This window comes from Eublepharis macularius, chromosome 14, assembly GCF_028583425.1.
Source record: "Eublepharis macularius isolate TG4126 chromosome 14, MPM_Emac_v1.0, whole genome shotgun sequence".
Taxonomy (NCBI): domain Eukaryota; kingdom Metazoa; phylum Chordata; class Lepidosauria; order Squamata; family Eublepharidae; genus Eublepharis; species Eublepharis macularius.
Window position 1 is genome coordinate 55603292 of NC_072803.1, and position 288358 is coordinate 55891649.

General features: G+C 44.1%; 2 protein-coding genes across 3 annotated transcripts in view; both read right to left on the reverse strand.

Annotated features, from left to right (window-relative positions):
- Positions 1 to 47876: 47876 nt before the first annotated feature.
- On the reverse strand, positions 47877 to 227064 carry CDK5RAP2 (CDK5 regulatory subunit associated protein 2). 2 transcript variants are annotated; one of them, XM_054998013.1, is made up of 38 exons: positions 226988 to 227064; positions 218628 to 218695; positions 217084 to 217151; positions 207358 to 207468; positions 197114 to 197190; positions 196527 to 196650; positions 193322 to 193476; positions 191939 to 192089; positions 188964 to 189017; positions 185564 to 185683; positions 184470 to 184562; positions 182642 to 182860; positions 168040 to 168210; positions 165750 to 165923; positions 148250 to 148347; positions 142362 to 142489; positions 138525 to 138640; positions 136899 to 137027; positions 117706 to 117801; positions 116199 to 116380; positions 108947 to 109403; positions 106683 to 106926; positions 98474 to 98572; positions 95650 to 96241; positions 89664 to 89896; positions 86357 to 86405; positions 84266 to 84384; positions 79920 to 80045; positions 72020 to 72136; positions 67925 to 68114; positions 66737 to 66858; positions 62533 to 62781; positions 59282 to 59362; positions 57880 to 58121; positions 56084 to 56230; positions 54595 to 54733; positions 51761 to 51807; positions 47877 to 50537 (listed from the first exon to the last, which is right to left on the reverse strand). In XM_054998013.1, exons 1-38 carry the CDS (start codon positions 227038 to 227040, stop codon positions 50478 to 50480), a joined length of 5700 nt encoding a protein of 1899 aa, XP_054853988.1. In that variant the 5' UTR covers positions 227041 to 227064; the 3' UTR covers positions 47877 to 50477. The 2 variants fall into 2 exon arrangements, with proteins under 2 accessions (XP_054853988.1, XP_054853986.1); XM_054998011.1 differs by lacking the exons at positions 182642 to 182860; positions 196527 to 196650; positions 197114 to 197190; ... (2 more) ...; positions 218628 to 218695; positions 226988 to 227064 and having other exon boundaries at positions 108947 to 109406; positions 193322 to 193420.
- A 13710-nt stretch (positions 227065 to 240774) lies between these two features.
- MEGF9 (multiple EGF like domains 9) overlaps positions 240775 to 288358 on the reverse strand; it is a 96970-nt gene continuing 49386 nt past the window's right edge. Inside the window, exons 2-6 of the mRNA XM_054998588.1 lie at positions 268322 to 268523; positions 254042 to 254181; positions 247727 to 247870; positions 244199 to 244471; positions 240775 to 243040 (exon numbers count right to left, since the gene is read on the reverse strand). Coding sequence (XP_054854563.1) covers positions 242589 to 243040; positions 244199 to 244471; positions 247727 to 247870; positions 254042 to 254181; positions 268322 to 268523 — 1211 coding nt within the window. The 3' untranslated portion in view covers positions 240775 to 242588. The remainder of the gene's footprint in view (positions 243041 to 244198; positions 244472 to 247726; positions 247871 to 254041; positions 254182 to 268321; positions 268524 to 288358) is intronic.

A 288358-nucleotide genomic window follows, 5' to 3' on the forward strand; every position in this document is an offset into this window, starting at 1 on the left:
GTAGCTTGGCCCTCAGTGAGAACTAGGCCCAAACAGCCACCACAGTGTCACAACCAGGTCTAGGTTTGCCAGCTAACAGCAGCCAGGATGGTGTAGTGTTTCGAGAGGTAGTGTCGGGGGCTAGTTTAGTAGCGTGGTCAAAGTCCGTTCCATGGTCAGTTACCAGCACTTTCAAAGACTAGATGTAGGCAGAGTCAGGTCACAGTCTGAAGGTTACAGGAAACAAGGCAAGGTCTGGTGAAGCGGTCACAACAGTAGCAGGTTTCCAACATGTTGCTTCCATGCCCAAAAGTCCCTTCTGACTGGTTGTATAGCCCTGTGCTTGAAGGGCCGTGTTAGCAGCCCTCTGCTCGGAGGCTATCCTGCAGCTACTCGCTGCTGTCATCAGCAAGCAACTGGTGTCGGATCAGGAGACATGCATTGCATCATCTCTCCTGTAGCTCTATTCTTTGTCTCCATCTGCAGCACTCAAAGGATATGGGTGATCCTGGAGGGCTGGAAGTGACTGGCTGAGCTTCACCTGTTGTATCAGGGCTGTGAGATGACAGTGGCTCTGGCCCAGCTGCTGATCAGCCTGCAGCTCCCCTTCGTCTAAGTCCTGACTGACTACACGGGGCTCCTCTTCTCCCGAGGAGTTCTCGCTGTTACTGAGCCTGGGCTGGCCCATGACAGGTAGGCTATGAATGGGAAGACGTGGGTTCAAACACTACACTCACTGGATGACCTTTGACTAATCGTCTTGTCTCTTGGCCTAAGTTCTCTCACACAGTTGTTATGATAATAAAATGGAGGCTGGGAGAACTATGTAAGCCACTACAATGTCGACAAATGACAAGCAAGCCAAGTTTCAACGGCCTGACCATTTCCTATGCAGCTTCCACACGATCTGGTGTGGTAATGCTTCTGAGAGGGGCTGAACACTGCAGTCTTGTAGCCCACAGTCATTTTTCTAATTAGCATAATTCTCTGGGTTTTGTTCTAGTAGATGGCTGCTCTTTGTAATTAAGCAGGTTTTATTTGACTGGTCCACAAACATCTCAGTTTGGTGCCTGCTGGTGTCGCCGGTAAACAATCGACATTTTCCAAACATTTTATTTATAGCTAGCAACAGGAGATTGCATAAAATTGCACTGCAGAAGTGGATACAACCGGGCTGTACTTTGACCCTGCCTATACCTCGCCTTCCGAACGCTGCCATGGCTATTCTCCATAATGGCTGCGGTATAAATATCGGCTTGCCCCAAAACAGATTTCCACACAGGAAATCCTAAGACCAGGAAGCAGCCTCCTTGGGAAAATCAAGAATGCTATTCTCATATGCAGCTAATGCAAGATCAGGCGTCAGTTTTAACAGCTGTTAAAATTACTAATCTCATTAGTATGATGGGGGAGAGGGTGCTGTTTCATCTTGAGTAGGGATAACCAATGTCGGAAACTTGAATTTTGTATTGAAACTGTACAGCCACAAAATTCAGTAGCATCTGTACTGTTTACAGACATTTTGCAAACATTCCGAAGTGCAGGTATGGAGCTTTGGGAGCATATTTGGTGCATGAGCTGAGTGTATGTAGTTGAGGTGCATGGGATACATAGTCCTTGCTCATATGCATGGTGTGCGTACAGGACTAGTTAAGTCACAAATACACTGTACAGGGATCACGTCCTTTGTCATAAATGGGGAGCATAAAGATACCAGATCCTGAGAATTCTCCTTACCTTCAAGGGATATGTTTATGACAGATAACTGCTTTTCCTAACACTGTGATGGGAAAAGATACAGAAACATTCAATACAATCACTATGGCTACATGTCTTAGAGAAACATGTTCAAATTGCTATGAGAACTGAGAGACCAAGAGAGGGAGGATGGCAAGTGTAGGGTCACAATAAAGAGGGGAAACACTACAGGTGACAAAAAGGAAGAAGGGCTAGTGCTAGGCTCTCGTGGCCCTTCCTTACATGCCCCTGGTAGGGGTGTGCACTTCGGGTTTCCGATTCGGGTAAAATACCTGAATCGGACTCGATCTGTAAAGATTCGGGATTCCTGAATCAGAGCCAACATGCTGGCCCCAATTCAAAAACCCCGATTCAAAGCTTCCTGAAGCATTTGGGTTGCTTAGGGAAGCTTCAGGGCCCAGGTTTAAAGGGCCCTTTCCCTGCCTCTTGCAAGTGGCAGGTCCATTTAAACTTCAGCTGGCAGGCGAGGGGGCTCATCCCCACCTGACAGCTGAAGTTTAAAGGCTTGCAAGTGACAGGGCCCTTTAAATTTCACAACCCCCCCAGCCCCACCCCCCATCCTCTGCTTACCTTGACCCTGTCGCTGCTGTGGTGGAGGTGGTGGAATGATAGCGGCGGCTCTGACCTTCCCGGCTGCCCAGCAGGCCGCTGCAGCTGCGGAGGACACAGCACAGTGGTAGCGGCGGTGGCTTCAGTCCTCCCTGCCAGCCTGAGGGGCTGTGCAGTAGCTGAGGAGGCAGAGAAGGTCCTTCCTGCCCCACAAATGGCTGCTGCAGTGGCCATTTGAGGGGCAGGAAGGGATGGAGGAGGAGGATTCAGTCTTCCCTGCCACCCTGAGAGCTACTGTGGGCTCAGAGGACGTGGTGTGGTGGTGGTGGCAGCAGCTCCGCCCTCCCCCCCACCCTGTGGGGCCACATAGTAGCAGAGGAGGCAGAGAAGGCCCTTCCTGCCCATCAAATGGCTGCCACAGTGGCCATTTGAGTGGCAGGAAGGGCTGGAGGAGGTGGTTTCAGCCCTCTCCGCCACGCTGCAAGCCACTGTGGGCCTGGAGGAGGTGGTGCAGTGACAGTGGCAGCAGCAGCCCTCCCCACCTCCCTGTGGCCATGGTGGCCATTTTAGGGACAGGAAGGGCCTGAGGAAGTGGCTCTGGCTGTCTCTGCCACCCTGCGGGGGCGCGTAGGCTAAGGAGGCAGTGGTGCGGTGTTGGCTCCTGTGGCTCTGGTCTTCCCCGCCAGGCCAGGTAAGTGGGGTGGAGGGGACAGGGGGCTAAGCCTCCCCTCTGAATCACTTTGGTATGCTCTGAATATTTACGGAGCATACCGAAGTGATTCAAATACCTGAATCTGAAACTGCTTGCCGCTTCAAGTATTCCAAAAAAAATTTCTACTTCAGATAAACCCAAAGCAGGAAACCCGAATATTTTCGGGGTGCACATTCCTAGCCCTTGGTAATGCCACTTTGGGGTCAGGAAGGAATTTTACTCCAGGCCAGATTGCCTGGAGATCCTGAAGGGTTCTTTTTACTTCCTCTGGGTCACTGGAGGAGTGGGGGGTAGCTGTGAATTCCCTGCATTATGCAAGAAGTCAGACTAGATGATCCTTGGGTCCCCTCCAGCTCTATGTTTCTAAACATATCCTCTTTTCTTTTTTCTTTTTAAAAAACAAATATCAAATAAAACAATTACTTAGTTATATTTTTTCAAAATGCTGATACATTACAGAATATGAAAAAAAACCCCAATGTTGACAGAACCATCTTTTGATAGCACCTATAAGTCATTGGAATGATAATCTCAGTTGAGACTGACCTAGGCCAAGTTTTTAACCATTATGAAATGCTACATCTCTGTTGACGACTTGTGGATGTGCCAGCTGCATATTACCTTGGTTTGACTAGCAAAACAGTTAAAGTCTTCTTAAATTACCTCTTTCTCTGTGGGAGAAAGGCAGAGAGGAAGCATTTTATTAACAACTAACAATCCTAAGAACAGGTACTCCAGTCTAAGCCTATTGAAATCACTTTAAACATACCTTTCCACCAAGGAATTCAAGTATCTCTGCTCCATTACAAATCTGTGAGGTATGCTAGCCTAACGGAAGCTTCCCAGCTCAGGATTGGACCCAGGTTCCAAGACAACACAATAACCACCACATTAATCATCTCATTACATTAACATTTAAAATGTTAATTAAACATTGAATACATGCTTAGTATATCTCAAGGTGTTACAATCACAAATGTACAAATATTTACACATTCGGGATTCAAGGAATTCTCTGCTTCCTGCCTTCATCGCTCCAAGGATAGCATCACCGTTCTTGTGTGCGGCTGCTGTCTCTTCCTGAAATAGCAAGCGGCTTCTTTCTCAAGTAGGCCTCGGGTCAAATGCTGCTGCGCGGCGTGAGGTAAAGCTTCCTTTCTCATTCTGACTGGAAGTAGCCAGCCCTGGAAGATGCTTTTAACAAAATTAATTCACAGTTCTCGCTTTACACTTCCAGCAGTTACGATGTCATTTAGACTCTAGTAATAATCTCTTCTGCTATCTAATATCGTTAAACTGGGAAAAGACTTTCAGAACGCAAGATGAGCTGCTATTGTCGCCTCTGATGGCACTTTGGCAGTTGCAACACGGAGAGCTGGGAATAGATTTCAGCTTTGGCATGTTTTGTTACAATCCTTGGCAGGACTCAGGGGTGACCCAGAGGACTGGTCAGAGTATTGCTGAGGGCACTCTGGCATGTGGGCAAAACTCTGTCATTTAACCATAGAGCTTTGCCCAAATGCCAGAGTGTCCCCAAGCATCTCCCAGTGACACACTGACATCACTTCCAGGCACACAGCAAGTTGGGATGCTGAGGTCCAACAACGTATTATTCTTGCCTTGTAAAATACATTTTTAAATATTCAGGGCAAGGCGGTACATAAAGAGGATCTCTGAAGTTTTTCCTCTGGGGTCCAGACTGTTTGTGGGATCTCCAGACATGCTTGTGAGAGGGGAAGTTATCTCTTTTCATTTCCTTGTGTGTTTTCTTGCACATACATTTTAGCACATGTTTATCATTCAAAGCCACAAATGCTGAATGATCATTCTGTGTGTTGCCTTTCAAGTGAGTGAAGTAGTACACATAACCAAGCATAGCAGGGAGCCATAAAACCTATAACACTACTAAGTCCAGAGTCTAAAATTAACTAACTACACTAGTTCTTTTCTGAGCATGACTAGCCCTTGAAGGTGGGAAGTGGGAAATGTGCTGCAAGAATTGTCCTTTTTTTACTGATATGGTAACATGTGTGCTTGTATACTGAGTTCCAGGCCTCATAACAATGGTGGGAATGAGTAGATTTCCACACCCCTCCATGTTATGGTTGCACATGTCTGCGTTGATAAAACACAGCAAAAAAAGCAATCTTCATCTAGATTGTATCAAGGTTCTTTTCATGCAGGAGATATACTGAAATCAGATGTATGCACCAGTGAAATGCCCAATTAAAAAAGAATCTTGATGCTACTGATAAGTGCAGTCACATGAAGATTGCTTTTCTGCACCGTTTTGTCAAAACACACCAGTGTCTCGGTAGTTTAAAGGAAAGTAGGACACAAAATGAAAGGAAGATATTGCGGCAAACCATCCGTGCAAGAATCCAGGGAGAAATTCAGATGGGGAGAATTTTCAAAGCACGCATATACCAAATCATGGTTTATGGAAACAGTTTCTCAAACCAACCATGGTTTACATGCATTTAATACTCTCTCGACCCGAGACCTCTTACACTAGGATGCTCAAGTGAAGGGATATCCAATGTTAGCTGTGAAGCTGAGTTTTAAAAGATAGATTGGGAGGCTTTGTCAGTTTCACCTCTCTAGATCCAGCAGAGATTGCCCCTCAGAGGGTTTGTTTATTTCCTCTTCACCTCCCAGAAGGCTCTGCCAGTTTCACCTCCCCTTCTGGGAGGCAAAGAGGAAATAAACAAACCCTCTGAGGGGCAATCTCTGCTGGATCTAGAGAGGTGAAACTGACAAAGCCTTCCGATCTGTCCTTTAAAACTCAGCTTCCCAGCTAATATGGTATCTCCCTTCACTTGAAAGTCCTAGTGAAAGAAGTGTCATATAGAGAGACTCTAAGTCACTTTCATTTTTATGAACATGGTTCGGGAACACAGGGCATGATTTGCATGTAGGTTCAATCTCCAGCATCACCAGTTTCTCTGCCCTAAAGACCCTGGAGAGCTGCTTCCAGTCTGAGCAGATGATATTGAACTCAATGGACTCATAGTATAACTTGGTGCCAGGTAGCTTTGTATACAGGGTAGAGTTATGGGGGAAAGTAGGCAAGAGAGAGAGAACATGAATTGACCATGTCCTCCCAATGTTGAACTGGAGATGATGGCTGTTTGGTTTCCCCATAATCACTTCCTTCTCTTTGCGAGCTGGCCCCGTGCAAGGTTTTTATAGCTCTCTTAACCAAGTCTTATCAGTTAAGCTTGAAGTTTGTTGCTATCTTAGTGTCTTAGACTAATCAATGTAATAAAGGCATTGAACGGAGGCCTTCTGAGGTGGCATTTACCACTGGTTGCCCGCCGATAACAAAAGCTTGCTGATTACAGTCAGCTTTTATCACTTCAGAGCAAATCTACTCCACGAGGATGGGCTAATAAAACCCACAGAAGCAACAAGCTGGAAAGAGGCATTCCAGCAATAAAGGCGCACAAGAGGGAGATTGGACAGCTTTTGATGCCGTTATCACTTTCCATTTATTAACATCTAACTGATTTTTTTTTAATATGGAGCTACTGCAGAGGGTTAATTTAATCTCCCTGAAAGCCAGATGTAGGTCACTTTCTAGTAATGATTTAGACACAGCAAGCATTTCACTTAAACATGGAGAAGCACCCTCTTCCGTGCCTCATAGCGGCTATCCTGGACAAAAGACAAACAGATATGAGGGCAAGACAGAGACTGCAGGGGTCAATGAAGAAAAAAAAAGGTCTGGGTTCTACTTCCCACCCCTTTAGGCCCAAACTGGACATCCCTGACCGAAGCGGCTGATACACAACTAGTGACATGATGTTGATAGGGATGCCAGGCGCCCACCAATGGCAAGCAGACTCCTGGCGATTCATGCCTTTGTCTGCCAATCACCAGCTGATTGGTGGAAGGAGGCACGAGCTCGGCACAGGAGGAAGCAGGCTAGGGAAACAGGCACGTGTGCATCTATGACCCTTCTTTATGAAGTCACTTCCAGGTTGACCCTGAAGTGACAGCATCGCACCAGGGAAGAATCAGCCCCAAACATCGCAAAAATGGCACGTTGCTGTTGCTTCTAGGTCAGAAGTGCCATCATCAACTGGGGCATATGCACACAGAAAAAGGGGTAAGTGCCCACCACCCCCACTCCCCCAAACTCCTGCTGGTTTGCTGGGAGGACCTGGCAATGAGAGATGTTGATCCTGTTCAGAATTTCTCCATTCTTATTGCATTGCATATTGAGAGTCAGTGTGGTGTAGTGGTTAGAGCAGAGTTCCCCTGCATGGTGCCTCTAGGTGCCCTGATGCCCATCAGTACTTCCCTTGGTGCCCCCTGAGCTTTTCAGAAAGTGAGTGGACCATTGTAAGGCAGGATTGTTACTGGCTGCCCTCATTCAAATGAAAGCATTTTCCACTGTAGGAGCAGGGGGACTGGTAAATACTTGGACTTCTGTTAGTCACTGTGTGGTTCCACTCTCCATTTAGGCTTTCCTTCTTCCCAGGAGGTGTGAGAAGGGAGGGATAATAACAACAGTGTGGTTATATACCACCCTTCTGGACAGATTAGTGCCACACTTAGAGCAGAGAAAAAAGTATTACTATTGTTCCAATACAGCTGGGCTGAGAGCTTCTCTACACAAGACATCTTACGCGGGGATGCTCAAGTGTAGGAAGCCATAATGTTAATCTGGAAGCACAGTTCAAAAAGACAGACAGAGCCATTGGAGATCACTCCTCAGAGGGTTTGTTAATTTCATCTTCACCTCCGGGAAGGCTCTGTCAATTTCACCTCCCCTTTGGGGCAGCAAAGATGAAATTAACAAATCCTCTGAGGAGTGATCTCCTCAGGCTCAGCCTATCTTTTTAAACTATACTTCCCGGCTAATATTGCATCTCTCTACCTTTGAGTGTCCCCTGTAAGATGTCTTGTGTAGAGAGACTCTCTGAGGAATGGCTTACTCAAGGCCACCTGCAATGTTCATGACAGTAGTGAGAGATGAATTAGCAGAGTCCTGAGTCGCATCCCAGCCACTTAACCACTTTGCTACAGCAGCTCTCCACCTCTAGCCATTTGGGGTTTAGCTCTGGCTCCCCTGGCATCCATTTTGTTATGGCGCTCATCAACCCCTCTCAAAACTCCAAAGGCGCCCACAGGCTCAGTTTGGGGACTCCTGGGTTACAGTATCACATTAGGATTCAGGAGACACACAGGTTTGAATCCTAAATCACTGATTGACCTTGGGCCAGTCACTGTAACTTCAATATAGTAGTCGGAGTGTCAGGTTTGTATCTGGGAAGCCTAGGTTTGAATCCCTCCTTCACAGAACCTTGCTGGAGGACCTTGGGCCAGTGTCTCTCCACAGAATTGTGGTTGTGAGGAACAGGGCTTTTTTGGGGGGGAAAGAGGTGGTGGAACTCTGTGGGTTGCCAGCACAGGGGGCAACTCTTGGCAGGAGGTGGTGCCCCTGGTACCAAATGTGCGCGCGCAAAATGCATGCATGCTCCCAGGGCCAATGATGTCATTTTGGGTCAGCTGGAACAAGGGGGGAGTTTTTAAAAGTTTAAATCACCCTCGGTGAAAATGGTCACATGGCTGGTGGCCCCGCCCCCTGATCTCCAGACAGAGGGGAGTTTAGAGGGGGGCAATCTCAACTCCCCTCTGTCTGGAGATCAGGGGGCGGGGCCACCAGCCATGTGACCTTTTTCAAGAGATTCTGGAACTCCGTTCCCCCGCGTTCCAGCTGAAAAAAAGCCCTGGTGAGGATACAATGGAGGAGAAGAGAATGATATTGCAAACTGCTTTGGATCCTCGTTGGGGAGAAAAGTGGGGTATAAATATCTACATAAATAAAATAATATATTTATGATCTTGCAGATACAGGGTGTCAGTGGGCTCCTATCACATCTTCCTTCCATTCTGCCTCCCACCATTTCACAGCCCCCTTCCACGCCCCTCACCCTCCCACATGGTGGCTCCACCGAAGAACTTTTTCACGGTCAGAGTAGTTCAAAAGTGGAATCAGCTGCCTAGGGAGGTGGTGAGCTCCCCTTCACTGGCAGTTTTCAAGAAGAGGCTGGATGAATACTTGTCAGAGATGCTTTAGGTTGATCCTGCACTGGGCAGGGGGTTGGACTAGATGGTCTGTGTGGCCCCTTCCAACTCTATGATTCTATGATTCTTTTTATAAATAAGAGTGGCAATTGAAGAAATTAACAGAATCTCTCTCTTATGTTCTTTGCTTCCTTTGCTGCTGCAAGTATTTTTGCCGCCAAGAGATGATCCAAGAGACAGAGGAGGATGCTATGACAGGCTGTGGATCTCGACACATCCATGCTGACCCTTGGCACCATCCCCAATTGTCAGACCTCCCCTGAGGCATAAGCTCCATCAGCGCCTTTGCTATTCTCGGTATTCAATCCTGCTTTGTAGGCTTCAGCATTCCTGGCAACGAGCGTGCCTTCCTAACGAGCCCATTTTGAAGAGTCGAGCATATTCTTAAGGCTCATCAGCTCCCATCTGCTATTTCTGACTTGTAATTTCAAGCAACCTTTTACAACTCCCACATGCCACGGCCATCTCAGTCTCTTTTTTTCCAACCAGGGAGTGGTACTTAACAGGGAAAGCAAGGGGGGAAGGGAGCTAATGAGACTAATGCAGATGGCGACTCAACTCATTTGCATGCTGAGTCAGCCGGCAATTGAAGCAAAAAACAAAACGGCTCTGTGGTCTGTCCACGGGATCCATTTGAAAGTGCAATACTGCGGTCGCAGACGTCCAGTCTCAAAAGAATCATTGTTTATTAATGGCTCTTGTGGTTCTTTCTCTACCACAAAGGTTAGACTATGCTTGATCCACAATTCCATACACTGTCCAAGTACCGGCGAGTACGCAAAAGGAGGCCATTACTGAAACAGGCACCAGGTTTTGAGAGCGGGTGTGGTATGGTGGTTACAGGGCTGGGGTACATCTGGGGAGATCTTGGTTTAAGTTCCCAGGCTGATCTTAAGCCAGTTACTTTTTCAACCTCGGCTGCCTCACAAGGTTGCTGTGAAAATAAAATGAAGAATCTTAACAATAATGATAACGATAACTATAGTGATAACAATAACATTCGATTTATATTCAGTCCTTCAGGACAACTTAATACCCACTCAGAGCGGTTTACAAAGTGTGTCATTATTATCCTCACAACAATCACCCTGTGAGGTGGGTGGAGCTGAGAGAGCTCTGGAGAGCTGTGACTGACCCAAGGTCACCCAGCTGGCTTCAAGCAGAGGAGTGGGGAATCAAACCTGGGTCTCAAGGTTAGAGTCCTGCCCAGAGCTTTTTTTCTGGGAAAAGAGGTGGTGGAACTCAGTGGGTTGCCCTCAGAGAAAATGGTCACATGGCTGGTGGCCCCGCCCCCTGATCTCCAGACAGAAGAGAGTTGAGATTGCTCTTTGCGCTGCTTGGCGGCGCGGAGGGCAATCTCAACTCCCCTCTGTCTGGAGATCAGGGGGCGGGGCTACCAGCCATGTGACCATTTTCAAGAGGTTCCGAAACTCCATTCCCCCGTGTTCCCCCTGAAAAAAAGCCCTGGTCCTGCCACTCTTAACCACTGCACCAACCTGGCTCTCATTTTGTCAGATGTCCGCTTTGGAAGGTGGACTCCATGGTATATGTAGTTCAGGTCTCCCACTTTGGCTAGGTCCCTCCTGCTGGCAGCCCAATGCCTCTGCCACCACTTGCTAGGAGAAGAACTGGAGAGTTGGCATTTCCCCTGGCTTTGTGACATCACTTCCGACCAAGGGGAAGGCAGGGGTCGGTGTACTACTTACCAGGACAATCCTCGTGTGCATGGTCTCTGGCCCCTTGCGATGTTTGCGCAGTCTGTTGGCTGGTGGCAGGTGATCACTGGGTGGCCTGGTAGCAATCAGAGAGTAAAGGGGCAAACCACCAGCAATCCTACTCCAACCCCACAGCACTTAATAGTACCAGCCTCCACCTGGTTTCCTGAAATTGGTCTCCTGAAATTGGGGAATAGGGGGGTTACTTGCCCCAAGTGCCGCCAAAGAGAGGGCAGTGGGCGCAGCTGCTGGCCGGGAGAATGCAGAGCTGGCGGTGGCAGTGTGGGCGGCTGCGTGGGAGGGCTGGGAGGCTGCCCACGCTGCCCTGGCCACTTGCTACACTGAAGGGGCGGCCAGCTTGCTAGACACCAAGCTAGCCCTCCAGCAGCAGCTGCTGGCCAGGAACATTCAGCCAGGTAACTGGAGGGGAGGCGAGTGGCCCAAATCATGGGAGCACTCCCAGGGGGCAGGTGCACTCTTCACAATGATGTCACTTCCTGGAAGTGATATCATCATATGGTGCTGGGACCGCGTGCATGCTTAGTGCGCGTGCACATGTGGTAGCAGAGGCGCCATCTGCCAGGAGTTGCCCCAGGTGCCAGCAACCCACGCTACGCTGCTGCCGGTAATTTTGGTTGTAGAAACATCTCCCCGTTCTGTACCTGGCCTTATTAAGCAGAGGGTTTTTTAAAAATCTACACTCTGGGGCCAAGTTGTCAACTAGACATATGATATATATACTATTGAAGATGTGTGAAGTTTTTAAATTTGCTTTATTCACTGACTTTTTTTTACACCATTTATATGCAACTGATGCAAAATCAAGCAACACTTTTTAATAATATTATTTCTATCCAATTTCATAAACTGGCCAACAAAAAAGAATGACAGCACTTGTGTTCTGAGTGTGAAGAAATTATAAAAGAACTTTCAAATCACACCAGCGTTATCACAGAACGCAGTAACACTCATTTTTATCTATCTAGGTACATAACCTGCCAGTGCTCTTTGCTTTCCCCTGCACCAGCAAAATTGGCAAGCACAGTTTCTGGGATAATCCAGTTTAAGCCCTTATGGTGTCAATAATTCTGAATTTCCACATGGATCACAAATGCCTTTTTTATGCACTGTTAAATACCAGCAGCAGCATTACCAATGTCAATATATAATGTTTATTTCCTTCATAATAGATTTTTTAATTTTTACTTGGAAGAGATGAAACCTCCATACACATAAAAATAATGGCAAATATTAAAGTAGCCAGGCTAATGGAACCAGATCACCCTCCTAATCCTAAATTTAAATGCATTGCTGATCCCTGAAACATTAAAGGTCTGATAAGTTAAATTAGGTTCCTTGTAAGCATAATTAGTATCCTCTCTCAATGGAGATATTACAAGGCAGTTAATTTGAATCCCCAAAGGCATTTCGAAAATTGAATTATAAGATAAAACAAATATTTGACTTTTTACAGATAATTACCAAAGGGGGAAAAATCAATATGCAAATGAAAGCAAGCCTGTTAACTCTTTTGGTACAAACAGTGGTTATGTATACACATGAACACACAAAGCTGCTTTATATCAATAATAATAATAATAATAATAATAATAATAATAATAATAATAATCGATTTATATACTGCCCAAATTGGGCCCAAACAAGCCCGAAACGGCCCAGATCAGGCTAGAATGAGCTGCTGCCACATGGGAAAGTACTCCCCCACTGGGCATCGCCTCCCCACCGGGCATCGCCTCCAAACGGCCAGGATCGAACCAGAAACGGCCAGGATCGGGCTGCTGCCAGGCGGGGGAGTGTTCCTTCACAGCATTCAAAGCACTTCCCATAATCACCTTGTTGTGGTCCTGGCAACAGCCCTCTGAACGACGCCGATGTTGATATATTACAGATTATGACTGGGGGTAGGGAGAGTGGAGTTTGCACCAAGTTGCTCACCAAGGTCAACTAATGAGTTTGTGGAATAAAGTGAGATTTGAACCAGGGTCTTCTCTTATTATAGCCCTTTCTCTTAGCCCTTACATTACACCAGGTGTTTACATATTAGTTAGGAATTCCAATAAGGGGAAGAATGACACAGAACTAACCAGGGCCGTTTCCACACATCCTTAACGGGACAGCCCACTCACCCAATGCTGGTGGCTTTTCCCTTTCACTCCACACGTCTCCAATTTCAAAGCGGTTTGGCTTCTGTTTTTTGGGCGCCTTTTTTGAGAACGCAATTTCCCACACTTTCCTGATCCCCCAAAAAGGCGCCGAAAAAATGGAATCCAAACAGCCTGCTACAGCTTTGAAATTGGAGACGTGCGGAGTGAAGGAGAAAAGTTGACAGCATTCAGTGAGTGGGCCATCCCTTTAAGAACGTGTGGAAACGGTCCAGGAGGGGGCTCCAGTTCAGGGCAGAGAGCATGATTTGTATGCCGGAGGCCACAAGTTCAATCCCTTAATGAGATTTAAGGTAGTGGGTGAACTTCCCTTGCCTCAGAGCCTCTCCCAGTCAGAGTAGAGAAGACTAAGCACAGATCAATAGATTGACTCAGTATACGACATTTTTGTATGTTCAAGAGATTGCGTGGGAATTGAGTCGTGCGGTTGAGCAACTATTCCACTGATTTCTGTTGGGAATGGCCAAAGGTGTGTCTCTGGTTATGGGGCCCCCTGCTTAACTGCCCCCTATCCCTGCTGCATTTCTCATCTCCATGTGTGTTTGGCTCTCAAGGTCAGCTACTTGACTGCTGGGTGAAACACTATTCTCGACTAAATGGACTACTAGTCTGATCCAACTGGACTCTACTAGGTTCTTAAGTTCATCCTTGACCTTGCACACTTGTGTTCAGGACACTGAATCATGTCCATAATTGTCACTGACAATCTGTTTCCTTCGTCTGTCCATCCAATCCAATTCTTCAATCCATCATCCATTACATTTAAAACACTTCTTTTTCTCTTCTTTCAGTGACTTTTCTACCACCACCATAAGGCCAAGGTCAACATTTATTCATTATAGCTGCGTTGTGTCAATAGAGATGTTTTTTCATGTACTATGGAGTAAAATAGTCTCTTTCCCTCTTTCTTTTTATAGAATTTATTTTGGCAGATTTTGGCCCAATTTGTCACTCATTAGTGTAGAATCTAGAAATTTGTATTGGATGGGATCCAGTCATAAAGCACCTACATTGATGGGAGTTTTTCTGGTATAAATCACTGTGAGGACTTCTTTTCAAACTGTACATACAGTCATTGTTCCCAAAAGCTCCCAGAGATTAACCAAAAAAAAAAGGATAAGCTCATAAGCTGTCCCCGATTAAAGAAATCAGAGTCAATTAATTGGATGAGTTCTAATGAACAAGAGCATTAATCTACATATATTTGCATAGACAAAAAAAAATCATTCTTTTTTGGTTTCTGGATGATGCGCACATTTTGTGGCAGGTACCTAAGTGAGGTTTTTTCCTTCTAGTTGAGAGAGAAGGAGGAATACCTCTTCCAAGTAGGATTGCCAGCTCCAACAGGGGAAATTCCTGGGGTTGGTGCCTTGGGATGGCAGAGTACGCAGAAATGAGAGAGGTCAGGGGAATTCAATGTAATTCTAGGAGTTCCGTTTCTCCTAGACTTAATGGTGTACCTAGGATCGCCAGACGGCTTCCTCCCACAAAAAAAAACCCAGACAGGGGCCCTGGCACTTACCCTTTCTTCTTTCTTTCACGTATGCACTCCCGGCCTAGCATGGTGATGTCACTTCTATGATGTCATCACTGGACAAGAAGAGGCTGACTGGCTGGCTGCTCCTTGGGTGCCCGCAGTGTAGCAAGCCAGGCAGGCAAGTGGGCTAGCTGCTTTCCGGGTGCACAGCACGCTGGGATGTTGGGGCATGGGGGTGCACACACCACATAGCAGACTGGGAAAGCTAGTGGGCCACCCACCCACCCAGCCGCTCACACAGATGCACTGAAGGGGGGACTGGGAGTCCAGTATTTCAACTTTGTTTTCCCTGGACAGTCTAGCAAAATAATGGATTGTCTAGGGGAAAACTGGACTCCTGGCAACCCTAGCTGTACCATAGAGTCTTCCCTCTGAAGCTGCGATTTCCACCAGGATTTCTGTAACATGGATATCAGTTGTAATTCTGGGAGAAATGGCCCTTCCTTGAGATTGGTAACCCTTCTTCCAAAATGGCACCACCCCCCATAACTGTTTTTTAAAACCTGCTTCATGATTAACTGAGTCACTTTTTCATGAATTATAATATTTTTATTCTACTGAACATTGCAGCTCTCATTATACCTATTGTCACAAACATTTAAGCCAAATATAAATCTAGCCAGTGTGGATGAGTGGGCCAGTCAAAAATTCACACAGAGAGCATGTAGGCCTCAAAACCGAGCTATTCCAACTTCAGATAATAGTGTTGTTTTATCCTCACAGAGGATAAACCACGTACCCATGTTGTCATGCAGTCACCTGAGCCAATCCTGGCTTTGGAAATTGCTTGGTAGTGTTATAATTTCTTAGGGTACATGTTTATTTATCACATTGGCAAGGATCGGGGCTCATTTCAAGGGGGAATGTGCAGGAACGCAGTTCTGGCAGTTCCCCAAAAAGGTCATATGTTAGGTGGCCCCGCCCGCCTGACTCTCAGCCATTTTGGGCCCATTTCGTCCTGGATTGGGGCCAAAACAGCCCGAATTGGGCCTCTGTTGGGTGGTGGATCATTCTCCTGCTCAGCAGCGGCCTGATCCTGACCATTTTGGGCACCTTTTCGGCCATTTTCAGCCCCTTTTTGCCATTTTGGGCCCAATTTCTGCCCTGAATGGCCAGGATTGGGTTCAAAACAGCCAGGATAGGTGATGCCAGGGGGTGTGGCATATGCAAATCAGTTATGCTAATGAAACATTTCCAGCAATGTCAAGGGGTGTGGCATATGCTGATGTTATGTTAATGAGTTATGCTAATGATTTCCTCCAGCTCTTTTTCTATGAAATGACCCCTGGCAAGAATTGTATCCAGTTCAGTCCAATGGGACATAATATAACCTGTTAAGCCATTGAAGGCATACATATATTATTCACTCATCGCTGAGAGCCTACACGGATTGCTTGCTAATAGACAAGGATGGTTGGTGGCAAAGTGGGATCTTGTCGCCCTGACAGAAATTGTAAGATGGTGCATGAACCATGAAGGAACAAATAATAGCTCTCCTGAAGTAACCAGGAGCTAATTCCAGCAAAAAAGTGAAGAACTGTAAAGCCAGCCTGAAAGAAAAAGCATCAGAGTTTACTCAGGAGAACTTTTCGTAGGCTCAGTGCAGTTTCTGCAGGGAACTGAGAGTAGCATACATGGCTCTCCCTTTCTTATTTTATCCTTACAATGACCCTTTGACACTGAAAGAAAGTGACTGGCTCAGAGTCACCCAATGGCTTCATAGCTGAATGGGGACTTGAACATGAGTCTCCCAGAGTCCAGTCTGACACTCTAACCACTATGCACCAGTGACTCCCATACATATTTAGTTCATGCTTTCATCCAAAAGAAGGTAAACACTGGACTTCTCATTCCTCAGGCAAGTAGAGACCCTGTAACATTGGTGGCAGTAGTGGGTACAGTTGCCAGTCCCCTGCTGGGGACAAGGGATCCCCCACTCCCACCCTCCCCCCCGCCCCGCTTACCTGGCCAGCAAGGGGAACGCACCTCCCAGGGCGCGCTCCTGGGTGCCGCAGTGTGCTCCTAGGCAGCGTGGTGTGCTCCTCCATGCCACAGTGGCCAGATTAGGACCAGATTTGGCGCTCCCAGGGCTGCACGTGCCCTGCATGATGATGTCACTTCCCAGAAGTGATGTCATCATGCAGGTTGGGAGCACATGCACACTTTGTGTGTGCACAACAGGCACAACATGACGTAGGTACCAAGCCTCTAACCTCCTGCCCAGGGGGTTGGGGGACCTGGCAACCCTAGTAGTGGGACAGAGGTTGAGATGACCAGAGGCAAAAGAAGACAGCACTCCGTGAGGCAGAAGAGGGGGTGATGGCAGGCTCAGTATGTTACCCTGACAGAACTTCCTTCTTATTTTAAAGATTAATTGACATACAGTCCTTCTAAGAGCTAAACTACATGAGACGCCCGACACATGTTAAGTTCCTGCAAGTTTACCTGGGACGTGTAGTCGGACCCTGGCAGACTGTCTCTTGCAAAAATCCGCTCCACTTGGGTTTTTCTCTGGGAGCTCAAGGGTTGGGGGGGGGCACGTCAGAACAGCAGGGACAGAAGGACGGGAGGGAGTCAGCGAGGGCAGCCCAAAGAGAGCCGAACCTGAAGGTGACAGGCGGCTAGCAGCGACAGAAAGAGCTGCTGAGGCCACTGTCGTAGTTGCTAGATTTAACCATCCCTTCTCACAAAGCTCCAATCTTGGGGGGGCTCAAGTCTCCTTCCCCGCTCTGAAATTTGGTGGTAAGAAGACCCCTGCAGAGGAGCCCTCGGACAGGGAAGCAAGTGCTCAGGACTATGTTGGATTCCGGTAGCCAGGAGGCACGTGATTGCTGCTGAAAAGTGAGGCATCTGCAATGGCATCAGAAAAACTCGAGCACAGTTCATAACCCCCGCAAAATGTTCTTCATTATTGTCCACACAGCACTAAAGGCCAGCCACTGGAATGGTGCCAACCCCCTGTGGCAGAGCAGAAGGTGCTCCATTTCATGCCCCTGATCTGCATTTAGTGATACCTTTCACATCTCATGCTGCCTTTGCAAAGCAGCAGAAAATCTTTTTGTCAGAAGTCCAGGAGGTTTCGTTGATACTTCTCTCTGCATGACCGGATTGCTTCTTTCTGCTTGATAGCTATCATTCATGCATGAGCACTTCTTCATCCCTCTGTCCTTGGCGCAGTGTGATCAAGTCAGGAAGGCATTATCAAGTTGCTGAATGTCTGTTTTCACCAGAATGGTCTTGCTGCTGCGGCTAACCCTAGAAGCCAGGGGGAGTGTTGCATCACTGGGGTAGAGCATCTATGCCTTGCACGCCAAAGGCCCCCCAGCTCAGCACTTCCCATTAAAGGACCTAAAGTAGCAAGAAAGACTTTTCTGCGTCTGAGAGCCAAGCCACAAGTGACGCCTGACCCAGGTTGGACACTTGTCAGCTTCCCTCAAGTTTTGATGGGAAATGTAGGCGTCCTGGTTTTACAGCTTGGCTCTCCATTACAGCTGCAAGACCAGGATGCCTACATTTCCCATCAAAACTGGAGGGAAGCTGACAAGTATCCAACCTATGTCAGGCGTCACTTGTGGCTTGGCTCTGAGACTAGGGATGTTCGAACACCCAACAATTTGGTTCACATTCTGTTCGCCAACAGGGAGACGATTTTTGACAGACTGCTCTTTTGTCCTTCAACCTGTTCAGGGCTGTTGGGCAGGTTGCTTTAGCAATTCCTTCCTAACAGTGCAGCAGGGCATGAATGGCTTTTTGCACATGCACAATTCACACAGCCCAATGCAACTTTGCATCCACATATTGCTGCGCCACGAATCCACTCAGCACTGCAGGCAATTGTTTAGACAGATAACGTAAACACAAATCATATACATCAGTCATAAATGCCCCAGAAGGTCACACCCAGAACCAACAGGTTGAAATTAAATCAAAAGAGTTTTTGGCTAAACATTAGGAAGAACTTCCTGTCAGTTAGAGTGGACCCTCAGTGGAACAGGTTTCCTCGGGAGGTGGTGGGCTCTCTTTCTTTGATGGTTTTTAAGCAGAGGCTAGATGGCCATCTGACAGCAATGCTGCTTCTGTGAATGTAGGCAGATCATGAGAGGGAGGGCTGGAAGGGTTACATCAATACTTAATTCTCACGGCCCCTTCTTACATGCCTAGGGTAAGGTCAGGTATCAATTTTCCACAGGCCAGTTTGGCTTGGGATCCTATCGGTGTTTTGCCATCTTCTCGGCACGCAGTAAGGGTGTGGGGAAGGAGGAGGTAACTGAATTTCCTGCATTGTTCAGGGGTTTGGACTTGATGACCCTAGAGGTCCCTTCCAACCCTATGATTCTATTATTCTAAATAAATGCTGTGTTTAGAAATAATCCCATAATTCAGGATTTGTCTAATAGTCCATTAGCAATGTTAATGGGCGCCGATCCATTTGGAGCAGCAGCGTTATCGTGCATGTACAATTTTGCAAATATCCAATGCAAGCTTGTTCACAGAGGCATTTTAGCCATTTGGCGTCAAACCAAACAGACCAGCAATTGGCTCATAACTGACTAAAACAGCTGAACATGGTAAGTCTGACTGCCAAACACACTTGCCGTGAAACTCTGGACAGCCATTGCCAGCCAGAGTAGTAATAATAATAATTGTGCTCATATACTGCTCTTCTGGACAGATTAGTGCCCCACTCAGAGCTGTGAAAGTCAGTGTTACCATTATCCCCACAATATAGCTGGGGAGCTGAAGCTGAGAGGAGTGGCTTACTCAAGGCCACCTGCTGAGCTCATGGCAGTTGTGGGATTCAAACCAGCAGAGTGCTGATTCACAACCCAACCACTTACTCAAGGCCACCTGCTAAGCTCATGGCACTTGTGGGATTCAAACCAGCAGAGTGCTGATTCACAGCCCAGCCACTTACTCAAGGCCACCTTCTGAGCTCATGGCATTTGTGGGATTCGAACCAGCAGAGTGCTGATTCACAACCCAACCACTTACTCAAGGCCACCTGCTGTGCTTATGGCACTTGCGGGATTTGAACCAGCAGAGTGCTGATTCACAACCCAACCACTTACTCAAGGCCACCTGCTGAGCTCATGGCACTTGTGGGATTCGAACTAGCAGAGTGCTGATTTGCATCCCAACCACTTAACCACATAATATGTAAAACAGAACCATTCAGGAAGATATTGGCACAAAGTGGATAAGGTTGTAGTTAATGCCTGTTAAATTTAAGGCAGTTTAATCTAGCTTTATTGCATTCTCTGACATTGTAATCCTGCTTTATCGTTTTTATTATACTGTATGTTTCGTGCGGTGTTTTCTATTTTTGTATTCTAGATTTATTGCATTGCTTGTTGCGTGTATTATACTGTTCTTACCGCACTGTTTTAAGTGCAATCTGCCCTGAGTCTCAGTAAGAAAGATGGACTATAAAGAAAGTAAATAAATGATAAATTAATAAGAGGGCCTCTAAGCCAATGGCTGTTGCCCCATCTTGTGGCAGCAAACCCCACAGATTAATTCTGTGCTATATGAGGGAAGGCTTTGTCCCTTGTGAATCTGTTGCCCATTAATTTCATTGGATGAGCCTGAGTTCTAGAGCACTTTCCAGAAGGGACAACCACACAGGCAATCAAAGCTGGAGTCCCGCCAATTGCATTTTGGGCCAGCTGGAATCTCTCATTTCCTCCTTCACCTCTAAAATCCTGCTTGGTGAACTTCCAGATTATTTTAGCAGGTTTCTGAGCTCCTGCTTCATGAGTCCTCTGTTAGTTTGGGGCCATTGCCTCTCACTCAGCAGACTCTATTTTTCCCCGCAATGAAAAACATTTAAATAGTCTGCCGCACTGTCCCTTTCTTTTGTCATTATTACACGGGAGTTTTCTTTCTTGAGATTAGATTAGAATTGAATCTGGTTGGGAGAAATTGAATTTGTACAGTTCCCTAATCAAACCATCTTCAAACACTGAACTTTTCTCGTAGCAATTACCCTGCCCCTCTTGCGAGAGAACCTTGTTGTCAATAGGGGAACGAAAGCCCACACCTGAAAGGGATCACCGATTCATAAAACATGAAAGCGCTATGCAGGAACTTATTTGTTTTCTTGTTCCAGTAGATAGATACAGCATGTGGCATTTTCTGCAGAAATGCCATCTGTTTGGTTATTGTTGTTTATGTCTGGATCAGGTATACCCAAGTTCACATCCTCACTCCAGCTGTGAAGGTCACTGGATGACCTTGGGGCAGTCACTATTTCTCAGCTTGACCTACCTCACAAGGTTCTTGTCGAAGGAAGCAGGGGTCATTTCATAGAAAAAGAGCGGGAGAAACTCATTAGCATAACTCATTAGCATATGCCACACCCCTTGATATCACCGGAAATGTGTCATTGGCATAACTGATTTGCATATACCACACCCTATGAGATCACCTATCCTGGCTGCTTTGGACTCAATCCTGGCCATTCAGGGCCGAAATTGGACCCAAAATGGTCAGGATCGGCAGCACATATACTAAAAAATTGGTCAGGATTGGGCCATTGCTGAACAGGATCCACCACCCATCAGAGGCCCGATCCAGGCCATTTAGGCCCCAATCCAGGACGAAATGGGTCCAAAATAGCTGAGTCAGATGGGCGGGGCCACCTGACATGTGACCTCTTTGGGGAACTGCCGGAATGGCGTTCCTGCACGTTCCCCCTCGAAATGAGCCCTGGAAGGAAGAGAAATGTATATGATGCCATGAGTTTCCTGAGGGATGCCAAGTAAACAAACATGGTGGTGCTGCAGAAAAGATGGTATCTGGGATCTTTCTCAAATGTTTCTCCAGTCTTTCCTCCAAGGAATCCAGCTCAGCATGCACAATTCACCCCTCTGCCATTTTAGCCTCGCGACATATCTGGATAGAAGGCTGGCCTGAGAGACAGTGGCTGGCCCAGTGTCATCCAGTGATTTTCGTGGCTGAGTGGGATCCCAGGTGCCTGCCAGTTTGCACATTTGCCCACCGGTTGCTGGTTTCAAGCTGCCCAGTGATTAGCCGAAACTGGCAGGCATCCCAGTCATGAGGCCTGTGCAAGAACTCCCAGCAGAGGTGATCACGTCACTTCCAGAAATTATGACATAGCACCAGCTGCAGGGCAGTTCCCACTCTTCCCTTATGGCCAATTTTGGCCCCCAAAGGGCATAAGCGCAGTAGCAGTCCCACAGCCGGGGTGATGACATCATTTCTGGAAGTGACATCATCACATCTGCTTGGAGTACACACACACAAAGAATGATCATCCCAGTGAGTACCAAGTCTTACCTGTCCTGCCAGGAGGGTATAGGGACCTGGCAACCCTACTGAGTGGGATTTGAACCCAGGTCTCAGCCAGTACTAACCACGACACAGGCCTTCACGCGCCTACAGAACATAGATCAGGATGGGTAGCCATGTTAGTCTGTCTACAGGAGTAGAAAAGAGCAACAGTACCACCTATAAGACTAACACAATTTGTGGTAGGGTATGAGCTTTTGTGAGTCACAGCTCACTTCTTCAGATACAGCTAGAATATGAATCCATCTGTCCTTATATCTTGGAGAGTGGAGTGATTACAGAAGCTGAATAATAATAGCCCGTGAATGATAATAGCAGGCGTGACTGGATAAGGTGGGGTATGCAGAGGGGTGGTGGGTGTGGAGAAATCAGCATTGGTAAACAGACAGAAAGCCTAGGTCTCGATTCAGTCCAGGTGGGTGCATTGTCTTGAGCTTCATTATCAGTTGCCATTCAGCAGCATCTCTTTCTAATCTCCTTTTGAAATTCCTCTACAGCATAACTGTTACTTTTAGGTCAGCAACGGAATGTCCTGGAAGGTTAAAATGTTCTCCCACCGGTTTTTGAATGTTTTGGTTTCTGATGTCAGACTTGTTGGAAAAGGAGGATCCAGTGCTGTCCCTCTTCTCCAGATTCAGAGAGGAACAAACCAAAGAGTTAAAAAGATAGAGAGGTCAGGGCATTGTTTACTGTTTATTATTGTTTACTGCTCTGGAGTGAGGTTTTCTGGGGAAAGAGGTGGTGCACCTCTCAGTACTCCCTGGACTGCATGATGATGTCACTTCCAAAAAGTGATGTCATGACGTAGGTGTGGCCACCCCCAGGAGCGCTCCTGTGCTCCATGGTGGGGGGAGGTTCCAATTTGGCCCGGAACGGACTGCTCTGCCATGGGGGAGCACTCCCCCACCCGGCAGTGGCCGTATCTGGGCCATTTTGGGTCCAATCCTGGAGTATGAACCCGAGATTGTATGGCTGATGTTGTTGGGTCCACTAATATACCAAACCTACATGCATCCAACCTCACAGCCTACATGCAACTCAGACTGGACATTTTTGATCATGGATAAAGCTAAATAATTTTTAAAAGTCCCTAGTTTATTGCCACCTCCCGCACAAGAACCTGTTGATTCAGCTTTCAAACAAAGGCAACATTCTGCTTACTTGTGGCATCCAATCAAATTGATCAATCCTTGCAACAATAACTTTCAATATCAAAACATTCAAACATTTAGCAAAGTATAATAAAAAGAATGGTGGAAAGGCAATGTTCCAGATTTCGTAATCTCTTAATCAAATGGTACCTGGAAACCTTTGGCTGGAGCTTTCCATACTAGCCGAGAGTCTTTTGCGTTACCAAGCTTAACGTGTGCACCACCCATCACAGGATTCTCTACCCACCACATGTGTTAGTACACTTTTTAGCTTCTGGGAGCTTGATTGGCCCCACCTAGCAGGCAAAGATAAATGCATTCTGCAAAACAAATCAGAAACCAAGGTACATGTATTGCTTTTGCATTTCTGCGCTCATTCCCACATTGCCCTTCGTAGGGAGGGCAGAATAGAAATGCAAAATAAACAAATAAATAATAAATTGCATCCAAGCCCAGCCCTGAACCACAATGCCATCTCTCCTCAGGTGCAGCCTAGGGCCAAATTACACATTAAAAAATTTGGTGAGTCAAATTTGGGTTCTTTGGAGCTGAGTCGCTTTCCCCACAGCCGTATAGCAGCTGCAACAAAAGGAATTTTTGATGTCTGTTGGGGCCAAATTTGGCTCAGGAAGATGCCACCAGGAGGAGGGGGGTAGGGGGAGACATGCAGGGCTCCTGCCTTCTTCCCGTGCTATTTTCCTGAATTGAAATGGCCCCAAGGGGAGTTAATTTTCCTCTTTCAGAGTTGCATGTAGTAGGGCCAAATTGGGCCCTACTAGTCTTTAAAAATCCCTTCCCCTTTATAGAGTTGGCAGGAAGTGTCTGGCAACTGGCAGAAGGGCTGTGGGTTGCGGATTTTTACCATCTTCTGGGCATGGAGTAAGGGTCACTGGGTGTGTGTGTGTGGGAGGGAGGTACTTGTGAATTTCCTGTCTTGTACAGGGGGTTGGACTAGATGACCTTGGAGATCCCTTCCAACCCTATGATTCTATGATACTGGGGGCAGTGACGTGGCCCGAAGCATCACACCCAGGGGTCATTTCGTGGAAAAAGAGCTGGAGGAACTCATTAGCAGAACTCATTAGCATATGCTATGCCCTTTGCCATCGCCGGAAGTGTGTCATTGGCATAACTGGTTTGCATATGCCACACCCCCGACATCACCTATCCTGGCTGTTTTGGACCCAATCCTGGCCATTCAGGGCAGAAATTGGGCCCAAAATGGCAAAAAGGGGCTGAAAATGGCCGAAAAGGGGCCCCAAATGGTCAAGATCAGGCCGCTGCTGAGCAGGAGAGTGATCCACCACCCATCAGAGGCCCAATCCGGGCCGTTTCGGCCCCAATCCAGGCCAAAACGGGCCTAAAATGGCTGAGAGTCAAGTGGGTGGAGTCACCTGACATGTGACCTCTTTGGGGAACTGCTGGAACTGCGTTCCTGTGCGTTCCCCCTCCAAATGAGCCCTGATCATATCATTTCTGATTTAAAAAATGGAAGTGACATAGGTAACTGCAGAAGTCACTGGAAACTCTATGATAAAACCTCTGTGAGTGGAAGCGGGCAATGGGAGTGGGCTACAGGGGGGCAGGATGTCCCCTGCCCCATCAGCTGCTTTGTGACTGCAGGGAGATTACTTCTATATGATGAAGAGAACTTTGACTCTCAAAAGCCTACACATTGAACGTCTCATTGCACTTTAAGGTGCTCCTGGACTAGAATCTTGCTGTGCACTGCAAGACCATCACAGCTACCCAAGTGAAACTATCTGCAGGAAATCCGGGCTTGACTTGCCAACATTCATAACATGTAGTTTGGCTCCAAATCAGTAGGTGTAGACACCAGTACTTGGGCAGGGAGAGATTGCCTAAATTTCTCTGCATTGAGGCTCAAAACCAAAAAACTTGGGACATGCAGTGCCTTGGGCGAAGGTGCTGATTCCTAAGCATACAGTGCCAGCGTGCTCTTTCAGCATGAAGGGGTGTGCAAATGGAGAAAATCTATGAGGGTATTTTGCAGGAAGGGCTCCTTATAAATACATATTAAATAAAATCTCTGTGAGCGATAGTGGCAATTACGATTTTGCTTACCGAGGCTGCCGAATTTATTACTATAAGCTTCTGGTTATTTATTATATTAAAAAATCAAGAATGGGCTCATGGATGATGAATGAACCTAGTTAATGAAAATAGTAACAATGCTAATTTCGTAACCGTCATCTTGAGCCATTTGACATCCAAGCTACACGAAGGAAGGCGGTTGAACTCCTTTGGCCGTGGCATGGGGCTTAACAGCCATGAGTATTTCAAGGTTTCATTTCCAAGCATTCGGATGTGAAATTTTGGTGACCAGAAAGTGTGTGAAGGGGGGAGTGGCCTTTTTTTTAGATGGTTGATGCTGCCCACCTGCAGTTCTACATAGGAAAGAAATGATCATCAGGGCTTTTTTTCAGCTGGAACGCGGTGGAACAGAGTTCTGGAACCTCTTGAAAATGGTCACATGGCTGGTGGCCCCGCCCCCTGATCTCCAGACAGAGGCGAGTTGGGATTGCCCTCCACTCTGCTCAGCGGTGCGGAGGGCAATCTAAACTCCCCTCTGTCTGGAGATCAGGGGGCGGGGCCACCAGCCATGTGACCATTTTCTCCCAGGGCAACCCACTGAGTTCCACCACCTCTTTTCCCAGAAAAAAAGCCCTGATTATCATCCATAGATCCTGTGCCTCTTAGAACCAGCTCAGAACTGGAAGATGATGGACGAAGGATTTCCCTCTTTCCCTTATGCTATTTTCCTTCACCCCTGAATCTATTGTTTGACCCACTGGGGTGAAACATGTAATCTGCCTACATATTTCCCCTAAGAAGACAAACATCAGCATTGGAAGCGGAGGTTAGGAAAACAAGGTGCTGGAAAGAGTTAACTATTCCTTATTCTCCATGATCTGATCTGTGACTGTGACTTCAACATAGGGTTGCCCGCCAATAGCTGATACCCAGCAAAAAACTGGGCAGCAGGGACATGGGTGGGCACCATTACATCAACAACATGAATGCATTTCCAGGTTGAACCCTGAAGTGATGTCATGACATCACATCACATCATCATCATCATAACAATAATGACATTTGATTTATATACTGCCCTTCTGGACAATGCCCACTGAGAGTGGTTTACAAGTGTTGTTATTATGCTCACAACAATCACCTTGTGAGGTAGGTGGGGCTGAGAGAGCTCTGAGAGAGCTGAGACTGACTCAAAGTCACCCAGCTGGCTTCAAGCAGAAAAGCAGGGAATCAAACCTGGCTCTCCAGATTAGAGTCCTGCCACTCTCAACCACTACACCAAACTGGCTCAATGCAACAGCCAGCAATTTTTCCCTTATATTTTTTCCTGTTGGCCTACCAAGCAGTGGTAGGGGTTGGGGGTTGGGGGGAGGGAGGCTGCCATCAACCATAGTTTTGAAGGAAAACCAGGATGGAGATTCAATCATGGGCCTTCCAACATCTAGCCTGGTTAGAACTTCATGGTAAAACTAGACAAGACAGGATAGTACACATGTATTTGTACATCCATCCATCAATGCCCATATAAAGCGGCCGAGTGGTAGGCTCCTGATTTTCTAAAACAAACAAGGAGCATGCAGATGAGGGGTGTTAACAGCTCTGACCCCTGCCGTGCTTTATCTTTTTATCCTCCATTGCTTTCAGGTATTCTGCCCCCCCCCAACCTGATTCTAGGTCTGGAAGCCAAAATGAAAGAAAAGTGCTGAAAGCAATGGAGCAGAGAGGTAAGGGAGGCTGGGATTTACCTGTCCTTGCCTATGTGTATAATTTGTTTTTTAAGAATAACCTTGGAGCCCCTGCTTTAGGTTAGGAATGGATGGAAAGAGAAAAACACACATTTCCCTAGCCCCTTCTAGTTTCCTTTCCCCCAGAGATTTCAAGTCCTCCACCTGTCTACGACTCTCACAAAGGACTAGAAGCTTGGAATTATTGCGAGCAACATGCAAAGTGATTTAGTGGCAGCAAGAGTGGCAGTGGTGGAGGAGACGCTCACTGCCTAAGTGGACATGACACTGTTGAATTTTGTCAAGTTGGCATGTCAATTTGATTGAAGACTTCACACAGAAAACGAGTCATCTTTTTTTCCTCCAATCATACTAATGAAATTTGATAGAAATTTTACCATTAGTTTATGTTTTTACAACAATTATGTAGAAATGGCACAGAAACCAGCGCTGTACATGTGATAAATGGCATGAAAGAAACAAACAAATCTGGATCACCATCAAAGATCACGGGGAAAAAGAAAATGTCCATAACAATAACATACCCCCCAAAAAGGGAAAAGACATGTTTGTACAACTTACTCTGAAGTTCTGTTGGTTCACATATTGTGTGCTGAGGATTCAAGTGAGTGTGTATATACAGTTATTTTTATTCCGATGCAAACTTTTGCAGGATTCCCACTCCCATTAGATTTGTCTTGCCATTCTGAAATTCAGCAAAATACGCACTGCTTTCAGGCCACAGCCAATAGCTGCTTTCATCTGAAGGGCACAGGAGTGAACAAGACCCAAGTGATTGGTGTTTATTCTGGAGTACGCAGTGCCCCCGAAGAGCAAAAGTACAAGTGATGCTGGACGTGTTTTTTAACATGTCGGGGACGCAATTTTACCTGGGAACTGTAGCTGAAAACAGCATTATGTCCCTAACACGGGGAGGCAGGGGAGGGGGAAAGCTTTTCAAAGACAGCCATGCAGGATCACTGGGGGAGAGGATCTCTAAAATTGTTTTCCTGCAATTTCCAACTGAGAGAGGATTGCAGGATCCTCTCCCTAGTATACAGAAGAAGGGGAGGGGGAGGGCTGGTAGTTCAGCTCTCCACTGAGATTGCAAGAAAGCAATTGCAAAGTTCCTCCTCCCCACTCTTCCACATTCTGTGTATGGTACTCACAATACAGTGCAGAAGTCATACACTCCAACTGTCCCAAGGACAGTGCATGATTTCTTTGTTATTGGTAAACTGCTGTCCCTGTTTTAGTTTACTTATATATAATGGTTTTTTTATGTATTTCTTCTCTTTATTCTTACTTTTGGGGAATCCCTTTAATATTTTGAACTTATTCTTGCCTTTTGGGGATCCCTTTAACAATTTTGTCTGTGAGCACTTTTAGTGTTGTAGTTCATCAAAAGTCAGCTCTTTCCCTTAGCCTCTAGAGAAGGGAATGCATCTAAACTAGAGATGGGCATGAACTGGGGAAAAAACGAACCGTGCGGTTTGTGGTTCGTCACATTTCACGAACCACAAACTTTCACAAACCTGCCCCAGTTCACAAATCGGTTCATTTTGGTTCGTGAAAATGTGACCTCCGGGCCGGCAAATCACCACTTCTGGGCCAACAGAAGGCCACTTCCAGGTCAGCAGAAAGTCTTCAGGAAGTCCATCCCCTGTTGCCTAGGAAATTGATTGATCACCACCAGGCTGTCTGCAGCGACAAACCAAAAAACGAACCAAACAAACCAGCTTAAATTTTATGGTTTGTCAGAAATGGGCTCTGGTTTGTGCTGAATTTTGGTTCATATTTCGGTTCATGCCCATCTCTAATCTAAACATTAGTGTGCTAAGGAACCACACCATACACAGCCTGACATTGCAGACATTGAACTGTTGATGCTTTGTAGGACAAGAATGTTTCTCTTGGCTTTTATATCAGAGGAGGGCAGGCAGTTGCTAAGTCACGTCATCCAGCATATGGAGTACAACGCTCAGCAATGTGTAACAGTGATGGAAGATAGTAAAGAGTGCAGTAGCACCTTTAAGACTAACCAAGTGTTTTTGTAGTATAAGCTTTCGAGAACCAAAGTTCTCTTCATTAAATGCATCATCAGCTTTCGAGAACCACAGCTCTCTTCATCAGATGCACCGTTAGTCTTAAAGGTGCTACTGCACTCTTTGCTATTTTGCAATGACAGACTAATATGGCTAACTCCTCTGGAGTGATGGAAGAGAAGGTATTGGGTAGTGATCCTCATTATGAGAATCACAGGGTCCTCTTAAGCCAAATTAAACCATTCTAACCCCACTGACTTCAGTGGCATCAGAAAGGTGTAACTCTCCTTAAGATGGTGGTGTTAGTGTGTTTAATGTGTGTTGGGAAGCTTTAAAGGTCCTCGAGAGATTAGGAAGGAAACCCACACATCCTCTTTACAGACAGAATCATACTACAGCTTGAGTGTGGCAACAAATGCACTATGTGAGGCAATATTTTATGGTCCCAGTCAAAATCTGCAGTGGAGATTGATACCAATTCCTCTGACTGGCCAATGAAAGCAATTTTGTATTTAAGCCACGCTCCATGACAAGAGCGAACCATGCGCTGGTCGGCACTGAACGGCTACGGTTTCTCTTTTTTTGGTCCGTGTCATCCCCACCTGTGCATGATGTGGCTTTTGATTTTTTTTTGTAAATCCCCAGATGCTTAGCAGATGGGAAACTTGAAGAGAGAAAAACCGAAAAACCTCCAAAGCCAGCAAAATCCCGTGTCCACGAGCCCCCTTATTCATTTCAATCTGCTGTTTTGCCTCGCGACTAGACTAATAAGCAATTACACCAGCATCTCGAATGCTTATCTGGTGTAAGTGCATCTGTCAGCCAGATTCAACATCATCAATAAAGCTGCCAAATCTCTTTATAATTCCATGATATATGAGCCGAACATCTTTTTGGAATATAATTTAAAGATTGCAGTTCTATGAATCCGACATTATTGTGTTTGTGTTTAAAATACCTCTAGAAGGAAGCCAAGCCACTGCCCTGGTATTACATTGGCTGCGGGTTAGTATTAGTAACCTCCAGGTTTCCTTGCAGTGGGCTTATCTCAAACCACTTTGAATTTCTGTCTCCATGCCATCAACCTACATTTGCAGATACGATTGTCCCCTGTGATCAGAGTCAGTTGTGGGTCCCCCCCCCCTGCAGCTGCTCGAAGAGCTTATTTCAGAAAGCCTGACTCACAGACAAGAGCACGTGCTTTTTTAAGAGGCAATCTAAAACGGCAAAGATTTACCCCAGCACAATCTTAGCTTTAACACATAAACACACCAGTACTCTGGGAGTTCTAGGAGAATTGGTTTTAGAAGTGTAGCTGATAAGATGTAATCATATACCAGGGTAGGCCATCAATCCATCCATGCCAGTGTCCACCTACTCTGTCTGGCAATGGTTCTGCAGTCTCAGGCAGCAAAGGGTATTTCCCAGCTCTGTTACCTGAGATCCTTTTAACTGGTAGAGCTGAACCTACGGCCTTCTATAGACAAAGCCAGCTTTGGATGGCAGGGAATGCTGTGGTCGGCAACCTCCAGGTAGAGCCTGGCGATTGCTTGGAATTACAACTGATCTCCAGACCGCAAAGATCAGCTCCCCTGGAGGAAATGGCTGCTTTGAAAGGCAGACTTGATGGCCTTATACTTATTGGCATCCATCCCTTCCCCAAATCTCCAGGAATTCACCAACCCAGAGTTGGTAACCCTAGAGTCTACAAGGACCCTGCCTAAGGGGACAAAATTCTGGCAGCCTTAGTGACTCATGGGACTGGGTAAATCATTTGATTTGCTTTCATATTCAATTTAATTTAATTTATTGGATTTATACTCCGCCCTCCCCACATCAGCTGGCTCAGGGAGGATAACAACACAATTTAAAACATATTTAACTATCATTAAAATTATAAAAATACTACAACTTATCATTAAAATTACATTTATACACACACACACACACACACACAGAGCAAAGAAACAAGGCAGCACATAATTTGATTTGGATGTTCCATACAGCAGTTCTTCCCAGAACAAAAATATAAAAAGACGGACAACGACATTGCGTGGGAGGGCATATGGTTTAACCCCCCCCCCCACCCAGGGAGGGGGCACCGCCTAGCATCAACCATATGCCTGGTGGAACAACTCTGTCTTACAGGCCCGGCGAAATGTTAACAAGTCTTGCCACGCCCTGGTCTCATGAGACAGAGCGTTCCACCAGGCTGGGGCCAGGACCGAGAAGGCCCTGGCCCTGGTCGATGCCAGGCAGGCCTCCCTAGGGCCAGAGACCTTTAATAGATGTTTATTACACGAACGAAGGGTCCTCTGGGGCTCATAAGATGTCTGGGATGGGCCTGGGTTGCATAAGAACGGGCTAGAGGGAATCTCAGCCTGGAGACCCAAGGTGACTCTTGCCAGCTCACGTCTCATGCAGAGAAAGGCCTTTCCCAAGACCCACTGGTCAGAAATCTTTTGAACTGAGTTTCCTTCTGCATGCAAAGCATGTGCTCTTCCACAGAGCTAAGGACTCTTCCACCAATAATCAACTTGGGAGGTTTCTTTGTCCAATTTGTAGACACCAAAATGTAATCAATGCTCATGTCAATATTACAAAGCACAGAATAGCTTTAGCCTCTTACATTTCTATTATATGGTCACTGGATCTCAACCATATTTAATTTATCCAATGAGCAGTCCACAGTGCAAAAGCAGCAAGGCGGGGGTTCTGGAGACTGAGGTCTCCCTCAGCTACACCATTGAGCCTGCTTGCAGCCCCATCTCAGAGACTGTCCTACTGTAGCATAGCAGGTAAGTGGTTCGGCTGCGAATCAGCATTCTACTGGTTTGAATCCCATTCCTGCCATGAGCTCAGTTAGGTGGTCTTGGGTAACCCCCTCCTCTCAGCCCTAGCTCCCCAGCTGTATTGAGGGGATAATAATAACACTAACTTCTTCACCGCTCTGGGTGGGGTACTAATCTGTCTAGAAGAGCGGTATATGAGCACAGTTGTTGTTGTTAAGCAGAAAAATGAATGCATTGTGGGACACAGCCTATTGCCTGAAGCACTGTTCCCTTCCTTGTGAAGAAACACTGCATACTTGTTATAAGGTACTGATAAATAATCCAAAATTATCATCCATTATATACAAACTCAGCAGCCTAGGGTGGCTGACATCCCAGCCTTGCCTGTTTCCCATTGCCGCTCCTGCAGCTGACAGGGAAAAAATGTAAAAAAAATCACTGTCCCACTATGTCCCTGCCCCCTCGGGGGGGGGGCTGGGATGGTGGTGGCTGAAGTCAGCTCCTCAAATGACTTTCGCCTGCCCTGCCCCTTACTCTGGACGTGTGGGCAAGCTGCATCAGGCTGGCTGGGTCCTCCTCTCTGCCAGCAAATGCCACCTTTTCCCTCGGACAAGAGGAATTGTCCAGAATAGCCTTGTATGAAATAGGTTTGTGGAAGAAGGAAGCCATTCACAATTCTTGTTCTTGTTTCAAGTTGAAACACTAAACCAGTTAGCTCTATGTGGTAACCTTACACAGGATCTCCCACCCTTGCTAATATAGGTGCAAGCTGGTCTTTAAACTACCAATACTGGAACGTTTGCACGGCTGAGAGCCAGTTTGGTATAGTGGTTAACAGTGGCAGGATTCTAATCTGGAGAACTGGGTTTGATTCCCCACTCCTCCACTTGGAGCAAGCTGGGTGACCTTGGGTCAGTCACAACTTCTAGCTCTCTCAGCCCCACCCACCTCACAGGGCAATTATTGTTGTGGGGATAGTAACACTTTGTAAACCGCTCTAAGTGGGTGTTAAATTGTCCTTCAGGGCAGTATATAAATCTAATGTTGTTGTTGTTGTTACAAAGTCAACCCTTTTAATCTTTCTCTGTTAAATGTCATCTGCTGTAAGCAAGCCTGGATGATTTAATGATTTTTTTCCCCTAATGATATATTTTATACTTTGTATTTAGTATTTCTGGTTATTTGGTCAATTATTTTATTGAACTGTATTATTTTGTACCTTTGAATTACTGGATTTGTCTACTTATGACTCGTTGGTCTCTGAGCATGGCCTAAAGAAAGTGAAGTGAAGGTTAGTGGTGTTATTGGGCAACTGCCTGGCCATCGGACTTTTTCTGAGTGATTAAAAAATCTGTAATGTTGACACCCAGAAGGATATCACATATTTGGAACCAAAACAGGGTGATTTTCCAGCAATTAATTGAAACTATCTCTCATATACAGAAAATAGGAGTTTCCAGCCAAGGGGATGTATTGTTGATCAACGAAAGGGAGAGAACAAAATTGTACAAATTGTTTGCAGAATACTGAGGCGCAATCTCAACAATCAGAGACGACTGGATAGAACACTCTAAACTCCTCTAGGAAATATAAATGGACTACCCTAAGGGGGAATCTCCCATGACTGGGTATCATTTTAATATGACTATCTCGGGGTGGGTTGTAACAACGAGTTGGGTCACCTTCTGTACCCATTTATGTTGTGTTTGTCCGTTCTGTTCTTATGTACATTTCTCCCTCACCCTTCTGAGGAGGTAACAAGTATGTCATGAAGACAACCCAAGATAAATACTGTTACGAGCTGATGAGAACAGGACAACTTGTTTTGTGAGCGTGTATAATTTTGCATTCAGGGGCTTAAAGATAATGGTATGTTAAAAATACTATCTTTCTGATGAAATAAGGGGTGCAGTGTCATTGAGGTTGATATATTTACCTTGATTTCAGAATTCATCATTTATACGTGTCATCATTTTCACATATTTGGTTGTGAGGGGCATCTTTGGAAAGCCACAGTAGCTTGCTATAGCCGTGAAAAGGGGCATTCCTTTCTGTGTGAGAAATGAGAATGCCTCTTTTCCAATGACATTTACACTTTTTGTAAGTCCTGATTAATTTTTTAAAAATCCTCTGCTGTCTGGTTTAATCAGGGGCAGTGTTTTAACCAGTCAAAAGGCTTGTCAATCATGTAACATACCCTGGCCCTTTTCACACTACTCACTGGCTTCCGAAACGTCGCGAGATGTAGCGCAAAAAACGTGGAAGATAGCATCTTCTCACGCGAGTTTTGCACGACATCGCGCAAAACTTGAGCAAGAAGACTCTATCTTCCACGTTTTTTGTGCTACATCTCGCGACGTTTCAGAAGCCGGTGAGTAGTGTGAAAAGGGCCCCTGTTGAGTGTCTAACTGTAACAGCCTTTTCATCAGTATGTGATGGGTTTTTCTAATACTACATTCTGAGAATGCTCCCTGCCACTCACGTATTGACAGAAGGATGATGGTGTTTCCAGTTCCGGAGGACTATTGTTTTCACTATTAGGACAGCACGTACTAACCATTTGGCATGGCTTGAACGAAAGTTCCATAGTATTGGAATGAAAGGCCATTAGGAGATTCCTTGCAGTAATCGGTAATGAGGCTTGGGAGAGCTGTCAATATGGAACACAGAAATCAAGCCCAAATTCTGTCGTTACTGAGCAATCCCACCTTGTATGAACTGACCAGCTTTGGACTACGTGCCATGCCAACATGAAAAAGCATTTTCCTGCATTGCCGTTGAAAAGTTTTTTTTCTGCACAGCCATAAGCCTCAGGCAGATGATTTAATGGTGCTAGGAGTTATGTGCCACTGGGCTTTTAAACTGATAGCTCTCTCCTGTTCCTTTTGCCGTTTAGGGATTTGCTTGTTTTTGTGACAACTCTGGTCCCATTGAAAAGTTCACCGTTCGTTTATAGATTCTCCACAATCTGGAGTCATCTTTCTCCCCTACCATACTAATGAAAATTGATAGCAATATTGCTGTTAAAAGGGGGGATTTGCCTATAGATAAAGATGAGAAATAAAAGATATGAACTAACAATGTAAATTTGGACATGAGTCTTGACTAACAGAGGTTATAGAATAGTTTATTTTAAATTTCAAATTAATTTGACTGATGATTAGCATAATTTGGTATACTATAGTATAATATAGTTAATATTAAAAATGGTTAGATTATAATATGTCTTATATAATTAATTTGGAGGTAAGAAAAGTATAATGAATATTGTTAAATACTTTAAAATACAATAATATATTTTTAATATTTGATTTAATAGTGAGATATAGTAAAAGAGAGAGAGGAAACATTTCCGAGAATGGTTGTCATAAACCCGCACATATTTAAATGATATATGGTTATTGTACTCTAGACAATCTTGGTAATAGGTACCTTAATTTTCCTTTAGTGTAATTTGTATTCCCGTTCCCTTTTTGGTTTGTATCTCTTTTATTGTTTAGAAAATAAAAAATATATATTAAAAAGGGGGAGATTTGCCCAACAAAATAGGCACGATAAGGGGGAAAGTACATATTTGTACATCTCTATTTACATGCCAGGTTTAGAGTAACGGGATAGTTGCTGATTCTTGTAGATGGTTGCCTCTGACATCATTGTCAGTCCCTCTAAATCCTGGGAAGAACATAAATGATACAGCTGATGCTCACCAAGCAATTGAGCCAACTAAGCAGCACATAAACGTTGGACATTGCCAGTTTATTGCCACCTCATCTCCCAGTATGCATGAAGCATGAGCTCAGTATGCCTGCTTAAGAAGGTATGGAGGTTTAATCAGGGCTTTTTTTCAGCAAGAACGTGGAGGAACGGAGTTCTGGCACCTCTTAAAAATGGTCACATGGCTGGTGGCCCCGCCCCCTGATCTCCAGACAGAGGGGAGTTGAGATTGCCTTCCGCGCCGCTTGGCGGGGTGGAGGGCAATCTAAACTCCCCTCTGTCTGAAGATCAGGGGGCGGGGCCACCAGCCATGTGACCATTTTCACCTAGGGCAATTTAAACTTTAAAAAAAATCCCCCCTTGTTCCAGCTGACCCAAAGTGACGTCATTGAGTGGTCTTGAGTTCCACCACTGAGTTCCACCACCTCTTTTCCCAGAAAAAAACCCTGGGTTTAATGATTGCCAAGATGGAATGAAAGCAATGTAGATTGATGAAGAATCATTAAAACAGACCACTCCTTCCTTCATTTCTGCATCCTTCTCTCATTTTCTCTTCTCCATTATGACACTTTCACTCCACCTTTCTACCCCAGGTAGACGATAAAATGAACATATAAGTGTCATCCTAAGCGAGTTACACCTTTCGAAGTCTGTTGACTCCAAAGGATTAAGAAGGGAGTGATTCTGCTTGGATGGTACTATAAAGTCAATGAACTAGCAATTCAGTGCCAAAACCAGACCAGACATTTAAAGAATTGTTAAAACTTTCAGCTGCAGAGAATTAAGTAAGGTTTGAGCAAAAGCCTGAAAATATGCACTAGTCTTTACCTAATCAACACAGCAATAATAATTGTTGCTCTTATAGCTCTTATAGCGCTTAGCACTGAACACTTTTAAATAGTTTAGAATGCTTTACTTATTTCATTGTACTTCTTACAACAGTCCTATAAAATTAGGTCAGTATTAATATCCCCACATTGTCCCTGATCTCCACTGCTATGGGAGGAAGGAAGGAGATGGAATTCTGTATCTCTCCAGCTGTTTGGGAAGAATATCCCCCCTTATTGCAGAAAAGATTTGAACTGGGGACCTCATGGATTATTTCCACTCATTCTTTTAGCCATTACCCTGGGACCAAGCAGACATATCTAGGAGGGTGTTCTAATGCCAACGTGGCCACCACCGAGAAGGCCCTGTCCTCCGAAGCCACACCCCTAATCCAGCATGGGAACATCTAGCTAAACACCCGCGATAATGCTCTTTGTGAAAACATGGAAGCTGTGGTATATATAAAAAGTGGATTTCTTCAGCTCTCCATAAAAAGTTGTAGAGTGCTTTATTAATTTTAATCAAAGTACTTTGGGGGAATTGAAGCCGGAAGGCCTTTTAGAGTCTATGAGGTGAATACAGGGCTTTCATTTTCATGATATTAATTCCCCCCCATAGACTAACTGCTTACTTTCCAACACTCTAAGTCTGCTGTTATTTGATTAATAAGAGGGATCCATATTTAATTTGACAAGTTGTGTAATATCTTTGGGGATTTTAATACCTAAATAGATAATCTCTTCAGCTGCCATTTAAAGGCTGGTGTTTAAAAGAGCACTTGTCGGGAATTTGTTCTAAGGGGGCATTGTTCTGAGTTAGTCCAATTCACTATATATTCAGGCAGATGTAATCGGCTTGCTTTTTATTAAAAAAATAGCCTAATCTCACAATCGGTCAGGTTGTACTTAGTCTATCAGGGCAGCGACAACTCAGATGCATTTAGCAGCATTTACTCTTTTGACAGACAATTTGGGGGCATGTGCTCAGTCTCGGGCTCAGCCAATCAGGAACCCCCTCACTCAGTTGCCTAACAGCATAACTGCGAAGCTGGAGTGCTAGGTGTAGATTTTTCTACACCTCTATGGCTTTGGGCCAACATAAGGACCATCTTCTCCCATATGAACCCTGGGGACCCTGTTTGGGTGGAAAGAAAGCATAAAAATATTTTAAATAAAATAAGCAGAATACAGATGTTGGAAAAGAGGCACTTGCATGCGAGCAGCTTCTCCCCCATCATTCTCCAAGAGTGAGGTTTGCCAACCTCCAGGTGAGGCCTGGAGACCTGATGTAACTAGAACTGATTTCCAGACTAGAGAGATTAGTTCCTCTGGAGAAAATGGATACTTTGGAGGGTAGACTCTATGGCTTTGGGGTCTCTCTCATCCCCAGACCCTGCCCTCCTCAGGCTTCACCCTGAACTCTTCTGGACTTTCCCAACCCAGAGTTGGTAATCCTAAGAGAAAGATCTCGCGCCTCAAGGTGTCTCAGATAACTCTCCGCAGGGTCGGTCTGCATCTCTCTCTGTTCCTGCCAGAATTTACACCTGCAGTTTCTTAACACATCTGGCTGGCTCAGAAGTTGTCCCTGCTCTGGAATGTAGCTTGTTTTTGAAGGCCAGAGCTACCTGATGAGCAGAGCCAGGGAGCCAGCAGAAAAGCATAGCATTCTAATGCCATCTAGTGGGAAAACATTTGCTGTGGGACCAAGACTCTGCACAACACATTCGACGCTTAGATTTTCCATGGAGGCCTTCGTAGATGGCCCTGGGCTCAGAGGTAAAGCAGGCCGTAATCAGGAGGGACTTTCCCATGGTCGATATCACTTTGGACTGCAGGGAGTGGATTACATTTTGGAATGCTTCTCTACAAAGGCAAATAAAAAACGACCTTCCTGCAAGTAGAAAATAAGTAAAGAAGGGAGTAGCTCTGCTTTCAGCTTGCGGAGCTGGTTTTCTGCGGCATGGAGATTTTAATAGAGAGCAGCATTCAAAGATGGCAAAGTGGTACAGTCCCTTCTGCCACATTGTTTCATGTATAAATCAGTTTTAAGTGTTAAAATTTAGTACAGGCATCTGACGAAGAGAACGGTGATCCTCGAAAGCTTATGCTACAATAAAATTGGTTAGTCTTAAAGGTGCTACTGGACTCTTTTTGATTTTGCTACCACAGACTAACACGGCTAACTCCTCTGCATCTCTGTTTCTTTCCTTTATGTAGCAATTTCTTCCTCTTTCATCTCATACTGAAAATTTCCAATTAAGTATGGTGTGTGTGTGTGATAGAGGTTTACAAAATTAAACATGCTCTCTAAAAAATTGAGAGAAAACTTTCCCTTTCTCGCAATACATCCGTAGGATCACCCAGAGATAGGCAACAGATCTAGGAAAGGCAACAGAAAATATAGTAGACCCTTGCCATTTTGCTAGGAATCCATTCCCAGGATCACTGTGAATGATGAAATATGTGAATATTGGGATGCAGTGTTCTGCTACTTCCCATTAGTAAAATAACCACATTTCCTACCAAATTTAACAATATAATCGTTACAATGGGGGTATGGGAGTAAAAATGGGCCAGAGACCATACCCTGTGATCAAATCACAGATCGCAAATAAGTGAAACCATAAACTGTAAATCCAAAAGTCTACTGTATTTGTTTAAGCAACATAGAATTGATGAAATTTGCTGCCACAGGACATGGTAGTTGCTACTACGCAGGGATCATTTCGTAGAAAAAGAGCTGGAGGAACTCATTAGCATAACTTATTAGCATATGCCATGCCCTTTGCCATCACCGGAAGTGTGTCTTAAGCATAACTGATTTGCATATGCCACACCCCCTGACATCACCTATCCTGTCGGTTTTGGACCCAATCCTGGCCATTCAGGGCCGAAATTGGGCCCAAAATGGCAATAGGGGGCTGAAAATGGCCGAAAAGGGGCCCAAAATGGTCAGGATCAGGCCGCTGCTGAGTGGGAGAGTGATCCACCACCTGTCAGAGGCCCGATTTGGGCCATTTAGGCTCCAATCCAGGCTGAAACGGGCCCAAAATGGCCGAGAGTCAGGTGGGCGGGGTCACCTGAAATGTGACCTCTTTGGGGAACTGCCAGAACTGCATTCCTGTGCGTTCCCCCTCAAAATGAGCCCTGCTACTATCTTTGATGGTTTTAAACTGTGCTCCAAATTCTCCCTCAGCTGCCCAGAATATACCATTCTGATCTAAGATGTTTATATCATAGAACAGATCTGCCTTTTTGCTAATTTTCCATTAGTATGCGTTGGGGATAGAGGTGTGCAAAACTGGATCCACAAGGTCACTATGAAAATATGGGTTGCAGCACATATTAATGATTTGCACATATACACAACCATCTACAAAAATGACATGCAAAGAGACTTGCAGAGGATCACTGGAAGGATGCAAGTCTTTGCAAGAAAGGCAGGCTAAAAATCAAGCAATAAACACTTGTAGCAAAACTCTGGAACAGGCACTGAATGAGTTATGTTTATGTAATGCTATGTTAAAAGGGAATTAGACAAATTCGTTGAGGAGAAACAGCTGTGAAGCCATGGTGCTCAATGAAACCTCCAGGTTCAGAGGAAATCTATCTGCAATACCTGTTGTTGGACAACAAAGAGCAGGGGAGGGCTTTTAGTTAAGCCCAGTTTGGGAGCTTCATGGAAGGGTATCTGGCTGGCCCCTGCAGAAACAGGGTGATGGGTTAAATGGTCTGATTAACAAAGTTCTTCCTTAATCCACCTCTGAACCCGCTGCCAGGAGATGTTTGACTGGAACTGGCATAGTTCAGATATCAGATAAGGATTAGTATTTTTTCGAGCCTATGATATTCTGTTACCATGATTATTTTCTCAGCAGTAGACGTTTTTCTGAGTGTGATGCCTGATGCACTTTGTGAGTTTTTAATTATTCTTAATTGTGTATTTTGTTTATATTGTTTGTAAATATCCTAAGCTGCCTTGGATACTAATAGAGGGAATAGAAAAGCTTCCAACAATTCTGAGACTGTTTGCTTGCCTGGAGGTGTAGGAAATATTATTTGTTAAGTGTGGCCAAGGTCTTTCCAGCTAATAATTAGCATGTTAATTGCATCCCATCAGAGACTCGGTAGTCAGCTAAGGCTTGGGATGAATATGGAAAACTGACCCGTAAGCATAAGCCAGAGGAATGAGGGTTTGCAGCTCCTGTTGAAGTCAGATTCATGTCAAAGCCAGTTGGCAAAGCCATCCAAATATTGCTTATCTTATGCTTATTGTCTTCAACCATATGGGAAGTTACTGAACTTCATAACAGCTCTAGTTCTATCCAAAAGGTCAAGTTTCTTTTGAGGTTTCTCCAAACAACAGATGAAACAAGGCCTTCAAAACCCACCGTGGTCAGCTGTCCTAGAAGAATACCATGACTGATGGTACTTAGCCCTGCTAGAAAGCCCCAGAGAACCAGCAGCAGTGAACTCCTACCGTCTACCGATTGGCATAAGACAAGCATGGTTTCCATACCGTAACCTCCTTAGATGCCCAACTGACATGGCTCTAAATAATGTGGTATGATCCAAAAGCAGTGGAGTGGAAAACCCACCATGTTTTCAAGGAGTTTGCCTAAACAAGGAAAATCAGATATAGGTTGATCGTTTAGTTAAATCAGTTACATCCAATAACGTTTTCTTTTTCCAACAGAGGTCTCGCTGCTGCCATTGAAAGTAGCGGCATTGACCCTTCTGTCTGTGAAGAATTAATTACCCATGTTATCCATTAAGATAAAATTCTCTTGGAAGATAAACAAGGATCCAATGGGCAGATAGAAAGATTAACGTCTCCAAACCATGTGGTGTTTGGAGGGCATGGTCATTGGGTAGTAGCAGCCTACAGTACTGTTAATCTGATGGCCTTTGAACACGTGACGCTGCCCTATGCTGAATCAGTCCATCAAGGTCAGTATTGTCTGCTCAGACTAGCAGTGGATCTCTGGGATCTTAGGCACCGATCTTTCTCATCACCTGTTACTTGATCCTTTTAGTGGGAGTTGCTACGCATTGAACTTGGGACCCAATGCATCCCAAGCAGATGCTCGACAATCTTGGGAAAACACGGCATGCAACAGCTTTATTCCCCCTGGCAGTGAGCCTGTTGTTCTCATGTTGAACTTAACCAATAGTTTGGGTCCAAAAGGGACGAGTTTGTCTTGGTTCAGGAGGCCATAGATCCAGAGGAGTTAGCCGTGTTAGACGAAGAGAACTGTGATTCTCGAAAGATTATGCTACAGTGAAGTTGGTTAGTCTTAAAGGTGCTACTGGACTCTTTTCGATTTTGGTTCAGGAGGTGATTGATCTGCAGGCATGGCTGCTGAGAGCCTCCAGAAGCCTCCAAGGGAAGATTCTCTCTGGGACCTGCTCGTACTACTAAAGTCCAAGGCAATCATGCAAACACTAACACGACTTGCCCAGCTCTGGGACTCCCAAGGTGACCAGGGGCTCTGGAATCCCACTCCCAACACAGCCCCTCCTCAACCCAAACTACAGCAAACAGTGCTGCTAGGAAAGGAAGGGACAAGGCCAATTTCCAGCCACACACACATTTTTCTTGCAGGGCACTGATCTTCCGTAGGCGATCCTCAAGCTGCTCAGGCAGGTGGTGCTGCTTCCATTTTTCAACTTTCCTTCCATTGGCTATTTTGGCAGTGGGGCTACTGTTCAGTGGCACAGCCCTCACTTTGCGTGCAGGAAGGTTCCAGGTTCAACCTCTGGCACCTGTAGTTAAAAGGATCTTGAGGCAGCAATACATGGAAAGATCTCCATCTGACCCTCCAGAGTGCCACTGCCAGCCAGAGAAGGCAATCCCAGGTTTAGATGGTTCGATGGCAGAGGCCATGCAGGCCAGAGGTTAACTTTTCACTTAAAATAATCTCAGTAAGGAGGGCGGGGAAAAGTCAGTGTAGTGTCCGGGGTGGGGGGGAGTACAGGGAAAAGAAGGGGGAGAGAAAAGCTACACCAAACAGAAGAGGTATCAAAATGGCTGCTGCTGGGTACTTGTACATTAGCAATTGAGGTGAAAGACGGTCTGGAATTCACGATCAAGCAAGAAACAAAGAAGGCAAGAGAAAACGCTGCAGTAAAAAATTAAAAGCCGATTCCAGGTTGGAGTTAGAGGCTGTTCCTGCCTCTGAACTGCTCTAGAGAAAGTGAGGCAGAGGCAAAGAACAAATGGCACAGTTCCCTCCATGCGAGTCTTAAAAATCAACCCCCTCGGGCTGTGTTTGTATAGCTCTATTTGAGCTCAGATTTTTGTGCTTAAGAGACTTGGGCTGAAAAGAGGCTTATGCTTCAAGTATATGTGCATAAAATGTATAGAATACTAATGTAAATTCTCTACACAAAGTCAAGCAGCTTGTTCACTTCGCTTTAGAGTGAAGTGGGAACTAAAAAGTGTCTTTCTTTCTTGCATCCCTAATAATGCAAACTTTGAAAGCATCCCTAGCAGACAGGCTGACAGTAGGGAACCTCCAGAGATTCAAGTCAGGCAGGGATGTCACTGTGGAGCCCCAGTGCACACAAGGCAGGCAAGATTATACAATGTAGGGTTTTTTTTTCTTTGCTGCACAATTCAGGTATGATTTGCAGGAATCGCACGGCACCAGCAAGGGAACCTCCTTTCCAAATTTTTGGCAGATAGAAAAAGCAGACCCATCGTAAAGGCCACTTGATAAAAAAATGTATGTCCTTGTGTAACGTCTTCATTTCCCATCCCAGACAGCATATCACTCATGATATCCTTTGAAGTTTGGGGTCACATGCAAATCAGTTTAGATGGCCAACTTTCAAGCAGATAGGCAATAGAGTCCCTGTATTTGTTTTTGCTTGTGGGGTGGGGGTGGTCTTGATTGTATTAAGAATTTGGGCATAGTTTTGGATCCAACCTTCTTGTTAGACAAGCAGCTTACCACTTATGCTAAGTCTACCTTTTGACATCTACCTGTGGCTCATGGTTTTGTTTTTTAAATACATGTTGGGCCATACAATTCTCAACTTTAGGATGACTTACAAATTTTGGTTTTCTACTGTCATATGACAACATTTAGGCAACGTACAAAAATCTTACATAAATTAAACCTGATGATTAAATTCACAGGTGTCATTGCAAACACTGGAGAAACTCAAGTTAAAGCAATTTTCCCCCATGATTTCTTGCTACAATACAAGTGGGCAAGGAAAAAAAGAACAGGTTCATAAGGCTTGATGAAATGTTTCCTGTGGCTCATAGGTCACCTCCCCTTCTGGATTCACTGCATCAATCCATGCTGTCGTTACTACAAAGCTATCTTATTTGCAATATGTACTATAGAGGGCTTCCTGAAAGACAGCTTGGAAACTGCCATTAGCACAGATTTTCATAAGCATGTTCCACCTGTTTGGGAGAACTTGCATTCAGTGCCTGCTTGTGTTTGGGCTCAATTTAAGGTTTGACTTATAATACCATTTATGACCAGGGACCCAGCTGTCAGAAGTACACTCTTGCATTATCTGCCCATACACCAATTGCACTCTTCCCCATAGCTCTTTCTTACAGTTCTTCTCATTGTGAAGTTCAGTCTGCCTCAGCCTATTCCAGAGGATCTTCAGCAATCACACTGATGCCCCTGAATAGGTTGCCATTGAAAGTCAGAACTGTGCCACCTGTGCAGGGGCAAGGCAATTCAAGACAGCCTTTTGTTGAACAAATGTGGTAGACTGTTTTGTGTTGTTCTACAGCCTTCATTTGGAAGCAGGGAGTAGCAATTTCCACCAAATACCCCCCCCCTCTAAACCATGCACTTCAAGCAAATGGCTACTCCAGAAATGAAATCAGAAGAGCGATTAAACCAAGGATAATTCAAACAACTAAGGAAAAACAGTCTCCCACAGGAAAAGTGTTTTTGCCATATATCAAAGGAATCACTGATCAGATGGGAAAGCTTATGAAAAAGCACAACTTACAAACAGTATTCAGACCCACCAGAAAAATACAACAGATACTACAATCAGCAAAAGACAGTAGAGACCCCCTCACCTCTGCAGGAGTATACCGCATACCCTGCAGCTGTGGACAAGTTTACATCGGGACCACACAGTGTAGCATCCAGACAAGAATAAAAGAACATGAAAGACTGCAGACTTGGCCATCCGGAAATATCAGCGGTGGCTGAACGTAGCCTAACTCAAACAGGACACAGTATCCTATTCCAGGACACTAAAATACTGAACAACACTTCCAACTACTTCGTCAGATTGCACATTGACATTCATAAGCATAAGCACAATTTCAACAGGAAAGAAGAGACTTTAAGAATGAATAGAGCATGGTTTCCAGTCCTGAAAAACACCAGGCTAACAAAATACTCTACACTTTACAATAGCCCTGCAGAGAAGATTAGCATATCAAGCACCAATCCATATGCAAAAGAACCTCCTCAGGATACAGTGAAGCCTCCCTTCATTATCATTTCACACCCTGGGAAACTCTTACAGGATGACTCAGCCCAAACCAACCTTCCTGAGTAGATATAAATTACCTGCCAACATCTTCTCCACACTGTGACACTCAGAGATCTCTGTCTTTTGGTGCTACACCTCTGAAGATGCCAGTCACAGCTGCTGGTGAAACATCGGAACTACAATGCCAAGACCACAGCTATACAGCCTGGAAAATCCACAACAACGCCCCCCCCCCGCTTTGTCTCTAATCAGTTTCTGACAATCTACTAACCACCAAAAATAAAAGCTGGGGTGCTTGGTGAGGTACAGCAGGAAAGTCCCACTCTGCAACATCTGTGGATTGTTGGATACAGGCCACCATGTGGTACAAGGGTTCCCTCGTATCAGATTCCATAACACTGTGTCCACTACATCCACCGGGGGGTCAATGTCAATGTCAGTTTTTTATTCGGTCTATGACCAGTACAAATTGAAAGATCAGAAAAATTTACATCAGAACATGTTAAAAATACAGGTCAATCCTGTTACACAGCAGTCAAAATTTACTAAAATTTAAAATCCTGACGGATTTTGCAAGCTGCTGAAAAAATTTTTTGCGCAGCTAATAGTAATCTGCTGATTGACACCCATTAGAAGCTTCTTTGAAACATCAACATTGGAAAAGCCTGGAAAGCTTTTAAAGCCATGATAGCTTTTAATACCTTGATAAAAATGGCAATAGAATAGGACATACTTCACTGATTCCACCCTTCAGTGCCATGGGGACAGATTCTCTCTTTCATGGGGACCTTTTTATATCACCCCTCCAAAACTGTAGAGGGGAGAGCTCGCCATCTTGCCAACATAAAAGCTCTCCTTTGACTAGGTACCTCCCAAAGGGAGAGATAGGGAGCCAGAGTGACAACGTATCTTCGATTTTCAAAGATCAGAAAATTTGGGACGTTGCAGTTGTATTTTTTGTCGCTCAGTATCAAACAGCCTTTGTTTGACCATTGCTTTTATTTGGTCATGTCTCATTTCCAGAACATTTTCTAAAGAGAATCCCAAACTCTGTAGTTTGCAATGAATAGCCTTCACCCAAGATTATTATCTTGGAGAACTAGGGGTGTCAGACCCTGTGGGTTAAATGCTAGCTTTAGCCAAAAATGGATAGAGGCTAGGCTTACATCCACCGGGGGAGGGGGCCCCTATTTCTCACTCTGCCATACCAGCCCTATGTACAACAGGTAGTGCTGGCTGTATGGAGGCCCTATATTTATATGGGTGGTAGAAAGGAACCCAAACAGATGGAAGGCAGGGAGGGCTGGCAGGGAGGAGCAGCTATTAAGACCGCTAGTGAGGGTTACATGATCGGAAGGCAGATTCTGATCACAAATTCAAGTTACACACTCCCCATTCAAGTCAGTTTCAAACCCAGTTCCAGGCGCAGCCCACTAAATAATTGTACCATTGTGTTCTCCGAACATCAAATAACTCCAGGTTAGTACTCATTAGACATATGTTACTCTTCTCACAATCTACTTTTTTTTGCCTTGTGCAGTAATTGTTTTTAAAGATCTATTTAAACTAATTGGATCAAAGTTCTGCCAGGGAAGAGGAAGTCTTTTTGTGCCAGCTCATCCATCTGCAAGGTGCTTTCAGTATTTACTGTGCATTCAAAATGGTTTACTTCATTAAGAGTTTCCTCTTCAGAGTTTACTTTGTTCTCTTTGGAGTCTTTTGTTTGAAAGAAAACAGCTTTTTTTGGTTGACCCAACAGCAGCGGAGGATACCCTTTTCCATTTAAAAAAGGAAATCGTCACTCAGAAATACCAGTCAGATACATCTGCTGAGAGCCATGGAAGCAGCGTGCATTTTGCGGGGTGGGAATGGGGAAGAGGCTTGAGCAAAAATGCCAGTCAGCCTCTGACAAGCCCGCTGAATGTGAAATACAGATGGTGTGAATAAAGGATGCAGAAAGGCAGCCTGAGATTGGCACGCTCTATATATAGCGATCCAGCCGTTTCTTTCAGGTGCCATGAGCTCCAAAAACATAGCGTGATTAATTTTGAAAGTTGGAATTTATATCATTTTTGATTACCTTGGAGTGTCTATAATTTAGCTACTTAGTAAAATGAACTTGATGTTTCTTGTGAGATGAGAAGACAATGTGTGAAAAATGTGGAGTGCAACACGGCACTGACTACTTTATCTCTTTGATTAGCTGAAATCTAAAATTAAACTTCACATTTGCTAGGTTTTTTTAAAATAAAAACACTGGCTTCAGCCTGACGTTTTTGCTGTTCCTAGAAGTACCTGTGGGTCCATTGCCACTTGGGACCTGTGTGGCAGAACTGCGGCATGTGAACCTTTTTGGGAAGCGTCTTTTAAAATGTCTTAATACTCTATGATACTTCTGCTTTCTCAGCAGAAGTGCTGGGCAAGGGATGGCAGGCCTTCCCCTCCATCTAGCTGGCCAAAGAAACATGGACTTGTTTAATTTCTTGCTCAGATTGACCGGGGTGGGGAATGTCAGTATGTATGAAGATCAAAGATGCTGGACAAAAGTAATTAAGGAACAACAGAGAAGATTCTCACAGAGACTGGGAGAGGACCGTTGCCTAATAAAACCAAAATAATAATTATAGTATCTTGCTTTTATTACAGAATGTTCAAAGCACATCACACAAGCTAACTCATTGCAGCCCTACCACCCTGTTAGGTAGGTGGGTAATATGACCCCCACATAGCAGATGGGAAGCCACAAAAGTCTTAAGGCTCAGGGCAGAAGTGAGACAGGAACTAGGCATTTCTTGATTCGTAGCTATTAACCACAGCATCATTGCAGCTTCAAAGTGCCTTCCCTCCTTGCCTAGGAATCCAATTCTCACTTACACGCCGAGGAGCTCTGATTATGAACTGCATCCTCTTTCTGAAGGAGAGAATATCATAGCCTGATGGTTACCCAAAATAATAAGCTAAATTTCTAAGCTTTGCAGAAGCCATAGTTAAATAATAATAATAGTTAAATAATAAGCTAAATTTCTAAGCTTTGCAGAAGCCATAGTTAGAAAACGTCAAATACTGGTTGATCCCATCTGGCTGTGCCTGACGTGCAATCTGAAAAACAGAGATTCAGATATTTGCACTTTGCAGCAAGTTCACAAGTGAAAAGGAGAAGAAAGACTGAGCCAAGTAGAAGCAAAAAGGGATAGCAGGGGAGACAAACTGAAACAGGTTTTTTTTTAAATAAACAGATTAATTTATTGAATCAGTATTTAGATCAGATGCACATCATCTCTGTTGATCCAGTTCAGTCAGTTTTTTACATCCAATATCACATTGCTATATACAACATGTCATGAATAAAATTCCCCATGTAACAAACCAACCGGTCTTTGACCTCTGCAGTAATGCACGTACCATATAATTCAACCTAATAAAGAATGCTGGAGAATAATAATAATAATAAAAAAGCATCTATGAACCATTTCTGATGGAAGAGTCATTTCCAGAACTAACAGCAGGTACACCTGGCAGCTGGTCTGTCTTATTCTGCTTGATGCCTGTCATTTGCAGTCTTCACCTGGCTATACGTTTTTCTTAAGACTAGGTAACTCAAATTAGAGAATATTTTACAGAAAGTAAAATCTTGATATTCTTTCTAAGTAGCATCTGCCTTTTGTTGTTGATGGATTACGTGCCAATTATGATTGGTCAGGGGAGCACTGGACTACTCTTTTGGGGGCACCACCTGTCTGCAGAAAAACATGATAAGAGAGTTCTGTGCCATACAAGAGCTGAGCCAAAAGCAGACATCAAGTTGGCTCCAACCGGCTTTTCTTCTGGTCAAGGGGAGAGGAAGGATCCCCTTTGACCACTCAAAAATGTATATTCGTGGGACTTGCATGGACAAAAGCCGTATAGAAGAGGGGAAGTAGTAAGGAGATAAAATATGAGATTGAGACAAAAAGCTTGCTGGATCCAACCCAGGGGTATTTGTATGCCTCTGATTTCTGCAGTACAAACCTACGGTTTTGTGGATGGGAATTCTCTAACACTTTGGCCCAAACTACTCTCTAGGCTTAGAAATTTGGGAAATCCAGCCTAGCGAACAGTCCTTATTTGTTGTCAGAGTCTCCACTACTCTACATTTTTATTCCAATTTTTCCTCCAAGGATATACTCCCTCAAATCATTCCTTAGTTGCAGCTTTGCAGGTGTGATAAAAAAAAGCTAAGCATACTTAACCCAGTGCTTAAATCCCCTTGATGTAAGTGGTTCTTTTCCTATTTAAACCTTCCAAGATCTAAAGTGACCACGGTTTTTAAGGCTTCATCAAGATCAAGGCATTCTCTCCCCCACAACAGTTCTTAAAAGTAAAACTATGAATGTTATGTTATTAATTACTGCTGTTGTGAACAGTCAATGGGTTCATTGCCTAGGATGGTCTGAGGCTGGACTTCTTGCATTTCATGGCCTTCCTAGCTCCAATGCTTAGAATTTTTTCTTTACTCTCATGGGCATATGACCCAAAATTTGAGATATCAAAAAGGAAGTGGAAAAAAAGTGGGAACTTCCATAATGTCTGACTCCAAAGGTTCCTACATTGCATTTCTAGATAAATTATCCATGGGGTGGTTTCAATTTTTTTAAAAAAATCATTCACTCAAATTACATACATGTAAAACATCTGTATTCGATGTTCTATACTGCAGAAATATGTATCTGCATTAAGCGCTGCATTCGGCAAAAAACATTTCTCACACACAGTGAAAAAACTATTATAAAAGCCAGTTTATAGAATTTATAAACAATCTCTAAAAGGGACAGCTAAAAGTCTGCAAGTACACAAAAACTCCCTGGATGAATGGTCCAACTTTTGGGACCTCACAGCTAAGAAGCAGTTCACAAAACGACATTCTTCGGAACCATCTAAAACTGACCCCAACCTCCCCTGATTCTATTACATACATACAATCTCAAGAGTAATAAAGGGAAAAGGTTTCTTTTATCTCTAAAATGTCAGAAATAGATCATACCGTGCTAATGGGCCTGTAGCCCAAACTAGGCCTTTCCTAGATCCCAAGAAAGTGTACCTATTAAGAAGGTTCTGTTACCTTCCCTCTCCAGCTAGACAAGGGCAACTTAAGCAGCAACTCCTGCACAGTGCAATCCTATAAAACTTGACTTTTTTTCCTGGTAAACAAATCTCCTCATTTTTTTTCCAATTTGCTATTACAAAATAAGCATCTGGTTCTGTTAACATTTTTCTAACCCAGTATCAGATTGTTGTGATGATCTGGATTAGAAACTTGCATGCTGCATCCGGCAGTTTTCCTCTAAACCCTTCAAGCAAATAATCACAACACTTTAAAATATTATTCAAGCTTTCCCACATTCCAAAAAGCCCATCCAGGCACAACAGACCTAAATTAAATTTCTGGCACACAGCTTTTGTTCCTGTTTTGTCACACTGACAAGAGATCTGTATTTTGCACTGTGATTTCCACCATTAATAAATGTCGTACCTTGACTTAAAAACCGGGAACCTTCTAGAGGATTTATTTTTTAAATTAAGGAGAAACTGGAGCATTAAAAAAACAGACTACCGTATCCTATTTTTAAATCTTCTTACTATGTCATCACTAATATCTGAATCCCACTTTTGTAAAATCAGACATAGAATAGTTATTTCTTCCAAATGCTTCCCCACTCCTCTCCGCCAGAAGCAAGTGTGGGATGCAGACGATATTCTAAGAAAACCAGTCTGAAAGACAATAAATAACAAGGCCCTGAGAGAAAGGAAACAGTCGAAAGAAGGTCAGCATGGAATAATGGCTTTTATTGGGGCAGCGTTGCCTTCACAAAACCCTTTTCGTGCTGAAAGAGGCAGTTGAGATTTTGTTTTCAGCCGGTGGAACCTGGGGAAAAAAGCAACATCTGAAGTTTGCGGAAATGGCCACCACTGATGCTAGATGACTTCAAAACTCCAGCCTCACGTCGGTGGGAATCCCATTGTACTATTTCAAACAGCAGTTGGAAGCTCTCATAATTCATGTACAAAATGTGGCTCCGTTCAGAAAACTAGCATAGCAAGGTTGTGGTCTAGCTTTCTCCCTGACTGGATAGCTTTCTATGTGCAGTGATTTTATTTTTGATAGGGGATGATTTTCTCAACTACAGTGTGAGGTGGTACAACCGAGACATAGATATGCCACATCAGGGAGAACCCAATGAGGAACTATGAGGGGCAGGGAAAGTGTAAGGATTTGGCATGACTAGGCAGCTGCCAGGGCCAAGAGACAGCCTGCTGCTTGCTCCTGGTCAATACAGCGGAAAGGAGCCATTCCCTGGTGCTGCTTCATCTCCCTGGGCACCTCTTCTCCAAACTAGGAAATGGGAGCTGTATCTGTCACAAGGACCTCGGAAGTGATTTCCCATTTCTAGCTAGAAGTGGTGCCTGGGGGAAGAAGCCGACTGTAGTTCTCTTGTCATTATTCAAGCCCCACATTCAGAGGCCAAAGAACCTGCACTTTACTGCACTCTTTCCTTGGAGGGGGCTCCCCCACAGAGGGAGGCCAACAGGATGTCATTTTATCCAGGGAGTCAGCCCTGACTGGGAGCAGATGCAAGATGCTGACAAATGATTGCTCATACTGGCACCTGCAAGGAGAAGCTAAACAGGGATAGGGGACTGAATAAAAGGCAGCTGGAAACAGGAAAACAGTTTAACCAACTCAGAAGCTAAAACTCAGGCTGCAGTGCCCCCCCCCAAATTGACAACTCAAAGGTTATAGCATGAAATAATATTAGTGGCTGTTGAAAAAGGACCCCAATGAGCCACAGAGGGACAGGAACAATAAAAGGCAGAGCCGGTTTATCTGGACACAGCCATTAAAGCTCTAATCAGACTGTGCAAAGTGAACATTAAATATTAAGGCACGTTTGTTGCAATCAGTGGGTAGAAACCGAGCTGTCTTCCCCCAACGTACGGGTGTGAAATGCACGCCAGGCCAATGACCAGCCATTTTGCAAAGTATATGATTAACAAGGCAATTTATGTTGCTCGTATAAATGAACAGGCCTTGGCAGGAGGGAGGGAGATCAGAAAGAGCTAATTAACACACATGGAGGTTTTACTCACTTCCAGGTTTCCTCTTGCCTTCTTTAAAACATCGTGAGTTAAGGCCACTGCAAAGAGAAAATACAGGGCAGAGTGTTTGCAGGCAAGTTTTATTTTTTCACAGAGCTCTGCATGCAGGGAAGGGACTGGAGGAGAAAACGGCAGGCCGAGCTTGATGATTTTAACTGGCCACGACATGCATGTTTAATTCAAGGCCCAGATGCTGCTTCTCTGGGCCAAATGCAAACTCAGAACATGCCCTGCTTCCCCCACACATCGCGCACATAAGCACAATCCTCATGTGAAATGCAAAAAAAAAAAAAAAAGAGTTTTATTTCTTGTCATGACAATAGGCGGGCAGCTTGTAACTGTAGCTCTCTCACCCTCCTCCTCCAAGCCCCACGTTCAGAGCCCAAAGAACCTGCACTTCACCCCCACCGTGCTTCTTTTGCATAATGTCCAGCCCCAATCCTATGCATGCTTATTTAGAAGTAAGGGGACTTACTGCCCCATAAGTCTGTGTAGGATTAGGACCTTTGTCTGCTTTTGCAGCTCACTCCAAGCCCCGCACAGCCCTGGTCCGAGTTCTAAACTTCCACTGGACACAGGATTTCAGAATATTCTGGTAGCCCCAAAGGTTTCCAAATGTGTAGAGGGCCCAGTCATTTTGTACATCTGCACGTCACTCAGACACGGTTCACTGCAGCGTACGTGCTGTGGTTCTCACATTTTCCTTTTGAGCAGCCTGTGTCGAATCCCCTCTCTCCGCGTACTCTAACATATGGCTGAAATGGAGTGTCCACTCTGACTGATGAATCTGTCGGCCCAGGAACCTCCCCGTGCGCCTAGTCCACTCCACCCACAAGGCCAGGGGCCCAGGGAAGGGCGAATAGCAGGAGGGAGAGAATAACTCTCCTGAAACTACTTTGGTGCGGGCTGGGAGAAGCTGTTGCCTTGCCCGTCAAGAACTTCCTTCCCAGAAAGCATCCAGGAACCCACCTGGGCACCCTTCCTCCACAGGGAATAAAGAGTTAATCGGTGGCTGCCTCAGGCAAGTGAGAAAGGGAGAATACGTGCAAGGTTCTGGGCCCACGCAGGGCCACTTTTATTTCTAAGTCTGGGGCTATGCCTGGTGATCCGTGGCATACCAAGTATCATCATAAGGGGTCCAAACAGAACTCCAAAGCCCCTCCCCCACGTGCAGTGGTGGAAACGTAGCTAATAAAACCCATTCTTTTGCACTGTTTGTTAATGGAGATGTTTCTCTTTAAAAATAGGCTCTAAAGGACAAGCCGATGGGAAAGGATGCGTGTTAACCTTTAAAAATGTATATTTGCGAGGTTTTGTGTCTAATAATTGACATCAAAAGCAAGGGCATGTTTCATTTCAGTGGCTTGAGTAACTTGCGACATTTATGCAGGTTCATTTCCTACACATTTCAGAGGAGGGTGCGAATATGGCATTTTCAGTTCCAGATTAATTACTCCTAAGAACGTAATTGCATGCCGGGCGAGTTCACTAAGCCAGCTTGTCCCTTCAACCAGATGCCTTTGAAGAAGGTGAAAAATTCCTCCTACAATGTGGGGTGGGTGGAATTCACTTTATCAAAGGTGCAAGAAAAAGCAGCCCACCTCCCTTCCAGACAAAATGCTCGGTTCCATGCTGGGCCCCAAAAAGAGATTTTCAGAAGCAACCTCTGTGCATTGGAATCCCCTGCCCCAGGGAATTCATCTCACTCTCACCTTCCAAATATCTGCAAAAAACATCACATTCAGGAAGGCATTTCATGACGAGGATTCCCTGACATACTCATTCTCTTTTTTTTACTGCCGATTTTCTTGCTGAGAACACTTCCTTTACTTTTTTATTTTTCTTTTCACTGCTGTCCTGTCCTCGATTTTATGCTTGACTGTGCATGTACCGTCATGTGCATGTATCTAACTTCTGTTTTTAGATAGTTCCAGGGGGCAGATGTGTTAGTCTGTAGCAATAGAACAAAAATTAAGTCCGGTGGCAACGTAAAGACCAACAGAAATTTCTAGGGTATAACCTTTCGTAAACTTACAAAAGGTTATACCTTGGACATTTTTGTTGGTCTTTAAGGCGCTACTGGACTCAAATTTTGATTTTAGCTCTTCTGCACCGCAGTTCAGAATGGGGAGTGCAACCTGTCTTTTATGACTAGCTTTTGGCTGAACACTACGTACTCAGGGTGTGAAATGTTTAGCATTGGTGATGTAGCATAGTAGTAGTTTGGTTGCGAATCAGCACTCCGCTGGTTTGATTCTCACTACTGCTCTGCAGGTTGTCTTGGGTAAGCCACTCCTCTCAGCCTCAGGTTCCCCGTTCTACTGTGGGGATAACAATTACACAGTCTTTCTTCACTGCTCTGAATGGGCATTAATCTGTACAGAAGGGTGGTATATAAACACGTTGTTAATAATATTAACATTCGATTTATATACTGCCCTTCAGGACAACTTAACGCCCACTCAGAGTGGTTTACAAAGTATGTTATCATTATCCCCACCACAAAACACCCTGTGAGGTGGGTGGGACTGAGAGAGCTCTGAGAGAGCTGTGACTGACCCAAGGTCACCCAGCTGGCTTCAAGCGGAGGAGTGGGGAATCAAACCCGGTTCTCCAGATTAGAGTCCCGCACTCTTAACCACTACACCAAACTGGCTCTCTGTTGTTGTTGTTGTTTTGTTATTGTTATGCTATTATTGTACTGCTATATTTTTAAGTGTTTGCCTCGATTTGCTAATCATTACTGTCACCCACTTTGAATACTGGAAAGGACTTTTTAAACAAAAAATAATAATAAAAGGGGAAGTGAGAGGAAGCTCACTCACACTGATTTATGATGACTTTCTCCATGTTTTCTTTCAACTGGTTGGTTGAGCGCAAGCGCATCACAGTGCTGTGCAAAGTCTTTTCCTGCTCGGCCAATTTCCTCCGGAGCTGATGCAGCTCTGCTTTCATGCTTTCATCCTACAGAAGGAGAAAATAACCCATGTGAACTTTCATCCCCATGTTACCGATGGATGATTTGCTAAAATACATGCACAGAGCCCTGGACAAATGGGGCTGGCTCCAATCTATACATGGATGACTTCTAGGAACACTAGCTGGGGGGCACTGGCCCTCCAGCACTTAGGATTTATATTCACAAAGGAAAAAAATAGTATTTACTGTGACTGTCCTGCGAGGCAGTCAGGAATGGTGAACTCCACTGGTCCTAAGTCCAAATTTTTGGGTCCTTTCTTAGACAATGAGCAAAGGGAGTCAATCACCCCTTTGAAGTTAAAGATCCTTCAGTCCTCTTTGTTTTCATGTGCTTGTAACAAAAAGTATGCAGAGGAATCCTAGTCAATTTGTCAGGTTTCCTAAATGGACTCATTTGAACCACAGAAAACGGTCTTTCCCTTCAGATGCGATTGCCTTAGTCAGCTTATCCACTGAGCATGTGCATGTGTGCACATGTGATGCGTTTCTTTGCAATGCCAAACAGTCTCTCTCTCTCTCTCTCACTCACTCACACACACACACAGAAAAGAGGACTGAGTTTCCCACAGGGCTTCATCTCCTCCACTTAACTAGCAATTGAAAGTCAGAGGAGAGAAGAAAGAACATAAAAAGAGCCCCGATGAATCAGTCAGAAAGTCCATCTAGTCCAACATCCCTATTTCAGAGGTGGACAGCAAGACGGTTTGATGAAACTTAGAGGTCTTGCTCTGCATTATATATCCCCATGGTCTGAGACAGTGTGTGAACACCAAGAAGAACGGCATTTCCATTTTGGAATCCTCTCCCCGTTTAGGCTTGCCAGGCACCAAATTTGCAGTATTAAGTGCCATGTGAAAATGGTTTTATTCTCGAGTTTTTAATTACCTTCCTCTCCATCTGAGGATATTCCCCAGTTTTATCTGAGTTGGTTCTAACTCATGTTTTCTACTTTTAGTGTGTTTTATACCTTTGGGTACTCTTTCAAATTTTATTATCATATGCGGTGTTTGCTCTAACCTGGATAGCCCAGACTAGCCTAGCCTAATCTTACCAGATCTCAGAAGCTAAGCAGTGCCAGCCTTGGTTACTACGCGGATAGGAGACCACCAAGGAAGTCCAGAGTTGCTATGCAGAGGCACCACCTCTGAACGACTTTTGCCTATGGTGTTGCCCTAAGTTAGATGCAATGTGATGCCTGCTTCTCCCCACCCCTGCCCCCCAAGCTATGTTGGGCACTTTGCTGGAGAGTTTGGGCTAGATAGGTTTTCAACCAATAAATAAGAATGTCAGCTTGCACTCTCAATTAAGAGGGTTTGCTACTTTTGTTTGCCATACCTGAAGAGAGTAAGCAACATTATGCACAACTTTCATAGGTAAGGAGACTCTCCAGAGAAGCTTCAAGAGACGAGCGGCTTCTTCCAAGTTGTGCTGTGCCGCACAGATGGTTGCAGAATGTCTGTCCAGATATTCCTGGTGAGCAATCTGCATTGCAGAATTAAAAAAAAAATCTATTTTATCCCTAAAAGATTATTAAAACGTAGGCTTTAATTAATGGCATAAATCCAATTTGCTATGAATTTTGGATTCATTTTGATGAACAAGTGTATTGTGTGCCAGGCAAAACTAATTTATTAGGTTAAAAAGGCTGCTGAATTATACATTATTCAAGAATTGGGGGCGGGGGATGGAGCGGATGGTGACTTAGCCTGATCAATAACGGTAATTAATAAAAGGTTACATTTACTACATTTGCTGTGCCACTTGGAAAATACTTTTCCTCGTCTGATTTGCATTTCATGGCATGCTATTTGAAATTCAAATGACTCTCGACATTAATTTAGGCAATATAGATGTTTCTTCCTTAGCAGGCCCTTTAAACTGTCCCATTTAATGGTAAGCTAACTGTTGGGGCCAATGCAAAATGTTTTCTTCTGCAGACAGATGAGAAAACAAATGGGAAAAGCTGCCAAGATAAGGAATGAGGAGGTATGCGGAGAGGACATGCTGAGTGGGACCAGGGCAGACTGGGATATATGGGGTGGGATTGCTCTTACAGTAATAAGGAACTCTCATTTTTTCCCATGAGCAACTGAGAAATAAATGAGGTTATAGACTGCAAACTGCAAAATATATGTTTTAATAACATTTCTATTTTTATTTCTGTTTGACACAGCCAGTAGGTGAGGCCAGGGATTCAACCTTCAGGTATAGCACAGGTTGGACTGCCCAACAGGGCAGTCAAATCACTGGTCCATGTTGACCCACTATCCTCTATTCTAGCAGCAGCACTCCAGGGTCTCTGGAAATGCCAGGGACGCAACCTGGGACCTTCTGCATGCAAGGCGTATGCTGTTCCACCGAGCTATGCCTCCAATGGCAAGGGGATATACCCAAGGACACTGTTGGGGTGACCATTAATCTTGACTCCTGACTTAGTGGCCACAATTTCTGGGAGGTGAATATTTTTCATCTTCCCCATCAATGCTGCCAATTGCCAACACTGTTAATCTCTTATATTCCATTTGTTTATTTAGATTTCTTGTCAACTGCTTTTCTGTTCAAAGATGCTCATGTTCCAGCCTCCTGATACCACTTCTTCTCACTCATCTGGAGGGATGGTTGGTTGGGGCAGGCATTGCAGATGCTCTACCACTGGAACACTTAATCAGCAAGAATGGGGATATACTTTTTTCTTACCTGCTGTTTTTTGTTTTCTTCGTTGTTTTTTTTTAAAAAGAAGACTCATTTTGCTTACTATGTAATCTAGTCACTCAAGGATCACACAATCAGCAGAACATCATAGCACCATGCAGCCCATCCCATATGGCTACATGATGAGATCTCAAAGCAAAAGCAAGGCAATGACAGAATATTGCTTATGACAACATTTGTTTTGTTTCTATATATTAAATAATCTATTAACTTCCTAAAGAAGACTGGACACTTAATCTCTGCTCTCTTGGTTTCAAAAGCTCCTGCCTCTTAACTTCACTGACACTCTCTTCGTTGTGAGAGACGTAAACTCAATTCATTTCTGAAAACCAACTCAATCGCATTCTACTACACGTATTAAAAAAAAACACAATTAAAGAATAGTCATACCAATTCATGCTTGCAACCCTGCTGTATACCTTCACTCCAAGCTCCTGATGTTCCGTTGTTTTCAGAGAAATCTGCATTTCAAACAACAGTTTCCGCCCTTCACAGAGCTGCTTCTGTAAAGAATTATAGTCCTCCACCAAGCCAAGGACATGTCTGCCATTTTTGTCCGCCCACACACAACGGCGAGGAATAGCACAAGGCTCGTGGGACTGGCTAGCTGAGGAGCTGCACTGGGAGGATCTGTCCGAATTATCCAAGGACAGCTCTGCATCTGAAGCACAAGAGGCCAAAGGTCAAATGATCTCTGCAATCCTAACCAACATGGTTAGCGGCTCAAATCTACAGCTCCAGGTCATCACTTTTCCTATCTCATTTTGGTTTCTCTGACTTGCCACTCCCCCCCTCCCCCACCGCCAACCCAGTTTGGGAAAAGGAGTGTTCCTGTTCTAATAATTCTTATACACCTGAGAGGACTGATGGGTGGGGCAGGCATTGCTTTAGCTCCTGGGGGGAAGAGGAGACCAAGCTGATATAGTCTATTTGTGGCTACAGTCCCTGTCCTGATAGCCAGAGAAAGCAAGAAGCCTGCCCGAGTGGACCAGAGGAGCAGACGGGACAACTCAATCCAGTGCACTTGTGTGCTTACTGGGAGATCCCACAAATGTGCTTTTAGGCCGTTTGGTGGGCAGGCCACTCCATGTAGAATTTTGTTCTCTCCAGAGATGATTCATTTCCTGGATTTTTTACCTAGCTATTCAGCCAGACCCAATGGCCCTCAAAAGAGAACAGAATTTTAAACATAGAAGCATCAGTTACAGCATCATTTTGAAAGGGGTTCTTAATTACGGTTTGCTTCAGGGATGATGATCAGGTGCCCGTCTTCTGCTTCACCCCCCTCTGGCCTTGCTGATGCCAGGTACTAGGTGGGAGCTCACAGCTGGAAATAGATCCTGGCATGATGGAGGGATGCCTAGCAGCTCTCAGCCCTCTCTCTAATAATCTCTGGCATGGAGCTAGAAGGAGAAGCGTTCTCAGCTGGCCTTGGATCCTGATGGAGGGATGTCTGGCTGGTTTTTTATTCTCTCTCTGAGGGCTCATTAGAATGTTTTTCTTCCTCCGTATCCTTCCAAAGCACAACCTGAAAACTATTGAATTCACGAGGTGCTTTCTGGGATGCTCCTCTACTTGTTCTTCCCTTGTTCATCCTTTCCTTTCCATTTTCAAAAGTGACAGTAGGCAGCAAGGTTTTTTTTAAAAAAAATGCATTATTGTATTCTTTTTTACAAGTACCTACAGTGCAGATTAGCCAAGGTAGGGCAGCACAAATGAAATGATTTGCATCATTTTCATATCAGACAATAGACAAAATATCAGACAGTATCATATCGGACAATCAGACAAAACTCAGAAGGTTGATGCTTGTAGCAGTACCTGCTTTTAAAGGCGAAGTGCAGCGCCCATATTTCTGCTGTAAGTCAAGGACGTTGCTGTCTGCGGTGGGGAATCTGAACTCTAGTTATCAAAAGAGAAGAGTGTCGGTAAGAGGGCAATGTCACAGCTGTGCATATTCTACTCATCCATAATTGTGTCTCAGGATACCGGTGGAGGGCACAAGAACTTTGCAGAAGCTAAGCAAGAGCTGATCTGGTCAGCACCTGGAGAGATCTCAGGGGAACCCCATGCGCACCAGGACAGAAACCAAATACATGGACAAACCTTGCTGCAATGCAGAGAAGTTTGTAGACTGAAATCTCTTTGCAGCCTATCTTCAAAACCTCTGTACAAAGGGGTCAAGTTAATTACTGTGAATCCACTTTGATTTTGGGGTGGGGGTTAAGTATGGGTTTAAACTCCTCCTACTGAAATTGTGAGACTTTTAAAGTGCAATCTTAAGGAGGTTTACTCAGATTGCTACTCAGGTCTATTCACTGGGTCTTACTCCCAGGAAAATGTTCATAGGATAGTACTGTAAAGGGATCAGCTTTGGTTCGATCATGTCCAACATCTTTGAAACATATGCAACCTTGAAAGAGAGCTCATCCTTTTGAAATTGCTGTGTTGCAATGGAATTGGATGATTAAGTACTGAAACCAGTTTTTTCCCCTGCTACACTTATTTAGGAAGCTAGCTGCCTACGTGCAGAAGCCCAGTCTTGCTATCCTGATCCATGCCTCAGAATTTCGAGGCTAGATTACTGTCAACAAGCTGTATGTGGGGCCGGCCTTGATCAGGAAACTACAGCAAAATGCAGCCGCCCGATCACTATCAGAGGCTAGCTGGTGGGATTATCTTACTCCTATTTGAAAGGCCTTTCACTGGCTGCTGATTAATTTCCAGGTCTAATTCAAGGTGTTGGTGCTGACAGTTAAAACTCCTCATGGCCTGGAGACCAAATACTTGAACCTCTTCCTGCATGTTCTCTTGAGGAAGGCTCGTTCTTCTTAGCAGTATCTTAACGTCAGTATTCCCTTCGATTACAAAACATTCTTCAACGGTCTGGGCTCAGACTTTTACTGTGGCCACCCCGTGCCTGACAGAGGTCAGGAGGATTCTACTCTTTGGCCTTTCTAGCAAGTCTTCAAAACAAGAGTTACTGCAGAGAGCTTTTGGGGTAGCCTGAGCCTGGGCAAAGGGGAATACCCTACTGGTGGGGTACAAAGGATTTTAAGATTCGATTTAATATGATTTTTTTAATATACTGTTTTTATATTGTTGCAACCCATCTTGGGTCCTGAGATGTTTGGGAAAAGGCAGGTATATAAATATTTTAAACAAACTAGATTTTCCTAAAGGATAGTCTCCTTCCTGTCTGAAATGCAGAGGAGTTAGCCGTGTTAGTCTGTAGTAGCAAAATCAAAAAGAGTCCAGTAGCACCTTTAAGACTAACCAACTTTATTGTAGCATAAGCTTTCGAGAATCACAGTTCTCTTCATCAGATGCATCTGACGAAGAGAACTGTGATTCTCGAAAGCTTATGCTACAGTAAAGTTGGTTAGTCTTAAAGGTGCTACTGGACTCTTTTTGATTTTGCTTCCTGTCTGAAGTAACTGGATGACTAAAGAGACTTTCCCCACAGCTCTGAGGGATGCCAGCATGGGCCGTTTCCAGATGGCTTACCTTTGCCACTCCATGCCGCAATGTCGCAGCTCGTGCCGGGGAAAACGCGAAATATCGTGTTTTCTCGCGCGAGTTTTGCGCAACGTCGCACAAAACTCACGCAATATTTCGCGTTCGCCCCAGGACGAGCCGCGACGATGCGGCATGGAGCGGCAGAAGGTGAGCTGTCTGGAAACGGCCATGGTCTTCTCCATTGTCTGTATCCAGTTGTTACAAACAAACCCAGTTTGTGATTAGAACAAACCTGGTTTGTCCTTCGGTTTGCATGTTTCCTTTCCCTCCTTCTTCCTTTATGCGCTGAGATGAGATTGAAGACTTCCTGACTTAGTCCTCAATCTAACCACAATCAGTTGTGACATCCAAATTCACCCACTTCAGTGAAATGGAGTTTGTTTCTTGTCTGCAAACTAGGATTCTAAACCAGAATTAAAAACAAGTTTTGGAACTATGATTTGTGGACAAGAAAGAACACCAGTTTATTGGTGCCCAATTCAGATGTTGTGGTTAGGATGAAGACTTCCTAAACTAGGAAGTCTTTGAACTTGGTTCTGTGCCAGGACATAAGGGAAGGAAGGAGAGTAAAGCAGGCTTCCTTTCATCATCAAGAAATGCTAGTTTGTTGATGACATGATTGCAGTCCAATTCTACTGAATAACTCCACCCCCCCCCCCACAGTTAGCAAAAATCCGACCAACTCTTCTACCCAGTGGCCTTTCAGACATAACATTTTGGTGCTAACATGAGAAATCATCTGTTTTCAGTGCTGGAATTTCTGCAAAGGGAATTAAGTTTTACTGCAAATTTGAATTTTATGATGAAACTCAAATATCATAGGGCTAAAACAGACAAAACTAATTTTGCACACATTGCAACTGCCTATATTTGTTTCAGCTTGACTCAACAAAATCAAACATATGAAAAGAAAACAACCAATAGAGCTGCAGTATTTGTTTCTGTAGCACTATGAGCTAAGAAGCATCCATTTATGTTCTATGGTGTTGCAAAGCTTTGGATGTTCCCTTATGAGGCAGATTTTCACGGCATGCAAGTATTTTCTGTCTTCCCTTACATTTTAAATTGCTAGCGTCCTTCATTTAACAGCAATGCAAATAGAGGAAAAATATTCCTCTAGGGCACAAAATTTATTCTGCTGATTTATTCACAGACCAGCCAAAGCACATACTGATCGTTGGTGAGTAATGCGCTGCCGCCTGCAGCAAATGCTCTATGCTTGCGCATTAAATAAACCATTCAGGTAAGCAAAAAATGTGTGGAAACGTAACCCAACTGTTCTATTAGATAAAGTCTGCAAAATTGCTCCCCCCACACACAAACACACACACCCTTAAACAAAAGGAACAAATGGCTGAAGGTTTCTGAGATAAGGACCAGTGAGTAGTTCTCAAAATATTGTATCAACAGAGTTAAGTTTGTTTGAGAAAGAAAAACACAACAACCTACAGACATCCTCAAGTCCCCTCCTTTTCAACATGCTTTTGGTGGACCAGATCTAAGGGGACTCCTTTAAAGCAAAGTCGTGCATTCGAACGTGTACTGCACCGTACCATTTATTCCAGTGTAATGCTGCAGTTCTTGTTTCAAAAGGTAGTTGATATTCACAGCTGACCCTGAGCTGGCTTTCTCTTTCTTGCCTTTTGAAAGCTGCTCCTCTAGTTTTTCATGCAATGTCCTGTTTGCCTGAATGCTTCTTTCGAGCTGTGTTCTCAAGTTCCGTATTTCAGTTAATAGTTCATGCAAGTCAAGTGTGCTGTTTTTATCTTTCCAGCACTCCTCGGATCTATCATGGATGAGATCTGAAGACATTTAACAAACATAAATCACTGTTGTGAACAATTAAAGTAGTCATTATTAAATGCTGAATGAGTGCATTTGAGCCAGATATTAAGAATTAACTACAAACAGTAGGTAGATAATGGCTGAAGGCAGAGGGAGGAGGGATCTACCAATCTTAATTGCTTCTACCCTCCAAAGATTTAATAAGAGCCAAAATTATTTTTCAATTTGTCTATAAAAGCTAATGTTGCATACCCAGAGCAAAATTATGGATAATAAGGGACTGGAACAAAAAAGATTTGTAAATTCTGAAGGGCATTTGAAAGCATAGTTTGAGGGAGAGAGGGAGAAAAGAAAGAAGACAATCAGAATAGCGAAAAAAGAAGAGGAGAAAAATAAATCAAAAAGAAACAAAGGACAAACTTGCGGCTAATAGATAAAAAGAAATGTTTTCTATCTGAAACTGAAGGAAAATAAAGACAGTGTTTTTACTATATAATTGAACATCATATAATCATAGAAATCAACCCCCCAGTTTACTTACTTAACACATTTATGTGCTGCCTTTCCATTTAAAAAATGTTCCTTCAAGGCTCTTTACAACAATTTAAAATACAAAAAGCAGTAAAATATATATCTATATGAAATCATGAGCCAAACAGAGTCAGGGCTGGAAATGTTCTTAATGAGGCTGAGGATTATGGTTTCAAGATGGATGCAGCATCCTTATGGCTGAGATTTTGTTTATTTAATTTACTTATTTAAAATATTTATATAGTTATATTTCTGTGAAAACTCATCCCTCTTGCTGGTATAATCATGCTTCCCCCTCTTCTTATCCCTCTGCCTCGGTTCCATCAATGTGGATAATAAAACGGCCTTGGATGCAGGAAACCAAATTCTGTTCTCCACTTAGCCATGAAGCTCAGTTGATGGCTTGGAGTGTCATTATCTTTCAGCTTCAGCTATTTCACCCAGTGATGACTACAAAAAACCCACACTTACAATCGTAAAATGAAGAATCTGACTTACTCTTGATCATTCACAGTCTTTAATGAAATATGCTGGGGGCAGTACACAGACCAAATGGCACTATTTTAACACATTCCCTACTAACAGGTACATTAAAAGCAGACGTTGTTTTTGCCTTGACTCCTGCTCTATCATTTGCCTCCCCAACAAGTTCAGTACTACTTCACCCAAAATGTTGGTGTTAGTTGATATCTGATAGAAGACAGCTAATGACTAGCATTACAGAACTGATCTATGTTGCAAGAGAATACTTAAGCTATCCTTAAGTTCTCATATTCATTTTTTTCTTTCTCCTTTTCTTCTAATAGGAATCTATCTCACCCAAACTGGAAAACAGAGAAGCAAATTGCAGGAATTAAGCTGTATCATAGTCTTGAAAAGGAGTCCACTAAATTAACTAGCCTACAAAAATTTTACTAGCAGATGTTAGTTATTTGCATCCTAAACAAGCAGATACTAGTCATCTGGAAGAACCAACATTTATTAGTTCCCAGATGAGTGGCTATATTCTGAACAGCATAAGAAACATCAACTTGGAGAATGGTTTCTCGCAAATGACACCAGCCATATGTTGTAGAAAGGCTAAACCTAAGATTGCTGTACCCCTGGATCTAACATCTTACACTGGCATGGCTTCTTCCTAGGCATCTTGCTTCTCTACAAGAACCGTACAAAAAGTTCAGTTCATGAAATGAAGGGTTTATAATGTAAAATCTGATTCAAGCAAAATCACAAAGGGAGAGAAGAGCACGGAGTGGAGTCAAGCGAGAACATATGTACATTTCAGTTACACATACTACACCTTAGTTTCAAGTATAGTCCTGCAGAGAGAGTGGAATATAAATAAAATAAAATAAATAAATAAGAAGTTGTGACAAATATGGTAAAGTGGGGTATGAAGAGGAATTTTGAGAAAGTGAAAGGTTTTCTGGAAGCATTCAGGCATAAAGGGCATCAAGGAAGAAAGAGCAGAGGCAACTGATGTAACAGGTAAACTCTGCAGTTGAGGGTGATGGAACTGGAGGGGAAAAGGTCACAGGCTATGGGGATATGAGAGTAGAGAGACAATGGCAAGCAAGGCCATGGAAGACTTAGATGGTAAGGATGACTAGCCTACTGGACTCAAGAGCCTAAAAGGAGCAATTTGATGATTTAAAGTGTCAGTTAGTAAGAATGGCAAGAGAGAGGTGAATGATTTTGGTGGCAGAAACCCAGTTTCAAACCCCCACTCACCCATAAAGCTCCCTGGGTGATCTTTGGCCAGGTTCTCTCTCTCAGCCCAATCTAATTCTCAGAGTTATTATGAGGCTAGTGAGAAAAGGGAGAACCAACTAAGCTACCTTGAGATTTGCAAAGGAATGGTAGGGTAAAGATGTAATTGATAATGAAGGTGAGAGAGCCAAGATATCAGAATGGAAGCCATAAAGGGAAAAAGTTTTAGTCAAGACAACTACAGCATGAACCAGAGTTCTTGCCCAGGAGGAAACACACCTGCTTTCTGATCAGACTAGTGATTCTGACCTGGAGAGCTCAGAGCATGAGGCACCAAGGTTGGGGAACCAGGAGGACCTGCAGGGTCAGCGAGGGCCTGATTTTGCAGAGGCACCTGCGAACCATACTCCAACAACACCATAGGCCACCCTGCCAGAGCCTGAAAGTGAGCCCCCGCCACCGACCCTGAGATAATCACTAGGCCTCTGCCAAGTAGGACACAAACCTGGACTCGCAGCCCATCAGGACCTTTCCCCACTCCTCAGAAATGGTGGTGGCATAGGGCCCAGGCTGAGGTGGCACAGAGAAGATGAAGTGCCAGGCTGGCTGTGTGCCACCTCTGTGTCAATCCAGCACAGAACACAGAGTGGAAACACATGAGGCGAATGACACACGAAGAGCGCAGGTTGGGTCGTGCAAGCTTCTCTGGGAGTGGTAGTCTTACCCTCCCAAGCTCCTGGAGGAAAACTGAGCCAACTGGATTTTCTTACAAAGAACAGTTGGTCAACTGGAGAGAGTCTCTCTTTTAAAAATCCACTTGCTTCAGCTTTCCTTCAGGAGCTCAGAGACCCTTGGCGGGGTGTGTGTGTGTGTTGGATCTGCGCGCTGATTCCCTGCCAGAAGAAGAATGGGAGGGACTGGGTTTCTCTCTCACTCGCAAAACACCTCTGCTTTTTTCCTGTCTCTTGTTACATCGTTCCCCAACACCCACCCCAGCCCCATCCCAAGCTCCCAGAGGATTTTTGAAAGAACGAAAGAGAGAGTATGTGTGTGAGAGAGAAAGTCCCTCCAGTTGTGCTTCTCCCTAGCTAAGAATCACATTGAGAGGCTGGTTTTTTTAAAAAAAAGACTACCTTTCCCAGGGATCCTTGCAAAATCCAACATGTGCCCGTGTGTCTCGTGTGGTTCTACCCTCAGAGTGGTACTTTCTTGTAGGGTCCTGGCCAGAGAGTAGCACAGCCTCAAAAGTCTCAGCACCTGCCAGCAGATATAGCTGAGCCAGATCACCACTCAGCCTATTTAGCCCAAGGCTCAAGAAGGCTGCACTGCTGGATCAACCGCTCCACTAGGCACAAGCCCTGTGCTCCAAGCTCCAGTTCCAAGTGTAGGCCCATAGCCACTCTGTGCTACTGAGTCTAGCCAGTGGCCCTACTCTAGAGGAGTCCAGAGCAGGGCAGCCTACAGAGAGCAGGACAGGCCCAATGCCAGGGGACACCCAGATCAAGGGTGGCTAGAAGGACCTGTCTTAGGAGCCTCTCTCTTCCTGGAACATCACATATGTCTCCAGGCCCCTGGTTAAAGGGCCCCCTGCATTAAAGTTTGATTCAGCATCCCTTGGTTTTTTTCCAGCTAGGGCAAACAAGGCCAGGAACTGCAAGTAGGGAAACCAGGATCCATAGACAAGAGGACTACAGCAACAAAAGCTATGGACAAGATCACCTTGATTCATACCTTTTTGACTTCTGATTGTTTCATCTAGTTTTTCATACACCTTGAGCTCAAGTTGTAGCGAGTGCAGCAATTTGTCGTTCTCTGACTGCTGGTGCTGTTTTGCGTTCAGCTCTATCTGCAGCCTGCGACATTCCAATCAAACTGATTAGTAAGAGCTTGGACACTGGAACTTAACTGTGACCTGACTGTGTAAATGCCACAACTTTGGAAGGAAACTAGAATGACAGGGATGGAATTGACCAGGTCATAAAGTTACAATTTCTGCCCTGAAAGAAGATCTTCACCATATCAGCCCCATACCACATAAACCTAGATCATGATGCAACTTGTAGAAAAAGCATGATGGAGCACACCAGCATTCCTGCAAGGCAGATAGCTCCAGAAACCTACTGGAGAGGAAGACAAAGTCCTCCCATCCCCCTAGCCAACATGATCTAAAGGAAAATCCCTTCCTTATTAATTCATGGTTGACTTTCTATGCTTCAAGGGCTCTTCCCATAGCAGGGGCTCACATGCATCAAAATAGAGCAACCAGTCAAGTGGCTATACGCAAACATGTCTTTTGATCCTCTGATGGGTAGTTTATTTCTGCTCCTAGGCGATTTTCCTCCAGTGGAGTTCCAGATCCCAATTGCAAGGGTAAACACAGAAGTGGACCACCATGGGAAGGGGGGGGGTTTGCATTTTGAAGCCAAAAATGGTGGGCAAAAAAAAAGGGTTACACACACACTCCACATCTGTGTTCCCTTGAAAACAAGTATGGTGTAGTAGTGAAAGGTTGGACTTTTGCCTTTCTAGGGAGACCTGGGTCCAACCTACACACAGCAGTGAAACAAATACATGAGCTTTTCTCTCTTAGCCTGGCCTACTTCAAGTGTTATTGTGAGGACTAAATGCAGGAAAAGGAGCAGCAAGTTTCATACACTGCTGATAATTTGTGGGAGAAAGAACGAGTAAGTGGCAGTTGGGTTTTCAAAATATTTTATATATAATGTCCAGTTTTGTCCACAGTGTGAAACAAAACTCACCCACAGAGTCATGTCATTGTGATACAAGTCCATTTTACCCCAAACCCCTGCCTATTGTACTGGCCGCCCCAGATTAAAAAGGGGTATCACTTTCACAATCACAGAGAATGCACAGCCTGACTGTCATCAACAGATACTTAAGCAACAATGGGATCAATACCTATTTAACTCATTTCTGGTATTATAGACGTCATGTGTCAGCTGCCCATTCTCTTCCTCCTGCTTGCCCACTTGTTTTTGCAACTTCTCGTTTTCCTTTTTCACGCGCTCATAGTCCTTGTGAAGGCGCTCAACGAGGACATGCTTCTTTGAAAGCGACTCCCGCAACTTTTCATTTTCCTTCTGTTTGTCTGCAAAGAAAAGAAACTCAAATTGTTTCAAAGGGCCACAGCTGAACTTAAGCAAAACAAAACTGCAGCCGCCGGGGGCGGGGGGCGGGGAGAAGCAAAACCAAGGAAGTAACAGCTGAAATTAGCTACTTGTTTGAGGTTTACAGTTTTAGCATTCCAATTTTCTTCTGCACTTCTTTCTGGAAGAGAAAGTTGTTTGATAGAAATAAACATAAAATTAACCCATGCAATACCTCAACTGCATGAAGCCTTGTAACTTAATACTCTCTCTGTTGGAATTACTCAATTATGTCCTGAGAAGGGAATTCCATTTATCAATACGCGTGAAAAGATAATCTTGGCAACACTGGAAAAAGTCAGTTTAGGAGAAGAGTATGTTGCTGCTCATGAACAGACACCAACTCCCAGTTGGAGGCATACACTACTCAGAGCTAGCCTATAATTGACAGTCTTCATGTGGGGTGACTGTGGTTAGCTTTCATGTCAGAAGCAATTGAAGTCTCCCTTGTTTCATGAATGCTGCAACAGACAGTCTGGCTTGTAGCATGAACAACAAATTTCAAGTCCCTGCTACAAGACAGAACTCAGCATAAGAGCTGGTGTACTGGAGCTATGGAGCAGATGGTTGCAGAACCTACCAGGGGAGAAGCGATCCTGGCCTTGGTCCTAAGTAATGCCCAAGATCTGGTGAGAGATGTAAAAGTGGTTGCACCACTTGGGAAAAGTGGTTGCACCGCTTGAGTTCAGCATTTGCATAAACAGGGAATTGCCCCAAAAGACCAACATAACCACTTTTAACTTGAATATAGGGGTAACTTCTCTGAGATGAGGGGGCATGTGAAGAAGAAACTGAAAGGAAAGGTCAAAAGGGTCAAAACCCTTCAAGTATAGACAGCTTCAAGAGGGGATTGGATAAACATATGGAGCAGAGGTCCATCAGTGGCTATTAGCCACAAGGTATAGATGGAACTCTCTGTCTAGGGCAATGATGCTCTGTATTCTTGGTGTTTGGGGGGGAGGGGAATCAGTGGGAGGGCTTCTAGTGTCCCTTCCTCACTGGCAGGCCTCCTGAGGACACCTGTTTTTTGTCCACTGTGTGACAGAGAGTGTTGGACTGGATGGGCCATTCGCCTGATCCAACATGGCTTCATCAGCATTATTAATAAGAAAACAAGCCCAAAAAAGCCAGAGGCATAAAAACAGCATAAATCAATATTTGGCAGCCATAAAACCATTCTCAGGCTAGAAACAGAGGATAGAAAAAACTAAAAAGGATGGAACCTTGCAGTAAAAAGCTTGAGTAGAAAAACATGTCTTGACTTTGAGCCTAAAGGTAGGTGGCAGGCAAACCTCAAGTTGGAGGGCATTCCAAAAGTGAGGTGTCACCACTGAAAGAGCCCTGTCTCTGATTACCACCTAACCTGTGCAGGCAGGAGGCACAGAGAGCAAGATGCACAAAGAAGACCTTAACTGAGGGAGCAGGGAAGTAGGGGAGAAGGCAGCCCTTAAGTACCCTAGCCCTGTTCAGGGCCTTAAGGGGACCAGACCAAAGGCCCACCCAGTCCACTAGCCTTTTCCAACAGTGGCCAGGTAGACACCCCTGGGAAGCCCACAAGCAAGCAGTGTCCTAAATTCCAATATCGGGTCTCTGCTGAAACTGCAGGACAGGTATTGGAGGCAGCAGTTTTAATGACCCATTCTTCTGTATAGTCCCTCCACCACCTCACATCCAAAGGCCCCTGCCAGGTATTGTCAGGTCTTGCCAGGTATTCTCCCCAAGCACTTCACTGCATCACTCAGGTGTATGAGTTAAAGTTACTTTATTAAAGAAGAATACCAGTATCAAGATGGTCAGACAGGATCATTGGCTGAAGTGATGCAAGGTAGCAAAGGAAGGTTAATTATAGGGCAAGGTCCCTGCCCCCAATGGGAAAGACTGTTAAGATTTTGGCGCATTGAGCCAGGAGAGAGGGGAAAGGATGAGCTCTGCTCAGTCTCTAATGAAGTTGGTGCAGTCTTGGCTGGAACTTCAAGGCCACGTTCGCAGGCCAGCCAGGAAATGGTAACCAAAACACCAGCAAGATAAGCAGCTAGCAAACAGTTAGCAAAACAGGTTCCCTCTGCATGTTCTCAGAGGTACACACTGCAGCAAGAAACTCATAACACATGGCAGATATGCTGGAGGTATATCTGACAGGTATCTTCTGGGTCCTTCTCTTTTTTACTGCAACACAAAGTTTTGTCACTATGAAAGCCACATTCTGAAAACACCAGAACTGACGTTATTAATGTGAGTTAGGGATCCTTTGATTTTTGCAACTAAGGCATTTGAATGAAAAGGCATCATAACCCAAACCTATGGATCCACTTCTGCAGCAGCAATTCAAAAGTGATCTCCTAGAAGGGAAAAGTGGCATTGCACCACAAGGCCAGTAAGAACAATGGACGGATTTTTTAGAACTGGCTTTTACATATAAAACTGTCTTCTCACATGCGAGCGAGTTTAAACATTCCTCAGAAACTCCATTGCCTGTGCCCGCACCACCTGAGAAGCAACGAGGGAGGACAGGGGGCAAGGTCTTTTCAGCAACGGCACAGAAACTCTGGAACCCCTTTCCCTTGTAGAATGCAGCTGAAACTCATCTTGTTGTTTTTCCCTATAGACATTTTGATTTTTAAACACTGTTTTTACTTCTCTCTTTTTTTAACTGTACAGACTAATTTTAAGTTGGTAAGGGCCCTCGCTCAGGAGTACAGCACTAGTTTTGCACGCAGATGCTCCTGGGCCAATTCAAAACTTCTCCAGTTAAAGGATCGTGGGTAGTAGCCGCTGGGAAATAGTTTTCCCTGGTGGAGAGTTGCTGCCAATCAGAGTAGATAATACAGACTGGTTGATTGATTACATTTATAATCCGCCCTCCCTGTGAATGGCCTCAGGGTAGATGACATCAAAATTTACAATAAAATTCCCATTAAAACCATAATTAGACAGTTCAATAATGACAGTTCTAAACAGCTCTAGAACAGCTCTGGATGGTGGCTCATATTCACAGCCCCCAATTAAACATTTTATGGGGTGGGTGATGGAGGAATGGCAATAGTTCAACCGATAGCAAAAGACAGGGTGGGGATTATACAACCCTCACCCCACTAGGAGACCGAGCTAGAATGACTCATGGTCTGATTTCATATAACCCAGTTTCATATACTTTTAAGGTCCTCTATTGTACCCATTAAAAATGTTGCAAGCTGCCTTCAGCAAAAACTGTAGCAGAAATGTGTTAATAAATAAATAATCCCCTATGGCAGGAACTGAGTGGGACACTCATATCAATGTGTTAGAATATTTATTTATTTACTAGAAACTACACCCGTTGTGTGAAAAAATATAATGGGCTCTAGAAAAGTGATTTCGTGGGGCCCTCCCAGCATTCCAACGGTGAGACACAACCACTGAAAATGTCCTGTCTCTAGTTACTACCCACCTTGCCTCTGAAGCGTGTGCATGAAGAGCAGGGCTGAGGAGGCAGGACTTAATGGGCAGGGTTGACAGTACAGGTGGAGATGGAGATCATGGAATGTTGCACATGGGGGCACTTCTGCAGCAGTGCATGGTCTGTGCCATGGGCACCTGCGGGACTGCTGACTGTGCCCGTAACCAGGCAGGCCCACTGATACAGCACGAAACCATGATGTTTTGTAAAAGAGGTAAAAACGAGTGCTCTTAATAATCTGTTGAATAGAGCAGCTGCTATAATGCCTAACAGTAAAGTAACAAATATGGTATCTGAAGCACGCCACTGAGCACATAAACATATTGCCCTCCCATTTTCGGTCTTTATTAAAATGATAGGCCTTCTCCAAATTTTGTCCTGTTCCTTTAGCGCTGAGTTTTCTTATCTCACCTCGAGATCCTTTCGCCAGCATTACATTCAGAAGCTGATTTTGCTTCCTCAGGAAATGAATTTCAGAAGTCAGGGAATTATATTGCTCTGAGCCGTGGATACAAATGTTTGCAGAACCTATAAATATATACATAAAAAATGATTTATGAGTCATCTCGAGGTCAGTAAAGATTAAACTTTCCTAGACAAGAACAATTTAAACAATGAGGGGTGGGGGGAAGAACACGACGCGCTATGAAAGCTATTTATCCCCTATATATTCTGAAGGTTATCATCACGACAGAGGGAGGTAATTCAGGTGGACTCTGAGCAAGCCATTCTAACAACACTTCTGATGCCAGGCTAATATCAACTGAATTGCAAATTATCCCTGGCAGATAATAGTGCTGGGTACAGACATTGCCACACTTATCTTGGGCCTCCAGCCAGAGATTGTGGAAAGACAGATTGCAGGCATTTTCAAGGCCTTGTAAATTACTGCCTTTTCAAAGAAGGATGAGAGTTCTGCGCTGTGTAAGTCCCGGTTGATCTTCCTGAGTAAGTGGGATTGTGTCTCCTCAAGCAGCGGCTATACAAACTTTGCAGGGAACATGTCCCTGGGATGGGGTTTGAGAGATCCCCTGGGCTTCACGCTAACAAAGGGATGTTCAGCATGCTGGAGCCCTTTGTGTGACAGCTGTAGTCTTATTGCACTACCTCCAAATTTTGTGAAGGGCTGTGGAGCACATGTTTTGCATGCAGGCAGTCCCAGGTTTAGTGTCTGGAATCTCCAGTTAGAGGCTGCAGCTTTAAGAGAAGGGCAAAAAGCTCTACCTTAGACAACAACTGTCAGTCTGAGTAAACAATACTGGGGCTGGATGGCTCATAGCTCAGCGGCAGAACTCATGAGTTGCAGGAATTTCAGGCATCAAAGAGCTAAAAGACCTCTGTGCCTGATTTCAGTGAGCCACTGACAGGCATATCTTCCTGGATCAGTAGCATGATTTAGAACAAAACATTTTTATAAGGGAGGGGTAATGGATCAGCTTTGCATGTAGAAGGTCTCTGGCACAATTGCTTGGATCTCCAATCAAAGGGTATCAGGTAGGGGGGCTGGGGAAAAAATTCTAAAGAGCACTAATAGAAGAAAGTGAATGTCCATATATTTTGGGGATGGGTCATAGCTCAGTGGCAGCGCATATGTATTGCATATTTTTCATATGCAACTGGCCCCAGATTGGGTTGAGCTCATCAATTAACTTCTCCCTTCCTTTTTCATCTCAGTCTTCTTGGATACTGCCAGGTGCATTCCACTGAAGTCAGCTGGAGTTGTGATTATCCTTGAAGCAGCTCAAACTATTTTTTCTTGACTCAGTTTGGGAGCCTTGGTTGGTGATAAGTAACAGCTGACAATTCCAAAGTGCTGAGACGCCCAACTTTTATTTATAACAAGCAAGCCAGTGTCTAGGCTGCAAAGATGTTTGAAGATATGATGGATGAAAGTGACAACGGATCAAACTGGGTCCAAGGAAAAGCAGCTCACATTCACTGTGTTTTTCAAATGTCATTATTTCAAAGGGCAGTTCCTCTGCTACAAGCTTCAGCTACGGATCTATTTCTGAAAACCCAGCTTGGGTATAAAAATACGTTTCAAGACAGATACTCTGTGTCTGCATGCCTGCAGCTCGCCTTATGCCCTGGAAAGATACAATTACAAGATATGTTTTCCAGATTCTGAGAATCTCTACATCTTGCATAAGAACACAAAAGTTCTTATGCAAGATCAGACCGAGCCCATCCACTTCAGCACATGGTTTCCCGCAGTAGCTAAGATTATTTATTTATTTAAAAACATTTACATCCCGCCTCTCTGTAAAATTTTATCTGAGGCACCTTTCAACTTTCAGTAAAGCCATAGAATAATTAAAAGAAGCACAATCATTAATTTTAAAACCAGTGATAAAAAACAGGAGATTTTTAAAAAAGATCATAATAAGCATCAACGTGAACCTAACCTTAAACAGTAGCTGGGATGCCCATCCAAAGGTGTGCTTTTCTGAAAGCCTCATGCCAACCATGTAAACCACCTTGGCCCTCAGGTTCATTGCATCTTCAGCAAACTCTGCATTAGGGTTACCAGCCCCCTGGTGAGGAAAGGGGATCCCCCCTCTCTCCACCTCTGCCCCCTCTCACCTGGCTGGTGGAGGGGGAAAGGTGTGGGAATGGGGCTGGAAACATTGAAGAGTGCTCCTGCACATATTGGAACACTCCAGCATTGCCCCAGGAATGACATCATCACCAGTTTGACATGGGAATGTTCTGGAGCACGGGTGCTGTATGCACAAGGTAAGGCCCTGTTGGTGCACCCCCCCCCTTATAATTCCCCACTGCCCACTTTCAGCCCCAGGGGACCTGGCAGCCCTACTGTGCACACATCTGCAAATAATGACACTGATTCACCCTTGCTACGCTCTAGTGTATGGATGGAAGCACAGGATGCAGCCACCTTGATGAAGCTAAGCAGGTCAGGGCGTGTTGAGAACCTGGACTGAATATCTCCAGGGAACCCTGATACGTCACCTCAAGTTCCATGACAGAAGGAAAACAGGATATATGTCACTTAATAAATAACATAATGCTAGCGTTGGCCTTTAAAGCACTAAGCGGTTTGGTATCAGAGTGTTTAAAGGACCACCTTTTCTCATATGAATCAACAAGGGTTTTTGTGAGCCAGAACACCCCAGAACGGCGTTCCAGCACCTCTTTAAAATACCCATGTGACTGGTGTCACGAGGGTATTTTTAAAAAGGCCCGTTTTGGCCTGGATCGGGCACAAAACAGCTTGGATTGGGCTGCTGCTGGGCGGGTGACTGTTCCCCCTCCCAGCACCAGCCTGATCTTGCCTGTTTCAGCACTGATCTGGGCCGTTTTGGCCATTTGGGGCCTGTTTTAGGCAGAAAATGGCAAGGATCAGGACCGAAACGGCCACCATCAGGCCCCTACCAAGCAGAGGAAGACTTCCCCAATTCAGTCCCAAAATGGCCAGGATCGGGCCTGAAACAGCCAGGATCGGGTCTCTGCCAGGTGGAGGAACACTCCCCTGTCCGGCAGCCGCCAGATCCTGGCTGTTTGGGGTCCCTTTCAGCCATTTTGAGCCCAATTCAGGCCAGGATCGGGCCCGAAATGGCTGGGATCGGGCCCAAAATGGCCAGGATAGGGCTGCTGCCCAGCGGGGGAGTGCTCTCCCATGTGGCAGCAGCCCATTTCAGGCCAATCCGGACTATTATGGGCCCATCTGGGGCCCAAAACGGCCTGGATTGGGCGCTACATGGGCAGGTTTGGGCTGCTGCCAGGTTGGTGAGTGCTCTCCCATGCAGCAGCAGCCCTTTCTAGGTTGATCTGGGCCATTCTGGGCCTGTTTTGGCCTAATTTGGGCCCGAAATGGCCTGGATCTGGCCACTGCCGGGCAGGGGAGTGCTCTCCCACGGCAGAGTGGCTGGTTTCAGGCCGATCCAAGCCGAATTTAGCCTTATCTGGGCCAAATTGGACCCCACCATGGAGCACAGGAGCGCTCCTGGGGCAGCCATGGCCTGCGTGATGATGTCACTTCCCGGAAAGTGATGTCATTGTGAAGTTTCAGGAGTATTAAGAGGCACACCACCTCTTCCTGGGAGTTGCCCCGGGTGAGAGTTCCCCCACCTCTTTCCCCAGAAACCATCAATTAAGATCAGCTTCAGAGGCCTGTTTCAGTGCTTGCAGGTAAGCTCGGTGAGCACCAGGCACAGGGCCTTTTCAGTTGTGGCTCCTCAGTTATGGAACTCTCTCTTATAGTGATTCACCAGATGGTAGGCACAAACATTTCTCCTAAACATTTTGTTGATTTGATCTTGATTGGTTGTGTTCTCTGCTAAGTTTTCACTACCCTCTACCACTACCCTGGTTCAAAACTATTAATGGTTTCAATGAATGATGCTGCTGGATTTATTTATTGATTTGTCAGGCTTTGATAAATTCTCTTCGGTTTTACAAGCCACCCCAAAAATGTAGGAGCCAAACTTACCTTTCAGCCTTCAGGATTTTATATTTTATGACCAAACTTTGATTATTGCTACCACAAAATCTAATCCTAAACTTTTCACAGTTTTTTGTCTTTTTAAAAGCTATAACAAAAGTGTTGTAGCATGTAATTAAATATGAGGTAACTCTGGTTGTCATCACAATGAAAAGCTAACCTCTGTCCATCACCTGCTTTGTACTTCTACTCAGTATCAGTAAAAGGCACTTACAATAAATGACTACTGAAATTTCTCGGCGCCATGGTGCCCTGCGGTTTGTTTGACCTTGGCTTAAGCAAATAAATAAGTGGTCTGGGACCATCTCAAGGACTTGCTTGACCACTTATGCCATTTTGTAGGTACTGATCTGCAATCCATCACTTATCCCAGCATTTAAAACTATTATCTGTCATTAATTTGCATTCTACACTTTTGGAAGGAATGGGTGTGTGTGGTGTTATTTTTTTTTTTTTGCAGGGGAGAAAAATAACAAATAAAACAATAAAAAATATTTGCAAAGCGAAGGGCTATCTAGGTTGGGAAGCCTCCCAGATCTTGATGGGACAAGGTCAGGAACTGCACAGCTTCTGTTCTCCCCAAAGCTCCTTGAATTTATGCTCACCTGGGACTTCAATATATCCTTTGGTGTGTTTGCCTAGTTTTGTCTGAGCTTTCATTTCTGTCCACAGACGGAGGGAAGAATTATACTGAAAGCAGATTCCACAGATGTGCAAGAGCATATTTTACATTCTGATTCATAGAAAAATTATCCAGGAAATAGCAGTTGCTGTGTAATACATTCAAAAGTGATCAGCTACATAGACTGGTATTACAAATTTCAGTAACATTACTCGCTTTCTTATGTGTCGGTTACTCCTACATATGCAAGAAGGTTAACATCCAAATTGAGGTCAAACACATTACTGCACTGGAATTGGAACCGCACATCTGGCACTTGATCTAGCAGCATGTTCAGAGCCTGAAGAGCAAGAGGGTCCCCTCTCTTACTTATCATTAGTAGCCCTGTTCCTTTTCCTCTGAATTTTTCCATCACATGGTAATAAATCTGCTAAAGTAACAGAGAGATGGATGGAAGGCATAAGATAATATACGCTTGCTGCATTAACAGACGTTCTTTCCCTGAATCTTTATGAAGCCATAAAGTAGCTGGAACTATTTCAGGTGTGGTCATTTTGTGAGAACCGTGTGCCTTTCCAGCAGCGTGTAAATACTTCACAAACAAAATCAGAGGCATTTATATATACTTTTCCATCAGTATAAATTTTTCCTGTGAGGAACTGTCATTTGCAGGTAGCAGCCATTTAAACTACAAAATAGATGGAGAGGCGATGCTAAATGGTTGCAACTTTTTCAACACCAGCAGGGGGTAAAACAGCACAAGAGGGGGGCTCATTCCTTGTGCAGGCAGGCTTGCTAAATCAGTCTTTTCTTGGGCACCCCAAAAGATGCATTATTGTATTGCTCCAGCTGAGTGGTTAAAATTTCTGCCCTGCATTTTATGATCACAACAGGTGACAATGTTTTGCGACTAAAAAAAAAACCCAGGCCACTGATCATTTATTTGACTTTCTTTGCATGCCCACTTTTCCATTAATGAACTCAATGGGGCAGGCGTAAATTTCTTCAGCGGGGGGGATACAGGGTTGTACCTGGCACAGGTCTACCGCCACCTCTTCCCACGCCTCAAGTGGGGCTCCGGTACCACCTCCCTCTCCCTCACGTGAGGCTTCTGTCACAGGGATGGCTCGGCCCAGTTTTTTGGAGGGGGAAGGTCATCTGCCACTGGGAGGCATCTTATTGGTGCTCTTAATGGTCAATCCACCCCTGCCTGAGAATATGTAACTGGCTCAAGGTCACCCAGGGAGTTTCCAGGCACGAATGGGGATTTATGATTCTGTTCTGAAACTCTTATCGCTACACCATGCTGGATCTTTTGAGGTGGCTGCTGTTGAGCAGTAGCCTGGCTGAGTCATGCAAGTCAAGTGCCCACTGGTTGCTGCTGGCCCTGGCCCCAGTGAGCCCTCCCTCAAACAGCTAAAAGAGCCCCAGAAAGGGCCTTGCCCCTTTCCTCTGCCTTTTACTGGCAAAAACCAAGCCTGGAATGCTGGCCAAACTTTGGGGGTTTCCTAGCATTGGCCAGTGAGGGCATCTGTTTCTTAAAGCTACAGCAATCTTTTTATACCCCCCACCAATGTATTTTTTTTAGACTTCAAGTTTTTCTGCAAAACTGGGCTACTTTTCAGTTTGTAGAAAGATCTATGTTGTTTGTTCATAGCTCCAGTCTCTGGATTTAAGTATGCTTAGATTTGGCTGGGATGAGAATTAGATACTGATCATTCATTTGTGTGTGAAAGGAAATGCTTCCCCCTCACAGCTTTTCCGTACAATGACCCTATGAGGTAGATTAGGTTGAGAGTATGTGATTGACCTAAGGCTCATGGCTAAATGGGTATTTGAACTCTGGTTTCTCCAGTCTTAGACCAACACTCTTAACAACTATACTGCTCACATACTGCATACTCAGTTTGAATGTCCACATGAATCTGAGAATTCAGAGTAAATAGTGGCTTCTCAGATAACCTGGCCTGAAAATACGGGAGCATTTGTTTGGCTGAAGAAGAGTCAGTAGAACCGAAGAATCATCACAATTTCCATATTTGAGGAACCAGCTTTATATCTCTCTGCTCCAGTACATGTGCACAGAGATAAGCAAAAATGGCTAAAGGCAGAAATATTTTAATCTCCTCCATTTATTTTTCTCTTAACCAGGCCCCAAGATACCAAACCCAACTTAACTTCCACCATTTGAGCCCCAAATCTCAGACTGCTCACCCCCTCCCCCAACACACAATTTGCAATAATTGGGAAGCCAGCTTTTGCACTCACAAACACACCAGGCTAAATATTAAATGGAGATAGAAATATTTCTTTATTTAAAGAAGGGCCTTGGCGGTAGAATAATGTTGCCACCCTTGAGAAATCGCTTTTCTTCCCCACACCATACAATGGAGATGGGGCCATTTCTTTGTCTAAGGCAGGGCCCACCAAGACATAGTAATATTGCAATTACTACTATCCCATCTGTGAAGGCAAATCACAAGTATTTCGATCCATTACTTACATCAGCGCTTGTGTTGCAGGCTACAGGAAATACCTGCTTCAGTCCAACCACTGAGGCCTCCTGATCGCTAGATGGATTCCACCGGTTGTCTTAATGTTTCCCTTCCCTCCAGGCTCTTTCTCTCTGTCTACTGTTTCTTCATACAAAACAGTATTATCCACTGCAGGCCCCCTCCCCTTCTTATCTTTAGAAAAAGCAAACAAAACCAGCCCTTCTGTGCCTTCTATGAACTTGCTAAGTTGCTATATAGACAAACAGAACTGCCTGAACTTGACAGCTTGAGCAGGTTCATGAGGCTACCTGGCAGCCCGAGAAGTATTGTGCACACCAGAAAATCCCAGAGGTGGCTTGAGCCCCACTGTCACCCTGAAATGTACATCCCTTCCTGAAGATAATCTGGGCCAATGCTGTTGAGGCTTCCCAGATCAAACCAAGGCTCTCAAAGCAGACCTGGAAACAGGGAGCCAATGCAACTGCTGAAGCATCAATGTAATATGCTCTCTTCCGCACATATTCCTCCCTCCCTCCCCCAGCATGCAAACCAAACTCAAGATACAACTTCACCAAATAGCAGGGAGGGAGAACAGCCATTAGTTCTAATGTGGCTGGACAGGTGCGGAGGTTGTATCAGCCCCATGCGTTCAGGGTTATTGGGTTTCTCTGTTCAGGAGATCCCACCCCCTCTGCATAGCTCTGCTCCATGCCATGGCTTTAAACATGTTACCTTGGTCCAGGGCAGAGTCTGCCACCTGTTGCTCAAGCTGCTTTCTCAAGCGATTGTTGGTTTTAATGGATTCTTCAAGCTGGTGCCTCAGCATCCGAATTTCTTGGAGATGCTCCATCAACAGTTCTGAACAGCAGAAAAGCAAACAAAGCACCTATTGGCTGAGAAAACTACTTCCTATTGTCAGAAAACTATATACATACACATACTTGTGAATTCCAGTTTTACAGTTGGTGCTCCAACCATCTCTCAATTTTTTTTCAAAAACGGTCAAATTAGATAGCCATGAATGGCTCTCCTGTCTTCCCCAGTCTCCTCCAGTTTGGACTGTGGTACTCTCTGTGTGTGTTTGTTTGTGTGTGTTGAGGGGAGGGGTTTAGCCCTTACCTCCTGCACTCTTTTTGCAATCTCACTTGAACCCTCAAGCTCCTATTTGTTCAGTTGGCAAAAAACAAAGAGACAACGTTGTGGTGCGTGGTTGACCCCAGCCCCAGCAGACAGAAGTTCAAAGAAGCCTACTGAGATTGTGAGAGCGGTACAAGGGGTTGAACTACACACCTCCAGTGCTGAACGTAATTGCCTCCACCCAGTTATTCACGGAAATCAATCACCACGTTCACTATGGCATACACACTCTCCCATTCCCATGTTAACTTTACAACAGCCCCTGTCAGGTAGGTTATGCTGAGAGCAAGTGACTGGTCCAAGAACATATCTCTTGGGTCAAAGTCCAGAACTTTAGCTGCTACACCACATTGGCTCATAATTATGCATAGGATTGCAGCCTTAGTATAATTTGTGCTTTCATCGAACTTTTGCATGTCTACATACCCCAAGGCCTATTTCTGATCTTTCTCCGTTTTTTTCCCCAAAAGTAAAATTTGCACATAATTATATCTTTTCTAGCAAAGTCCTTGTATTTAACCAGAGTGTTTCTGATAGAACTCTTTCTGGACTGAATGCACTTCTTGTCCACAATTCTTACGAAAACAAGATGTTTTGATGAGACATTTTAGTTAAAAAGAGAGAGAGACCAATAGAAACCTTGCAAAAGGAAGGGAAAGGAAGGAGGAGAAAACCTTTGTAGTTATTGGAGGGCATATCCTGCTTGCTCACTAATACTTCCTCCAGCCCAAGCATGCCGTAGAAACAGCCACTGAGGCACTACATAACTCTCTGAACTAGGCAGACCTCTGGTTCCGTCCCTACTTCCAATGACTCTCACCCCCGCCCCTGCTCTGGAGGCACAAAGGGAGGAAACCAGCCCCTGACAAGTCCAGTCCTTCTCCTAATGCAACGGGGCAAAGTCTAGCTTCTGCTGAAACTCCGATCCTGATCACTGCAACCTCCTCCTCTCATCAGAGTCCTCTAACCACAGCTCAGAACAATATTGCCCAAATCATTCGCCACTCTCACCTTAGACCACGTGACCCTCCCATTCCTTCCCTGCCTTAAACGCAGATCTCTTGTACGTATTTTTACATCATGGCTTTTGCCCATTCTGCCCATGAATGTCCTCAGCCACCCAAAAGGCTCGTTCTCTTCTCTTATTTTGAAACTTCCTCCCAGCAGCTATGTAGTAGCACCCCCCCCCCTTCTTCTTTAAACACCAGTTTTACCAGAACAAAGCAAGAAGTACAGGTATAAATGTACTTGGTTATCCCTTGCAGCTTCCCCATTCTCCATCCTCCCCTCTCCATCCATCACCCTTCTCACCTCCCCCTCCGCCCAATTAAAATTTAAATTGTAAGATCTTTGAGATAGGGGCCTGTCTATTTTGCTTATTTTACTGACGGCACTATATAAATGTACTTTTAAAATAAAAGAGACACTTTTGCTTCAAATAATAGCTAAGACAGAACTTTGCACAAGAAGGCCTGCGATACCAGGCTTCTGGAACATACCTTTAGTCTTTTGTTTGATAGGCCTACAGGTTTCCCCCCACCTGTTGTACATTTCTGCACCGCTCAGGAGCTCATCTGTTCTCGGCCCATTTTTTATTTGGCAGCAAAACCAGCAGAGAGACGGCTGCGTTACTTTTAATAGTGCTTTCTCAACGCTGCCTGCTTTCAGCTGAGCCTCTAGCAGAACAGACCAGCAAGCATCAACTGCAGAGAGTAAATTTCCAGGTCAAACTTCACGCCTTCTATTAATTATGTAGCATGAGCTAATCCCAAGGAAACTCTATACTCGGCTTTAGAAAGCTAGAAACCAGGTAATTTAATCATCACTTGCCAATTGTCTGTTTTTCAAGTCTTTGTTTTTCTTTTGAAAGATCACCCAGAAGACTGCTTTTTTTTTTTTAAAGGAGAGCGCATAAAAGAACAAAGGTGTGGAATGAAAAACTGGCCTTAACATGAATCTTCTTTCGGGTTTGAGGAAAAGGGCAGCCAGAAGCGGGAAGGGGGGGGGACTCCTCCCCCTTGAGCAGCAGGGCTGCAGGACAGCTCCTCCTTCCAGTCTTACTGTCAACGCTAACTTATTTTGCATCCAAGAAAACAAGAAACTATACAAACGTTCATGCCAAATAATAAAGAGAACAAGCTACACAAGGCGGTTGGAAGAAGGTGCCCTTGTGAGCAAACGGACTCACTGCCTGATCTACTGCCTGTTCCCATCTGCAAAACAAGGAAAACTAGGCGGGCTGGATGACGCTTCACAATCAGAAGGAAAATTCTCAACACATCCCATTTTCCAGGCTCTGTAGGTGGAAGACCGGCAACTGGCGCTCTGCCCAGGGTGGGAGAGTTTCTGGCGGTTGCAGAACCAGTGGCTATGCTCGCTTTCCAGAGGAAGCCCCCACCGAGGCAAAATAATCTACTCAATGACACTTGACAAAGGTGTGTACTGAAGACCAAGCAGCTGCCCTCTTAGCTGTCCTCCATAGGGATGCTCCTTCGGCCGAGGTCTCAATGAGATAAGTAAATTATATCTGGAATGTACCACGCTAGACTGTAGGTGATTCATGCCAAACATGTCTTGAGCACAGAACATGAGCAATCAGGTAGACAGCTTGAATCCTTTCCACTGATTCTAAGTGAGCTCATCCCTGAACACAGAACAGGCATTAATGGGCTTGATGAACCAATGGTCTATCTCAATAGTGCCCCACTTCAGATGGCCGTGTAACTGACTGAGAAGGGCTGTGGCTCAGTAGAAGAGCACATGCTCAACATGCAGAAGGGACCAGGTTCGATCCCTAGCCTCTCCAGTTAAAGGAGTTTTGGTTGTAGGCAACAGGAAAAGATCTTTTCTCTACTCAGGACCCTGGAGAATCAGAACAGATAATGCTGAGCTAGCTGGCCCAGTGGTCTCACTTGGTAAGACACTCTTCTGTGGTTTGGCCCCTGAACAGAGTCAAAGCTCAGGGTTTCCTAAACCAGGGATTGAGCCTGGTGGGATGAAGTGTTGCAGATCCTTGACTGCTGCAGGGCCAGATACAAACCGTGGAGATGATGTACCCAAGGACCCAAGCAGGTAGATCCAATGCGGACAGGAAGCGGTATCTAGGAAATTTTGAAGGCACCTTTGAGGGTGTCCAGGAACACGGTGCTTTTTCCACCACCACCACCCCAGCATTGCAACAGCAGGCATCTTCCCCAGGCCCTGCTCTGCCTCCTCCATTGGCACCTCAGCTGCAGGTGCCTCCACAGAGCCCTAAATCACCTTCGCCATCAGAGTGGCAGCTGCCTTGTCCTGCGTAACAATCCTCAGCTACAACTGCAGCAGCACAGGCAGCTCAACCTCAGCCACAGGAGGCTTTTGGCAACCTAGGCAGGGCACACACAGGCCCCAGGATGCTGTGGCAACTGCTGGAGAAGCTTCAGCAGCGGCAAGGTGAGCCAGACACAGGGAAGAGCAAACACCCTGCCCTGGGTTGAGATGGGGTGGGAGGGGCCAGGAGGCTACCTCCCCCCCCCCATCTGATAGGCTGGGAGAAGGATCGCTCTGGCAGGCTGAGTGAGGACTGGGAGGAAACCAAGGGAGGCGGGAAAGGGGAACCCTTCAAAAGCAGGTTCCTGTGAGGGCCACAGAGGAAAGTAACAAAAGAGGCAGCAGGAGCATACTGACACTTCCAGGGCAGGAGAAGAAATAAGGTGGTGCAACCCCTTTCCCAGTTCATCTGAGGACTCCTGCCCTCAGTACCTGGCCGATGGATGAGCAGGTTGGCGGGGGGGGGGGGGGGGCTGATGAAAGGGGAGTCTCACAGAGTGTAAGAAAGAGCAGTTTAATGAAATCCGAATCAAGAGTGGCATTGTAAATCTGCTGTGCAAAGTGACAGGTGTTCTCTACTCCTTACCGACCACCACATGTACCACCTGACCTTCAGTGGAAACAGTAGTTACCTGGGGGAAATTTTGCTGGTGCAACTGCTTGCTGCTCTCTCTCCTGCTCTATGCCTTCTTGTTTATGCTCTGGTGAGTTCAAAATGGATGAGTTTTCTGTCATCTCAAAGTTGGACAACCTGTACGGGGGGGGGGGGGAGAGAGAATTTCTTACTGTAAAATTTCCATTATGCTTATTAGAAAGAAGACATTCTTTACCCTTTGGGAAAGAAAATACCCTTTGCTCAAGAAACAAGGCCCAACACTTGACTGATTTCCCCAAGTGGTGGGCTTCTGGTCCTCTAAGAGCAGACTGGAAAGAGCAGCAATCTCATTTACCATACCTGAGTAAGGAACAGAGCCGGCATGGTGTAGTGGTTAGTGCGTGTATGGTGCAGTGGTTAGACTGGGATCAGGCTTAAGGCTGTGGCCAAAAGAGCTGTACTAGGAAAGGAAAAGAATAGGATCTGGGAAAACCAAGAGCTAAACTACACAAGACAAATTACACGAGGATGTTCAAGTGAAGGGAGATGAAATGTTAGCTGGGAAGTGTAGTTTGAATTTCACCTCTTTCTACAGAGCCAGAAAAAATCGCTCCTCAGAAGGTTTGTTAATTTCACCTCTCTACTATCTTTGCTGGCTCTGTAGAGAGCTTAAATTAACAAACCCTCTGAGGAGCGATCTTTGCCAGCTCTGTAGAGGGAGGTAAAATTCAAACTACGCTTCCTGGCTAACATTGCGTCTCCCTTCACTTGAACACCCTCGTGTAATTCGTCTCGTGTGGTTTAGCTCCAAGTTAAAATCCCATCTCTGCCAGGGAAGCTCACTAGGCGACCTTGAGCTAGTCATTTTCTCTCAGCCTAATCTACCTCATGAGGTTCTTATTGTAAGGATAAATGGAGGAGGGGAAAGTGATTTGCAAAATGTTTTGGATCCCCAGTGGGGAGAAAAGTGGCTTAAATATTACATTTAAGTAGAATAAAATAGAAACAATGCTGATCTAGCAATCTTTAGTTGATCATATGCTGGATTCCTCAACTTCGGAGAGGTGATGACCCTATCCTTGGGTACGCCTTGAGGTTTGCTAAAAGAGAAATTCGTTGCCCCAACTAGCACAAAGAAAGCAACAAAACAACGAGGGGAAAAGGAGGGCATATTAACGCTGGTCTCTTTGGACTTGGCTGAATGCTGCAATCTGTCCTAAAAAGACTTATTGTGATTGTCTCTTCATCCCCCTGAGAGGCAAAGTGATGTTCCATGGGGCACAGAGCTGAAGCCACACAGCTTTTCAGCTCCAACGAGCAGTCTTGCCTGTTGCAGGCCGCGTGGTCCCTTTTGGATCAAGGCCAGGGCTGTGCCACATTTTTCGTGGCTAGAACTTCAAAGAGAAAAAGGACAAAGAAAGGCCTGAAATATTCTTTGAACCATTCTCCTTTGCTTGCATCATTTGCTTCTTCTCACGACGACTTTGGGCATTTGCTGTGGCATCTTTTTTTTTTTAAAAAAAGGGGGAAGAGTATCATAGCACCAAGCAGCAAATCAGATCTGGCTGCATGATAAAATCACGAAGCCAAGTCAAAGCGAAGTCAGTGTTTCCAGTGCTCACTCTGAGGGGGAGACATCTACTGAATGGAGACTGCTCAATCTCTCATTGACAGGGTACTTCTGTTATTTTAGAGATAGATTAGTGATCCTTAAATCCGGCCTTTTTTTTCACCCTGCAACTCAAAGTGGCGCACACAGTGTTCTCTGGAAGCCTCCCATAGGAGCTCAGACCCAACCCAAACCCACTCAAGGTCGTGGCATCATATGCCTTCCAATCACACCCTGTGCTCCTCAGTCGCCACCCCAATAGATCAGCTGGAGAGTCTGCAATGAGAGGTCACAGAGGCAGCAATCTGTCGCATCCAAGCATGTGCTAAGAGTCCAGGATCAGCAAGCCCCATAGGATTCCTAAGCGGCTTAAAATTAATGGCAGGTAAAAGGCTAGCTGTGTGGTCGGAGTCTATAGGCTGACTCTCCAGCCCTTTCTACCTCAAGTGCAAATGCTACCATACCCCTTGGATTCTAAGAACAGGATCTGCTATTAGCCAAAACAAACATCGCACTTACCTTCGGGCGATTCCGTCAAGTTTAGTCATTTCGTCATCTAATGACTCTCCTGCAAAAAAGGGAAAGATGGATGCCCTTCAAAACAATGTCAAGATGATAGATGGCTCTGTTCGCTGAAGTCACTTCCATGAACAAAGAGAAAAAGAAGGGCTGGCGAGTGACTGCCGAAGTGCAGCAGCCACAAAAGGAAGAAGGGTTGCTCGAATTGTACCAGCACAAGTATACGGGGGTTCTGTGACAGTACCATCCTATTTCCAAACTTGGAAAGCATCAGCATGAACAACAGTGGAAGGAAATTTGGAATTGGGGTGGGGGTTGATATGAAAACAATGGAGGGCAATGGGGAAGCAGCAATATTTCACTCACCCCAGAAATGCTTACCTGCCCTTGCTTTAGATGTGTGTGTGTGTGGGGGGGAGAGTACAGAGGCCCGTAAGTTCTCTCAACAATGGTGACACATCCTTTGCCCTGGGCAACTGCCCCTGCCCTGGATACCCACCATAAAAGCTCCCACCACTGAGTTCTCTATGAAGGACAGAGCACTTACTTAAGATAAAGGAATGCTTAAGAAATAATTGGTGTCTTAAACACACCAGGCTTTGCAGAAGGCAGGCGCCACAAAGGAGACTTGTGCTGTTTGAACCTTCTGTACAAATCCCCCAGAAAGGAGAAATGAGACAGAGCCCACAGGATGTAGATGATGCAGAGGAAGGAAAGGTCTCTCTCACACACTTTGTACTCTTCCCTAGAGAAGGAAAGAAGTGGCGCAAAACCTTCCACTGACAAGCGAGTAGAAAGAAACTTCCCATCCCAAGTCTTCTATGTGTACTGGAGTTTTGCTTCACTTCAGGCAGGAAGCAGAAATAAGCAATTCTCGTTGCTCTGTCATGTGCAAAAAGCTCAACAGGAAGTAAGACCTCTTCACCTCTTTCCCCAATGCCAGAGACAGAGTTGGTGATTGATTGATTGATTGAGTGGCTGACAAATGATAGATAACAGCAGGCTACTCTGCCTAAGCAAAAATGGAGGTTCCTTATTTTATTTAGTTATAATTTCCCTTATTAGAAGGGCAAAGGATATTCAAAGGAGATGATGGAAATTACATTTATAGCAAGGCGGACCCAAGTCCAATCTGCACCCCCCAACTAACATCTACTATAAAACACTGGGCTGGCGCTGCTCTTTCTTTAGAACTTAAGCCTTAGAATTTTTCAACATTCTCCTCAACCGCTCATTTTATTTTTAACTTGTGATTCAATGCAACCCTGTTGTGCAAAGATATATTGAATTGTCTCGGTTGTCAGCAACTTCATTAGTATATATGATACCATCTGCTGATCTGAAAGGAAAGGCATTTTAATGTTTATTTGCTAGAGAAACTTATTTGTAATGCAAAGAATTTGATATATGATAATTGAATACACTCAGTCTTTTGAGGATATTGCTAGGACATGCTAGCTGTAATATCGTTTCACAAATTGAGCTCCCTGGGTATCAGCAACCCAAACTATCTCAGACCTTGAATCACTCGCCCTTTAACGTCATCCAGTTTCTGTGGACCCAATGGGGCAAACTTTGGAAAGCACATTCTGTTCTCACTACTACATCATGGTATTACTCCACATGATGTGCTCAGGGGTCCCTGCCCACCACCACCATTAAAGTTTTTGCAACATTTCAATCCTGCGACATTTTGCAACATGCCAATTCAATCCTGGGTTGTATCAAAGGTGCCATAGCGTCGAAACTGCAGGAGGTCATAGCCCCTCTCTATACTGCCTTGGTCAGGCTGCACCTGGAGTATTGTGTGCAGTTCTGGAGGCCTCACTTCAAAAAGGAAGTGGACAAAATCAAGAGGGTGCAGAGGAGAGCGACGAGGATGATCAGGGGTCTGGAGACTGAGCCCTACGAGGAAAGGCTGAGGGCCTTGGGAATGTTTAGTTTGGAGAAGAGGAGGTTGAGGGGGGACATGATTGCTCTCTTTAAGTATTTGAAAGGCTGTCATTTGGAGGAAGGCAGGGAGCTGTTCCAGTTGGCAGCAGAGGGTAGGACCCGAAACAATGGGCTTAAATTACATGCACAAAGGTACCGGCTGGATATTAGGAAGAACTTTTTCATGGTCAGAGTAGTTCAAAAGTGGAATCAGCTGCCTAGGGAGGTGGTGAGCTCCCCTTCACTGACAGTTTTCAAGAAGAGGCTGGATGAATATTTGTCAGAGATGCTTTAGGCTGATCCTGCACTGGGCAGGGGGTTGGACTAGATGGTCTGTATGGCCCCTTCCAACTCTATGATTCTAACGTGTACAGGATATGCTCTTCTGCAGTTGTGAAGGAAAAAACCATCCGGCTTCTGCCACCAGCAAGATCAAGGGCCACTGAGAGGAGACACCTCCAGAACAACACACATCAAAGGGAGACCCCATCTTGGCTCCAGCCACTGGACTGAGAAAACAGGGTTGCACCAACCAGTAACTGTTGTTCATCGAGTGTTCTTCTGTGCAGGCACACTTGGGAACTGCAAGACTACTCAGAAAACATGATGATGAAAACAGGGTTGCACCTACTTGTAAATGCTATTCATCACGTGTTCTGTGCAGGCCCACATGGGAACTGCGCATGCACAGGCCAGCTGGCCTCCACATGGGCAGTTCCCACGTGGGACTGCACAGAAGACACGACAATGAACAAGCAGCTGCAAGAAGCCCCCAGCCACTATATTCCAGGAAGAAGTCTGCTCCAATTGAACTGCACAGGCAAGAATGAGCAGCGACATCCTGCAACATTCCCCCTAAACAACCCCAATCTTTTGGAGGGGAAAGCAGTAGCTAAAAAAAAAGAAAACGAGATGGGGTGAGAGGAGCCATTAAGATTCCATCAAACATTTAAGCTATTTTGCTGCTTTACTAGCGGAAGCAGGCTTTAAGGAGCTAAAGGTACCACCACTCTCAAAAACATGACATGGGGGAAGTGGAATATTTTCCACCTTCCCTGGATGCACCAGCCAACGTCCACCCTGTTCCAAGACGGGGATCGTTTTCATCGCTGGAGGCTGTCTTTCTGCTGCCAGAGAAAGGGGAGAAGGATTGGAGACTAATGCAAGGACTTCTGCCGAGCACTATCAGTGCAGTCTATAAAGATTAACAAGGTCTGGAAAATCAACAGAGGGAAGAGATGGGAGAGGAGAAGGGGAAATCCTCACTCCACCTCATGGTTCAAGCAACACACTAAAAAGAGTCAGCCAGAAACTAACGAATCCTTTGCTGAGCTCTGTACAGGCAAGTAATTAAGAAGAAGCCACAGCTACCCACCGTACAAACACTGCTTCTCCAGCCTCTCAAACAGTTGGACGCTTTGATTGAGCTGCTCACGGAAGCCCTCGGCAACATAATAATCCACTTCATTGGCCTGCAGGAGTTCCTCAAATGCTTTGATCAGGTTGGTCAGGTGCTGGCGGTAAGTCACACAGACACTGTGGCTTGCTTGAATTTTCTGACGCTGGCTGGAGTTCTCATGTGGCAGCGAGAGGATGGGAGTGTCGAACCTGAAAGAGGGAGGTCAAGTTGGAAAAGGTTTTGCACTTCAGTTGAAGCTGATTCACACTCCATTCTTCCTGGCTTTAGTCCGGCATACCTACGGGACCGCCTCCCTCCCTATGTTCCTCCATGGCAGCTTTGTTCATGTGAACAGAGTCTCCTGCAGGTACCAGGCTGCACACAGGTGAAATCAGCAGCAGCCTGTACATAGGCTTTCTCTGTGGTGGCCCCTATCCTGTGACATGACCTGCCTGAGGAAGTCAGAAGAGACCCCACTCTCCTGGCTTTCCATAAACGATGCAAAACCGAACTATTCAAAAAGACTTTTTACTCAAATGGGAGGGCTGCATTTTAGGGATGGGGTCTCAGGTGCTTCACTAACAAACTGGGGATCATAGACTTCATCACCATTTTTGCCTCATATATTATCTGCTGCTTTAAATATGTACTCCTATGTACAACCATCGCTCCATGCTGTCTAATGTTAGTCCTAGAATTGATTATGTTTTGCTTCAGTATCTCTACTGTGTCTTGGATCATTGCTAATGCTATGTCTTTAAACTTGTATATGTTTACCTTAAGGTATTGTATTGAAATGTACGTACTTGATACTGATTGTATTAACCTCATACTGTGTAATCCACCTTGAGTCTCAGTGAAAAAGGCGGACTATAAATGACGTAAATAAAAAAAAAAATTGGAGGCTGGAGTTATTTTATACCATAAGGGAATGATGGGGCTGAGATGCATAGATCATGCTGCATGAGCAGAAGGAACTTCGCTTGAATGAGGCAATCATTGACTGGCCCTCTTCTGCAGCTCCTGTGGGTCAACTGAAAAGTCCCTGCATTTGAAAAGAGGGTACCAGGACTGCAGAAAGCAACCTCACTGCATGAACATAAGGGCCTTCCAGTTGTGTAATGTCATATTTGGATCCAGTCTTGCCCTTACTTTAAAAGTCACTGCTAAAAGATCTCTAAATTCTTTGAAAACCAGACATTTTTTTTAAAAAAAAACTGTATTCAAGATGTATTATCAAGAGTCCAGGATTTGCATATTCAGACTTCTTTGCTTCGGAATTAGGAGCTTTGTTTTGTTTAACCAAAGCCTAATCAGCTTGGCAACATTTTTAAAAATGTGAAGAGAAACCAAACACAAGATACTAATCAGCTCTGGGGAAATAACCTGAACTGCTTGCTAGAATATGGGGAGGAATTCATTGGGAGGTGAGAAACAATACTCCCCAGTAATCAATGGGTTATGTGCTCATCAAGAAAGTTAGATCGGAACTGAGAAAAAACAGGTTGCACTTATTTATTTACTTCATTTATACCCGGCTTTTCTCCCCAACAGGGACCCAAAGCCATTTATATTGTTCCGCTCTTCTCTATTTTATCCTCACAACCCTGTGAGGTAGGGTAGGCTGACAGCGTATGACTGGCTCAAGGTCACCCAAGCAAGCTTCCATGGCAGAGTGGGGGTTTCATCCATGGTCTCTCAGAGCCTAATCTAACCACTACACTACACTGTCTCTCCGCATGTACCTGTAACTGTTGTTCATTGAGAGTCTTCTGTAACATTAGGACTGTATAGAGGCAGGCTTGCCTTGAAGAGATTCTAAAGGTTTCTAGAGCTTCCCAAAACTCTACTCAACCTGCCCAGGCACAAGACAGAGCAATCTCACTAAATTGTCACGGGATATGGGTGGGGAAGCACCCCCTTCCCTCCGTTCTCCATAGCCACTAGAAGAGCTCCTGGGGAAGAATTTTTTTTTAAAAAAATTCAGAGCCAGGATGGAGGGAGCATGTACCTACACCAAAGAATCTTGATAAACAAAAGCTATAAGTAAATGCAAACTTGTTTTCACTTGGAAAACATCTGTGTAGTCCCACATTGGGACTGAGCAAGCTCAATTAACAAGGAGAAAGGTGTGCAGCTTTCACGTCAATAAACTTTGCAGGACTGTCTTTCTGACTGCACACACCACTTGGGCCCTGACAGAATGAGCAGTGACCTGGAATGGAAAAGGGACGGCGGCAAGGGGCATAGCGAAGTTGAACTGCCAAGACAATCCACTTGGAGGAGGTGATTCTACCCAACCTCAAAACCAACAAAACAGAGAAAAAGATGGGAATCCCTTCTAAAGGAATAGAGCTTTTTAAAATAAAACAGGAAAGCTGTTTAAACATCCAGACTGTGGAGTGCACATTCTAAGTCATTGGCTGAGGGGGGGAAACACTGGGTGGACAGTGTCCTGTGACAGATGAAACTGAGAAGCCACCTGTGTGAGGAAAGACATACTAGGTTGTAGGAACACCTTCTTTGAAAGGAATGGCTGCAGTGAAAAACTTGGGAGGAAATAGGAGAAAAGGTTGAAAAGATTTTTCTCCCACAGCTGGTGGGAGAAAACTAATCTTTCAGAAAGGAGCTCGTGTGAGACAGAAGATGAACCCGAGTTCAAATCCCCACTCAAGTATCAAGCTTGCTGGGTGGCCCTGTGCTTTCTGCTCAACATGCCTCACAAGGTGGTTGTGAGAATGTACACCACTCTGGAGGAAGTACAGCATAAAACTCGATAAATCAAAGAAGTCAAGTACCTGGGGCTGGGAGGAATCTTGGGGGCATGCTATTTTCTCCAGGTATCCCCTTCCTCTTTCCCTGATCCTGACAGCCCCCATTTCCTCTCCCCTTTCCCTTCTTTCTTCTCTCCCTTCCACCCACCCACCCACCCCTCCCCCTCTCCCAGGACAGCCTGTCTCCTTTTCATCTTGCTCATCCATATAACTGCCCTTTGTTCTCTCCTACCACCAGCTCCTCCTGCTCATCTTTTTCCATGCATCTTTCCACCCTTTCCATCTTTTATGTTTTTCAGTCTTCACCTTTGCCAGAAACCAAGCCTTGGCAGCTTTGGTAAAATTGTTCTAAGTTGCTTAGCTACCCCCAAAATGGACACCAAAATTTCACATGGTAGTTTCATGATATCTTAGTGGGCATACATCTCTTAATGCTACAAGATATTTCTTCTACTATTTTGGGTGTTTTCAATCACCACGATCCATTAAAAAAAAAAGATTTCGGGTTTTTCTACAGAGGGATTCCCACCTGCATGCCCCAGCCCCATTGTGTCCATTTTTGATTCACACAATCAGAATTAGATAATAATGATAACTAGAACAGATGTCAAGAATAATGTTAAAGATTGTTCTTTTTTGCTTGATTATTCTCTGAGAATTTAGGTGGGAGATGTGACTGAAATCATATCGTAAGATTGCATCATTAAAACCAGTCTGTTGTCCTGAAGCAAATACCCTCTCCAGTAAACCCTCTAAAGCCAGGGGTCCCCAACGCCGCATCCTCTTTTCCTGGTGCCCACCAAGTGTTTCTAGAAAATGGGCAGGGACAGCTGGGACTTTTGCTCAGCGGGGCTTCTGATTGGCCAGTGGAGATCAAATTGGCTGTGCACTTTTTAAAAAGTTGCTTCAGCAACAGCTGCCACCATAGCACAAGGATCTTCACTGCATTACCGTGCGTATGCAAGAAAATAATTTTAAACAATAGATTCATGTTAAAAGACATCACATTAAACAAAGCTTCTGCCTGAAATGCTGAAGAGTTACTATCAGAGTTATGTGTAACTCTCACTCCCTGACATTTTGTGGCTGGCTTCATCTCCTGTGCCAGCCACTTTGTTGTTGTGCCCACCACCATGTGTCAGAAAAGGTTGTGGGCTGTTACTCTAAAGCAAATACTGTATAAAATACAGTCAAATCTGTTTTCACTAGTGTACATTTCTGCTATCGTTTATGGAAGGGTAGAGAGGTTTTTTTCATCATATTGTATTCCATGATTCTGACTTATACTAATGAAAATCTAATTTTCCTAACCAACATGAAGTAAATAAAATACTGCTGAGAACAAAATGAGTACATAGAAGTAGTTGTTTGGCAGATGAGGATTTTTAGAGGATTTCGTTGCTATTGTTCAAACTGGGCTCTCCTGTTGGCAGGGAAGATGCCACAACTAGCAGTCAGAATCTATATGCATTTAGGATTCTGAATACTCACAACATGAATTAAAATTTGAATGCTGTTTATACATTGGCTTTACACTGGCGTACAATTGAGCTATGGTATTAACTTCTCCATGCTGCAGGTAAACTGTGCATCAGCCATGTACTAGCAACAATGGCAACAACCATGAAATTCAGACAAGCCAAAGCAATCTCTACGAGAATCCACCGGATTTGGAGTTGTGTTGCCAGTGGATCATCCCTTGCCGTTTCTGCTAGGTGAATGTTTCTTACAGCTTCAACTAAGACAGGATCGTTCCAGTATTTCAGTTCAGTTCAGGATTTATTGCATTGGGCCAAAGGCCATTGCAAACAATAAAACAGTAGCAAAAATGTAAGCGGCGATACAGATAAAATAAACAATACAAGCTGAATAAAACACTGGCCCTTTTCACACTGCTTACCTTCACTCACAACGACGCAGAAGATCGCACAAAAAACGCGGAAGATCCTTTCACTGAAAGCAGCAGGAAGGTCAGCGGAAGTCCCCCAACTTCAACCCCCCCCCCCGCTTATGAACCAATGACTGCCACTCGTGGCCAGAAATGTTAATGCCGTGGGGTGAGCTAAATCCGAGCCTGTAACGCCTTGAGTTAATGAGGATTCCCCTTTCCTTTATGCTCTCTCAGGACGACATTATTGCAATGCCAAGGGGTGCACATATCACAGGAGGCACATGGTATCAATGCGACATGCGAGACTACGCAAAGCCTTTTGGAAATTTTTAAATTTATTTATGTCATTTATAGTCCACCTTTCCCACTGAGACTCAAGGCAGATTACACAAATTACATTAGTGAAACCTTTGCATTTCCAGGCCTCATCCTTTCAAATGACTTATCCCAATTCGTTTTATAATCAATATGATGCTATCTATATACGAGTCCTTCCTGTTACCTCATTGTCAGTCTTACTTATCGTAGCTGGACTAGGCCTCATCCATTATGGGGCAGAAACGGCCATCTTATGAAGCGGAAACTCATCACCACCTCAATGAGAGATGGAAAAGCACAGTGGAAATGGGAGCCTAGCTGTCTCAGGCAAGTGAAAAACGAGGAAAGTCTCCATTATATGGGGAAAAGGCTCCAAAGTAAAGACCTTGGAGGACTACTGATACGAGCAAGTCTAGCCCTTCTATAAACACTACACGACTGTGTTCATATGGGCTATTATCCCTCTCACAGTTATCTGGCGGCACTGCTTACTGGGATGGTGCTTGCTGTTCCATCTGTATGGCAGGTTAGGATGTAACTGAGGAAAAGGACTTTTACAGTCATAACCTCTAAATTCTGGAAGCTCCTTCCCAAACATGTTGGGAAATCTACCTCTTTGCAGAGATTTCAGAAAGGCTGCAAATCATTTTGTGTCCAACACACATTTGATTGATCTGGGCTCTTTCTGCGAGGTGCCGTTAGTTTGTTTGCTTTTTGCTTATTATCATATTTTTAAATTGCATTTTGGCTACTGTAAACAACTTTGAACTGTTCTAAAAAAATGGGATATAAAAGTTGGGTTGGATCCCAGGGATCCCTTCCTCTAAGTGAAAAATCTTCCACCAGAGGAAGATTTTTTTTTCCATCAGAGGAAGGAGTCCTTCCTCCAGCAAAGAATTCTTCACTCAGTAAAATGGAACCATTGGCTTTAACCAACTTTAAACAAATACATACATATACACTTCCACAGGCAACTCACCTCAATGGCGAAACTCCTTTAAGTTTACTTTGTAGGCGGTACACTTCATCCAGGAGATGCATATTTGCAACCTGTTCTTTTTCAAGTTCGGCCTCGTTTTCTAACAGCAGCTCTTTAAGCTTCTCAACGTTTACCTCATTTTGATTTTCTGAGACCTGAGAAGTCAGTTTCTCAGTGTGGGTTTGGTAATCTATTTGCTGGTGGCTGCCAGATAATGTCTTTGCCTCCTGCCTACCAGCATCCAGCATTGGGAGAAAGTGACTGTCCGTGGGCAGTTCTCCATCCACCTGGGCAATACTGAAAACATCCTTGGGGATGAGTTGCTTAGCAGGCTGCAAGTGGAGCAGCAGAGTTCTGTACTTTGCCAGGTCAGCCTTCAGATCCTTAACTCTTTGTCTCAGTTCTTCGATGTCATCTATGGAGTCACTATCCAACGCATCTGTGCTTTTTACACTCAACCTGAGAGAGAGCAGGCTCTTCGAACCAGAATACGTGGTCGCTGAATCAACTTCCGGTTTATCCAGGAAATAAAACTCTTGGTTTAGCACTTTCAAGGCAGGATCATGAGGGTCATGTCCATTAGCTACTGTGTCTGTGGGAGGAAAACATGTACATCCCTGTACTTAATTTGATATTTATATCTTGGTTTGCTATCCAAAGGGGAGCCAAAATGGCTAACAACATCACCCTCCTCTCTTCCATTTTATGCACACAATAATCCAGTGAGGTAGTTTAGGCTGAAAATATATGACAGGCCCAAGATTACCCAGCAAGTTTCCATGGCAGACTGGGGATTTGAACCTGGGTCTCCCAGATCGTAGTGTGACACTCTAACTACTACACCACACTGACATAAACAATGTTTTCATTTTTTTTATCTCAGAGAAACAGACAAGTTTATTTAAGTCAATGTTGAATCTTCACTTAATAAAATTAATAAATGGTAGGCAACTTGGAACAAAATGCATTTTCTTCCCCTAAATTGCACATATTTATACTGCTGCAATTCCTCAAACATGTTGAGAAGAGAAGAGAAGAGAAGAGAAGAGAAGAGAAGAGAAGAGAAGAGAAGAGAAGAGAAGAGAAGAGAAGAGAAGAGAAGAGAAAGCTGGAGAACACCAATTGGAAGTTATCAGAAGTTCTGCAGCAGTTATTGGCTTATGAGTTAATTTATGATGTTCTCCACTTATATTTATTATGACCCACCATATTTAAAGATTTTTATTTCTGCTGCTGAGGGCTAAAACATTCTTATACACTCAGCCACAATCTACAGCTAAAACTAATACTCTCACCAGCTCTCAAGAATATTGTTTACAACCCTTCAACCTCTGCCGCCTACAGTTCCTTTTTTTTCTTCCCCTAAATTGCACATATTTACATTGCTGCAATTCCCCAAATATGCTGAAGAGAAGAGAAGAGAAGAGAAGAGAAGAGAAGAGAAGAGAAGAGAAGAGAAGAGAAGAGAAGAGAAGAGAAGAGAACCCAATCAACTCCATAGCGTCAACAAAAATGGCTTAATTGGGGGGGAAACCCTGAACGGTATATTTTAGATTACATTCCATGCATCTGATCAGTACCTTTGGCAATTGTGCTTTATTTTGCTAAGGAGAGTGGAAGAATTGCTTTGGTGGATGAGATCCAGCAATCTATAGCTAAAGAAGCTAGCCAGATTCCTCTGAAAGCTCTCAAGCAGTTTGGGAAATATGATGGTCACCCTCAGTTGTTTGACCCCAGCACAAAGTGCTCACAGGTATACTGCTCTGAATATGGGGTTAAGGATCACGCAGCTAATAGCAGTCGATAGGCCTAACTTCCATGTAATTCTCTAATCCTAGTGACAATGGAAGACATACAGGCAGGCTGGCAAAATCTCTAGCTTGGTTCAAAAAGAACAAACCATAGCTGGCCAATTAATGATTAAATCTGGGGAATCCTGAGGCTTGCACTCTCCTGCCACCACTTGAATATAGCATGATTATAGGTTATTTCTGGGTTTCGGGAAAACCAGTTTGCCCTCACATCCAAACTGGGACATTATGGTTTCATTTTCCAGGCAAACTAGGATCAAAACCCCATCAGGTAGGGAAAGTGGAAAGCACAGTTTATACTGTTTATTTTATGGCTCTCCAAGCACATTCCTGAGATGGCAACATGCTCCTATCCCACAGTGCCCTTCGACAAGTTCCATTCATTTCAAGAGGGATTTTACCCTGTCTAGTGGAATACACAACTTTTCCAGCATCTTTTGATAAAGAGAACGCTGAAGCTTTCACATTAAAACTCACAGCATGGTCATTAAGCTCGTTTATACCTGCATTAAGTGAGGCAGTTCCATTTAAGAGAGTCAAACCGTTTTGAGATCATTCGGATATGAGGAGATGGGGGTGGGGGAAGCTGGCACTTGGAGGCTTCAGAAGCTCGGGCATTTTAGAATGAATTCATGAACCATTTTAATTCACAGGCAGGATCAGAGAAATTCTGTCGCGCTGGGTGCAGAGGGAGTTGGGCACACATCTCATTATTTTTATTACAAACTGTGATCATAAATCCTGGTGACCCCTCCAAAAGAATAACTCTTAAGAGACTACTGCAGAATTCTCACGGATGGCTATTCGGAGCTAATTAAGTAAACAATATTTAAAAGCTACGAACAATGGTAAAAAAGGGACAATTAACACCAATAAACTAAGAGTTAGATGCAATTATTTATAAAAGCAACCCAAAACAGCCTCCTTGAAAAACTCAGAATTTGCAAGCTAGGGTTCCCCCCCCCCCCAGCTTTTTTTGTCTTTTATCACACTGCTGTGGATTCATTCTTTACCTTGACTATTGCTCTGGTCCTGGCCCTTCTCTTCTTTACTGTCATCAGGGTCCAAACTAACACCTGCTTCCGAGCAATTCAGTTGGATCAATGATTCAGCTAGGGAAAAGAGGAAAAGAAAAACAAAGGGAGGGGTAGTCATCTAAGAACTATAGATATATAAATTTGAAAAAAAGAGAGAAGCAACTCAGCAAGATGTTAAGAGCAAAATTTGTCTGCACAGGACAGTTTTTGAGGCATTCCTTTGCACCAATCGATCCTTACCAGCCACATGGCGTCCGTTTCCAACATGCACTGATCTTCATGTGCTGAACTACACACACAGGAAAAGGGGGAACAACAGGTTGACTGTGCAGATGGCAAAAGCCACACAGGATGCCTTTGTCAAAGGCAGCTTCACAAACTGTATCTTTTATTTTTTTGAGATTTCCCAAATTTTCAGCTTAGCGCCAGGGTGTACAATAACTTGCACTGTAAAATATCTATGCAGGGAGGCGTATGCCTTTGGGGCGACAATTTGCTCTTGCAAATTCTCAATTGATTCAATTAAATTGGATCCAACTAGTTGAGCATAAGAGGATTATGGACTTGTTTACCAGATCTGCTTGTAACTTGCTGCCACCTATACCAATCAAAAATTCTTCGTTGTGAATATCGTATTTTTTTATTCCCAGGAAAACTTTAGCAGTGCCCCTGGTGAATTTTTACATTTTTGAACGGTCTTTTAAGCCACCCCATTCCTTAAAAAGGCTTTTGGTGAATAAAAACTTCCAAAGCTAATATGTTCTATATGGAGGCCCTGACATTAATTTTTTTTTAAAAAACTGCTTTTTTTGCCACTTTTAACCCCAATAGGCAAACCATGGGTTGCCATTATGACAATGTTTGAAGTTCTTGGATTTGCACACTTCCCCACCCACTGGGAATTTGCACTTGAGCAGACCAGCTGCACAGCCTTATAGAGCTGTGCTTGGGAGCCTTCCTCTCCCTCCACAATTCCTCATTAAATCGTGGTTTGTGGTCCTAGTTTGTAGGCAAGAGAAAAACTACTGTCTATCATTTTGCCCAGTTCCAACCAAAACCATTTTTTCCCTGCTCTTCCTCCAAGGAACCCAGAGAGGCCGTATGGTTCCCCCCTCCCATTTATCTTCTCAACAACCCTATGAAGTAGGCCTGACTGAGAGACATTGACTGGCCCAATGTGAGCTCGGTCACCTGACTCCTGCTCTGCTCTGGATAGCCTGAAAGCAAGAGTCCAGTAGCACCTATAAGACTAACAAAATCTGTGGTATGGTATCTGCTTTTGTAAGTCATAGCTCACTTCTCTAGATACTTGATACCTCCTTCAGGTATCTGAAGAAGTGAGCTGTGACTCACAAAAGCGCATACCCTACCACAAATCTTGTTAGTCTTATAGGTGCTACTGGACTCTTGCTCTTTTCTACTGCTACAGACAAGCTAACATGGCTACCCATCTTGATCTATCTGGATAGCCCAGTGAGCCTGATCTCATCAGACCTCAGAAGCTAAGAAGGGTCAGCCTTAGTTAGTAATTGGAAGGGAGACCTCCAACGGAGACCAGGGTTGCACATGCAGGCAATGGCAAACCACCTCTGTTAATCGTTGGCCATGAAAACCCCGCCAGGGGTTGCCATAAGTCAGCTATGATTTGAGGGCACTCTAGTCTCCACTCCTCCTCCACCTGACTCCTAGTCTAGCACTCTAGTCATTATACCATACAGGATCTCAATTCAGATTTCACAACAAACTTGCTCACTGCAAAAAATGAAAGTCTTTAGTATCCAACCTGAGGATAAGGGAAAGGGGATACTCATACCATACATCCCAGATTCCATTCTGGGCACTTCCAGTTGAAAGGTCTTGGGGTAGCATATGTTCATAAAGCCCCTACTCTACCTCCAACCCTGGAGAGCCACTGTCAATCAGACTAGACCTTACTGAGAATGATCTGACATGGCATAAAACCAGCTTCTTGTGTTCATCTCTATATCAGAAATGTCTGCATCTTTAAGATATGCATATAGAATCCTAGGAACCTTGATTCCTGCAATTTTCCAGGAATCAATGTATCAACTGGAAGCTGCAACAGCGGTGGTAGTAAATCCTTAGAATTTTCTTTTTCTTTTTTGGGTTGGTTTTGAAGGAATATGGCTTCTCTGTCTGATCTCATCTTCAATCTTGTCTCACCATGGTTTCAGGAAGGTGAGCTAGCCTGGCCTTCAGAGGGGCTTTAGACTTAAGCAGTTTTCCCATCAGTATGAAACTGATAATAGGGATGATCAGAACTGGTTCTGAAGTGATGATCAGCAGAGCTGAAGAGGACTTTTTAAAACTTGTTGTGAGTTCCAGCCCCTTCCTTTTAAGATGACAGTAGCTGCTTTGAAGAAGTGGAAGATGAGTTGCCAGGGGATAAAAACCTGTTTTAAGCTAAGACACTCTTTCACTTCTCACATCAGAAGTCAACTGCTGACAGTTTGTGTAGGTAGATATGCCTTACTCCAAGGCAGATGACATAGTTACGGTGCTCACTTCGTTGGGCTACTTTTCTACCACACAATACTGAGAATACTTCTGTCAAGAAAAATCTCTCTGTGCCATTCAGCACTGAAAACAAGCCACTGTCACTCTTGAGGAAACTGAAAGCCCTCTAGCTACAAACACTATCTGGCTGTGAAGTAATTAGTTCTCAACTGATAAGGAATACACGCAGGAGATAAGATTGGTCAGAAAAACAAATAAACAAGGGAGCAAGGGGAGAACTCATTAAGTAAAAAAGAAGATGCTTGTGACTGGAAAATCGAGAAGGATTACTGAAGGGAATGTTCACTCTGTGGCTGCAAAGGGAGACCTGGATAGTAGAGTGCCATAAAGAAACAGGTGAGGAAGTATCTTTATCTGAGGGGAAGCAGGAAGAGCTTTGTACCCGTGAGGGACATTCTGGAAGGTTCTGCAGCTGGCCAGCAGATGTGCAGTTCCGTGAGTCTTTCTTGTCAGGCATCAAATATAGGTCAGGGAAATGACAGGTACAGCTTATAGAGTGCCTGGGCTCCATGGCTCAGTCTGCAAACCTTATGTCACTACAGGATATTTGTGTTATTTCAGAAATAAAACTGACACTTCTCTTTCATAACTCATGAGACTGTATGCATGGAATGTAATCGTAGAGACGTTACAAGTCGGTACCAGGCATAGAGAAATAACACTTGGGCCCTGATCCCTGGCAGTTCGTTACATGCCAAAATAAAACCAATACACACCATCTTGTGTTGACTTCTAAGATGTTCAGACTTGGGCACTATCCTGTGAATATAATGAGGCTGTCAGCTCCACCCACTCAGCAAACCATGAACTCACTCAGTGGCTTAGTGAGCTCCAATGAGCTTCACCTATCAATTCTGAATATTTTTACACTAGGCAGAACATTTATGGCCTGACCCGGACAGCCCAAGTGAGCCTGATCTCATCAGACCTCAGAAAATAAGCAGGGTCGGCCTAGGTTAGTCATTGAACGGGAGACCTCCAACAAAGACCAGGGTTGCAGAGACAGGCAATGGCAAACTACCTCTGATAATCTCTTGCCATGAAAATCCCACCAGGGGTTGCCATAAACCAGCTATGACTTGAGGGCACCACACACACAACATTTATACACAGATATAACAAAAATGCAAGCTGATGATCTGGTGGGGGCAGAAGGTACTTTGTGGGGGGTTGTTACTGCGCAGCAGTGATGAGGCTACAAGACTGCACCAAACAAAATAAAATAAAGTGTTAAATGGACAACATAAAAGTCATATTGGAAAATTACTATCTGTCAACTGAAGGGTACATACAGATGGATACAATTTGAGCTCTAATCTGGCTATGGAAGCACACTAGCTACATTTTGTACCAATCTACCATCTTCTCCTCAAGATTAAACCTGAGGGAAACATTCTTCCAGCATGAAGCAGAACTTGGCTGTACTTAGTGTTGATTGACTGGCTTCCGTACCATAACAACATCGCTTGTCCTATCCCATCCCTGGTGCATTTTCATTTTTGAAAAAAAAAATTACTGCATTTCCCTCCCCCCCCCAAAGGTAGCAAACTAACAATTAACTGAAAATATTCATGCTGTGCTTTAAAAAATTGATATAAAGGACTCAGACAGCCTGCATGGAATGGGCAAGGAGGAGAGCTGGCATTCAAATCACTGATCATTTCTCATTTGCATTGTGAAGGATGGAGGGCAGAGCTGGCGGGGGGGGGGGTGCTTAGCTTGCTCCACTGAAGGAAAAGGCACTGCAATGCTGTATTTAAGTATGCCTATACACACTCTCAAAAAACTAAACAAAATCACCCACCCCAAACCCCTAGAACAGTGTTATCCAGAAAAGACCTGGCACTCCCTTCTCTCCAGCATTTACAACTTGAGGTTGTTACCTTAGTCAGATCATACTGTAAGCAGTCAGCCCAGCCTCCGCCATCTTTAATAGCCATTTAATATGGCTACCTGTGATATAAAATCACAAGGCCCCTGAATTTAAAATGGCAGTTTGGTTTGCAGCCAGGGGAATTCCAGCAAACAGTTGCTGAGTCCTGTCCGGGAGACCCAGGCATGAATGGAATGCCGTATGTAAATGCGGAGAGACAAGCGGTGATTAGTTATGCAGTCTCCCCAGCCCCTAAAGGAATGCAGCGCAAAAAAAGGTCTCGCAGAGTCACCCCCGCTTAACACATTCCTTTCCCTCCTTCCGTGATGAGATCTCCTGTCCATGACTGAAGAGCAAATCAATTAGCATCCATAAGTATTTATAATTCAGTCCTGGGAAGGTACATTCTCCAACTAAATTAATCAAATCCGCTCCAGTGAACGTCATTAACAAACTGCCCCTTTGTGTAGGGCCAGAACAAATTTTGCATTCTCTTTCAAGTGGTATCATTTGACAAAGGAAACGTCAATTGCTGGGAAGTGAATTAACGAAGTGACTGAGTTTTTACTGTTAGATATATATACATATATATGATTTTATCTTTTATGTATTTACCCATTTTAAGTATTTAAAAACTGTTCTTTTTATCTGTATTTTACTTGGCTGGTCTTGTGACCGTAATAAACCCTTTGATTGAATGATTGATTGATTGCATTCTCTTTCACATGCTCCGGCAGCTACAAATCAAGGTAATCAAACCTTTGTTACCCCCAGAGCACGTTTTACCCTATAATATAGGGACCCTGGCCCCATTCAAATTGTGCACGCTTCCAGGACCCCTGCTTCCAGGATGCTGCTCCCTTAGGGTCTCTTCCTTAAGACTCTCTCTCTCTGTGCAGCACGCTTATTGGATCCAAAGCATTGTTCCCTTGAGGTTTGCCCTAAGCCTCTTGCTCTTCTGGCTGAGAACGCTGGCGTTTGAAGCTACTCTCTTCTCCCGTGGACTGGACTACTCTTTAGGATAGGTAGATATACTTGTTCCCCTCACTCTATTCCAACTTCTGGCTAGCTTCCTAGGACTCTCTCTGTGTGTAACCATTTTACCCAGTATTCCTGTGTGTATGTGCATGCATTTTCCCCTTTCAATAAAAGATTGCTCTTTGAATTTAAGCACCAGCCTTGTTTGCCATTTCAGAAGGGACCCCGTAGACATTGGTGAAAAAGATCTCGTAGTTACTGGCCTCTCGCATAGCCATCTTGCTTGCTTGCTAATTCCCCCCACGATTCTATTACTCACAAGGAGACCAATTCCGATAACACCTCAGTCACAATGGTGCAAATGAACCATTATACAAAGTAGAAAGCCATCCTCTCAGAGAGACGAAAAGCTCAGCAGAAATGCTTGCCTAGCTAAGTGAGGCCAGAGAGACCATGAACAAGGTGTCCATGTTATGAGGAAGTGGCTCTAGTAATGTAGAAAATCATAACAAATGGAGGTAGTGACTTCCTAGCATCCTAAGGGAACAGCGAAAAAGGAGACAGGTAAGGAAATCTCTTACACCATCATTCGTTTAGCAGCAGTGGCTGGGAGAAGATCCCTTTCTACCGTAGAGGCCTTACGCAGAGGCACCAGCCTAGCAAGTTTGTGCACCTTCCCATCTGATGCTTTCAGCATCATGAGTACACTCTGGACTGTTCTTCCCCCCACTCCCGCCCCTTCCACTGATGAAGGACACCTGGAAGACTCCCTTCAGCACTATGACTGTGCTGTTTGTGAACTATTCAAAGTACATTTAGGTCTTCAATTCTGGAGGATTTTGTTGCTCATATTATGGCAACATGTCCCCAGTAAAATGAATGTCTGGTATCCAAACAGCCAATTGGGATGGAAAGTAAGCGTTTCTGCTGCTGCATAAATGGCCCCCGCCCCTCTCAGTTACAGGCCTCAGTTTATCTTGTCCCTTCTGTTGCTCTTCTAAGTGCACTCCAGTGCTCCCACCTCCCCTCAACACTGAACAGTCTGAGCCAGGGCTTGCTACTGAGATCTTTGGTTTCCTTCTCCCTTGCTGTCCCTGATTATCAGCTCTCCATTCTTCCATAGCTCCTTTGCTATTCTGGAGCGTTCGTGTATGTGTGTGCGCACACACGCACGAGTCCTCATATAAGCAGAGTTAATACTAACATCTTATTTATTATGCACATTATCTCAGGTTCTCCAATGCACTTTCCTCATCGATCAAGTGGTACATAAGAGAATACATGCAATAAATAAGACGGTTGTGGAACACTAAAAAATTTTACGGAGATGCTTGCTTGCCTGAAGACAGATAAAGTAGATCATTTTAACATTGTAGATGGGGGAGAAAGGATTTAATGTTTTCATTCTGCAAGAAGGAATGGAGTTGTTATATTCAAAAAGTAAACTGGATTACTTGGGGAGCGGTTGTACAAGCGCTTTTTACCGGGGGCTGGCTGCAGGCATTTCTAATATCACCGTAGGACTGGCAGTATTTCCCCCATCTCTGCTGGGCCTTTAATCCAATTTACAGCTCGCTCCTAACGAAGTTTACATGGACATTTGCTGGCAATAGGCAGCTGTTTCACACTGATACACACAGCATATGCTTGTGCCACAAGTGCCTCCCCCTAGCCTTGCTACTTACTCCTCCACTCTTTTGGATTGTGTGGTTTGAACAAGGGACTTTATTGGTGAGCAAAGCTGTCTCATGCAAACTTCTAATTTCTATGGTTCGAGACGCAAATTCTAGAGTGCCTCCTTACTTCATGCTCTCAGTCGAAAAGAGCAAGAGTCCAGTAGCACCTGTAAGACTAACAAAATTTGTGGTAGGGTATGAGCTTTCGTGAGTCACTCATAGCTCACTTCTTCAGATACTTCAGATCAGGTATCAAGAAGTGTTGTGACTCACAAAAGCTCATACCGTACCCACAAATGTTGTTAGTCTTATAGGTAATACTGGACTTCTGCTCTTTTCTACTGCCACAAACAGACTAACACAGCTACCTATCTTGATCATGTTGTCAGACAGCTTTTTTTCTAAAATAGGTGGTGGGGGAGAACCCTACTGGTAGAACTTAGAATGAAAAGTTAAAATGAGAAACGCCATCGCATACCCAACAGGAGCCCTGTAACAACCATAGTCCATGGATCCCTGAAGATGAGGCTCTAGATGTTGGGTTGCAGGTTCTGGGAACAACCATTCTCCATCTGAGACCGTGGAAAGACTAGCAGACAGAACTGAGCCAAATGGACCAATGGGTCTATCTCAGTATAAGGTAGCTTTCTAGGTTCGAATAACTACATTAGATCTGATGGGTTTGCACAACATGCAGCTCTGAAGCTATATATGGAATGCTGGCCACATATTGTGGCCGAGTAGGTACCTGAAACCACTACTGACTTCCCAGTTTTTGTGACCCCCTCCAATGGGGCTTAATCAAGTATGTAACTCATGCAGTATGCTGCACAGTCTGAAGGGTCCACAAAACAGCAAGCAAGAGGAAGTATATAAAAAGTTTCATCTGAAAGGAACTTATGGGAGCGTACCCATATCTTTTTGTTCAATGTAGGCTCTTGATACAAGACAAGGGCTTGGACTAAATGGTCTTTACAATGTTTCTGAAATTTTGCAATCCAAGAAATGAAGTGGTTATCTTGCATGTTTTTGTGGAACTGAAACTGGATGTAATCAGTCCTGGGGAAAAAACACCAAAGGGTGCTTTCTGTATCACTTCCAACTGTGCAGGCTTCCTTACCTCCTACTAATAGCCCTAGTTGTTCAGGTCTCCCATTTGAAGCTTTGCTCAGCTGTGATTCATCCTGAAGTGACTGGGGTTCTTCACATTTATCTTTCAGATCTTCATCCAAGGTTAGGATGCGATGCTGAAGATGCACGTCAAGCTTCTGCGCGTGGACACTTAAGGGGATGTTTCCCAACGACCTTGCCGATTTCAGTAAAATGGGCAAACGGGATTTCTTGGCTGGATAATTGGAATCGCTCTGAATGAGACACAGTGCATATAACGTGCATATAAGTTGGAGGGAGAGAGCATAAATAAAATCAGCACAAGGATGCAGCAATGGATATCCTTTCCAATAAAAAACACTCACAGATGAGATACTGCAAATGGGATCTGCAAGAACGTTAGGAACCCCCGCCCCATAAACCCTGAGTATCTTCCAAGGAAAGAGAATTCTGCAGCATATTCTAAAACCCACTACCTCTGGCTCCTGGTAAAAGGCTTAGTGAATTGGATTTCGATAGATTTTTAACAGTAATTCTTACCTAACATTATCCTTCCAAAAACCCTGCAAGTTCATTTAAGGATAATATGGAAAGGAAGTATTTCTTCATTCAATGCATCATTAACTTATGAAATTCATTGTGTTGTGATAGCCATGAACATAGATGGTTTTAAAAAATGGGTTACACATTCATGGCATATAGTTCTATCAATGGCTTATTAGGCGTAATAGTGAAGAATGGAACTTCTGTACATGGAGGCAATATTATTCTGATTGCCATGAGAATATAATAATTACCTTGCTGGATCAGACCAAGGTTGATCTAGCACAGGTTTCTACCAGAGGGAGGATAGATGCCCTAGCCAGGGTGAAAAGCATATGGAATGGCAGTCTCCCACTGGCATGGGGCATCTTGCTAGACACATTTACTACCAGCTGCTGGACTTTGTAAATCTTCTTATGATCTTACGAGAAGGGTACAGCAGAGATTGATTATTCCGAGGTCGTCCCGTGAATGAACAGAGCGTTGAACCTGGGTTTTTCATCTTCAAGCCCAACAATACATAGAATTGGTTTTCAGCTGGTGGCTTGGGACCCATAAGTGGGTCATATTCTGACCTTGGTAGGTCACAGCAAGGACACTACTAAATGAAAAGTCCATGTTCAGAGGCACTACACACGTTAGGAGGACGGTAACATCACCTTCACAGCCTGCTTGTGGCCTTCCCAGAGGCAAGTGGTTGTCCACTGGGAGAAACAGAATGCTGGGTGAGATGAATTTTTCATCTAATCTACAACGTTTCTTGTTATACTTTTATCAGGACCACAGTGGAGGGAAGGGAGAAAAGAAGCTCAACCTTCCACCCCTGCAGGGGTTTGCTGATCAAAACAGAGTTCTAAAGGGACAGGCAATCAGCCCATCTCCCCCCTCCCCTTTTAAAGGGAAAATAGCAGTATACTGGGGGGCGGGGGCAGTTTTGATTAGCAAAACCCTATCAGGTGGAAAGGCCCAGCCCCCTTCTCTGATCCCAGCACCCCTGCACTACAGCCCCTACATTCCGTCTTCTGCCATGACAGTGAAAAGCTACAGGGGATGGTGTTTTAATATTATGATTGCTGTTAATACCATTTCACACACTACCATCAATGGGGAGAAGATAAGAAAGCATGGCAAACAGTATCTCCAGAGATCTCCGTGTTCTTGTTGTTGACTTGTTTCATTGCAGTGCTGTAAACTGCCAGCCCTCTAAGTCAAGACAATATTGCTTCTCAGCTGTGGCCTAGGAAGCCATTTGGCTGGTAGACGACCACATTTCATCACTGCATGGGGAAGCAGGACCACATGGACTTATCAGAGGATATCACAACCTAGAGGGCAGAGGTGGGAAGCTTGCAGTGCTTCATTTTTACAACTGTTGTAGTGGTGCACCTACTATCTAGTGACAGCTTCCCTTTCCCTTCTCCTTGCACTTCATGTACAACCATACTGGAGTGGAGAAGCTGCATGTTAAATTCAAAAGCCTTTCCTTTGGCCTCCCATGGAGTGGTCATGACTTCCAGTAATTGGGTGGCCAAGAAAGGGCACCCCCTCCCGCCCCGCCCCAAGAATGTCACTCCACAGTAAAATGGGGGCTTGCTGCTACATGTGCAATTATTTAAAATATCTCTGACCTCCATTCTCATCAGCTAATTTTCCAAAACAACATGACCCTATTAGAAATCAACTGCTCTTTCATCTTCCAAGTACTGGCTCGACAATCTTCAATCAACTTACTTTATTTGTTCTGCTCATGAGTGGGAAATTCTCCCATTGGTTACTCTTCAGATCTGCCCTTTCTTGCCACTGTTCCCGCTTTCTGTTGAATCGTGAAGATCTTCCTTTGTCTTCACGGCTTGCGGTGTTGCCTTCATGTCTTAGTCCCGTGCCTTTACTCCCAACGGCCATTGTTTGTGTAGCTGAATCTTTCACTTCTGCTTTTGACAATTCAATATTTGCATTAATCCCCAGCGCTGGAGCAGGTAATGCTTTCTCTGCCAAAGTTGATTTCGATTCTACTTGCTGCTTTAAGAATGTATTTACTTCCGTGCAGCTTTGGAGTTCAGCCCTCAGCTGAATAATCAGCTGCTTAAGATCTTTCTCATCTTTATTCTCCAGATCCTCACTCAAACTACCTTGTTCAGTTGTGCGTGGACGATCTAAGAGTTTATTTGCAGTATTCATTTGTTCTTGGCTGCTTTTACCCGTTGGGGGGAAAGAAAAGAAAAATATGTATAAGAAAACAAGACCACCTTCTACCTGAAATATCTTCGCAGGGACAATGTCAGGCATAAATTCCTAGTGCGTTCTCTTCATTTTCATAATTCTGAACACTATACAGAGCAACTTCAAACAGAGAAGTCACAGAAAGCCAAAGTGACGTGTCAAAAAAAGACCTTGTCATAGCACCGTTGCTTCTTACAAGCTGGGGAGGAGAGAGAGAAGGCTGCATTGAGCAGGATAATCAGAGCTGCACAGTGAACCTAAATTATGCTTCTAAGATCCCAAGAGCAACAGTCATATAATAACTTTTTTCTTTATTATCTTTTATCGGGACCAAATAAAGGATTGCAAAATGGCAAAGTTTTGAGTTTTATCATACTGAATGTTCAGAATAATAACCGTTACAACAAAAAAGGGCACGTACAGGGGAAAAATGTTTCAAGGGAGACATGCTAAGTATCTCCACCCCCCCCCCACACACACTTTGGTTTTTGCTCCAGACATCCAGTCTGGTGAAAAATTCTGGGGAATTTGCTACTTTGTGATATTTGGGTTATCCTAATAAAAAGTATTTTGTGACCAAATATGTCTACGGACCCATACCGCTGCCTACAGTCTAGTTCTAAGATACTCAAGGTCCAGCCTGTATAGTGCATAGACACACACAGATGCTCTCCAGCCTCTGCAGTCAACATAGCACCTCTGCTTATCAGACACTGATGCTCTGCATCTTTGCAGAGTCAGCATGGCAGTGTCAGCCAAGACATCAGTACACTGATGCAAGACACCTCTCAACACGCTGTTTTTAACCGGGTTCCTTCCGATGCTTCCTCCTTAGTAACATGGCACTGAAACAGAAGCAAAAGGAGGAATACTTTGGCAATATGCATGAAAATGCCCAGAACTGCTGCCATTCCTAGCCTGCTGAGAGTCTCTCTACACGAGATGAATTACATGAGGACACTCAAGTGAAGGAAGACACAATGTTAGCCGGAACGCTGAGTTTTAAAAGACAGATTGGAGGTTTCACCTCTCTAGAGCCTGCAAAGATCACTCCTCAGAGGGTTTGTTTATTTCATCTTCACCTCCCTGAAGGCTCTGTCAATTTCACCTCCCCTTTGGGAAGGTGAAAAGGAAATAAACAAACCCTCTGAGGAGCGATCTCTGCTGACTCTAGAGAGGAGGAGATGATAGAAGCTTCCAATCTGTCTTTTAAAACTCGGCTTCCCGGCTAACATTGCGTCTCCCTTCACTTGAGCGTTCTTGTGTAATTTGTCTTGTGTAGAGAGACTCTCAGTGTAAGGTGGGCAGCTCTCCCTCTCTCTCTCCATGTTGATTGAGAGTGTTGGGAGCCAATGGAGAACAAGTAGTAATGCTTCTCGGGAGGCCACAACAGAGTCCTCCCTACCCCCAAATTCACACACAAGCGCTGTCTCTCCAGTGAAGCTCACTGAGTGACTTTGGGTCACAGCATAACGTATTCCATAGGGCTGTTAACAGAATAAAATGGGGAAACGGCAAACGCCACCCTGAGATCCTTGGAGGCTAGGAAGGATAAGAATATATTTTATAAATCCAACCATAATCATGTATATTCTGTTTTAAGAAGAACCTAAGAGCAAAGCCTTCTTGGTAGCTGCCCCAAGCCTGTGGAATGCTGTTTCCCCCAAAGTGCATGTCATCCCCCTTTTTTCCTTTATAAGAAGCAGATTAAGGCCTTTGGATAAGCCCTCTGATTTTATTTGGTATGAACGTAGCCCTTATGTTTATTTCTGCAGCTGCTGCTTATTGATAGATCCTACGATATGCTTTATTGTATGGATAGTATGTGCTTAAGGCTACCTGAACAGGCAAAACTGCATTTTACCACTGTGCATCAATTGGGATACAACTCAAGACCATCCATCAGAACACAACAGTCAATTCTGTAAACTTCTCACCAGGCCTTTGCGTACAGCTAATGGCTCACAGACCAGAGTTTGGAAAGCAGTTTTACAACCCGACAGAAACTAAATAAGGGACGTTACACTCCAAACAAATCCTGTCATTAATTTCACGTGTGTCAATAAAGGAACGTTTCATGCCATTTAAAACACAATCTGGTGCTGAAAACAGAGGCATTTAGAAGGCTGGCATTTGAGAGAGAAAATGCTAAGTGTGCTTTTAATGCCTCCTCGCTGGCATCTAATGCCATTCGTGAGAATTAAGTTACCCACCACTATAGTCTTGGCACCAATTGAGCTGGGAGAATTTACACTAAGACATTAGAAAGGACTGCGCAGCTGAATGCTAAAAAGAACTGGCGGCGGGAGGGGGGGGGGAGGATGCTTCTTAGTAAAAAATTGTAAGTAAAATTCAGAAATAAGAACAATATTCTAGATGATTAAGGGGTTGGAGCACCTTTCCTATGAGGAAAGGCTGAAAATCCGTGGACTTTTCAGTTTAGAAAAGTGACGTCTAAGGCGGGATATGATAGAGGTTTATAAAATTAGGCATGGGGTGGAGAGAGCTGAAAGAGAGAACTTTTCCCCCCTCTCCCAAAATACTAGAATTCAAGGGCATCAAATGAAATAGATTCAGGACAGAGAAAAAGAAATACGTCTTTACTCATCTAGTGATTAAAAGGCAGAATTCATTGCTGGAAAACGTAGTTATGGCTACAGGCATAGATAGCTTCGAAAGAAGTTAAAACAGATTAATGGAGGACAGGTCTATTGGCAACTATTAGCCGTGGTGACTAAAGGGAAACATCATATTCAGAAGGAGTAAACCTCTGATCTGGATAGCCCAGGTGAGCCTGAACTCATCAGATCTCAGAAGCTAAGCAGGGTCAGTCGTGGTTAGTAATTGGAAGAGAGACCTCCAGCGAAGACCAGGGCTGTAGAGGCAGGCAATGGCAAACCACCTCTGTTAGTTTTTTGCCATAAAAACCCCACCAGGGGTTGCCATAAGTCAGTTATGACTTGAGGGCACTCTCCACCACCAAACCTCTGAATACCAAGGCCTTGGCCTCTTATGCCATGTTTTTGGCCCTCCAAAGTAACTGGTTGGCCACTGCGTGAACCAGAATGCTGGGCTTGACAGACTATTGATCTGATCCAGCAGAGCCCTTCTTATGCTGTGGTGTCTGACACTGATTTATACAGTTTTGGCTGCCTTGAATATTGATGAAGACAGACTAGCAAGAAATTAAATATATTTGGCTATGAACTGTCTCTTATATGGACTAATGGTTCCCTACTCTCTAACATCAGAGAACCGTTTGTTAGCCCCCAAGGAGGGATACATTAGTACAGGACTAAGTTACTGGCAGCAGCAACCTCACAGGAGCCTGTGGGGGTAGGGGTAGCACACATATAAGCTATGCTTGGATGAGTGGAAAACTACACAGAGCAAGCAACAAGGAGAGAACTCAAAGCAAGATTTCTCAGACTCCCCCCACACCAAAGCTACCATCTGTTCCACCGGTGAGTGTTTAAAGATCCTCACATGTAATTGTGGCATGTGTGTGCAAAGATGTGTCCAAGGGCATTAAACTCAGGACTGATAGCAGAACAGAAAGGGAGTTTTCTAACTCCTCACTAAAAATCCCTCGGAAAGAAACTTTGCAGCCCTTTCCTTATCAAATCACACTGGGGATATGGGGCAGTGGGGGTGCCAACGACAAGGTGAGTCAGAGAGGATCCTGAGGAGGGGGCATCGAATTCACTAGGTCCTAGGTGGAAGGGCCGGGAAGGAACAACCCACAGCTGGAACTCTGAGCTTCTCTCTCAGATGTCCTGCTTGAAGGCACATCTCTGGAAAAGTATTCTTTCTTTATCATTGGTCAAGGGCAGCATAATGCCCTACAAGTTATCATATATGCTGCCACGAGCTCTGTTGAGGAAGGGCGAGATAAAAACGTGATAGAAATGCCACCAACAGATGAGAAATGAGAGCAAGACCGGTGGACTCACTCTGGGTATACTTCCCCTCAGCATCATCTCCCGCAACTGACAGCATCAATTTCTCAGTGCTCTGTCAACAGCTATCAGTTCTACCCCAGAGGTGGCCATCTATGCTTCCCAGTTCATTTTCACAGAGGTGTGCTTCTAGGAAGGAAGCACTCATCATTGGAGCAGGGACTTCTTAGGGCTCTATAGTCCTGGCAGCTACTGAAGCATTTGATGAAATTTTGCACAGGCAGACAGAACTATCCCGTTTGAACACCGTTTCTTATTCTTTGAAGGTTCAGCAATTGGCATTAATGAAACATACACAGAAGGAATAAGCCGGCTGCTGTGGCAAGAATAATGCAAGAAAGGCATGCGTTTGAATTGTATGTTGTGATGAATTTTGATTGTTTCGCCTCAATCAAAACCAGGGTATAAATCTTACAAATAAATAAATCATGAATAAGTCTGTGCATAGGTAAGTTTGTTCACAAAAAAGGCCCTGGCCAATTTGCTTGCAGTCACCAAATTTTGGCCCGCCTTTAGAATATGGAGTATTTACACCAGTTCCCCCTTACCCCTGGAACTTCCATCAAAAATGACTTGCAAATCAAGAATCAAATGGACTTTGTCGAGGCTTCAAAGACAAGCCTCTCCGTGACATAACACAACAGGTCTTGTTTCTTATTTTGGTATTAACCTACAAAGCCCTGTGCGGACTGGGACCAGCATATCTGGTCCCAGTTTGTGTATCTCCCCATATAATCCCCGGAGGATGCTTCAACCAGGAGAGAAACAGCTGTTGGTGGTCCCTGGCCCCAGGGAGGCCCGCCAAGCCTCAACCAGAGCCAGGGTTTTTTTGGTCCTGGCTCCAACCTGATGGAACTCTGTCTATTGAGGATCTGTTATCCTTTCGCCGGGCCTGTAAGACAGAGATGTTCTGCCAGGCATACGGTTGAGGCTGAGTCAGGCCTCCACCAGCCTGGTAAGAGGGGAAGAGAAATTATGTAAACCCTCCCAATTAGGTTTGTCCACCATCTGCAGTCATAATATTGACTGCTGCCATCTGTTGCCAGTTATATTGCATGAGATGCTGAATGCTGATTGAATTTTAAATGTTTAATTGGTTTTATGGAACATGTGATATTTACTATGGTTTTAAATGATATGATCCTCCCTGAGACCACTCGTGGGGAGGGCAGAATAAACGTGCAAAATAAATAAATAATTCAAAAGAATGTACATTATTTAAAAAATTAAATAAAACTATTTATTATAGTTGGGCAGCATTATTTTCCACTTGTTTTTTCTGTAAAACCACGTAAAAGCCGTCTTATGCCTCTCTGGAATACTGATGACCAAAGATCTCCACCTTGCATGCATGAACATATTAAGCAACAATAAAAGAAGACACTGAATGATCAAAATTATTTTATGCATGCTGCAAGAAGGTATTTCTCAATCCAGGAGCACAGCTACTAATCAAATTTCCCTAAAAACGTAACATTAAGTAACAATCTAGAGCCCCGTGGCGCAGAGTGGTAAGCGGCAGTACTGCAGCCCAAGCTCTGCTCCCGACCTGAGTTCGATCCCGGCGGAAGCTGGGTCCAGGTAGCTGGCTCAAGGTTGACTCAGTCTTCCATCCTTCCGAGGTCGGTAAAATGAGTACCCAGTTTCCTGGGGGTAAAGTATAGATGACTGGGGAAGGCAATGGCAAACCACCCCGTAAAAAGTCTGCCAAGAAAACGTCGTGATGTGACGTCCTCCCATGGGTCAGTAATGACTTGGTGCCTGCACAGGGGACTACCTTTACCTTTACCCTTTAAGTAACAATCTACTTAAAACATATTTGGCTAATAAAGATTTGGCATTCATGTCAAATTCCTCAATGCATGTGACCAAAAAGGACTGAATTTGTTTTAGAAATTTTGCCCACCTCGTTCTGCAAGTCTTAACAGCATCCCTCCCCTCTGTTTGGGTCCCCCACCCAGTTTTAAAACATGAGTACTAGATTTCCCCATGAGATAGAATAGGCTATAATGGGTGAGTGGGGGGTTGAACCGAGAACTCCCCTGTCCTAGTTTGATACCCTAGCCATACTAAGCAAGCCTACTTGGAATCCTATTCAGGTTTATTCTGTGGGGCTGACTCCCAGGAAAGTGTTCTTAGAATTGCATACTAAGCCTCCGTTACCAAAGCCATTACCCCTGAACCAAGCCAGTAATACATTCATCGCCACCCAAACAGCTTTCCGGATAACTTCAACCCAGGGCTGCCATATCCCAAACTAACATATGATTTTAAGAAATGTGAGGCTCTTGGACATAAAAAGACATTTCACAGCTACAGTAATAGGTTTGAAAATGTGACAGCAAAGTGCATTCAGGAACCAGGTTGGAAAAGAGACAGAAGCCAAAATGTATATTGTTCTTCTCTGGCTTCCCAACTAATTGCTTTATCATAACCTTGCAACCCAAACCAATCCAAGGCGACCTTTTAACTTGCTCAGAGAGCATTTACAGGTCTTTACTGTACCATTTGTACAACTGTTTTAGTTCTTTTGCCCTTCCAATAGATCCTTGGTGGAGGAAGCTCACTTCCCATACGCACTGCTGCCAGGGAATCTTCACTCATAACCGATTTCTCCGAGTGAGCATTATGCCTCCTAATTACCTAATTGCATGATAGTCTGAAAGAGTTGTGAAAGAGGCTTGCCAATCTCCCAGGTAAATTAGAGAGCTCCATTATCTAAATTCACTTTAAAACACAATTGCTCCCCTCTCTTTTCCAACAGAACTACTGTCAAAAGTGCCGTGTCTAAGCTGACTGCTTACCTAGAGTCATGTACCGCTGCTCCATTTTCATTTAACAGAGACAGGAGCGAGCTCCTTCCTTGAGCTTCACATTTGCCCATCTCACTTCCACCAAAGCAATCGCTGACAGCTGGATTACATTCAAACTCAGTCTTACTGGAAGTCCAACTCTGTCTGTCTAAAGCGTCTGAAGAAATTACCTGCTGCAGAGGGGGAAAAAAATAGTGTTGTTGGTGGTGGGTTTTTTTTTACCTAAACAGGTATGCCATGTTCTGTTTCCTTTGAAGCTGCAATCTGTGCAAAATCAGGCTTGATCATTTTAGAGACTCTTAATCCACATTACAAAGGCAGCTTTCATTAGCACAGAGATGAACAAACATCCAACAGATAAGGTTAATTCCATTTTTTGAAAGAGAAATTGTGTAATAGTAAAACAGGGTTGCGCTTACTTGTAACTCCTGTTCATTGAGTGTTCTTCTGTGCAGACACACATGGGAACTGTGCATGCGCAGTTCTCCTGTGGGACTGCACAGAAGACACAACGATGAACCAGGCTTTCTTAGAAAACATCGGCATAAGAAGCATCCCTCCCCCCCCCACAGGAATGCTCCAATGCTTGGGTGACACTGCTTGTATCCCTAACAACACCTCAACAATTCAGGAAAGTTGAGTTTTGTTGAAAAAAGCCTTATTTAGTTCAACCTTGTGACACACCCTAAGGAGTCATTGGAAGAAAACTGTGCTAGATCCAGTACCATATGAACTTCCCTGAAGTCCCTTGGAGGCCAAGACCGATATTGTTATCCGCCCTGAGCCCGCTCGCGGGGAGGGCGGAATAGAAATTTGAAATAAATAAATAAGAAAGACTGAAGCACTTGGAAATGTTCAGTTTTGGGAAGGGGATGTTAAGGGGAGACATGATTGCTTTCTTTAAGTATTTAAAGAGCTATCACTTAGGGGAGTTGAGGGAGTTATTCCTGTTGGCAACAGAGGATGGGACTCAAAACAGTTGTTACAGGAGGGAAAGTACTGGCTGGACATTAGGAAAAACTTCTTCACGTTAAGAGTAATGCAACAGTGGAATCAGCTGCCTAGGATGGATTCCCCCTCAATTAGCTGCCTAGGGTATGTTCCTGTGGTGGGTTCCCCCTGCCAATGAGGGGGAACCCACGACAGGTTCCCCCTCATTGGCAGTCTACAAGGAGCGGCTGAACGAATACTTGTTGAGGATGCTTTAAGCTGTTCCTGCATTGGGCAGGGGGTTGGACTAGATGGTCTGCAAGGCCCCTTCAAACTTTATGATTCTATGAAGATTTGTCCCCCAAATGACAAATATGGGCTTGTCTGAAACAGCCAAGTAAACCAAGCCACAGGCTAAATGAACAAAGAAAACCATTCTCAAATAATATGGTTTGGTCAATAGCTTAAAGACTTGAGACTCAGGCCCCACCCCAATACATATCAAAAGGGACACTGCTGTAATCAAAGACACCCAACCATAACCACCCTACCGTCAACAAAATCCCACCTTGCTGTCCGCCTCAGGATGCTGGGAACTCAGCGTATTCATCTCTTCGTCATAAGCCTCCGTTTGCGACTTGCATTCTTCTGTTCTTTCAAGAAACTACACAAAAGTATGGAATGATATGAAAATGTAGTGTTTCCAAAATAAAATCAGGTGACATGAAACGTGTACAAATCGGTATGTCTTTTAAAAGAAAAGAAAATTTTAAAAGCCTGCAACAGAGTAACAAACGTTCAGTTTAGCTTGCACCAATAGGCTCCCAAAAGATGCTAACACAAAAGCAATGGATTCCAGTTCATGAATGTTCATATTGCCTTGTCAGCAGTGAGATCCCCTGACATCCCAATATGTGATATGAGTAAAGACAAATGTACACAGCCGGAGGAGAGAACTTGCCATCTGACTTACCCAATTATCTGGGAGATGTACAAATGTCGAAACGGAATAGAGCCCAGGAGTGGCTGAACAGAATATACAAACTGGCCTGCGTGACAAAGTCAGCCCCCCCACCCCGGGCAGACCACTCATTGGCTGGCCCTTTGGGCAATCACCAAATTCTGCCACCCCCACGCACAGAAAGCAAGGGGTTCTTTTAAAGGTGTTTCAAGAGAAAAGTATGAAACACACATTTCAATCAATAAACATGCTGGGCTCCTGGAGGGAAAAAGGTTAAAGAAAAAGCCAAAAGCCCGCAAAAAAGCATAGAGGGAGTAAAAATACACACTAGCACTAGAGATGGGTACATGTTTCAGAAGAGGCGCTGAGGGTGGAACGAAGCGGAGTTTTCCCTGCAGCAAAAAAAATCCTGCAGCTGCCTCATTCCACCTTTGTTTTTATTTTGTTTATTTATTTCATTGGATTTCTATTCCGCCCTCTCTGCAAGCGAGCTCAGGGCAGATCACATAATTTAAAACACAGTAAAAACAATAAATACAGCAATCCATAAAATTCATAAAACATTATAAAGATCTTAGTTAATTAACTTAATAGAATAAATATCAAGATGGCAGCAACCACGATATAGCTATTTGCTTAGCTTCACTTGGATAAAACCCGTAGGCAATACTGGTTTAATTTCCAAGTGCAATTAAACTGTTAAAAATAGGGTGGTGGTAAAACCTCTATTAGGGAGGGATTAAATCATTCATCCACTCCCTCCCTCTCCATGGCCAGAGGAGGCCTAGCCCAGCCTCAGCCATATGCCTGTTGGAACATCTTTGTCTTACAGGCCCAGCAGAAGGACAACAAATCCTGCCGGACTCTGGTTTCAATGCCTACCTACCCTATTCACTAGGCCAGAAGGGACCTAAACTCTGAGCTGCCTTGGCTCACTTCTCACCTCTGTGATGAAGCTGCTAGGAAGGATTCAGAAACCCACCCATACACTACCTCCCCTCTGCAGTCTGTAGGTCCCAAAGCTATTACTCCTTTACAGGACACTGTCAGAATGATAAGAGAATGCGTGTGAAGAACTGAAAAGGCGGTATGAATGCTGCTTAAATGTACACTATACCAGTTAGGCGAAGAGAGGGTGACGGGCCCAAGCCCATCCTCGTCTCCCCAGCTCTAGTCCAACATTCTCACTACTCTACCACCTTGGCTTTCTTCCCCATGTTAAGGTGTACCTAAGGAGACAGATTTACAGCTCTCATCTAACAAGGCTATGAATAGCTTCAATAGCTTGCAGGGTTCATGGATTCAGAAGTTTGAAGCAAGTGCTGCTTATACGGCAAATGATTCTCCAGAGAGAATGAAATACTAAACTTTGTTTAAAAATGCCTTCTTAGAAGTTCCTCTGCAGAACTAATGTCAACCGAGAGAATCTCAGCAGAACCAAACTGAAGCAAGGAATGACACTATTGCAAACTCAATAGAACCAACAACCGACATCAAACCATTACCAGACAAGTCTGGAGGGCCTGAATTTCTCTCATTCCTCCTTCATCCTGCCCCCTTCCTCTCCTCCCTTGAGAGAAAATGCCCAAGAAAACTTTGGAAAGTTGAGGAGGAGAGAAAAAAGGGCTTGCAAAAGCAGCCAGTTAGCTTTAAAAGGCTTTAGCTGTGTTTGCCAAATAGGTCCAAATAAATAGGGGTTATTTATTTAGTATCCCGATTATCTAATGTTATTTGGTATACCTGGATAATACCAAATCAGCAATTATTTGTTGTTATCTGGGTATACCAAATAGCGACTCGCACACCCCACACAGAGCCTTTCTCCAAACAAGGAATTGTGAGTGCAAATAGGGAGCCCTCTGAAATATACAAAACGCTCTACTGGCCACGTTTGATGGAAATAGTAGTTAGGAGTTAACGTTCCTGCTCCTGAATGGCTGGATTCGCTATCCACCTCCTGAGTCTGTCCCCAGGGGAAAGTGGGATTTCAGTCGGTTGTCTGGTCATGTGGCTTCAAGCTTTCTCAAGCTCCATCTCAACCACTCTCAGCTATCCAATGGTCCTCTGCTCCCACTAACATCTCCTGGCCTTGTGCATCTTATCCCTGGATTCCCAGAACTGTGTTAAGTCACCTCTCGTTTTCTTCAAATCTCTTCCTCAAGCTCACTGGGGGTAAGTGAAACTTTCGGTACAAGCACTCAGTCCTCCACCCCTGCTGAAATGAAACCTTAGCACTGGGGCTGGAATGAGTGCAACATCTTTCCTTGCTTGTTCCACCACCCCTCGCCCTTTGTTGTGTTGATGTTTCAATTCTGAACTTCTGGGCAACAAGCTTTCTTCTTGCAGTCTAAAGCATCATGCACATTGATGGCACCATAATAATATATGCAACCATGTTGAAAGAGTTCCCTGTACATGCTTCTTTGGAGTTCCAGTCTTTCCCTGGGATAAAGACCGTTCATAGTAGTGACTGGGTTGTAATTCCTGCTCATACATGCTGGTGCTTCTCTAGGTTGAAGTAGTGACCCAATCCAAAACACATCATGTGCCTAGCATGACTCTGGAAGATTAACCTGCTTAAAGTCATCCAGGAGGATTAGAGGTGCAGGCAATATCTTTGGTTTCTTTTGGTAGGGAGTTCCTCATCAGGCGACTGGCTGCAGATCTTTGATTCAAAGATAAGAGACACAAGTTCAGGGGAGCTTCTTCACTACTCTTCCCCAGCTCCTACAGCAGCCTGACATGCAACATGTAGAGACATGTATTTTTCTGAAGCAGAGATTCTCCAAACTGATCACCAATGTCTAAAGTGAATCCTGGGCAAATTCTGGTGATAATCTTGTTCCATTCACTTGCTGATAAAAAAAGAGCCACTCATTCCTTGAGTTCTTCATATGTCTTACAGCTGACATAGCGAGTCAGTCCGTTTTAGATCAATGACATTGCTACTCCCAGTCAGGCTCTTTATGGTCATTCTGAGCTTAAGATACTAGGCAGATATCACACTTCTGCTGGCAGCTACATATAAAACATCACTAAAAAAGTGAATCCCTCTTTCCTTTGGTGGCCTCACTATTTGTCTCCTTGGATCAGGTCCCACAAGAAGGTGAGTAAAGAATAGGGCTGTGCCATTCATTTCACTGTACTGATACATTCTGGGAAACACAATCCTTAGCTGGTAGTCTCCTGTGGCAGCAACAGTAATGGGAAATGGTAGTTCTGGTTGGAAAGATTTTGCTTGGAAAGATTCAGGTGAGCGAGAGCTAATATAATGTGATGGTAAGAGTACTAGAGCGCAGCCCCAGTTCAAGCCATGAAACTGATTGGGGCCTATGAGCCAATTGTAATCAGCTTAACCTACCCTTACAGAGTTGCTGTGAAGATAAAATGGAGGAGGACTGAACCATACACCCTACAAGCAGAGCTCCATGGAGGAAAAGCATGGTAAGGATGCAGGCAAATAGTGGCAGAGGGTCTGCTGGGACGGTTGGGTAAGACTTTGTGGGCCTAACAACAGCCACAAAAGGGAGAGGAGGGATCAGCTGCTACTGTGGGATGCAGAGAATGGAGCAGGCAGGCAGACGACTGTGGCCTTTGTGGGAAGAGGCGGGCAGGAGCTCACGCCCCACACATGGAAGGGATCAGCTGCTGCTCCATGGGTGAATGAGCCTCACTCAATCGGTTGCCTCCTTTCTCCAGCAGCAACATTGGCTCCACTTTGGGCTTAGAGAGCAGCAAAAAAGAGTAATCGCTGGTATGGGGAAACAGGTCTTGCAAGCACCCATTCTGGTTAGGGTTCCTAAATGCTCATTGGTGGCAGGAAATCTCCCAGGAATGCCCGTCTCTGCCTGCCAATTGCTGGCAATCGCAGGCTGAGGAAATGGACTCACGTGAACTCCTGCCAAAAAGTTCACTTTCAGTGCAACTGCAAGTGATAGCATTGCACCAGGGCCAACTCTTTAAGAATCTGTCCTGGTGTGATGGCATCATTTCCGGTCACACTGGAAGCGATGCCATCAGCAGGAGCATCAGAACACATACACATGCAAAGAAGACAACGGAGTAAGTACCTGCTGCTCCTCTGCCCTCTTGCTGGATACTAAGGGGACCTGGTAATCTTTGTTCCAGCCCATGTCAGAGTTAATTACTCAGCCTTCCTCAATTTCCTGTCCAGCCCAGCTCCCCTTTCTCTGCTCTCCACTGTCTCTGGATCACTGCCACTGATGACCATAACAATAACAAGGGAATTCCTTTCTCCAGCAGTCTGAACTCAGGCCTCATTCGTCTTTGCCATTAGAAGTTTCACTTGGATGTTTCCCTGCTTCTCTCCCCTTAGCAATCCTAAGGACTAGTGCTTCTACTTGCATATAGAGGGCTGGGGGGATTAATTTCTCTCTAAGAAAACGTGATCATTTGATGCACAGTTCAGAACATAAAAGAAATTTAAAATAAGATGTTTAAAAGCATAAACATAGTCTATATACACTGCAACAGAGGAAGAATTAAAAGGAAAAGGTGATTAAACTGCAGTCCTCTCACCCTAACACTGTGCATACCCTTAAAAATGGTTAGAATAAGGATAGGCTATTTATTCTTGAAGTTGCAAGTTTCCGAAATTCATTACCTCAGATTCATGATCTGAAGTTTCTGCCTTTTATTCAGTAATATGTAGCCATAGCTGTCATTGCAATGGAGCTCAGGGGTGAGGTAGCTCCCAGTAAGAAGACAAGATGGCTAAGAGTCTCTCTACACGAGACTGCTTACACAAGGACGCTCAAGTGAAGACAGACAATGTTAGCCGGGAAGCGTAGTTTAAAAAGACAGAGGCAAAGACTCTGTCAATTTCCCCTCTCTACAGAGCCTGCAAAGATAGCTGCTCAGAGGGTTTGTTAATTTCCTCTTTGCCTCCCCAAGGCTCTGTCAATTTCATCTCCCCTTTGGGAAGGGGAGGCTAAGAGGAAATTAACAAACCCTCTGAGCAGCTATCTTTGCAGGCTCTGTAGAGAGGGGAAATTGACAGAGCCTTTGCCTCTCTCTTTTTAAACTATGCTTCCCAGCTAACATTGCATCTCCCTTCATTTGAGTGTCCTCATGTAAGAGGTCTTGTGTGGAGAGACTCTAAGACAGCTCCCTTCTTATGGGGTTTTATCATCAGGGGTTTTATCATCTTTGTTGCCCCCCTCTGTTTTTGGTAAACCCTCTGTCTTTTTTCTGTTCCCAAAGGAAAGTTGACGTTCTATCATATGGGCCCCCAAGCCCTGTGGACTTAGGTGGTGACTTTCCTATACTTTGCTGCTCCCAAGGTAGACCATCTTCATATGAACTGAAGAGATGTGTCATGCATGCCCACCCAGCTTTTCCCCTTGTGTATCTTTTTCCTTGTGTAAAAGGTGCTTTAGTGCACTCTGAACATATGCAGAATGTAGACCCAGTTCTTATAATTTTGACACACATTCTGGGGTGTAAAACATTTCTTCATAGCTGGGCATGAAATCATTTTGGCAGGCTTGTTTAAATGTCAATTACAACAATATATAAACTAATCCTCGTCAGTTAATCACATAAACATTTAACAATAACAACAACATTTGATTTATATACTGCCCTTCAGGGCAACTTAACACCCACTGAGGATGGTTTACAAAGTATGTTATTATTAACCCCACAACAATCACCTTGTGAGGTGGGTGGGGCTGAGAGAGCTGTGACTGACTCAAGGTCCCCCAGCTGGCTTCAAGCAGAGGAGTGGGGAATCAAACCCGGTTCTCCAGATTAGAGTCCCACAGCTCTTAAATACTACACCAAACTGGCTCTCACTAACTGGCTCTACAGTTTGGTGTAGTGAGCCCTAGCTAGCTCTCACTGGGCAGGAGCAACACCAGTGACACTCTACATCCTGCTCACCTTCGCGTCAAATCCTCACTTGCAAGTTGCTCAGGCCATGTTCCAGAGAACTGCTGTAAAGCCGTCTTCCAGATCCAATTTACCTAAGCTACTGCTGATCCAAACACCAGCTCCTAAGAGAAGTCCACCCCAACAAGGGGAAACATATGCAGCTGCACTGGAAACTTTTGGGCATTCGCTTCTGACTGATGGAGAAACTGTCTGCCCCCTGAGGAACAGACTTTAATGTTTGAACAAAAATATTAAATGCAAAATAAGTGGCTCAAGGCCAGAAGGAGGTCTACTGAGGATAAGCTGCCTAGTGCAAATCTTCCCCTGGCTGCTAAAAACCTTGAGAATGTGTTTTTCCTAAATGAACCGCTGATATGCTTGGTTTGCAAAGGTCCCAGGAGCCCCAGAGGCAGGACTCAGCACTCTGGCTTCGCTGGCTGAAAGCAGATGTTTAAAGGACAGTTCAAAAACAATCCTTTTTATCTCTCTTTTGGAGCCCAAAGCTGCCCCTGACTACTTGGAGCAGCTAGAGACAAGGGAAATGACTTAAGAAGGAGGTGGCTTTGCTGGATTGTGTTCATGTTCCATTGAGGGGAAGGAGAAAGAGGTACATTTAATAGTAGCAAGAAACCCCTGGGCTTTGTTATATTAACTTGAAGTGCTGGTTGTCCTAAGCTATATAAAACAAACAGATAGTTTGCAAAACACTAGAATAAGCCCCAAGGTCTCATTACCTGAACCTCCCAAATCCAGTATTATACTCTTAGTAAATGTTTAGTCTGCTTTTCAGACAAAAAGGGGGAGGGAGAGGTTTCAAAGTAGTTCAGAGCAATTAAAATTCAACAGACAGTGCGGGTGGCATGAACTGTCCATAACACTGTTGTGTGTCCATAACAGAACACATATCCTGACTGTACAATCTAAAGAGGCAAGACTCGGCAGGAAAGTGAAGGGGAAAAGTAGAAGAGCGAGATCAGTCTGAGAAAGTCAGAATGGAACAGCAAGTTGGTAAGGGCTACTTACATTCAAGCCCCCATATCCATAGAGCTACTGATACGGCAGAGACCAAACTATCTATTGCCATGTTCTGAATGGAAACAAAAAGCAACTCAGATGTTTAGTTCTGGAGAAGGACAAAGGGCCCCTTGGCATCTAAATTATCCCATTTTTACCTCCTTCAAATGAAAAAGCTTTGGACAAAATGAGGGCAGAACTATTTCTTCAGGCTACGAGAGATGCTATCGGCCTTAAGAAACGGCATGAGGTCCATTCTAAGGACTACCTCCTCATCATGAAAAATGCATGGTCTCTTATCCGCAGAGAAGGCATGCAGCTCAAAAACCCTATGAGATGACTTGATGAGACAATATGATGCCAAAAAATAGTACAGTGTTGATAATCAATTCCTTGAGTAATTAGATAGGCAAGGGATCACATGGAAGAAGAGTTAACACAGAGAGAACTGTGTTCAGATCCATCGTGAAGAAACTGTGTAAGTGGAGGGTTTATGGAATTTATGGAATGGAACTCAGAAAAATGTTTGTCCTTGCCATATAGGGGGAATCTATCATTTCAATGTGGTAGTGCTGATTTTTATTTAAACCATTCTGGAGGAAAGTAGCAGGTCTCCCTTAGCCTTCTTGAGATCTAGTCGCTTAGCTCTGGAACAGGTGAATTCGACCACATGTAAGCAACTGCTAGCACAATTTCATGTGAATGGGAATCAGAATAGGGACTGCAGTCTCACAATTGCTGTGTTCTCTGGCTCTGAAATGGATATAGGAGTCTTGGGTAAGGTCTAGCATGAAACTTGGCCCACACAATTATATCATGGCATGACATGGGCATGTTAAGAAATCGAACCAATACAAGGGTATCCTCTTATATCTTCAACAGATCTTTGCGTTTCAGTCTTAGGGTTAACTATTCTCACTCTTTGGAGAGGAATACCCTGTCATAAGTGTCTATGATCACATTCAGATGTTTGATTTCAGAATTCTCTTGTCCCAACAGATCACAATCCTATGAGACTGGAGTCACTCCAGCGTAGCCTTCACATCCTTGTGTATCGGACTGATTTATCCATATCTCAATAAAGCTTCCAAACCATCCAGTTTGGAAGGTTATATTCCAAATTCTGAACAGCTCAGAGAGCTTCAGGTAAGGTCTAAAGACAGAGATCTTTCTTTTAAAAACCTATTTTTAGTACAAATAATTTATAATTTTTTTCCCTGTTTAACACTCTCCTATCAAAGCGCACAAGAGAATTTCTTTAGAGTTTAGAACTTTATTCTTTACTTGAAATAAGCCCTAATCTTTTTAATTAAGCAAGATGCTAAAATATAAAGGCATATTAAAATGAATCCGATACTTGACTAACATATGAATGCATGTAAAAATAAATTTCTTAACATTTCTCAATTAACGCTATGAATGATTTAAAATCAGATCATCTTAGTCTACTATGAAATACATTGGGACCTCTACAGACACACACATCTCACCTAAATTTTCTGCATGAGTTTTCCTTCATCAAAATCCTAATTTCTTAGCATAGTGACATCCTTTTATATCACATGACATTTGCAATCTATAAAGACGGCTGTAAAATTTTTACACATGACAATATAAAAATGTGGTTGGCCTTCAATGTAGCTGATTCCTCCGATTTTTAATCATGCGATATCTTGCTAAGCCAAAAATGATGTTATTGTGCATCCGTCCCTACAAATCTTTAGATGCTGAAAAACTGATGTGAGTGAGATGAACAGATTATACTTGTTTCTTCTTAACAATTAAAGAATCATTAATCTACTTTTTCCAACTATTGTTAATTGATTAAAAGATTAAAGAAATATCTGTGTTTTCCATAAATTTGCCAACAAGCTACATTAAAGGTTATACAAAATTCACTAGAATGCACGTATATAACTAGAGTACATGTGTTCACTTATGCACAACTATGGAAGACTCAAGAAATACCATCAGTGGAAGACTGGATTTTGAAAGTAATGAATATGGCAGAAATGGACATGTTAACCAGGAAGTTAAAAGAACAAGATACTTTGGACTATGTTATGAATTGGGAGAAATTTAGGAATTATGTGGAAAAAAGTGGGACATGAAAGGGAAAATGTGGTCTTTGGATAATTGTTAGAAGGGGAGAATAGATCTTTACTGGTTTAGAATTAGTGATGGAAATATGATAGTATATGTTAAGAAGAATATAGTAATATTAAAATAAATATTAGAAATATATTTGGAATATGATAGATAGAGATGAGTATATTATGGTTATATTATATTAGAGGTTAGGTTAGGTTATATTATATAGTATATATTATAATGTAGAAATACTTAAGTTTATATAGTAGGAGATAGTGATTTAGTATAAATGAAGGGAATGGAAAACTGTTGGAAGTCAAGTGAAAAGCGGGGGGCGGGGGAATGGGTGGGAATAATATAATGTGATGGTTGTTAAAAAGTATGTATGGTGACTTATATATATTGACCCATCCAATAAAAATTCTTTAAAAAAATAGAGTACATGTGTTCAAAATCATCTCTCCATGACACCTGAACTCTTTGATACATCAGCAACTGGATCAGCTGGTCAGCCAGGTCTGATAGCATGGCCACTCTTCAACGGCTGTGATAAATCAGCATGGCTGCTAATACTTTAGCCATGTTCTGAGGAGCTGCTGAAAGGCCAAATGGGACAGCCCAATAGTGAAAGTGTCTGCCTCTATATACAAAACAAAAGAATTCTCTGTGGGACATCTAAATCAGTATATGCAGTATACACCTTGAAGACGGCTACTGATGATAAGAAGAGTGTCTCCATCTAGAAACATGTCTTCTCCACCCTACCATTTAGCCACCTGAAGCTGAGGCTGCTCAAGCATTGCCGTTATTTGGGGTGCTATTGAAAAAAACTGCTTTGAAAGTTATAAATGCTTTGTCTTAGACACCTATAAGAATTCTCATTCTGATCTGATTAAAGTAGATTGCTAAATATGTAAACTATTTCTGGATTTAAACCTTCCATTCACTCTGCTCGCCTACATTAATGTGTTACTGATGTTATAAAAGGAGGAAGGTCTCCCTGGCTACAGTGTTAAAAGGCACACATCCAATGTGTTTGGGTGACTGGCTCTGCTTTTGAGACAGCGGCAAATTCCAGGAGTTCTCCCCATTCTTTTGTGGTTACCTACATCAAGTGCCTGCAAGGAGTTACTATTGCAGAAGTCAAGCCTGTTTGGGAGCCAACATAAGAAAATGCAAGAGAGGTATTAAAATTATCATTTGACCACTGGTTAGATAGTTTCTCAGAGGACAAGTATAATGGATGGAACGTTGGACTTGGGTTCAAATCTCTGCCTGAGCCAGACGCTCACTGGGTAACCTTGGACCAATCACTTCCTTTCAATCTACCCTATTTCACAGGATTATTTCAAAGATGAATGGGATATCCCCATGCAGGCTATGCTGAGCCTCTTTGAGAAAACATGGGACACAAAAAGCAATACAGAGATGTTCAGACTAGACTACTGCCAACCCTGCCTTTAATGAGCATTCAGAAACCACATCTGGCATAAAGTACAGCTGCTGGAGTGTTGGTAGGGAGAAGCTGTTAAAAGCACACACTTCTCACTTTGTTCAGTCTGCAGTGGTAGCCAGAAAATTTATGGGCGCAAATCAAAAGTGCTGGTTGTAACCTTTAACGTTCTAAATGTTACAGGACCCCGGTACCTCTAGGATTACCTCCTCTCATACAAGCCTGCCAGGGTACTGTGGTCATGAATCCCAGTTGCAAGAAGTTGCAGTGGGGGGCCACACGAAACAGGGCTGTATCCTCAGCATGGCTTTAGAACTCCCTTAACCTGATACTTTTAAACAAGTAATGATTTGGCTGGTTTTTCTAACAATGCTGGTTTTAAATGACGTTAGTTTTTATGATACGCTTAAGAGGAGAATTAGGAGCTACTTACTGGCCAATGGGTTTGTTTCTTTTGTAATGTTAATTTGCTATAACTCACCCCAATGAACCATTTTCCGGAGGGAAGGTCAGAGCATCAATAATCGTAACAAATCAAACATAGAAAACAACAGCATCTCTTAGATTTCAGCAAAACCCATTCTTTGCCAGTATAGCTCTAATGAGAACGACACACTTGTTTATGTGAAATCCTGATAAGTGATTCTTCTAAATATCCCTTGTGCTTTTAAGGTAAAAAGGAGATCAGACTGTATTCTCCTTTTTATAAAGGTTTGAATAGCAAATATCCTGATGCAGCATTTAATGTATTTCCCGAGCCATAGGCACTTTCCTGGCATGTGAGCTTACATGTGGGCGGCTGCAATCTAATGACAGTTACATTTGCAGAAGGGATTTGTTACCAATTCTAATGAGGTTCCATTTCACAAAGAAACACGAGACTCTGCTATCTTCCAGGACAGGATTTGTTTTAGTGCACCGCTTCTACAATTTCTATTACATTGATATCATGCACAGAGAGGGGCAGAGCAAGCTCCCAGACCGTCTCCATGTTCCAAAGGCCAACTGAATACCCAGTTCTTGAAGAGAAGTGTATCTGATGCTCAATGAATAAGAACAGATTGAACTGTGAGGTTGCTGTTCACACTGTTGATCGGCTGAAGTTTATACTGATAAATGATCTCAGCTCCAGGTCTGTAGCACAGAGATCAGAACTTTGGTTCATTGTAGGTGAACAAGGCAGATACTAGAGGACATTGCTATTGAAGCAGAGCCCACAGCTCCAGGTGTACTACAGTTTTCCAGAAAGTTAACTAGGTTAGTCTGTTGCAGCAAACACAACAAAGAGTCTGGTAGTATCTTAAAAGTCTACCAGATTGACATAAACATTCATATGCTGTGGCTGCAATCTTAAAGACAATGTCCTGGGAATACGTCCCGTTAAATAATCTGGGGCATACTTCTGAGCACACCTGTTTAGGATTGTTTCCTAAAGTAAGGATTCTCTGCCACTAGAAGGACATTCAACAGCCAAAGGAGCTATAGACCCTCAGAGGTTCCAGCTGCTCCCTTCTATACAAAATACTAAGTCAAAAGGAAGATCATTTTGGCCCTTACTAGATATAAAAGCTTATCTTGTCAGGTTGATCTCTATTTCACACACCCCTGCGCTTCCCTCCCTTTGTGTATCTTGTCTTTTTAGTTTGCAATCCTGAGGACAGGGCCTTGTGCTTTGGGATTCACGAGTTGTCTGAATAGCGGGATGAAAATATAATACGTTTGTCAGATACATGACATTTGCCAACTGAGGATAACCCTACACACATCTGTTGAAACAGACATTAGGCTATGATAGGCCATGATAAATCTGTTAGCTGTTCCCATGCCACAAGACCCTGTTGTTTTTGCAAGAGAGCAAAGAATCAGTTCCCAAACACGAGAAGAACGGCTACTGATATTAATCTTGAGTCTGGGAAGCGAGACAGGTTGTTTTCCTTGCCAGGATGCTAATGTCTCTGGTGGTTGGGGGACCATGATGGTCAAGAGACTGAGCTATGAACCAGGGACTTACTGGTTCAAATCTCACCTTGGCCATGACTGTAGGTAGCCTTAGAAAGCCATTCTTTCACAGCTCCCATGCCCCCCGATAAGGGAATGACAATATCGATCTACTTTACAGGACTGTTGTAAGGATTACAAAATAATACATTTAAAGTGATTAACACTCTTATTATTGTCATTATCATCATTATCACCACCACCATCACCAATGGGGAAACATCCCCCTCCAGAGGAAAACTATGCAAATCGCAACAAAAATATTCTCTGGACAAGCACTTCTGCTTTCAGGAATCGTTAACCAGTATTATTGTAAAGCTGTAATCAAATGGTTCAAGAACACTCCTCAGAATGTCAAGTGGTAGATTTTAATCTTTATTAGAAATAATTTTGCATTCACATGATTACAAAACACATCCAAAACCAGAAGTGACACCTCAGTGTAGGATATGGGCAGAGTTAGAGGCGACGTGTGCAAAGGGCAGTGTTATTCTTATGCCCAGATATTAACATCCTTGATTTTTTAAATAACACATATGCCCCTCTCAAGACTAATGTAAAGATCCTGTAATCTGCAGCACCTAAGATCAGGCGATGACATCTAAGTAACATGACACTGCTTACTGGTTATGGCACCAATGTGCTCACACGTGCCCCTGGCTCATTTAAAGCCCAGCTGTGCCAAATAAAATACCTTAATGAGGAGGAGGGGATGTTTCTGAATGGGGGAGGGGGTGGTTCCAAAGGTTTCACTCAGTGGTAGTCAATCCTCAGATGAACTTCACAGCCCCACAGCGAATCCATGTTTGGAAGAACCTGCTTTGAGTACATATGCAGAGAGCAAGTATACTATATGCCTCCTGTCTCTCACTGTGTGGGCATTGAAAGAAGTAGCAGTACCATAACGTGAGGTCATTCAGTAATGACAAAATCCATCCATGACTCTGACCCTTGGCTTGTTCTTCACTATGATACATCTCCTGGGGCTCAGCTGGCGCTTCCTGTTCCCAGCATGCTTAGTTTGCTACCCAAAGTTCCAGCCGCGACACTGGCAAAGTCATAGTTGTGGCTTCCCTCTCTTCCTGGCCCCAACTGATCTTATTTGACTTCCCATCACTTGTTTTGCAGTTCAGTGGCTCCAAGGTGTGGAACGGTTGAAGACCACCCATTTAGGCTACTAGAACAAAGAGGCTGGTCCAGTCCCCATCCCATCAAGTCTTTTGTGTTGAAAGGATTCTCAGCAGGACTTTCCCAGCGATCTAAAGAGATGATCTGGGATCACTTAGAAAGTTTGGGTCACCAGTTCCCAGTTAATTTCTAGGCACATTTCAAAGCAACGTTTTTGACCTGTAAAGCCCAATGCTTTTTCATTTTTCAAAAAAGGTACTGGTACTCATATATATGGTTGTACTGACTTCTACCAATTCCCTCCTCAGGACCTGGGAGAAGCCCCAAAAGGTGCCATACTGGTGAGTGCCACCACAAAAAAAGCCCTGATGAAGCCCAAAATAACCTGGAACCAGGGTAGAGGAAGACTGCCTTCTCCACGGAAGCCTGTGCCTCAGCTGAGATCTTCGTGAGAGGCCCTTTTGTGGGTTCACCCCTTCTGGAGGGTAGGTAGGCGACTCCAGAATCAGAGCCATACCTTTGGTTGTGCCTTGAGTGCGGAATGCCACCTTGGTTATCTTTTATGCACAGCTGAAGTCTGTCTTGTTTGCCTGACTATTTAGTGTTCAACCGTTTGGTTACATTGTGTTTAGTTCATATGGTAGGTATTACTGTTTCTGGTGTTGTTTTGGCAGGACGAGTTATAGCTGGGTTGGGCTGTATGCGTTCTTCCCCTGATTAAGACTAATTTTTAAGGTGTTTTATTTGCGGATTCATTTTTTCACAGAAGTTGTTATTGCTTAAACCACCATGAAGCTGATTTTTGGTGGAACGATGTTACATAATTTTTAAAAAAAAAACTTTCTGGAGCAGCACCCAAATGTACTGATATGAAATAGGTTTATTGTATTCAACTGATGGCTTAGCTCTCTGTGAAACTAAAGCAGAAGCTCTGGATCAGGCCTCCTAGGCATCTGTCTCCTCTGAAAAGTATGTTTTTCCTAAAAGATTGCGGAAAACAATATTTGTGTGGAGCAACATTCCCTACTGTTACACAGCAATTTATTTAACGCCCAAAGACAAGGGAGTTGGATCCAACCAAACCAATTGCCATTTTCAAAGAGGATTTTGGTACCTTCTTTCTACAGCCCCCTGCATTCCCTGAAAAGCTTCCCCAGATGGTCAGAGGACTCCTGAATTCAGTGTGGGATGTGGGGCAGGGGAATGAGGGAAATTCCCCCACAGACACAGCTCCTGTGTGAACTCTTAGAGTGCAGAAACTCACACAAAAATGAGGGGAGATTTCAGCCACTTTAAGAGTCTCTGCAGTGCTTTTAGAGGCAGCTTCAATGGGAAGGCAGATCTGCCAGCTTGGCACCATTTGCACTTGACTGGATCCAAGCCAGAGGAATTTAACAAAGCTACACCTCAATTGAGCATAGCCCTGTTAGGCCTGTGCCAAAGACACATGGTTGCACTACATTCATCAGAAATGAACACAAAAAAAGTTCTCTGAAAACATTCCATTTTCCAGCTCTTTGGGGCAGAAGTCCAATTTAAGAACTCAAGATAGAAACTGTCAATCAGCAGCAGCAGCAGCAGCAGCGTTGTTTGCTTTGATTTCATACGTGTTACGACTTTATGTACACTCCAGGAGAATGGGGAAATTAAAGGGAAAGAACCAGGAACAGAATTTGAAAAAATGAAACACGGTAAGGGCAAGGTTTGTAGGTGACCTGGCAAGGTAAACAAATCTAACGGCAAGACGGCAAAAGGAACCTTAGGAAAGGGAGGGTGGCAGACTGTTACGTCCCCTATGCCAACTGCATGTTACTGGTCACTCTCAAAACAACAGTGTACTCAAGGGGTTACTCCACATTCTCATCTCTTGAGCATGCTCCTAAATGTATGGGGCAGGGGCGGGAGGCTTGCTTGCTTCTAGACTTACTATCAATCTTCTGTTTGCAGCCAAAATTGTAATAGCACAATACAGAAAAAGCCCATAATTAAACGATTCAAGAAGTGCTGATTAAAATTGGGTAAGAAATGGATAAAGTAACAAATCAAATTCACAAAAGAGCTAAAGGGCCTCTGAACTGTGAAGCTGTCCCATAGCATCGCCTCACTCCTCAAGCATCTTCCTCTATAAGGGGAGACAGATGAGTATAGCTGTGAGAGCTGTCACGGACACCCTTATAGCACTGAAGGGCTACAGCAGTAATGCTTCCTCAGTGCTCGGGAGCCAAGTGTGGCTCTTCTGAGCACAGTTCCCCAATGTGGCACCAGCCCCACGTTTCAGGGATGTGGGCAAGGCCCTTGTCCAGTGGGGCTTGTGGTTGACAAGTGGTTTCCACTCTGAAATAACCATTTCTGAAAGAAAAAGCTGTGAGCCTCCCTGAGCAGCAGGACTCATGCCCTGGATAGAGGTCAATGTGGCACTTTTCCCAAATTGCAAATGTGGCTCCCCACAAGCTGTGTGGTGAGTACCACTGGTCTATGGTCTAGGAGCAGCCCCAGCCCAGTACTGTTCTACGCTTCTACTACTACTTTCTGCTATAGGCAAGGAAAAGCCAAGCTGAACTGAACTAAACTGGCAGAGCAGGCCAGGTACAGAAGCTGCAACAATCCAACATGGAGGAAGAAGGCTGGTTCGGAAGAAGGAGGTGCCTCTTAGTCCAATTCTCACCAAATTCTTGAAACAGTTACTTGGAGGATGGTGAAACAGAGATGGTGAAACAGAGGGGAAAGAACTGGTTTAAACATGGGGTGAAATGACACCTCGGCCCACCAGTAAAGTATAACTCTGACATGAAGGAAAAGAAATATTTAAATTTGCCCTCCGTCACTGTTCAGAGGCTACCTACAAACAGCCTTCCAAGGTAGAAAAGAAGTTGCAAAGCTGAAGTTTCCAAAGCTAGTTCTCATCTGTCTAACTGGATGAATTGACGTTGCTATGTAAAACTAGTGAGTGGCCTGGCCTAAAAGACAACGGGTCTTTCCTGAAGCAAAGGTTACCATCAGGTAAATGGAGGAATGAGAAAGCAGGACCTTCTATAAGAGGTAAAGGGGTATACATACTAAGACAGAGAAAAGGGGGGGGGTCCTTTGTTTGGACTCAGTACTCAGAAATCCAAAGCCAGAGCTGGGGGCAGGGCCAGGGGGGAGGGTGTGTGCAGAGAAAAGTCTGTTTTTTCTCCTTCAGCAGCAGGAAGGGAAAAGAGCAGTCACTCTGGTCTGTGCTGGAAGGAAAAAAATCATGGCAACTTTCCTCCTCACCAGGACAAAAAGATGGAAACTGAAATTTGGTACATTTAACCCTGTGTTGCTTCCGTTATCAGCTGAGGGATATGTTTTAGATTTAGGAAAAAGCTGAGAGCATTCTCTCAGTAGATATTCAAGGGACATTTTCTCACTTCACGTTTGGGGTTAATTTTGTTAGCGGCGTTTTTCCTAGTAATGACTAAATTCTTTTGTATTAAATTGGTCTTTGGGTTTTGTGGCCTTTGAAAGAACCCACACGCAACCCTACCTTCCATTCATGCTAGGCAAGTAAAAAATTGAGGAGGAGAACAGCACCACTTTCCTGGATGTTTAAATCACAAGACAGGTTTGGCTCCTGCACAGCAGCCCCCTTTCTCAGTGTGAACGGAGGTAGAAGTGCTGGAAGCACTTGAAGAGAGGTTTTTAGATAGGAGGAGGGCTAATATCTATAGATCTCTACCTCTCCTGCTGCCAGCAGTGGTTAAAAGTGCTTATTTCTGTTGAGGATAGTGGAATAGTGCTGGAGGGGTGAATGTCTCATTTCAGTTTGGTAACATGGATGGATGAATTTCCCCACTGCCCCCATAAAATGTATGCATTGGCAGGGGCCGCTGAATTGCTCATCTCTCAGGTTGAACTTGGAGGGGAAATGGACTCCAGTTTTTCTTTACTGAAATGTGCACTCTGACTGTATTAGAACAAAAGGAATGTTTTGAAATATATGTATTTCAAAAATATTTATATTAAATACATTTAACAATAGTAAAAGAAATAGTAAGGGGAGGGGGGAATCTTTCAAGGACAGGGCTTCTTGGGCAAGGAAAAGCATGCACTACTCTGAAGGCATGAACACATGAAGCTGCCTTACACAGAATCACACCATTGGTCTATCAAGGTCAGTACTGTCTGCTTAGACTGGCAGCAGACCTCCGAAACCTCAGGCAGAGATCGTTTTCATCATCTGCTCCCTGATCCTTTAATGGAAGATACCGGAGATTGAATCGAGGATCTTCTGCATGCCAAGAGCGCATGCTCTGTCACTGATCCACAGCCCTTCCTGAAAAGAGTTTCCCTGAGGAGCAGGATTTGACCCCAGTGGCATCTTAGATACCAACACGATTTTCAAGGTATAAGCTTTCAAGAGGGAGTTTGGACTCTTGACAGCTTACACCCTGAAAATCTTGTTGGTCTCTAACATGCCACTGGACTCAAATTTTATTGTTCAACTGCAGACCAACATGGTTACCTATTGGATATTATCACCCTGTGGAGGTCAACCTTGTCTGGACTATACCACTTTGAACTGCATGCGGAGGTTCACAGGACAAAATACACACACCCACACACACTTTTTCAATTGTTTTAGTACTTAAGTCTGTTGAAGACAAAGGACTGTCTAGGTGAACCACACAAGCCAGCTGGAATGAAATCTTCTGCAGCAATTAATTGGAAAATGTTAGATTTGAGACTGGACTAACTTGTCCATTTTACCCGACTGAGATCTAGTTCTTATGAAGAAAACTAGTGTCTGAGTTGTCTCGAATCAAACTAAAAGTATTGGAAGTTGGTTAATGACTGAAAAACGAATCCCTGCTCCTGGGAAACTTTCAGGAAAAGAAAGCTAGGAAAGAACCCTTTCCACAGCATCTAGCTTTCTATGTGTGGGGAATGTTTTTTTTTCAATGAGAGGCACCCACTTGCAGTCTGAAATGGTACAGCCCAAACACCTCAGTAAGGACTAGGCTAAAGAGTTGGGTATTTAAATTGAAAGAGCACTAAATATGCCCCAAGCAGCACCTGCCAGTCCAATGAAAGACGCAATCAAGCACCTTCATTATTCTCATTCTATGAACTTGCCATTACTCAACAATGTCAGTACAGTATTTATTAACAGCACTAAAAAACCCCAGACAAATAAAAATGTGGTTACACACTGCCACAGTTAGCAGAATTAAGAAACTCAGCCCAAGGTTTTCCTCACCTCATTCTCATCAAATGTTTCCAGTGTATCCTTTGCCACAGAATCCACCTTGGAACCACCCAACAGCTTCTGTTTCAGATCTTGATTTACCAAATGCAGCTCCTTCACCAACAAGAGGAGTTCAATAACCTAAGAAAGCAAAATAAAAGCCTCAGAAACTGGGGGATCTGTTATGATCTTCAGGCCTTTTCACACGTTTTAACAAGGCAGATTGCAAACGAGTATTGCCTGCCTGTTAAAGCTGTTCGGGTCTGAAATGCGCACGTCTAGCTCAAGATGGCAATACTGGATTTCTCTCCCCACATCATTCTCACTAAATTTCTGAGATAGTTTCAGATGAGAGATAACAACTGGCCAAGCTCAGCCGGTGGATTTCACAGCCGAGCGGTAGTTTGAATGTGAGTCTCCCCACTACCCCAAACTGGTACTCGTATACATAAAGTTGCTGCCCATAGAGAAGACCCATCGCCTATATGCCAGTTATTCTTTTCTGGAGTCCTGGAGATGCACAAAGGAAGCAAAAAGACTGGCAATGAGAGCAGGAAGTAGGGCCCCGACAGTGGCAGCCATGCTGTGCCAGATCCAGCCCGGCCACATTGGCTGGCAAGCTGTGTTTCTCTAATGCATATGCAAAATTGGCAGAGTTGCCAGGCTTGCTCTATGCCTGCATTTTGATTTATATCAACTTGAGCTGTATTTTTCTTAATCAGCTCCTCCCTCTCTTGTCATGTGTTCCCAGGCCACCCTGCCCTTCTCAATGGGGCAATTTCTTTCCACCACGTCTGAAAGAAAAGATCTGTAAGGTGGACAAATATGCTGCCACTGAAGACACATTAAGAATTTTGCCTTATTCGCCAGCAAAAATTCAATTCAGGCTAACATGGCAACTTAGAAAAGTGACCAATTCAATTGAACGTAAAGATGCAACAATTTACAACTCCCTGATGTGTGCAAACGATCAAATTGGTGAGATCTCAGCAGTGCGGTACCAACGTGCCCCATCAATATGTAAAAATAAATAAATAGCACCATGATGGCTTTACTTGCCAAGATAACTGGAACGGAGGGGAGGACGGGTAGGTGGAAGGGATGCTTTAGCCCTCTCACATTCATGATTCTCCCCCACCAGTTTAAACTTTTGGCCATTTTCCCTCTTCCCAGCTAAATTCCAGCTTCAGAGCCCAGTTGCAGGTAGATTTTAAAATCCAATCAGGGAGGTTATGGGGGGGGGCGGGGAGAGAAGACTGAGCATCGCTTGCCTGACACACAGTTCTTCTCTGCAAGCCTCCCCACTCTGCCCACAAGAAAACACAGATTTAGAACTCCAGAGACCTGGGCCGTTTCCAGACGGCTTACCGGTCCCCGGAACATCGCGCCACGTTGCGGGGAAAACGCGAAATATCGCGTTTTCTTGTGCGAGTTTTGCGCGACGTCACATGACGTCGCGCAAAACTCACGCGAGAAAACGCGATATTTCGCGGTTTCCCCGCAACGTGGCGCGATGTTCCGGGGACCGGTAAGCCGTCTGGAAACGGCCCTGATTCTGCAGAGACCACCCATATCGTGTTCCCTCCAACAAATGGGGGAAAAAAGTCACTGAAACTCTGTACAACAAGAGATCATTACCTTTTTCTTAAGTTCTTCTAGAGACAGCAGATCTATCTGCAAGTTCAAGGGATCTTGTTCGCCTAAACGAATGCTCATGTAAGACGTCTGGTCACCCCAAGAAAGGAAAGTTTCCTCTACCAAAACAAGAACAAGAACAACGAAGTCCACATCTGTGCTTGCATTCTTCCTCCAAAACTACACTGTGTCGTTTAATCTGTACCTGTAATCTGTACTCGCCCATATCCATCCGCCTGAGCCTTGAGACGGATGGGGCCTTCCTGTGGGAATCTGTCTTATCTGAAGTTAGGCTGGTGAGGATCCACAGGAAGGCATTTCAGTAAACTTGCACCATGCCTTTGCATGATATATTGTCTTACATTTGCGGCTTCCTTATTTTTCAATTGACGGCTGTTCTACTCTTCTCATTTTTTTAGGATCTGACTCTTCTGATGTGTTTTTATTCCTCTTTCATCGCAAGCTGCCCTGGGCGGCTCAGGTAGACAGAAAGGCAATTATATACCTAAACTAAATGGTGGTAATTTCCCATTGTGGGTGAAAAATTATTTGCAGACTTCCACATTCTTCTTACTACTGTATTGTCGAAGGCTTTCACGGCCGGAGAACGATGGTTGTTGGGGGTTTTCCGGGCTGTATTGCCGTGGTCTTGGCATTGTAGTTCCTGACGTTTCGCCAGCAGCTGTGGCTGGCATCTTCAGAGGTGTAGCACCAAAAGACAGAGATCTCTCAGTGTCACAATAAATAACACTGTGACACTGAGAGATCTCTGCCTTTTGGTGCTACACCTCTGAAGATGCCAGCCACAGCTGCTGGCGAAACGTCAGGAACTACAATGCCAAGACCACGGCAATACAGCCCGGAAACTCCACAACAACCATCCTTCTTACTACTGCTAAATCTAAATACATTCTGTAATTCTGTGCATGTGCAGAGATTTCCCCTGAGCCAAATCTCTCATTCAAGATCCTGGAAGCTGTTAGGAGCTTGAGCAAGAGGATTTCCCATACTCCCCTTAGTTTGTATTCATTCTTTTATAACTGATGCTCAGCTGCCCTCATACCTCATGAGGCTAGTGTTTGGGGGGAAGGGGGAAATTTATTTGTAATATTTGTTAATAATAATAATATTGTTAATTTTTAATAAATAACAATAATGATATCTGGAGAACCCCCCCATATGCAGAAAACTATATCTTATCTAAAGTTTCACTGCCCTAATAAAAGGCACTTAACCACCCAATTGGGGTAGCTGGGAATCCATAGGGAACGCACAAGAATGGTGGACAAGGGAGATAAATGATTTGGAAATTCTCTCCAACCTCACTCTACTCTCCCCCATCCAAGATTCAATAAACTCAAAGCCATGAGCAAATCCATTTCCTAAAACCCCCATGTTCGTCCACCCCACACCTCCCAGTGACACTCAACTACTCTCTTTCCTCCTGCGGGTAATTTATGTTTTTGTAATGTTAAAAAAAATTAAAACAATTGTATTTAAATATACAGAAATATATTTTTGTGCCTCAGCACCATTCTGAAGTGTTGGATTCCCAGTGGGGCTGTCAGATGGTCAGCTGAACTACGAAGGTATCGTGGGGGCTGTCAGACAGGAATAAGGATATAAAAAAGGGAAAGTCCTTGCGGGAAATCTGGCTTGGGCCAAGGAAGTTCCATCCCTGGCTGCTGGGCCTCAACAAGGACAGGATAAGATGCCTCTGTAACTATACTCCTGATGGGAGCTCCTTTGTTGTGCAGCTGGAAATACGGTTTGGATGCCAGGAGCTCTCCAGAGAAAGTCTTGCATTTTATATTGTAGATCAGTGGTCTTCAATTCGCAGGTCAGGACATAGAAGTGAGTCATGGCCTGACTCTAGGGAGCTTGCAATACCAGCACGACTTTCTTTTTTTAAAAGAAAGATGGGATGGATTGAGAAAAAGAGAGAGGCGATATCTTTATATCCTTGAGATCCATTCTTGATGAGAGCAAGTGTCACGGCTCTGCACCACGACACCCCCACCCCAAATTCTAAGAACTGTAGTTTAGAGAAGGTGCTATACATTCTGTCAGAGACCTCTACCCTCACAAAAATAGAAACTTCAATGTTCCACAGGAGAAGGAATGACGATTAAGCCAGCATGGACACACTTTACATACCTCGCAAGAAAGATACCGGCTTATGTCAGACATAATGGCATTTCTTGATCTACCACATGCTGACCAGACTTGGTGATCCTGGGGCTCTTACGCTTTTTCCTTTCCTCTTATGCTTTTTCTTTTCCTCTTCTCTGCATGCAAAAACAGCTAAGGGAGCCTTCCAGGCTCTCAGCAAATCCTTGTTTGCCATTGTCCAAAGAGGCAAACTATGAGTTGCGCTTCCCTTGCAAAGCAGGATTCTACACTCCGTTTTAATCTTGGTTTGCTGGGCAAGTGCAAACGACAATTTGGTGGTTCGGGCAGAGTGGGCTTGTTGCCAACACAGAAGTCTCTAACAGGCTGGCTGCACATAAGGAGAGGAGGAGGGGGTGTGAAAGCCTGAAGATCCCCAAGTCTTATTTGCATAACGTCAAGCCAGATAGATAGTTATAAACATTTTAAAACAAGGTTTACGCTGCAAGTTGGGGATAAAAGTGGGTTCTGGTTCTGAAAAGACTGAGCACGTGTCTTTTAAATTAGAAACCACATTGGATAAGGGCGGGTTTTGTTCTAATCTCGTGTGTACTTTTGGGGCAACATATAATAACCACGCAAAATGTGTTTTTATAATAAGCACCAGTCGAGTAAGTCTGGAAGAAATTACAGCTGCCTGTCCCATCCCACACAAAGCATTCTCTTTAATTGAAAGAACTTTTACCCTTATATTCCTTTGTACCTTTTTGACATCTTAGACATCCTCCCTAGTTATCAACATGCATTGCGAATCTAATGTAGAATTATAATTTGCATATTTAGCATTGCATTTTGAAATAATTTCAGGCAGGTGCAAAGCAAAAAAAAAAAAGATATAGGAAGGTACAAATTATTCTGCTGTAGTTGGGATTTCATGAAAATGAACCCTGGGTCTCAAGGGGAAAAGCTGGGTTAAATAACATAGCAGAATTTTTATTTTGCTATTGGCGCAACAGACTGCAGGAACTGAATAGAAAATAGCAACTTAAAGTCGTTGAACTATCTAATTGCAAGAAGGGATACATTGCAGTCAGCATGATCCCAAGGGAGCGGGGGCAGGCAACACTTTGGTCTGTGGCCTCTGTCCCTATCGGGCAGTATGATGGAGGTGGCGAGAGGGATCAGAGGGGGTGATAAACATTCCGTATTGGAAATCCCACTTGGGGACAACTGTTCCAGGTTGAAGAGCTGGTATATAAGCCTACTCAAAACAGCCAGTTTAGGAGGGGAAGGAATACCAGGGTTCCGCCTCCTGTTATTGTTCCTTGAGGGTTCTTGGAGTGTTCCCTTTAACAGCAATTGAGCGGCTGAGTGTCTATCAACAGCCGGAAGACTAACAAGAAGGCGGACAAGCTGCTTAACCCTTTCCTAGTTTGCTGGCAGACTGCTGGGGGAGTTCGTAAGCAGCATCCTCTCATAGTGTTTTTCAGCTGGAACCGTCCCCTCTTCCTTTTCTGATGCAGTAGAAGGCCAAAAGGCAGGCGACCGTGCATCGGGCATAGCAATATCTTTGACCCTTTGGCTCCATTTATTCATTCAAGATTGTGCCTGTTATGTGGCTGCTGCTGCTTCAAGGTACTGCAACTGACACATTTATTTCTTTCCTGAAAAGCGAACGCAAGGAAAGCGCTGGCAGGGAAGAAGAAACCACTTTTCCACAGCAGCCCTTACCTTCCTCTTTATTCGCCTTCATTTGCTCTTCCAGTTCTTTCCGCAAATTCCAGTTTGCCAAGATACCATCTTCCAGTTGCTTACGTAACAAAAAAATGTTGTTCAGCTCTGCTTGCAGATTATTTTGCCTACATTTTTTTTTAAAGAAGAAAACCAGACAGCTAAAGCTTTAAGACGATGCATTTTGGTCTAGGCTTCGTCCTACATTGAGAAACATTTTGTCTCACATCTCTAGCATCTTTTATACATCAAGGCTTCGACAAAACAACTCATTCCAAAGCAGCAAGCACTAAACTCACTTTAAAGCGTACATTCCTCTCATCTTGAGATACGATGTAAACAAATCTTTATGTAAGATGAAAATAAAGCTTGTATGTTCCCTTTCTGGCAGTTTTCAGGAATAATCACGACACATTGGATTTTAGTCTTATCTCCCCACCCCAAGGAAATCAAATTGGTGAGCTTTTAAAATTCGATACAAGGATATCCATTGTATTCTGTTGTTGATCTAGGACAATGAAACAACTTAGCTCTACCTTTCATAAACAGCAAATGAGCTAGTAAAGCTGTGTTTGGACTGATGTACTTCAGGCTACATGTGTGGGATCACATGACTCAACACTCCTCCATGTAAAAAAAATTTAAATATTCAACACATGGAAAGCTAGGATATCAAGGAAACTGCCATCGGCTTAGCCCAGGGGTCCCCATATTTTTGAGCCTGCGGGCACACTGGGAATTCTGACGCAGGGTGTAGGGCACAACCACAATATGGCTGCCACAGGAGGTGGAGTCAACTACAAAATGTCTGCCATAAGACATGGAACCAACCTCAAAATGTCAGGGAGTGAATTCATGCATAACTGTAATAGTAACGCTTCAACACTTCAGACAGAAGCTCCGTTGAACAGGATGCGTTTTAAAATGAACATATTGTTTAAAATACTTCCTTGCATACACACAACATACCTTCAGGCCTTAAGTGAAGATACTTGTGCTGTAGGGGCAGCTGACACTGAAGTGACTTTTTAAATAATCTGCACAGCCAATCAGATCTCCAGTAGCCAAATAGAAGCCTGCTGGGCAGAAGCCCCAACAGGCCCTGTCCACTTCCTAAAAATATTTGGCATGCACTAGGGCAGGTGCCGGCAGGCTGCAAGATAGCCATGGGCATCAGACCGGCAACTTCCTGCCTAGCCTTTTCCCTGACATGTCAGTTGCCAATATAAAAGGATTTCCTTCGTAGAGAGGAGAATTCAATTATGTGATTCCCCCATCTGACATCTGAACTGCAGCCAAGATACAGACTGATCATCTCAGTATGAATTAGGTCCAAAACTTGTGGGTAATTTTGAAGACTGTGAAGGCAGAGGATGGGCTATTGCTAGAGCTTTGGATGCAGATCCCAAGGATCTCATGAGGGCCAAACCAAATGCCACAGTGCTATTCTGAGTTCCCAGTGGCTACTCTATTTAGAAGTGCTACACAGGCCCCATTTGGATCGGGACTGCAGCACGGGGCAAGGGTGGGGGGCAAGACTCGCAGCTGCAAAATGGCTGCCAATTCCTGCGGCAAACTCAGATAAAATGTCACATTTAGTTTGGCCCTCAGGCTCATAATTTTGGGAATGACCAATGCCTGAGACCTTGGATAGCCACTGCCAGTCAATACTGAGCTAGATAAAGCAAGGTTCTTGCTTGGTATTAAGCTTCATACGTTCCAATTCTGTAGCCTCGAAAGCCGGATTCTGAGATCAGAGCCTGTTACATAAGATAATTGCTGCAAATACCTTTCAGTTTTTGACTGGCTCGTTATTGTATCCCAAACACCTCCCTTTCCCAAGTGCTAAGTTGCTCTCTACTCAACTATAAACACTGTCACATCTGCCTATGGCAGCAGCAAGATTAGTTATAAGTAGGCAATTTAAAAAGTACATGCAATTTTTAAAAAAATTAAAAACGGAGAAGTCAATTAACTTGAACATTAAACATTAATAACCAGGGAGCCGCCATCACACTGCCTACTTTCACACTGAGGAGAGAAAAGAAAAAAAACCCCTCCCCCTCTTTTAATATAAACGGAACTTATTTTAATATAAATTAAAGGCAATATATGCAAAGCGTTGAAGACAAGACACATTTCAAGAAAATCTGAATAAAAGGTGGTTGGAGATGATAGGGCAAATAAGAATTCAGATGATATTTGCATGGCTGAAATAGAACTGCTGAGGAAGTGTATTGGCCAAAGCTGCAGCTCTCGAGGTCTGTGTACACAAAGACTCTGAAGTCTGTTATGGATGGAACAAAGAGTAAGTAGCAACCAGTGCTGGGGCTGCTAATTATCCTTCATCCCAAAAAAATTCTTAAAAGGAGAAAGGCCTGAATTATTGTAACTAAGTTTAATAGTCAATCAGTGGCCTGGGCCAGTCATGGAAGAAACTGCCCAAGTCAAGGTGAGGGTTTCTACAAACTCAGGGGGACTTGCCTCAAGTGCACGGAAAATGTAAGTTAATCGAAAGGAAGGGGAAAGCAGCCTGATGAAGGCTGAGCATGTTCCAGGAGTTGAAGTGAAAATAAATACAGAGGAAGGAGGAGAAATTAGCATGCCCAAGCACTTGTGAGATTGTCAGTCCTGCGAGGGGAAGATTTGAATGTGTATTAGGGGGCGGTTCACAGTCCTACCCCAACTCTTCATTAACCTCCAACTCGTACTGCTCAATGCTCAGCTTCTCCAACAAAGATCAGAAATAAAACATAATGATTTGGAGGGAGGGGAAGAATTACCTCATACCCTTTCCCTACAAAATTAATACTTTTACAGGTAAGGTGCACTGATCCCTTGCAGTCTGGAGGCAAGCACTTGCTCTGACATCCAAGTGGAAGATTATCGTTGTGTCAACATGGAATAGGTATAGGCTGGTGGTAAAATGACAACTCAAGAATTAAAAGGCAATCTTTAAAAAAATGAGCAACCAGCTTTGCAGATAGTCAGTTTCCTTGGTGAAGGTTATTATTGGACTAAGGAGGAACTTCCTGGACTTGGCTGGCAACAAAATGGAAATCCAAGGGGTGAACACAAGAATGAATCAAACAATGGGTATTCTCAAACACGGAAGAGAAGTAACACAGGCGGCTCATCCAGCAGGGTCTCACACCAATTTACTTTTCATATATCAAGCACTGGTAGGATCTCAAAAATCTAATTCAGCTTCATTGATGAAAAAAGAAGGGGAACCCTCCCCCATGGTGATGTTCTAGTCTGGCTGTGGGGACAAGAGAGAAGGTATGGAAGTTTAACAAAAAAATATTTTTTAAAAAATATAGTTTTAGGTGGGTAGTCGTATTAGTTTGCAGTAGAATAGCGGGTCCAGTGGCACCTTAGAGACCAACAAGATTTTCAGAGTGTAAGCTTTCAAGAGTCAGTGCCCCCTTCTTCAGACACCGGGTATCTGAAGAAAGGAACTCTGACTCTCAAAAACTTACACTCTGAAAATCTTGTTGGTCTCTAAGGTGCCACTAGACTCAAATCCTGCTGTTTTTTAAAAATATGTACCCATTCCTCTCCCACCCCTCAACAGCTTCATCAAATGCAGAGCTTCCTCCGGAACGAGACAAATATGGAAGTGAAGCGCAGGAGTTAGATGTTTTGCCCTGTCCTACAGATCCAGATGGGAGGGATCGCTCTCTAATCAGGAGGCTCTCCTCCTTTAAAGGCAAAGGGTTATTTCAGTCTCCTAATTTCCATTTCTGACAGTGCTCACAAGGCAGCAAATCCACGCAAGAGTCAGAACTGTGTGAAACAAAAAAAAAAAGGATCTGTCATTACCTGGCATGTGTCAGAAAGGAATCCATGTCTAGGTAGAATTGCTTTACGAGTAAAGGAAGGCAGACGAATCTGCTCACATACTTCAAAGTAAACTGCTGTCTCTTATTTCTCAAACCCTTCCTAAGCTAAGGCAATGGCTCGGGGCCAATTCTCATGGTAGGAAGGTCCTCTCTGTATCCCATCTTGGTCCCTTCAATCAAACAAGTGCTGGGAGTTCCATGCTTAGAATTTAATTCTGAGAGACATGCTAGGCTGATTCAGATTGGGACCAGAGGGCACGGGCAGAGGGTACTGAAATGAAATATCCCCAGGGAGCCCTGTTTGCTTTGCTAGGGACTACATGTATACTCTGATGGATTGCATGTATGTTTCATCAAGAGGTGGGGGGAAATAGTAGCTCTACGGAGTAGGGCTGCCAAACCCTCACTCCCAGCCTCTGCCCCCCCGCCACCACTCACCTGGTCCGCAGGGGGAAAAGGCACAGGGAACTGGGCCGGGAGGCAAAATATCTCCTGGGCAAGCCTGCAGTGGTGCGTGATGACATCACTTCCAGGAATGAGGTCATCGTGCTGGCCGTGGAAATGCTCCCACACTTTGCTCGGGGCTGATTCGGGAGCGAAATGGGTCAATTCTTAAATAATCAGCCCCTCGAAAAGTGCAGGAGAAATGACATCACTCCCTGAAGTGGCATCACTGTGTCAGTGCCCAAAGCACGAGCAAAGTTCTTTAGGATAGTGGGTACCAGGTTCCCCTCCACCTCCCGCCAGAAGGGTAGAGACCTGGCAACTCAACCCTGGAGTCATTTCAGGTCAGGAAAACAGTGTGCAGGGGAAGGGCTTAAGCTTCCTATCAGTCCCAATCCATATCAGATTTCCCACATGCTTGGAAATTCAGTTCTGACTACAGAACTCCTGGAGCACATCTGCTCAAAAGGGATGGACCAGACACAAAGACTTCCTACCGTGCAAACCCACTGTCATAGAGCATACCTATCTAAAGTAAATCTGGTGATCTGAGGAACTGCACAGCCACAAATGACTTGGGAGACTCTGAGAAACAAGACAGAAGAAGAGCCTCAAAACTAATCAATTTTCTTGCAAAAATGCTGAACTCATTTTATCTTCAAGCAAGTTTGTGTTCCAAATGCCTCAGGAGTTAATATGTTTAATTTAACACATCTGGAATTCCTGCAGTTTCTCCCTGTAACTTTTCCACAGCAGACAAATCATCTTCGTTGACTTCAGAAGGTAGTGCCGATTTCCTAGAGATCTGACCATTTCTTGGTCAAAGAAAGGGTTGGCTTCATATACAGAGTCAGACTAATAGCCTCTTTTGACTGGCAGCAACTCTCCAGAGCCTCATCCATATGGAAGTATTTCCCAGCCTTGCTACCTGAAATCCTTTGACTGGAGATTATTTCATTTATACCCTGCCTATCACCCCAGTGCGGACCCAAAGCAGCTTACATTGGTCTCCTCTCCTGCACTTTTATCCTCACAACAACCCTGTGAGGTAGATTAGGCTGAGAGTATGTAAGTGGCTCATAGTCACCTGGTGACCTTCAATGGCAGAGCAGAAATTTCAACCTGGACCTTCCAGACCCTTGTCTGACACTTTAATCATTACACAACACTGAACCAGGGACTCCTGCATGCATATTCTACTACCGGCCCACAATCTCTCCAGGGAGAGGTTCTTCCCTGCTCTCACAGGCCAAGTTTGACAAAGAGAAACCCTAAATTTACTGCTTAGGAAGGCTCTTATGCCATCCTAAAATCTTGTCAATCATCATGAAACTAGCTATATCAGGAATTGAACATGTTGCAGAAAACCGTAATAATGGGATCATGACAAAAAGATAGCACGTCAGGATGGACCTGCCCCACAGAATGTACTTTGCTCCAAATAGTGTTGTGTCCTTTTACAGCTTACCCACAGGGCCAGCGTTAAGATTCCACCTTACTATTAAAACTCTGGGTTGCAACATATACATACAACTTCGACATAATTGTTGTCATTTTACATTCAAAAAACGCTTCTAGAATGAAGAACTGGACACTCACCCTTCAGCATCTTTCAGAGACTTTATCAGATTCGAAAAAATGTCACGTTCTTTTCTTAGGCTTTCGACCGCTTCTGCATATTCAGATTCCTTTGCATGCTAAATTAAAAACACATACCGATTTACTTAGCAGATGCCTTGACAAATTAGTTTGTCTGCAAAGAAGTCACACAGACAGCGCTGGCTTTAAAAGAGGTTACATTAACGGTACTAGGCACATCGCAGAGAGCCATATTCACAATCACAAGCAACAAAATGAGCCACATGATTACTGTATGCCGTACACGCTATCCCCAAACAATAATATATAATATAACCCCTTTAATTACCACAGTACTTCTGAGCATCTAAGGTAGTTTTTTCCTGACTCCTGGGGGTTTTGTTTTATGGGCTAGCATTTCACAGTGATATGTCCTATTCCACCACCTCACTCAGCTGCGTACGTTGACCCAGCCTCGAACACAGAACTCTCACTTCTACATAACCTTGATATATGCTTCATATGCAAGCTGTGCTGCATTTCAAAAATAAAAGAGTTTTATCTTGTGCCCAGAGTAAAGATTAAATTATTTGAATGTCTAAAGAAATGGATCATTTTCCTGGAATATGAGGTGGGTGCCATAAGGAACAGTGCTCAGAAGGGACACATGTGGCGTGTCAAAAGAGCCACATGTGGTTCCCAAACCAGTGTGTGAGTATCTGGGTTAGATGGATTTATTGAAGAGAGATCCATCATCAGCTACTAGGCATGACAACTAACAGGAACTTCCGTAGCTGGAGGCAACAAACCTCAGAATCTCAGCGCTAGGAGGCAATATCAGAGGAAGGCCTTGGTCTCTAAATCCCTGTTTGTTAGCCCTCCAGGGATAACTGGTTGGCTGCTATGTAACAGGTGGCTAAACTAGATAGATTACTGGTCTGATCAACAGGGCTGTTTCCATGTTCTAAAAAACAAAGAAAACATAGGAGGCTGCAGTAACACAGATGAGAATCTGGCTCCCCAAAGATTCAGAGAGGCCTTTGCACTACCTGAAAACTGTTGGTCAAAGCCTAGTTCTCAGTAACAGGTCAACCTATGTCTGGACCAGGCCACTTCAGACTACAGGTGGGGGCTCACATGATGGAATGCTCCCCTAGACAAAACAATTTTCTACAGCCACAAGTCCACAGACTTGGGCTTGGCTTAGATGCCAGCCATAATCCGTAGAGGCCATTGACCCCCTTCCTTCCATTAAAATCTTTTGTGCTTATCAGAAAACTTCTGTCTGTCCTTCAAACGCAGAGCACATCTTGAGAGGCTCAACCCCCAAGTTCTTTGCCAGTCCTGCCCCTTTATAATACGTAGATTCTCTGGTTCCGGTCAGGTGGTGGCTACAGTTGGGTGAAGCTCCGTTCTTAAGGTTTTTAATTAAAGGTTTTTTTAAAAATATGGAGATTCATTCTCAGAGATATATCCCGGCCTCTGCCACAGAACCTAGGGTGTACCTGATAAAAGTGGCTCAGGTCATAATCGCTGCCACGGGGTTTTAGCTAGGTAGATAGCAGCCGTGATTGGAAAACCACCGAGGAAACTCCAGAATCCAAGAAGACCACAAGCCCACCCTTGTAGTGCTTATAACTCTCTTCTCATTGGGGAGGGGGTATTGTGGTGTTTTGATCTGACTATGCAATGCTTTATGAGTTCAGAATAGGTAAAAGTATTACATACATTAATTTTAATAACAAGAAGAACCCAGTCTTAAAAGACACGCAGAGCAAGAGTTTGGTAAACCATCAGGCACCTTCCATCATGCTTGATCCAGCTCAGACCACCACCACCAGCTTCCAGTTGTCCTTCCAAATCAGGGCAGCAAACAGGCAACCAATAATCCCAGTCCCATTCAACATTTTTACAGAAGAGCTCACGAAGCATCACATTTATGTCCACAGGGGCTCCCTCCATCACAGGAGGATGTTTGGCTTCAAACCTCAAGAACATTTGCAGTAGAAAAGATCAAGAGTCCAGTAGCACCTATAAGACTAACAAAATTTATGGTAGGGTATGAGCTTTTGTCTCAGCTAACTTTTTCGATAAGTGAGCTGTGACTCACGAAAGCTCATACCCTACCACAATTTTTTTTAGTCTTATAGGTGTTACTGGACTCTTGATTTTTTCTACTGCTATAGACAGACTCTATACTCATCTTGATCTATCTTAGAACATCTGGTTTAACATCCTGAAGTTTTGTGATTGGACCCAACCCCATGCCAGCCATTTTGTGATTGGCCCCACCCTCAATGGCAGCCATTTTGTTGTGCTGCTCAGTACCTCTCTTCAAAATTCCAAAAGTGCCCACAGGTTCGATGACGTTGGGGACACTTGATCTATACCTCTGAAGTGTTCTCACACTACACTAACTTTCATGCTGGCTTTAATTGCTCCACCTAGGGTGAACAAGCAAAGTTTTTTTGCTCTGGATGCTGTAACTAATGAAACCACAATTCACTGTAAAAAAAACTGTGCCTGAATTAATGGAAATTTGCTACTCCTTGCTGTACAGGGACTGAACACTCTCTTGCTCCCACCACGTGTGTGCCTTTTATGGCTCCATTTTCCAAACAAGACACTTGAAGTGACTTTCGCGCCACTCAGCTGCCACTCTCGCAGAGTGTGCATCAGACATCTCCATTAAGGCAGAAACTGCCAGAGGCCATGGCGATCTCCACCATCTCAGATAACATCGTGTGCTCCCCCTCCCCAGCATGAGGGGAAAGAATCGTGAGGTTTGTTGACATGCTTGGAATTATTAATGGCAAAGACCGCATATATTCAAACAAACTCCTTGGTGGGAATTATTTCAGCCGAGCAACTTGCACAGCTCTGGCTTGCCAAAGGGCACAAACAGGAACTGACTGTTCAAGTCTGAGCACTCCAGCCTCCTCACAGGTGGCCTACTTAATTTTTCATCTGCTTTCAGCTTCTGAAGCTGCAGACCATGTGCTCTTTTTAGGGGCACCATACTGTGGGCTTCTCTCATCTAGAGTATTGTTAACCTGTTTCCTTGCTGGCCTCTCCCCTCCTACAATCTCTCTGGAACACCTCTCCCGATAGCTTACAAAATTATGCATGGTGTGGAGAAACCAGATAGGGAGAATGGAGAAAGAAACTATCTTCATACTACTTCAAAGGTCCAAAGCACTCTACAGACACAATCACGTTTCAGTCCCTGTAAAACCAACCAGCATTATTATCCCCCTCTTGTAGAGGAGGGCGGAAGCTCAGAGACAAGGACTGATCCCATGAATTCCTGAAAGTTCTTGGGATCTTTTTCACCCTCCCTCATACTAAATCATTCAATGAAACTGATTGGTAGCACATTCGGGAACACACAAAAATTAACGTTTGCCACACCTAGTTGCTTCACAGAATTCATTGCCACAAGATGCAGTGGTGACCACTGACTTGGTGGTGGTAGAGAGTGCTGTCAAGTCATAGCTGATTTATGGTGACCCCTGCTGCAGTTTTCAAGGCAAGAGACTAACATAAGTGGTTTGCCATTGCCTGCCTCTGCAAGCCTGGACTTCTTTGGAGGTCTCCCATCCAATTACTAACCAAAGCTGACCCTGCTTAGCTTCCGAGATCCGATGAAATCATGTTTGCCTGGGCTATCCAGATCAGGGGATAACAGACTTAGACAGCTTTAGAGGGGGATTAGACAAAGTCATGAAAGAAAGGTCTATAACAGCTAGTAGCCATGACAGGTGAACAAGGTTCAAAGGCCTCTGAATATCAGCTGCCTGAAGAGAAAACTATTGCCTCCCTGCCTGTTTATAGTCTTTCCAGAAGTACCGGGCTGGACATTCCTAGGTGCTGGACTTAGCATATGCTCTTTGGCTTGATCCAAAAGGCGTATTCTTATACAGGATTATGTTCCCAAAGTCTTCTTCATGTTCTTTCACTGGCATCTTAGAATGTTTACACTGCTCGTGAGAAGAACAGAGAATCAACCAAAGGTTTCTAGACCTCAATTTCGTCTTTTCAGCTTGCTGCCTCTTGTGTGCTTTTTACAACATAATTAAGGCACATGGCACTTAACAGGACTCTGCCAAAAGGAAATCAGATCATAGATTATGAGAGAAGGGGAAACAACAGAGATGAGAAAAAGACAGAGGTGTGTGCAATGGGGGGGGGGCGGGTTGAGGTACATGCAGGGCTTTTTTTCTGGGAAAAGAAGTGGTGGAACTCAGTGGGTTGCCCTCAGAGAAATAGTCGCATGGCTGGTGGCCCCGCCCCCTGATCTCCAGGCAGAGGGGAGTTGAGATTGCCCTCTGTCTGGAGATCAGGGGGCGGGGCCACCAGCCATGTGACCATTTTCAAGAGGTTCCGGAATTCCGTTCCCCTGCATTACCCCTGAAAAAAAAGCCCTGGGTACATGTAAGTGTATGTCCCTCATTAGAGCTGGGGCAAAGCCAAAGGTTTCATAGAAAAATGGGTTTTATGACAGGGTCTAAAAAGAGAGAGAAAAGGGGAAAGGATACCACTGTGGTGGTCTGAGAGAGAGTTCCTGGCTTATGGGGCAGAACAGAGAATTTGTGAAATCTATAGGAAAACTGTGAGGAAGGGGGAGAGATGAAGGTCCCAAACAGGACAGGAGGGCAGAGACAGGAAGGCAAGGCCTATGGAGGTTATTTGAGGGTAAGCAGGGAGAGTGTGCAACATTTGGGACTGAGAAAGAAGATGTGCAGAGATTTGCCATCCAGATTGTAAGTATAAAAGGCAATCATACCAAGTAAGAGAGGTCTCTATTGCCACATTCAAGCCTCGTATGGTGAGTACAGAGATGTTCAGTTCAGTATGGAGAAAACAGGTTCCACATTCACACTGTGCCAGGAAAAGGGTTGGCGGGGCAGAGAGAGCAATTCATCAATCTTAACTTGGGCTTAGTTGGTGGGCCTGAAGAGTTTTTTTGCTCTTCGCTTTCCCCCGTACTGTGGAGCTTCCTCCCTCAGGAACTGAGGATGGGTGTTGATTTAAAGGCCTCATAGATGGGTTCAGATTTGCCTTTTTCCAAGATGCCTCTGAGTCAGACCATTGATGGCCAATTCAAATACATCATAGACAGCCCGCTGCACAGTGGTTAGAGAGTAACACTAGGATCTGGAAGACCCAGGTTCGATCCCCATTCTGTCATGGGAGCTTCCTGAGTGATCTTGAACCAGTCACACACTTTCAGCATAACTTTCTTCTCGGGGTTGTGAAAATAAAATGGAGAAAAAGAGGCGGTTAGAAACCTTTTTAGGTTCCCAATGGGGAGAAAAGCGGGGAATGAATAAGAAAATCACACACACAAATACATTTCTCCTATCAAATTCTCCATCCATAAAACTGCTAACGGCAGTTTTAAAAGACAGGGCGTTCTTAGAAGGAAAAATGTCAGTTTAGCATAGGGAGGTTATGTCCCATTCCTTCCAAAGCATATACTGACCATTTTTATTGGACTTAACTAGATATGAATAACATGTTCTTTTCTCTGTGCTTTTTTACTTCAGTTGATTATGGGGATGTTGCAAAGACACCTGCATTGTTTTTTCTGATGCCCATTACTTTGATCTCACATAGTCTGAATAAAAAAGCAGATACATAATTCTGAAGCAAAGCTCTGGATACAGGGGAGAGGAACGAAGTGGACAACAGTGGAAAGCTACGGAAGAGAAAGTTGCAAAGATGGGAGACCACCAGAACATGAATTAGAACATAAGATGAACAGACAAAAATGGCCAGACTTTTGCAACACTATACAGGGAGAAGCAACAAACAGAAGGCGTGACTCACTAAGGTTAACAAGTCAAAAACATTTCCACCGTGTTTTTCCATTCTGTAACGCAGAAATATTCAACCATCCATGAGACAACAACAGATAAAATTATTACATTTTTAGTTCCCAAAATACTATTTGAATTGTATTTCATCAGCTTTAATTTTGGGATTATCTCTATTTTTATATTAGCTATTTGTATTTTTACATTATTTGTACATTATTATTATTATTACATTATTTATTTATAAAATTTACACCCCGCCTTTCCACCACCAAGGCGGCTTACAGCTTGAAGGAATACATAGTAAAAACACATATTAAAAACAATTAACACCAAATAAGCTGATTATTTGTATATCAGCTACTGTTCTGGCATTTTCTAAAATACATATACTAGATGTATTTGCATTATTTAAAATTATTTGTATTATGGGCTGGATCCAGCCAGCTTTTTCATTCAGCCTCCTTTAACTCCCGCATGACTTTGGTCTGTGTAGGTCCCATCACCCTCAGCATTGCCTTTTTCGGTGCTCAAAAGAGACCCCCCCCCCGCCTTTCCTTTTTCACCTGTAGAAAACCAGGTTGGAATAACGCTACATATTTTAATTCAGCATCCTAATAATTCACTACTTCCCATTCTTAGTTTTTTGGAGATGGACTGCTTTGTGTTTATGCACACAGGAAAACAATGAGATCATATCTCACCACCTCCCAGAGATTCTGTGAAATGGAAGATGAGATAGATGAGAAATGGATAGGCTTTAAAGTCACCACTTGCCTGCAACCTCAAAGCATTCACACCAATAGCATGCTAAAATAATTCTCGCAGTGCATCATCTCCGTGAGCGCCTATTTGCCTGAAATCATTCGTTACGTGTAAAAAGACATGGCTTCAAAGCAAAAACAACAATAGTCTTGCAGCAACTTGCAAACTTAACATATTTATTGTGTCATAAGCTTTTGTGAGCCAGAGCCCACTTCATCAAATCCAAGACGTGTTACTCTAAGCTGTCAGATTTTATATAAGCACAGGTCCACAGGTACAAATGGGAGCCTTATTACAAAAGGAGGCCAAGCAATCCGAGACACAGGGCTGTAACGTTAGGAGCACAGCACAAACAAAGCACAGTCCAGTCCAACAAATAAATGATCCAATCAGAGTGGATGTGGACCACTTCAAACCACTGATGAATTGCAAACTAAGATGAATAGTGTATATAAACACGGCAGGGAGGACAATTACATACTGCAGTGACCTAACCGCCAATCACTGTTCAGACGAAGTTTGATCACATCAGATCTACATATGAATTCCAACCCAGCATTTCTCACTGAAGAAGACTCGCTTTGAAATTTTGCTGTTAGAGGAGTGATCCCTAAAGTGTCATCAAAGAGTATCGCTGAACTTATTGGTTCCTTGGTACCCAGTTGCTTCTTCCCCAAAGTAAAGAGCCAATCACAGCTTTCTTCCACCTCCTTGGAGCAGGAGGTAATTCCAAAGACCCCAAGCACCGTCACCTTTGCCTCTGAAGGGCCACCCATTTTGAACCAACTGCTTCCATCCTAGGGGGAGTGTTGGGCTTGGAATCTTTTCAGCATTTTGTGGAATTGCCTCACATTTTGTGATTGGACCTAGTCCTCATAGCAGCCTGTCTGTGATTGGTTCCACTATGCATGGCCACCATTTTGTGGTGGCACCCACTATTTTTTCCTCAAAATTCCAGAAGTACTCACTGGTTTAAGAAGGTTGAGGACATCATGACAGCCTTTAAGGTTGTCACTGAGAGTCCAAGAAAGTTAGAATGCTGCTCCCCATTTGAAGAGTTTCATTTTTAACGTCAGGTTTGTGTACAGTTACTCCCTTGCATAAAGACAGTCTGATATAGTCAAATGGCAGTAAGACAAATTTAGCACATTAGAGAAGGTAGCTAGTCAATGTGCCATTAATGGTATAGCTGATGGCATTAGGTCCTGTGCTTCAAGCCTGGGGCCTGAAATTGGAGTCATTTGGATCTTCCTGCTCCATCATTGCATTTCTAGAACCTTGTTTTTCATGCCTTACCTCATCTGATGAACCAACAAATGGAGGCTATTAGGAGTAATATCATCAGCTTCTCTGCATACAATTATCCCTTCTCCTATGGAAGGCGTAGGACTGATTTTTTCCAAGAAATCCCCCAATGAATTACAAAGAAGAAAGGCAGATACATGGACTGCACAGCTGTTATAAAGAGGCAGTTAATGAAGCATTCAACATTTTGACATATGGAACCAGAGCTAGAAAGATTTATCTGAAGGATTCCCATAAGAAGCCTAAAATTGTGAGGGCATCTGTGTCTTGAGGGTGATCTAGATGGAATGGACAGAAGGGTAAATCATGGTCCAGTGTAGACCACTGGCCAATTCATGGTGGAATACCTAGTCCAACCTCTTAATCACTTAGTACACATTTGATCTGTCTTAACTGATAAGTGATGCTAAGGATACACTCCCACTCTGTAAATGTAACTGGTAGACCCTGGAGATTCTAATAAAAAATAGATAGTGGACTATCAAAATCAGCTCAAGACTGCTCTAAATCAGTCCCAGCATGCCAAATTTTCTAAAGGGGGTGAGGAGAGAATGAAGTTGGAGTGTCTCACCCTTTTGTGGCAGAAGTGGCACACTGTTTCAGGAAATTCTTCTACAAATCCATTTCTGCAAAAGAGCTATACATATGTGTGTGTTTAAATTTCCACATCACGCTGATCTGCACTGCATATGATTGAAGAAGTTCTCCCTCTGCTTGAAAGACCAGGCCCACCATCATCTAACACAAGGGCCACAGTGTCAGAACTGAGTTGTCAAAAGATAGAAGAAAGAAATCATAATCCAGGAGTTGCAAGCCAAAAATTAGAACTCTGGATCACAAAAGCCAAAGTCAGAACAATAATGACCGCTGTTGCCCTAGTAAGAAGCCTTTACAGTTCTTTGTGGTGAAACAGAGCCAGTAGATGGGAAGAGTCACTCCAGAGCCCATGGAATGCTGTGCTATGTAACCCCAGGGCTCCCCCTAAGGAAAGCAGTACTCAGATCCATGTGTTTCTAGCCCCAGCAGCTCCTAATACCTGGACCCAGAGAGAAAGCATGGATAAATGGTAAAGCCGGCAGTGGTAAAGACGGCAGCTATACACATAACTACATCTGTTTGCCAGAATGGGACATCTACAATTCAAATGAGAAACGACTGTATGAACACATGGTGCTTCCTTACGGTGCATCAGATCATCAGTCCATCAAGCCTAGCATCATCTACACCTGTGGTCCCCACTCCACGGCCTGTAGAGAACCACATTTGCATTTCTCATCAACCAAAACAGCCACATTTCCTTCCATCTCTGTCATGTGTTCTGCACCTTAGAGAAGCTTGCAACTTACCCATATCTCTGGTGATTATTTCAAAGTGAGAATCACCTGCCAGCCACCCCACTGGTAAGGGCCTTGCCCACTTTCCAGAAACACAGGCAGGTGCCATATTGGTGAACAGTATTGAGAAGAGCCACAAGTGGTTCCTGAGCCACTGAATGTGTATCATTGACCTGCACTGACTCTTCAGGCTCTCGGGTAAATAAAGGTTTTCCCATCACTTGCCACCTGAGATCCTTTAACTGGAGATACTGATGAGTGAACCTAGGAAATTCTGCACGCTAAGCATACTTTCTGCTACAGAATCAGATCTTTCATCCATCTAGCCCAATGCTGTCTACTTAGGTCCAGGCAGAGAAGGAACTTTCCCAGCACCTGCTACTTGAGATTCTTGAAGCAGAGATGCCGGGCATCAAACCTGAGGCCCTGCGCATACAAAGCATAAGTTCTGCCACCAAGCTGCAGCACTCATCCATAATCACCCATCAAAAAGATATCCTGCGTTAGAAATCCATTAAGCGTTTTTAACCAAAATAAAGCTTACATACAAGGCAATCAGCGAGCAATGTGGATGGAGGGGAAAAGCAATCACAAAAAACACAACCACTTTCAGAAAACAGGCTCGCCTGAAGGAGTCAACTCTGACAAGTGTGTTCCCAACATCAATCAGCTTTGATAGGCTCACTGCAATCTGCTGATGGCAGTTTTAAAAGACAGGGCGTGCTTAGAAGAAGAAAAAATGTCACCCACATAAGTCTGAACAGTTGAGATGACTCAGCAACAACTGGTATGCTACATCAATTTCAATAGCTCCAGCACGTCAGCAGCACGGCACCAGCAAACAACGGCATCAATTTCCAACCCTGGGACACATCGGCTGCAAAGCTCTGACCACATCAATAACTTTGGCGCACTGCCTATAATTCTTGGACTGCAGTAAATTAAACACACCAGCTGTATTCATGGAATTCACCTCTTTCTGAATGCACGGAATTAACTTCCTAAGTCATTGAAACAAAACACATAAAGTGAGCCGACACCCACCAGACTGGAAAAGGATTTTTGTGGCTGAGTCCAATATAAAAACATTTTGGCTTTGTTTTAAAGAGCCTGCTTGCTTTCCTCCGACATGCCAGTCTTTTACAGACAGGGAATTGATTTGTTTGTCAAAATGCGTGGGTGTGTGAGCCCCTCCCACTTGCTAAGCATTTCAATCTCCTTCGGGCTGAAATCTGAAAGTTGCCCTGATTGAAATAAAAAAAATCTATGGGAGGCTCCAGCATGAAGCTATCAGATCGGCATCCACACACACATCTGACACTACCAAACATGGGCCTGACTGAGACCAGAGGGGCTCGTTACAAAAAGTAATTGCCCTTTTCATTAAAAGTTAGTGTACACCCCAAATTGTCACCACTATCTAAAACCCACTTCCCTTTGGCATTTTGCTTGACTGATCTTCTTTTCATTTGCACTCTGCAGTTATATAGTCCACCTATCTCTGGGCTGTTCAGTGAACTTTCATAATAACACTTCGCAGTCCTCTCCTTATTTTTGCCATACCTGGCAAAAATTCCCCCTTTTCTCATGTGTATGTTCCTTGTCTTGAAACCACACATTTCAAAAATCAACCAGAGGTTCTAAAGGCTCCATAAAAGATTTCAAACACAGCAGCACATGTGGGAAGAGGGTGCAGCAATTCTGCACGCCATGGAGCCCAGTAGGCATAACAGATGGGTTTCTACACAGCCACCCTTTTCTCCACTAGGCCCAACTTGGCTCTACCTGCAACAATGCCCATTTCATTCTTCGCAGATCTCACTGCGGATCTGGGTTTACCACTTTCAGTGCACAGATAGAAGCTCAAAAGATGAAGTGCACCTCACTAAGAAATAAAAATCTCCACACATAGAAAAGAAGCAAGCATGTCAGAGAATAGGGTTCTAGCCAAGATTCACTGGCACACTGCTTTTCCATGTGCAGAGAACAGGGAGGTATGGAGGAGTGTTCCATCATGCAAGACCCTACCTGCCATCTGAACTGGTACAGTCCAGAAAAAATGACAAGCTCACTAAGAGGTTCACAAAAAATAGGTTCTTGTTTTTCCATAGCTCTAACTGCTGCAGTAGCCCACGACAATAGAAGCATTGGAGGAACTTCTGCATACGCGCGCCTGGATCAGGACCAGGAGTAAGAGGTTCTCATTTGGGTACAGGGAGTGAAGAAAAAGGCTTCTCAGGTGTCAACAGCAAACCATGCCCGGATTGTCGGAAGTTCTCCTGCGAAAATGCTTCCTGGCTCCTTCACTTGTATTTAAGGCATTTTTACATCTCTACGCACATGGGGAGAAGCAAGTGGCAATGGGTTTTTATGCTGCTAATGACCAATTCTACCCAAGGTTTTAATGCGGCTTTGAATTTTAATGTGACTACTACTGTTTGCCAGTTTTAATTGTCTGTTTTTAACGGTGCATTTTAAATTACTGGTTTTATGGATGGAGAATTTTCTACAGCGGGCCTTTGGCAGAGAGAGGGTTCACACACTTGACTAATGGGCTCACGTGCTGTTTCGGCCTTTTAACATCTTTTACCGCGCCGCTGGCCTTTGGACCATTTATAGGCTACTGCTTTTATTCTTGGCTGTTTGACTGTTCATCAAGACTACTGTTTTATTCTTTCGATTGCAGCTTTATTGCCACCATTATTTCTAGTATTTCAAGGTTTTATGGCTGGTTGTCTGATTTGTTTATTGATGATGTTTTATTGTTTCAGCACAGATGGTGGAAGCCCCCTTGGAAGCTAATTTAGCCGAAAGTGCATTTCAAAGAAATAATAAGAAGCCACCTTGGGTGCTAATTGATTTTGGAAGAAATGTGGGGCATTTTGTTTTCTAAATCGAAACAAATAGGCATCTAGTTGCTTTCTAGCCTTAGCAGAGGGGGTCTGCTAGGTAACTGAGCTGCTTTTGTGATTTATATCATACACTTCCATTATTTTATTAGATTATTTACATCCCACCCTTCCACCCATAAAATAGATAGCCAGGGTGGGTGAACAACATACTGAAATCAAAACAAAAATTGTCTTTACTGTAAAATCTCAAAAAAGCAGCATCGTAATTTTTTTAACCTGCTCTTCTCCTAAAGGACAGTATACATATTATTCCCCATCTACACAAACAAAATCTGTGAGGTCGGTCAAACCAAGAGAGCGGAAATGACTTATCTAAGGTCATCCAAGGACAGTAGACGGGTCTCCCCACTTTGAGCCTGACTCAACAGCACAAAGATGCATCGACGAAGTTGTCTTGCAAACACACAAAGAACAGATCCCATGCAGGGACCTCATCTGCGCCACAGCTGTGACTTGTATGTTCCCACCTTAGAGTAAAGGAGAATATCCTTACAGAAGCGGGAACAATGCTCCCAAGCAACCCTTTCCATTGTGCGCCTTACTGTGGGTAGCTTGCAAACCCATCCCTGTGCAATTAAAGTAATAAAGAAGCAGGAGGCAGCACAAACAAGACCAGAGGGAAGTAAAAGATACTAGTTTGCGTTTATTCTCTCTGTGCTGCATTAGTGCACACGTGACCCATAAACAACTCCCTGGACTGAGTGACCGTTATAATTCTGTTTCTTAAACAGACATGTTTGGCATACATACATTCTAGGTGTTCAGATTTAACTGTAAAAGGCTATACTGTAGAAAAAAAACAAAAACGGCTAGGCCAGATAATCTGATGTACTTCTCAATTTAGGCAAACAGCTTTAAAGATAAACCTTACAAGAAGGGAAGATCCTTGCTATGCGACTGCTAGGGGTCGGTGCTGTAGATGGGACACCGAACAGGCCAAGCCAACCTATCAGAGGACAGCAAGACTATAGAGGTATTTATTAATGTGGATTTTAAGACACTGGTTGAGCCCTGCAGAGAAAGGGCTGTGATTACCTATTTGTCTCCATCACCTAGGAACTGAAGCATGAGACAATAGGGTGTGATTAGCAAATAAAGGCATGTCATTACTGTCAGCGGCATTGTTTGCCGCAGCATTCAGCATTCATCGTTTTGCATTGCAACCACCATCACACCAGGTTGGGAGATCAGGAGATGCTGCTTATTTTAAAATATCCAGTGAATTTATTGTGGTTATTCTCTGGGACCCAAACATACCAGCTGTACACTGAAAGTGAGACTTTCCTATCCCAAGTTGCATTCTTCGGAAAGTGGAAATACATGATCCATTTTGGCTCTGTGAAACAGGCAAGGAAGAACCTTGGGCAGGATTTCATCCTCAGCGACACTGGTAAATCTTGGGGAATACTTTGGGCAATCACAGGTTCATATGTAGGAATTTACAGTGATGGGTTCACAAGCACTATAAAAGCTCCACTGGTAAGGGAACAGGGCACATGGATAGAACTCCTCATTTTGCTCTTCTTCAGACATACTGCCTTAAATTTATTATATTTTTATCCCGCATTTCAGACCAAAACAATTCCTCCAAACAGTTTACAGCAACTTAAAGTGCCGCTCATCGATCCTACAGCATTCCCACCCCTCTGTTATCCATCACATTTCTACCCACCTTTCTCCAAAAAGTTCAGGCAAACGTACAATGATCTCTTTTCCTCCATTTTGCCTTCACAACCACCCTGTGAGGTAGATTAGGCCAAGAAACAGAGACTACAGGACTGGTTTGCACTCGCAGCCAAAAAGATAAGATCTAAGGTGGTACTGAATGAGGCTGTTTCGTGATTCCTGGGATAGTTTGGCATACTGTACTGTTTTAATTAGTTTTAATTAACCTTTACCAACTGTGATAATGGATTTAACTGGGGAGCCCACTCAGCCCAGTTATAGCAAACTTCTACATGGAACATTTTGAAAAAACAGCTCTAGAATCAGCACCCCACAAACCCAGTGTATGGTTCCGGTTTGTGGATGATACATTCATCATTTGGAGCCATGGGGAGGAAGAATTGAGGGAGTTTTTGAATCATCTCAACAACATCCACCTGAACATACAATTCACAATGGAGAAAGAAAGTGAGGGAAAACTCTCATTCCTGGATACCTTGGTCATCCGCAAAGCAAACTTTCAGTTAGGTCACAAGGTCTACAGGAAACCAACTCACACTGATCGGTACTTACACAAAAACTCCAATCACCACCCCCGACAGAAAAGAGGCATAATGAAAACATTAGTGGATCGTGCAAGACGGATATGTGAGCCGCGCTTTCTCAATGAGGAAATTAATCATCTAAACCACGCACTTCAGGCAAATGGCTACTCCAGAAATGAAATCCGAAGAGCAATCAAACCCAGGATGAATCAAACAACCAAGGAAAAACAGTCACCTACAGGAAAAGTGTTTTTGCCATATATCAAAGGAATTACTGATCAGATGGGAAAGCTTATGGAAAAGCATAACCTTCAAGCAGTATTCAGACCCACCCGAAAAATACAACAGATGCTACGATCAGCAAAAGACAGCAGAGACCCCCTCACCTCTGCAGGAGTATACCGTATACCCTGCAGCTGTGGACAGGTTTACATCGGGACCACAAAGCGTAGCATCCAGACAAGAATAAAAGAACATGAAAGACACTGCAGACTTGGACAGCCTGAAAAATCAGCAGTGGCTGAACATAGCCTAACTCAAACAGGGCACAGTATCTTATTCCAGGACACCAAAATACTGGACAACACTTCCAACTACTTTGTCAGACTGCACAGGGAAGCCATTGAAATTCACAAGCATAAGCAAAACTTCAACAGGAAAGAAGAAACCTTAAGAATGAACAGAGCATGGGCTCCAGTTCTGAAAAACACCAGGCCAACAAAACACTCCACACCCGACAATAGCCCTGCAGAGAAGATTAGCACATCAAGCACCAATCCATATGCAAAAGAACCTCCTCAGGTTACAGTGAAGCCTCCCGCCATTAGCATTCCACACCCTGGGAAACTCTTACAGAATGACTCAGCTCAACCCCACCCCTCCTGAGTAGATACAAATGACCTACATCTTTTCCACACTGTGACACTGAGAGATCTCTGTCTTTTGGTGCTACACCTCTGAAGATGCCAGCCACAGCTGCTGGCGAAACGTCAGGAACTACAATGCCAAGACCACGGCAATACAGCCCGGAAAACCCCCAACAACCATCGATTTAACTGTTTATTTGTCGATGTTTGGTAAATTGCGATGGCCTATGGCTATAGACAATAAACTCTTTGGATTGGTCAATTTCACGCCATGAGTTCATTACTGACTGGAGATTTGAACCCAGAGCACAGTAGTCCCACATTCTAACTGCTACAGAACACTGGCATCTCAGTCCAGCAACATGCTTCAACCATGTGCTTCAGTGAATTCTGCGCAATTCATTTCTACCAGTCTCATCAGTGTGTGTGCATGTCCATATACTCCAACATAGAGGAGTCCTGCCTGGTTCTAATCTTCATCCTCCCACTCTACTTAGCTCGTTCTCCTTGCTGGCCAAACTGAGCAGAGAAAGCTTTGATCGCGAGGAGAACCTACCACGTGCCCTCCCTTCAAACATATAGCTACTCTCATCATTCACCTTAGGGGCAGAACCAGAAATGTGCGTACTGCTAGTGGACTCACCACTGGAACAAGGGAGGAGGTGTCTAGGATTCAGGGAAGCATATGGCAGGCTACACGTTCTCCTAAGTCCAAGACAATCTTCTCCCAAAGCAAGCACACAATGCTGACAAAGAAAGCCTCCTCACCTGGCTTGTGGGTAACATACATTCACTATCTGCTTTGGAAACATGGCACAGTCCTTTCCCATCACAGTCAACAACCCAAATTTGCTTCCCAGTTTACATTCCTGGGCAATGTCAAACCTACATTAATTAATTAATTGCACATTAATTACACACCTGCATGTCCCTTGTGAGAAACACAAAGGAAGACAATATCCGAGAACCATATTCAAGTGGCTTCCTTGCTCAATACGCCAGGCAGGCGAGCTCTGGAGCTGGCAACAGTAATTGCTTGACACCCAACCCAGCTGTGATAATAAACAACATTCTGAGCTACAGTCAGATAAATCTCCCCAGACTTCTGATTGCTCCTTGCTCCTCAGGAAGCTGCAGTGGCCATCTACTCTCCTTAGTGGTCTAGCTGCTGCCTCACCTCGGATCCAATTATAGCATATTCATCCTCTGCAGTTCTGTCCACTACATCTCAAAACATATTCCAGCACCTCTCATGATACACATCCACCCATCTAACCTCACTAGCAGGTTTGTTTGCTTTCATATCCTGTACCTCTCAGTACACTCTGTAGTAGATGGAATTTGGAGTTAGAACTTCCTAATTATCAGCCCCGTTTACAACTAAAAGCAAGTTTATAATCCTCATGCTGTCACCTTGCACGTGGGCAAAATCGACAGCTGTCTGCATACATGCATTGTGACACCAACTTTTATGGATTGGCCTACCCGAAGCAGTCAGGAAAGCTCCCACTCTCCTGACTTCCTATAAATGATGTAAAACTGAATTAGTCAGATAGGGCTTTTTACTCAGATAGGAGGGCTGTACAGTAAGAAAGTAGAGGGATGCATCAGTAGAGGAAAAGGGACCATAGACTTCACTATGTTGGGCTACTGTGTGCTGTCTGTTGCTCTGGGTACAATCCTACCGGGTAGTCCTATGTTGTTTAATGTGTCAGAATTGCATATGCTCTGTTTCAGCATTTCTGTTGGATTTCTGCTGGTTTTAAATCTTTGCAAATTTGCATTTATGTATCCTATTACATTGCTGTACTAACACTGTGTGATCCACCTTGAATCTCAATGAGGAAGGCGGACCCTAAATAATGTAAAATAAATACATACATTGTACATTGTCACTGAAGAGTCTGACAAAGGATCAGAAACCAAGTGACAAGCGCCTGAACTTCTGGTCTAGAGTTAATCGTCTGGTGCAGAAAGCATCCATGAGGGCAGCTGCATTTCCGCCCAGGACATCTTCTCACTGTTAAGCCAGCTGTGCTCAGCTGGAAAGGCCTCTTGGGTCCCAATCAGCTGCAAGGACACCTGAAAGATGAGCACAGGCTCAAGCCTCTCACGCATGTACAGTACAAGGATGGGATGGGAAGCTCCAAAACAAGTCGAGACACGCCCTAAAAAAGGAGATGTTCCCACTTGGCTCAGAGCCTCTGGCTATCCAGAATATATCACATAAATACCAGAGGGAAGGCAACACTTCCAATAGTCATTTTTATTTGGAAAGATAAAAGAAAAGAGAGAGCGAGTCAAGCCTACCTCAGTTCCTTGGACCGTTTTGATCATGGGCTGTTGAGACTCTGCAGTACACTTCTCCTTGGCCAAGTCTTCGTTCTGCCTCTGCAGAATCGCTTTATCATTTAAAAGACTCTGAAACTTCACAAACAGTTCCTGAAGCTCCTTGTCCTTTTCTTTAATCACTCCATCTAGTTTCTAAGAAAACAAAAAAGGCACATGATGATGACGTGGGCAAAATTAATGACCTTGAATGAAGAATTTATGATCCTACAAAGCTGGCTTGCATCAAGCCACACCAGTAGTTCGTATCTGTCCAGTACTGTCTGCTTTGACTGTTAGAAGCTCTCCAAGATAAGGAAAGATTACTGGGGACAGGAAGGGGATGGGAGGAGAACATGATAGCTATAATATTGTAGATGGGGTGTAGAGAGTAGGTAGAGAATTTTTCACCTACTTTCCTATAATACTAGCTTCCACAGGCACCCAATGAAGATGATGGGCAGCAGATCTAGGAGAGACAAGAAGTAGTTCCTTATTCACAGCTACAGAATGTAGTGAATGTTGCTACTTGAGTTAAAAGTGAGTTATAAAAAAATCACGAGGGGTAGATCAGATAGAGTAACCCTCTGAATACCAAGACTGGGGGTCTACAACCCTCTCTGCCCATCTTGTAGGTTATGCAGGGGCATCCAGTTGGCCACTATGTCAGACAGGATCCTGGACTAGATGGATCATTGGCACAATCCAGGACAGCTACTTTTACATACTTAAGATGGACAGAGTCGCCATATATTAAGTCAGGCTATTGTTCCATCAAGGCCAGATAATATCTATTCTTCTTTGCAGTGGATCTCTATGGTCTCAAGTGGAATAATGTCTCTCTCGGTGATTACTACTGAAGCTCCCTTACCTGGAGTTGCCAAATACGGTCTATCCCCCACCAAACCTATGCACATACTACTTTATACTGATAAGGCCACTACAGAGCAACGCTTAGGAGGTTGTGGAGAGCGGCGTTCAAGCCTAATCATACTCTTGATGATGTCCGCCACTCGTTCCTACATAATTGAAGTCTCTGGTTAAAATATATTGTAAGAAGTAAAACAGAAAACTATTCCAAGAAGAAAAACAAGACAAAAGGTGGGACCTTGACGAGCATGTTCCAAAAAGAAAGAGAACCAGGGGAAAGATCATCACAGTTGTAGCAAGAAGAAAGAGAGCAGCAACTGCATTTTCCAAACGGATGATAAAGGGAAAGTTATGTACAGGAAACAAAGCAACAGGCAGCAGCAAATGAAAGCAATATCTCGGTCCTTTTCAAGCAGTCTACTGATGGGCAAAATAAAGAGGTGCTTTGCCCTCTTGGGTTTTCTACATGGCTGAGAAATAAAGGAGCCACCTGTAGTCCTCAGTGAAGTGGTGGACAACAAATTATAATAGGAAGCCCTGCTTTCTTGGCTCTGTCAGATGAAATTACTAGTCATGGACAGAAGCAAATGACTCTAGTCTAGTATCACGAGTCGACCACAGACTGACCCCACCTACTACAAGTGCATGCTCAAGGAGATGTACTCGCAGGAAATGGTCGGCAGATGCAGTTACAGTCAACCTGGGCTGCTGCACAAGGCCAATTACACATGCATGCCCCCAAACTTGTCACTATCGCTGTCAGCCAACGTTCCTCGATTGCTGACCGATAACCAGGCAAATTGAAATTCTGTTCCCTACTTTCATTTCATCATAATATTCTTAAATCTTATTTGTTAATATAGTATAGAGCCACAACTAAATCATCATTAAGGGAACCACCCAAGTAACTTTCAACCAGGATTAGTTATAAGGAAGGACCAAACTCCTGGAATATTCCCCCCGGGTGAAAACAGAGGGTTGGATCCAAAGGAGTCTCTTTCATGATCAGAAGGGTTTGTTAGGGGAGCAGAAAACTCTCTCTGGAACCTGACAGGCTCATTTGGATTCAAGCCACAGTTAAAAACCTTGAACTATCCTTTTAAGTATTGGTTTCTGGGAAACAAACAAAGACGGCAAATGTCTGGGAATTTTCTTAACCCATCTTTATTAGAGCAGAAAAAATCTTCATATAGCATCAACATCTCTCCCGTAGCTTTAAAAAAAACCCTCTTAAGGTTCCAATAAGAGAAATTACGAAGCATGCAAGAACTCTGCAATACAATGAAAAGTGATGGGCTGTCACAGAAAAAAGGACTCAGAAGAGCCAGCCCAAAACGGAACATTTTGTTCATATTCTTAATCAGTTCTTTCTGGTCTTGCACTGGAGCTCAAGCCTGCCTACCTGGAGCATCTGATCCTTCTGACTGGCACTGTCCATTAAGTGTGTGGCAGCCAATTCTTGGCTTTGCAATTTCTGATTCATTTCGCTCAAAAGAGCATTGTAATGATGTTCCAACGCCTTGCTTTTCTCAACCATTTCATCGTGAGATTTCTCAAGCTGATTCTGGAGTTCCTAACCAAGAAGAACAGGAGGAAGAACATAAGCAAGAGAACAAAACAACTTAATTTACCCAGACACACACACACAGTTTCAAAAAGGTGATGAAGCAAAGGTTCATACTCAGTTTCACTTTTTCTTGCTTAAAGTCACATAAGCTCCAGGGAGTTCTAAAAGAAGCTTTCAAGCCACTGTAATCTGAAAGCATCTCAAAACCACCTCTCTCTTAAAATTCATTTCCCCCAAACAGAATTCTTATTCATAACTTCTGGAGCATGTTTTCACATGCAAAATGTTTTACATCCTTTATGTATTGAGGAGATCATATGGACTAGAGATTTCAAGCCTTTGAACTAATGCAGTGATGGCGAACCTTTTTGAGCCCAAGTGCCCAAACTGCAACACAAAAGCAACTTATTTATTTCAAAGTGCCAGCACTGCAATTAAACCTGAATACTGAGGTTTTAGTTAAGAAAAAACAACTCATACAGTTGTCCCAACTAATTAACCTCTCTCTCTCTTTCTATCACTCACTCAGGAGCCACGAATGAAAGTAAAGCAAGTTAAATCAAAGCAGTTTGCCCTTCTTTAGACCAGCAGCCCTGCTTGCAAGCGCACACACACACACTTTCTCTCTCTCTCTCTCTCTCTCTCTCTCTCTCTCAAGAGCCACGACTGAAAGTAAAGCAAGTTAAATCAAAGCAGTTTGCCCTTCTTTAGACCAGCTGCCCTGCTTGCAAGCACTCTCTCTCTCTCTCTCTCTCTCTCTCTCTCTCTCTCTCAAGAGCCATGACTGAAAGTAAAGCAAGTTAAATCTGTCAGGGCTTGTCGCTGCCGCCGCTGGGCGGGGCCCCAGCTGGGCCGGCCCTGACATCAGAGGGGCACCAGGGATACTGCAGGACCCTGCTCTGTGGAAGGAGGGGCGGTATACATCACCCAGACTCCCTCTCAGTCCACTTGCTGGCCTGCTCAACCTGGTCTGCTTACCCTCTGCATCCTCCATCATCTCCCCCTCCCAGAACTCTCCTCCAAGCCTCCACTCTCGGACTGCTCTGCTCTCACTCCACCCCATCTCTCCTTACTCACACCCACCACCTCAGGGCTCTTCCTAGCCACCTTATATAGGGTTTCCTTTCCCCGCCCCGCCCTCCTTCTAGGCTTGTTCCCTCTCCTGACTTGGCCCAGCTGTGCCTTCCCTCAGGTGTTTCCCTTCTACCACTAATCCCTTCTTGGCTTCCTTGCCTTGCTGGCAGGGTGGGGTTGAATGCGAGCCATCCACAGCTGAGGTCTCCTTGGCCTTGCTCATGAGGAGCTGCCCCAGCCGGCTTCTGTGCTGCTGAGCATGCCTGGCCTTGCTCGCGAGGAGCTGCCCCAGCCGGCTTCTGTGATGCTGAGCATGCCTGGATTTGCTTGCGAGGAGCTGCCCTGGCCAGCTTCTGGGCTGCCTGCTTATTGATGCCAGGCGGGGCTACCCATCTCCTCCCCCAGAATGCCTGTGGCAGCCCCACCTGGAGGGGCTTGGCTCCTAGCACCTCCTGAGCCAGGCTGCCGTCCTCTAGCCAGGGTGTGGCTCTGGGCTGCAGTGGCTGTTTCTCCTCTCTGCCAGGTAAGAGCTCTGTTTGGGCTGCTGCTGGGCCCCTATGCCCCCTGCCTTGGCCCTTTTCCTCTGGCCCGGTTAGCCCCCTCTCCTCCCCCTGGAGGGTGGGACTAGCTGGTCTCTCCTTGCTCCCTCCAGCCCCCTGAGGCTTTGGCCTTTTGCCCCTTCCCCCTGGAGTAGGCAGGTTTTGGCCCTGGTTGTTGGCTGGGGTGGCAGGGTTGCTGCCTCCCTTTTGCCTCCTGCTATTCCCTCCTGGCAAGTCTGGGGGCTGGGGCTCAGACCCCGGACAAAATCAAAGCAGCTTACTCTTCTTTAGAAAGCCAGCCCCAGCAGCCCGGCTGCTGCCTCCGCTTTCTGCTGCTAAAGAGACGAGCAGCAGGGAGACAGCCTTGAGGAAAAGGAATCACGTGGAAGTTAAATGCCACAAAAATCAGCGGCCTTCAAGATGGCAGCCAGAGAAAAGTACGGGTAGCGGGCTGTTTGGTTGTTGTTTAAATGCAGAAGCTCTCATGGTCTCCAGAAACTGCTCCATTTCATACTTAAACCAATCCAAAAATTTAGTCCACAGAGCACACTTATCTACATTCCTTTGTTAGAATTATCAGGATGGCAAACACCCACATTCTCCCAGGAACTAAAGGCAGCATTCAATATCACCACCTCCTCCTCTCAGCAATTCTATGAGGCAGGTTAGGCTGAGACGACTGGTCCAAGGTGACCTAGCGACCTTCATGACAGAGTGCTTCCTTCAAGTGGAAACCTGAACGGGGGTCTCTCCCGTCCTTGTCTAACACCCTAACCATTACGCAACAGCAGCTCTCCAGACAGCACATGACTGAGCAAATTTCAAGCCACCACTGTCAGCTCCAAGAGCCTGTGAGAAAGGGACACTAGTGCCACTGAAATCTGAACACAAGCCACAGCCTTACTCTACCAAGCAAACCTGTCCCCAAAGGGCAAGCATATTGGCCTGATTTGCATTCGTTGTTGTTGTTTTAGTTGCACAAACCGAGCAATTTGAGCCGGGGGTGGGGGGGACTATCCATCACTAGCGCACTTGGAAGAAAGTCAATTGGTTTCTACGCATCAGCTAATAGAACACTGTGGCCCTCACTGCTGCAGCTCCAAGATGCTTTTTGCCAATGTTTGCCTCAAGGGACCACTTCATGATTAATAACAGTTGAACTTGGAAAATGGATGGGAAACTCTCTTAATGAATGTTGGCTGAAGGTCAGCGCAGGTGCCCCCTCCTTTGTTGAATGGAAACGGGGGGAGAGGATTGAAATGTTTAAGCGTGATGCTCTTGATCAAAATTCAAGGGAAGAGGGAAACAAGTCACAGGTCCAGCCCAATTAATTTTTGTTTATTCTCAAACAAGTGATCAAAGAGGACATTCCAGGTATATACACCTAATTAAATCATCTGTATTAAGGTTAAGATTTTTTTAAAGCTCTAGATAAAGCAGTTAGAATCAGTAGCTCAGAAGAATTCATAGATTTGGGGATTTGCCTCAGAAACTCTGTAACAGCTGCACAAACCAAAAAGGTCAGCTTATACTCCTGTTACATTCTTTAATACATTGTCAGAGGAGGTTCATCTCACATGTGAAGCTGTGTTTTGTTCAGGGGTCTCTGGGGATTTCATCAGATCTGCAAAATACATCCAAAGCCCTGAAACGTTAATGATCCATAGGGGAAAAAAGAAAAAAATTAATCTGCTGTACAGATTTAGAGTTAGAGATACTCGGGTCTTGCTCAAGTCCACAGGATATCACTGGAAAGCCTGGCTGGCATGACTGAATTTGTTGGTTTCAGGGCTTCAAGCCGTGCACCTGCCAGTGTTAAATTGTACCTGGACTCCCCACTCTGTGCTTTTCTCTAACCTGGTACTGTGATCCCCTGGGACAGTTGCTCATGGGTCCGAGGCCAGTGCTCAAGAGTGCCTTGCATGCGCCCAACCAGTAACGGTGACAGTATCAAAGGTCAGGATTCCAAATAGACAGACCAGACTGAGCCATGAAAATAAGCGATGACTATTTCTTTCCCAAAAGACAGTGCGGAAAAGCAAAATTACAATTCCACCTGACTTGCTTAGTAAATTTTGGACTACGAGGACAGGAATCTGTCCTGTAGGTTTCCCCACAGCAGAAAGAAGTTGTATCAACCCAAACCAGGGAGCTACTCCCACAACACCGGTATTGTTTAAAGGAGGACCATTGTGTTGGACACAGCCTAGGAGAAAAAGGACATGAGTGTGAGCAAACAAGGAATGACGTCTATTCAACACTGTTGTTTTGCTAAAAAGAGCTAGAGGGAAGATCGAAAACGGAAAAGGTAAGGGCAAATGAGAGACAAAGGGGTAAAAAACCAAGGAAACGTCAAGAGTACGCAGAGCTGCTAGCAGCATAGCAGTGACGGTCAGAGGAGAACTGAGGAACTCACTCCTCCCTCTGGATATGCGCAGAGACCAAAGCTCGCCCTTAGGAAAGAAAATTTGAACACCAGTTTCTGTGCTGGAGCTCTAGAACTTTCCAAAGAATGGAGGATCACTGCAGCCATTGACAATGACCATTCTTTTATCTCAGGAGTGAGCAGTGATTCCGACTGACAGTCCCCATCTCCACTCTTCTAGAGCACAAATTTCCTCCCGTTGGGCCGAAACCGGATTAACTCTATGTGGGCGATGACGGCCTCTGTCTGTATTTATCTGCTCCGAGTACTTTTCTCCCACCCTCTTGGTAAATTTACTCCCGAGTTGACTAAGTAGGGTAAAAGGTAATAAAATAAAAATAATCATCAAACAATTAGAAAGGCAGAGCAGCCATTAAAACAGCAGAAGGAAATATCAAAATATCCAAAGATCAACTGCCAACATCAATATTTTCAGTAGAACATCCATTAAAACCAATACTAGCAGACTGCTTGAAAACTCTGTGTTGTCTCAGTAAATCAGCAACAATCTTAAATTAATTCAGCAATTAAAAAAACATAATGGGAAAGGGGAGAAAAGGGGAACATTAAGGGGAGGAATATTTCTACTAGTCGACTAAACTCAGCAGGGTTAGCAGCATACAAATGTATATGGGGATGGAATTCCAATGATGGGGTGCCATAATGGAAAAGACCCCATCTCTGGGGCTCAGCCACCTCAGTTCACAAGGGGGTACACAAGGCACCGTCTGAAACTCTTCTTAATCCCCTGGCAGGATTATGAGGGTGAAGGCATCAGTTAGCAGTGACCTTAGGTCTTCTGTTGTGGCCCTGCTTCCACACAACACTGCAGGCACATGGTTTAGGGCTCTCTTGGCAGCTGTACCCTGGCCACAGAAAGCCCTGCCTTTAGATATGCCTACTCACCTCCCTCTGCCCCAACATCATATTAAGACTTTTTATTCCAAAAGGCATTTAGAGGACAACAGGTTGTGGCGATTTGTTTAGACAGTGCTATTCAGTTACTAGATCTGAACAAGATTTTTAAAACCAAGCTGCTCTAGTCTTTTTTAGGTTGCTAAGGGTTTTCTTTTTTATTGTTTTAATGTTTCATCTATTTATCATAAGACGCCTTGGACACTATTTGGGTAGTCAAAAGACCATATAGAAGCATCGTAAATAAGCAAACAAGTGAACAAAATGAAATATAATCAAGTAGGTTATGGTTATTATCAAGAGTCCTTTGTTTACCTTTAAAGTCTGGCTCCACATCTTAACTTAATCTGGAAGCTAACCAAATGAGGCACAGCGAATTCCCTGCTGACCACCCCCTGAATTGCAGTTCTGCCCAGCAAAGGTTAATTCGTAGACTGAGCTAAATAGTACACTGAGCTTCATTAACTTATCTCCGCATTAAAAAAGAAGAAGATAACAACTCAACATACTCGGTCAGAGGATGGGAGGGCCAGTTTTGCGGAAGACTTAAGATCCTCCCTCCCTCTCCTTGCTGCTTTTCAACCTTTAGAGGAAAGGATAAAGAATGGAAAAGCAACCTTTGAGTGGAGAAAAACCACTGGAGAAAAAGATCATCTTCTCTTCTCACTACCCCCTTGCTCAGGTTCACAATTTTTAAAAATCTATAGGAAAAAGTAATATGCAGCTATAACATAATGGCCAGTTTGGCCCCGTAAGAATGGAGGCAACTGGAGGGGGGCAGCGTGTGCTTTCGGCAGCCCGTTCCCAATTGCTTAGCCACAGTGAACCAATTGACAGCATTACCATCTGCGCAAGCCCTAAGAGGCTTCCTCCTACCAAGCTACATACAAAGGCTGCCATCCTTGGAACAATTTTATTTTAGAGATCATTTAATTTCCCAACCAGGAGCTCAGATTACATCTCATTCTGAATAGAGTGGGAGAAAAAAAGGAAATTGGGATGGTTCATTTTGTTAGCTTTATGGACTGGCAAGACAGCAGAGCAGTCATCTCTGCTAACGTTAATAGAACAGGTTGCAGTTAAACTCATTCGCTGGATTTTGCACGGGAGTCCTCAAATGGTTTCCTATTTGTCAAATAACAAAAATATTGCAGTCTGCTCCTTGCTCCCACCTGCCTACTTAATGGGTAACAGAGCGCATTCATGGGGGTTCTGGGGAAATGTATTTAACTGTATGAAATACAAGCGGTTCTTGTGCTGATACGACAGCAGCAGAGAAGATGGCCGGGGTTGCAGTTCTGAGAATAAGAACATAAGGAGAGCTCTGCTGGATCAAAGCAAAGGTCCATCTAGTCCAGCATCCCTTTCTCACAGTGGCCAACTACGTGCCCTTGAAAAGTCTGAAAGCCAGGCATGGAGGCTAAAGCCTCTCTCTCGTTACCTCTCAGCCACAGGTGTTCAAAGGCGCAATCCTACACATGTCATTTAGTCTTCACGGCTAAAAGTCACAATTACATTATTGGGTTGAAATGTTCTGATTGACTAAAAGGTGCCTCCCGATGAATCGGTCAGAGGACCTTTGATTTTTAAAAAATTATTCTTCATAAAAGCATGTAGCTTGCTATCTTAGAAGAGACATTCCTTCTTCTGTGGAAGATAAAGGGGAATGACCCTTTTAAGATACACACACGTCATAGCAGGGGTTATCATCTAAAAATAAGTACGCTTTTCTCATTAGAAATATTGTTTTTCCATTGGCATTTAATGGATTAAATGAAGTCCACTAAGTGCCAAACCAGACATTACATTTTATTATGTCTCGGGACCAAGTTTCCCCAACCCAACTCACTTTCCCCACAGTTAGAAGGCAGCTTCGGTGAATTAATTTTTATGTTTGAATTTTCTTTATTTAAACTATAAACTATACACCATAACATAAACCTAGAGAATAAGAAAAAACACACAATTCTAAACTTGACACACTAACAATACATATATCTATAAAATTAAGAGGAAAAGAAAAAAGAAAAGAAAAAACCACTAAATTACACTACGAGTTCCGATTTTCTCCGCAACAAGTATATATCATTTCTAGAGTCCCACTTATTTTGTTCGTCACAAAATCCCTCTTTTTTCTATTGTTCATGTTTCTTAATCCATAAATCCAGATGTCAACAAATCCTTGTTATCCATTTCATGCAAAAAGTCTATTAACGGTTTCCATTCAGACTGAATGGGGAATTAATTTTTAAAGCAACTTAGGGCCCTCATTCAGATTGGAATTGTGACACAGAGGAGAAAGGACTTCAGCTTCCTGTACCAGTTACCTGACCCAATCCTACCTCATGGGGGCATTATTTGTCACATTTTAGCGTTGCACGGGTACATGCTAAGACAGCTTTGCTATCTAAGGATGGATTCCTCCCAAGCTCACTGTGTTCATTATTGTTGAGTTTCATATGTGCTGGCAATGTGAAAGGGATCAAGTAGCATGATAGAAACTCAGATGGGTCAAGAGGTGTGAAGGGGTCTAGTAGCATTGGAGAAACCCACAGATGGGTCAAAGGGTGCATTTGGGGGATTTTAGGTGTAGCATGATCCAAAGGTAATGAGTTATCCATAGCCACACTTTAAAGGTCCCTACTAGAGATTGCCAAGACTTCTGGATCCAGCATATACTAGAATCTGCATTAGGCTCCCAATCCCTTTTCAAAGAGGCGCTCTTGGGTTCTGGATGCTACCTAGTTAATTAGGAAGGGCCATCACATTTTCAGCATGATATGAAGGCTTGCCAAGTATTATAGATCCTTGTTGTATGCTGCCCACCCCCAGTTAAACAAAAGCTCATCTATTCACCCTCCAAAGAGAAGTGAGGGCCAGACTGCCACAGACAATGCAGAAGGGCTCAACAAGAGAGCCCTTGTGCCAATACAACAGCAACCGAGAAAATGTCCACGGTTGTAGTTCTGAGAATAGGACCATAACAAGAGTTCTGCTGGATCAAAGCAAAGGTCCATCTAGTCCTGCATTCCATTCCCATGATGGCCAACTACATGCCCTAGAAAGCTTGTAAGCCAGGCATGGAGGCTAACATCCAAGAAAGGAAGTCAAGCCATCAAGTCCAAGAAAGAAAGCCAACTACCAATTCACTTATCAATCATTTTTGCCAAAGGGGAAAAGGCAGAGGAAGAAATTAAAACAGACTGGGACACCAGGCAATGTATTCCCCAGCTCTACATCTCCTCTTGTTGAGCTGAATCTTTGTACAATTCATATTTCTAGTTGGTGTAGCTATAAGGAGAGGTCAAACCTAGGAATCACAGAGATTGGCTATAGATTAGATAAAGCAGAGCAGTTCTTGTTACCCTGGGCTCAAGAGCACTCCCTGGATTAGGTCTTGATATAGCAGCTGTGTTGCCCCTCTCCAGAGTCTACTCAGGTGGTTATTATGACCTCTGGAAGAAGACATGCCCCAGAAACTGAATGAGTGCTGACTAAAGCCGTATCAGTGCCACGCTTTAGCCTTTGTGACAACAATATCTTCAAGAGTGGGGCTAGTGTAGACCTGGACCCCAAACCCTTGTACCTGCTATACCGCAGAACACCAAATCCACCCATACTGATGCCAGATCAAGGACTCGAGCGATGAAATCTTTTTCATTTACATACACTTCACAAATTTTTGGAAGAACAGCTAAATGGCTCATCGTCTACTGGCACTGCAGCCCTAATCCACGAGACAATACATGCCCCCCCCCCCCAGGGCCTTGTGCTTTGCATATAAGCAGTTTCTGGTAGTCCCCAGCCCGAGGGACATTCGGCTGGCCTCGACTAGAGCCATGGCCTTTTCTTCCCTGGCCCTGGCCTGGTGTAACGCTCTCCAGCTGGAGATCCGGGTCCTCTGGGACCTATTACAGTTCTGCAGGCCTGCAAGACCGATGTTCCGCTGGGCCTTTGTTTAGGGGCCAGCTTTGTATCCCCCTTTCTGATCGCCTTGCCCTCCTTCTGCAGCCGCCCGAAATTTACACCATGGCAGTGCCCAGAGCTTTTTTTCAGCAGGAACGCGGTGGAACGGAGTTCCGGAACCTCTTGAAAATGGTCACATGGCTGGTGGCCCCGCCCCCTGACCTCCAAACAGAGGGGAGTTTAGACATCAATCTAAACTCCCCTCTGTCTGGAGATCAGGGGGCGGGGCCACCAGCCATGTGACCATTTTCTCTGAGGGCAACCCACTGAGTTCCACCACCTTTTTCCCCAGAAAAAAAGCCCTGGCAGTGCCTATGGCTTGCAGTGATTTTATAGCAGCCTGATTTGATCAGTAGCGCCCGAATCTTTTTATCGTTATCTCAATTAAGTGGTTTTAATGTTTTTATTGCATTTTTATTGGAATATTGTTGGAAGTCGCCCTGAGCCTGCTCACAGGAAGGGCAGGGTATAAGTCAAATAAATAAATAAATGGGGGGTGGCAGCAAGAGGAACAATTCACAGCATGTCCCAGAAATTATCTCCTTTCTGGTCAAGCAAAGTCACGCTGGTTGTTTTTAATTTCATGGTACCGAAGTACCCCATGGGCTGGGGTGACAGGGAGCCTTGCTCGACATTTTGCTACCATTTATAGATGGCTGCTGACTCCTAGGTCATGTTGGGCTGCCACAGTCCACTAGCATGTGGCAACTGATGGGCCAGGTGCTCTGCGCTGCCCAGTGCTCAAGTGGTGCCCAGTGCAGTTACAGCCCCCTTGCCCCTCGCTGATGGGACTACACAGGGAGAGGTTTGAAGAGGGAAAAGAGTTTAGGATTCTGGCTGAGATTACTTAAAAGCATTTCTGTGTGCACATTCATCTTAATAGTAATTCTGTTTTTCTTGAGCGGCTGTTGATACGTGTTTCTGAAATTTTCAGAGGAAAGACAGGCAGCTTACCTGTCACATTTATGGATCGTCGTTCTAAGGGGGCACAAAACCCATTAGTACGATGCACAGAGACCATGAAGGAAAAACTTATGGCTACTCCTGGCCTATAAACAAAGCAGGAAGGGGATTGGGGATCTACGGAAAGATCCGTCCTGCTCAGGAAAGAATTTTGTAGCCCTGCCTACTCAGTCCCAAAGGCAAGACCTTCCTGAAGCTGAATACCCTTCCTATGACAGAAGTCAGCATCTGCAGTTGTTCTGATGAATTTCTAAATCTGTTTTTTAAAAACATCCATTTTACTGCACCATAATATTACAAGCAACACTTGCACATGAATTAAAGTACTCCCAAGTTTGTTTTAAAACTATTGCAGACAATCTCTGTAGTAGTTAAGACAATGCAGAGAGAACGGTCTCCATCCTCTCCTCTCTGTTAGGACCAGAATGATTTGTCTAAAAAAAAATGCACATTGGTCATAACAAAATATTACTGCAATAAAAAAATGAAAACCCCAAAGACAAAATTCTCTAACTCGTCTGAAGTCCTTTGTCATAAAAACTGTCAGCAGCATGCACAGCTACAAATTTTTGGTGCTCTCTTGCCACTGCAAAGACATCGGAAGCAACCTTTATAACAGCATTTCCATCACTATCAATGAGTAAATGTTAAAATCTGTCACTAAATTGACCAATGGGCCTTTTCATAAAGAGATGCTCTGAACATCTCACTCATAAAACCTGGTAAACAGGGCACTGGAACGTTTAGAGGAGCCCCCGCCACGAGTTGGAAGTATTTTTTTCCCTATCACAGTCCTCCAGAATAGGAGCAGATAACGGCTAAAACTGAAGGAACAGTATTAGCGTTGTTCCAACTGGCTACACAGAAATGTTAGATAGATAGCTTTCATACTCATGTGTAGGCTTACACTCATAATGCCACAGAGCAATCTTCACATCGGTAAGCTTAGCTAAATCAGATTGTGCAAATACATTGTTCAATCTATTTTTAAATTGGATTTTAGCTGCTACAGGTTTAATGCCTTTTTAAAAAGGGACACACAAATCCATAGGACTGAATTAGATGTTTAGACCTGTGGTCCAAGGTATTCTCATCTGAAATGTTCTTTAGGCTTTACTCTTGGAGGGACCACATTCTGGCAATCTGCCACTCCCCGCCCCTGCCAATATCCTAACTAGCAGTGCAATCCTAAAGAGAGTTACCCCAGTCTAAGCCCATTGAAATCAATGGGCTTAGACTGGAGCAACTCTGCTTAGGACTGTACTGTTAGTCACTAAAAACAATCATATGAACACCCATCTAAACAAGTATTATTCCCTGCTTCAGATACAAACAGAAACGAGGGTGTCCTTTTCTCAATTGACCCAAGAACTTGTCAGATGACTCTGCCTTAGGATACAATTCCCACCCCCACCCCCTGCCAATATTTTGAGTGCAGGAAAAAACAAGTACGGTATTCAAACAGATTTATTCCCATGGTGCAAACATTGGGGTGGATCTTACTCTACCGTACCACTCTACTGAGCAAAGTTTATTTATTAATTAAAATATTATACCCCCACTTTTCCTTCGGGCTCAAGTACAGTTTTTTGTTCTGCCGTCTAAATCCTAACCTTGATTCCTTGGAGAAGATGCCTTAAGATTCTTACCCTCCTCCTTCACACAGGAAATAAATTCCCACAAGGAGCTCAGTTTTTTACTCCCCCAATTTGAATCTTGCCTCTCTGTGAACTGACTAGATGGCTCAAGGCAAGTCGCACCGTCTCAGCCCCCCACCTGCAATACAGGAGTAATAATACCTTACAAGGTTATTGAAATGGTTAGAAAATGCATCTCTAGAGCTGCAGCTCGCTAACATGCTATACAAGACCTAAGGATTATTAAATACCTAGAAATTAGCTGGCAGCAAAGTTTCTCTTCTGCTTTCTCATAACAGCGAAACGTTCAGCAAAGCAGAAAGTACCTGTTTCTGCCCTCCTTGGGAGGAAGGGACATAGCTTGGTGATAAAGTACCTGCCTGGCATGCAAACAGTCCCAGGTTCATAACGGTTTTAAACTCCAGTGGTCTTTAAGTTCACCATGCAGCAAGTTGTTCTGAGCTTTTGCACATTTGAAGCAAATGTTAGACAGCCTTGAGTAATATGAACCACAAGATGAATTCGTACTTCGCATCCACCAACTGCAGCTTGGTGCTTGGGATGCTAAGGAAACTGACATGCCGACTGCATTCATTACATATGCTGAAAATTAGCTCCAGGTCACAATAACCTTTCCTCTCAGTTGTCCACACCTGCCTTAACAGCAAAAGTAGTATCTGGATTTTCTCAGAGGCTCATTCTTAAAAGGAAAAAAAAATAAACCTCAGAGAATCAGCAGGGGTATGAAATGGCATCTGCAAGTCAGTCATAGGAAACTGATTGGAGGGGGGGAATGCTGCAGCTGCTGATCTGTGGGCACAGACACCCCTCTGCTGGATTTCAATAATATTGCAAGAGGGCCTGCTCTTTGAGTGTGATAACAAGACAAAGGAGATAAGACGGCAGCAACCACATCCCCTTTTGTGTATCGTGACCAAGGTCAGGATAGGAAAAGTCTACTTCTAGTAAAAAGAGAGGATCTGGGCCATAGAATCTACCCCACATTTTCTCCCCACACTGGCATGCAAATTTTTTCTTCCCCACTCCACACTCTACTCTGATACAGGAAGTCAGCTGGACTGGAAGAAAAGTACCCTAAGTAATGACGTTTGGTAGGGGAAGGCTCACCTTCATGCAGGCAACATTTGGAGTTAAAATCAGATGTTACAATAAAAGGGAACAAACTTGCAGCCTGCAAGGAACTGTGTAGGAAATAATTAGAAAGCTGGAAGGGACCTCAAGGGTCATCTAGTCCAAACCTTGCACGATGCAGTAAATTTACAGTGATCTCCCCCCCCCCAACCTCCCCCACTGACCCCTGCTCTATGTTCCGATGTAGGCAAAAAACCTCCAGGATGCCCAACCAACCTAACCTGGAGGAAAATGCTTTCCTAACCCCAAAGTGGTGATCGGCATTACCCTGGGCATATAAGAAAGGGCCACGAGAGCCTGGCACCTGCTCACCCCCTCATGCCCTCCCTCTCACAATCTGTCTAAATGCACAGTGGGCAACAGAATCATCATCGCTGTCAGGTGGCCATCTAGCCTCTTTGTAAATACCTCCAAGGAAGGAGAGCCCTCCACCTCCCAAGGAGGCTTGTTCCACTGAGGAACTGCTCTAATTCATTTGGATATTTCCCCCAGTCCAAAGTTAGCCACAATACTATTTGCTCTTAGAGAGAAATACATTCGGAGCAGCCAGAATCACCAGGTTTTTTATGGGTGGACTCATCTGACTGCCTTCCTAATAGGTACTGGACCCTCAAGTCTGCAACGAGAAGAAATAAGTTTTGGAGGACCACAAGGAATCCTGGGGGAAGGGAATTCCACATACCCACCTCAGTAGCATAACAACTGCCCAGTTCTAGGGACTGAAAAGTAGCTTCCTGCTCACGTCCTGAAGCTCAGCAGTCAAGCACTACAGGGCTTTTGTTCTATAGCACTGAGAGATGCCAGAAGGGGCCAGGGAAGAAGGAAGCAATTATTTCGCCCTGAGCCTGAATGATGCAGTGCAAGAGAAGAAGTTCTACCTCTCTCCCCCCAAGCTGTGTGGGAGATTTGGGTGGAAAGGGAACTGCATCCCTCAAACGTTTCAAGATAATAAGCAGCTCTTAGACATTGAGACAGCCAAGGTCTCTTCCCCCCACCCCAAACCCCTTTTCTGATTCCCCTTCTTTCAGCTGCCTTCCACATTCCACGCTCAGTTCTCATGGCTTTCTTTGCAGTGGGGCCTTCAAGCAGCATCTCTGATTTACAAAAGTATTTTTCCTGCATACCTGGGCAATCCCCTAAAGTATGCAGAAATACCTACAATGTCTTGTGAGGGGTCTCTTTTCCTCTGCCTTACGTGATACGGTTCAGGGTTCATTACAAGAAAGAACAAGCTGGGAGGCCAAGAGGAACTGAATGCATCCCACCCCCCCACCGATTGATCCCGGATTCTCTACTCTCTCAGACATGTTCTACCACCACCATCTAATTTTGTTCCTGTTTAACCCATTCTCTGCAGTCTTTAGCATTCTGAAGGCACTGAGCATGCTCCTCAACAGGTGGGGTGGGGGTGGGTGGGGTGTCTTTCGGCTAATCTGGAGAAACCCCAAACTTGTATGAGGATGGCCTGAGCTTGCCACTGTCATGATGGGCAAAAACAATCCCCTTTGCTATAGGCTGCAGTAATGATGCCTAACTAGAACATACCAAGCACAAAACAGGAGATGGGAGAATTTGTCCAAGACAAGTTGTGGCCTAAGTTTCTGAACCAGAACTGAAGAGGAAGCCTTTTGCTTGCGTATATTGCCAGAAAGGGGGGTGGGGAGACTCCATGCATTCTCAACCCGCACCCTTTTGTAGAAAATCCAGACATTATGTGCACTAGTTTCAACCTATATCTTAACTATGGAAGTAAGGAGGATATTAACATTAATGGCTTTGTCACTTCTACTCTTCTGCTGCTGGGCCTCCTCTAGCTCCTTCACCAGCTTCTCCCTCTCCAGCTGCAGATCGGTCAGCTCTTGTTCGGTCCTCTTCATTCTCCGCTGCAGTTTACGGTTCTCCATGTCTTTGGTCAGGTTTTCAGAACGCAGCTCTGCCAGGAGTGTCTCTTTTTCGGTCAAGAGGGCCTGATAATCTTCAGCACCCTAGAACAAAATGGAGTGGTCTTGGACAGCACAAGCACAAGTCACTCAACCTGCCCAGCTTCCCATTTGTATGTTTCTTTCACGGCTCTCAACAACAAAAAACGGGACAGTGCAAAAGGCAGGGGAAACCCCAATGATCCAAATGAGGGCTTGAGGAACAGCCTCATCACGAATACTTAGGAATGCAGCCAGCCAAGCTGCAATTAGCCATTCACCTGGATGCCTATGGTGAACACAGCTGCCACGAGCCAAGCAACTATTATTTAAAACAAGGCTAAATATGCTTTTAAAAAAACTTATAGCCCCTAGGGCTAAGAGGAAGAAAGCGCTTTGCTCGCAGCTTCCAAACAAGAGCTGGTGGTTGAATATTAAGGACCACTGCCCACCCAAGCAGCCACAGACTTTAGCTCTATGGAATGAACCAGCGGAGGCCAGATTTTCAAGTCTGTCCAGGTGTGTGCCACATCACTCAGGTGGTACACCTGTATCAGGCAGTAACTACTTGAGTTTGCAGATGGAAGTTCACACCATAGAACTCTCCACCCGCCCATAGGGGAGAAATATCCTTTCCATATGAAAAGTGAACAAGTCAAGAAAAAAGATTCTAGCCTAGCCTTCCTCTGCCCTCTAGTTTTCTATACGCAGGATTTTTTTTGTACAGGCGAGTATTCTGCTATGCAAGACCTCACTGGCAATATGGAATGGTGCAACATCGACACAGATTTACCACCTATTGAAATGACTGAAATAACAGCGGAAAAAAGGTTCTAAGAGAAGCCTAGTTTTCAGTCAACCTGTGTCTTGACTGTACCATTTCAGGTGACCAGTGGAGGAGGTAAATGACTTCTATTTTACTTCAGGGAATGATATTTTAACTCGGCGCCATCGTATATTTCATAAAAATGGATGCTGTGCCATCACATTTCTGTTTGTATTCAAATTCCTGCTACCTTACTGCATTGTTATTGAATGTCTGAGCCATCCACCATATTAGCTCCCACTGTGTAATCCTCCTTGAGTCTCAGTGAGAAAGGAGGACTTTAAATAATGTTACTAAATATCATAAATAAATAAATACCACCAACGTTCCCTACCCACAGAAGACTAACATGTTGTGGAGGCCGCTAGGCTAGAACTCGTCTCCCTGGCATCTAGGGTTGTTTTAATGAGGAAGAAGAGTTCCCCCCTACTACCGCCACAAAAGGGCAATCCAACATGCGCTCCGTACTTGCAATCTTTAGACCCCAGGCACAAGCGGATCGCTTCAGTGAGAAACAGATTACAGCTCCTTTCTGAAAACCTTACCAGTTTCTAAGGTATGACTATATGCACATGAGCCCAGATGACCTAGTGAGGTAACCGGACCCATTGCCAAGGGGATTCAACTTGACCCCTTGGTGCAGGTGCCACAAGAATGCAGGCTTGCATTGGCCTGCAAAAGAACATTCTTTTACTCTCTGTAGGATAAAGAGCCAGTGGGACATTCAAAGCAATATAATTTAACAGATTTATCTGCAAACAGTGTTTATTTCAAAAGCCAGACAATCAATATTCTTCAGCATGGAAATCCTTTTTTTAAAAAAAGCAGTCATATTTCTTAATGTCTTACCTGGAATGTCTGCATCGCAGCTTTATGGGTGGCCTCTCTGGCCTTGGCCAATGAAGCATTTAAAGTTTCCAGTTGAGAACTAAGTTCGTCATTCTAAAGATAGGGAAAAAATCCTCTATTTAAACACCAAACGCTGAGAAAGGAATGCTGCTGGAAAAGTGCTGAAAAAAGAAGAAGACTGGATCCTACTGTGAATATTCTTCCTCCTAAGTAGGAGGATGTCCTCAGGGAAGTCCTGCCACTGACTTACTCTCTCGCTTGCACAGGCAGCCCTTGTACCAATCGCTGGCCTTTCCAACGGGAAGAGTCCCACTCAGTTTTGAAGCCAAACTACAGCCCAGGAAGAATCAATGTTCAAAACAGACAAAAAACCATTCTGGACACTGAAACTGCCAAGTTGATCCTCGAGGGAACTGCCTATAGACTAACCAGCGATTGCACCTACACACCATCAACCTGTACCCAAGAGGGAACCACTCGCTCAACCGTCTGCTGAAAGAAAACTTGGATACTTTCCTACACACAAATCCCTATCTGAAGGGTGCCAATAGAGAATCCAACCTAACACCTGTTTCAGTTCAGCATAATCTTTCATCTGTTACCCCCAAGTGTGCCGCTTCCCCCTCCCCTGAGGGGCTTAAGTCTCCATCCTCTTGAGAAAAAAGCTGTGGCTCACTGGCAGAGCACGCAAAAGGTTTCAGTTTTAAGTCTCGGCACCTATCATGAAAAGGAACGCAAGAAGCAGTGTTGGGAAAGACTGTTCTCAGCCCAAGATCCTAGAAACCTGCTGCTGGGTAGAGTAGACCAATGGGCTGATGTGGTAGAAGGCAAGTTTCTTCTGTTCATATGACAGAAGGATTGGAAAAAATTTACTGAACCTGTTGGAAGGCAAGGAGGCAGCTGCTTGACATCAGGGCTTCTGGGTATAGCCCCAAGGCCCAGTCCCACATCAACCCCTGCCTCAACAGATTTATATAGGAGCCAGCCTCTGCCCTTACAGGCTTCATATCAGGTTCAGCCTACCCTTCTTCCTTCAAACCATTTACAATAATGCTTGACTCAAAATTCTTTCCTGGAAATAACATTCTATGTACCTCATTTTCCTTGTTCTTTAAAGCAAGTGTTAACCCCTGGATAGTTTTGTCTCGTTTCAAAGCATTTCTCTTTTCCACGGAAAGCTCCCTCTCTTGTTCACGCAGTTCTTCCTGGAGTGACTAAATAAGAGAATGAAAAGGGGGGTGCGATTTTAAGCATGCAGCAACCATTCCGCACATTAGAATACTTGCAGGGGTATCTATTTTAGCCAAGAAAAATTCGTTCCTGGCAGAACTTGTTGCTGGCTTTGGGCAGTGTGCTTCGATTCTCTGCTTGGGCCACACTGTGGTCAGGACTGCAAGGGGAAGTGTTGTGTGGCTCTGAACAATGGAGAGTCCAGTCTCACCATGAGAGGATGTACTAGATGGACTTGAATTAGTGGCATCCTATAGCCTAATCGTTCCTAGCAGAGAAGCACTGCCTTAAAAGCTTTGAATCCCTGAGTACACTACATGAAAAATAGCACACAAGAAAGGAGATTAGCAATGGACAAAGGAAAGACAGCCTCTCTGCAAAAATCTGCATTGTTTCCATACCTAGGCTGCGTTCAACATCACAACGCAACCTAGGCTGTGTTCAACATCACCCTAAACTAGGATCAATCAGCCTGGGCCTCAAGCTCAAAGGAGGCCTCGCATTTAGACGCTTTTTACCATCTGATAGTTTCACAAATTGCTTTTATGAGAACCCTTTCAGATGGAAAGCTGACCCATATTCACTTTTTAATTTTTATCAGGGCTAGGGATCTCAAGGCTCAAAGGCTTAGACCCCATAATCCATGGGTACAGGGGTTGTAGGTTCATCCTCACCTGCTGCCGCCGCCGCTCCCCCCCCCCCCCCCGAGGCATTTACAATCCTAGGAAAGTTTATTCCCAGGACTTGCATGTACTAATAGCAGCACTGGTTGGGCAGCTGCAATGAGGAGAGAGAAGAGGACAAAATCACTCCTTTATCTTCTGTGAGTAGACCTCCCTTCTACCTCCCACTACAGCCACCTGACCAGCACAGCTGTTAGTACACACAAGTCCCTCGACCCATATAATAAACTTTTCCAGGATCAGGAAAGTGCTTCTGGGGAGCAGGGACTGTAACGAAATGGTTACCAAGGATGAGGATGAGTGCTGGTTGCAGTTGATCTATCTTAAGAAAAGGGGAATGTTCCCCCATGAGGTTTGATGGGCTGTAGAGCCAGGGAGGGGCCTGCAGGAGTCTTGGTGAGGGACGCCCTTCTTCCTGGACTACAACTCCCAGCTGCCCCGGGGCCAAGAAAGTGCAGGAAAAAATAAGGGGTGGAGCCTGAATAGACAGACTCAGCCGATCCTGAGGAAAAAAGTTAGTCACCTTCTTGGTTGAAGGAGAGGCTCCTGCTGCTGGGTGAAACCAGGTTGCCTAGGCCCTAAATGTGGAGGGCCTGGGAGGCAGCAGAGAGGAAAGAACCTCCCCTGAGACCCCCACCACCCCCTTAAGGCAGAGCAGGGAACAGTGTGGTAGGGAAAGCAGACGGCGGTTCTCTTCAGTTGGATTTTCTGCCCTATGAGTTCTGAACCGGGGGGTCTACCCCTATGTGTGGTGCCTTTACCTGCTTGTATATAGTGCTCTGTATATAGTTATTAAATTATACTTTTTTGAATATAAAGAACCTTGTGGTGCTCTGGCTACGTAACCTCCCCCACTTGGCACGCTACAGGAAGGGAGGGAGCCCGGGAGAAACGGATCAGGCCAGACCTTGGTGGGTTGCCAATTCTCCAGGGCCCAACCAAAGATTGGGTAATTCATTTCCCAGTAAGGAAATTCAGCCAGAGGGGTCTCACTGCCCCTCAGTCAGGCGGTGTACAAAGTGAGTGGTGGCAGCGACGAAGAGTGTGATCCACGCCCACCACAGACGGTGGGAGGCAGATAGCGGGGCTAGCAGGCCATTGACGGTGGCTCAGTTGCCCGGACTGAGAGCCAGCGCCCATTCCGCCACAGGGACTATCAGAGCTTTCTGCTGGTGGTTCGTGAAATCCAAACTGGAAGCAGCCCAGGCCTCTCAAAACCTTTGAAACGGATTCACAATAAAACGTGGATTGTTCAACAAACTCCAAGTAGTCTAAGAGAGAAGTAAGAAATCCTGTATTGTGCTTCTTTCTTCTACATTCTAGCAAGAAAAACATCCTCCCTATCCTGCTGTCTCTGTGGCTTCAAAGGATGGTACTACCATGAAACTGAGGTTTGTTGGACTAGGATCTGGGAGACCCAGATGGTACTATCATCAAACTGAGGTTTGTTGGACTAGGATCTGGGAGACCCATGTTCGAATCTCATTCTGTCATGGAATTTGCTAAGTGTCCTTTGGCCAGTCACACATGTTTGACCTTACCTATTTTACACGGCAGTTGTGAGAATAAAATAGAGAAGGGGAGAACACTGTAAGCCACTTTGGGTCCCCATTGCAGAGAACAGCAGAATATAAACAAAGTAAAATAAAAGAGCCACATAGCAAGAAACTGCAGTTAACAAACCAGCTAAAATCCTTCTCTGTAATCCCAGGTTGGCACCAGTTTGGTGTAGTGGTTATGAGCGGAAGGACTCTAATCTGGAGAGGCGGGTTTGATTCCCCATTCCTCTGCTTGAAGCCAGCTGGGTAACCTTGGGTCAGTCACAGCTCTCTCGGAGTTCTCTCAGGCCCAGCCACCTCATTGGGTGATAGTTGTGAGGATAATAACAACACACCCACACTTTGCAAACCGCTCTGAGTGGTCATTTGTTGTCCTGAAGGGCAGTGTATAAATCGAATGATGTTGTTTGTTGTTGTTGTTACTGAACCACCTGCACTGAAGCATCACCAGTATTGGGGGAGGGGTAATCAAACTAGAGGGTATAAACCATGGGTGATTGTAATGTTTGGATCAGCCCTAGTCAGCATTTTGTACAATATAAATCCAAGAAAAACACTGGTTAACTTGATGTTCAGTGGGTGAAAGGAACACCAGAGGGCATCAATGTAGATCTTCTTTAACTGGTTACAAGATGATGGCGGACAGATATTTTAGTAATGTGTATGAGTCACAGGGCAAAAGTATTAGGAACGATTAAAAGAGAAGGGATAAAAAGAATTAAAACTGCTTTGAGCTCAACTGCTGAAAATGAGATTAAAATCCACTAAGGAAGTAAAACAATTTGAAAGTGAAACAGTCTGAAAGTGGAAAAGGAAACTAAATCTGAATCAGGAGCGGATCTGAGCAAAGCCAGGCAACTCAGCTGCCAAGGAATAAGAAAACACATTTTTAAAAAGATTTTATATATATTCAGCTCCTGCAAAAGATGGTCTTTTGTTGCATCTTGATCTGAACTAATAAACAGAATCTGCTCATAATTTTACAGGATTTCATCAAATAGAGACAAAATATTCAAAATTACCTGAATTTGTTTTTCAAAGTCATTCTTCTCATTTCGGAACTCTGTTCTGAGGGCCTGCAAGAACAGAACCATCATACTTTTATTCCAGGAGAAATTATTAACCAGACAATTCTGATTCAATATGACAGCAAAAAAAGAGATACACTAAACCCTTTTTAAAAAGGCCAAAACTCAAGGTTCTATATTAGAACATAGCTATCTGGTGTTTGTGCCCATGCTAAAGCAACTATAGGAGGTGATGTGGTGATGAACACAGAGTAAAATTTGGCCAAGGTCAATCCCCATCCAAAGATGAATTCATAGTAAGAAAAAAGGAAGGAAGAATCCTTGCTCTACTGTACAATTTCTCACAATTCCTTGTGAGTTCCCACAATCACTCCTCCAAACAGGTGCTCATCTATAAAATCCGTGATCAGCAGACGAGCAAAAGGAAGCGACCAAGGACAAGGTAAGGCATCGTCTCTTCAGCAATGCAGTAAAACAGTATTTTGTAAATAAAAACACACACACACAAAACCAGACTGCTGGAGACTGAGCATGCTCTGAAAAAGGGAGCCCTGACTCTCAAAACTCATGCTGAAATCAATGTTCTGAGTCTTTAAGGTGCCGCTGGACTTCTGTTTTATTTTGCTATAGTAGACTAACACATCTACTCCAGTTTGCTTAGGGATCCTGACGTTGCCATGCCATCTTCTAGACATGGAGTAAGGGTCACTGGGTGTGGGGGGGAGGTATTTGTGAATTTTCTGCCTTGTGCCGGGGGTTGGACTAGATGACCCTGGAGGTACCTTCCAACCCTATGATTCTACTCCTCTGGCATGCTCTAGGAAGAAAGGAAACGGCAGGAAAAACAAAGGATGGAAGAAACAACATGCTTGCGCCCTTAAGAGACTATACTATCCTGAAGGGGGACATCTGAATCAGAAGAATTTCCCAATCACATCCCACTCACCCACCCACAATTTGCTGTCTATTTGTATGCAGACGCTCAGAGTGGAAAAGCAGGAAGCTGGGCAGAGATGAAAAGGTTCTCTACTAGACATGGGCACAGAACAGGGAAAAAATGAACTGCGTGGTTCATGGTTCGTTCATTTTCATGGAACACGAACCACGAATTAGCCAAACTTAAGCCAGTTCTGAACTGGTTTGAGGTAGCCCAGAACGGGCACCTTCACGCTCACAGCCAAACTAAACAAGACTTTCCCAATGTCCAATACCCACCAGATTTTCAGGGGATATAGTCCTCACTGTCCTCTAAAGACCTCCCAAGTTTCAGAGATTGAACCCCGGGAAAGGCATGATCCATGGGTCCCTCCCTTTCCTATCATTTTCTCTTCGCAGTGGCAAAAACTGGACTGTCTGCTGGAAGCTACTTTGAGGGGCTACAAACTGACTTTCCCAATGTCCAATACCCACCAAGATTGCAGGGAACATAATCCTCTCTGTCCTCTAAAGACCCCCCAAGTTTCAGAGAGATTGAATCCCAGGAAAGGCATGATCCATGGGTCCCTTCCTTCCTGTCATTTTTCTCCTCACAGTACTAAAAACTTGAGTGTCTGCTGGCAGCTACTTTGAGGGGCTGGCCCTTTTCCTGGCTGGATAGGACAGAGCGGGAGCTCTCTAGTTTGCAAGGACAGCTGCCAATCAAGCGTGGAGGCCTCAGATTGGGGGCAACCAAAAGACTGCCACCGTTGCCTGGGCGAGGGACTGAATGGCGCAAAGTGTCTGGCTTCCTGAACCAGCAACAGAACGGAACAGAACAGTAGGAAAAGTCGTTTGTTCCGTAAAAACATGGACTCACGGAACGCGTTTCTTTGAAAATGAACCAGCCGTTCCGTTCAGAATTTTGTTCCATGGTTCGTTTTGTGCCCATCTCTATTCCCTACCTATGACAGAAACCCAGGAAAAGATAGGAACTAAAAAGTCATCATAGGCAGTAATTGCACTACATGCTTTCTTTGCTTCTCGCTTAAGTAGATGGGTGATTCTCTGAATGCTGAGCAGAGCAACATGCATGAGGTAAGACTGCACATGGCCAAGCGTAAGCAATACTTAACATGGCCAAGGATTTTAAAATTACTGCAAAATTTACTTCAGTTTAAAAAACCTGAGAAACTAAACCCTGTGACTGGATGGTTGAAAAAGACAGCTTCAATCAATGTGTGGGTGATCTGCAGAAATCAAGATGGAAGCATGGCTGAGGACAGGAGAACATATGAAGCAGCCTTAGACCAAGTCATTGCAAAGTGGAAGCTGTTAGTCTATTGTAGCAAAATAAAACAAAAGTCCAATGGCATCTTAAAGACAAACAACAGTTATTTAAATACAAGCTTTTGTGAGTCGCAGATCACTTCTTCAGATATGTGGAGATCCTGCTTAAAAGGAAAGATTACAAGCGGGGAGAGGAAGAGTTAAGGCAGAGAATGAATTCCATCATGAAGCTTTCAAGTATAAATCTGTGCAGGAAAAAAGAGATAAAAGGCTTAGGAGTAAATCTATTCACAAAACTTTGAAGTATGAGCTCTGAACAATTGCAAATAATGGATGATTTCAGAGGTTTGATCAGATAAGGAAGGTCATGAGTGAAAATTTTAAGGGAAAATTTACAGATATTAGTATAAAGTGATAGTCTGGTAAAACACGTTAATAGCCAATCAAAATTTCTATAAAGTGAAATCAATAAAGTTATACAGAGTGAGGCCACTAGACTATCTACCTCGGCATTGTCTACTCTGGCTTCTGCTCTCCAGGGTCTCAAGCGAAAACAGATCTTTGTCAGCACAGTCCCTGGCATCTCCACCCAAAATCTGTAAGAGGAGATGCCAGGGACTGAACTCACAGCATTCTCCATGTGCTCTACTACTAGTATAAGTAAGTATCAGGTCACAGTCAGATTTATGTTTCAGCTCAAGAGGCCATACAATCTTGTAATGAACAGATGCTAAGTGTTTCTGTTCTTCGGAGAGTTTTCTCACCCCCAACTCTCTCTCTTTTTCATCCATCAAAGCTTGGGTTTTCTCTGCTGATAAATTCTCCTCGGAAAATCCACTCTGGGCCTTGGACTCTTCCAGGTGCTGGATGAGACCTTCTTTTTTTTCTAGTGATAGTCTCAGCTGCTCTATACACCTAAAATTACAAAATTGAAATATTACAACACAGGTCAGGAAACTTGGAGTGGAGTGAAACAATGTCCAAATGTAACACCTTGATTATGGGGACTTTTTTAATTTCATCCCCTTCTCCACAACAAATAACAACTGGTCTAATGGGAAGAAAAAAATCTTAATTGTTCTGCTCCCCCAGTACACACCATACATATTAAGCAAATAAGCAACTTTCACATCAGGACATTTAACTACGATCCTTATTTAAACACCTTGTCCATATAATAAAAGCCTGACCTGTTTCCCTTTCTCTCTCCACCCTTATATGCAGATACACCCCTGCCTGCAACCCAGAAATCAGAAGGAGATTAAGACTTGGAAGGGCAGCCATGAAGGAACTAGAAAAGATGCTTAAGAATGTGTTACTTGGGACCAAGATCAAGATAATTCATACTATGGTATTCCTCATAGGGATGTGCAATTCAGGGTCGAAATTCGGCAAAAATACTGAATTTTTCAGTAACATTCAGTATTATTGAGCTTAAATCTGTATTACCGAATTAATTCGGCAATACCAAATTTAAGATTACCGAATTTATTTGGTAAATTTCGGTAAACTTCAGTAAGTGTGACAGCGCTATTCCTTTGATAAGAAACAGCAAAAAACACTGCTTCCCTCCTAAAAACCAGACAGGAGGGAGGAGAAGGAAGGGGGAGTGAGTCAGAGGCAGAAGGGAAGGGAGGGGAAGGGAGGGGAGAGTGTGAGTGTCCAATCCTTGCAGCAGCTCTCCTTCCCTAGCCAATGGAACTCTCAAGAAGGAAAGTGCCTTTTTGAAACTGCTGCAAGGAGTTAAATTAAGAGGCTTGCCTCAGTCAGCCTCCAATTTGCTCTGGCATGGAGACTGGATCCTGCTTGCTCTGGCATTGTGACTGGATCCTGCTGCCCAGTGAGTGGACTGGATTCCTTGCTGTTGCCTGATTTGAAAGTCATAGATTCACTGGATTTTTCTCTCTCTGGTGGGAGGGGGCTGGACATATTCTTCTCAAGGTGGAAACAAAGACTTACTCTTACTCTACTCAAGGAGGCACATGAGGGGAGATTTGTTTAAGCCCTAAGCGCTTTTAGAATCCTGGAAGAATGGTTTCGGGGAGGGGGGCAAGATTTCCAAGATGCCCACACTACAAACATGATTCCTCGCAGGCCCTGAACAAGTCACCAGTTAAAGCATTGCTTATCAGGCCTAAAGATCTAACCTGTCTTTTTCTTCAAGTGCTGCCACCATTTCCAGATCCTTGGGCGGGATATTTGTAATCAAAGAGAGCTGATGATCAGCAGCCAGTCTTAGAACTCTCTCCCGCTCTGTCGTCGCAAGTGCTTTTTCTAGTTCTTCATGCGCAGTTTTAAGATCCTGTATTCAAAAGCAAAGACTCATGATGAACAAAGTGTTCAGACCAGAAATACAGTCAATATTTCTCCAAGCATCATTGCCGCAACCACCATCTTTTGATGGTTCACACACTCAATAGGCCAAGGATTGCTATTCAGTGGAGAAGAAAATGGGCATACTTCGGAGTCTCCTCTGTGTACACTGCTGCATATGTGGACCTAATTTGTTTAATCCAACAACCTAATTAAAAGCAGAATGGGAGAGGTTGCCAGAAATGAGCATTTATGTATCCAGGCCCACAGGTGGGGTGGCTGGCTCACCCACTGCTTTACACACACATGGAGAGGAAGAAGTATATGCTCCAAAGGTCCTTCCTCCACAGAATGACAATCCCTGAACAACAGCTTCACTGACTCCCAATTTTCTACCAGGCTGAATTCAAAGGTCTAGTTCTTGCTTTTATGTACCCAAGTCTCTCTTTCACCATTTAAGACAACATACTTGAAAGACTGCCCCTGCTGATTGGGCCCACATTTCAACAGATCAGAAATCTAAGGCAAAGGCCTTCTTGGAAGAAGTTACAGTTGTACAGAATGGGCTACCAGAAGATGCATGGAGAGCAATTCATTGTTAGTTTTTCACAGGGTCATCATCTTTTGCCAAATATTTTCCACCATTCTTTGCCAGTGTGGTGTGGTGGTTAGAGTATCAAACTAAGATCTGGGAGACACAGGTTCAAATCCCCACTCTGCCACGGCAGCTCACTGAGTGACCTTGGGCCAGTCATATATGCTCAACCTGACCTACCTCACAAGATTGTAGTGAGGATAAAATGGAGAGGAGAACAATGTTAACTGCTTTGGGTCATCATTGGAATGAAAGGCAAGGTATAAATGAAATAAACAAATAAACAAATTTTGCTCAGTTTTTACTGTGCATTTAATTATTTTAATTTAGAGTGCTGCTAGACTGATTCTTATTTCCTAAGTTTTTATGCGTCATTATTCTAAGTGACCCTAAATTTCCAATAATGAAGGACATCTTATATGCTAATAGCCAAGTGGTCCTGATCTGAGGATACTTAAATCTGGAGACTGGAGCCATGAATGGACAAGACTGATCTTCCTACACACCTGGAAAATTCCCTAAATTTGCAGAAAAATCTGAAATCTAAAAACAATACATTTGAGGGCTTAAGAAACCCCAAAATGATAAAAGGAGTGCCTATCGTTTTAACCAGATGCCTTCAGTAGGCAACCGTAAAAGGTTAGCTAGTATTCTAGGCTTGGATGCTGTCCATAAAAAGGGGGGGACAGGGCCCTATTCAGGACTGTTTTGACCTTCAAGGATCAGTGGGGTCAGGCCCAGAACCACTGGGCAACTTGATACAACATGAGTTGCATGACTCACCCAGGCCTGGCTGTTTGCTGCTGTTCAAAAGCCAGCGTAGTGTAGTGGTTAGAGTTTCAGAGTAGAATCTGGGACAGCCAATTTCAAATCACCACTCTGCTTTGGAAGCTCACTGGGTGACTTTGATCCAGTCACACACACTCAGCCTAACCTACCTCTCAGGTTTGTTGTGAAGATAATATGGAGGCAAAGAGAACGATATAAGCTGCCTCGAGTCTCCATTGTACAGAAAGGAAGTCCATAAACAAAGTAATTTAAGAAAAATAGATGAAGATGGAGGGTAAATAAAAGGTAAGTAGTTTAGTGAGTTTGAAGGAGAGAAGGACATAGGGAAAGGTGAGCATATGGAGGCTGCCAGGTGGAGAGAAAGAGGAAATAGTGGGGGGAAGAAGACACAGGGGAAAGTGAAGAATCCCCGCAAGTCCTTGCAGGTGCCCCACCATGTAGCTTGGCCCGGCACAGCCAGCACCACACAACTTGGCTGTAGGGGAGAGACTGCTGGGGGGCGGCGGAAGCGAAGACAGGGAGCAGACAAAAGTGAGTGGGAAGGAGAGAAGGAAACAGGAAAGGGGAAGAGGCTATGGGGGACAGAGAAGGGGGAGAGAACATGATGTGGGAGGGCAAAATGAGATCCCGCCCCCACAAATTCTTGCAGGTCCCCACATGTAAATATCATAATAGCCAAGTGGCCCGATCTGCGAATCCTTAATCCTACAAATCGGGTCCACTTACACTACTGCCTTTTCTACAGACTTGGGTAATCCCCTGGTTTGCAGAAAAATTTGAACATTTTTAAAAATAGAGGGGGAGTTAAAATCCCCCAAACACACACAAACTAAGGAGCATTATCTACGTTTGTGCACACAACACACTGCTGCTGGCCTGGCTAAATCTACCTCTCTGACCTCATGGAGCAGATGTTAGAGGAGTGGGAGTCGAGCCAGAAAAGTGTAGGCAAACAGTGAAGGGCGAGGGGGATGAGCCAGCCACTGTCATCATCTTTCCCCTCAGGAGCGGAAAGAAGGCACTGCTGAGGGCAGTGGAGTCTTGAGGAGGACAGTCACAGCGGGCATAATGCTGAAGACTGGAGGTGCCAGTAGAGAGCCATCTTCAGCGCCACGACTGCACACAGTAGTTTTCTCAGGACAAACACAACTTTCAGCGCCAACACAGGAGGTGCTGCCTCCTCCCCTTCTGCAGTTGCTGCTGCTGCCAACTCACTTCCACCAGACGGAAGGATACCTCAGCCACCACCATGCGTGCTCAACATTCGGAATGGCTGTGGAGGAATAGGGCAGGGGGCAGCAAGCATGCCAAGGATGGGTTTCTGTGAGTTCAAGCCTCCCTCTGTCACTACAGTTTTTCACCGGACCCCATCTGTCATACACAAAAATGCATCTACAAAAGCATCAAGATGTCTCTCAGAGCTTGGGTTTTCACACACGATGCTTTCATGTTTTCCCTTGTCTCAAAGGGATGCAAATAGGCTGGATTTTGCCAATACAAAAAACAAGGACCACTTTTCACATTGTTTACAGACAAGAGGGGCTCTCTTCTCTCTCTCTCCAAGTCACGCCCACGTCGGACGAGACAGAGAAGTGTAACTTAAGAAACAGTCGCTAACTGATTTGCATCATACACAATGTAATTTAAGGACTTGCCTCTTGCAAAAGGTTTATTCTGCTTGTCAAGTGTTCTTCTACTTGTTGGACCTTCTTACGAGCTTCCTCCTGCACCCGCTGGATTTCAGCATCACCACCCTGAGCCAAGCTTTCCACTGCTTTTCTACAAAGACAAAGCACCCCCCCAGCAGAAATGAAGAGAAAAAACATTATCCTAATGTTTTTGAGTATCTCAAAGTACTTCACATACAATCTCTCAGACATTCTTCAAACAACCTTGCGCGGTAGGCAGAAATTTCTTGCAGGGCTGCCCTTCAGCGGTTCACATCAAGCAGAGGGTAGAGTGGGTTACTTGCAAGCAGACCTGCTAATGAGCAGGTGCCAAATCAAGTTTTCAGCATTTGGACAGAGATTACAAGGCCAATGTTGCAAGGAGGTCCGTATTTCTGCAGCCCATTAATTATCCTGTTACAAAAACCTGATCAGACATACCATCTGGGAGGAGTTGTAGACCTCATCAGCTGACCCTCCAAGGACAGAAACTTGGGAAACAACAGCTATTGCTGATGGAGCATTCAAGATTTAAAGGAAGACTATAACAAAAATGATACTCAGGCGATACTTACGAAGCCTTGATGAGCAATCGTTCCCGCTCCTGCAGCTCTCGTTTCAGGCTCTCCAATTCAACTTTGAGTTCAATATTCTAACAGAAAGAGAAGAGAGTAACGTCTCACTCAAGTCAGAAAGGCAGCCGTGCCCCGAAGCATCATCCCTTACCCACCCGCTGCCCAAATTGGCAGTTTGTAACTTCAATATCTAATTACGTTCAGCAACTGGGAATGAAAAGGCTAAAGGATAAAAACATTAAGGCTGTTCAGCATTGCTAAAGGCAAATTTACACGATTGCATCTAATTCTTCTGCACACGCATACACACACAATGCTACAAAATGAGACAACCATGGCAAATACAAAACAGTTTTCAGACTTTTTTTTTACTTAGTACATTATAATCCTGCCTTTCCTCCAAGTAACTTGCAGTGGAATATGTCGCTCTTCCCTCTTCCATGCTATCCTTGCAATAGGTCATGCTAAAATACTGGCCCAAAGTCTCCCAGTGAATTTCACATAAGAGAGGATTTGAACTTAAGTTATTCCCAGTGTTTAAAACCCATTTTAACCATCACATCACACTGGCTTCATTGCATTTCCCAGGTTTATGTTTCATTTCACCACTCCTGCACACTGGAATAGAGAACTAGAAAAGGTATTTCAAACAAGTGACTTTATGGCGAAGTTTCCCTGTAAGTACTGTTAATAAATGGACCCAATGGATACAAAAAAATTTCTGGGATATTTATACCATATCTTTGACTTTAAAGATTCTTCAAGGAAGCTTATGCTGTTAAAGGCAGAATGAAGAACACATCAATAAAATGTATCAAGCCAAATATTAAAATCCAGCATCAAACTCTGTTTCCAAAAGACCATAAAATTAGCTATTGTTATGAATATGAGCGGGGGAAAGAAGAGGATTAGAGTGGCACTTAAATTATAACAGTTGTGTGATATCAGGCACATCTCCATAGGAAGGAAGCTCCAGGGTTTAGGGGCCACCATAGAAAAAGCTCTGCATCCAGGAGTCACCTGCTAAACGTCAAAGTGAAGAAGATTTACAGGAGAAATCTTCCTTTGGGGAGGCCTTCCTTTGGGGAGGCTCGCAGGTAATGCTGCGACCCTCCCCAAGGAGAAGACCACCTGCAAGGTTTAGAAGCAAATGTGGTTCTTTTGGTTGAGGGTAACTGTGCATGTGGCTTTCCGCAAGCTGCATAGTGAGTACCTCTGCTCTACATAGATGTGAACCCATGAGCAGATGGGGGAATTCCTGGGGCACAAGTCAGTCCTGGACTCTTCCATGCAATACTAGGATGAAGATATACTCTCATGAAAATCATGCACTGCAGCTCAGACCAACACAGTCTCTCTTCTTGACACACACAGTGAAACTCTGTGACTGCAAATAGTGTAAGTCTCCCCCCCCCCCCAAAACCTCCTAGATTTTGTGGAAAGGTCTATCAACATCTAATAGTTACACCTGATAAATGGAACCTGCAGGTTCAAGTTCAGTATGGCAACGAATACCCGTTGCTAGGGGATGGGGGGCAGGGGGCGGGGGGAGGGATCACTTTCATGTCCTACTCAGTGCTTCCCAGGGGCATCTCACTGCCTATTGTTGGGATGGAAACACAATGCTGGGCTACATGGCCTTTGCGTCTGATCCAGTAGATACCTGAAATAGAAATACAGACTTTCATTGTCAAGTCCCTCTGTCTCTCGCCCTGCCATCCTGGCATCCTGGCTGGGACTGCCTTGTCGGTCCCTTGAACCCCGGGCCTGTCAGGCGAGGGCTTCCCCAAAGTCCTCAGAAAGGGTGGACGCCTTGAGTTCTCTCTACCAGGCTGCTGTGCTCCACCTCAGAGGCTGACCCTTCACCTCAGGACCAGACCTCTGCTCTCCTCCCTGGCCTGGTTTTGGAGCCCTCCTTTTATCCCTCCTTCCCTGTCCGCCTCTGCTCCCTTTCACTGTGCCCTGTCCTCAAGGTGATTCCCACTACCTAGGCCAGGCATGGCCAAACTCCCATGCCCCACTCCCGGTTAGCATAGGTCCTGCCACTTGACTGCCCTTGCTGGGTCCTATCGGGGTCCCCCGCCTCCCTGGGTGGTTGCGGGGAGGGCGAATCATTTTCCTACGGGGGGCAGGACTGCCTCTACCCCGGCCTGTGGGCCTGCCTTCCGGGCGATCCTTTGGGCTACGTCAGCCAAGTCCAGGGGCATGCAGCCTGCCCTGGCCAACGGGCACTGCACGTTTGGCTCCTCCCTGGAGCTTCGCCAGGAGTGGCGCATCGTTCTTGGCTGCTTCTGGTGCTCGTCTTCGTTGAGATCATAGTGGCGGCTACCCCTCTGTCTCTTTGTCTCGGCTCGGCTGCAGGGCGCAGCGTGCCAGGCCCGTCTCCCCTCAGGCAGCCGTTGCCCTCTTGCTGGGATGGCTGCCACCACGGCTGGTAAATGTTGCTGTGAGCAGGGGCTGGGTGGGTTCAGGAGTCCAGAGGCATTGGGAGGCCATCCCCGGACATTGGTTTAACTGTGAGCTGTCTGATATGTATTATTCTCTGCTATCCTGCACACCAGAAGAACCCCGAGGCACAGAGCCCCGTGGCACAGAGTGGTAAGCTGCAGTACTGCAGTCCGAGCTCTGCTCACGACCTGAGTTCGATCCTGGCGGAAGCTGGGTTCAGGTAACCAGCTCAAAGTTGACTCAGCCTTCCATCCTTCCGAGGTCGGTAAAATGAGGACCCAGTTTCCTGGGGGTAAAGTGTAGATGACTGGGGAAGGCAATGGCAAAGCACCCCATAACAAAAAGTCTGCCAAGAAAACGTCGTGATGCGACGTCCACCCATGGGTCAGTAATGACTCGGTGCTTGCACAGGGGACTACCTTTACCTTTACCTATCCTGCACACCAGGGTGTTACCAGTAAGTGTGTAATAAAAAGATCACCTTCTGGTTCCTACAAAACAACTTACATCCTACCATGATGTTGAAACCTTCACTGAAAAACTGAAGTGTGCATAACAGCTTCCTAGAACCATCTGACTGGCCTCTGTTAGAGAAGGTGATGTTGGACTAGATGGAGATTTGGGCAGATCCAACAGGCCTATTCTTAAGATTAGAGAAGACACTAGACAGGAATCTCAAGAATAAAAGCCCAGAATATGGGGCTTTTAGTACTACACGTCTTCTTTTAAGTCTTCTTTTAAATAATTTTTATTCTGTAAAATGCAATTTACACATTCCAAGGTAATGCTAAATACTTAAAGAAAAAAATACACAAAACAACTGGAAAGCCTTAAAAGGTCCAGCTTTGAAATGAAACATTTTCAATATATCTGGTATTCCACCACTTTACAAGTCTAACAAAGGGCTTTAACTTGTTGACTCCCTGTCTTCTGTCTTGAAATTTGAATACACATTTAAATTTAGTCATGTCTGCCAAACAAGTGTTGGAAATGTGGTGGACATGTAAAGAAGTCCACAAATTCTGGATAATGATGCATAACCTGTTACAACACATTTTACAATGTACGATCCCTTTTAAACCTGAGATATTTTTGTTAAATTGTGTACCAGAAGAAATTGGAAAAGATCAGAAATATTTTATAATCCATGGAGTAATGGCAGCAAAAACTCTACTGGCATCCTTCTGGAAAAGAGCGATAATACCCCGAGAAGAAGAATTGATAGTAAAGATAATGGAAATGCAGAAATGGACAAACTAACTTCATTAATGAAAGGACAAATAGAAGAAGATTTTGCAGCCCCATGGACACCATTTTATGAATGGATAAAAAACAAATATAGTGACTTGAATGTATTAACTATATGAAGACACTACTATAATGTATTATTAATAATCACAGTTAAATGTTCGATGAAATGTTATGATGAAAGGACATAGATAAGTAGAATTCTAACTTGAGCAGACTCTATGATATATATTGGATATTCCCTCCCTGCCTTTTCCCTTGTCCTCCCCTACTCCTATATGAGAAAACTAATAAAAATCTATTAAAAATAAATAAATAAATTTAGTCGTGTGAACTACTTTGTCTTAAGCAATCCTCAACTGAGGGCCGTTCCTTACTTTTCCATGTGTATGCTAGCAACGTTCTAGTCGAAACAACTGGTTTAACTATCCCCCCTTGTAGCTTATTTTTAAATGTACCCCTTCTGAGTCCTCATAACAACCACACTTGTTATGACCAGACATCCATATCCAAGTTACTGGCATGATTACTGCCACATTTTCAGAAGGCGTCTATCCCCTTTAACTTCATTTTATCACAATTTTCTAGGAGGAAGATACCATCTATACAATACTTTAAAAAGGTACTCTCAAAAAGCAGCAGCCATTGAGTGCTTAATCTCTTGTTTATAAAGAGAGGCCTACACAGATTCTGTTATATCTATTCCAGTTTCCTGAATCAGTTCCCCTCTCCCCCATTTTGGATACCTTTCCTGTGTCTTGTATACTTAATAACATTTCATAAAACACAGATAACATTCGCTTATTGGTTTTGATACCTAAGGATTTTTTCCTCCCCAGGAAACTGGTAAAATAGCCTGAAATGGGCTATTGTTGCTTGCTTAGGGAGCTTAAGCTGGAAAAAGGATAGAAAATTGAGGAAAGACATAAATAGGATGCTGGGCGGCTAAACAGAATGGCTGTCGTCTTAAAAATAATTATTCCACCAAAGGACAGGGGGAAAAATTGAACTGCAGTTCGACTATCCTTTGTGCATACAAATACAAGACAGAGAGCAACATTCCGTGACACTGTAGTGTGACCTAAAAACTGAAGCCACAAAGCAAATGGTTTGATTTTGGCCCCAGAACTGCACCCCTTACTTTTCCATATAATAATCAGGGCTTTTTTTCAGCGGGAATGCAGTGGAACGGAGTTCCGGAACCTCTTGAAAATGGCCACATGGCTGATGGCCCCGCCCCCTGATCTCCAGACAGAGGGGAGTTTAGACTGCCCTCCACAATCTCAACTCCCCTCTGTCTGGAGATCAGGGGGCGGGGCCATCAGCCATGTGGCCATTTTCTCCGAGGGCAACCCACTGAGTTCCACCACTTCTTTTCCCAGGAAAAAAGCCCTGATAATAATACATATGATCCTTATTGTATGAGGCCCTATTCCACATGCCCCACCTTCAGAATGGAGGTGGGAGGACTCTAAGCACAGGGCATGTTGTGGTGGCTCCAGCAGAATACTGTTAGTGTAACCCTCAACCTGGCACCAAACCTGATGTTTTTTGGCTCCAAGTGAATGTCTGGGTTTGCCCAGACATTTACGATTTGCTAATGGTTGGTACACATATTGTTAAGTGGTTTGTCATTATGTGTGTCTGTGTCCTTATTTGCTGCATTTGTTTTATAATGGCTGAACATTATTTTACAATCATTGTAACTGTTTTACTATCACTGTAGCATTTTACTCTGACCCGAATGCCCTTCTTCATTATACTTGATTTTATTGCAATTCATTAATTTTACTGGAGTCTTTTGCTATGCGGAAAGCACTTCAAGAATTTTACTGATGGTGGAGTATAGAACTATATTAAATAAATATTTAGCTGCCATTCAATTCTCTGTAGAAGATGAAATAAAATTAATTTGTTTTTTTAAGCCTATACAAAATTGCCTAAGTCTCAAATGTATCTAAAAAAATTCAAAGTCTAGTAAAATCAAAGTAACAACGGTTGCCATTTTGGACTTCCATCACTGATTTTAATTCTGAGGTATATGAATTTAGAAAAGCACACACAACTCTTGGTCCAAATAATGTAACACTTGTGTCACATTAAAGATAAACGGTTATTGATTGTATCTACGATGTACCTAAGATTGTACCTATGTCTCCAACCATTCACTGTAGAAAAGCACAGGATTGATCACTGAAGGACTGGGAGGTAGAGACAACCTAAAAAGAGCACGTTGCTCTAATTCTGACTTCATTGCTCGTAAATTCCAGGTTGTGCTTTTATTTGTACCCTCGTGTTTTTCCACTGGAATAGCTACTTGTCTACTCTGTTAAGTGTGCATGAAAATAAAGTCTAACAAGAGTGTCTGCAGCCTTCTTTACAAGTTTGCTTAACATCAAATGTGCTCTAGTCTGTCAGTGAGAATGTATAAAACTTGATGCTCATTAACCTTGCTAAGATCTCATCCTTCTTCGTTGTCAGCTTCATCAATGCTCTGACATACTTCGCAACACTAAATCTGTCATCTACAAATGTCTGCATGTAACAGTGACAAAAAATACAAAGCCAATGCAATCTCAGCCACTTCCACCCAAATCATATGCAGGAAGGTACTGAAACTGCAGGATCTGTTACTGGGTTCATATCTGACATACTATCACACAACTTCCACCTGCGGATTGGAGTTGGAAGATAACTCATGGTTCTCTCCAACCAATGCTTAGAGACCTCCCACCACCACCCTGATCCCTCCCTGAATTCATTAGGAGCAACAACAAGATAGACTGTTGTACAAGACTGCCTTGCTCGCTAATGAGCTGGGCGAAACTCTTTCCAATTTGTTTTTAGATCTTTGGACTGCCTGCGTAGTGGGTGATTTGTTCTCTCGAATGTTGGAGGGTACTTTGCTCAGACTGCAAAATGCAATTTGGAGCACTCATCTGCAAGTGTTAACTGTAATGGTATTGTCTTCTCCAACTTAGCAATGACCGTACTCTTCAGAACGAGTCATTGCAGAAAAGTGCACATAGATGAAATGGGAGAGATGACCCCGTTGTTACATGGCATAGATCTATCCAGTGTATCTTAGATTAAAATGTTTTATTTTATATTTTTTGCAGTTGCCTTTTACTTTAAATTGCTTCACTTTTATGGGACCAGCTCACTTGAACTATATATAAACTCAAAGATGACAAAAAGATAGTTGGTTTATGCTGATCCATCTTTTTGCTATCAGAAGCAGATTTCCAGCTGTAATGAGGGAGGGGAAACAGGTGAGACTAGGACAGGACTGCTTCTAGGGCACTTCCTCATATTTCTAGCATGAACAGCTGAAGACAGCATAATAGATACAGGTTCAATCAGTAAATGTTTGATTATCTTTAGTTGGACACAAATTCATACTGTCGGCCAGAGAGGTATAGCAGTTAGAGACACTCAGGTTCGAATCCCCACTCTACTATGGAAGTTTGTTGGGTAACCTTGGGCCAGTCTCATACACTCAACCTAATCTACCATATAGGGTTGTTGTGAGGATAAGATGGAGAGAAGGAGAACTATGTAAGCCACTTTGGGTCCCCATTGAGTTCAATTGTACGGGATCAATCCACTTGGGAGTCAAAACTCACAATGGTGGCTCAACATGGCCTTCACCCACTTTGATTTTACTAGAGTTTGGATGTGTTTAAGATACATTTCAGAGTCCCCCCCCCCCCCGCCCATTTTTCATTAAACAGTTGTCCTAATGAGGGAAAGTGTTGTCCTTGAGAAGTATCACAGAAGGGAGGGAAGCCCATCTACAATTCCTGCCCATGAGTGACAAAGCTATATCTGAAAGGGACACAAGTAGGGGAGGGGGGCAGAGTCCCTCCTCCACTTCTAAAAGGCAGCTCCAGGATTGTGGGGCAAGAGGTGTGCCTTTCCTCTTCCCTCCCAAACAGGGGTATTTAGATAATGGCAGCAGCAAATGTCTTTTTTTGTTTACAAAGCAGTGCACCTTCCATATTGTGTTAAATAACAGATCGATCACTTCTGCACTACATTACACAAATACTATATGGACAGATTCCCATTTGCAAGGTAAGATGCTTCTTGGAAAACTTGTCAAGAGAACAAGAGAAGAGACTCTTCATTATTTTACTAGCAAACAAGAGTCTGAGGAGGTATACTATACTATCAAAGCAAGTATTCAATCATCTAGGACAGATATTGATCTTTATCAATAGGCTCAACTCAATAATCATGCCAAAGCACCCTACAGGAAAGCTTGACTAGGATCTGGTGCAATATCAGAAATGACAAACCATGGTTTGCAAGCTGCCAGCAAAACACAAACAGAAACCCTGTTTCAAAGGTAGTTTGTACACTATGGTTTTGCACAATGTCTGAATTGACAAGTTGTAGCTGTGGCAATTGCTTCATGTTAATCACTTACGCTTTAATTCAAAAAGGTTTCATCTATGCGTTTTGGCATTATGCAACTTTTTGCCGCTACCATATCCTATTGTATTGTTTTTCCACTGACTGTCCCAACCGCTGATCGTATTGTATCTGTCTTTTTGTATTTTATTGTATTTTTGCTATGAATATCCTAGTTATAGAATGTTCTAGTTATTGATTATATTTTATTAACTTGCAGCATGTGATCTGCCTTCGGTCTCAGTGAGAAGGACAGACTATAAATAAGCAATAATAATAAATAATAACAACTCCCAAATTTATTGCATCATGGAGGCAGGAATGATCTTCTGAAACAGAGTGTTGAGAGGACAGTAAACAAAAGCTAACAAACATCTCTAAAGTCCTGGTTCACCTATTAACTGGAAGAACAAACCACGGTTTAGACCCTAATCATACTATGGTTTATGCTTGCCATCCAAGCCAAACTGGAAAAACAGTTTGACCGTTGCTTCCTGTTGAGATTTTAGACAGTGTCCTAGGTTGAGTCATGAAATAGTTAAATTGTTGTTCAGTTTGTTTAGTCAGATAGCTAGTTAGCATAGAACCGCTTAGGCCTGGAGTGAAAGTTCCTGCCAGAGTAGGGGGAAGTATTATGCTTAATTAAGGGATCTAGGACTGTCTATTGGATGAACCAGTTTATTGGGGAGCAATTAATTAGCAACATATATTAAGGTTTTATTGCTATCTGTTCAGTCTCAGCCTCTCCCACTCTCAGTCACTGTCTCACTCTACCCTGTTCCAGTTAATCATCAAGATGTAGATAGTTAGCTATTCTTTATTTTCTAGCCAAATGTACCCTTTTCCCTGATATGTAGTAAAAGTATTTTTCTAGACCTAAAACAACACAGGACTCTATCTATTTATTTCTATGGCGCTAATATTAAACTCTGCAACTTTAAACCCCAACACTTCCAATTCAGGTTTGGAGAACAAATGCAACTCATAATTTGCTGGTTTGGCTGGAATGAAAAATCGCAAAAGGGAATTCACCGGAGTATAGGAGGGGAAGAAAGAGTATGGAAGCCCAACCTTATTCAGGTTGCACCGATTAGCAGTGTGATGTTGCATGAGAACAGAGCCAGTGTGGCTCAGGAAATAACACCAGTTTCTTTATGTCAGGCACTAGCGGCTGCATAAATCACACACACTCTTGGGAACAGGCAGCTCAAGTGTTGTTGTGGTTTTTTAATACTATGTGCACACATTGCGGCTGAATTATTTTAATGTGTGCATGCGCCGACACAACACTTACAGTACCCTTTCAAATATTCAATTGTTCATAAATCTATATGGCCTTAGAGAGCGAAGCGGAAAAAGAAACTCGTGCAAGAGAAGCAGCCAGTTTAGATGAGTATGAATCATCTTTCTGCCACAGTTAGTTTGATGTGAGAGGATTATAATGTAATTTCTGAAAGTCTTTGTTTTACTGATAAGAGAATAAGACTGAACATGCAATTTAGATTAAGTAGGAAAAAAGTGCTTTGAGGGGGAAAAATCCTACAAGGCAATTGTTTTATGTTAAGTATTGAACCATTTAAAAACTAATCCCACACATCACATAAAGGTCATGCAAACCCCTCATTACTGCACATTTATTTAGCCGAAATATAATGAAGCAGATCTGCTGAAACCTCCCACATCCACATTCAAGCAGGTGTGGAACTAGCAAAGTGAGCAAGAGAAGCAATCGTTTGTAGAAGAAAACATGGTGGCCCATTCCACTGTTACCACCAAGCCTTCCCCACCTCCCTCTATATACGTTAATTCCTTCCTCCTCTGTCTGGTTCAAGGAAACCACAGGGAGCAATCCTAAACAAGACTATACAGAAGTCAGCTCCATGTTATTCAATGGGGCTTTCTTCCGGGAAAGTGTCCGTAGGATTGCATCCACAGTTTACCACCACACCCAAACCAGGCATATGATATTCAACACTAACTACAGTTTGCTATCAAGCCAGAAGGAGACATAAATGACATGTGTGGCGAGGAGGAAACACACGAGTCCACAGCACTCTCCCAAAAGCCAACCCACGGTTGGGCCAGGACGTCTGCATTTGGGCAAGCGAGGCAGAACGTTTTCAAATACCTACAATTCGGTAGATCTCTTCACTTGGACCATCAAATTTCTGCTGCATTCGTTCTTCCAGAAAATATATGCGCAGTTTCAGATTGAAGTTCTCTTTTCGCAGCTCAGTGATTTGCTGTGGAAGAAGGGAAAAGATTACGTGAGAGATACATGAAACAAATACAACAGCATGAGACTGGATCCCGTCTAAATTCTGTTGTTTCTCTGCCTGCTGTTCCCAGGGGATGGGAGCCCCCAAGAACAGTATGAGGGGGAACTGAGGGGGCTGAGGAGGAGAGACGAATTGTCCCCACAACCTTTTGCACATACGGATCTTTGCAAGTCTGCATAATTGAAACAGATTTTTAAATGTATCTACAATAGTAAAACTCAAAGCAAATATTTCTGTTGAGAAACTTCTTCACTACAGACTACGCTGAGGCCCAAGATTAATATATCACCATGTTTACATTTAATTTATATAAAATATATGTACTATGACTTTCTTAAAAAGCTTAAATACTATCAGGGTACAACTGAAAAGGCCATTGAATTCAATAATTCTGCACCTTTTTTTACACAGAAATGAACTAAGCACATGAACATCCCAGATGTGGGAGGGGGAGAAGAAGAGGCTCAGAATACATAAGTCATGGTCTGCCAAGTGTCCAGCTTGAGGGAGCTGATACCCATTACTTCCTCTGCACCCTACACCAAAAAGGGCTGCTTGCAAAAATGCCCTGGGATCTTAAGGAAAGAGTTTATTGGTTAAATTATCCATGGGTAGGAAGTTCTGATTGATATCTTAACTTTTTGACAGAATCAAAAAAGAATTCCCTGTTTCTCAGGAATCCCTTGACATATTAGCCAAAAAGGAGCAGCAGACATTCCTTCTACTCAAAGAAGGATCCCTGAAAAAGATCATGAATGGAGGGGGCTACATGGCAGATTTGTATATTGAATGGGTCAATGTTGTATATTTGAATGACAGAGGTTCAAATACCTGCTCAGCCATAAAACTCACTGGGTGATGCTGAGCCAGTCAACTCCCTCTCAACATCATCTACCTTGAAAGTGTAAAATGGGGGAAGGGAGAACTAGCTAGAAGAACAGCAAAATAGAAATGTGATACGTTAATATGGGAGATCTCTGTTAGATCTTTACTCTCTGCCCTACAACAAACAGAACTACAATTCCCAGCTCTCCCTACCAAGAAAAAAAACCTGTTAAACCACAATGAACGCAGCATAGTTCTGAAAGAACGAAAAGACAGTAAGAGTTACAGAGTAAAAAAATTAAAACTCCTTCCCATCTTGCAGCTTCAGGTTAAAAGTAGTGTCCGGGGTCTGAGGCTCAACCCCCGGACTTGCTGTGAGAAACAGCTGGGGTCAGCCAGGAAGGCAGCTACTCAGCCGCACTGACAGACCAGGTCCCAAATTTGCCAGCAACAGAGGGAAGTAAAGAGACACCCAAGCCTCAGAGAGTCAAACGGGGCAGGTGGAGGCCGGCCAACCCCACCCTCCAGTGGGAGGCTGGGATCCCAGGCGGAGAGAGTGAGGGTAACCAGGAGGAGGCCCAACCAGAGGGAGAAGGCACAAGAGGCAGGGACAGCCAGCCAGCAGCAAGCCAGCCAGCAACCTTACCAGCAGTGGAGGAAAGGCAGCCAAGGCAGCACCGGGCCATGCCCCAACTGGCAGGCAGGCTAGAAGGGGTTAGCAAAGACCAGGAGGTGCTGGGAGCAAAGCAACCACAGGTGGGGCTGCCTGAGGCAACCAGCAAAGGAAGCACTGCAGCCAGCAAAGAAGGCACAAGTGGGGCTGCCCAGAGCAGCCAACAGAGCAACCACAGGTGTGGCTGCCTGGGCCAGCCAAGGCCCTGGCTAGAGTGTTGGGGGCGTGACTGGCAGGTGGAGCTGGGAATGGGTGAAGGGATATAAGGGAAACACACACACAAGCAGGGGTGGAGAGTGAGGCATGAGGGAGAGAGAGACAGAGGAGTTGGTACAAGCGTGTAAAGGAGAGGAGGAGGAGGAGGAGAGGGAGTATGACAGACCAGGAAGGGAGATGGAGGGCCGGTCAGAGGCAGGCAGGGTGGAGGAATGGACAAGAGAGAGCGAGGGTGATATATACCCCCCTCCAGTCATAAACCCAATGCCCAATTGGGGCCTGCAGGCCGCTGCCCATAAACCTTTGACAAGTGGTGGGAAGGCAGGAGCCAAGAGGCCTCAACCTAAGGAGGTCAAAGGCACCACCCAAAGACCCGCTACAGGCACTAGTACATCAGGTGCAGCCACGCCTGGATGCAGACCTGATAAGTAGATTAAAATTTCTGGAAATTTTGAAGCCATGGGGGGAAAAAAACCCTTTTCCCAGGGGGTAAAAAACCCAGAAATGCTGGGGAAACTCAATATATGAAATATTTACTTTATCAACCTGTATTTATTTTGCTACTTTAACTAGATAAAATGCATTATTTAGAAGTTGGTTAATATAACATTCTACTATCCAGAGTATTTATGGAAGCTTAAAATATTAGTGACTTCTATAAACAAATTTCCCAATATAGATACTCGAAAGACAGAGAATTCACATGAAAGATACAAACTGCTGTATCTGATACTACCTTAACACATTAACTTAGTTTATACCATCTGAAACTCAAGAAAAAGTACATGCTGAAAATAGAAAACACAAATTTTACTATAAACAATAAAATAATTTAGACACAAACAAACAATCTCATACTGTCACGACAGTACTGCAGGAATATCTGGATATAAACTATATAACTTTGACCTATGCAGTATTGCAATATCATCTTATACATTATAGCATATTAATTGTGGGCAAAATTAGTCTCATTTAAACAATAAATATAGTACATTGTATATGTGTGCGCTATACACTGGAATTATCATTTGCTAAATACTGTAGATTGTCTTATCTAAAAGAGTTATATTGCACATTTTGAAGGCATAAAGCTTTGTCTTTTAAAAAAGCATTTCAGTGTGACTTTTGAGTATATATATTTGGAATTTTTCATGTTATTTCAAATTATTTATTCGTTTATTCCATTATTTCTCATGGGAGCCCGATGATGTCCTGGGGAACCCCAGGGTTCCACGGAACCCTGGTTGGGAAACACTGGGCTAGAAGTAAACCCCTCTCTAGGGAAGACTGTACTTTCTTTAGACACAGAGAAGAAGCTCTCTTCCATCTGGAGAAGCTTTTTGGAGACGCACAAACCGACATTTTTACCTAAGGATTCAATCTTGCCCGCTAGGCAAGAGACAATAGGGAGAAATCCCAACATAGAGAACTAAGGTAAAACTGGACTTTAAAATGCAACTTCACGTAATATTGGCCTGCCCAATTTAAACATTATTTAGGATAAGTATCAAGTGTAGGAAAAGGAGACTGCAGCATTTTTTGCATGGGCAATTTTTGCCACTTTTCGTCTAACTTCCCCTTCAGATTTCAACGTGATGTTTCAAGGGTTCTCTTCTAAGTTTTCTGTCTGCACTTTTTCGTGGAGAGAAAATTCGGAAGAGAACCCTTGAAATGCCATATTGAAATCTGAAGAAGGAGTTAATCATCCAGAATTTAGAAGAAAACCCGAAGAGGTATGGGGCCAAAAGCAGCAAAAATCATCCATGCAAAAAAAGGCTGGCATGTTTTCACCTTTGCTGTGTGCCTGAGCTCAGCATGGATGCTTGAACAAACCATGTGTAATTTTTAATTAATTTTTTCTACTTGCTTATGTTTTGAATGGTCTAAGCCCACTCTCAGGAAACATGCCATGCCTGCAATCTGAAGTGTGGTAACGGAGAAGGAGAGCAGATAAGCTCATCATCTCTAGAGCCTGATAGCTTGAAACTGCAGAGTTGAAAGAGATTGCCCCTGCACTAGCCTGCTGGAGCGAAACAGGCAGCGTAGCCTCTAAACAGCAACACAGGTACAGAGTGCTACACACACGACTCTGTTTAGCAGGGAATACTCTTAGAGTTGCTGATGCTAGCTGTTTTTATCCCATTTGTTTTTGGCACCCCTTTGGAGCCAAGAGAAGGAGCAGTGGTGCCAAGCAGAGACTTGGGACAGCTGCAGAGGTTTTCCGACCTCCGGGGACCAACCCAAAGGAAGAGGGAGGGCTTGCAAGGCCATCCCCTCACACAAGCATTAAATACAGCAGGGATATTATCACTAAGACAAGGATCTTGAAATTAATCCTAGCCAATTGAAAATTCAAGGTGGCAGGTAAAGGGCTGGCTTTGATTACCCTCTCTTTGTCTTCCCTTCCAGGGCTAAAAACCCCAGGGGGCAGAAGTTTCAAGGCAAAGCCATGAGGGCAGGAGTTGAACTAACCCCCCTCTTCCCCAAACCACAGTCTTGCTACAAGTCAGAACCCTGCTTAGCTCCCTGAAATAAAACAGGGACGATCCATTAATCGATCTCCCAAGACCTCATCAATTTCAGTCTTCTTCCTCTGATGACTTCAGATATCAACTATGTGCCACTAAAGGCAGTCAACAGCACTCTGAAGACGATGGTACGCCCAACTGTCCTTCAATGTGAGGTGCCTCATTTTCCCACAGGGAGTGAAATATCCTGAGAATTTCACAAGGAGAAAAGCCTTTTAAATTTTTTTAAAGTGAGCAAGTATGAAACATTCATTCAAATAAAACCGCCCCCTCTTCTTCCCTCACAACCTGACAGACGATTTCCAAATGGAGGAATCGAATATGCCAATAAAATATTGATGTCCATCCCTTTGTGGTGCAGGTGTAGAGTTTGCAGGCAACCCAGCTTTATTAGAATGTGCAACCTGAGAAGATAACAGTGGTTTCCAGCATTCAACTCTCCTCCGGGATAAACTCAGCTGCAAAGTGTTCAAAACGGGAAGGTGCTCCAATTCCCTTTGAGGGGCTTGTGCCTATCGAATTGTACCTTAGGCTGCAATCCTGTCAGTTGTTACTTACTGGGAGACTGCATTGCGTGGCAGCAAAGACAACGAGCTGCAGCGTAACAGGCTTCCAGCTCAGTTTTCACCTCTGCCACAAACTCAGCGGGTGGTCTTAGCAACCTCCTGCCACTTGGACACCCCACTCCCACAATATGAGAACAAATAATAATGATAACAACAACAACAACAGTGCTTATATACCGCTCTTCTAGACAGAATAGTTCACCCAGAGCAGTGAACAAAGTGTTATTATTATCCGCACAATCAGGGCTTTTTCCAGGAAAAGAAGTGGTGGAACTCAGTGGGTTGCCCTTGGAGAAAATGGTCACATGGCTGGTGGCCCCGCCCCCTGATCTCCAGACAGAGGGGAGTTTAGATTGCCCTCCGCGCCGCTCAGCGGCATGGAGAGCAATCTAAACTCCCCTCTGTCTGGAGATCAGGAGGCGGGGCCACCAGCCATGTGACCATTTTCAAGAGGTTCTGGAACTCCGTTCCACCACGTTCCCGCTGAAAAAAAGCCCTGCCCACAATACAGCTGAGGAGCTGGGGCTGAGAGGAGTGGTTTACCCAAGGCCACCTACTGAGCTCATGGCAGTAGTGGGATTCGAACCAGTAGAGAGCTGATTTGCAGCCGAACCACTTAACCACTGTGGTGCAGCAGTTCAATACTGGTTTATCTTCTAAGGATTACAAGAAGATAATGTGCCTGAAGTACTTGGAACACTGAAAGCACTATATGAATGTGAAGTATTATTACTTCAGAATAAGTTTCATTTAATTTAGCGAGGCTTACTTCAGAATGAATCAGAAAAGAGGTTTTCACACGGGATGAAGGACATAAAGCCGCTGGCACCTCACAAACCACTGTGTAGTTAGAAAGGCAGAAGCCTTTCCTAGCCCTGCTGTTCAGTAGGAAACACAGGCTAAAATAACGTAAATGAAAATAAACACACACTATTAAAGCAATGATTCCAGGGACTAGACTTGGGGATTTATTTTCCTTACAGCATCTGCATGCCACTTTTCAATTCTCATTTGCAGATCAATCTGCAGCATAAAATGCAAGCCATGAAAAACCAAGAAACAACAAATGAGCAATGAACAAGCCAATAGATAAAATGCAGCAGAACTGTTCCTCCATGCAAGTTGATAGCAATGAAGAGGGACCCCGTTTTTAAGGCACTGTGGAAACAGAAATTTTTGTTCTGTTTTTGGACGGAGAGAAGTCATTTAGGCAAATTAACTTCCTGCAAGCTAAAACGTCAGATCAACTCCAAGTCATACTCCTACCGGATCACAATCTCGCATCCATGACAAACAGTATTCTAAATTGGACCTCGAGAGCAGACCTTAAAACACTGGAGAGCAGACCTTAAAACCCATGGTAAAACAGAATTTGGAAGTTTCGGGGTGTTTTTTTAATATATATATATATATATATATATATATATATATATATATATATATATATATATATATATATAAAAATTTTATTAAAATGGTTTTTTAAAAATACATACAGCCTAAAACAGATAAAGAAAAACCAAAAAGAGCGTGGGGGGGGGGGATATACGTATATAAAAACAAAGGGGGAAAAATGCAGGAAGAACTTTCAATTTTCTCTACGACAAATATCGGCATAAATACAGCATTCACAACTGTGGCCTTATTATCATACTAAAACTTCATTTGTAGTCCTCTTTCTTTTATCTTTTTTCTTTACACTCTTACACTTCAAAACCACGTTTATTTTTTCCTGTTTCTCACACACAGTCAAGAAGAGGTTTCCAGTTTGCTAAAAATATGGATAATGTTTTCTCTTTAATCAGAGCAGAAAGTTTAGCCATCTTGGCTAGCTCCATCATCTTCACAATCCACTCTATTGTAGGTAATATCGGACTCTTCCGTTTTTGAGCATACAGTAGCCTCACCACTGTTGTCATACATAAAAATAACGTGCCACGAATTTGGAAGTTTCAGACAACACACAACACACCTCTGCAATGTGTTGAAGGCATTCCTTTGTGTTGCATTGAAATGATGTGAATCTTGTGTAGGAAAGCAGTCGCCAAAAATATAATGAAGTGCTGTACTGTGGAGCTCAGCTAAATACTAGAAGTGGCCAGTAGGTGTCTTATTTTGTATGGAGAAGCAGCAACAGACAACTTTCTGTATAGCTTTTAAAAGGTTATGATAATCTCATTTGCCTTCTAACAAACTCCAGTTTAAAGAATAAAAGCAATCAGCCAGTCGCTTGGGAATGCTAATTATCTGAAACAACCTCTTAATTTTAGAGTGTCTGACTAGCAGACTTGCCTTTAAATAATGTATGAAATTTGTCTCCTTAATATAGTCATGAAACACTCAACTGATTGGCATTTTCACAATCATCTGGGAGGTTTACCAAGTACCTTACTTAGGGAACGTTCATGATTCTCGCCTATTCTAACACGAGAGAGGCAGCAACGTTTATTGGCATTACATCCATATTAACAAAAAAACACTCGACGCAACCAGAACTCAGTCTACAAATACACAACTCGCCTCATAGACGCAAGATACAAAAATGTAGCTACAGTTTCGATAACTTTTTGGTTCCGAGTAGCCAATAGGAAGATAACTTTACATTTATCAGATTTTCCAATTTGCTCTCTCAGCAGCAGATCAATGAGTGTGGGGTGTATATCACAGTAATAAGTACAATACAAAAAAACATGTTCCAGGGTTTTCTATGTCTCACTGAGCACAAGTGCATAACCTGTTAGCATATGGCATTTTATGGAATCTCCCATAAAGTGTCGCAGAAGGTAGCACATTAAACCGAGCTAACGAATAAGCTCTGCGATAATGTGAGGCCATTAAACAAGTGAGATATTCTGCCCTATACCCATGGGGTAAAAACCCCAAACCTAGGGGTGAACATCTGCCTATTGCAAGACTCCTGAGATTCTGAATCTCGATGTCAAGGAGTCTTTGTCTGATCAGTGCATAAGCTGATTTTTCTGTGAGGGAAAGTAAATCTTCAGTATTAATCCCTACTGAGTTAATTTTTTTTCGATGTTGTTAAGCCACATGGATGGCTGAGACTCCATCAGCATGTGAAAGATGAGGCTATCCTCATTATTCTTACACTAGAACCCTAAATATTGTTAGTTTGCGTTGTTCATCTTTTGTAATGACTTTGCATAGCTTGAGGATCCAATTTGATATACCCATTTCTCAGCAGAATTCCCTACTGTGTGAATGAAGAAACAGGGTACTTACTGGTAGGAGGCAATATGAGCAGAGAGGGAGGGTCAGAAGTGGATATGGGAGGTGCTCAATGAACACCCATCTCCCAAACTGCCCTTAACAAACTATGCATGTGTACACTTTGGCGGGGGAGGGAGAACAGGGATTCTATTCAGCCCAATGGAAATTCTCTTCCTACTAGGAACTATGCACATACAGGGGAAGATTGCATTTGGGGCATTTCTGAAGTCCACCACTACTCTTCTTCCAAAGATTAATAGTCCAAAGGCAGCAGCATTCAGATGAATACTTCACAGAAGCTATGCTGGACAAAGAGCGGCACTGCCAGATAGATGATCACTCTTCAGGACACCAGTTGTACAGAAAGTTGGTCTAGCTGCAGCACAGAGGTTAAGTGGCTGGGTTGCAAATTAGCATTCTGTTGGTTCAACTCCTACTACTGCCATGAGCTCAGCAGGTGGCCTTGGGTAAGCCACTTGCCTCAGCCCCAGCTGTCCAGCTATATTGTAGGGATAATAACACTCACTTTGCTCACCGCTCTGAGTGGGGCAATAAAGAGTAGTATATAAGCACAGTTATTATTAACTAGCAACAATGCCCATTGCATGAAAAAATACAACAGCTCTAGAAAACTGATTCAGCGGGCCCCCTCCTGGCAGCAAGTGGTCACTTTGCAGCAGCCTCAAGGCCAGAGTCATCAACAATGCGCCTGCACAAGGATAAAAAGTGAGTCTTCACCAATACAGCTTGCCTTTTATATAGTAAGATACTTGCACTCTGCTTCACCTTTGATCCAGAGGCAGTTTACATAACATTTGTGGAAGCTTTAGCAGGACTGGCTGTGGGAGAATTCATGTTTTAAATGCAAAAGGTCTCTTATGAGTCCTTAGCATTTCCAGTTAAAGGACCTCAGGTGGCAGAAGTTGTGAAAGACCAGTCAGAATAAATAATCCTGGATGAAGAAGGCCAACATTCTGACTTGGTATAAGGCAGTTTCAAAATAATAAAATAATATTGGGATTTTTTTCCCCTGCCTGTCGCATAAACTACTGCTCTTGGATGTGAAGAGTACATGGCCCTATTACACCGCTAAAAGCAGCCACAGGTCAGAAGTTCTAACAGCCTACTAAAAACTGCATCAAATCTGCCGTCCCTGATTTAAACCACAAGCCAAAGAAGTCATTTTCTCTCAACTATTATTTATTTAGGCAAAAACCGATTCCACTTCAAACTATCAATGAAAGAAACCATGCTACTCCATGAACACATTTTGATTTATAACTAGTTTACTAAAAGAAATCTCCAAGCACAAGGTGCGGTTTCAGAATACTGTCACTCGTAAAAACAACAACGAAGAATCTTGCTTTGTAAGAATAATGTGGGAGTTGTATCGGCAGTCTCAGGGAGAAGTGGAGGAGGTCTGGATTAATCATTTAACGGCACGTTCACAAACACCTTTTCCAGCATGCTGCAAATAATCTCATTAAAACTACAGCACACTACTTAAATTAGAGACTAAGTCATAAACTGGCTCACTTACATTTTCAAAATCCTTCATGGTCCGAGCTCTGGTGGGTGAAACTGTGTCTTCTGCCACATCTGGTAATGCTACAAATTTGAAAGAGCAATTACAAGGGATTCAAGCACCACAAATAGCAGGTATATTCGCATTCTGTAGAATGTGGCTCAAAAATTAAACACTCACTTTTATGACTAAGCATAGGTTTTCATTTTTCCCAAAGCACAAACTATGGTTTGATCTCTTCTCCCTACATCAGAATTTCAAACCGGGATTAAAATGTGGTTTGGAACCCTGATTTGGTGGGAAGAGAAAAAAATTAGAGATTGCAGCTCAAACAAAACTGCAAAACTATGGTTCACTGTGGAAATGTTTAATTTTCCTATAGCAAGAAACAATGTGCAGAGATTCCTAAGACTCGTTCGTGTAATATTAATCTTGCCATTGTTGGCGTTGTTGCAAGTCACTCTAGATCCTCACTGGGGAGAAGTGTACGGGTACAAAGGAAGTAAATAAATCCATCCTCCGCTACACTGGTCTCTGGTCTACTTGCAGAATCAATGAGTCAATATCCTGCATTCTCCTGTTCCTCTTAGATCAGGACTCTGTCATGCTGCAAGCCGAACTAACACCAAGTAAAACAACGAGCTTCACGTTGTTTTACTGCTGTGCAGTGGCTTAGTGCCTGAATGCAATCTCTTATACTTGTGGTCATTAGATAACAGAATACGACTCAGTGCATACTGAGAGGTTCATAAATAAATTACTCTGGAAGGAGACTAAAAGACAGCATTCAAAAGTGAAGGTTTTTGGTAACACTGGAAATAACAAATTATTGGAAGAAAAGTCTTACAAGGGGCAGAACATAGAATCATAAAATTGTAGGGCTGCAAGCTACCACAAAATCATCTAGTCAAATCTGTCACCCATCACACAAAGTCAGTGATACTTAAATTGTGGGCTAATGATCATCAGAGGTCCGTTTTCAATCTGCCCGTATAACTACGATTCTATTTTTCAACAGAAGGCAGTGACACACATTAAATCTTCAATTCTTTCTGTATTCCAAAACAGCAGACCAAGTAGGCTGAGGGAAAGGCATTTTTTTATCATTAGCAGCTTGCTAGTTTTACACATTGACCAGTTCCACCTTGAACAGAAGCATCTTAACTCACAAACATGGCAGATGTATGTTAGGAAACACAGTGGCTGTCAAAGAATACACAACCCATAGCAATGGCTTTGCAAGAGTATGAGGCTGGGGATTAAAGCATGTTCCTAATTAGAGGGAGGGCCACAATTTTGAGAAAATGGTTCCACCAGATCCCCCTGCTCATGTGGATTTGCCAGACATTGTCTCTAACTGCTGCAAGAGGCCACTGTGGTGCCCAGATTCTGAAAAACCTTCAGAGCTCTCCAGCTGTCCTTTCGAGGGATACACTTCAGACAGCCTCAGTTATATCAACTATTATGAACTGATGTTCTAATTACTTCTTCGAAAAGTTAACATATAGACATCGTTGATCACTTTCCTGTTTTAGGAGAAGCATTTGAAATAGTCTCACCTCCGCCACCTCCCAGGGGGATACGAATTTCATCTCCCGAGACATCTGGCAGTCGGGAAATGTTGACACTAGGGAAGAAGAAAGACATTTAGAGGGCAAGCACATCTGTACAGTTTCTTTCTGTACCCTCTTACACACGTTTCCCAGATTATCCTGAGGTCATTCCAGACCTTATAGCTATGCCACCTGGAGACAGAATATACTACCTGTTGGGAATTAACAAGTGTTTGTGTTCAGTCATGAAAGAGTTAAACTGTTTGTGTTACTTAGTTAGTAAACCTATTTGCATGTAATCACTTAGGCTTCGAGTGAGGATTCCCGCCACAGAAAGGGGAGTCTCTATTCTTAATGAAGTAGAATTAGGATTTTCTATTGGGCAACCAGTTTATTGGGAGGGGGCATTAATTAGAAAGATATACTGAAGTTTTATTGCTCTTTGTTCAGTCAGTCTATCTAGTCTGTTTTTACTATCTGGGATGTAACAGTCAGAAGAAAGTCTGTCTAGTCTAGAAGCTAGCAAGATGTTGCTAGTTAGGCATTTCTTATTTTATTCCAAGGTAACCTTTTATCCTTTATGTAGTAAACTATTTTTAAGAGCTAAACTGGAGTGTGTGTGTTCTCATTATATCCAATGCACTTATCTGCTACTCTGCTAATCAAAACTGAAAATATCCCTACACTATCAGGTGTCCCAAAGTGTCTGGTCCAAAGCTATAACTTTTAAGCCTTCTGTACAGTCTTCCAGTTTACTTGTAGGACTGGAATGATCTTGGCTGGAGACAGACCCTGAAATGTAACAGGGGGAGCACAACCCTGTGAAGGTGGCTGGACCACTCAGCAGCTTTTGATTCCATCAGCCATCTTTCTGGACTCCCGGGGTTACTGGGAGCAAGGAAGCGGGGGAATACAACCTTGCAGTGGTTTTGGTCCTAAGCAGTTGGAAAGTGGTGCTTGGAGGACGGCTGCTCTTCCACCAGGGCATCTCACAGGCAGCCATAAGGTTCCTCTTTCTTCTCAGTTATTTCACATCTACATTAACTCACTGGAAGAGACCGCACAGCAGTTTGGGCATTCAAATGCTATCCTATGCTGAGGGCATCTAGCTTTGATGAGAGAGGCTGTGGTTCAGCAGAAGAGCATCTGCTTGGCATGCAGAAGGTCCCAAGTTCAACCCCTGGCATCTCCAGGTAAAAGGATCAGGTAGGAGGTAATGGGAAAGACCTCTAGCTAAGAGGCTGGAGATCCACTGTCAATAGTGACCTTCATGGACCAAGGGTCTGATTTGGCATGAGGCAGCTCCATATGTTCATCCGAAGTTGCCCTTCTCCCTTATCAGGTGTGACGTGTGAGCTCTGAAGCCAGGGTCTGTATGGTAACTGACTGGATGCAGGAGAATAAGCTTAAATTTGAGCCACGTGAGATGGAGATGCTGATAGCAGCATGGCTGACCTCAGGACAGGTAGACTGCTTATTCTGGATACAAAGAAACCTGGAAGAGCAGAGTTGCAGCTCAATGGTGCCCTAAGCTATCCAAGTGGCATCTGTGGCTGGCTTCAGCTGGTTTGAAACATCTGCTTCTTCTTATGGAGAAAGATGATCAGTATCTTTTTCTAATTAATTGCTCCCCCCCCCCAATAAACTGGTTGCACAATAGAGAATGATGATCACACACGCACAGGTAACTTTGTGTTTGAATGACTGCAGCATGCTCTATGGAAGCCCAACTGAAAACCAGGACGGGCTGCAAGGATTGCATTACATCAGTGTTAGAAGAACATTGTTAAGTGCCAATTCTCTGGGTGCAATTCAAGGTGCTGACCGCAAGCCCTATGTTCACCGCCCCTGAGGTTTACATTTCAGCCTGCAGTCTATAGCTTTTTGCAGCCTTTTAAGGTGCAGATAACTGACAATTCATATTGCTGATTTTATATATATCGTTTTTATCCTGTTTTAAATGTGTATGATTTTTCTGCTGTGACTTGCCCTGAGCCGGTTTGCAGGGAGGGTGGGAAGAAAGAAAGAAAGAAAGAAAGAAAGAAAGAAAGAAAGAAAGAAAGAAAGAAAGAAAGAAAGAAAGAAAGAAAGAAAGAAAGAAAGAAAGAAAGAAAGAAAGAAAGAAAGAAAGAAAGAAAGAAAGAAAGAAAGAAAGAAAGAAAGAAAGAAAGAAAGAAAGAAAGAAAGGACTTAAATAGCATTACTTTCTGCCTGGTGCTGGAGGAAGGAAATGGTTAAACATTCAAAGACACCCACTACATTTCCTAAAAACACATCTTGACTGTGTCTCAGTATCTGTAATTTATAAATCAGGATGTGCTCAGTCTAAGAAGCTTGTTAGTTGTTTGCGGTTGAGAACAAGCTCCAGGAGAACAGAAAAAGCTTTTAAAAAAATGGTTCCTTTTTACTTTAACACCATAAATAGCTAAATTATTATGCATGGTCAGAAGAGTTAGAAGTTTTTGAAGATTTATTTGGGAGGTGGAATCCACAGCTCATTTGTGGAAAGCAGTAACAGCCAGTTCCTTATCCGGAGGTGTCTTTGTACAGTAAAGCCATGCCATGCCAAGGAGCCACCCGCCTGAGCATTCAGAGACTAAAGCAAACCTTTGTGCTCGACACTCTGCCCTGCCACATCACTAGGCAGAGTCTGCCAGAAGCAAACTCTGTAGTTAAGGTTGCCAAGAGGCTTGGAGAAAAATGTCCTATCCCTTTCACAGTGGTTTCACGTATGGAAATGGACAGGCAAGGTTTTCATAGCATGGTGGTAAACAGCATCGAGCTTTTCCACATACCCAATTTATTCTTGATTTTCTTAGCATTCGGTCCCCAAGCGCTGGAATTGGTTTGGGTATGGTTCTTCCACACATCTGCCCTCCCTTTGTATTTTTACACTTGCAGAGTTAGTTTATTTTGTTCTGCACGTGCCTTAAATAATCAGAATTCTCAAGCAAGGATGCTGTCGTTATTGGTGACGACATCAGTGACATCACAGCATAAACGCCCCTTCTATTTTTTGCACATACTTATATCGCTGTATCAATATAAAGGCTGATTTTTTTAAAAAGTTCAAAAAGAAACACATGGCAAAGTGGTTGCATGGGGAAGCCTAAAATGAAAGCAATTCCACCACCCATATCTGTCCATCTTCGCCCCTGGTTCAAACCCTGCCTGGACTGATCCAGAACCAAAAGGTAGAGATTTGCACCAGCAAGGGAAACCAACCTCTGTTGAGACAGAGCTCAGGGCAGCAGTTGCCAGCATAGTGCCAGAAGCAACCATCCCCCTTGCCCTGGGCAGCCAGGGCTTTTGCAATTTTTTAAAAAATCATTTTTTATATATCACTAAATCAACCTATATTGTAACAATATAAACAGCAGATTCTCTGAATTCCCAGCTTTCATTTTTTTAAAAAAGTTTCTAGCCTTTTCCCTTGCAGAGATATAAGGGGAAAGGCATATCTCCACAGTGGAAAAGGCTAGAGACTTGCTTCTTTTTTAATGAAAGCTGAGAATTCAGAGAATCTGCTGCCTCTATTACAGCAGTAGATTGATATGAAAATGACGATTAAAACAAAACAGAAAATAAAATCAGAGAGGGTGGTAGGGGTGACAATCATCCAATCACTGAAAAGTGAGTTGGACATGGGTAAACAACAGTCCAGCAAGCCTCTATTAAATGACATATTTTCTCCAGGCATTTGACAACCCCATTTGTAGGATGTGGGGAGCTGAGGTTCCCACCAGTTACTTCTGCAGAAGCTCTTTGGGATTTGCACAGGGAGATATTTATCTATCAGTCCTCTCCAAAATCCCCCACCACCTTCCAACATCATGTCCCAAAGGAAGTCGTAGGAATGATTATTAATCCCACTGCTACTTTGAGTTCCCATACAGAAAGAATCTGAATAAGCTCCAGAAAACTAAGCCTCTCTCATCTCTTTCCCTTAGACTGGGAAATTAATCCCTCAGCCACTGGCCCACAATAAACTGAAAGCAAAACAAATTCAGGAAGATTGATGTCCATCAGTTGCTATGAGGTGTGATAACCAAATAGTGCCTCCAGGTACAAGGGGCATTCTACTTCTGAGTATCATTGTGGGGGTGGAAGAGAGAACAAAAGGGGAAGGTCATTGCCTTTCATGAGCTGCTTCTATGCCCACCAGAAGCATCTGGCTGACCAATATAAGAAACAGCGAGGACTGGGAACATTGCCTTAAACCAGGCAACCCACTCATTGGATGATCTTGTACCAGTCTCACAATCTCTCTCTTTCTGCATCACCTATCTCACAGGACTTGTAATGAAGATAAAGTATGCTGCCCTTTCTTGGAAGAATTAAGAGTAAAAATTCAATACTAATTTTAAAATAGGGTGCAACCATATGGACCTTGTAAGCCAGCCAGGCTCTTTCATGTTCTCCAGCATCCCTAAGGTTACTCATTTTTTCCAAGCCCTGCTCCTGTGCCTTTAAGACACGCTTCCCACATTATCAGGAAAGGAATGCTTATCTCCAGAGGTCTGATCTGCACAAATCAGCAAGTGAGGCCTTATCTTCACCTGCTCACTGTTACCCAGCATCTACTTTTGAAGAGTTTTAGGAACCAAATAAAAACATGGATGGTTCAGCTGAGCATCTTGCTGATTAACCTGTGCACTGACCGTTGTCAGGTTGGCTGTGCTGTTATAGTCTAGTATTGACTATGCATTTTGAACTCAGGGTAATAGGCAGAACATTAATAGGTTAATAAATAAATACAGCAACCACCTCAAAAGTTGGCAATCTTAGCAAAACAAAACAACAGCTGCCCATGCATTTGCTGTGGTGGCCCCCATCTTACGGAACAGCCCGACCTCAAGACGGCAGGAAAGTTCCCACTCTCCTGGCTTTCCACAAATGGTGCAAAATTGAAGTACTCAAGAGGACTTTTTTACTCAGATAGGAAGGCAGTAGTGTAAGGGTCTCAGAGGGATGCATCAGTAGAGGAACAGGGACCATAAGCTTTGCTACTATGTGCTACTGCATGCTATCTGTTGCTTTGGGTATGAAGCTATGGGGAGTTCTATGTTGTTCAAGTCTTAGAAATGCTTATGCTCTATTTCAGCATTTCTTCAACTCTGCATTGATAACAACAACGTAACATCCGATTTATATACCACCCTTCAGGACAACTTAATGCCCACTCAGAGCAGTTTACAAAGTATGTTGTTATTATCCCCTCAACAATCACCCTGTGAGGTGGGTGGGGCTGAGAGAGCTCTAGAAAAGCTGTGACTGGCCCAAGGTCACCCAGCTGGCTTCAGGGAAAATGGAGGTTTCCACACAGAGGAAGATTCTTTCCTTCTGCTGACAGCCTGGAAAAATTGCAGCGACCCAGGATCCTGGGGTAGGGAGTTTTTCCAAAAAATCTAGGCTTTTATGCCTAGCTTGGACTGAAACTTTTCTAGTATGGAGATGATAACATTACATTTGATTTATATACCACCCTTCAGGACAACTTAACGCCCACTCAGAGCAGTTTACAAAGTATGTTATTATTATCCCCACAACAATCACCCTGTGAGGTGGGTAGGGCTGAGAGAGCTCTAGAAGAGCTGTGACTGGCCCAAGGGCAACCAGCTGGCTTCAAGTGGAGGAGTGGGGAATCAAACTCAGTTCTCCAGATTAGCGTCCTGCCGCTCTTAACCACTACACCAAACTGGATTTCTGCTGGTTTTAAATCTTTGTAAATACGTATTTATAGACTCATTACATTGTTTACTGAAATGTCCTTGAAACGGACTGTGGTAACTCTGTGTAGGGTCTCAGTGAGGAAGATGATCTAGAATTAATGTAAATAAAAAAATATCAGACTGAGCATACGTCTAGCCCACCTCAGTTTTCTAACATCAGCCAATCAGATTAAGGAAAACCCAAAGCAGGACATGTTTCCCCATCCGCCCCCTCACACCCCAATGTTCAGAAGCCTGATGGCTCTGATTATTTATTTATTTTTATTTTATTTATGTTATTTATATTCTGCCTTTCTCACTGAGACTCAAGGCCGATTACATAGTATGAGATTAGTACAATCAGTGGAGAGGACAAGGGCAGGCATTTCCATTCAGTGTCAAGAACATTTCCATAAACAATGTCATGGGGTAAAAGAATACAAGTTTACAAAGAGAGTATTAGCAAGGATCCAGTATGGGGTTGAGGAATTGCTGAAACAGAACATAATCAATTTTAGGACTTACAATGAACAACATAAAGCACAGGTAGGATGTAGGAGCACATATTTAAAGCAATAGATAATATGTAAGGCAACATAATGGTGAAATCTATGGTTTCTAACTTATTAGCGAAACATCTGGGATCCCTTCCCTACAAATACTGTCCTCTTAGCTGAGAAAAAGGCCTTTTTGAATAATTCAGTTTTGCATTGTTTGTGGAAAGCCAGGAGCAGGGGGGCTCTCCTGACCTCCTCAGGCAGGCCGTTCCATAGGATAGGGGCCACCACAGAGAAAGCCCGTGTACAGGCTGCTGTTGATTTCGCCCATGTACAGGCTGGCACCTGCAAGAGACCCTGTTTAGATGAGCGAAGCTGCCGTGGAGGGACATAGGGAGAGAGGCTGTCCCGTAGGTATGCTGGACCAAGGCCATGAAGGGCTTTGTATGTAATAACCATTACCCTGAACTGAGCACGGTAACTGATAGGTAGCCAATGGAGTGACTGTAGGATGGGAGTGATGTTTAAGCTCCTGCTCGCTCCTGATAATAGTCGAGCCACAGCATTTTACATCCATTGGAGCCCCCTAGTTAACTTAGATGGGAGACCAATATATTAATGCATTACAATAGTGAAGTTTTGATGTTACCATAGCATAGATCCGGTCGGCCAGGTGGAGATAAGAAGCCATTTTTCAGACTAGAATGAGATGGTAGTGTTTTTTGCAGCTGCCTTCACTTGTTTTTCTAGTAGTAGTGCTAGATCCAGTATAACCCCTAGGCTCTTAACTGAGTCTGCAAGGGTCAAATGAACTCCATCGAAGGTGGGGAGTACAATGTTTTTCAAGATCTCTGACTTCCCAACAAGCATCACTTCATTCTTGTCTGGGTTCAATTTTAATTTGTTATTTTTCAGCCATTTCACTACAGCTGTCAGACAGCGATCTAAGATTTCTACTGCATCCTGTGGAGACCTGGATAGCAAGATAAAGAGTTGGGTATTATCTGCATATTGATGACATCCAACTCCATCACTGCGAATGAGTTCTCCTAAAGGTTTGACGTAGAGGTTGAATAACATGGGAGATAAGATTGCGCCCTTAATCTGATTGCACACTGGTCATGGTTCCCACATCCGATGGCAGTGAGTTCCATAATGTAACCCCATATTCCACAAAGTCTTCTGTCTTTCTAGAATGGGGGAGAATTTCAAGTCCTAGTATTACAAGAGAATGAAAAAAAAATCCCTCTCCACAGCTTATACAGAAACTTTATAAGCTTTAAACAGGCACAGATCGAGTAGGCTGAGGGGCTGCAAGCAACAGCCTAAAGAATCTGCTTGCCTGATGGTATCTGAAAAAGGAAGCTTTGACTCTCAATCGATCATATCCTAAAAATCTTGGTTTCTAAGGTGCCACTGGACTTAAATCCTGCTGTAAATCTCACATATTAAGCAACACAGAAAGTACTCAGTAGGCCCATACTTAAAGCAACAAGCAGTACATAGTAGTCTATAGTCCCTATCCCTTTATTTATTTATGTCATTTATAGTCCACCTTTCTCAATGAGACTCAAGGCGGATTACACAGCGCAAGATTACTACAGTCAATATTAAGGACATTTCCATAAACAATGCCATAGGATAAATAAACACAAGTTTTGAAAGAAATAACATTAGCAGGAATCCAATAACTCTGTAGATGCTGAAACAGAACATAAGCAATTCTACGGCTGACATTAGACCATATGAAGCACAGGTAACTCACAGGAGCACATATCTAAAGCAACAGATAGTACGTAAGGCAACATAGCGATGAAGTCTATGGTCAATACATCTTTTAACAAACACATCTTTCTTTAAAACAACTTCTTTATCTACAGCCTTCCTCTCTGACTCGAATACTGCAAGCTATCCACTTGAAACATCCTTGCCTGATGAAGAATTCTGGTGAGCTCCAAAGCTTGCACAATGTTGTGTGTCAATTGGGTAGGTCCTAATAAAAGGGATTCCCACGGATTTCGTTCTTGATTTTGGACCCCCATTCTGCAATCCCAAACACTTTCGAAGCCCACTCCTCTTTGTCATCACACGGCCCGGCCAAGGAAGGGTTAACCCCCCCCCCCCAAAACTGTAACGGTTCTAACGGTCTCCGGCTCACCTGCCGTTGAATTCCACAGGCAAGGTGGGGTCTTCTCCCGGGAACGAGTCCATAGCAGGCGGGAGAGGAGGAAGGCGGGCGGGAGGGCGGGCAGCGGCGTCGGCTGCGACTTCTCTGTCGGTGACACTGGCTGTTATTGTCCGCGTTTGGCGGCGGGGATGGAATTCAAACGACCGCAGGAGCCTCTCGTCGCCGCCATCTTTGTGAAGGCAAAGAAGCCAGGGCAAAGGCAGCTGCGTAAAAGCCTATTGCAGTGTCAAGGGCGAGCTGCCATTTTTCAGAAGGGCATCGATTCTTGAGGGTGCTTTGGGCGCCATTTTGCTTAAGGGAAAGATGTGGCGAGCGAACGCGGCAGGACAAGAAAGACGCCGTATTTCATCCGCGCGCGCGCTCTGGAGGCAAGTTATGGCTGGCGCGCCATGTTGAGTGCCAGGAAGAGGGCGGAGTTTGGGAGAGTTTCCATGTTTACTGTGGGCAAGTAGAAACGAGGGGGTTGACAACTATTCATGTGGACAAAGAGGAGAACCTGAAACAAAAACGGATGAGGCTTTTGCTAGCGCCCTCTCCGGCTGAAATAGTATTGCAATTCAATATGTATCCTCACATTACATGCTTTCTTTATTATGTTAGACTTAAAGGACACAAAAACAATCGCACATGATTATATTAATTGCGTGGAAAGCTAATTTCTATTACTGTTATATAGCTATGCCAAATTCAACATGAAAAAATGAATGACCCTGTTAAAGACTTTTTTTAATTTAAGCTAATTTACCTGTATATTGGTTTGAGTCAGGTTCAAACATTTGGCAGCAATAAATGTTAAGTTACAGCATTATTGAAAAACTTCGGATGACTGAGAACTACTTCCATGGAGCTAGTCAGAATAGTAGTAAGGCATTCTTTACATGCTGAGATGTGCTATTTCCTGCCTTACTACCTCACAAGAATGCCACTGAGATTTGCACATGTTGCAACTGAGTCCTAGAGCTGAACTCTGCGCCCCCCCCCCCCCAAATCACCATCCCTGGTTTCTTTTTGCTGGGGGGCAGAATTGGGGTGGGGGTAGGGATTGGGTGTGAGCTTTCCAAAAAAGTGCCCAAAAAGTGCAAACACACGATCAGGTGACTTTTTCTGGCTTCAGCTCCACCACTTTAATACCTAATGTCCATTTTCTTCAGGATTCAGGCCCACTTTGAGTCTAATACGCAGTAAATTCATACAAGCACCACATAAAATGGCACTTTTCTTTCCCAGTTATATTACGCATAGCCAGCTAATAAATAACAGCTATCTAATGTGTTTGTTTCATCTGCACTATGATAAAATTCCATTGTGAAATTAAATAATATTAAATATTATTACTCTTGTGGTTAGTTTATGAAAGAACAGGAGAAGAACAAGATGCTGAATGCATAATCAAAACGTTCAGGCAAGGATCTTTTGTGGGAGAACCCAGGTTTCAAAAGGTATTACATGATGCTTGGGTGCAGGCTTTCAAACGCAACAGAATTCTTCATCAAGACAGAGATTATATAGGGGGAGTGGTTAACTTTGGGCTGGGAAATTCCTGGAGATTTTGAGGTGGAGCCTGGAGAAGGTGGGGTTTCAAGAGTGGGGAAATCTCCTCAGGTTATAATGCCGTAAAGTCCACCCTGAGAACAATCATTTTCTCCAAAGGGAACTGATCTCTGTCATCTGGAAATCTGTTGTGACTCCAGATCACCAGGCCCCACCTGGAGGTTGGCAACCCTAGTTTTCAGGCCTATCAGCCTTATACCAGGTAGACTTAAATAGGTGGTGCTGTGTGGAGTTGGTAATGCTGCACCTTTAACTTGGAGGTAAGACAAATGGCCACTTCAACTTGAAAAATATAAAAGCTAGTTGTTGATCAAGAGTCTCTTTAGCACCAAACAGCACACACAGAGATTCCTTAAAAGGCTGACAGCAGAGGCAAACTATTGTAGCCATTTTATTTCCAAAACTGATCAGATGAAGCATTAGGCAAAGAGCCAATAAAAGCAAAACTGGATAATATTACATAGTGGAGGAGGCAAGAGACCTCACAAGCAGGCTCATACCAGATAATCTTCCTTCACTTGAAGAATCCTTGTATCGAAACAGAATGTTTGGGTTAATGTGGCTACCTGCAAACCCCCACACTATATAAGAACCAACCACAGCACAGGATGCAAGTTTTCAAGTTCTTCAGAACTTTTCATCAGGTTGTATGTAAAAACCGAAAGGGGAAAGATTTTTCATGCCATGAGACTTTCTGTCTGTATCCTTTGTAGAACGCAATGCAAATTGGGATAGTTGTGGTCGGTTGGAGCTGGTATCAAACTGCATTTTTAGCCTTACGGTGGGCCTGGAGAGAAAACATCCTGTCCCTTTAATGTTTATGCCTGGAAATGGACAACTGAAGCTTTTCAAGGCATACAAGCAGGGCTTTTTTTCAGCGGGAATGTGGTGGAACAGAGTTCCAGCACCGGTTGAAAATGGTCACATGGCTGGTGGCCCCGCCCCCTGATCTCCAGACACAGGAGAGTTTAGATTGCTCTCTGTGCCACTCAGGGGCACTGAGGACAATCTAAACTCCCCCCTGTCTGGAGATCAGGGGGCGGGGCCACCAGCCATGTGACCATTTTCACTGAGGGTGATTTAAACTTTAAAAAACTTCCCCCTTGTTCCAGATGACCCAAAGTGACATCATTGTGTGGTCCTGTGCTGGCAACCCACTATGTTCCACCACCTCTTTTCCCAGAAAAAAAGCCCTGCATACAAGTAAATAACATCCCATTAAATCTCTAGTAAAGAGCCAGACATTTTTTTCTCCAGGCAGCTGGCGATCTCTTGCCTTCTAGGAAGAAGGGGAAATGGCAGCCTCCACTAGAAAATATAATTACTCAACCCCTATCGTCCTCTGTCAAATGGGGTAAATGGGATTTATTGTATCATATGGATTAGCGCATTCATTTAATAATAATAACAACTGCGCTTATATACCGCTCTTCTAGACAGATTAGTGCCTCACCCAGAGCGGTGAATAAGTTAGTGTTATTAATTATCACCACCACAACGCAGCTGGGGAGCTGGGGCTGAGAGGAGTGGCTTACCCAAGGCCACCTACTGAGCTCATGATGGTCATGGGATTCGAACCAGTAGAGTGCTGATTCGCAGCCGAACCATTTAACCACTGTGTTATAGCAGCTCTCTGAGTCCTCTGAAGCCATTTGCTCTGTTTTACTTGTCAATTTACATATCGGTTTAATCAAACAAAGTTCCCTTCTGATTTTTGTTTATGCTTAATAGTAAGCATTATAAAACTTGAGCTCTGAAAAAGCCATGGGGTACGGAAGATGCTCTCTGTCCGTGCCTTAGAGCAAAGAATCTTAAGTCTGTCATTTACCAGTATCAATGCAGATGGCATCAGAGGTCTGTAGAAAGGTGGAGGAATCGTATCATTTTGAAGCAGTTAAAAGACCTGTCTTTCAGCTAATCAGATTAGCACTGTTTAGCCTTATCTTAATTAGTTGTACATTGTAAAAGATTAAATCATTCTAAATCTTTCTACTAGCAAATGGTTGTTGGCCACTTTCCAACATTTGCAAAGCACCAACATCCAGGCAGTGTTTTAGGGTGTGTGTTTTTTTTAATAGCCACCTGTCCATTAAGACAAACATCTGCTGGCAGGATCAAATACAAACTTCAAAGATTTATACATTTGAGCTACAGAAGGATGCTTTTAGGATTAGCTCTGCTCTCTAATCCACTGGACGGAAGTGTGAATATACAAGCAAATGCTGTCTGGGTAATCCTGAAACTAGAGTTTAGGTTACCCTTGAATGATCCAAGCGCCAGTCTTTGGGCGGCGGTGGGGGGGGGGGGGGAGACACAGGGCATAGGGGCAAGGGATCAATTTCTGTTAACAAGCTGCTCGTTTCCACATGGAGAGACATTCCCAAAGCTGTGCTGTCGGTTTTCCTTTCCTTTGGATGGGAGCATGCACAGCCAAATTGTGCTGGCTTTGTAATATCTGCTTCAATTGCAAACTGCAGAAACAGAGTGCATCTGGGATAAAGAGGGAATTCTTTCAAGCAGGCATCAAAATCCCAGAGAGCCATTGGTACAATTGCTGCCCACCAAGCCACATTTTCAGGTTGGTCACTTGTCAGCTTCCCTCAAGTTTTGATGGGAAATATTAGGTGTCCTGGTCTTACAGCTTGGATCTCCATTTAATTGAAGTTTACAGAACCCCCCCCCCCGCACGCACACACACAGCGGAGGGGAAGGGGGCACCCGGTGAGAGCCTGACGCCTGCACTCCCCTCCCAACCACATGTTCTCCCTCCCATAGACTGCCGCTCTGTAAGCTTTAATTAAATGGAGAGCCGAGCTACAAGACCAGAACGCCTACAGGATGTCACTTGTAGCTTGGGTCACAGTCAGCTCTGCCTCTGCCCATTTGAAGCTGCAATGGTGTCACGTTTCTTAATCGATGGGCTTCTCATTCCAAACACTTGAGAGATTCCACACTCATTTCATTGGTTTCCTTTCAGGAAACATCTACCAGACGTCTTGGGCTATTAGCAGCAATCAGCTTATCAAAATTTATCAATTTATTTAAATATATCCCACCTTATCTCCTCAGACTTTAGAATGCAACACAAAATATAAAGCGTCCAGTAGCACCTTTAAGACTAACCAACTTTATTGTAGCATAAGTTTTTGAGAACCACAGCTCTCTTCGCCAGATGCAATGCATCTGATGAGGAGAGCTGTGGACGAAGAGAGCTGTGGTTCTCGAAAGCTTATGCTACAATAAAGTGGGTTAGTCTTAAAGGTGCTACTGGACTCTTTACTATTTTGCAACTACAGACTAACACAGCTAACTCCTCCCGACACAAAATATACATATCTAGTTAGGAAGACTCAAATACACAAACTGCAAATTAAAAAGCACTCAAAAATCCATCACACAGGCAAGAGTGCTCCAAAGCCTCTGCTCACACTCCCAAGCAATGTTGCCTCACTTTCCTTGATTTGTGAGCATTCCACCCTCCTTACAATGGTCTAGGAAGGAAAGGGATTACGGAGCAGCCAGTTCCCAGATAACAGAATCTCCGGTGCTCACATTGTGCTAGTCTCTTCTCAGACTTTGAAGGTGAGAGCTCAGCTATCACAGGAGCTGGGAAGCTCCTGAATTGGCAGAATAAAGTCCATCATCGCCTAGCCTAACTAATTAAGGAACTATCACGCTTATTATAGCTACTGAGAATGGAATGGATGACTCAGCTCACGTAGCAAAGTAGCTTAACAAACCTTGCAGGACTGTTATCACCTACTACAGCCACTGCTCTTGTGAGTGGTTACTGTGTTCATCCTTGTGTACGTTTTAGCATGCGTTGAAATCCTGTATATCATTGTCGTTTGTCCACACCATTCATATCTTTTCCTGCAATATCCATGGACCTGCCAACTGCGCATCCAATTCTAGAGCGTCTAGTCCAGTTCTTTAAGATGTCTTTGCATCCTGCTGCAGAGCCGATGCTATTCTAAAAGGGCTTTTCTTTTGGTTTCTACCACCTTGAGCCCGGTGTCTCCTCTTGGCTACCTAGCGTTATCCCTTTGTGGGTCCATTATGCAGGGTTGCCAGTCCCTTGCTAGGGGCAGGGGATCACCCACTCCCACCCTCCCACACCCGCTTACTCGGCCGGTGGGGGAAAAGGCAGGGGGACATGCCCCCCAGGGCGTGCTCCCGCGCACTGCAGTAGGACAATTTCAGCCCAAAATGGGCCCCATTCAGCCCACTGCAAAGCACAGGAACACATCACACTGCCCTGGCAGTGCTCCTCAGTGGCCCAATGTGGAGCATGGGAGTGTTCCCTGGGGTGTCACATGGCCTGCATGATGACATCACTTCCCGGAATGCAGCCCGGGAGCACAAGCCTGAGGACATCACAAAGGTGAGTACCCGGTCTCTCACCTCCCACCTGGAGATTAAGGGGACCTGGCAGCCCTAGGTGGAAGCCTCAGAATGAATACAGCGTTGTCTCCAGATTTTCTCTCCCTTGTGGCCTTCCACACTCTGGCCGCTCCAGCGATGCCCCTCCTCTCGTTTTGGGTGGGGAGAGAGGTCTGGAGAATGTCTTGAATGCAGGGGAGAATCTGCAGCTACAGGCCCAGCTCCAAGTCTTCAGCGCCTTCAGCAAGAAGCCCACAGCCCTCATTAGATGGGGCCCCCTTGCCTGCTTTCTAGTGTGGGGTGCAGAGAAGACAAACACATGCTACCAATAGCCAATGATGGCTCGACCCTGAAAGAGAAAGGCAAGCAGGGGCACAGCTGCTTCTATCTACCATAGCCACTCTGTCACTCATGCACCGGACTGAACAAGGGACCAGCAACAGCCCATGCGAGCAGTTGCCACTGCACCAGCGCAGCTTCTTCTGAGCTTGTATTGGGCTGCAGCAGGGTGGCAGGTCAGGGCTTGGCCAAGGGCTTTGTTGTTTTTGGACCCTCCTAGTGCCCAGAGACTGCCCATTGATGCTAACCCCTGTTGCCTGACCTGTATGAGTAACAGAGTGGTAAACTATCAAGCATTCTGTAACCTGTTTCTCCCCATTCCTAAATCCCCATCCACCTGATTTATAAAAATAAAAGCCAAAACAAGACTTGCATAGATACAAATTATATACATTTATTTTTTTACTTGTTTTAAATAACATTCTTCTGTATAAATTCCAACATATATTCTGATCATACGCTTTCCCCGCCCCCAAACAAATGCATGTCAGAAGCTTTACATATGCTTGGGACATTTGGGTTTAAATGATACCTGATGACTCATATTTGAAAGAATTTATCTTCAAATAGTAAGCCCCTATAGATGTTATATGAATCAGAGGCATCAATTGATTTAATTTAGATTGTAATAAAACAGCTCCCTCTCCCCAGCTTCATTCTCAAATTATCCTTTCGTTTTTTTTTAAAAAAGTCTGAGTTACGTGTTATTTCCCTTGGACATGTCATATAGGATAAGGATACAGGATAAGAAGGCGTCCTTTGGACCATTCTGCTGAGATGTTAAAATCATCATACTTGCTTCGTAGGAGTAGTATATAATTTTGGCCAATCTAATGCTGCATCTTTTTCACCATATGATTCATGCTGTCTCAACAGTTAAAACTGCATATTATGTTATTTCAGGAGATTTAAGATCCCGAACAACACGCTGTCTCGCTGTTTCTGTTTGGACATAATTGCTACAGAACAGAATCACCGATCTGTAACAAAGCTGGTCCGTCTCTCAGGATTCTGGAACACCTGTAGTTGCTCTTTGAAAAAAATACTTTTGTAGAGGCAAAACTCGCCAGTTGCATGGATCATTCTATTTCTGGATTGAGATTCATTTATCTTTATCCTGATCGACCGAAGGCATGGACTGAAAAAGCTCAAAATTCCCCACCCATGTGTTTTTAAGATCATAGCCAGTGCGAGATGTAAGGGCCATATGTCTTTGGCAGCCATAGATTACCCATCTCTATTTCAATTTTCTCCATATACACATGGCAACCCTATTGGTCCCTTACATATTTCTCAAATAGCATCCCTTAAAGTACACATCTGTACAAGCCCAAAGAATTTAATTTGTCATGGCTTTCCTGAGAGAAAGTTGGGGATTCGGAGAGGATGCAGAGAACAGAAATAATGAAACTTTTGAAAGCACTAAAATGTGCCGTCTACATTCTGAACCTCCATCTTCTAAAGTCTTTACCTGGTGGCTACTTATGCTGAGTGAAGCCAGGCCACCACTGTTCAGTGATTCCAGTGGCTGCACTGAGACATGACAAACTTCTGTTGGTTCATGATGGACATGAACATGTTGCGTTTGCCATCCTAATGAGCTTGTGCCAAAGTCTCAAATATAAATCCAGTTTGCAATGATGTTCAAATGCTGGTGGGCAGGAGCACACGGGAGTTGGTTTCCTCTCTACATCCGACCTTTTGAAGTGGGAGTGGTTTAGAATCCTGGCTTGTATAGGGAAACAAACCCTCCTATGCCTAAGCACCTGCGTTCGTACATCACAGAAAACAAGCTTGAATGAAGACTTCCCAAATCGGGAGAGCACCAAGATTACTCCAGGCACAAGCAAGGCAAGAAAGCCATGACCCTGCCCGTCTAAACAGAGAGAGGTTTGTCATGCAGTTAGCGACAGTGAGTCTTGCTGAGTCGAACATCTCTGCGACGAACTCCTCGTGTTTGTTCTTCTTCTTTCCTACAACCTTTTAATGCTCCTTTGCTAAATATTTGCCAGGCCGTTTCAGGTAAGTAGCCGTGCAGATCTGCAGCAGAACAGTAGGATTCGAGTCCAGTAGCACCTTAGAGACTAACAAGGTTTTTCAGTGTATAAGTTTTGAGAGTGGAAGCTCCCTTCTTCAGACACCAGGTGCTTTAGCATCCCTCCAGTATTTAACAGAGAGCTGAAACACACTTTGGAACATCCCGGTTTTTAAACCAAACAATGATCCAAGCCTCAACTTCTCCATCTATTACATACTGTTAAAAATTCTTCACCACCAGCTGGATACCGTATTCGAGCCAAACCCCCACTGATATAAAAGCCAAGAGGGCATTTGCTGTGCATTTTTCACCAAGGAGGATCGTAGTTGTCCTACACAGCATGTTACCAACAGTTCAGAATATACCTATACAAGTGCAGCGTGCAAAAGGGCAGGCTGTGCACAGCACAGTGCATTAGTGTTCGTGCACATGCATTTGTCCACATGTGCTCCAGATGCAAAATGCATCCACCCAAGATGCAGGGGTTAAACTTCCAGAAACCCCCCAGGGTAGAGAGCTAAAGAATGACAACTCAGGCAACTCACGCTTACAAAATTTTAACCATGCACCCCCAAAAGTAAAGATGGGGGCAAAATAGTGATTTACAAGGTCGGCAGGGAAAGTTGGAGCATACATTTTAGGAGAGTGGTTTTCAAACTGTCCTCCTAAGAACATGGGGCTTCCAATAATCGTCATTCATCAACAATTCCTTTACCTTCACGATCAGTAACTATGGACAAGTGTTCCAGCTTGCCAGCCATCCGTGATCTTCCTCTGAAAATCATTGTCCCAGGTGAGCGTATGCAGCACCTTCATTAGGCAAAGGTTCAGGTGGCTGAGAGCAGCAGGTAGGGCCAACAAGCCTGTTTGTACCCATGCTTATTTTTGAAGGGGGGGGATATACACTTGGGCTCATTCTTTCTGGAATCACTGTCTGATCTAAAGACCCTTTTCCTCAAATCTGATTTCTTCACACTGAAGAAAACATACTCTGCACATTTTTATTTATTCTTCCTATGCTCCTATGATAGCACAACATGAGCAAGTCCTGGATTCTGGCATAACTGGTTGGTGCCATGTGCAGTAAGATGTAGTTTATGCTTTAGGAGATCCACGGTTGGTCTTCCTTGATCTGTCTCTTTGTCCATATCTTTTTTTTAAAAAGGGATTGAAATTTTCACTGAGGATGTATAAAATTACCCAGAGTAATACTGTGGGCACATTTGTTCTCCAACCCAGAGATTTTGGAGGAAAAACTTATCTACATGAGCAAAATCCACTGCCCTGAAAATAGGAAGGATGGAGATCTAAAACTAAACCTGCCCATTCTTGGGTTTTTAACAATTTGCCAAGGGCTGTTTTGATTATTTCTTTTATGGTTTAATTTTAATTCTTTTCTTGTTTGTATTTTATGGTTTTATCATTTCTTGTATTAAATCTTTAATTTAAAAAAAAGAACATCTGGCAATTGATTTCATCCCCCCTCCCCCCCCACATCACCTTTTTATACCGCTCTTCCTCCCAAGAAGCCCAAGACAACAAACATAGTTCTCCCTGCCTCCAATTTATCCTCACATCCAGGTGTGTGCATCCCAAAGGGCAACCAGATTCACAACTCTATGGGGATTTAAACTGTGGTCTCCTCAGACCTAGTCAACAACTCTAACCGCTAAAGACACTGTTTTTCTCAGCTCATGCCAATACCGAATGACCCCCTACAAAGATAGAGTGGTCTAAAATACAGAAGTCAGATTTTGAGCTGAATTCCACTTCTGCTAGACGTATCAAATTCTACTAGGATACAATCCTCAATTGTTAAATGTTTCTGGTGCTTCTTCAGCAAACGCATATGAAGAAGCAACATGAAAATGAAATCCTGCCCTCAAAGTCATAGTTGACTTATGGTAACCTCTGGTTGGGTTTTCAAGGTAAGAGAGGAACAGAGGTGGTTTCCCATGGCCTGCCTCTGTGACCCTAGTCTTTGCTGGAGGTCTCCCATCTAATTACTGACCAAGGTCGACCTTGCTTAGCTTCTGAGATCCGACAAAATCAGTCTCTCCTGAGCTATCCACACAACATCTGAAAACCAGTGGACTAAGATCAACCTCAAAACTAATGAATAGCAACGTCCAATGGAAAAATTACCAAATCAGCAGACTCCAGCATTCACCATACAGAAAGATTTTCAGACGTTTGAAGCTATAAAATCTCCCCCCAAAAATGTTTCAAGAGTGGGAACCACTACTGAGATCTTACTCTGTAAGTTCTCTTCTGACCAGTACAATAGGAGGCATGTTCCAAAGGCAAACATCATGTTACTTAGCAGACACATGAGCAGACTCTTGACTTTTTCAAATGGAAAAGCAGCCTGAGGAGGCTGTCAATCTGAGCGGAAAAATGGTAGAAGGGAGGAGTTGCTTTCCCCTTGGTTCTTCCATGCAGATGAGAAAGCATCTTGTAGGGAACATGATCTTGGGAGGGGACGGCAACACAAAAGGAAATGATTAAGTGCCCCTCTGTCCCTCTGTTCAAACAGGCAACTTTCCATGACTCATTTTCAGCTTTTTCAAAAACGGTGGGAGAATGTTTGCACATTTCTCTAGTTCATTCCTAAAGAACGTATAACCCAGACTATTAAAAGGTAACAACTGATACCTTAAATTGGACCCGGAAACTATTAGGTAAATAGAAAGGCTCTTCTTGGACAGGAGTTATACGATACGTTTTCTGTCTTCCTGCCGAGAAATGGGCTGCGGCATTCTGCAGTAACCAAAATGTCTGAATTCTTTCCAAGCTTGCCCAGCCAAGGGCAATATGACAGCAATCCAAACAAAAGGTTATAAATTCATTAAGATTTTAAGTGATTCCTTCCTCACCCTACCAAAAAACCCCAACAATTTTATACAAATGCCGTAAGCATTCACTGAAGAGAGGTGCTAATGTAATCTCCATACCTGGAATGCAGGGAAGCCATAAAAAACTTTTGCCATGTCCTAACAGAGATGGCTCTCAGCTTTGGAAATTTCATTTCCCAGGCCCCCATTTTATCCTCACAACAATCTCTTGGATGGGTGGAAATAGCCCAAATAGTGGGCAGCAGAGGGGGCATTTGAACATCGACTTCCAGTTCCTAGTAGAACATCATACTGGATATCTAGCATAGGGAGCAAGCTGCAAGTCAGGCCTGTTTGAATCTTGTCTCTGTCAAGAAATCACTAGGTACCCTTATCTGCTCTTTCAAACACAAACCACTCTCTCAGTACTGGCCTACCTTACAGGGCTGTTTTAAGGACAACAAAAAGATGATCTGTGAAGTGCTGTGAATATTCCTAAGTGCTATACGAATACCAAGTGCTAGCAGGAAAATCTGAGACAGCTATAAAAAAGGAAAACAAATAATGAATATTTCAGAGACTTTTTTTTAAAAAACAGGAGCAAAGTGCTAGAAACTGCAAAGTCCATCGGCATGGTACTAAAACATTGACTGTGCTCATACCCAAGCTTCTACTGTGCAGCTTATCTTCTACAGTTCTTTTCGGAACTGATTTGTTTCCCCTCCTCCCCATCCCCACCAATTTTTAATCTCTGTTGATGAACTGGAGACATACTTCGAGTCCAGTTAAAGACCAACATTTTCCAGGGTATAAGCTTCGTTAGATACCATGGAGATATACTGGCTGTGGCTACTGGGATCTGGCCTGCCAACCACCAGTTAAAACTCCACTCTGGGAGCCAGAATCATCTTTGATATAGTCTGTCCTATAGAGATACGTATGTTTCCATTTCTTGTGTCTAAACTGGTTTGCGCCAACAAGGAGGAAATGGGCTTGCAAACACTTTCTAAGCTACGTTTCTTCTTGGTATTTTAACCATTAATAAGCTTTGTTACCTTGGAGGAAGTATAGTTAACCATCTGCTGCCTGTCCTTCAGGACTGTCCCAGTTTTAGTTGACTTGTGGCTCTGTAGGCACAGAGTTTTCGCCTGGTTTTAATTATGAGGTCGGGCCAAATGCGCCCTTAAAAACTTCATAATGGTGTAAAGGACACGTTGTACCAGACGTCATTTTGTAGAAAAAGAGTGGCAGGAACTCATTAGCATATTTCATTAGCATATGTCACACCCCTTGATATCACCAGAAGTGTGTCATTAGCATAATTGATCTGCATATGCCACACCCCAACATCACTTATCCAGGCTGTTTTGGACCCAATCCTGGCCATTCAGGGTCAAAATTGGGCCCAAAATGGCAAAAGGGGGCTAAAAATGGCCGAAAGGGGGCCCAAAATGGTCAGGATCGGGCTGCTGCTGAGTGGGAGAGTGATCCACCACCCATCAGAGGCCCAATCCGGGCTGTTTTGGGACCAATCCTGGCTGTTTGGGGCCTGATCCCAGCTGTTTGGGCCCCAATCCGGGTCAAAACAGGCCCAAAATAGCCGGAAATGGCCATTTGGGGCCCATTTGGGCCCATATCGGGGCCGAAACGGGCAGGACTGGGTCGGTGCCTGGCAGGGGAGGGTTCCCCTGCCCAGCTCCAACCCAATCCAGGCCATTTTGGATCTGATCCGGGCTGTTTCGGCCCCAATCCAGGCTGAAAGGGGACCAAAATGGCCAAAAATCAGTTGGGCAGGGCCACCTGGCACATGACCTCTTGGGAGAACTGCCGGAACTGTGTTCCGGCGCGTTCCCGCTCAAAATGAGCCCTGAGTTGTACTATGGGTGATTCCCCCTCCCCTCACACACAAGGTACCATATGCGGCAGCTCTCCCGGAAATGGGGCAGAGAAAGTTCTTTCCTCAACACCTGATATTCTTTTAACAGGACATGACAGGGACTGGACCTGGGGCCTTGTGCATGCAAAGGAGGTGCTTCACCAATAAAGACACCTCCTTTTCCAGACACTTCAAAAGCTTGGGGGGGGGGGGGGTCAGTGTCATAGTGGATGATTTGAGATGCTTAAAGCAGAGGACTTTCAAGACATGTAAGTTATAAGCTGGTGTAGCACAGTTGTTAAGCATCTGGGCTGCAATGCAGCACCCTGCTAGTTCGAATCCCATGACCATCATGAGCTCAGCTGGTGGCCTTGGGTAAGCCACTCCTCTCAGCCCCAGCTCCCCAGCTGTATCGTGGGGATAATAACAACACTGACTTTGTTCACAGCTTTGGGTAGGCACTAATCTGTCCAGTATACAAATGAACTGTTATGTTATTATTAGGGCCTGCTTGGTAATTCCTTCTCAACCTATAAAAAACGAGCCTGTTTAAGAAAGGCCTAGTTCTTTTTTATAGTTATTTTCTCTCTTCTTGAATCCTTCTACAAAATATGTTTCGTTCTAAAGATTACGTGATGACATGCACATTTTGCACAAAAGGATGTCTGGGGACCAGACAAGGAAGGAGAACTCAAGACCTGGGTTGGAAAAGATTTAGTTGTCTCAGGCCTTAAAGCAGTTTTCCTCCTCCGTCGGAATTTATTTCAGAAGGTTAACAACTCCTCATGGAAGCGGGGGTTGGTTAATAATCCCTGCTAGCAGACTGAGTTAATGAAAGGACTTCAGCTCAACCTGCACTCCCATACAAATGCACCTCCACATTATAAAGGCAGTGAGAAGTTCCCCCATACTTGTGGACTATACCAATCATGCCACCATGAAAACAGGAACTTTCTAGTCCAGGTGGAATGGAACACACCATAAGGGCAGTCGTGTAGTACTGCAGCTGTCTACAGGTCTGAAATGCTGAGAACAAGGAGCATTTCAGGTTCCAAATGCAAACCTAATACCAAAGATGCAATGAATATTCTCCCCTCCTTGCTGTTCTCAGCCTGTAGCTATGGACCTGGAACTCCAGAGCAGACAATTCATGTCTAACTTAAGCGTGCCGTCCTCAACCTCTGTACATCTTCAATATTTCTGACAGATCTCATTTCAAGGTTGCATTCTGGGGAATCCCTTCACTTGTGTAGGGGATCCTCAGCAGCAGAAAAACACTCAAATCCTGTCCTGGCAGGGGCCTTCTATGTTCCTGATAATGCTTCTCGGCATCCTTTTCATATCTGCATTTTGTGTAAGCATCCATTTTCCAAGAATCATGTCTGGTTGCCAAGCATTCACCAATGCCTCCAAGGTAAACTCATCTGTAGTAAGGAGAAGTGGGGCAATGAGGATAAGTATGATTCAAAAAAGCAAGGGAAATAACTGGTTTAAAGCCAAAAAGTAATTCATATCGTCAGAAGAGGAAAAACGAGCAACGAACCATTGCTGGAGACCCAGCTCCAGCCATATTGCTATCTAAATTTACAACTCTTTTAAACAATACTTGCTTTTTCGTTGGTTTGGTTTTGCTTTTGTTTTTTCACAATGCCGTGAACCACTGTACAGATAAAATCTAAAGGAATAAAATATGACTTGTGATATTTTTGTACAAATAGTTACAAATACGATGTCTAGGAATCTTTTCTTACATTCGGTATACATACTGCTTCTGCTTAGGATAGGAGACTCACGAGAGCGCTGCCTCTGCAACTTCTCACTTCCTTGAATTCGGTCTAAGTTCATTAAAGCTAACAAAAAAGAGAGATTCTTGTTTTTTAAATAGCATCCTCAACTTGGGAGGAAGGTCGCAGACAAGGAAGAGAGGCTGACATATCTTGTCCGTTTCTCAACAAACAGCCGATTTCTTTTCTGCAACGTGGGAATCAAAGAAGAACTAAAATCCTTGATTGCTGTGGAGTATGCATCGGGGTGCCTTTAGCCATTCTGCGAAATGAATATGACTTCTTGTTTTGTTTTAAATACTAAAATTATCAGGAAATGAAATAAAATATCCAACATCAAGTTCACTATTGTCACCATCCATTTCTCAAAACAGGAGCTTGAAGATTAGGTCTCAGAACGAACATTGCTTTTGACCAAGAATGAACTGACTTCTTGGTATGCCTCCATCATTGTCTCATACAAAAATATATTTAAAAGGACTCCCCCCCCTCTTTTTTTTAAATACAAGTTAAGGTCCATAGTGCCATCTATGGATTTTGATGGGAAATTATGAACCCAATACAATCTTTACCCAAGACTCCTCTAGCATCTCTGCTGCCCAGACCTTATTTGGTGCTAACGACAGAGCTTTGCCATGCCAGCACAGCCGGGCATTTTCTTTGCCCAGAACAGTGGTATCATTGAGTGGTACTTCCCCCCAATGAACACGGTATTAGTTTGAGCCGCTTAGAGGCTTTGAAGTGAATCCTTTTAGTTCTGCTTTTGTTATGCTTTGTAGTTATGCATGGGAGTTGTTAACGCCAGCTGACCATTGGGTGCCACCTCATTCCCATCGTCCTCCAACAAGCCTGAGACGTCCGCATTGGGAATGCTGTCATGGTAGCTGCTAAAGCTGATATTGTCTTCCTTGAGCTCAATGGTCCAAAACGGGGCATTCAGTTTCCGGTTCTGGTATTCCCGGTACATGTAGACAGCTCCCACAAAGCCCATCAGCAGAACGACCAAAATTATGATGACTGTAAGAATGATAATGTTGAACTGAGTCCAGGAAACATCAGCTAAAGTCGAGGTGCTGTTGTCAGAGGAGCTGATGGGGAAAAGAGGCGGCACCGTTGTCTGGACTGACGTGCTGTTGACAGCTATCGCTGTGAAAGCTGTAGGCCCACTGATGTTGGAAGTTGGAGCGATCAATCCTCTGTCTTCACTAGAAATGCGTTCTACATGTTAAAAAAAAATGACAGGTGGATTTGAGACCAATAGACCTAAGACAGCAATTTCTTCCCAGACTCTTTTCACAACCGCTAACAACAACAGGGAACAGGGAAATGCAAACCCCGAACAAGAATTCCGAAGTGAAATTTGTTTTCTTGGATTTTTATAGCAAATACTTCTGAACTTTGGATATTGGCTTGTTCTGGTACTGCCACTAGTTAATAAAAACTCTCATGAATGACAGCCCCTTAAGTAAAGACCCTTTGCTCACTTGCCCTGCATCATGAAGTTTGTAGTCTTAAGGTGGCATGAAAGCCTTTTTGTGCGTGCATGTTTCACTTGCAGTCCCCTGCATAATGGTTTTCAAGGAAAATTGATCTAGTTTCTGACAACTTTGCATACAGATTTTCTTTTGCATCAAATTTGCTATCTGGGGACATCTCTGTGGCCTGCAGAGATTTTGCTTGTTTTCATCAACAGTAATTGGGGAAAGGCAAATTACTATAAACAACTAAAGCTTTAGTTGGTCATACTGATCAGTGAAAACTTACAGCCCTACCTACACCTGATGATGGCAATGAATTGCATCAGCGAATACACCATAGTATTGCCAACCAAGCAACAGCTAGTGTGGGGGCCACAGTCAGCACACGCTGTTAAACGTTGGGATGTATGCACCATTCTAAACAATTTTTTGCAAACAGTGGGACTCATGTGGTTTGGATAATAAAGTAGATCCCTTCACATTCCAAACTTTTCTAGGGCATGTATCACGTTAGTGTGAAACCAACAATACAGGAAGAACTACTGAGTTATACCAAAGGACCAAGCTCAGAGACAGAGTTTAACCTTCTGTCCTACACTTTTTCCAATCTAATGTTTGTCCAAGCTTTGATTAACCATTGCAGGCAGATAAATAGACAAATGTGGTACAAATTTTCTTTTCTCCTATCTGGGGCTAATAGTAGCTTTGCAAGGGTACCAATCTAACCACAAAAGCACCCTAGGAGAAAAGCTTAAACAGCTGTACTGATGAAAGTGGGTTTGTCCTCCCCCGACCCAACTGCTTTTACTAGAAACATACAGGTCTTCCTTATCCCACCGTTTTTGTTCTTGTCAAGGATATTATAAATGTGAACCACAACTGCAGGAGACAAAATTACCTCTCTTGGTGCAGTTTCCTCCTTCAGGAGTTTTGATGTAACCTTCCCGACACATTTCGCAGTGAAGCCCAGCTGTGTGATAAAGGCAGCCGATGCATTCTCCCGTGTCTGGCTTGCAGACTCTTGGTGACCGAGCTGGGTCAACATTCCCATTACACTGGCATTTTATGCAGATGCTGTCAGAGTTATAGTAGCCATTGTCGCACTGGGTGCAGAGGGCACCAGTGTAGCCAGGTTTACACTTGTCACAGGTTGGTGTGCGGTGACCAGACTCTGGAGCAGGAAAAACAAATAAAATCGTCCGTTACATTCATTGATAAAATCAGGCACACTGCCACCATTCACTAAACTGAACATAGGAAGCCGCTTAGGCAGAGTCAAAACGGTATTTATTCATTTAGTCAAAATATTTGTTAATCTTGCACTTTTCAACAAAAGTATTTCTTACACCATCCACTAAAAAAAAAACACACAAAATTCGGCTAAAAATAAGAACCAGCTGCATAAAACAATAAAATCAGCAGTGAGAAAAAAGAAGGGGAGGGGCGGGGGATAAATGAGTAAAAAGAGCAGCGCTCTGATTTAAACCAATAAATAAAACAGTAGGGAAAAAAATAACAAAGATGATATAGGCCTGCTCTCTAGTTTAAAGCCAGCAACAGAAAGGCTTGGGAAAATTAAAACACCTTCACCGGGTACTTAAAAACACAGACGATCAATGCCAGGAAGATTTCTATGGGAAAGAAATTCTAATGTCTTGGCGCCCCCATCCCTTGTTTTCCAAAGCAGGGGCATAAAAGGTAGACCTCGGAAACGCATCTTAACTGTGGGGGCAGGTTTGCATGGGAAAAGACAGTCCTCCAGATACTCTGGCTCCAGCCCGTTTGGGGTCTAGCCAATATTGCGTGTACTGCTCTGACTGCCAGTGGCTCTCCAAGGTCTTAGAAAAGGGTCTTTCCCAGCTCTATTAATGCAAGATCCATTTATGTGAAAAAGCCAGGGGCTGAACCACGCAACTTGCGCATGCAAAGCCCCTGTTTGCTGTGCACCACCATGCTTGCTTTCACACATTCAATGTCGGTCCAAACGTGCGGTGCCAGATTTTTAGGGTGTCACTCCCAGACAGGAAAGACAAGGCCAGCAAAGCAGGTAGCCATACTGACCACAGAGAGCAGAGGAGCTCCCTGAAGAATCAAGCAAGCTGGCAGCAAATATGGGAGGGTAAGAGTAAGCTGGTATCTACTATGCAAGAGGAAGAGATCACAAATTAGTCCAGGCAGCACAAAACAGAAAGAAGGGGGGCTCGTATACAATACAGGAAAGAATGAGAAAGTGTGCCGAGGGGTGCCACATGCATGAGTTGGAGGGACAAGGGGGCGGGTAACAATGAAGCAAGTTATTATCCCTAGAGTACCTGCAAGGCCTCATTTGCACTAAGATGTGAAACCTGCATGTAGGCTGTACCGTTCAGACTGCAGGCAGGGGCTCACTTGATTCCTGACGCCGAGTTGTTTATGTGAAGGGAAGGAGAACTGTATGAAAGACCACTCAGTTGCAAGAGCTCCTCCTTGCAGACTGAAGGGATGCTGCCCACGCACGGGCGGATGAGCTCAATGAGAACGAGGCCGTGTACCCCAAAAATAAAAATAAGACTATCACCTCCCTCACACTACATGAAAGCAATGCAGGGGAAGGTGGACATGGGAGAGCTCTTAAAACGGAGGACAAGAGTATCCCAAAAGCAAAAACAGTTCCAAAGGGCGTGGGGGAAGGGGGAGAAGAATAGACAGCTCTGTGGAAGCAGGAGAATAAAGACATTTGAAAGTTGATAGAAGAAATGCAAACAGGAAACCAGAAGAAAGAGGGAGCCCATGAAGAGAGCAGAAAGTAGAGTAGCACCCACAAAACCATGAGCGGAACAGATTCTGCTAGGAAGAGACACGCTGTCTGGTCTCAGATGCAGAGGAGTTAGCCGTGTTAGTCTGTAGAAGCAAAATCAAAAAGAGTCCAGTAGCACCTTTAAGACTAACCAATTTTATTGTAGCATAAGCTTGATTCTCGAAAGCTTATGCTACAATAAAATTGGTTAGTCTTAAAGGTGCTACTGGACTCTTTTTGATTTTGTCTGGTCTCAGTGGCTGCGTATCCTACCTTCGAATTCCCCCCTTCCCCAAAGAACTCCCAAAGTGGATGGCATTAACTACAATCAACCACCACAAGCACATTCAATAATGAAAGACCTACAGTACAACACATTCAAAATCATCAGTCCCAGCCGTATCGATGGAATAGCACCACAAAACCAAAAACGTCTTAATCTTAGCATGAGCCACTATACAGTCAGTTGTTTTCAGAACAAACACATCACCAGATTATGCCCACTGCGCCTGCAGGGAGTTCTAACTCGGGGGAAACAGCTGAGAAAGCTGTTTCATGAATTCCCGCCAGCCTTACGTCAGACAACAAGGATTCCCTTGCGAGGCCCCTCTGGGTAGGTCCATATGGGGAGAGAGGGTCTTTCAGATACATCGAACCCAAGCTGCGTAAGGCTTTCAGGTTGAACTCTAGTGCTTTGAATTGGGGTTAGAAAGAAACTAGAGGCTGGTACTGTGGATAAAGCACTGCGGTTTATGCATTCTGGCAATCCCATTAAAATTCCACCCACCGCATTTTGCACCACTTTAAGTTTCTGGACCAACTTCCCAAATTTGGGTATTGCTGTTTGAAGCTGTCAGTGGATTTAATCTTTGACCTTTCCCATCCCTTCTATGGGGTCTATTTGTGCTGCTGGCATCACACAACACCCCACGTGGGTCAAGAAAGCTGGCTAAGCACAACAGGAAGATCAAATGTGTTTTTTCTAGGGTTGCCAGGCCCCCTTGCCCTCTGGGCAGGAGGCAGTGGAGACCTGGCACTTACCTTTTAAGATTTTTTCATATGTGCACGTGCTCCCGGGCTGCGCAATGATGTCACTTCTGGGATCATCGCGCAGGCCACGTGCCACCCCTGAGAGTGCTCCCATATTCTGCAGCAAGCCGTTTGTGGTTGAATTGGGCCCATTTGGGGCCAAAACTGGCCTGCCGCGGAGCACAGGAGAGCTGCTGGGGCGGCGAGACAGGCCCTGAAGTGCTCCTGTGCTTCACAGTGGGCCGAATTCTGCCTGAAACGGGCCTGATTCAGCCCACTGCAGTGCACAAGAGCGCTGCCAGGAGGGCCCTGGAGAGTTCCTGTGCTTCACAGCAGGCCAATTTAGGTTCCAAACAGGCCCAGACCAGCCCACTGCGGTGCACAGGAGCACATTGCACCACCTGAGAGTGTGCCCCAGGAGACATGTTCCCCCGCCTTTCCCCCTGCCGGCCAGTTAAACTGGGGCAGGGGGTGAAGGGTGGGAGCAGGGGATTCCCCCACCCCCAGCGGGGGGCTGGCAACCCTAGTTTGTACTCACAATCCAGCAAAGCTTTGGTGTGTTAAATGCCCGCTAGCAGAATTTTTCTTGGTCAAAAATAAATTTTTAAAGAACAGCCTTACTTATTCGACAGCTACCAGTAGAAAATACCATGGAGCAAGGGCACTGGAGACACTCGTGGTGATGTGAGATGTTTCGGTAGGACTGGTCTTTACATTTTTCACAATAAGCGCCTTCCGTGTTCCCCTGACAGTCCAGACAAGTGCCTGCAAAACAAAACCATAAATGCAGAAATGTATAGCCTCTAGTGGAATAAAGATGCTTCTGTTTAGATTGCGAATGTGGTAACGTCTCCCCCTCACCAAATCCAGAGACAAGGAAGGGGGGCAATTGCTTCCCAAGCAGGTAGCCAAACACAGTTGTTTCCATTAGGTTAAGATCCAAAGGAGTTTACTGAAAATTTAAATCTGAGGTAAAACATCATAGCAACAGAATACGAAAGCATCATCTGATAAAGTTAAGGGGGAAATCCATAAATCAAGACTCGAAAACATTTGGTAAATAAAATGCACTGACCCTGATAGGCACCCACTTAACCTCTGCAGGGGGAAGTTCCTGAAGCCAGGCTTCGGCTGAGCCTCTCAACATACAGGCAGACGTGAGAAGACAAAGCGCCGCATCAAGGCCCCCAAGCCATGTATAGGTCAAAAACAGTACTTCCGTTGCACTCCGAAATCCAGAGGTTTTTTTCAGGGGTGTGCACCAGTGTGAAGTACCAGCACCTCTTGTGCATTTGGGACTTGGGCTGAGGGGGGAGAACATTATGATTACCAGCGCCTCTTCCCGTTTTAGAAAAAAAGTACTGCACAAACCCATGAAGCTGTTTCAACCCTGGTAGGATAACCACCAGGGCTTTTATTTCTGGGAAAAGAGGTGGTAGTACTCAGTGGGTTGCCAGCACAGGGGGCAACTCTTGGCGGGAGGTGGTGCCCCTGGTACCACATGTGTGTGCATGCTCCCAGGGCCAATGACATCACTTTGGGTCAGCTGGAACAAGGAGGGTGTTTTTATAAGTTTAAATCGCCCTCGGCAAAAATGGTCACATGGCCGGTGGCCCTGCCCCCTGATCTCCAGACAGAAGGGATCTCCGCCAGTGGCGCGGAGGGCGATCTCAACTCTCCTCTGTCTGGAGATCAGGGGGTGGGGCCACCAGCCACGTGACCATTTTCAAGAGGTTCCAGAACTCCGTTCCACCACGTTCCAGCTGAAAAAAAGCCCTGATAACCATGTTAATGTTAATGAACAGGCCATCCATTTCCTATGCCGTCTATCCTAGCCTAATAAATTCTCAGCAGACAAAGGAAAACTGGGCCTGGGGCGGGCGAGGGGGGCAGGGCGTGTGTCAGGGAAGAAAGGAGAGAAGCAAAGCACATTTGGAAGGAGCAAGTCAAGATGACCTGAAGTGTATGATTGCAGAAGCTGGAGCCCCTTTGATAGCAGGAGTAAAAAGAGAGGAGGTGCCAGAAGGCAGGACTAATCAGTGGGAGACCCACAAGGGATTGACCAACAAAGACAGGAGAAGAAAGACACAACTAGCCACAGCACAGCAGAATTTGGTGAGGGCAGAACTAGCCGGTTTAACAATCTGTACTAGTAGCGGGGATCTGTTCCCCCTTAGAGATGAATCTAGGTGTAATGACCAAATTGATAAAACTAATAGAGGGGTTTTTAGGAAGCCCCCTCACTCAAAGAAAGACACCTAAATACAGGGTGACCACAGAATGGCCACCTCAAGCACTCATATGTAAGCCAGAAGTCTTAAGGGCAGAGCCTTGAGTTAACATATATGATACATAAAAAACTAGGGTTGTCAGAAATATTCACTCTCGTTCAAAGTAGATGAGATTGCACATCTACTTTGCAAGAAGATGCAGTAGGTTCAAGAATATTTTTCATTTTTTTGGCAGGGTTAAAAAAAAAAGCTAGTGAGCAGATGTGCAATCTCATACGCCCCTACCCGCCTCGCTTGATTTCAGATCACAACACAGATGCTTCCTGATGGGAAAGGTGACTATACAAAGCTTTCTTATAGCAAGACCACTGGCTGTTCCATCAAGACTGAGCTTCCCAACTTGATCGAGCAGATGCTTGATTCCGCACACGTTGGATAACGCACTTCCAATCCTCTTTATAGATCATTTGGAACGGATTTTTTCATGTGCGGAACAAAAAATCCACCTCAAACAATTGATAAAGTGCATTGAAAGTGCATTATCCAACGTGTGCGGAAAAGACATCGAGGGGCTTCTTTCCCTGCTCTCCGAGGTTATTTTAAGTGGGGGACTGAACCTAGAACCTCCTGCATGCAAAAAAAAAAAAAGCCTGCTTATCATATTGATTATCCCACTATTATTTTACAAGAGGAAAAATTCAAGGCAAGTAACCAAAGAAACACCGAACTCAAAAGGGTGGAAGCAAGCCCAGAGGATGGAGCTGGCTTTCCTTTTCCCCTTCTCTGCAGAGTGTGGCTGCTTGCTGAAGGAGGGCTGGTGGCAGCTACAGAGGCTGACACACACACACACACACACACACACACACACCCAAGCTGCAGAATGGCTGGTCACAAATGGAGTCCAAGATACTACTCTACTACTAAGCTGTGGTCCTTTTGCAAGAATGTGTCTTCAGATTATGGCATGCACTCATCCTCCTAAGGGATTTTCATCAGTTAGGCTTGTGCTTCCGGGAGTAGGGGGGGGGGGGGAGAGATGATGCCATTAAGCCGCTCGTCCTCGTGCTTCCGACTGCCACCTTTTTAGAAGTATATATCCACACACACGGACAAGGATGATTTGTATCTGCACAGAGATTTCAATGATTGCATGTGTATCCAAAATCACCATGCTGGGAAGCAGAAATCACTGAAAGAGAAGTTTCCGTTTACATATCCCCAGGGTCAAAAAATATATATTAATAATGCTCCAGGCAGCCATTAGAGGGCACCCAAAACACATCTATTAAACAGTTTTCCTAATACAAAGCATAAGCAAATAAATATATACATTGCCTCTTTATTTTTCCGTGTACACGTATCAGCAGTAGTGAAAGAATCAACATGTACAGGCAGGGCATACTTGCTGTCAATGTTACGGGATGCATTTGTCTCTCTGCAGAAAGGTCTTTGAAACATGTCATGGCTGTTAACAAATTTTTAGGCACTCAATTGGTTTTGTATCAAGTCCCCAGTAGCGACACGTACAGATCTCTATAAGTGAATCAAAGCATTTTTTAAATGCTTATGGATTTAGTAAGGGTCAGTTCACAATATGCTTTGATCACCTCCTGACTAATAAAATAATAACAGCCCACAGAGACTCACAGGAGAGGGGAAATGCCTTATCGTTCCATTGCTTCCCCACCGCCCAACCTTCAAATCCCACTTCCTCCTTCCCTCCACTGCTCCTTTAAATTTTTTTAAACACCCCCCATTTTTTTTAACTTTTGTGATTTTTCTGCAAAGCTCTGGCCTTCCACAACTTTACAGATGCACCTCCCCTTTCTGAACCTGGCCCACGGGAGCCAAGTTCAGAATTAGATATACAACCCTTCGTATTGGCATAGCACCTTCAAGTGTTCAAGGGGATTCTCATACTTTATTTCATTCATTTTTATTTCACTTCATTTATACCCCACCTTTCTCCCCAACGGGGATCCAAAGTGGCTTACACTGTTCTCCTCTCCTCCCTATTATCCTCACAACAACCCTGTGAGGAAGGTTAGGCCGAGAGTGTATTACTAGCCCAAGGTCACCTAGTGAGCATCCATGGGGATTCAAACCGGGTTCTCCAGATCCTAGTCCAACATTCTAGCCTCTACCCCAGACTGGCTCCATACACCATGGGGAAAGATTCCTTACATCGGTCCTGCACTGTTATCCTTTTGTTGCAAATGGGGGTGGGGAGATCTAACAGAGAATGTCTTGTTTCAGGCCTCTTTGCATGTTCATTCAGAAGCAAGATTCAGACTGGGGACTTCTTGCTTTATAATCCAGTCTGTTAGCCATTATTCTTCTCCGGCTCTCATGAGGCCTACAGAACCAGCCAGAAAATGGAGGTGCTTTATCAAACGGTATATAACCTAAATATTATATTCCGGTTAGCTTTGATCAGTAGCTGGTACAGTGAAGTCGCAAAGAAAGTGAGCTCTGGTCTAAGAGACTGCTGGTTCAAGTCTCATCTCAGCCACAAACTTGCCAAAATAGCAAAGAGTCCTGTAGCACCTTTAAGACTAACCAACTTTATTGCAGCATAAGCTTTTGAGAACCACAGCTCTCTTCGTCAGATGTACGGAGAAGAGAGCTGTAGTTCTTGAAAGCTTATGCTAGAATAAAGTTGGTTAGTCTTAAAAGTGCTACTGGACTCTACTATTTTGCAACTACAGACTAATACAGCAAACTCCTCTGGATCTACAAAGTCATCTTTCAGATAAATCACTTTTTACTATTCTTACTTACCAGGGACAGTCCCCTTTTTACAGTAAGGGTCACCCGTAAAACATTTTGTCTTTTAAGGTGATACTTGGGTGCCTTTATTGAATTAGTTTGGGTGCCTTTATTGAATGCACAATATTTATGCATTCCTTTGATATATTTCTATCGCATTTCACCAAGATTAGCACCCAAAGTGTAATACAACTAAAATTTATTACTTTTTCTTCGACAGTTTTTAAATTTAAAAATATATTTTGTACATCAAAATCTAAACTTAATTTACAACTGAGCATATTCAGAAATTCACGATATTATTTAAATAATAACAACAGAAACAGAGGAAAGATCAAAACAGAGGGAAAAAAGAACAAGAAAAAAGGAGGAAAGGGGAGGAGAAGAAAAGGGGGAATGAAACCAATACTGAAAAGAATGAAAGGGGGGGGGAACCTACCAGCGCTGAGGGGGGGAATTAAAACCAGTTGCCAAGACGCAGGGTTCCATGTTTGTTTCAGAAGCCCTGCAGGGATTTGCTAGAATACCACGAGGATGGGGTTGTCAGCTGATCGTAAGGATACAGTGGGGACATTCCAGATGTTACCCCTCTACTCTCACCCCCAACCTCCAGCTGTGGGTGGCGTTGATAGCTTACTCCTCTTGTATTTCTTCCTGATAAAAGGCTGAGTGGCTGGTGTAGTGGAAATCGCGGAAGAGGGGTGTATTCCGAGGAGATAGTGGTCCCACAGTCCGTCCATCTTGCCAAAAGAGCCATCTTTGGCCTGTATATGCCTTCTAAGATGTGCCTTGCGCTGATTCTTGCTGATGTAAGCTCTTGCCAACTCGTGCTGATTCTTGGAGGGAGGTGTCCATTAGGCACCTGGATTAAGAGTATGGGTAACCTCTTAATAAAGGGAGGACCAGGCAATCAGGCCTTGGATGGGTGCCAGGAGCTGGCCTTATCAGTTAAGCTGAGATCCTCAAGGCCGGCTTGACACTGAAAGCATTCCTCGGCCTTGGTCCTCTGATTGATCATCGCTCCCTTTAATCAGGCTTTGTTAGGGAGGGTGACAGGGCCAGGTGAGCCCATGGACACTTTCATGTATATAAATCTGAAACAGAGCCAGCAAGAATCAGAGCCTCGGCACGGACTTGGCTGCAGAGACTGCTGTGCAGTACCGGGCCTACGGAGTTCGCTCTTTGCTGACCGGGGCTCCCAGCAATTGGACAGAGCACAGGGCATAGGGGATATCCTTTCTTTCCTCTTGCTATTCTTTCTAGTATATGGGTGGTTTGTCTTGTACTTTGTTTATTACTTCACTGAGCACTGATTTCCTTTGCATTATTTTTGTAGTGTATGTAATACTTTCTTTCTTCCCTCAACATCTGTGTGCTTATTGCATCCAAATCCTAAAAAGAAGCACCTGCCCTTTGGCAGAAAAGCTGGATGTCCAATCCAAAGTAAATTACTTGGACGGCATAGATAATTATGCTCTGGAGAGCCCCAATAGCTGACAACTATAGCAGGACAGATCACTATCGTTGTTAGCTCCCTCTCCAGGTCTATACACAGGACATCTAAAGATGCGTTTTTAACTCTAGCGGTCATGAAGTTATGAGCAAGGACACTAAATCCCTGGGTTTTTTCATCCTACCATAAAACTCCAATACAGATAAGATTCTCTTCTTCAGAAATCAGGACACGCGGCTGCAGAATAAATGAGCAGCAGGCACAGAAGAGCGATCAGAGGTGTGTGATAAGGTGTGGAGTGGGAATCTCAGACAGCAATCCTCCAAGGGAAAGGAGGGATGCTGCGTGCACTGCTTTCACTGGGGATGAAATCCTGGCACAGGCTTTTGCTGCCTGTTCTTTATTCTCAAGCAGCCCTGCCGGCTTCTCAGACAAGATTTCAACATTTTCTCAAAGAGACACACCGCTGGCCCTCTGCTTTACCTGTCTCGCGATTGCAGTTCTTGGAATGGTTATTGCACCGACACAGTTCGCAAGTGGTTCTGTTGAACTTGGAATACCCTGCTTGACATTCGGCACATTTTGGACCCGTTGCTCCAGCTTTACACAGACATCTTCCAGAGCTGCATGAGGAGAGGGAGAAAAGATGGAAAGATGAATTGTGAACACATTCGCCTCTCTGGAGCGGTGTTATTAGAATGAGGGGAAACACTGCAGGAAGGGGTGAACGTAGGCAGCGCAAGGTAATTTTGCCTTCCCAAGAACACACAACACAGTCTAATACTGAGTTAGATCACTGTCCCATCTAACCCATTATTGTCTACTCTGATCAGAACTGGCTCTCCAAGATCTCCAGGAAGAGGTCTTTGTCCTGCTATGGAATATTCCAACTGGTGTTAGATCCTGGTACTTACTCTACCATTGTGCTATAGGCCCTCCCCAAATGCAAGGTCTAATTGGCATAGCCCAGGATTCCACATGGTGTTGTAGGGGATCCAGGGATGGAGTTCCCTGCTTGCATGCACTACATGCCATACATAAACACATGAAGCAGATGTATCCTTCATCAGACCATTCCGATTTCAAGGCCAGCACTGTCTGCTCTGACTGCCAGCAGATTTTTCGGGTCTTTCACATCACCTACGATCCAAGCTTTTTATCTGGGGATGCTGGAGACCAAACCTGGGACCTTCTGTAGGCAAAGCAGATGCAAAGCAGCAGAACTCTGATTTGCTTAAGCAAATGTACTTCTACCAGTTATTAGATCAAATCTAGGGAGAAGTTCAACAAAGGCAGCGTCAAGATTCTGATCACTACATACAGCATATTTGTCTATGACATTTAATCGATTGTTTAGAATGATCAATTAAAGCCCCCTTGGTTAAAAATAGTGCCCCCCTCCATCAGATACAAGTCAAAGGAATTTATGGATTGTGTAAATACTTCCCTAAGTGACAGTATCAACTGTTTACTGATATCTGTTGAGCTACAGTTTTTTACCTGTATGATAAATCTTCCAATACTACCTGAGAAGAGATATCTCCCTTTTTCTCACCCACAGGAGAGAATGGCTCTTCTAGGATGAAACAAAAAAAACCTTGTGGCATCTTAAAGACTAATGGATTGATTGTGCTCTAATTCAACATCAGATGCGCTCTGTAAAAGTTTGTGTTTTGTTGCTACAAGATTCCTTTTTGGGTTTCTGGAACAGACTAACATGGAGTTTCTCTGGAATCCTTCTATGATGCCTGCTGCAACATCTGTATGCATTATCTAAATACAAAGAGTGTTTTGTTTATTCAAGACTATTGTTTAATATTCATATGTATGCAGAGGCTGTCCCTTAAAGATGACAACTTGGGAGCTTCAGCTGGTACGAAACCCAGCTGTTTGTTTGTTAATGGGTGCAAGCTAGTGGAAGCATAGGGCACCAATGCTAGGACAACTTGGCTGGTATGAGCCCCTGCATCTTTATAGGTCTGTCCAACTGTTCCTTATGATATACTATAGCATCAGAACTAGATCAAGTCAGGCATTCTTTGAAAACACTCACAGGAGCAAAATGATACCAAACAGGAAAAATGTAGAATTGCTATGTAAACGTTCAATTATATTCAATTAACCCTTACGTTCAATAAGATTATTCTTTTTTAAAAAAATATTTAAATATACCTCCTTTTTGACTACACAGATGCACTTTTTACACAGAACATTTTATTGTTTTTCCAGCCATAAGTGACCCCCCCCCCCCAAGCAGCCACTGAAGTCAATGAGATTTAAACTTTAAGCTTTGTGATGCAGTTCCCTGCATTTTAACACTTAATTCTCACCAGATTGCACCTCTTGCTTTTAAACTTCCCAGCCAAAATATAGCAGGAAAGGAAGTGATTAACTTTTTAAAAGGGGGATTGGGTGCTGGAAAGTTCTAACTTAATGGCTCGCTGGCAGGATGTCCAACTGGATGCAGATGGCTCGAAGCCATGGCCTGTGTGTATGCAAGAATTAAATCTTTCAGCAAAAGGGGTTGTTGGGGTTTTTTTGCCTCTGGTCAATGCATCTATAGAATAAAGCTCTTTACAACATCCTCTTTCATAGCTTCCATATAGCCAAGACTGAACACTCTTCCAAGAAAAGGTCAACCATCTAAATGTGCGTAAACCACACATGCACCCTGTTAAAAGGGTGATTATGTCTCTTTTAAAAAACGTCGAAAAGAAAAAAGCTGACAGTTTCACAGTCGTAGACTGAGCTGCTCTTTGACAAGCGTGAGCCAGCAATTGCCTTCCATTTTTTAAAAATATTACCCCCCACCCCTTCCCCAATTGTATATATTTGCTATTATTAAAGGCTCCCTATGCCTGCTTCTTCTTGAACACTCAAAGTCTACCTTGCATCCTGCCAGTCCCTATCCATGCCTTCAATTGCCAAAAAATTCCTTGTCCTGATCTCAGGGACAAATGGTGGGATAAGCTTGTGCAAGGGAGAAGTTCTGTAGACTGCTATGAAGGCAAATGTGGCTCTACACGGAATAAAAGTATTTTTTTAAAAAAAAGTAGTTATTTATTATGGCACTTTAAAAAATAAAAAAATCCTTAAGTCAAGATATACTGGAGGGGTAGTTGGGATGTTAGAATACCCAGTATTTGAAAAAGAATGCCAGGCAAAAGTTTTGCCTAAATGGCTTCTTAGAGATGCTTTACAGAAAGGGAAATGATAGAGATGATAGTTTGATGTATTTATTATTTATACTCCGCCTTTCTCTCTCAGACTCAAGATGGATTACACAGTGCAATTCAATACGATGAGCAGCTAGGACAACTGATCAAGACAACGGAGTACACATCGCAGAAATTTGAAAACAAGAAAAAATCTGATACAGAGCGGAAACAAGGCTGAAACAAACATAAGCAATTTGATATCGTATATTAAACTATGTTGAAACAACCCAGTAGAGAGTCCAGTAGCACCTTTAAGACTAACCAACTTTATTGTAGCATAAGCTTTTGAGGACCACAGCTCTCTTCGTCAGATAGTCTTAAAGGTGCTACTGGACTCTACTATTTTGCAACTACAGACTAACATGGCTAACTCCTCTGGAAACAACCCAGCAGGAACATACTTACAGTAGCAGACAGTGTACAGTAGTACAGGCTACAATCCCTATCCCTTCATCAAAGCATCTCCTTGAACCGTTTCCATTCAGCACTGCCATATTAGCTGTATAAGAAAGCCCTACTGAATAATTCAGTTCTGTACAGTTTGCAGAAAGCTAGAAGAGTGGGAGCTGTCCTTCTGACCTCTTCAAGGAGGCCATTCTATGGGTGGAGCCACTACAGATAATGCACATATATGGGAAGCTGCCAGTTTTGCCTATGTCCAGGCTGGCACCTGCGGAAGGCCCTGTTAAGCAAAGCTGCTATGGCAGAGCATAGAGAAAGAGGCAGTCCCATAGATTTGAGGGACCACTGCCATGAAAGATTCTGCATGTTACATCCAAAACCTTGAACTGAGCCTGGTAACCGATGCATTGCCAATGGAGTGGCTGCAGAATGGGATCAAGCTTCAGCAATCTCCAAGCTGATTTTGAAGGGAGACCAATGTTCAGTGCATTAATGTAATCAACTCTCAATATTACCATGCCATGGATCCAGGTGGCCAGATCAGCCGTGTCAAGGTATGGGACCATCTTCCAGGCTAGACTAAATTTAAAGAAGGCACTTTTTGCAGCTGCATTAACTTGCTTTTCTAGCAGCAGTTCTAATTCTTGTATAACCCCGTGCCTCTTCACCAAGTCTGCAAGAGTCAACTGAACTCCATCAAAAGTAGGGAACCCAATACCTTCAATGTCGCTGTCTTCCCAACTAGCACTGCATTCATCTTGTCTGGGTTCGGTTTCAATTTGTTTGCTTTCAGCCAACTGACCACAACTGTCAAGTTAAAACCCCTACTAAATCACCAGGGGGATTTGGATATACACAATGGGGTGTCAACCAAATATTGATGACATCCAATTCCATAGCTATGAATGATTTCTCCTAAAGGTTTTATATAAAGGTTGAGTAACATGGGGGACAAGATTGCACCATGTGGAAATCTGCAAGATAACTTCCACCCTGAAGATAGCTTGTTTCCAACACTGACCCTTTCAGTCCCCTCCATGAGAAGCAATTTAAACCAGTCCAAGGCCTATCCCCTGATACCCACTTCTGCCTCCAAATGCCTCAACAGGATAGCATGATCTACTGTATTAAATGCTGCACGTAGATCCAGGAGGAGTAACAAAGAATGAACGTCTACATTCAGATGGCGGTCAACCGCTAAAACCACCAGGCCCATCTCCGTCCTGGTTTGAAGCCGGATTGAAAAGGGTTCACAGCACAAGAGTTATCCTAGAAGACTTGGAGTTGGTCTCCTACTGCGCTCGCAATCACTTTGCCTAGAAAGGGCAGATTAGAGACTAGGCGATAATCGGCCACATTGTTTTTGTCTCTTAGTGTTGTTTGAGTGGCCGCAGGAAGGTGCCCTAAGTTAGTGCCTGATTTATGACAAACATCAAGGTTGCCGGTCATCCAACTGCAAACCATATGCACTAAAGCAAACACACAGGGTGCTCATGTGCATATTTACAACATTGTGGAGACCTTGTGTGCGCCACTTCTTGATAAAGGACTCACAACAACCAGTGACTGGGCTACAGAAACTTTGTGGAAACTTTGACTGTAAAAAGCTGCAAACCTAGATGAACAGTCTACACCAGAGGCATACCTCTGCAATGTGTGAAAAGAACAGAGTGTACACAGAAAAAAGACTTGGCACCCAAGCCGTAGTATTTCAGGAGTCGCTCAGGTGTTCCACCGGAATTGGAAGGAACCAGGTTCCTCCCCTTTGCTCCAAGAGAAAAACTGGCCCATTAGATCCAACTAGACCCCACAGCATGACTGAAGGGTACATGGGGCAGCAGACTGGGTGAAGCTAAGCAAGTGTCTGGTCACTGCCTGTATGGGAAACCTCCAGGGAGTCTAATGGGCACCACCTTGAATTCCTCCATAATGGAAGAAAACTAGGGTGCCAATAACCAAACGAAACTATTCTGAGCTTTAGGGTAAACATACTGGCTGTTATTATAACTGGCAACATTTCATCTCCTATGATTGAATGATTTTATTATTGCGGTCCTTAGACCAGATATACAGGAGAAATACATATTTAAGAAATTTCACAATTTGGATAAAAAGATAAAAATCAGTTTATAATTGATACAATATCTAAGTATCATAAAATGTTCTTAACTAGAGTATCGCCATACAGAATTTGGCTACTTGAGAAGTGATCTTTGGATCTTTGCTAAAAGAAACTCAAGTTTAAGTTTTTTGGAGAGATTCATGTTTTTTCTGAACAACGGGGTGATTAACTCGCTGTGTGCCACCTTCTAATACGAGCATGAGAAAAACATGGGTTCCATGGTCTCTCCACCTCCTTTGACTGGCAAGTACAAAGCCTTTTACTAAAGGGGATATTCTTATATTTGCCTTCAAGTATGGCAGAAGGAACAGCGGAGCATCTGGCTTAAGTGAAGGCCCTTCTGAACGCTTTTACTTCCAAAGACATTAAATAGTTTGCCGGTTCCACAGAGTGTTCATCTCCTATGTTAAAAGATTGCCTATCGCTGGTCATTTCACATTGCAACAGGAATCATTCTGGGCCCATCTCTTTACTATTTTAAACTGTAACGATACGTAAATAAACTGTAATAATAGCCTGTACCCACTAGAAAATCTTTGTTTTCAGTTCTATAATCTTAGTTATTATTGGAGTGTGGGAAGCGGTAACTCTATACATTGAAAGATTGAATAATATGTTCTGGAAAGGTTCATTATTACCTGGCTGTATTGAGAAGGAAAAAGTATCTTTTCCCCCAAAAGGATTTTTAAAACCACTCACTAAGACTTAATGTCTGAAACTGATTTCATTTTTCCCTCCTCCTGGCCTCACAGAACGGTTCAACAAGCCCACAGAGAACTTATTGTACAAGACAATTCCATAGGGAAATATCACCGCCTATATTCACCAAGCTTAAATTGAGCTTTAATGGAAACATCATAACCTATATGTTGATTTTCAGGGCAATTAATCCGGACATTAGGAGGCGGAGAAACCAAGAGGCAGAAATGCCTATTAACAAAATGGTTCAATTTCATCACTTTACTCCCTGGACCCATCTTGGCTATTTGAAACCATCTGAATTTAATAACCCCCTCAATGTTCTAAGGAAGTTTCCCCCCGCCCACCCACCCCCAACATTATGCAATTCCAGCAAAGCTCGTTTTGAGGTGGGGGGCAAGGGGGAGGGAAGAAGGGCAGCTTTATTCCCAGAAAACACTCAGGCATTGTGCATAAAACATTCCTTGCTTTATGCCAGCGAATGGAATCCAGCTGCATGAAGTCAGTCGAAGGAGCTGAAATACTCAAGAACTTTGAAGCGGCGTTTTGTAAAATGTCAAAAGGCAAACGCGTCTGGCCAGCATTACAGCCTCCACCACATCAACCTACCAGCTTGGACCACTCCAGGCTCCTATGTCAAAAGGATAGTTATTATGAAATTGCTCTATGGATTATAGGGTATGTGTTTTATTTCAAAAACTTTTTATTCTGTCACTTCACTGCTTTAAAAAAGGCAACTTACGAAAGATAAAAGAAACATGAAAATGAACAACAGAACTAGATGTAAAAATGTTGCCTCATCTTATATTTTTAGGAGTATCCTTTATTGCAAGCTTTACTACAGTTTTGCATCACCTTGATACGGCAAGAGATACCTGGCTTTCAGGTACTGCTGTTTCATCTAAAAGGACACAATAGAAGCAAGATCTAAAAAAAAAGAAAAGCTGGAAATAGATCTCTGTTTCCACAGCCAGATTTTCACTGTTATAAATAGTTCATAGTGTAGCACAGAAATAGCTTGTTTTTATTGGTCTGCTCTCATCCCACTATGAACACAATAGGACTGTGCAGGGACAGAAAGACTTGGTTTTCCCGCTTCGAAATTACAAAGCGGGAAAAAGAATTGGAAATACGCCATTTCTGAAGCAGCAAGCTACTTCGGAAACCGCTTATTGCTCTGCTTCGGTATGTTCCGTGAAGATTCGGAGCACACTGAAACTTCCTGCCCCACCACTTATTGCACTCAATGGGAGAGGGAGAAGGGGGTTCCCCCCTCCCCCTCCCATCAGGTAAAATAAGCAGCAGTGGGACTTTCTGTGCTTCAGCTGGCCAGTGTGGGGGGGGGGGATCCTCCTCTGCTGTTCAGCTGGAGCCAGCTGCGGGATTTGAAAGCGCCCCGAAGCGACACAAATAGCTTTGGGAAGCTTTGATTCAGCATTTCCAAATCGGGGCCAGCATGCTGGGCCCGATTTGGAAATCCTGAAGCTTTACAAATCGGGTCCGATTCAGTTATTTATCCTGAATCAGAAACCCGAATCGCACACCCCTAGAACACAGTATTAAAAAGAAAATGGAACAGTGACAGGAGGACCTAAACAGAGAAACAAGTAGTATTAAATACAATCAGCCTAATACTTATGAGAAGGAAAAGGTCTTAATGTGGTGCCTGAGAAAAGTGGCACTAAACAATGACCAGGAAGAGTTCAGAAGTAGAACACCACAACCAAGGAGGCCCTGCCACCACTTGCAACTTACCTAACCTCCAAAGGAAGGCGCATTCAGAATGAAGGCCTGGGGGGAAACCAGGAAAATTTGGGGGGAAACCCCACTTATTTTCTCTTTTAGAATGAGCAAAATGCTTCTTAAGGCAAGGTTTTTCACATTCAAATCTACAATTCAATTTTTCTAATCTAGGGAAGATTTTTCATGTTACAATTGTTTTCATGATCAATAAAGTTTAAAAAGGCAGGCACCATCTTAAAAGAGGCCCCGCCCCTCTTTCTGTCTGAAGGGGCATTTCCCCTTCTATCACTTGCAGGAGGGAATGCCTCTTCTAAAATGAAACTGACTGCAACACATGAGTACGCCTTCTAAAAAGAAAAGGAGTATGCGTTTTTGAACTGCCTTTTCATATGCAGATCGAATCAATTCATTCACTGACTCTCACAATGAAGGCTCAACTGTCACTTGTTTAAAGCAATCGTATAAATAGTTGGGGGGCCCTTTCAAGGACCCATTTCAGGTACACTGACTGTGTCCCCGGATCAACGGTGTTGGGTAAGACCATTTCATTGTATACCGATGTTATTCATGACGGCTTTTGTATTGTACATGGGTCTCTGTGAACTACCTTGATTAGGAAGATGAAATAGAAATGATAAACAAAAATTAAAATGCACAGTTAGAGCAATAGTTGTGCCTTTGAACCTTCAAAATAGGATGGGGATTCCAAACTGAAATATGGACCTTTTTTTTTTTTAAGTTCAATGACCTATATGTGTTTGTCTATGCTGATTTGAGAGAGGAAGTATCGATTAAGCCTCTGGGGGAAAACAGGCTGAAGAACAACAACAAAAATCAATTATTTTAAAAAAAATAATTGGGGAAAAATCAGCTATGTAAACTGTCTTTTTAAAAAACAGCATGGGTGTGAGCCATTTTGTCCCTTGCAGATGCTACTGGGCATGGAAGAGACTGGCAAAAGGCTCCAAGGGGGCTTCCTCCTCCACCTCCCCCCTTTTCTGTCTGGACATTGATCAGGTGGACATTTGCACGTGTATAAAACAAACCAAAACAGCAATCTTTCCTTTGGCAACCGCACTTCTTGTGGTGAAGCATCTGTAATGCAGTTGTGCAAACACGCCTGGTCCAGGTGATTAAGGTGTTGTGCTATCCTCCTTCACAGGCTAAAAGGCATTACATGCAGTTGCACGAGGATACATTTATTGATATATAGCCATTTACAGAAAAGATTATATTTTGCTGCATTTTACGGCAGTTTTACAGCAGTGCTATTCAGCAGTACCACTTTTCAGACAGTAGCCAATGGCTGTGCCATCTCAAGGACTTGGGAGTGAGACAGGCCCAAAGACAAATACGGAAATACACAGAGGGAGGGGGCTGTTATTGCATTGTGCATTCTAAGCTTTGCCCTGGATCTTCCGGATATGAACTTTTGAAAAAGCACAAGGAAGCAGAGAAGTATATCTATCTGTGCTGTTCTCGCAGGAAAATATGATTTACAAAAAGGGACTCATGATTTAAACCATTTCTATAAACTGGGAATTCTGTTCTGGGAGAATTAAACCCCCCTGACTTCTGTTGTCCTGGGGACAATATAAAGCATCCCGTAAGGCCTACAAATGAAATTTAGGAATGGACCACAACGGCTGATAAATTAAAAAAAAATCTGGATATGGCATTTATCAGAAGAGTGAATATAACGAGCTACTTGGAATAGCAGTACCCAGAACAGTCAAGCAAAATGAATGTCCAGTGGCGCCTTATAGACTAACGACATTGAAACAGCGGGTTGTGTGACTCATGAAAACTCATATTGAAATAAATGCTGAGAGTCCTTAAGGAGCCACTGGACTTTTATTTTGCTACAACAGACTAACACAGCTATCCCCTTCTAGTCAAGCAACCAATATTTAAACCCGGGGATAGTATTTTCTTACTGTAAATACAGCAGGTATTGCTCTAGTCCAATAGCAGAGAGGGATGCAATCTCTGGAGGAAATCCCCACCACACCCAAGGACCAAGTTGAGTCAGGAACCCCCAGAAGGAAGCTCAACCCTGTTACTCATGAGTAGTCTCTATTCAAAGAGCTGATAGATGTAAGAAGTCCACAGCATACTGATTAAACCCATCCACTACAATCTAAAAAACAAAGAATGTGACAAACCTGAGCAGAAGCCCAGATCTGAAGATGGGTGGTATATCTGGGCAACCCAGAGCATCCCATTGCAAGGTTCTACTCAGGAGAAGGGTGCTGAGCTTAGGGCTCCAGTCAAGTCAACAAGAAGGATGAGACGACTAGGCTCTATGTACAAAGGCTTCTCAGTTGCAGCCAGAGCTTTGTGGGTACATTTCTCTCTGTCCAGCTCTGGTTTTCTGCTTGGACAGCTCCACAGCTGATCTGCTGGTATCTCATCCCTGCCTCCCAGATCCCATGGACAGCTCCCTGTGCAACGACCAGCCACGGATCCCTCCCTCTCCCACCGTATATCTTTAATGTAAACTACAAACACACCATCTTGGGCTTTTTACAACAAGCTACTGTAGAAGAAACAAATGTAGCCAGACGCCAGAAGGAACAGAGCTCCAAGTAACACTTAATGTGATGGAGGAATGGCATTCAAGACAGTGACCACCCAATGAGAAGGGGTTGTCATGAGCTCCTGCCTATTTTAATCTGTGAAATGTCAGAGGGCATGCAGCCACTGTTGGGACTCGGGGCTTTTAGGAAGAAATAAAAGCAGGGAATCTTTAACTTGTAAACCTGAAGAAAGGAGAGCATCTCTAAAAAAACAAAAAGGAGATTTGGGGAAAAGGAAGGGGACTTTTGAAAAATGAAAAGGGAGTCTGACCCACACTTGTAATGCTAATTCAGTTGTCAGCCTTAAAAGAAAACCGGGTCGTTTTCATGGTTGCTCTTTTAAAAAAGACACAAATTGGCCTTTGAAGAGGACTGTGTGGGTGTCTTACTGCAAACCTTGAAACAGAAAAGGCAAAAATAACCGAGATGAGAAAAAAGCATTGAACTGAAAAACTGTTTTAAGATACAACACAAAAGTGACGTCCCATTCCAAAGGAGATACACACACACACACAAACCCCTCCCTCCTTTGACAATCCCATTTTTGTTTCTTTAACGGCCTTTGATTATGTCGGCGGCAGAGCCCATTCACAGCGACAGCTTGTCAGGTCAATGTTCATTTCAGAGATCAGCTCAATGCTGCAGGAAGGAATTCTATTGCTCCCCTCCACACTCCTCTCCCCCCCCACCAGAGACATGATTAATAATTAGCCCATCGGGCTGGTGTGGGTGACAGACCATTTGGTCAAGAGCAGGCGTGCAGCAAAACAAAAAAAAAAAAAGGTATATTTTCTAAGGCGATAGGCACCAAATTTCCTGCCGCGCCGGGGTAAAACTCAAGACAGGCCACAGCCGTGTCTAATGATGCAACCCAATTTTGGGAACCCAGCATTTTGGTTTGCCACTTCCTGACATGAGGTATCCCAGCTTAGGAAAAAACTGCAACTGTCTTTTTTGCCCATACTGACAACATTTGATATCCTTATTATTGTCGAAAATAGCACCCACTGCATAAAACCATGTAAATCCTCATGTGATGGAGTGAATTGTACGGTTCAGGCTGCTGGGTTATCCTGTTTTAGAATGCTTCCCCCATTTACAAAAGCACCTTGTAAGCAAACGAGCACACATATCTGAAGTTGCCAACTGTGGCTAGATGCAAGAGGTACCGCTAATTATCTGGCCACACATGAAGATGAGCGTGTGGAAATAAGGGGACATTCTTCAGATGCCGCAGGCTGCAGAGTGATCAGTCTAAGAGCGGGACCACAAGTGACGCCTGACACAGGTTGGACACTAGTCAGCTTCCCTCAAGTTTTGATGGGAAATGTAGGCATCCTGGTCTTGCAGCTTGGCTCTCTGACTGCTGTCCAATGGACTTTTCAACTGTCACTTGTCCAACATTCCGCCAAGCTGCCTACATTTCCCATCAAAACTTGAGGGAAGCTGACACGTGTCCAACCTGTGTCAGGTGTCTCTTGTGGTCCCGCTCTAAGATTCTAAGGGCTGAAGTACACAATACATTTCTAGACAAGCTGATTCCAGGCTTCCCAGATGTGACTGGCTTTCCCCATAGCAGCTTCAGAGAGCACTGTTTCTCAGGTCTGTGGTGGCCTGGTTGGGCTGGGGACAGTGTCAGAGGAGGGCTTCCCAAGACACCCCCCCCCCAGCATTTTCCTAGGCAAAACTACGTAACTATGGAACTGCATACAGAGTATTGCTTGCAGCTCCAAATTATGAAAATAACTCCCCAGTGAGGCCGTGGGAAAGGACGTGCATGTCCTTCCGCAACACAAAAACCAAAGTGGAATTGGGCCCTGTCAGTCCTTGGCAGTTCAATCCAAAGCCCCTCATAAGCAAGCACGCAGGTGTCTTGGTTAAGGTAACTTTATTAAGGATCTATCAGTACAAGGTTTTTACTCTAATATGGTCATTGGCAGAAGTGATCATTCAAACGGAAACTAACTAGAACAGAGAAGATTTTCCCGCCCTGGAGTCCATTGCATTCTGGCACGAACATCCCAGACCTTCGTGAGAATTGATAAGAGCATTTTAGACACAGCACAGTGTTACGTTATTTTTGTCCGTGAGAATAGTTACATGTTTCATTACACATCTGGCCTCCAAGGCCATTTCTTGCTAGAAATGAAAGTACATATTTATAACTGATAACCAAACCTTCCTCCATCCAGCACAGTGCACATTAATAACTTAGTAGAAATTGCAAACCAAAACAGCAGTAATTCAATATAGCCAGTAAAACCCATATACATTAATGGCAGGGATGTATGCATTCCCGACAGGCCCCCTCAGTCTTTAAAAACTATGCCCCCTGCAGCTGCTCTTTGGCTGTGGGGAAAATGAGTTGGGTCTGGGCAAACTGGACCTAACTAGTTAAAAAAATATATCGTGTAGTTTGGCCCCAAGTCTCAGAATCTTAATCTTAGAAATTAAGAGCAGAATAACTTCGGTTTTGGACTGGAGAGCTGCTGCTATAAATCGTAGGCAAAATTAGAGGGGTTAGATCATGGCTCAAGGACAAGCACAGCTGCCTAGCTTGTAAAAAGTCCCTGGCTGATTCACTGGCACCTTTCACTAAAAGAATCTTAAGAGAGCAAGTCCTGGGAAAGACCCTTTTCTGCCTGAGAGCTGCTGCCAGTCAGAGAAGTTTATCAAATTATCCATGGCATGGAGACAGTGGGTTGTGGGAGCTTCTTCTTCCTGTCCGTTAATACTGGAACTTGGGGGCATCGAATGAAGTTGATGGTTGATAGATTTAGGACATTGGGGAATTTCCTGCCAGAGGATGCAGTGACGGCCATTAGCACAGATGGCTTTAAAAGGGGACTAGCCACGGAGGAGAGATCTATGAGGAGCTACTAGCCATGGTGACTAAGGAAACCTACACATCCAGAAGCTGTGAATCTCTGAATACCTGTGCCCAGAAACAACATCAGGGAAGGCCTTTAACTCTCTGCCCTCTTTGTTGGCCCTCTAGGGCAACTGGCTGGACACTGCAAAAGAGGAGGTTGAACTGGACAGACCACCTGTCTGAGCCAGTAGGGCTCTTCTTATGATAACACAGAACTAAAAGGGCCATCCTAACGAGCCACAGCTGGGGTTGGGGCGGGCTTCAGGCCAGGTGTGGCTGTCTAGGGCAATCCGCACCGCAGCACAGTTACTAGAGGGCGGGGGTGAGAATTGCTGACGGAATAAAACTGGGGAGTGCAGAATAAGCCGGGGAGGAGAGGATAGTGGCTGGCAAGGGTGCACAGGGCCGAGTCTACCCAAGAGAGGATAGGGGAGTCCTGAGCGATGCTATAACCCGCCCAGCTCTCTCTCTGAGGCTTTGGATGTCCCTTATAGGCCTGCAATGCAAAGGCGACTGCAATGGCGGACGGCATGCGGTGGCTGAGCCTCACACACCTTTTGCAATGTGTAAAAAAAGAACCGTTCAGGAGTGATTTTTTATAAAGGGAACAGGGTCGTAATGACTATAAGTGAAATCCTAGCCAGTCTTCAGTTCTAGATTTCACTGTTTTGTTGCACTGCTCTCCGATTTTGTTGCTTACTTTGCAGAATGTATGCTGCTTTCTCTAATTTTGTAATCCGGTTTTTTGTTGTTGTTGTACATATTATTCTGTTTCGATTGCCTTGTTTTTAATTGTGCGATCTGCCTTGAGTATTAGCAAGAAAGACGAACTATAAATGAAGTAAATAAATAAGATTACCGTGGAGCCTGCCAAATCCATGCAGTGAGCTAATCCTTTCATGGCTTTGATAAATGTTTTGAATTTTTTTAAAAAAAATCTGGATTGTTATTGGAGCTTGGGCAGACAAATACAAAACACTCCTTTTGAACTTCTTAAAACCAGAATCTAGCAGTAGCAGCAGCCCTCCTTTCCTGGCAAACAGGTCTTGCTTCACATCAAAATAAAGCCAAAGGGCAACGTGCAATGCAAGAGGAGTGAATGGAGGATGTAAACAGCCCCTTCCTTACTTGTCACAGGAAGAGGAGGCAGAGCCTGTGGAATGGCAGCCACATGGAAGGCAGCGCGCACTGCTGAGCTCAGGATAGTAGCCGGCCTCACATCCGTTGCACTGCTGGCCAGTGTAGCCCTTGTGACACTTGCACTGTCCCGTAGTCGTGTTGCAGTCGTTCAGGCCCATACTCCCAACAGAGCTGCAGTTACAGAAAACATCTGCAAGAAGAACAAAAGGAATCTCGGCATTAACATGGGACAGTCTAACAAACAGTCTCATCTTACAATTATTATCAATGATCTGCAGAAGATGAAAGCTCGTCCCAGAAGAAATGTGCTCTTCTCTCTGGGACAGTAATCTCCAACTGTTCCTGATTCTGGATAATCTTCTATCTCACAACTGACTATTATATTTTAATCCCATACTTCCTCCAAGGGGCTCAGGGCAGCATACTTGATTCTTCCCCTCCTCCATTTACCCTCATCACAACCTTGTGGTGACGGAGAATATAGTGGGAGTCACCTCGGGAGGTCTGTGGCTGAGTGGGAACTTGAAGCTCCATCTTTCTAGTTCAAGTCTAACATTTTGGCTATGGCCCTTAGGTCAGGTTACAACCCAGTTGGGGGTCAAAACTCACCAGCTGAAGACCAGTGAGTGGAGTGGAAAGGAAATGGGAGGGTCACCATAAGAGAAGACCAATTGCATCAGCTTTCTTCCCATGTGGACACAAGACCCAGTTCCAAGATGCAGAAGCCGCACACCCTATACTCCTCACAAGGATTGTGTGTATGTGGGGGGGGGGGGATATTACAAATGTGAATGCTCTCCCATATGAAAACTCTCTACATGTAGAAAGCTAGCATACAAGAGGAGAAAAGGGTAAGCTCAGCATTCCACTAACTAACAAGTAGAGCCAGAACTGCATTTAGAGTCTAAGACCAGATTCACATTTGGATAATGAAAATCTTCCACAATTATCACCCCCTTCCATCCATAATGTTTAAAAGAAACATTCTATTTCTGTGGATTATATAGACCTTTTTGCTTCCCCCAACCCTGGCCTGGTTCACACACAGGGTTGCCAGATAGTTTCAACAAAAATACTGGACACACTTGATAAAAATTTGTTGACCAGCATACACGTGTGATCGCGCACACACGATAAAAAAGAAAAATACCCTGTCCCTTTAATAGAGGCTTACGTGTGCAAATGCTAGGAAAAGTGGAAGGCAGTAGGAAAAGAGGACAACATAAAACAAGATGGCTTGACTCAATCAAAGAAGCCACGTCCTCCAGTTTGCAAGATCTGAGCAAGTCTGTTAATGATGGGATGTTTTGGAGGTCTTTCATTCATAGGGTCGCCATAGGTCGGAGGTGACTTGACGGCACTTAACACGCACATGGGTGCAAATGAGTAGCTGAAGCTTTTAACAGCATGGAGGTAAAAAAAAAAGATCCTACTAAGCCTCTATTAGTGGGACAAGACATTTTTCACCAAGCAGTTGACAATCCTAACCAGGCGCTACCCAATCCTAGTCTGACATGCTAAACTCTACTATAGTACATTCACACACACACACACACACACACACCCTTTTAATAATACAAATACATATAGGGTTTTCTGGGTTTAAAATGGTTGTGCAGCAGGTAGAAATTTAACAGACAACACTAACAATAGGTTAAGTTTTCTTTATAGTGCTATTTTATATCTTCTCAAAAGCAAAACCACTGAGTTCTTGATCATATTATAGTTTCCAGGGGACAAGTAACAAAATGTAATAGTACATTCAAGCACTGTACACGTTTTGCCACAGCTGCTGATTCACGCCAGCTTCTCTCAGAGCCAAACTACAAGTGACGTCTTACACAGGTTGGACACTAGTTGGCTTCCCTCAAGTTTTGATGGGAAATGTAGGCATCCTGGTTTTACAGCTTGGCTCTCCATTACAGCTGTAAGACCAGGATGCCTACATTTCCCATCAAAACTTGAGGGAAGCCGACTAGTGTCCAACCTGTGTAAGACGTCACTTGTAGTTTGGCTCTGAGTCTCTTTCAGATGCCCCTCCCAGCTTTATTCTACCTTTGGGAGGGGGGCATAACATGGCACCAAGAGCTGTGAAGTGGTCTTTACACATAGCATGCACAGAAAACTAGCATGCCAGGGGAAAGAATAAGCTTCTCCCTGACACCCAGTTTTCTATGTGCAGAAGGGTTTATTTTATTTATTAACTTCGTTTATACCCCACTTTTGTCCTCATTGGGGGTCCAATGCAGCTTATATCATTCTCTGCATCTCAATTTTATCCTCACAACAACCCTGTGAGGCAGGTTATGCTGACTGGTCCAAGGTCACTCAGCAAGCTGTGAAAGGGGGATTTGAACTTGGGCCTCCCAGATCCTAGGTCAGTACTGTGATTGCCACACCAAACTGGTTCTCTATTGGTTGTTTCTTTTGAATCTGAAAGAATGGTCCATTTTGAATAGGGTAATGATATAGTGCAGACCCGGGTTTACCATATCTGTGAGATCTAGGACAGAGAGTCCTGTGGCATCTTAAACACTAACAAACCTATTGTAGTTTTGTAGTACACATTCCTATTTTTAAAAAATCTAACATTCCTAACATCATGGTTATATTTAACATAATTTACATTACAGTTACTCTCAGTCTAAGCCCACTGAAACAAAAGAAAGGAGTAAATCTGCATAGAATTACAAAAATAGTCTAGCAAATTATATTTTATACAGTATGAAAAGAGACATAATAAGAAACATAATCCATCCAAAGCTAAACCTTTTAAAATTCCCTTTGTCTTCAAAGGGAAGCAGCATACGCTTAAAGTGGTTTGGGGGGGGGGGTTAAAAAGGTGCCGATATTCATATATAAGTTGCACTGATTTCCACCAATTTCTCCTCACGCCTTGAGAGAGCCCCCATGGTGAGCACTGGTAGGTACCGCCACACGCAAAAAAAGCCCTATGCTTAACTCTCCCACTGAAATTATTAGAAGAATTACCATGGAATCCTATCCATTTTACTCGGATGTAATTTTCAAAGAGCTCAAAGGCCCTAACTCGTGGGTAAATATGTATAGTCTTAAAGTCCTTAACAGCAGTACTGCAACCACCAGGGCCACGGAAAAGATAAAAATGCAAGGCAGACACCCTGTCTTCTCATTGCCCTCCAAGGGATTCATTGCCTCCAAACTCTCCAACCTATTTTCCTACCATAACTCCCAAAAACCTCTTCCCCCCCACTTTTTTTGGAAGATTCAATCCTGCTACCATCTACCCCTACAGTGAACTGGAACCAACATGCTTGACCTCACAAGTCACCACTGCTGAGTGGTGTATTTGTTTCTTTCAAACCTTGCTAGCTGCTATGAAAAATAAGCAGATGGAGGGTGTCACAACTAGGAGTGTGCGCTTTCGGTTCCCGGTTCAGAAAAAAAACCCGAACTGGGCCCAATTTGTAAAGATTCAATATTTCCGAATCGGGGCCAGTACAATGGCCCTGATTCAGAAATACCGAATCAAAGCTTCCCAAAGCAATTCGGATTGCTTCGGGAAGCTTCAGGGCCCTTTTAAAGGGTGCCTGCCCTCCCACCACCACCCCACTAAACTGGGGCATCCTTCTGGTGGCGCAGGCGCCAGCTACCACCCTGCCAGCTGCCACAGAAGCCGAAGCGGTGGTGCTGGTGGCACTGGCGCCGGTGTTCGCTACCGCCCTGCTGGCTGCCGCAGATACCAAAGCAACAGCGTGGGTGGCGCAGGCGCTGGCTGCAGCTTTCCCTGCTGCCCTGCTGGCGGCGGCAGCAGAAGGCCTGCTCTGGCCTTCGGAAGGTAAGTGGGGTTGGGGGAAGGGGTCTCAGGGGGGAGGTGGGAATCTCACTTCGGTATGCTTTGAATCATTACAAAGCACACCAAAGTGATTTCCAACAACCTGAACCTGAAGCATCTTGCTGCTTCGGTTTTTGGGTTATTCCGTATCATTTTCGAAAACTGATTATTTCCCCACTGCACACCCCTAGTCACAACTTGAGCAAACTCCAGGGGAAAGCAAGAGTACATGCATGTTGCTTGGCCACAGTGATTGCAGGCTTACTTAATTAGAAAATACTGGACATTTATATGTCTAGTATTTTCTCAGGTTTTTTTTTTTTTACTGGACAGAAAGGAAGAATGCTGGACTGTTCAGTTCAAAACTGGACACCTGGAAACCCATGCAGGAGAATGAGGTGGGAACAAGGAAGGTGGAACGCAGAGGTAGTAGAAGGGGCTGTACCAATTCAGACTACAGGTGGGGGAATCCCAGCATTGAATGTTTCTTTGCTGAAAAAACACAACACATAGTGAAAACTAGCACAGCAGGGAGAATTCAAGTCCTTCTCCTTGCTTGCTCTTCCCGTTTCCTATTTGGAGGAAGTTTTAAACTCGAAAATGTGGTCCTCCACCTGTGATCTGAATTGTTGCAGCTCATTCTACCATTTCAGGCCACTGGCCCCTCGATCCCCTGCAGATGTGGACTAGGCCAGCAAATCTGCAAAGGCTGTTGTACGACTCAGCAATAAACAAGCATGTTACTGAACCATTCCAACAGCCTTTTATTCTGCTGAAAAACCACGGCCTAGACATAGCATCGATAAGGGAGACACTGTGCATGGCTGCTTCCCAGGCCAAAACTGCAAAGGAAATCAATTGGAAAAGGGGGGAGAGATAGAGAAGTGTGTTTCTGTTCTACTTAGCTCCGATTGGTCAGACTGGCAGGCAGTTTTCAAATTAAACTGGGTGTATTCCAACCACATAGAAAACAGCCAACTCCTAATCTGCCTGACCATCCTCTGGCCTAAAGCTGTTATTACGGCAATACAAACAGTCCTCCTTAAGAGGAGAGAGCTTAGTGTTTTCCAACAGTGACATCAAGTAGCTTCAAAAGGCAAAGGATCCAACGCAGGCCATAAATCAGTGCAGTCATCTGTCCAGAGGGCCAAAATCAATGGAGAATGCAGAGCTATTTTGATGCACCCAGACACCCCTGCGGGGAAAAGGGCTGCTATTCAGAGGTCAGGTTTTTTCCGCTCGCTCTCTCAGCAGAGTCGATTTAGTCCGACCGCTGGAGGTGCTCCATCCTGGCAGACACCGTGCTCTGCAGCCCAACTCAAACAAAAACACTTACTGCTACGAAGGCACAAGCATACTGAGCTAGAACCAGTGTCTAGAATCCTCAGCCTGGCAGGAGGCAAGTTCAAGGGGGCCAGTTCACCCATGACCTTTCTGAGATTCCACACCAGAATCTCCCCAACTCTAGTCTAACCACTGCACCGCCATTGTCCTCAAAAGGAAACACAGGTCAATTAAAAAAAAAAGTCAATTAAAAAAAAATCCAGTGGTCGGAGCAGCTCCAAGAATTCTGAGAATCCATCACTTTAATTTAGAAGCTCATGTAATAGCCTGAAAGAGCAGCTTGGCATATATTTTCCTAATCGATTTAAAGTACCCCCTGAAGCTCCCAGCTGGGGGACAAGTACTCGATTTAAGGAGAGAAAGGAATCATGGACTCATGGTTGCAAACATAACATAAAACACTTCCACAGAGTTTGCAAGCCAGAGAAAAAAGGTGAAGGGGAAAGCACTACAGCAGGCATTGTGATGAGACCTGAAGAGAAACACCAGCAAAGAAAAACTATAAAAGGTGGTTTTGTTTGGCACAGTTGATGTATGGGTACAGCCGATAGCAAAGCCAAGCCACTTGCGAAAGTCAGTGATTTCAAAATTTGAAAAGCCTCAGTAGCAACAAATTCCCTTTTCATAATTAAACCCCCACCCCATCCCAAAAACACAAGCACCCATGTTGGTTTGTTCAAAAGATATGCCACAGCACTGCTAAAACAAGCGATATTTTGCTAAGGAGCAATTTCTAAAGGCAAAATAACTTTCAAGCCTTAGGGGTTCAACAGGCCTTTTATTTATTTACTTAGAAGACCGATACTCCACCTCTCTGCCATGGACTTCCATAGACAGCTTTTGGAGAAAATGACTAACATCACAATCCAACAAAACCAAAAAGGCTAAAACGCAAATCAGAATCAACACACAACACGTAGCTGAAAAAGAACAAAAAACAGCTCCTTACAACAGATGAAAATTAACCAAGGCAAGGGTAAACAGGAAATTCTCTCCTAGAACCAAAGACTGGAAAGATATGCTCAGAGAAGAAGACTCTGGGGAGAAACTCCCTCTTTTTAGTGACCCATCTCAAATGGGAGCATCTACAGACAACCTCAGTTCTTTGCTTGCAATGGTCTAACTACTCGGTACAGGGGAAAAGACTGGCAAAACTAGGGGGCTCGTCTCCCCCCCCCCCATGTGTACCAAGGTTAACAGCAGCTGGGAAAGAGGGAGAGGTATGATTTCAATTACAGAATCAGAACAGATTTTAAAAGTAAAACCCTCTCCTACACCAAGGCGCCAATCCCCCTTCCTTAAAATTAATCTGTGTATCAAGGGATGTGGTCACGGATCCACATTTTAACATGCGGTTTGGCCCTCAGTCTTGCAGCCTGTATGATAAAGTGTCTCTCTAAAAAAATGTTTGTTTCGGGCTGGCACTACTGTCAGTACAAAACAGTGAAGGGTCCTCATGATTCTATTATATTTTCATGTTTAGTATGCTGTAGTGGATTAGAATGTAAGATCCCCTCTGACTTGGATTAGGGTCTTGCCCTAAACAAACATTCCACTTCACAACTATTGCCCAGCTCTCCTCTTTCAAGTGCTGCCGTTGTGTTTGCCCATCTGAGCAAACATCCCACCAGATAATGTTTGATTTAGGCTAATCAAGCTGCCTGAATATCTGGTAGACCAACATTTGCGTTGCTTTGTAATTGTCCCCCTCCACTGCCCAGCTTGACAACAAAGGTTTCCAACGTCTCCCGCATCATGGCTCCATCTTTTCCTGTTTTTGTGTGCGATGCATTTTAATCTTGTTTATTTAAAAAAATGCCAGCCAGGTGCATGTTACAAATTTTTCAAAAAAATATGAAGCTTTTCTATTATTAGTCAAACCACATAAACACTTAAGTAAACCAGTAATTTAAAGGGTAAATTTACAGCGCTGGCTGATTCCCCATAATGTTATGTACCACCCCAACTCCCCTGTTAATTTTGGCCAATCCCCACTTAGCTATGGAAGCTGGCTGGATATCCTCAGGCCAGTCATTCTGACTCAGGCTAATCTACCTCACAGGGCTGTTGTGAGAATAAAATGGCACAAAGGAACAGCACTGGCATTCCAAGCTCCCCGGAAGAATGGTAGAATAAACATGCAATAGCCGTGGTTTGACTGAAGTCTTTAACCTGATTAGATCAGAGTCTATCAATGGAGCTGTTCAGCTGAAAAAGGTTCTGAAACCTCTGAAAGTGGTAGGAAGGGTCTTCAGTCTAAGCTACACCCCCTGAAAGTCTAACACGGGATGCTGCAGGATGCAAGCTGTAACTTCCAGAATGACTTCACTTTAATTATCTGCCATTAAGGATAAGGACACTATTGCAGAGCCTAATTATGTAAGGATTAATTATGAACAGCGTTGCTTTTCTTTTTAAGAAATAAGTTCTTGTTCTGATCTTTAGGAGACAGGGCAGAACCTTGCCCGTAAGAAGTTTACTATTTAGTACAAGCAGCAGAGAAAACAATTAAGTGACTGAAAGGGAGTCAGAAAGGTAAGAATGAAATATCTAAAATTAGCTCTGTCAGCATATGAACTGGCACCCCGTCAGCTTTTGCAGACTGGAAGCTCAAGGGGTGGGGGACTTGCTCTCCAGCTCTTTTGCCTACCTGTAATTTTAGTTCAGCCTCTGAGCATTCATGGAGTTCACATTCAACATTTACCCTGGCAACTTTTGCATGGATACCTGGGGTGAACTATCATTTCAACATGTCAACCCCACCCCCACCCCCCACCCCCAACGTTCGCTATACAGGTAAAACTGCAGTTTGATATGGAGATGAGGTAAAAATGGAATAATGAGTTTTTAATTTTTTTAAAGATAAGGAGTAGAAATAGGTTTGAATTTTGCATGTATTGTTTATTTGAAAATATATACATTAAACAGTTTCAATTATTATGCTAATATTTTTAAAGGTAATGATCTTTGTACTCTGTACTTTGATAATCCTCGAAGCACACAGCTTTGCATTTGTTTTTCTTATCCCTTTAGTCCTCTTTTTTCTGTATCCCCTTCCTCTGTTTGAATAAAATAAAATATTTTTTAAAAGATTTTAAAAGAACTGGCACAACTTTGATGCCTGGGTTCTGGCATGGCACTTGGCACTTTTCCAAGCATCACCAATACTTTCATCAGCCTCTCCAACTCCTGTTTATACAATCCAGTGCTTCGTAAAAGCGACTCTTGCCCCATTTATGCATTACAAGACAGCAGCATGTCTTGGTACTAGTGAACAAGCTGCTCTGTAAATGCTGATCAAAGGGAATCCTTCAAACCATAAAAGAATCATCTCGGTAACTTCCCCCTCTTCACACATACCCATGCACACACCCCATGAAGTTCCCTAACTGCACAAAGGCAATGAGATCATCACTTCTTTGGATTCTTACATTCCTGCCAAATGCAGGCTCCAATCTTATACCTGAGTATCCCTGTGGTGCACCCCCATGACAACCTCCATACCAGACTACTGCAATTCACTGTGTATGGGGCCACCCCTTGAAACGTGTCCTGAACTGTGGTAGCCAGAAAGCTCTTAGTTACAAAAACATAAACGCACCCATTCGGTTTAAAAGGCCAATGCTGACGGCCACTTTGTACCTAGACTGGAGTCATGTTGAAGCTGCTTATTTTTAAGCTTTCTGTGATTTCCTTCCATGTGTAGCTCCCTGATCTTTGAGATCCAGCAGAGAATCTCTTACCTGTTATTAGCCATTACATTTGCATCCTGCTCTTGCTCCAACAAGCTCGCTCAGGCTTAAACAGTTCTCTCTTCTTCTTCCATTTTACAACAACCCTGCAAGGTAGGTTAGGAAGAGAAAAGGGGGCCAGCCCAAGGTCTCCCAGGGAGCTCAGTGAAGATCTGAACCCAGGTCTCTCCAGCCCAAGTCCAATATCTTTTAGGTTAGCAGCCACTGCTGAATGGGAATCTCTGGTAGTGGCCAGTGATTATTATTGAACCAGCCATGGTGTGCCAGAGTCAGGATGATAGCCCTTCAAACTTACCTATTTGCAGGGCTTTTTTTCTGGGAAAAGAGGTGGCGGAACTCAGTGGGTTGCCCTCGGAAAAAATGGTCACATGGCCAGTGGCCCCACCCCCTGATCTCCAGACAGAGGGGAGTTTAGATTGCCCTCTGCGCCACGGCACGGAGGGCAATCTAAACTCCCCTCTGTCTGGAGATCAGGGGGCGGGGCCACCAGCCATGTGACCATTTTCAAGGGGTTCCGGAACTCCGTTCCACCGCGTTCCAGCTGAAAAAAAGCCCTGCCTATTTGTATGAACTTTCAGAGGTTAAAGCGATCTAGTCGTAGTCAGTGGACTGCTTTTGACCAGCTTTATTCATTTCCCATAGTAATATGAATGAGAATATTTGTACTGAGGAGGAGTCATAAACCTGCTAACAGGCAAATTATAGTGGTTGCTCCCAACTGAGTGCTCCCAGGCAGATTACAGACACGCAGATCACCCAAAGTAAGGGGTTACTCTTTTGCATGCTAAATGGGCTGGAGCAAAAGTCTTCCTAGAAGCCACAGCCTCTGCTTTGAAACCCTCAAATGCAAGATACACGGGATCCATCGACAGTTGTTTAGTAGCGAAGGGAACGTACCCTTCACATGCTCAGATATGCTAATTACATCCCCATACGACTGCTTCTGCCATCACTTTTTTTTTTGCAAAAGTCAAAAATATTTTTAATATAATATTCTACTGAAGCTGCGAGTTCAGCAGAAAGCATTCACATTCAGAATGGTTGCGCAAAGCAAGCAGATTTCCACAAAGCCTGTGAAGCAGCTGTCCAATTTAATCTGCTTGCAGCATAAAAGTTGAACTTTCTTGGTGTAATATTACAAAGTTCCCTCTGCTTAAAGCGACTCAATATGTACGGCACAGATAGTCTGCAATATGTCACACAAACTGTATGAGCAGCAGTTTTTATACTACTTCTCACCAGTTACCGTGCAGTACGCACAACAGACCTTTAAGGTAGGTCAGTAGCCTATTGTAGATCTGGGAAATGGATGAGGCCAGATTTATATAATGACCTGCCCTTAAAATAATTGCCCACCTCGGTTTTTCCAACAGCTTGATTGTAAGTATACTAGTGACCAAGCCGCTCTATAAATGGCTCCTGCCCTTCACAGCGGGTCAATTTTGGCCCCAAATGGGCCTGATTCAACCCCAAACAGGCCAAGACCATCCAGCCGCAGAGCGCAGGAGCACTCCAGGGCCCATTGTGCTGTCTCGGCCTGCTTGGAGCCACCATTGTGCCAAGCTTTTCCACTGCATCAGCAGCTACTACAAGGCCTTGGGAGGGCTGCACCGGCGTGCCAGGCCTCACTGCCGCCACCGCAGCCACAGCAGGGTATTCCCTTGGAGGCCCCGAGGAGGCCACTGTAGCAATGGAGAAGGCCGATACAGCAACGCAGCCCTCTCTACTGCTACGCTGGGCCTTCCTGGGCCTCCAGAAGCCCAAAGTTGGTGGGAAGGCCCAGTGCCATGGTCATATAGCTGGCAGCCCCGCCCCCTGATCTCCAGACAGAGGAGAGTTTAGATCATGGAGGGTGATCTAAACTCCCCTCTGTCTGGAGATCAGGGGGCGGGGCCACCAGCCATGTGATCATTTTCACTGAGGGCGATTTAAATTTTTAAAAACTCCTCCCCTTGTTCCAGCTGACCCATTGCGCGGTCCCAGAAGCGTGTGTGCACTTTGCACGTGCGCATGTGGTCCCAGGGGCACCACTTCCCGCCAGAAGTTGCCCCCTGTGCTGGCAACCCACTGAGTTCCACCACCTCTTTTCCCAGAAAAAAAGCCCTGCATACAAGCCATGTGCCTTATCGTTAAACCACCGTCCCTCCCTGCTGTTCACAGCAATTTTGAGAAGTGCTCTGGGACCAACATGCACACACATGGCTTGCCCCCATCACTGCCGCCCCAGCTGCGGCTTATTTATATACCCGCCTTTCTCCCCAATGGGGACTTCCTCCTCGCCTGCACTTATGTCTTATTCTGCCAGCTTGCCCTTCTCTCTTCCCCTCCCTCCATCTTCTTTTTTTCTTCCTGAAACATCTGTCATCTGTCTTTGGCGAGGAACAGATGAGAGAGGAACACTTGAGTTGGCAACTGGCAAGCCATGTAATGTTCCTTAGAAATTTGGGGGCGGCTGTCAATTACTGCCAATTTAGTGCCCCCCACCACCCCAAATCCACATTTAACATTTAAATCTGGTTGCATTTTTTTAAAGAGACAAGTTACCAGCATACATAAGTCAGGAGGAAGGGGACAGAAAACATGTATTATTTAGTCCCAGTTCTAACTACAGCATTTGCTTGTAGTGGGAATTTGTGTTGATTCTTGAAACAGTACAGAAGTGAATATTCTCTCCCCCAGCCCAAACTGGGCTGCACAAACCTGCCAAAGGGCACAGCACAAGACACTGACAGCCAGTGTCTTGTAGGTGCCAATGGGCACTACAGTGTCCTCCAATGTGTTTCCTGGTAGTGACTTCCTTCTTCCACAAAGCCAAGAGCCCCCGCATTAGAGCAGGAGGTGATTCAGAAGACCCCAAGAGGCAACATTTTTGCATCTGCATAGAAGCAGCAACCTCCATCCTAGGTGGCTGCTTGGCTGAGAATAGGGTTGTGTTGGTTGGCAGGCCTCCAGAGAGACACAGGAGCTATAAGCCAGCGTCATGTGACACTCTACAAATTTCCCAAATCTCTATCATTTTTACCTAGACCATCACATGACATTGTAACATCACTTCCAAGTATGCAAATGGAAGTGAGCTCCACAGAGGCAACGGGGCACAATAAAAATGCACTAGGAGAGATGGGGAGCAGCATACTCAAACCCTGCCCAGCATACTGGGTCCCTAGAGCACCCTAACCCTCCTCCCTTCCCAGCGGCCCTAAATGAACTGGGTCAGGACCTTCATTTGCTCTCGTGAAATTTCCCTCTGTCATTTGTGGGCACTTGTGTGGGAAGGTGACTTGGAGCCAGGTGCTGACCTTTTACGCAAGGACAAATGCCTGAAGGACTCAGCCAGCGTCATGAAACTCGCGTGCTTCGTGCCTCTTAAGAGGATTACCTGAGTCACCCACAATGGATGTGTGTCGGTAAACCACCTTCCATCACTCTGCCAATCAGAGATTTCCCCAGTAGCTTAAAGGCACTCCACAATGCCTGTGGTAGACTGCCACACATACCGGTTTGGGCTGGGTATCAAATGCTTATCTGAAAACCTACTGCCTTCTCCAATGCTGTACGCACGCAGCAGGCACAGCCAATCTGGCATGGCGAATCTCAAGACTGCCGATTTCGCTCCCAAGATGCACATTTCAAAAAGAAAGCGATCGGGCCAAATGGATCTGAAGGCTTTTAAAATGAATTAACTGTGGGCTTCAAAGCACCATCATTCTCCTGCAGATGAAATGAGCTCCAGAGCAGTTAAGTTGAGTACAGGGAATCCAGCCATTTCAAGGCTGAAGCAAGATAAGCAATCCTTACTTACAATGCAATGAGATAAGCGACTGTGTTGAGCAGAATTATTAGAGGAACAATCCCAATAGCGTCAGGCAAAAGACTGAAAAGCGGCTTTGGATGTGAATGCGCGGCAAACAATTGCTGGCAAGCGCCCATGAGGAGAAGCGGATAAAAAGTTAGGCTAGGACCAGAAAGACACCAATTCAAATTCTGTGTTATGACAGCACCATCCTAAACAGAGTTACACCCTTCTAAGCCCATGCACTTTAATGGGCATAGAAGGGTATGACTCTGTTTAGGATAAAATCATATGCCACCTTAGACCAGTCACTCTCTCTCCTACTACACAGGTTTAATGTGAGTTAAAATGGGGGAGGGGACTAGCCATGTTGCTCTCAGCTCCTCAAGGAAAAAAATTAGTGTATTGTGGTGGTTCAAATATCAGACTAGGATCCAGGAGTCCCAGGTTTGAATCCCACTCCCTCCACCATCGAAGCTCACTGGATGACCTTGAGCCAGACACACACACCCAGCCTAACCTACCTCACAGGACTGTCGTGACGATAAAATGGAGGAGAGGGGAGCGATGTAATCCACTTTGGGTCCCCACTGGGAAGAAAGGCATGGTATACATGAATAAAATAATTATTTTTTTCCTAAAGTGGATTCATGCTTCCTGTTTTCTGCCACAAGAAACAAAAAAGAAAATCGCCAAGACAAGGGTTCCTTATCTGGACACTGCAAAACTGATGTACAAGAGGCACCAAAGTCCATTCACAGGTCCTCTTTTGTGACATGCTATTGTGTATGATGTAGCCTTTTGCGCGTAATTCTGTGCACTGGCTGTGGGCTTAAAAGCCATAGGGAACAGACTATACAGAAGACTGCCTGCTCTTATATGAACCTAACAGAGAATACATATCAGGAGGCCCTGCATGGAAGGTCACCACTATCAGAAATGAGGTGGGTGGCTATTCAGAGGAGGGTCTTTTCTGTGGTGCCGCCCCAACTGTAGAACACCCTCCCTCTCAGCTGTTTGCCTGGTCTTTTAAACTTCAGGAGCCAGGTTAAATCTTTCCGCAGAAATAAACGGATCAATTCTTGTTGCCACATGATTCTAAATAAGATCCTCTTATTCCCCATTCCTTAAATAGAGCCTATGACAATCAACTTGCCTGCTTGGGAATTGCACGTGGATATTTACTGGGCACCCACCGTGCCAGGATGTGCTCAGCCCTGCCCTTTGAACGTCAGCTGTTGGCCTGGCGACAGAAGCCGCTTTGATTTCTTTGCTGCATTGCACTCTTTTCTGCTGTGTCACGGCTGTTGCAAGAGGCCAGAGCCAAAAAACACCATCACCATTTTATGCAATAACACTGATCATTTGGCAGTGAGGAGCTGAAGTCTCTGGGGACAACTCGCCTCCCCTCGGCCAGTCCCACTCGCAACTTTCAGGAGGAACTGCAAGCCAAAACCGTGGAAACCACACTGGCTGTCTCTTTAGCTCCACAGCACAAACTGAAAATGCTCTTTTCCACTTGCTTTCTTGCTTTCAAAAAGCCCTAAACGGCCAGGATCCTTCACAGCCAGCATGGCATGTATTCTGAGCTTTAGAAAACAGGCAAAATTCTGCACCAGCAACTCAAATGCCGTTCCAAGAACTGTCATATTTTATGGCATGTATAAATGAGCCAGCATGGTTCAATTCAAGCCAGCTCTTTTAAAATGAAAACTGAGGTTCTCTGCTTCATGAAGACATGCATACCTAATAGAATCAATCCCTCTCTTTCTCTCATGAGACGGTCCAACAGTCTGGGAAATGGAAGTACCTAACACCACAATTGTCTCTATTTTTTATTACCTGACACTTTTAAAACCACATTCCTTGGTTCTGAGGGGTTTCAATTGTTTGGTTCTGCTTCAGGGAATGCCTCGTCACAATTTTGTTAGTACGACATCCGCTCCACCGTTTCACACCGTGGTCAACCAGACGGCCCTGAAAAGTCCACAAGCACAGCCCAGAGACCAACCCCTGGTGCGTCTTTCTCCCCATCAACCGGTGTTCAGAGCAACACAGGCTCTGGACATGTTTCATTTAGCCATTGTGGCTAACAGCCATTAACAAATCTCTCCTCTGTTAACCTTTCTAACCGTCTTTTTAAAAGTTAGCCCTCTTCTGATGTGATCTATACATGTAATCTGGAGCTTCGGAATGAGGGAAGACACATCCTTGTAAAATAAAGCCACCAGTAATTGCAACGACACCAAGACTGCAGTCCAGACTGAGGTATCAGTATGCCGACTCCAAGGTTCCAATTCAGCAACACATATGGCATTATCAGTTAGGCAGCTTGCCCTTCACTCCTTTCTTTCTCTTCTCCACTCATCATGCTCTCCTTTTTTTCTGGCACCTGCAATAGGGCCAGGTGGCTCCACTGAACCAGAAGGGCAAGAATAATTGCTACCTTGCTACCCTGCTTGGCTTATCCCCGAGGCTCAGAGCAGGTAGCCACATTCCCTGACCTTATTTGATGTCTAACCAACAAACTGGGACGGCAAACAGCACACTGCAGTGTTTCCATTCTGTCATGGCCAGCTCAGATGACCATCCCCTCCAGCCCAACTCTCCTCTCCAAACTGCTCTCTTCCTGCCTGCTGAATCAATGAGTGATTCCACACACGTTGGATAATGCACTTCCAATCCTCTTTATAGATCATTTGGAATGGGGGGTTTTGTGTGCGGAACAAAAAATCCCCCTCAAACGATTGATAAAGTGCATTGAAAGTGCATTATCCAACGTGTGCGGAATCAGCCAATGTATTCAGCATTTGGGTGTAGCGATGGCTACAAGTGGTGGCCTTAAAAATGAGTTAGACAGATTGATGGAGGAGAGGTTCATCAATGTCTACTAACCATGCTGACTAAAGAGAACTTCCATAGTCAAAAGCAGCAAACCTCTGACTGGAGGCAACATCAGGGAAGGCCTTGTCCTCTAGGCTCTGTTTCTTGGCCTTCCAGAGCAACTGGTTGGCCAGTGAGAGAGACAGGATGCTAGACAGACCATTTGTTTTATCAAGCAGGGCCCTTCTTATGTCCACTGGGAGAAGCTATCCATCTCCGTCGGATTTCTGTTCTTGGTCTCGGGGTCCAGCAGCAGGGGTACGCATTGCTGGGCAGCTGATGAGGTCCTATAGTCTTGGCCCATCTCTGTGCAGTTGTGGCTTCAACTACAGCCTGACCTTTCTCTCTAGGGGGTGGCAATATTGTGCCCAGCCAGAAGGGTTAGGAAGGCAGATGCCTTCTCCTACTCCTTCCTTGGCAGGCACACCACCACCACAGATGAAGGCAGTGATTCTTCTTCTTCCTTCCCTCCTCTTTGTGAGGTATCAGTGAGATGCCACTGGCCACTTTCTACCAAGACAGCAACAATGACTGCTTTGAGCAGCGATCAGGCCAACTTTCAAGCAGCACCAACTTCTCCTAGTGGCAGCTGCTTACTCGCTAGGTGAGCAATCAACAGAGCAGCAACTAGGAGGGATCATCACCATTTACTTACATACATGCTCTCTTTGTATCAAGGCAAACCTGGGGGAAAGGCCTAGCTGTACCACCCCCTGATGAGGACCCCTCCAAACATGGAACCAGTCCTGTGTCATTCCCTGCTTTTCTTTCTTTATCCCATCCCATTGCTTCCAATACTAGTTACACTCCCATCTTTACCTTGCTACTCCTAACACACACACACATTCTTCCAATCTTATGTCTTCAATTATCTGATAGTAGTTAAAGCATCTAAGTTTAAATTGCTAGTCAGACAAGGAAGATAACTGAGTGACCTTGGTAAGGAAGGAGTCCAGCGGCGCCTTGAAGCCCAACAAGGTGTATTCTTCACAAATTTAAGGAAGGAAGTGCTGACTCACAAAAGTTTATTCTGGGCTTTAAGGTATCTATAGGCCTCCCGTTTTATTTTGCTGCTACAGACTAACATGGCTACCCATCTAGGTAACCCTGGGGCGGCACCCTTTCTACTTCTCTCTCTCTTTCTCAAAATCTGATTTACCTCACAGGACTGCTAGGATAAAATGTGCAAATGAGGTGGAACCCTGAGCTCCTTGGAGGAAGGGCGGTATTTTAAAACATGTAGTTAAAAAATAGTTCCTCTCAGAAATCTTATTATGACCTCAAACTTCAATTGCTCACGACTGTCATCTTTCTCCTTAAGGTCTCCTTTCCTCTCCTTAAACACTGTCCCTAGCCCTCAAGATGACCATCTCTCCTGTAAACTAAATGAAAAGTCTTGGCTTGAACTTCCACTCTTCCCTCTCCATCATTCTCCAGACTCTCCATCACCAAGTTATGGTGGTTTTTTTTTCTTCTACAACACTGCAAAAATCCATCCCTTCCTGTCCTCCACCTCAGCTAATAACTCTGATTCATGCTCTCGCAATCTCTTACTTCACTTCATGTAGCCTTCTCTGCAGCCTTCCTTGGTCGTAACTCAGCCCTCTCACCTCAGCCTCACCAATCCATGTGCCTCCTTCAATCCCTACCCTGACATCCAGTCTACTCACATATCTCTCCACAACTTTGAATCCCGCATCTTCCGCTCCTCTTGTGGCCAAATATGTATGAAACTGCAACATGCAGAATCAGGCCAGCTACGAGCGGAACTACAAGTGACAAATAACACAGGTTGGACACTTGTCAGCTTCCCTCAAGTTTTGATGGGAAATGTAGGCAGCTTGGCGGAATGTTGGACAAGTGACAGTTGAAAAGTCCATTGGACAGCAGTCAGAGAGCCAAGCTGCAAGACTAGGATGCCTACATTTCCCATCAGAACTTGAGGGAAGCGGACAAGTGTCCAACCTGTGCCTTTTGTCACTTGTAGTTCCGCTCTACGTCTACTCCTGCTAGCAGTGGCTCTCCAGGGCCCCAAGCAAAGAAGGATATTTTACTACACCTGCTACTTAAGAGGCCAAGGCCAGGCCTTCTCTATGCAAAGGAGGTGCTGTCCCACGTTTCTGCAACACTATTGTCTTTAGCCACCTGAAGCAATCCAGTTTCCTTAAACGATTCTGCTGCCCCTTTTATATTTCTTGGCCCTTCCTGTTGTCACCTCCCTCTTTTCCTACAAACATGTCATGCTTTACTCAGATGCTTTACTCATGCTTTGCTCAGACTCTGATGCTGAAGAGGAACCATGAAGGGCCCACAAAGCTTGGCTTAGCTAGCAGCACTGCCTGAGGAAAAATAGGCTGGGGGTGAAACAACACTCGGACCCAAACCCAGCCTCCTGGCCACCCTCAGTTATTAGCCAAGGTCCCACAAGGCCTGTCCTCTAGGCCACAATTGCCAAACCCTGCTTGTCAGGGGTTTCAAAACCTTTGTAGGGGTTTCAAAACCTGTACAAAGGTATCTTTAAGCACTGCCAGAGTGTAAGGCACCACGTACCAGTACAGATGCTTCAGATAAACACTCTTAATGCTGGAGAGGCAGAAACAAATGGGGTTTACAGTGTTTACTCCACTAAAAAGGGGCTCACTTTGGAATAAATTACCAACTTCAGAAATTTGTATTTTTAAAAACTTGCAGATGGCAGGTAGTCATCCTGAAAGAGTTAATCTTTTTTGTGTAGGAAAGGAGGAATTCTTCTAAGATATTAGTGGAGGAGACACTCTTTCCTGCATCTGACAGAGAACTAGATTGGTTGTTGGGGGTTTTCCGGGCTGTATTGCCGTGGTCTTGGCATTGTAGTTCCATTGTAGGAACTACAATGCCAAGACCACGGCAATACAGCCCGGAAAACCCCCAACAACCATCGTTCTCCGGCCGTGAAAGCCTTCGACAATACAGAGAACTAGATTCCTCTCCTAAACTGATACAAAAGAGATTGTGAGAGAACCAGTTGGTGTGGTGGTTAGAGCGTCAGACTAGGGCCGTTTTCACACTGCTTACCGATCGTGCAAAACTCCTGGAACAATGCGCCTTCCTGGCACGATTTCCTGTCATAACTCCGGTTATCGTGGGAAATTGCGCCAGGAAGGCGCGTCGTTCCAGGAGTTCTGCGCGATCGGGTAAGAAGAGTGAAAACGGCCTGTCAGAGACCAAGGAACAAATCCTCATTCTCTCGTGAAGCTCACTGGGTAACCTTTGGCCAATCGTTCTTTCAGTTTCAACTCAATTTGTCTCCCAAGGATGTTGTGAAGACAACATGGGGATGTAAAAACCATGTATGCTGTTCGGTCCATACATCTTTGTAATGACAGAAGGAAAGCTTCTCTCATGCACATCCAGATAACATGAAAATGGACACCTCTCAGCTCTCTAGAGATAGGAAAGGGACAGCATTGGCTTCCACCTCTTCCGACAGGCCACAGCACATATAGCTGTTGCCACCTGCAGTCACAGAACTTCTAAATCTCCTCAGAGCCAAGGGCCACCAAAGAGATACAGTCTAATGCTGTTACCATAGTTACTTCCAGCATGAAACTGAATTGGTTTCACTCTATTTTCCAATGTAAATAATTTCATGAATAGAGAAAGTGAGGCCACTCTGCACAGACAATAAAAGCCAAAGAGAGTTTTAACCAGAGCATCAGAAATGCAGGTTTTGTGCAACACTGGTCTTTTTCTACAAGCTGTTCTGAAAGTTCGACACCCTTTCCCACCCTATTCAGCGAGTCTCTGGCTAGAAATGATCCGCTAATAAGGAAGCTTCCTGCTTTCCCCTGTATAATCGCTTCTAACCAAGGGATAAGATTTATTAGAACCTGGGCAAGGGCCTTTGAATTAGCTACATCAGGAAACCTGACTGTGTAGGCCATATACTGAGACAATATGAACATTTTACTTGAGAGAGCTTTTCAACTGAAGCTAATGTGGTTCAGCCTCCAGAAGTGTAAGTGTTATCAAGGAACAGAATCTGATATGGGGTTACCAGGCACACAACAGGTGCCAGTGACGAAGAGGACTCCATGACAATTTTTAAATCAAAATGAGGGCCCTGAGTTATTAAAATAAACTATGCTTTTAAAAAATTCTTCATAGGTAAATTTATGCAGATTCAATTGATCTATTAAAATGCATACAATTGACTAAGATTTTTAGTCAAGTTATATCCATTATTACTATCAATATTGTGATATAATAATAATATTATTAAGAACTTTTTAAAAAGAGGCCTCTCTTATTGGCAGTTGCCCAACACTGCCTCCTCAAGCCCTGTTCCCAGAGACATCTAGTTTGGTGCAGGTGTTAAAGCAGAGAGACTTTAAAACTTATTCAGCAATGCAGCTCTTGGGTCTCCAATATATTACAAAGTGCTTTGCAATTTTTGCTTC

Excerpts from the sequence above, each read along its gene's own strand:
- CDK5RAP2 (XM_054998013.1), bottom strand. The coding sequence starts at position 227,040 with ATGGACTCGTTCCCGGGAGAAGACCCCACCTTGCCTGTGGAATTCAAC. Across the intron at positions 165,924-168,039 it reads AGAAGGATCAGATGCTCCAG|AAACTAGATGGAGTGATTAA; the intron begins GTAGGCAGGCTT and ends TTGTTTTCTTAG. Across the intron at positions 56,231-57,879 it reads ATCAGGAGCTTGGAGTGAAG|ATTGCTCACCAGGAATATCT; the intron begins GTATACAGCAGG and ends TCTGCAATGCAG.